The 288,358-nt window shown below is 41.9% G+C and overlaps 6 protein-coding genes across 7 annotated transcripts; 2 read left to right on the top strand and 4 right to left on the bottom strand.

The window, feature by feature from the left end:
• Positions 1 to 27,631: 27,631 nt before the first annotated feature.
• On the bottom strand, positions 27,632 to 70,449 carry hsd17b12b (hydroxysteroid (17-beta) dehydrogenase 12b). Of its 2 annotated transcripts, XR_013936511.1 has the most exons (12): positions 70,151 to 70,436; positions 56,721 to 56,767; positions 55,051 to 55,126; positions 54,327 to 54,434; positions 53,960 to 54,024; positions 51,154 to 51,198; positions 46,607 to 46,641; positions 43,301 to 43,382; positions 42,584 to 42,649; positions 41,414 to 41,563; positions 36,679 to 36,844; positions 27,632 to 27,906 (listed from the first exon to the last, which is right to left on the bottom strand). XR_013936511.1 is itself a non-coding variant. In XM_080492627.1 (11 exons), exons 1-11 carry the CDS (start codon positions 70,326 to 70,328, stop codon positions 36,737 to 36,739), a joined length of 960 nt encoding a protein of 319 aa, XP_080348753.1. In that variant the 5' UTR covers positions 70,329 to 70,449; the 3' UTR covers positions 35,390 to 36,736. The 2 variants fall into 2 exon arrangements, 1 of the variants encoding a protein (XP_080348753.1); XM_080492627.1 differs by lacking the exon at positions 27,632 to 27,906 and having other exon boundaries at positions 35,390 to 36,844; positions 70,151 to 70,449.
• A 17,198-nt stretch (positions 70,450 to 87,647) lies between these two features.
• ttc17 (tetratricopeptide repeat domain 17) lies at positions 87,648 to 107,176 on the bottom strand. Its single transcript, XM_080493458.1, has 25 exons — positions 106,987 to 107,176; positions 106,371 to 106,460; positions 105,285 to 105,454; positions 103,863 to 103,974; positions 102,738 to 102,869; positions 102,430 to 102,539; positions 102,181 to 102,328; positions 100,792 to 100,931; positions 100,188 to 100,348; positions 99,486 to 99,598; positions 98,467 to 98,619; positions 97,861 to 97,976; positions 97,536 to 97,692; positions 97,312 to 97,383; positions 96,651 to 96,875; positions 95,006 to 95,225; positions 91,815 to 91,934; positions 90,925 to 91,217; positions 90,689 to 90,842; positions 90,495 to 90,615; positions 90,216 to 90,375; positions 89,495 to 89,578; positions 89,148 to 89,267; positions 88,916 to 89,059; positions 87,648 to 88,694 (listed from the first exon to the last, which is right to left on the bottom strand). Exons 1-25 carry the CDS (start codon positions 107,155 to 107,157, stop codon positions 88,563 to 88,565), a joined length of 3,618 nt encoding a protein of 1,205 aa, XP_080349584.1. The 5' UTR covers positions 107,158 to 107,176; the 3' UTR covers positions 87,648 to 88,562.
• Positions 107,177 to 107,278: 102 nt separating this feature from the next.
• Positions 107,279 to 114,223, top strand: traf6 (TNF receptor-associated factor 6). Its single transcript, XM_080493459.1, has 8 exons — positions 107,279 to 107,336; positions 108,970 to 109,318; positions 110,695 to 110,845; positions 111,527 to 111,685; positions 111,760 to 111,831; positions 112,102 to 112,179; positions 112,276 to 112,665; positions 113,425 to 114,223. The coding sequence occupies exons 2-8, from the start codon at positions 108,993 to 108,995 to the stop codon at positions 114,028 to 114,030; spliced, it is 1,782 nt and encodes a 593-aa protein (XP_080349585.1). The 5' UTR covers positions 107,279 to 107,336; positions 108,970 to 108,992; the 3' UTR covers positions 114,031 to 114,223.
• Positions 114,224 to 115,145: 922 nt separating this feature from the next.
• trpm5 (transient receptor potential cation channel, subfamily M, member 5) lies at positions 115,146 to 149,885 on the bottom strand. The gene is made up of 26 exons (XM_080493457.1): positions 149,769 to 149,885; positions 145,989 to 146,056; positions 143,000 to 143,156; positions 142,739 to 142,919; positions 139,529 to 139,695; positions 139,162 to 139,339; positions 135,106 to 135,170; positions 134,571 to 134,756; positions 134,151 to 134,250; positions 133,835 to 133,953; positions 132,090 to 132,431; positions 130,296 to 130,439; positions 127,175 to 127,298; positions 126,831 to 126,976; positions 124,981 to 125,093; positions 124,774 to 124,875; positions 122,104 to 122,362; positions 119,812 to 119,930; positions 119,595 to 119,727; positions 119,039 to 119,213; positions 117,546 to 117,714; positions 117,285 to 117,463; positions 117,044 to 117,176; positions 116,792 to 116,864; positions 116,580 to 116,670; positions 115,146 to 116,492 (listed from the first exon to the last, which is right to left on the bottom strand). Exons 1-26 carry the CDS (start codon positions 149,793 to 149,795, stop codon positions 116,359 to 116,361), a joined length of 3,684 nt encoding a protein of 1,227 aa, XP_080349583.1. The 5' UTR covers positions 149,796 to 149,885; the 3' UTR covers positions 115,146 to 116,358.
• Positions 149,886 to 156,954: 7,069 nt separating this feature from the next.
• Positions 156,955 to 158,597, top strand: cdkn1ca (cyclin dependent kinase inhibitor 1Ca). The gene is made up of 2 exons (XM_080493460.1): positions 156,955 to 157,631; positions 158,156 to 158,597. Exons 1-2 carry the CDS (start codon positions 157,205 to 157,207, stop codon positions 158,254 to 158,256), a joined length of 528 nt encoding a protein of 175 aa, XP_080349586.1. The 5' UTR covers positions 156,955 to 157,204; the 3' UTR covers positions 158,257 to 158,597.
• A 7,108-nt stretch (positions 158,598 to 165,705) lies between these two features.
• On the bottom strand, positions 165,706 to 226,616 carry kcnq1.1 (potassium voltage-gated channel, KQT-like subfamily, member 1.1; the record flags this gene model as incomplete). The annotated part of the gene is made up of 17 exons (XM_080458039.1): positions 165,706 to 165,972; positions 166,712 to 166,773; positions 166,864 to 166,910; positions 168,090 to 168,184; positions 170,615 to 170,690; positions 176,697 to 176,826; positions 180,212 to 180,268; positions 188,081 to 188,219; positions 190,619 to 190,735; positions 190,900 to 190,995; positions 191,355 to 191,465; positions 195,387 to 195,527; positions 200,963 to 201,059; positions 202,244 to 202,322; positions 202,731 to 202,857; positions 215,949 to 216,039; positions 226,267 to 226,616. The coding sequence occupies 17 exons, from the start codon at positions 226,614 to 226,616 to the stop codon at positions 165,706 to 165,708; spliced, it is 2,082 nt and encodes a 693-aa protein (XP_080314165.1).
• Between the last annotated feature and the right edge of the window lie 61,742 nt (positions 226,617 to 288,358).

Genomic DNA, 288,358 nt, shown 5'->3' on the forward strand with positions numbered 1-288,358 from the left:
TGGATGGATGGATGGATGGATGGATTTGTAAAGTTTCACCGATCCATAGCCAAAATCAGTACTTCACTTGGGTCCTATTTACAGTCTTTGTTCTGTTTGTAAAAGGTTTCCATGCAGTATTAAAAGCCTGAGGGACGATGAAAAAGCATTTTAATTATACATATTTTCATTTGAATACTGAAAAATACCATAAATGTAGGTGTTAATAATCATAAAAATGTCATTTGATGAAGTAGCAACCTGCTTGAAAGTCCAGACTGGCTCCAAACATGAAATGGAGAAAGTAATATAAAAGATGGAAGGATAAATAAATGGTTAGGGTGCATGAGAATAAAGAGTCGAATCAACTATGGGCCGTATTACAAATGTGTGCGTTCCATGTGGTATATCTGATAAGTAGAGCCACCATTACCTGTTTGCTGGAGGTCTCAGACATTACCAAGCCAGGATGTGGCAGGTTCACATCTAACAAACCGTCATCAGAAGCGAGCATGCTGAGTGAGCACTAGTCCATATTGTCATCAATGCAGAAGATTCCTTACACTTTCCAACGAGTCCAGAACAGTTGCCACTTGCACAGATAGCGTCAGCTGCTGGTGACCTCAAAAAGCCCCGCTGGCTCTCAGTGCTCCTCCAGATTGGATCAATAAATTCTGATGTTCTTAATGTTTTTCTGCAGTGACGTTGGCAAACACCGTGCCAAATACAAATGGACATTTGGAGTAATTATTATGAGTTTTGGGTTGTTGTTTTTTTAATCTGAATAAATTGAATAAAATGTTTTGCTGATTTTGTTGCATATATAAAGTTATCCATACTATTTTGTTTAACTAAACCAGAGTTTGAAGAAAATTAACTGTAACTAATGCAAATAATAGTCAAACGGATTTTGGGGGAACAAAGTCAAGTTTTTGGAGTTTATTGTGTACTCACTCAGTTCAGGCTCCGTTCACACGACAATGATCCGAGAGGAAATGCAGATTTTTTCGCATTTACATGGCAACGTTTTTTAAAATGTCTGTTCACATGGAAACAGCAGAAAATAATGTAGTTTTCATGTAGGGCCAATAGTAGGTGCTGTTAAATGTTTTCTTAATCACACACACACACACACACACACACACACACACACACACACACACACACACACACACACACACACACACACACACACACACACACACACACACACACACACACACACACACACACACACACACACACACACACACACCAGAGAACAACCCACTATAAACATTAACAATGAGGTGAACACAGACCTTCGTATGAACAGACCACCATGTTGGATTGTTATTACAGTGACTGTCAAAATAAAACCACCAAGTCCCGGGAGAATAAGAACTGGGAGTGACGACACTCTGGAGGAAACGTTGTTATTGTTCATCTACTCCCACATATGCAGAGGAACTCTGTACTCCGGCCGTGGCGAGCACACGTAGTGAGCACTGGTTCACAAAAGTTGCATTTCCCACCGTTTCCACGCAGACGGAGTTGAAGCGTTTTCAAAAGGTTTCAGAGGCTTCATGGAGAGCCACTGTAACCAGAAACCAGCTCTATGTAATTAATTTGAAGTTTATTTATCAAAAGCTTGATGTAGTGTGGTAACATAGTGTAACCACAGACGCACCAACTAAAATATTTTACATTATTTCTGAAAAAAGTTTCATATTTAAGTACCTAAATGGATTAAATCCGTTGAAAAAGGGCGCTGTATTTATGTTTGGTTGGTAGCAGATCAGTGATTAAACTGACACTGAATCTTTACTAACATAGTTGCACTTAAGTATCATTTAAGAAGTACTAAAGTATGAAAATAGTGAAACAAACTTCATGAGAAAATACATTTAGTTTTTCATCCATCATTAATATATTATTGCTATTGCCTTTAAGTTACTTGAGTGGAATTGAAAATAATGAGAAGCAGGCAGGTTTTGATTCAGTGTGAATTAAATGACATAACCTTTCCAGATGTTTAACTTGCTCACATTTAGTCATGGACGGCGTCTGACCAGGGGGCGGAAACATACCTGGTAGAAAACCTGCCTTCTTTGGTCGTCTCACACATTTGTGCTCAGATTGACAGAAAACTAAGAGCTGTGGGTCAGGACGCCTCACATCAGACCGGGTGGATCCTGGAAGGTGGACAGCAGTCCATTACAGGACAAAGACAGAGACAGACAAATAATAATAATGTCAAACTCATTTTAGTTCAGGGGCCACAAACAGCCCAGTTTCATCTCAAGTGGGCTGGACCGTTAAAATAGTGCCATAATAACCTTTAAATTGAACCTTTAAAGTTTTTCTTTGCAATGGAATAGATGACACATGATGAAAACCAGGTTCTGAAATCAACATCAAACTAAACTGGATCCATTTTAACAATTTAAGGTACAATCCTGTAAAATTGAAAAACCTTTGTGCAAAAAGAAATAATTGTATAACAGGAAGAAGTGATTTAAAATGTAGTCCTGACAAATAACCTTGAGTCAAATTGAATTGTCCATCTTTTATTTGAGCTGAGAAAACCCCAAGAATAAAAATACATTTATTGTTCTACCCAAACCCAGAAGGAGGGTTAAACCTCCCTAATGTAGAATCATATCACTTAATAAATGCGTTCAAAAATCAGTGTTTTCTTTGAAATCGTCACCATTTCCTGAGAGGTTTACCAGACTGGACTGGAGCCACTGGCAGGCCTTTCCTTTGTCACTCCTGATCCAGAGTCATTCGCTTCTTGGCAGATATGCCAGATCCTTAGGGAAAGACCCCTGTTGTCAACTTGGCCTCGAACCGGGGTACTTCTCACTATGATGACGAGCATACTAACCACTACACGACTCTGCAGCTGATAGAAATTTAAAGATGTTTAAAATCCTGTAACTTTCATTAGATTAGATTTGTGATTGACTTTCACATCTTTGCGTTTGTCCTTGATAATAAATATCATCAAATTATCTTTTTTCCCTGCTAATCCACTTTTTCTTTTTTTTCGCTTTGAATTTCACATGTTCAATCTAATCCCTCCGAGGACAATGGCTGATCAGCGGGGCAGAGTTAACTGAAGAGGCAACACTGCATCCATCACTTCCTCTGTCATAATCCGTCCCCCACATGTTTGAGGTTAGAGTGGATTTAAACTCATATAACATTCACTGCCATTCCCTCCATCCTCAGTCTGTGCATCGCCATTAGGGTAATGGTGTTCAGCTCATATGCACACTAAAAAATGGATTTAGGATCCATTAGCTTATTAGGCGCAAAATGACATTATCTTGCCTCAATGTGAACTACGCTGCAGCCGTTCAGAGATAAATGATGCTGTAGCAACACCCCCTGATCTGTCAATCAATCCTCTTATCAGTTTGTGTCCCCGGGGATTGCAATCACCCGTTCACTGCATGATTTAGATGAATGTGCAAGTGGCTGAGCCGTGCAGCATGTTTGGAGAGGGATTACTCTAAAGGAGAGATATTGAGAAGTCAATGCTCAGGGAGTGATAAAAGTATTCTCCAAGCTGACTGGACTATGGACTGTATTCTTGTCCTTAAAGAGTTCAGTCTTGCAGTTGGCGGGCTCCAGTGTAAAAGCAAGCGGTGGGAGAACTCGTGTCAAATTGGGACTCGGTTTCGTCTTTTCCAAGGCAATTTCGATTCAGGTCATTCCTATTCAAAGTGCTTTTATTTCCTGTTAATGCTGAGCTGTTTGTGATTAGAATTAGAACTAGGATGTTTAATAAGGAGTCACCTGCAGGAGGACTCCATCCCGTCAGAGGGATTGTTCATAAAGAAGAAGGTGGTGTTGTGGTCGGCACTATTTCTTCCCACCGAGCACACCCAAGTCTGATTCCATGCTTGGGAGCCGTTCTTTGCATGTTATTCCAGTATACATAGTTAGTTTAGATAGATTTCTTCTCGTCATCCAAAAATGTGTTTGAGCCAATGAAAATGCAAGTTTTAAAGAAAAATGACTTTCAATGTGGAACTTTTCAAAAACGCTCCAACTCTATCTCCATGTCACCAGGGGAAACTCAACTTTTCAGAAACGCTGCTACTGCGCATGCGACCACGGCCGCCGGAAATAAATCGTCTGCACATGTGTGAGGAGATGAGCCGTGTTTGTTCCCGTCGTGGTATGACTCTCAGTCCATATTCACCCAGAACCTGGTAGTTTAATATTTGACAGTGACCATAATAGACTTATAATCCAACTTCTTAGTTAGGGTTCGGGTTAGGGTGCCTGTAACAGGGTTCGGGTTAGGGTGCCTGTAACAGGGTTCGGGTTAGGGTGCCTGTAACAGGGTTCGGGTTAGGGTGCCTGTAACAGGGTTAGGGTGCCTGTAACAGGGTTAGGGTGCCTGTAACAGGGTTCGGGTTAGGGTGCCTGTAACAGGGTTAGGGTGCCTGTAACAGGGTTCGGGTTAGGGTGCCTGTAACAGGGTTAGGATTAGGATGCCTGTAACAGGGTTAGGGTGCCTGTAACAGGGTTAGGATTAGGATGCCTGTAACAGGATTAGGATTAGGATGCCTGTAACAGGGTTAGGGTGCCTGTAACAGGGTTAGGATTAGGATGCCTGTAACAGGGTTAGGATTAGGATGCCTGTAACAGGGTTAGGGTGCCTGTAACAGGGTTTGGGTTCGGGTGCCTGTAACAAGAAATTTCCTATGGTTCATAAAAGATTTTTGTAAAAACTGTGTAAGTGAATCTTTTCACTATATATATATATATATATATATATATATATATATATATATATATATATATATATAGGGTTAGGGTTAGTATGTATAATTTATTTTTGGAGTATTTTTGGAGTAAGAAATCGAACAATTCTGTGAGTTTTACTGGTTCATCTTAATTGAGATGAGATTTTTTCTGTATGTGGTCCTTCAACTGAAATGAGTCTGACACCCTTTATTTAAATGATTAATTGCTTAATTTGCCATCATATCTATGGTGAAACGTTGTGCATATCAAGTGCTTCCAGCGTCTGTTCCTGGATATTTCCTAACTGTGATCTTCAGTGGCTGCAGATTTATTATTTACATTTTTGAAGACGGCAACAGTGAAACTTCCCGTGTGGCCTTGGGAGGATGAATCAGGAATGAAAGTGTGTGTCTCCGAAGGGTTCGCTCCACTCCAAATTGGAATCTCTCTTCCCCGGGCTTCATTATCACGTTTACTCTTTGTGTCTGCTCAGAGGCTAATTAAGAGGGGACAGGGAGAGCGAGAGAACAAGACCCCACTGATGGAAATCAAATGAGAGGGACAGGAATGGGAGAATAGAGGAATAATCGCTCGTCTGATGAACGCTTACAGTGCCCTTGATGAATCGCTCCACTGCCTCTCCTCCGAAGGGTGAGAGGACAGCCAGGCTGGTGCCAGGGACTAACTCTACTTTGTTCTTATTTTCTTTTAAAGAAAGAAAGGAAGGAGGAGAGAGAGATAGAGGATGGATGAACCAAGAAGACTCAGCTTAATTTACTGGCTTGCAGCTTCCAGAACCCTCGACCACACAGGACAAACTAAATTGCCAAAACGGATTCCGTCCCCTTTCTTTCGCTTCTCTCTGTTCCAGTTGGAGACCCTGCAGGAGTGCAGCACTGCACACCAGGAATTCACTTTACATCAAATTATAGGTGAGATCGTTCCTCTGCTGAGTCATCTGATCATTTTCTCCTGATTAATGAAACGTTTAATCTGTAAAATATTAAAACATGATTATTAAAACTATTTACACTAGGGAAGTCGGGTATCAGGTCGAATACTGCACGGAGTACCTGATACAACCCGATAAGTATTACGTGACGCCTTCAGTCAAACAAAGTTGATGCTAATCGACCTTTTTCCTCCAAATGATAATCGATAAGAGAATCGATCAAGAACATGAAGCAGAATTAAAAATGCAATCGGAATTGTAAAGATCTCATCAATTCCTATCCCTAGTTGGAGGAATATGTTCGTCGGTTCACAGCAACACATAACCTTCACATATGCGCATGAAGAGTGAATTAATGGTATTTAGTAAGTACTTCTATCAGTACTCTGTATCAGGAAATAGCTCAAGTTTAATACTTGTATTTGTACTCATCCTTCAGAAAAGGGGTCTTGGTGCATCCCTAATCATTAGCGATATTGCCACTATTATTACTTCTACCAATACTGATATCACTAATACTAATACTGATACTGTTGTAGAGGCTGGGAAAGACGAGACGGACGAAGGAGTCGAGTCGGCGTTTCTTTATGGCCTCCAGCCACATGACACTTCACCTGTCAAACCTTTTTCCCTGTGCGTCACCGCACTTCCTCTTTTGACACCTCCCCGTCACCGACACCCCCCCGCACCGCACCGACACCCCCCCGCACATCACCGACACCCCCCTGCACCCCCCCCGCACGTCACCGACACACCCCCACACGTCACCAACACCCCCCTGCACCCCCCCGCACGTCACTGACCCACCCCCGCACGACACCGACACCCCCCCGCACGACACCGACACCCCCCCGCACGACACCGACACCCCCCCGCACGTCACCAACACCCACCTACACCCCCCCACACGTCACCGACACACCTGCGCACGTCACCGACACCCCCCTACACCCCCCCGCACGTCACCGACACACCTGCGTACGTCACCGACACCCCCCCCCGCACGTCACCGACACCCCCCCGCACGTCACCGACACCCCCCTACACCCCCCCGCACGTCACCGACACACCTGCGTACGTCACCGACACCCCCCCCCGCACGTCACCGACACCCCCCCGCACGTCAACCTCCCTCAAGGTGCACACCACAATGTAAGAATAAGAAAAACGTATTGAAAAGTTTTAAATATTCTTACAAAGCATTTATGACAATAACTTAAAGATACAAAGGGAAACTTTAAACCAATAGTCCTGTGATAAAAACCTCACCGGAGAATAAATGATATAACGGATATAATACGGTCAATAACAATATTCTTTTCATTTCTCTCTGTAAAAATACTTTACACTCATTGAACATGACAAACAGTTCTTAATCATCCCCGTAAACAAATCAAAGTGATTTGTTTATTGTTTATCACTTTGAGGAAAATGCCTGAATATGTTCATTTAATTATCAAAAATCAAGTTGCCAAGCAGAAAATTAAACATTAGAAAAGACATTATTATTATTATTATTATTATTATTATTATTGTCTTTTCTGTTATGAGAAATATGATGTGAATATTTAAAAAGATTAATTTTGTGCTGGTTAAGAAGTAACTAAAACTACGCCAACCCACCCTGTCCTTTGCACTAGTTTGAGGTCAGGAACCGAAGCGAGGCTGTTCCCTGTCTTTTCCCCAGTTCCTACTCCAGGAGGTCAATCAATCACTTTGACTTTGCCTTAAATCCTTTGTGACAAGTGACCTTGCAAAATAGCTTTTGTCAACATCTCTGCATTGTAATTCATGCTAAACGACCGTGCCACGTCTGTGCCAGTGCGGCATCATTCAAATTGGTCATCTAATCTAATACAAAAGTCCACTTTATTAGATAAACTGTGTCTCATGCCGTGTCTGAACGGAATAAATTCTGGAAAGCCAAGAGAAAGTCAGATGGTAAGTGGAGGAACTCTTTCTATTCGAGGACACTTGCTTTGGATCTTATTTCGAGTCAGGCAGCTGGTCGTCTACCTTCCACCAGAGGCTTTAGATTTTCTAACGTGCTTCTTTTTCATTACAGAGCAGATGGATGTGCCTGTTTCTATTCATCAGTGTTCCTAAACAAGGTGAGGAAAAAAGCCATCATGCCAAAAGCCCGGGCAGCCCATTTCAAAACCTCAATTGTCAATCCTCTGATTGGATGATAAAGGGGAAGCCCGTGAGATTGCAGAGGCCAAGGGATGCATATGTTTGGTTTGACGGTGAATGACAAGACACAAAGGCCACGTACCGTGTTGATTTGATTGGTGGCGAGCGGGGGGGGGGGGGGGGGGGGGGGCTGGTTGAACTGTGGAAAGCACAAAACGTTGTTTTATTTTGTCACTGAGGCACAAAGAGAGAGACTGAAAGAGCATAATAGAGGTGGGGGAAAGAAACGCAATGGCTTTTGTCCACCATCATAAACGTCTCTTCTTCTGAGGGAAAAAAAAAACCTGTCAAACCGCGGTGAGCGCCATCCCAACGACACGGCAGTTTGTTTACTGGTTTCGTACGATCACACCATCAACAGATATTCTGTGTGGGTACTCTTCTAATCTCTTTGAAACACAGCCACACAGAAACAGATGAAATCTGATGAATAGGCGGCTGTCATGTCGGTACAAAGAGCTTGTAATGCACGGCACAGTAAACTTGGGTTTTCTACGAAGGCAAGACAATTGACACTGTCGCATGAGGCCTAAGGCTCCGAGCCGGCTGACGGAAAAGTCTGTGAAATGATGCTCAACACATGTGTTGGGTGGTTGTCTAACATGGATTTCTAATTCAGCTGAGGAAAACAAATCCATCTGTCCATCCAGCAACACTTGGAAACGGGCTGGTGTTTCTTTGGCGTGTTTGAATAATATAGTATTCAAATTCAGTATATTTGTTTAGAATCTTAAAGGGTTTTAAATATGAGTTTCACATTTTAATCAATAAGATGAATAAATTCGTATGTTTTTCTTTAGGCCAGTACATTAGTGTTTATGTCGATAAAATGTCTCAATTTAGGTTTGTTTCCACAGAAAATGAACATTAGAGTAATTCAGATTATCTGTGTTGCTAAGTAGGAAGAAGGGAATAAAGAAAAAGCAGCTGTTGGGTAATTTTCCTGCCAAATGTAGAGCTCGAGCATGATGTGTGATTCATATCTGTTTGGCAGGTGGACAACAGTTTCTCTGCAGCATGACTTTATGTAATCCCACCATGTGCTTATGAGGGGGTCGCAGTACAAATGTATGTGTGACTACACAATGAAAGAAAAACGTTTCTCTTCACAGTCAGAGAATATACTTGGCAAATGTTTGTCAATTTCTTTCTTTTTTTTATGTTCATCTGGCCTTATAGCTTTTTCTGTATAAACAAAAGTAGATCTTGTACCTCTATCCACAATTCCATAGCACATGTTTTAGATTCAGCTCTTTAAAACAGCGTAGAAGATCTTGGTGGAAAAAGGAAATTTGTCAAAACGCTCATTTAGGACCACATTTTTCAGAATTGATCAAGGTCACATGTCAAGTTATTGAAGTACTGAGGAGTACCAATGGGCAGCAACGCGTTACAAGTAACACGCTACTATAATCTGATTACTTTAGTTTAGCCTCCTGACCTTGGCACCAAGTCCATGACAATCAGTAGTGGTGACACGGTACAACCACTAGTGGTGACACGGTACAATCAGTAGTGGTGACACGGTACAACCACTAGTGGTGACACAGTACAATCCGTAGTGGTGACACGGTACAATCAGTCGTGGTGACACGGTACAACCACTAGTGGTGACACGGTTCAATCAGTAGTGGTGACACGGTACAACCACTAGTGGTGACACGGTACAACCACAGCGGAATCTTGCGGCACTTTGAACGAGTCCGAATTAACCTCTAAACGAGACCAGAGGTCCCAATATGTTCATTCATTACAGTGGGACAACACAGAGGGAACAACCATCAACTTCATACATGAACTAAGAAACTCGGTTTCTCCTATCAAATGTAAAATTTGAATTTATTGAAACCATAGCCCCTTGAGATGAAGCATCTCATTTAAAAGATGATCCCTCAAAACACAATCTGAACCAAGAACAGCACACATCCACAAATTGTCATGCGTATCCATCAGAGTTCAGTCAAAGAGGAAAAACTTGTTCTGAGGTCATTCTGAGAAAATGTTCACGTCTTCAAGTATCACCATGAACGCTAAGCCGATCAGCTGTGGACCGTTCAGACGTGTTCACCCATAACATAATGATTATCTATTGATTACTACATCTTCCCGCTGCAGGAACATGATTAACAAAGGTGCAAAACCTCTTTCTAGTTCATGAATACGCCAAGTGACAAAACTGAGAAGAAAAGCTGTTTTTCAGTCGTTGGCATGTCCACACAGCCGCTCAGCAACAGATACGGACTGTTGTTCAGCAACAAGTCCAAGTGTTCTGTGAATACACTGAAAGCAGCAGGCTGATCTTGAGACCAAAAGAAAAGAAAAGATAGTTCAAAACAACAATGTTCTGAAATATTTCTCTCTATTTTTAGATCTAAGAAACAAGTGTGCAGGAATAGTGATGACTTTCCTGCACAGGACCTCACATAGTAGTGGTAGTACATTTACCACAATCCATTCGAGCATTTATTAGATATCCTTGACAGAAAATGTAAGGTTCATGTACTGGTAAGCTCTTTGTCTTTACTTGTAAGACAATACCATGTCCAAGTAGAATGACTAGGGCACAGTAGTAGAATGACTGTGTCTTACTAGGATTGATTTTTCCACGACGAGTGATACTTTTGGGCCTACGAGTGCGAAATCAAACCTCACCAGTAAACTACTGTGCTGCACTAGTAATACTACTAGGTCCAACTAGTAGGCATGTGTCACTCACTAGTAGCCTCTTAGACTCTACTAGTAGCACTAAAATGCCTATGAGTAGCTCTGGTATTTTGTACCTGAGTAGCGCTACTAGTGAGTGCGAAAATGTCCAGCATGTGCAGATGCAGCACAGTATTTTACTAGTAATGTTTGATTAAACACTTGTAGGCCAAAAGTGGTAGTGGACAAACCAATACTAGTAAGACGCAGTCGTTCTACTAGTGCGTGGAATTGTCTTACTAGTAAAGACAAAGCGCTTACTAGTACATGAACCTTGACTTTGATAAAGGATATTTAAGAAATCCTCAAACGACTTTCCTTAAATCGGTGTGTTCACGCCACAAGTATAAATTTATAAGTTTTCATTTTAGTAAGTATCCTGTTTCCATGGCAACGATTTGAAAATGATATCTGTTTACACGGAGATGACGGAAACGGTGATATCGATGTAGTTTCTATGCACGGCCACAAGTGGGTGCTGTTTTTGTAATGACACCACACACATGCAGCAGAGAAGGGGACGCTACAGAGCACTGCTTCCTCTGTAGCTCTGAGCGCCGTCGACACCCTAAATGCAGCATTTTAACTTGAAGCGATTGTCATGGAAACACAATAGTCAAGTATTTCTGGATCTGCTATGATCAAATAAACAAAACAGTAATTGTTTGATCGAGATCAATTCAGCTGGTTTTGTTAAAGGGATGGAGCAGCTGTTTTCAGCTCATCTGTGGGAGAGGAGAAGGAAGTCACTTTTATATTGTTGACATGGTTTCCCCCGAGGAGAGATTTCATGATGCTTCAGGCGTGACAAACCTGTAGCCTCACTGAATCTCTCTTCATTTCATTTGTAGGGAAAACAAAGACGACACAAAACCTCCAGTGTCTCAGATGTGAACATTTGAAATCAAACCTTTGAATTACCGTCTGTTGTGTTGAGCGGAGACGTATTTAAACATGTGTCTCCATCAGGTGGTCGTACTCACAAGGAAAACCCTTCCTGGGGTCGTCTAAGAGCATGAAGTCCTTCACTTGCATCAGGATTCAGTTTGTGTCAATGTCATCCTGAACTCCAAATAAAGGAGCAACTTTGGTGATGCATTGCGAGATATTGTCATAAATTACACTGACATCTCAAATGGAAACATATGCAAGGATAAATGTAATAAAACAGACTGGAGTTAAAGAATAAAGCGGTGCTGATCAAAAGTTTTAGTGTGCTATAGCACATAATGACCGTCATTCATCTGGGAGTGAATGACAGCTTTGATCGGCATTAATGACTTTACAGCTACTTCGCCAGGAGCTGATATTTCAGCATTTAATACTTCATTTTCAAACCTGTTCTGCAAGATTTTAGCGATGCTTTTCTCCAGGGGCAGGAGCAGGTTGTTGAAGCTGGAACGCCAGATTAGAAAATACAGGAAGGAGGATGGAGTCAGGAAATGGTAATTCGAAGGAAGGATACCCGTTCACAGCCACCCCTCGGATGTTTCCTCAAATCTCTCTCCTGTTCAGTGATTCGAATCAACGAGCCTCCAGTTACAAGCTCCATTAACTCACCTCCATCCACCGCTCCCTTAAGTGCAGCCTAATATTTCCACCGGATCACCCGAGCTGGATCATCTGAGCTGGATCATCTGAGCTGGATCATCTGAGCTGGATCATCTGAGCCGGGTCGTCCGAGCCGGGTCGTCCGAGCCGGGTCGTCCGAGCCGGGTCGTCCGAGCCGGGTCGTCCGAGCCGGGTCGTCCGAGCCGGATCAAACTGCGCTCATACTCACAGAGTAAAACAAAAATAAATCTGTTTTTCCAGTTTGAAACAGTTAAATTAGTAATTTAGTTTTTCCTCTTCCTTTAAATAAAAAGGTGGAGCGTGAACATCTAACCTGGTATCCCCTTGCTGACACGATACATTAGTATGAATAGTTACGGGTTCGCTGCTCCAACATCTAATTAACTAAACTGAAAGTGTGCAGTTTGTCACTTCCACGAGGATCCATGGTGTTCGCACTCTTCTATCATTAGTGGTTAAACTTGTTTTCACCTCCGTGACTCATAGAGGCTTTTCTCTTGACAGAGCTGATTGGAGGTAATAGAAATGTTTGCAAGGCATTGCTTCATTTTCTCCCAGGAACCCAATGATCGTCTCATGATTCTCATCTCGATCCCGTCTGTCCCCCCTCTGCCCTCCATTCTGTCTCCTCTGCCCTCCACTCTGTCCCCCCTCTGCCCTCCATTCTGTCTCCTCTGCCCTCCATTCTGTCCCCCCTCTGCCCTCCATTCTGTCCCCTCTCTGCCCTCCATTCTGTCCCCTCTCTGCCCTCCATTCTGTCCCCTCTGCCCTCCATTCTGTCCCCTCTGCCCTCCATTCTGTCCCCTCTGCCCTCCACTCTGTCCCCTCTGCCCTCCACTCTGTCCAATCTGCCCTCCACTCTGTCCTTTCTGCCCTGCATTCTGTCTCCTCTGCCCTCCATTCTGTCCCCTCTCTGCCCTCCATTCTGTCCCCTCTCTGCCCTCCATTCTGTCCCCTCTCTGCCCTCCATTCTGTCCCCTCTGCCCTCCATTCTGTCCCCTCTGCCCTCCATTCTGTCCCCTCTGCCCTCCACTCTGTCCCCTCTGCCCTCCACTCTGTCCAATCTGCCCTCCACTCTGTCCTTTCTGCCCTGCATTCTGTCTCCTCTGCCCTCCACTCTGTCCCCTCTGCCCTCCATTCTGTCCCCTCTGCCCTCCATTCTGTCTCCTCTGCCCTCCATTCTGTCCCCTCTGCCCTCCACTCTGCCCCCTCTGCCCTCCATTCTGCCCCCCCTCTGCCCTCCATTCTGTCCCCTCTGCCCTCCATTCTGTCCCCTCTGCCCTCCACTCTGTCCCCTCTGCCCTCCACTCTGTCCCCTCTCTGCCCTCCATTCTGTCCCCTCTGCCCTCCATTCTGTCCCCTCTGCCCTCCATTCTGTCCCTTTGTGACGTTGTTGTTCTGCCTAGTGCAGGTCTGCTTTGTCCTTCGCTCTGTCGCACTCTTTTGTCACGTACATAAAGAGACCGTTGATTATTGAGTCCTATATTATAGATATATATATTATAGAGATCACGTTAAGATGAGAAGCTTCTAAGGATCCTTTTCATTAAATGAGTTGTCACTACCCATCTGAGTCTCCTCTTATTTGTTCAAAGCCTTGATTTGTTTAAATAGAAGTTAGTGTCAATGTACTACAGGAAACAAGACGGAAAATAATGTATACCCGTCTGAAGGTCCAAGTCTTACCTTGAAGTATCTTACACTCGGCGAACCCACAGCATTCACAGAAAAACAACCTTGGTGACTTATCGTAGGGTTAGTGGTAACGTAGGGGTTAACCACCTTTTGTACTCAAATTGGAAAGCTTAGTTACTTTCTTTCTTTTTCAAGGCAACATAAAGAAATTTATAAATCATAAAATGTGTTGAAAAGAGAGAATATACTGAATTTACGTTTTTTTATTTGAAGCTTTCTTGATGGATTCTTGTAGAAGAGTCTAGAACAACTCTATTAGCACATTATAAATAGTTTATAGTGATGATAATAAAAATAAATACTCTACATGGGATTAATGCAAGAATAACCAATTAGCCTGAAACATGTGATTTTGGACTCAGAGGAAAACCCGAGTACTGCAGAGGGAGAACATGCAAACTCCACTCAGGAAGGCCCACGTAGTGAGTTACACTGATATTTATTCAGTTTGTGTATTGATGTAATAGTTCATGTTGAAGTCTTGTCCAGTCACTCTGGAAAACATTGTTTAACCTCAACCTGGTGACAGAAAAAGTACTGAAGCAAAGTTTTATCCAATTAGTCAAATACAATTTTGCTTTTTGTAATTATAAAAGTGTCCTGATTTTAGCAATTGAAGACCTTGTGATTTCTGATGTGTCTTTGACACGCACGAATAACAAAGAAATTTGAAATAACAGTTATTCATTATCATTATTGTCCAAATTCCACATATAAAACACAAACAACGTGGTTCGCCCCATTTACATGATAACGTTTCATGTTTCCGTTTATATGGAAATAATAGAAATTTCATTTATGTCCACTTGTTTGTGCTGTGGTAATGAAACCACACACGGGTAAAGAACAATAAGATATAAACATTAAGAATGGCGAGTACACAGACAATCTGTGATGGAGCGGCTCCATCAGCAACGGGGCAACAAACACACGCACGCGCTCGCCCGCGCTCGCCCGCACTCGCTCGCACTCTGCCCTGCTGTTACGCAGGCAGCGGAGACCCTCGGTCAGTGAACGCGCAGTGACACCCGAACGCATACACACACACACACGCATCCTGCGTAGCAGACGCCACACCACGATACACGCCACACTCATTTCCTCATTCCCCTCCGTATTTCGCATGACATCAATCACTGAATTCATCTTTCGTTCCCCACCTGTTAGTATAGTCAGCCAGGGGTGCACACTTGGACTGGCTATGTTTGACCTGCGCATACATTCAAACATCCTCACACACACACACACACACAACACTTACCGGTGACATGACGCCTGGTGACAGGCAAGACGGGGGTGGAGTTAACCCCCGGGTTTATAACGAAGCCTGAGCGGGACTTTACGGTCATGTGATCGTTTGGTGTTTGGTTTAACTATTAATTTTTGTTTATAACGGGAAGTATGTCGTGACTTTATTTGGAGAATGTTTTTGTTCATTTAAATGGAAAAATGAAGTGTCCTAAAAATAGGAGGTTATTATTATTTGTGTTATTAAATTATGATTGGTGCAGAGGACTCAATCCCCCCCTGGGAGGGGCATAACGGTATAAGAGCCGTAGGCAAAGCTGCATACGGGAGTCATTACTGGAAGTTGCACTGTAGAGCAACACGACTCGAATAGACCTGTTTTTTTCAAACCCACCCAGCTAAAGGAAGAGCTGGGATCATGGTTAGGTTTTTCGGTTCTTATTGTAAATATTTTTTCTCACTGTAAATATCGAGCACCGGCACTGTTAGGGGACAATAAAAGGAAAAAGTCGACTTGCCATTTGGAATTACGGAGGTTGTTCTTTGGACAGGAGCGAACCCCGCCACACAATCGTACAGACGGAGTTGGATTGTTATTACAGTGACTGTGGACTGGGAGTCATGACACTCTGGAGGAAACGTTCAGACATGAACAGAAGAACCATTTCCTCCATGTACAGTATATTACCATACACATGTGCAGCAGCAGCATTTCAGAAAAGTTGCGGAGTGTGTTCAAAATTTGCACTTTTCCAAAAACTTGTTTTCAGTGGCTCCAAGCACAGTGGTTGTTTAAACGTCTTCATTTCTGCTTCCTGCCATTAACTCCACTTTACCTTCAGTAGTTTTGAAGAAACTGAAAGTGATTAAGAAGTTTACTGAATACGGTCTGTTGGACTATGAAGGATTCACAAGCTGACTGCTAATCAACCCAACTCACCACGGATTACTGAGGATTCTGGCCTTTTCTCAATTCTCTAATTATCGCTGAGGTATTTTCAAACGCAAGAGTATTTCTACTATTAAACACCCTATTAATACAAGTATTTATTAGAATTACAGGAAAGGTGAATATTCAAGCAAAAAAAAACCACTAATGGGTAAATGTTGCAGAATTACAAAATCAAACGTCACAAAAAACACTTTTAAATTGAAGCTAAGAAAGAGACATTAAGTGTCGTCGGGCACAACTGCAGTTCTGTGATCATGAAACATGGTTAAACTTCTGTACCTTGAAAAATAAACTCCTTTTCAGTTTTCCTTTGTGTTCCACTCAGACGCCTCGTCGTCCTATTAGATTGCTCGCCTCTCTCCTCTCATCCAAAAAAAAAAAAAAAAAAAGAATGGCTGATTGCTTTGGGGCGGGCAAAGTCCCACAGAGTAGCTCAATTATTGACTTTGCTAAGTCAACCTTTAACGTAGGAATCCTGCTCCGAGTCTTGTCCTTGTGGTGGCCGGGGGCCACTGAAGAGCATTCAGCTCACAGTCCAGCAGACATTAATTCCTCTCAATCTTCACACTCAATTTAGTCTGGAATGTTCATACCAATATGGCTGAGCCTCGGAATTAGAAGTGGTAAATTATACAAATAACCCCTTAATAGCATGCCGTGCCCAAATGAAGTGAAGCGGCCAACATGGCAGCGCTTTGCATCGTGGCTGGTGGAATGGAAGGGCGAGTCCAATCATGTACGTACATGTGCTCAGTGAGGAGAGCGACCGCGGGATAATGAGCACCGCCGGCCGCAACACCCCAGAAGCCGCGGCGTGTATTTTGTTCGTCATTATTTTTCACTTTCACAAGACAACAACAGCCAACAGAACTGTTCAGAGGTAGCGCTGGAGAATGAACAGCGAGCGTGCCCCGGGCAACAGAAATCAATTCAGCACTTCCATTCCACCACCTGATGGTGTCAGGACAAGTGACGGGACAAATATCAGAGTATGAGAAGACGGGTTCTCAAAGGGAACAGGAATGTGGGTCACAGCTACACTGAAACCTGCTGTCAATATATATATAGATCTATAGATATAGATCTAAGATAGATCTATATATATAGATCTATATATATATGGAGAAAGAAAGTAAACGTGTCACTTATAAGTCCAGGATGGATGAGCAGTTGTTGAGCTCGCTCAGTTCATTGGTCCATCAGAGCTTGGAGGAAGTGCAGAGTGAGGAACCGTAAAGAATCAGGAGTTTGATGGTGGTGGGGGGATAACCCCCCCCCCGGGCTCCACATAATAAAAAAACACATTAGATGAATGTTTTTTAATAATCAAACTAAGAATCTTACTCAAGCAGTCACACAGTGAAGCTCACGATTCCCTCCAAACTGCAGGGGAATGAGACCCGGTTCTGATGGTTCCCTCCAGAACCAGGCCTCGTTCATATGTGGTACCAGCTCAGATATTGTTCTACCTCGACTGCTTCGTCATCGACGGGTGACTGACGTCACTGATAAGCGCCAGAGGAAGCGGCTCCGCCAGAATAAAAGCTGTGCTCTTTTATCCTCTTTCTTCTTCTTTCCTCCTCATGTTGTCTCGATTCTGTCCCTCGGATTTAACAACCACTTGAGAATGAATCTACACGCTGAGCAGCGTTGCCAGATATGGAGGGTATCCCCCAGTTGGGGAGCCAAACTCTCTTTACCTTTTAACTTTGTTTATTTTGTGTATTTGTGTGTTTATGGCGTGTTCTTTATTACACATATGATAGTTTGAGGGTTTTAACATGATTCCTACACTTCCTATTGAGGTGTGTGGGTTTTACATTGTTTGGGCTGAAAACAGTGAGTCCAATCTGGCAACCCTGGTGCTGACCGGCGTGATTTCATGATGGAGGTCTGATGGACGGCGCGTTTAAAATGATCAGGCAAAGAAAAAATCAGATTTGAGCATCAAGGCCTGCCGTGTTAATGGAGCTTTATACATCATGGTCCTTCATTTGCTTTGAATGTATTACTTTAATACAGTTTCTCTTCTTTCTAAATCATGGAGTGTGTGACAGATTATTTTTCAGAATTTATTTCTTTCTTTTAAAAAAAAATCGACCTTATATATATGTGTATGTATGTGTATGTGTGTATGTGTGTGTGTGTGTGTGTGTGTAAATGAAGAGCAAAAGGGAATAAAAATATAATCAAACACTAGAATATGCCTCATTCTTTTCTTTGTTGTAGTCTCAGCTTTAGTTTGTCATCATTACGCATATGAAACTTAATATATTTTATTTGTTAATGTTTAAACCTTCTCGGCTCGTTTGAGTTTGAGATCCAAACCACAAGCGCAACAAGTAAAAACCCAACATACAAAATAAAACTCCCATTGAAGCACGTCAGCACGGCCCTCTACTTCTCAGTACTGCAGTATTTCCAAAAGAGACATTTGGTGTCAGACATTCACGAGCAAACACAAACCTGGGCGCAGCAGCGACTGGGGAGTGGTGATAATAACTCCCCCCGGGGGGACTCTCTGACTCGGCGCCCCCAGGTGGATGCTGGGGTGAAGATGAGCTTTATGAAATGCAGCAAGAGAGCAGCTGCGGCAGAAGCAACTTGGTTTTTTTTTCTTGCGGCGGAGTTAGCAAATTGGCCAGCGGCACCAAGCACCTTGTGGCCGTTCCCCTGCCAGGAAAGTGAAATCACTCTGGGAACAGACCTTCTTCTCTCGAGTGAGGCAGGGAGGGTAAATCTCAACTCAGCACTGATATGCAGCCGCAGTCTGACACGCATCGGCTTCGTACGGAGATAATTATGAACTTATACATCTAAAGAAAAAATCATAAAAACCCCGGCCTGGTGCAGACAATCTCCTTATGAAATACGGAGATAAGCAGCCGATGACCACCGGGACACGGAAACGACGCTGACAAACACGTGCTGCTGGATGAAGTCGCAGTGGAGAAGGTAGAGCAGGTAGAGCAGGTAGAGCAGGACACAGCGTTTAAGATGTAATTAAGATACGAAGAGCAGTATGGAAATGTATCACATAAGCCCATTTCACTCTGATTAAATTACCGTGCATGGGTCACTGTGTGTGTGTGTGTGTGTGTGTGTGTGTGTGTGTGTGTGTGTGTGTGTGTGTGTGTGTGTGTGTGTGTGTGTGTGTGTGTGTGTGTGTGTGTGTGTGTGTGTGTGTGTGTGTGTGTGTGTGTGTGTGTGTGTGTGTGTGTGTGTGTGTAAATTTCAGGAGCGACAGGAGTTTCCCCGTGATGCAAATCAGAATTCCAATAATCTTCTATCATGTGTGGTGAAATGTTACACTACACAGTTTAAGTGCTAGTTACTCCCTCATGTGCTAGTTACTAGTTACTCCCTCGTGTGCTAGTTACTCCCTCATGTGCTAGTTACTCCCCCATGTGCTAGTTACTCCCGCGTGTGCTAGTTACTCCCTCGTGTGCTAGTTACTCCCTCGTGTGCTAGTTACTCCCTCGTGTGCTAGTTACTAGTTACTCCCTCGTGTGCTAGTTACTCCCTCATGTGCTAGTTGCTAGTTACTCCCTCATGTGCTAGTTACTCCCTCGTGTGCTAGTTACTCCCTCGTGTGCTAGTTCCTAGTTACTCCCTCATGTGCTAGTTACTCCCGCGTGTGCTAGTTACTCCCTCGTGTGCTAGTTACTCCCTCATGTGCTAGTTCCTAGTTACTCCCTCGTGTGCTAGTTACTCCCTCGTGTGCTAGTTACTCCCTCATGTGCTAGTTACTCCCTCGTGTGCTAGTTACTCCCTCATGTGCTAGTTACTAGTTACTCCCTCATGTGCTAGTTACTCCCTCGTGTGCTAGTTACTCCCTCGTGTGCTAGTTACTAGTTACTCCCTCATGTGCTAGTTACTCCCTCGTGTGCTAGTTACTCCCTCGTGTGCTAGTTACTCCCTCATGTGCTAGTTACCAGTTACTCCCTCATGTGCTAGTTACTCCCTCATGTGCTAGTTACTCCCTCATGTGCTAGTTACCAGTTACTCCCTCATGTGCTAGTTACTCCCTCATGTGCTAGTTACTCCCTCGTGTGCTAGTTCCTAGTTACTCCCTCATGTGCTAGTTACTCCCTCGTGTGCTAGTTACTCCCTCGTGTGCTAGTTACTAGTTACTCCCTCATGTGCCAGTTACTCCCTCATGTGCTAGTTACTCCCTCGTGTGCTAGTTACTCCCTCGTGTGCTAGTTACTCCCTCGTGTGCTAGTTACTAGTTACTCCCTCATGTGCTAGTTACTCCCTCGTGTGCTAGTTACTCCCTCGTGTGCTAGTTACTCCCTCGTGTGCTAGTTACTCCCTCGTGTGCTAGTTACCAGTTACTCCCTCATGTGCTAGTTACTCCCTCATGTGCTAGTTACTCCCTCATGTGCTAGTTACTCCCTCATGTGCTAGTTACTCCCTCATGTGCTAGTTCCTAATTACTCCCTCATGTGCTAGTTCCTAGTTACTCCCTCATGTGCTAGTTACTCCCTCGTGTGCTAGTTACTCCCTCATGTGCTAGTTACTCCCCCGTGTGCTAGTTACTCCCGCGTGTGCTAGTTACTCCCTCGTGTGCTAGTTAGTCCCTCGTGTGCTAGTTACTCCCTCGTGTGCTAGTTACTCCCTCGTGTGCTAGTTACTAGTTACTCCCTCGTGTGCTAGTTACTCCCTCATGTGCTAGTTGCTAGTTACTCCCTCATGTGCTAGTTACTCCCTCGTGTGCTAGTTACTCCCTCGTGTGCTAGTTCCTAGTTACTCCCTCATGTGCTAGTTACTCCCGCGTGTGCTAGTTACTCCCTCGTGTGCTAGTTACTCCCTTGTGTGCTAGTTACTCCCTCATGTGCTAGTTCCTAGTTACTCCCTCGTGTGCTAGTTACTCCCTCATGTGCTAGTTACTCCCTCGTGTGCTAGTTACTCCCTCGTGTGCTAGTTACTCCCTCATGTGCTAGTTACTAGTTACTCCCTCATGTGCTAGTTACTCCCTCGTGTGCTAGTTACTCCCTCGTGTGCTAGTTACTAGTTACTCCCTCATGTGCTAGTTACTCCCTCGTGTGCTAGTTACTCCCTCGTGTGCTAGTTACTCCCTCGTGTGCTAGTTACTCCCTCGTGTGCTAGTTACCAGTTACTCCCTCATGTGCTAGTTACTCCCTCATGTGCTAGTTACTCCCTCGTGTGCTAGTTACTCCCTCATGTGCTAGTTACCAGTTACTCCCTCATGTGCTAGTTACTCCCTCATGTGCTAGTTCCTAGTTACTCCCTCATGTGCTAGTTACTCCCTCGTGTGCTAGTTACTCCCTCGTGTGCTAGTTACTCCCTCGTGTGCTAGTTACTCCCTCATGTGCTAGTTACTAGTTACTCCCTCATGTGCCAGTTACTCCCTCATGTGCTAGTTACTCCCTCATGTGCTAGTTACTCCCTCATGTGCTAGTTACTAGTTACTCCCTCATGTGCTAGTTACTCCCTCGTGTGCTAGTTACTCCCTCGTGTGCTAGTTACTAGTTACTCCCTCGTGTGCTAGTTACTCCCTCGTGTGCTAGTTACCAGTTACTCCCTCATGTGCTAGTTACTCTCTCATGTGCTAGTTACTCCCTCATGTGCTAGTTACTCCCTCATGTGCTAGTTACTCCCTCGTGTGCTAGTTACTCCCTCATGTGCTAGTTACCAGTTACTCCCTCATGTGCTAGTTACTCCCTCATGTGCTAGTTACTCCCTCATGTGCTAGTTCCTAGTTACTCCCTCATGTGCTAGTTACTCCCTCGTGTGCTAGTTACTCCCTCGTGTGCTAGTTACTCCCTCGTGTGCTAGTTACTCCCTCGTGTGCTAGTTACTCCCTCGTGTGCTAGTTACTAGTTACTCCCTCATGTGCCAGTTACTCCCTCATGTGCTAGTTACTCCCTCGTGTGCTAGTTACTCCCTCGTGTGCTAGTTACTCCCTCGTGTGCTAGTTACTCCCTCGTGTGCTAGTTACTCCCTCGTGTGCTAGTTACCAGTTACTCCCTCATGTGCTAGTTACTCCCTCATGTGCTAGTTACTCCCTCGTGTGCTAGTTACTCCCTCATGTGCTAGTTACCAGTTACTCCCTCATGTGCTAGTTACCAGTTACTCCCTCATGTGCTAGTTACTCCCTCATGTGCTAGTTACTCCCTCATGTGCTAGTTCCTAGTTACTCCCTCGTGTGCTAGTTACTCCCTCGTGTGCTAGTTACTCCCTCGTGTGCTAGTTACTCCCTCATGTGCTAGTTACTCCCTCGTGGGCTAGTTACTCCCTCATGTGCTAGTTACTAGTTACTCCCTCATGTGCCAGTTACTCCCTCATGTGCTAGTTACTCCCTCATGTGCTAGTTACTCCCTCATGTGCTAGTTACTAGTTACTCCCTCATGTGCTAGTTACTCCCTCATGTGCTAGTTACTAGTTACTCCCTCATGTGCTAGTTCCTAGTTACTCCCTCATGTGCTAGTTACTCCCTCGTGTGCTAGTTACTCCCTCATGTGCTAGTTACTCCCTCGTGGGCTAGTTACTCCCTCGTGGGCTAGTTACTCCCTCGTGGGCTAGTTACTCCCTCATGTGCTAGTTCCTAGTTACTCCCTCATGTGCTAGTTACTCCCTCGTGTGCTAGTTACTCCCTCGTGTGCTAGTTACTCCCTCGTGTGCTAGTTACTCCCTCATGTGCCAGTTACTCCCTCATGTGCCAGTTACTCCCTCATGTGCTAGTTACTCCCTCATGTGCTAGTTACTCCCTCATGTGCTAGTTACTCCCTCATGTGCTAGTTACTCCCTCGTGTGCTAGTTACTCCCTCATGTGCTAGTTACTAGTTACTCCCTAGTGTGCTAGTTACTCCCTCGTGTGCTAGTTACCAGTTACTCCCTCATGTGCTAGTTACTCTCTCATGTGCTAGTTACTCCCTCATGTGCTAGTTACTCCCTCGTGTGCTAGTTACTCCCTCATGTGCTAGTTACTCCCTCGTGTGCTAGTTACTCCCTCGTGTGCTAGTTACTCCCTCGTGTGCTAGTTACTCCCTCATGTGCTAGTTACCAGTTACTCCCTCATGTGCTAGTTACTCCCTCATGTGCTAGTTACTCCCTCATGTGCTAGTTCCTAATTACTCCCTCATGTGCTAGTTCCTAGTTACTCCCTCATGTGCTAGTTACTCCCTCGTGTGCTAGTTACTCCCTCGTGTGCTAGTTACTCCCTCGTGTGCTAGTTACTCCCTCATGTGCTAGTTACTAGTTACTCCCTCATGTGCCAGTTACTCCCTCATGTGCTAGTTACTCCCTCGTGTGCTAGTTACTCCCTCGTGTGCTAGTTACTCCCTCGTGTGCTAGTTACTCCCTCGTGTGCTAGTTACTAGTTACTCCCTCGTGTGCTAGTTACTCCCTCGTGTGCTAGTTACTCCCTCGTGTGCTAGTTACTCCCTCGTGTGCTAGTTACCAGTTACTCCCTCATGTGCTAGTTACTCCCTCATGTGCTAGTTACTCCCTCGTGTGCTAGTTACTCCCTCGTGTGCTAGTTACCAGTTACTCCCTCATGTGCTAGTTACTCCCTCATGTGCTAGTTACTCCCTCATGTGCTAGTTCCTAGTTACTCCCTCATGTGCTAGTTACTCCCTCGTGTGCTAGTTACTCCCTCATGTGCTAGTTACTCCCTCATGTGCTAGTTACTCCCTCGTGGGCTAGTTACTCCCTCATGTGCTAGTTCCTAGTTACTCCCTCATGTGCTAGTTACTCCCTCGTGTGCTAGTTACTCCCTCGTGTGCTAGTTACTCCCTCATGTGCTAGTTACTAGTTACTCCCTCATGTGCCAGTTACTCCCTCATGTGCTAGTTACTCCCTCATGTGCTAGTTACTCCCTCATGTGCTAGTTACTAGTTACTCCCTCATGTGCTAGTTACTCCCTCGTGTGCTAGTTACTCCCTCATGTGCTAGTTACTAGTTACTCCCTCGTGTGCTAGTTACTCCCTCGTGTGCTAGTTACCAGTTACTCCCTCATGTGCTAGTTACTCTCTCATGTGCTAGTTACTCCCTCATGTGCTAGTTACTCCCTCATGTGCTAGTTACTCCCTCGTGTGCTAGTTACTCCCTCGTGTGCTAGTTACTCCCTCGTGTGCTAGTTACCAGTTACTCCCTCATGTGCTAGTTACTCCCTCATGTGCTAGTTACTCCCTCATGTGCTAGTTCCTAATTACTCCCTCATGTGCTAGTTCCTAGTTACTCCCTCATGTGCTAGTTACTCCCTCGTGTGCTAGTTACTCCCTCGTGTGCTAGTTACTCCCTCGTGTGCTAGTTACTCCCTCGTGTGCTAGTTACTCCCTCATGTGCTAGTTACTAGTTACTCCCTCATGTGCCAGTTACTCCCTCATGTGCTAGTTACTCCCTCGTGTGCTAGTTACTCCCTCGTGTGCTAGTTACTCCCTCGTGTGCTAGTTACTAGTTACTCCCTCATGTGCTAGTTACTCCCTCGTGTGCTAGTTACTCCCTCGTGTGCTAGTTACTCCCTCGTGTGCTAGTTACCAGTTACTCCCTCATGTGCTAGTTACTCCCTCGTGTGCTAGTTACTCCCTCGTGTGCTAGTTACTCCCTCATGTGCTAGTTACCAGTTACTCCCTCATGTGCTAGTTACTCCCTCATGTGCTAGTTACTCCCTCATGTGCAAGTTCCTAGTTACTCCCTCATGTGCTAGTTACTCCCTCGTGTGCTAGTTACTCCCTCGTGTGCTAGTTACTCCCTCATGTGCTAGTTACTCCCTCGTGGGCTAGTTACTCCCTCATGTGCTAGTTACTAGTTACTCCCTCATGTGCCAGTTACTCCCTCATGTGCTAGTTACTCCCTCATGTGCTAGTTACTCCCTCATGTGCTAGTTACTAGTTACTCCCTCATGTGCTAGTTACTCCCTCATGTGCTAGTTACTAGTTACTCCCTCATGTGCTAGTTCCTAGTTACTCCCTCATGTGCTAGTTACTCCCTCATGTGCTAGTTACTCCCTCATGTGCTAGTTACTCCCTCGTGGGCTAGTTACTCCCTCATGTGCTAGTTACTAGTTACTCCCTCATGTGCTAGTTACTCCCTCATGTGCTAGTTACTCCCTCATGTGCTAGTTACTAGTTACTCCCTCATGTGCTAGTTACTCCCTCATGTGCTAGTTACTCCCTCATGTGCTAGTTACTAGTTACTCCCTCATGTGCTAGTTACTCCCTCATGTGCTAGTTACTCCCTCGTGTGCTAGTTACTCCCTCATGTGCTAGTTACTAGTTACTCCCTCATGTGCTAGTTACTCCCTCATGTGCTAGTTACTAGTTACTCCCTCATGTGCTAGTTACTCCCTCATGTGCTAGTTACTAGTTACTCCCTCATGTGCTAGTTACTAGTTACTCCCTCATGTGCTAGTTACTCCCTCATGTACTAGTTACATATGATAAAAGCTTTTGAAAATGATTCCTTATTCGAAGCATTGTGGGTTTATGAAGTTTCAAGAAGAAATTATGATACAAGGTTTCAAATGAAAACACAGTATTTTGCGTTTCAGCCTCAGAAAACACGACAATGTTTTGAAAACATCAGAAACACTGACGATGCAGTTTTCATGTACGGCCACTAGTGGGTACTGGTGTTTATTTTAGTGATGCAAACACACACATTCATGCAGGGAACAATAAGCTATAAACAATGAGAGTACACTATGGACATGGTTGGGTTGTTATTACAGTGACTGTCAAAATAAAAGTCCCAGGAGAATAAGGACTGTGAGTCATGACACTGGGAGGAAAACCTTGTTCTATGTGGTGGGCATGAGCAGTCGCCCCGTTTTCCACCGTCTCCACAGATAGTCCAAGTGTTTTCGAAATGTTGTACTTTGGGAATCGTTTTCAAAAAGTTGCGCTTTCAGTGGCTCCCAGTACCAAACCGCAAAATTTCTCAAAGACATTGTTGTGTAAATGATCCCAGATCCCTTCTACGTGTTTCCACCTTCATATGAACACGTCACTTGTAAAATACAAAACTTAAAGAAGGAAAACAGAGTAGATTAAAAGACATTGGAGAAAGTAAGAAGCTTTTAAAAGCAATATCCAAATAAAATATATTATTATTATTATTATTATTATTATTATTGAAAATCCCACTGTAGACGTCCATCTATAGAAATGTTACCCTTTAAACACTTGACAGCTCAGTTGACCTCTTTACATAACTGACATTCTGACCAGAAGCAGTGACAGGAAGCTGATCTGGTTTATTCTGGTTTATTGGAAATGAAACGGGCCGGACATGCAGAGGAAGGGAAGTAGCAGCTGAGAGCACAAAGCAAGTCACTTCACTGTGACTGATCAGGAGTTTTAGTTTTTCAATCTAATTGTGACGTCAAAGTAAAAGAGAAACACAAAGTTCTGGCTGAGATGAATAATTCTGTTTTTCTACTGATCACCATTTCAAAGATCGGGCTGCAACATGCAGTGGAGTTCTTTAACATGGATCAGTTCAAACACTGGATGGTGTTGAAGCTTTTAGTGCTTCGGGATATATTCTTCCAAATAACAGTGGTCTTTCTCTTGCGCCTAATTTACACAAACTGGAAAAAGAGGTTTTTGTTTTTTAAAGTTTTTAAAGCAGGGTTTCACGTGTAGATACGTTTCATGACTTTCCATCGTTGAATTATTTAACAATTTCAATTGATTCATATATTTTAATTAGTCAATTGCACAAGTTCGTGAATGAATCATGCCCCCCCCCCCCCCCCCATGTCTAAAATACTTCAATAAACATCTACATGAAAATGTTTTGCCTGGTCATCAATGGTTTTCTCTCTAGTCTGGTGTGTTTAATGCAGTGTGATCTAACCATCCTGCGATCACTATAATACAGCAGCTTTCAGCTTTAAGGACAGAAATAATTATCCTGCAGGTTTACAAGCTCCCATTCTGAAGCACACAGTTAAAACAAGCACAGAAAGAAAAGAAAGACTTAACTTTGTTGTAGTAAACGAGGAGCTTGACCTCTTGAAACCAGCAGGAATGTGACTGAACGGAGGCGGCTGGAGCACAAACATCATTATTTCTTCACACAGAAGCCGTCCTGGGATGAGATTAGGACACAGTCGTGGATGAAATACGGCAGGAGTAACAGCGGTGGGTGCTGACAAACTGATAGTTCAGCAGCAGGCAGGAACATACAGGCACTTGATGGTTTTATAATATTCACCATGATGAAAAGGGCCCGTTCCATTTCCTGTTGCAGTTTGAAACGCTCCGCAGACGATTCATTCTGCTTTAAAACAAAGTGGGACAAAAGCTACAGCTCCCAGAGACTCAGACCCTCCTTCAAACAGGTGTGGGGGTCAGGGAGGGGCGTGGTCCTGTTTGGATTGACATTCTCATCCACCAATCAGAATTAATGTCAGCTAAAACCCTGTGTGTGTGTGTGTGTGTGTGTGTGTGTGTGTGTGTGTGTGTGTGTGTGTGTGTGTGTGTGTGTGTGTGTGTGTGTGTGTGTGTGTGTGTGTGTGTGTGTGTGTGTGTGTGTGTGTGTGCGTCTTCCTAAATGTTGATTCCTAATATATAAGAGTAGGAAGAGGTGTGACGCATGTATCAAAGTCACGCATCACAACAGTTCCACCTCCAGTTTATTTTCTCTTCTGTTATAATAGAAAGAAAAATGCATCAGGAAAAGTTCAGAAGCAGAAGATCAACGACAAAATACAACCAAAACATTTAAAGAGAAGAAGCATAAAATCCATGCGGGTTCTCCAGGTCCAGGTCTTTCTCTTGATGTCTGCATGTTCTCCCTGTTCTTTCACTCCAGGTCTTTCATGAAGCACACCTCCAGCAGTGATGCTGCCCTGAAGCGGGGTTGTGCCAAACAGGCCTGCAGGAGCCCCCTACTGGACAGGGAAGGAAACATTAGATTTTTAAACTAGTTTTTGAAGAGTAGCAGACCCAATGGGACTCTGAGACCCGAGCTAAGGTTCTATTGATGCTGCATCAGCTGCAGAGCTGCGCTGTCAGGGCAGTTATAGAGACATGCTTCATAGGGGCAGTTTATAAGATAACTCACCTCCTTTCTCACCAGAAAGTACAATTAAAATTGGCTTTATGTTGAAATTGTACTTGTTTCTAGTCGTAATTGTTTAGTTTTCTAAAAATAGAAACATTTTCATCACGTTTGCTTTGGAGAACAAAGAAAAAGTTTCAATCCCAAGGTTTTATCACAATGTTTTACCGTTCCGGCTCACTAAAGATGAAACTGGAACTAAGATGTGTTTTAATATAGTCTGTTTTGTCTGTGATGGCTGAGTTGTGTGAAGACGGTTGTAAGAGTGAATGTCTGGACCCAAACTAAAAATCTTACTCAGGAATTTTACACATGCATCTCCTCCTCCTCCTCCTCCGAAGAAGAAGAATAGAATTATTCTGCAGATTCATAATGCCATGCATCTGTCAAAATCTGAATATGCAGAATCTAATTGACCAGTTTTCGATTGATGGCTCTTTCAAAAAGTGACTTTGATTCTCCAGTAAGAGGAGAAGACGTCTGATCCTGCATTGAAATTCCACCAGAACAGAAAGAAGGAAAAAAAAACAAAAAACAAAATCAGCTTTCTTGCCGTTTGTGTGTGTGTGTGTGTGTGTGTGTGTGTGTGTGTGTGTGTGTGTGTGTGTGTGTGTGTGTGTGTGTGTGTGTGTGTGTGTGTGTGTGTGTGTGTGTCTGGCGAGTGGAGATTTAGGGCAGCGGGACGTCTGGAGACTCTGAACAAAAAGCCTCAGTAAACCCAATATTTGCTGTGTCACCTCCCAACGAGAATGTCCCGAAATACGGAAGAAGCGGCGTTGTGCTTGCTCACCCTGCATATCAGTGGGCTCCCTCTTCCCAGAGGAACTACATGCAGGTCAGCAACTCCAAATTGCCTATAGATGTGAAGGTAAGTGCAGCTGTCTGTCTGCGTTAGCACCAGAGTGGAGACTTGTCCTGAGATGGACTCAGTGTTTGAGCTGTTAGCCAGGCCGGCTCGGTGCTGTCGTGGTCGGTTCTCTCACCACATAGTCAGAAACTCCCTGGTTTGAACAGGTCACTATAACTTGATCCCCCAATCAACCAGATCACCTGGAGAAATCTCATGTACGCACAGGAAGCCCTGCAGCTCCATGCAGAAAGGAGAGACTTGAACCAGGGACCCCTCGCTGTGAGGCGGGAGGGCTTCACCACTCCTCCAATGTGCAGCAGATGTGAGGACGTTGCTATAAAAATAGATTTGTACTGGTGAAGAGGCAATTATGGGACTATTGAATGTTTTCACTCGCTTTTTGTGGGTTTCACTTTACAGTATTAGGTGTGTGTGTGTGTGTGTGTGTGTGTGTGTGTGTGTGTGTGTGTGTGTGTGTGTGTGTGTGTGTGTGTGTGTGTGTGTGTGTGTGTGTGTGTCATATACAGCTTAGAAATAATTTCGAAGACAATGTTTCAGGATGTCTTGCATTTCTACGGAAACATTTTGAAAACGATGTTCGTTTCCACGGTAACGGCAGAACAGCTAAAAGCGATGTAGTTAGCATGCCAGGCCACCAGTTGGCGCTGTTGTTTGTTTTTGTAATGAAACCAGACAGGTTGCAGAGGACAATACACCATAAACATTAAGAGCAGCTCTTACACAGACAATAGAATGGACAGACGACTAAGTTGGATTGTTGCCATGGTGACGGTGAACCGTGTTGGTTAAATTCACACCCAAAACTAAGGTTTTGTGTTTTCACATGAAAATGAGCAAATCAAGAAATACTCATGACTAACACAAATACTGCCAAGAAATGGAGAGCAGGGTTAACAGAGCTGGCTGTTTCCACCCCCGACCTGACAATTCATGAAGCAACTCCTTTATACATGAAAATACTACCAACATGTACAGCTGACATTTATTGTCGCCCTGAAACGTGTGAAAATGATCAATTCAGAGAAAAGTATTAAATGTATTCAGAGCTGAGTCCCGACGTGTTGGAGCCCGGGGGGGGGGGGGGGGGGGGGGGGGGGTACCAGGGCTGCTGCTGAGTACTTCTGTCTCTATACTTGGTATTCAGTCAGAGCTGTTGGAAGTGGACACTGGACTCCATCGTAATGTACAGAGTGTCAGAGCACAGCTGTAATGAAGGGCAGCCATGTCATTGTCCACCTACTGAGCATGTGCAGAGCAACTGTTTACTACAGCAGGAGTGTTTCCCCCCATTTCCACCGAGGCGGAGCATTTTGAAAAAGTTGTGTTTTCGGAGACACCATTGTCACGAATACCCACAATGCAACGAAAGTTTTCAATTTTCAGTTGAAAACAATGTTGTGTAAATATGTCTGCTCCGATTGTTTTAGGGAAAATGTCGACACTATGGAAATTGATTTGTTGTCATTTTCAATGCAACAAAATTCAAAGTGAAAATATGAATAGAAGATGCAATTTGTCTTAAAAAATGAACTTTGAGGAAATTGCACTTGTTTTTTTCTTTCTTAAGTTTATTACTTTGAATAGATTTGGTTGGATTGAGAGATTGTAATTTGTAAATCCTGCTGAAAGATGTGAAATCCTTTCTACTCGGTGCTTCTCAGGACCAGGATTTCTGCAGCTCTCAGCATGTTTTTATAACGTCCCTCTCTTTTACACTGAAGCTCCTTCGTCAGCAGGAAGTAGGAACTTTGTCTTCAGCGTCACTCGTCCCTCGACAAGAGTCTGAATGTTGTGTTTTGTCTCTAAACTAAAACAGTCCTCGGTAAATTAAATAGAACGGCAAATGTATTACTTAAACACGTTTTCAGGATAGAATTGACTCTTGCATTGGTCAGCTTGACAATCATTGATTAATAATCAAACAATTCCAGAGAGAAAAAGAGGAAAGTTTCATTTCAGCTACTTTGGTTATTGAATGTTGGACTTATGTTGGGAGGTTTGAAACCTGCAGCAATCAGGGAAAAGAACTGACGAGGCAAAGACAAGTTGTTATCTTGTGTGTGAAATAATAAACTGAAGACACCCTGGTGGTACAAACAGATATTCATACTGGGGCTCCAGATGGCGTTCTCCAGTACCAGGACCTGAGCGGTGATGGAGCAGACATCTGCAGAGCGTGCTGCTTCCAAAACATTCTGTTTCCTTCTATTTCCCCACAAATTGTTGAGAAAGCGTTTTTCTCTTCCATCCATGAGTCCAACACCTCCTCATCCCGTCACTCCTTCGTTCTGCTCATTCTTTCCTTTGAGCCTTTCAGACCAGGACGTATCACATTTGTCCAAGTGTAAATATGAGGCAGAGATTTAGCTTAATGGTGCAAATAAAAATAAAAAAAGTTTCTCTGAATCATAGTGGCAAAAGATCGGTCCCAGTTTTTTTGTTTTGGGGCAGGAAAATGATTCATAAAAGAAAAGAGGAGGGTATTAGATTGTATATTCAGAACACACATAGGGACTTTTATAGTTTGGAAGCAGGAGGCTTAATGCGCTCCTGTCCTCCGCTGCTGACTCCTCATTCATCACGGTGTGTTGTTTATTCCTCACCAGCTGAAGAGAAGGACATTAACCCTTCACAGGGCGGCTCAGTGACTCGGTGGTTCAGACCGGGCTATCGTGTGTGGAGCTTGGATGTTCCCCCTGTGCATGCATGGCTTTCCTCCCGGTAATGTAAACATTATATAGAGAGAAGGGTTGTGTTGCCTTTCGCTCTACAAATCCTCCCAAAAAAACCTTGGAACTCACAGAACAACCCAAAGTCACTTACATGTGTTCCATATTTTGCAAATAATACATCATAAGGTGACGTGTAAGTCCTTATTGAGCTTGAAGTAGAAAAAATGTGTTGGAGTTAGAAATAATACAATATGTGTGATTTTGTTTATTCGATGCTCTTCAGAACATTTTGTTATATATAAGAGGCACATACGGGTGTTTCTAACACTACTTTCACACTGCTGGGTTAAACATTCCTATAAAGTGAGTGCATGGGCCTTCTTCAGGTAATGTATAGTATATTCTATAGATAATCAGTGAGCTGCTGCTATGTATTGGCTCCTGCTATTGTAAAGCATCTCTTTAGTGGTGCTTTTAACTTGAAATCTTCCCCAAGACATGTAAACTCTGCACTTTAAAATGTGCTCTGTGCTCTAAGACTGTTGCACATGACAAACATGTCTTCAAGCCCAAGGTCATATATGTGGTTGATGTTTGAATCTTTTCCAAATGACACATTATAAGGTCGAATTTAATAGTTCTTCGAGTGAGAAATAATAGAATATGCATTTTGTTTATTTAATGCTCTTCAGCACTCTTCAGTGGCACATAAGGGTGATTATAAAACTATTTCTACACTCTAGTGAGAAAAAAAAAATCAATTTTCAAGCATTTGTAGGGGAGCGATATGAAGGGTTAATGGTGAAATGGGTGGTGAGAAGATGCCAGAAACTCTTCTGCAGTTGGACGGCTCTTGTGTATTGTAGTTTGTTCTATTAAAAAAAAAGAAAGTGTATCAATAGCGCCACCACATGGAAAAGCATGAAATATTCTAATGTCTCTTTCCAAGTCGACACACATGATTCCAGCTTCAGGTATGAATATTAATAGTGAGCTTGATGTATCATGTGTTCACTTTGTGGAGCACATTTATTTATTTTTTTGAAGTAAGGAGGCAGACCACTGAATGCGTGTCAAGAGAAGCTTTATGCAATAAATGCAGATTTAGCTGCAGACAATCAACAGTGAATAAAAGAATACAGTCGTGTGCAACAACCTGACATGTTGAGAGGAAAGCTTCGCAACAGATTCACTGTAAAATAGAAATATAAAAAAAGGAAGCTGTGCTGGTTTGCTGCCAGCGTCTTTTGATTAAGTCCAGGAATCTGATACTTCATCTCAGTCCAAAGTGTCCCGTCTGTGTGGGCTGTTCTATTTCCACGCCACCAGAAATGTCCCCTGGATTCTCCGTCATCGAGCTCAGACTGCATCCAGAACGCGGCGGACATCTGTTGGTTTCCTGGAGCCGTTGCGGGGGGGGAAGCCAAATAGGTCAAAACATGTCACAGTCACGCTCCAACTTCCTCTGGAGGAGCTCATCTGGTGCTCCTCCTCAGGCTCTCCACGGTCTGCAGGAATGAGCGCAGGGCCTGGTCCTCCTCCAGGGTGGAGCAGTCCTCCTCCTCCTCCTCGATGACGCCACACTGAAGGCAGCGGAGGCGGGGCTCGCGTTGCCCGGCCCTGCAGACACAAGCCGTGGCCAGAGACTGGGGGAACTCCTCCATCACCAAAGGCAGCAGATGGGCAGGGAGCGTGTCCATGCTGGTCGCCATGGCGAGCGATGGCCCAAATGTGAGGATGGTGGCGAAGCTCTGGAGGAGGTCTTTTCTTCTTTAAAGCCTTTTGGTTCAGAACGTTCTGAGGAACCGTTTCAGGACAGATGATGCAAAAGAAGGACAAAAGTCTAACAATGTAAAGTCAGTGAGAGCTGCTGAAGGTGTCCCCGAGAGGTCCGCTTCCTCGCCGTGGAGCTGTGGAGTCTGAGCGCCACACAGCCCCTCTTATATACGTCTCTGCAGCCCACTCGCTTCTTCCGTTGGGCATCCCTCCACACACAGCTCTCCCCTCCTACATTTTCAGCGATGACACACTTCCGCAGCTTCCATACCAGTGCACCGGAATAATCTCCCAGAGACGGTTGGCATGGGAACCGGACGGTGGCGTTTTGGGAGGGAAAGAGGCAGAACAAGAGAAAAAGCAACACATTTGCGCTCCAGTGAAAACAGGGACGGCTGGCAGAGTCTCTGGAGTTACTGAAGCAAACAGGAACACGTCACCTTTTACTACCACACACTGCTCAACTTTGGAGATGTAATGCCAGGCTCGAACCTGTGGTCCCGTTTACACGACATCGCACACTGTATCCGCAAACATTTCTTCACTTTGGAGGGTCTGTTTACACGACGCCGGTGTTCTGATTCACTGAATCCTGAAGGTTTCATCTCGGCTCTCGAGGTAGAAAGATTCTTTCGCGGTCGCTATTCCCTCCTGCAGAGACTGATGGAGGCGGAGCCTGTTACTGTTCATCTCTTCGTCTGTAAACAAACATGGCCGACCCGTAGTGGTTTGACTCGCGCTTGTATTCTAGTTTTATGGTCCAGATCAGTAGTTTAATAGTTGAGACTCTCCCCGATGGCTCATCAGTCCATACGGATGTCAGGTTCTCTCCATTTTTATGTTTATAGTGTTTTGTTCTCTGCACACGTCTGTGTGGTTTCATTGCTAAAACAAGCAACAGCGCCCTCCCGTGGCCCGGCAGACTAACTACATCGTTGTCAGTGTGTCTCTTGCTGCAGTGGAAACACACTGCTTTTTTTTTTTCCCACAGATTAGGCGTTGTCACGTGAAATGTTGTCATGGAAACGGGGCCTGTATACACTTACCTTGCAAGAAATAGTAACAAGGCTCACACACTGACACAATCGCTCACATTCACACCTATTGGTAGTTTGGAGAAACAACTCCACCTTATACTACATGTTCATACTACATGTTCATACTACATGTAACCAGAGAACTACTAGTTTTTAAAGCTTCAGAGCCTGGAATCTCTGAAGCTACAGTGCAAACCAATGACGGTTCACACCTGGCATCAACATGCTAACTACCTGAGCTCGGATTGCATTAGTACCGCTACAAGATGTTCGATAAATGCCCAGTTGTGATACGAGTCATCCGGCTTGTCGCTGCAGACTTCCAGGAATGGACGTCCATGTTTTCCACAGCTTCCTTGGGAAGTTGGAAAGATTGCATAACTCAGACTGTTGAATTCTCGCCCGTTTCCATGACAACGGTCAGTGAAAACAGAACTATTTGAAAACGCTCCAGCTCTGTGTCGGAGGAAAACGCTGCTACTGCACACCACCTCTGGAGGGACTAGTTCTTCTGCACGTGTTCCGCCCAGCGTGTCATGACTCACTTCTCCTGGGCTTGGATTGTTAGAATGGGTGGCTCGTATCTATAAAACTACCAGCTTGGTCTTCTGTCTATACAAATGTCTGTGTACTCCCGTTGTTAACGTCGATAGTGTTTTGTTTTCTGCGAGTGTGTGTCTGGTTTCACTATAGATTTGAACCGGAACCCTTTCAGCTCCGAGGGAAGAGGACAAACCACTCCTTTAACAAAACTCATTCATATCTTGTCTCCTCTCAGAAACCAATGACACAATAAAGACTCTCGGGTTGAGGATGAAAATTAATGCAGCCGAAGAAGAGAGAAAAGCTAAAAATATTTTCCCTCGATGCTCTAAAAATAAAGTAACACGATTAAAAAAAAAAAAGCAGTGACAACAAAGGTGAAGCCGACTTCAGTGAGCAGATGGCTGGACGGAGTTATTTGAAAAGCACATTTATTAGAAGGACAAATGCTCCATAATCAGCACATAACAATGATATCCAGGTGAACCACAGGGAGTCACCACCTTTATAGAGACAAACACGCTTTAAATTAAACTCAATCAGCAGCTGCACACATTTTAAAGCATTAGTGAAGCATCATGTGAAGCATCATGAGAAGCATCACGAGAAGCTCCGAAACAGGAAAGTTTGGATTCCAGAGTGGGAAAACTGACAATTTTGTTTTGATGAAGTGGGAAATGGAATGCACTGGAAGGCAAACTCTGCATGACGGCAGGAGTATTCTGGAGCCAGACAAACAAACCAAGGTCTTTTTTTTTTCAATGAATTTCAATTAACCAGTCATTCATCAAGAGGAAGAATAACTAGATGGATGTTTTCTCTTTCAACTGGGAAACAGGAATTCCCCACATGGTAACTTTCCGAGTTCCCACCTAAACAAACACAAGGACCTAAAGACCTGAATCATCTAGCGAGAGTCAGACAAACTCTACAGGAAGGGTTTTTTAGCAAAAAGATTTTAGAAAAACATGGGATTCCTCATCAGTATGGTTTAGTCCTTCCAATGTGTTTCAGTTAAACACACAATAGGAAGGAATGACGTAGAGCCACGTCCTCACTTCATCTTCTGGACAGAATTACAGGTTAGATGGTCCAACAGTCGTAACTTTAAAACTTTGTAGGATATTCAAATGTGTTCCGTTTACATGCAAACTTCTCTATTCATCTAATCCTCCCATTTTTTTATGAAATGTAGTTTGTTGAAATTATTACTGCTGAGAAAAAATCTTGAGTTGAAAATAAGCAAAGAGGAGCTGTGCACTGATTTTGTTTGGTACCTAGAAGAAGAAAGGTGTGAATTTATGTGCTTTGAAATATGGGGAAAGAAATACTGTTATAACTAAAGGAAGCTATTAATAAGACAAAAGAAATGGGCCAACAAAACCCCAATCTCGCTAAGAAGTGGTGATCAGTATTGTTTGAACTAAATAGCTTAATGCTAATCCAGACCCACAGGAGACGGTTGTCCCTGTCCCCCTGGAAGACTTCCTGTCCAGTAGGTTTGGTAGAAATGTTTAGTTCCTCGCTTCCACGTTAGCGTCTGCTCCATTAAAGCTGTTTACAAATTTAGTCTTCATTTTTAACGACTGACTGACTGAATAGATGCGACGAGGCCAGATTGGGCTTCGTATCGTTGACGAGTGGGAGGAAGGCCGTCACACTTCCTCCGCCTGGTGGGTGGTGGTGGTGGTGGTGGTCATTACCAGAGCTGGTCCCCCCCGGTTTGCCGCTGCAGCTCCCAGCCTCCTCTAATCCGTCCATCTAGCCCTGCTTCTGCTTCTTGAGGTAACGAGCGCGCTGGGACAGGCCCATCCCCATCACGTAGCTGTTGAGGATCTTGGCTGGGAGCAGAGCTGTAGTCACCCAACCCTACAGAGGGAGATTACATGGTCAGCTGGTGGCATTTACAAATAACAGATTAGCATTCATTATTAATTTCCAGCCCACAGGAGCAACAACTGTGGCGGCATGTTTGTGCAGAGGGGAAAGTGGAGTGATTATTGCCTGTGCCCTTCTGGAATCACACCTAAACTGCATGCCTTCTGGTGGAGGACTCCACCCGCGCTGCAAACCTTTTATTTCACTCTTATCTTTAGATTTTCTGTTAAAAAAAAAAAAAAGAAGAAGCCTGATCTATCAGTTTCTTTTTTTATATCCAGTTGTAAAATGTGGTTTCCCTCTGTGGACTGCATGGATTCATTCATCTAATTTGCATTTAATTTTTATATATACAGTACATTAGTGGGCAGTTTGAATCACAGCCATGAAATCTTTTCTGCTTTGGCCATGAAGGCAGTGAACAGCTTTGGAAAGAGCAGCACTGCAGTGAGGAGCAGCTGATTGTTCTGCAGTAGAACCATCCAGGCACTAGAAAGCTCATTATTTCAGGACTAATGAGTTTGCTTCCATTTCTTATTAATTTCATGTCTGGATGCTCACTGTATTTACTTTTAAGACAGAACTCCAACATGTTCTTAAATTGATAACTCATTACACCATCGTGGCTCTAATAAACTGGAGACTTTTAGAGTGTGGTGAAACTATTAAAGTTTGCCGAGTCGCCACCTTTGAAAAACGATGACGAGGCTGTTTGGCTCGGCCGCCTCGTGTTTACTCCGTCTGCTTGGCCGATATTGGGAGAGTCCACGTTCTTCTTCCTCCGGTGCTTCTCTTTTTATAAGTTTTGAGTCTTTTAACTGCAGCGTCTTAACAGAGCAACTAAAGACAAATGAGCAACAGCCAAGTTGCTGTGAATATGCAGCTCCTCTCCACTCTAAATGAGATACTGGTGAATCGTGCAGAGCTTTGCCGCACAATTGAAGTGAGAGGGATTATCAGATAATCACGACTTGTCTGCAGCGTGCGGTTTAGGGGAAGGCAGCAGCTGACGGCAGGAGAGATCTGAGCTCAATAGATGTGATCAATGCACAAAGAAAAATGTTGAGTGAACAGGATTAACTGAAGTTCATTTATGCAGAAGATTTATTGACCAACTGTACGCTGCATTAGATGGGGTTGGTTTTCATATGGAGATCAGTGGCTGGTAGTCATCACAAGGTTCAACAGGGACAACAGAGAGGGAAGCAGGAAGTGACATCATCATCTAAGAATACCACACACACACACACACACACACACACACACACACACACACACACACACACACACACACACACACACACACACACACACACACACACACACACACACACACACACACACACACACACACACACACACACACACACACACACACACACACACACACACACACACACACACACACACACACACACACACACACACACACACACACACACACACACAGTCCCCAGAGAGTACTTACAGAGCTACGCTGCAGACGATACTGAGGGTAGTGGAGCGTCCCACTCTACTACTTTAGAGGATGTTTACCTTTGGATAGATGCTTTAGCAACTGCTGACACAACATTAATTCAGTAAATGGAGATGAGCTGCTCTTGATGAGGTTTGGGTCCTGTGGTCAGGACACCTCGACTACCTGCGACCCGCCTCAGTTTATCAGAAGAGTTCTGCTCGGCACCGGATCCACTGCCGCTACTAGAGAACCAGTTCTGTTGAAATGGTGCCACTGTTCCCTGCTGCCCCAGCTGTGCTGCACTGGGGGTTTTTACTGCCATTTAAAGTGCCAGGTATTCAGAGCGTATTACAACTGGTTGTGCCGGTGACATAAATGGAGAATAAATTGTGGAGGAAGATTTGGGCTTCTGTGATTTTAAGTTCCAACTGGCCGAGGCGCTTTGAGCAGATGGTGACTCATCATCAGTGGTCAGTTTGGTGTGACTGACAGAAACGTGAGCGTCTCCTCCACACCAGACGTCACGAGGCTTTGGACAGAATCGTCTTGGAGCGCCGCAGTAATGGTGCCATATGTAATAATGCAAAACATTTTCAACTCATTATGTAATAACGACGCACTTTGTAATAACTTGTTTATATTGCAACAGTTATTACAAAATGCAGGTCAAATTAATAAATGCCCTCAGTTGTAAAAAGTTCAACCTGACTGGGATCCTGACTCTACCATGGCTGTGCTGGCAGGACGTGAGCTAAAGCAAAGAGGGACAGAGAATTCTAGTCCAACTGCTTCATGCGTTTCAACTACTTGTAAACAGAATGACCATTAAAAAGTTTAGATTCAATTGTTCTTCAGCTTTTTCCTTTTAAGGACTGCAGACCCTCCTCTTCCTCATTACCAATCACAAGGAAACTCCTCACTGTCCTTCCTCCTCTCCACTGGCCTGGCAGCTTCATCTTCACCGTCCTTTTCCTCCTCGTCTCTTACATACATCAAACCATCTCACCCTCGTCTCTCATTTTCTCACCAACTGTCCAAAATTAGCCGTCCCAGTAAAGTCTCATCCTGGTCTCTGCTGGTCCACCTCAGCCTCCTGGCCTCTGCTGGTCCACCTCAGCCTCCTGGCCTCTGCTGGTCCACCTCAGCCTCCTGGCCTCTGCTGGTCCACCTCAGCCTCCTGGCCTCTGCTGGTCCACCTCAGCCTGCTGGCCTCTGCTGGTCCACCTCAGCCTGCTGGCCTCTGCTGGTCCACCTCAGCCTGCTGGCCTCTGCTGGTCCACCTCAGCCTGCTGGCCTCTGCTGGTCCACCTCAGCCTGCTGGCCTCTGCTGGTCCACCTCAGCCTGCTGGCCTCTGCTGGTCCACCTCAGCCTGCTGGCCTCTGCTGGTCCACCTCAGCCTCCTGGTCTCTGCTGGTCCACCTCAGCCTGCTGGTCTCTGCTGGTCTCTGCAGCAGCTTCTCTCCACCTCTCAGCTGGTGACACTGGTCTGTCTGATCCACTCTGCCGGGGCTCTGTTCTTCACCTCCGTCTCACACCTTCCTGAGACAGCTGACCTCAGGTACTTAAACACTTGTCTCTTTGCGACTCCTCGTCCGTCCATCCTCTCTGTCGTTCCTCGCTCACACACACACACCCACTGTTTCACTACAGCTCACCTTCGCTCATCTTTTCTGCACTACAAACCTGCAGCTCCCTTCAACCCCCCCCCCCCCCCCCCCCCCCGAGAAAACCCTCTGGCTCCGTCCCTCCAGATGAGGAAGGAGTAAAGGAGCAAATCTGCTGGAGGCTAAATATGCAGATGGAGGTTTCTGTCAGTCAAAGGTTAACTGTGTGACAAGGCTAAGCCCCCCCCCCCCCCCCCCTCCCTCCCCCTCTTACTGCAGACACCATAATGATTGTTCAGATAGTTTAGCAGTGGAAAACAAACCACGGCTGTACAGCAGGAATGCAGTGTGAAAATAAATTGCACCTCCTGGGCTTTTTCTTCCTCCCTTGTTGATGTAGGCGATGATGAGCTTGTTTGTCTCCTTTCTGGACTCTGACAGAAGCAATAAAGCAGAACTGCAGGAGGCGGCCATGCTGCTTATTTGTTCCTGTCACGTGAATGTCAAAGTGGGAAATGGGACACGCCAACTGGTAACTCTCCCAGTTCCCACTGCGGTAGACCTCGGACTGAAGCTCTGCCCGTGAGGCTGCAGGGCTCTGCCATCTTTAAAATGATGCTTTCCTCAGCTCATAGATCTTTTTGATCAAAACCTGGTGAATTATATTAAAGTGTAAAGATGTAAGTAAGTCACATCTATTTATGGAACACCTTTCACAGACACAAAGTACTTCACAAGCCAGTTCAAAAACATCAGAAAGTACACAGAATATAAAAGGCCAAGACAAGACAAAACCCTCGCAGTTAGTTAGCAGGTAGTTAACCAAAAGCCTGAACAAATAGACGAGTCGTGAGTTTGTTCTTGAAGGTGTCAGAGTCAACTGAGCGCAGAGAGGGAGGAGGATCATTCCAAAGCCTCGCAGCGTCCAGCGTCCAGCGTCCAGCGTCCAGGACATCTCAGCCTGTTTGTTCACTGCATCTTTCACCTTTTGTTTAGTAGGAAGCCAGAAAGGTGGGAGTTTTTGGTTGGAAAATAAAGTCAGAGTAGTTTGGTTTGTTTTATTAACCTGATGATTACACTTCAGATTTTTTGTGTTACTAAACTATTGACTTGTTTATGGGGATTTTCTTGTTTATTTGATTAATAAACCTTTTTTGACTGCCGATATTTCCCTCTAGATCAGGGGTGTCAAACACAGTTCAGTTCACGGGCTAAATACAACCCAACTTCAATTACAACCTCACCTGAGAGCATGGCATTGAGGCTACTGCTAGGTTGCCATCTTTTAGCGTCACCGACATCTCAGCTCAGGTCTCAGTGTTTTGTGTCGCTACTCAAGACATTTTATCTTCTTTTAAATCACTTTTCTTTGAAATTTCTATAATTTGCTTGGTTTGGCTGGATTGGAGCCTCTTGCCGGCCGGGTTTGGCCCATGGTTTGTCCCCCCTGCTCTACATTACAATGCTGGTTCTTCTCTCAACTCTTATATACTCACCATGACGGCATGCGGCAGGTAGCCATTGGTCTGCGTCTGCAGGCCCACAGTGTTGAGCTCGGCTGCAACGTAACGCTCCGGACTCGGCTTATCCAGAGTAGCCCGTCGGATTTTACTCAACTTGGTGGCCACGAAAAACGGTAAAACGCTCTATATTTAGAGTAAAAGAAAGTAAAACAACATGGTTATATGAACAGTAATTATTTTTTACAATTGTGAAGACGTGGATTAAAAATTGTAGTTCTCATCTTGTTCAGAAGATATTTTAGGTGAAGAAAACACCACAGACAAACCAGTAGAACAACTGACCAACCAACAAGGTGATGAGAATAAACACTATCAAGGAGAGTCGTCGAATAAATGCTCATATCTTCTAAAAAAAAAAAGCAAAGATCTACAGAAATCAGCACCAAAACTAAAAGAGCCCAACATTAATACTGCAGTGATGTTACGCATCACAGACATGCAACACATCACTGTGTGATGACCAGAAGCAGATCTATGTTCCTGATATTTGTATTTTCAATTCTGCAGATATGCGGTCACACCAGGGAAATAGAAAAACAGCCTCTTCTATTTTTTTTAATATGCAAATGAAATATTAATAAGAGAAAAGATACCATGATCACAAAAAGGATATTTTACATTTATTTTCCATCATAAAACATTTTGAAAAAATGTATTTTGACTCTTGCGCTCTATATATTAAATAAACCTGATATTTGCACTTTATTTTTTTTTAATAGGCACTATTCATATTTCTCTTAGTTTTTCCTTTCAGTTTTAATACCACAGCGAAAAACAAAGTTAAGCTCATAACAGTGCAACAAGGACTGTGCAAGATCATATTCTAAATGGATTAAACCCCCAAACAGGAATAATAATTACCAATAATCTTATTCTGGAGCAAAATAAGTCGGTCCTGCTTTGCCTTCAAATGAGTCTGAAGGAAAACGAACAAACGGTTGTTTTTTGGTGACGAATTAAATCAAAATGAAAACAAACATATTTTGCGTTCATACAGAACTTTTTTGAAACGAAAATGCAAAAATGATGCGTTTCCACTTGAAACGCAGTCGTGTAAACGTGGTCAAAAACAAGCTCAGCGTCTCAGACAACAATGGTAAAGCCATGAAAACTAGCTGAAACATCAAGCGCGGCTTTATTTACCTGGATGATGATGCCTTTGCTCTTGTACTCGGCTTGTAATCCTCGTGAGAAGAAGTCCACAAAGGCCTGCATAAAATGAAAAGGTTGTTTATTAGGAATCAATCTATAACTAAATCAAGTAATATCCAACAAAAGGCATTAAACAAGCCTTTTAAACTCTCAGAAGGAGAAAGAATGTGTTTGGAATCAGAGTGCATACAGCGGTTGTAATAAAGTTAGATGAGCTGTAATTTCAGCACTAAATGGAATAAATTCAACACTGATTGACTGGAGTTGCCTTTTTAAACGTGACTGGGACTTAGTGGATTGACGTGACCCGGGATTTAGACATGGGCAAACTAATCAAATGAAAGTGTGAACAGCCGGTTGTTTTTAAGCAAACAGACACACGAGAGGCTGTTATAAAACATTATGACACCACGTGTGACGATAAACCTTTTCATTTATTGATCTTTCTTTTTTTTGTTTTTGTTAAATGAGTGTACTACCTCGTGACCGGAGCTCGTCACTGATTTTTATATAAGCAATAATTAAAACTGGGCGAACTGTTTGGTCAGACTGCGTGCTATCTCTTCTTCTTCAACATTAAATTAGGTTTGGCCTCATAGTATGTCGGCTTTATTCCCCAAAGCAGAACAAAGGTGGACGTGTGAAGCCGGACTGCGTGTGTTCAGTTCTCCCTTAATAAAAAGGTCATAAGCTGTGTCCTTTAATTACCTTGGAGGCAGAATAGATGGTGAGGAGAGGAACTGGGTACATGCCACTGGCAGAGGAGATATTGAGGATGGCCCCCGTCTTCCTGGAACACAAACAGACACTCTTCACACCAAGGAGAAACAACTTGAAGAGGAAGAGCAAGAAACACTCCAGCCTGAAATCAATCCCATGTGTGATCAAAGAAAACGGTGGCGTGTGCACGAGACAAAACTGCTCTGCTTCATCAAACAAGAGCTGATAAGATCAAAGATACAGTCACATCAGTACCGACATGTTTACAGTGAGCTGCAGCTGCAGCAGCTCGTGCTGCTGCCGCCGCAGCTCGTGCTGCTGCCGCCGCAGCTCGTGCTGCTGCCGCCGCAGCTCGTGCTGCTGCTGCTGCTGCTGCAGCTCGTGCTGCTGCTGCTGCAGCTCGTGCTGCTGCCGCCGCAGCTCGTGCTGCTGCCGCCGCAGCTCGTGCTGCTGCTGCTGCTGCTGCAGCTCGTGCTGCTGCTGCTGCTGCTGCTGCTGCTGCAGCTCGTGCTGCTGCCGCCGCAGCTCGTGCTGCTGCAGCTCGTGCTGCTGCTGCCGCAGCTCGTGCTGCTGCTGCTGCAGCTCGTGCTGCTGCTGCCGCAGCTCGTGCTGCTGCTGCCGCAGCTCGTGCTGCTGCCGCAGCTCGTGCTGCTGCTGCCGCAGCTCGTGCTGCCTCCGCACGGCATTTATCTGGAGAAGATGTGTTGTTTAGACAGAGAGAGGAGAAAAAAGAAAAAACTCATTTATTATTGTGTCGTGCAATATGCATGACCCATCCCTGGTGGAGTTCTTCAGCCACATTAGTCCACAGCAGCCACCTACATTCAGGCTCCGACAACACGACACAGTCGCTTCTATTCAAATGTGAAAAAGCTCCGCGCGCCGGTCCAGAAGAGATTCAACAATGAAAACTCACAAATATTACATAAGCCAAACAAAATCTACATATGGACTCTCTTCTATTTTATTTTTATGCAGTTTTTAACCTTTGCTGCATATACATAAAATAAATAAATAAATAAATCTTTTATGGATCTTGCAGTATAACTGGTTTTAAATACGTGTCATGTGGATAAACTTTATGGTGGGCTGTGAGCCGTGCTCCTTGTTCTCAACTGCTTTCTTTCACAGAGGATGGGAGGAGGAAACTTCTTTTAATTGTGAATCTATACATCGCAATCCTGATCTCAATTTGATGATCAACAGATCAACTAACCTGTCATGAATTCTGTTTACACTGCATTCATGCTCTGCAAATTCAGAAATGAGAGAATTTTAAATATGAAAAAAAAGTGATTGACTGAAGCTGTGATAACTAAGAACTCATGTTATTTAGACGAACATATCTCAAGACATGAGCACCTCATATTGTGCTGCCATACTCTAATTCTGAAATTACTTTTCTTTACTGTATTACTGAAGGATTCAAGAGAAAAGTTTCAAATGCGTGCTTGTCAATTTAACACACTTAAAATTAGACACACAATGTGTTCATGCCACCGGGATGAACAGGAGCAAAATATCTGGTAGTACAAATTGACAATCCCCCCCCCCACCCCCCACCCCCCCCACCAACAAAAATCCTATTACTACATGAGACGAAAATAAAGAACCTTGCTATTAAACATTTTAACCTGTGCTGAGGAGTCCTTGGTCTATTTTCATGGTGCCATTTTAATGCTTCCTCTGTCTTAATCTCTTTTGTTGCTCTCATTATTTCCCTTTATGCTTTTGCAAGCTTTCTTCGCCCCCCTGGCGGCTCATGGAAGAAAACAAGAAATACCCCAAATCTGAGTACAGTATTATTATGAGCGTGTGTTCATTGAGGGTTGCAGAAAGCGGACGGGTGTGTAAGTCTCTTCAAGATGTAATTTGTTTGAAAAGTGAGCTGTTCAAAAACCAATATTTCTCAGTATATCCCCCATTTCAATCTGAAACGTTGGGATTCATTATTAAAATAAGCTGAGAAAGTGCAGTTAATTGATTTTCCACCTTGTTGCCTTCTTCCAACACGTCTCCTCTGGAAGTGGAGCGATCTCCTGCACTCAGCCAAATTAAACGCATCATATTTTTTCCCACATTCGAGAAAACAATCAGTTCTCCGTTTTGGGGCTTTTGTCAGATTTCTTCCGCCAGTATTTGAACACATTTGGCCCCTGCTGGGATTTGAATTCCTCCAGTTCCAAGTGTGTGTGTTCAGGGAGTAATCTCCCACAAATCCTCCGCCTCGCAATAAATCAAATACCTCGGATGCCCATTTGCATCTCGTGTAGAAATCTCAGATAAATATTTCACTGGAAGCTCTGTTGGAGGGTAAACTCAGCCGGCTGCTCCTTAAAGCTCACAATAAGTGGCTCCCTTTACTTCCGTTGCTCGCTTCAACAGGTACACGTCATAGAGTACACAACATGTTCTGGTTATGGATCAGGGTCATGCTCTATATTCACACTGGGATGGAAACGCTCCTGTGAATGTACATAAGCTGGATCATTTAGGAAATCGTCATTATAATCGATTGTTGTGTCACTGCATCCGTCTGCATCATATAAACAATTAAATTCAACACATCCAACATTTAAATGTGATATTTGTAAGTTAAACATTAGTAATAAGACACATTTGTTAAATATATTACCAGGTAATGCCATCAAAATTTACTTCAGTTTGTGTCGCCTTCAGGCTCCAACAAGAGGCTTCAACAGTCCTGTGGTCTGGGCTCAGTAGTGTGTGATGGAGGAAGGCACCGTGCCTGTAGGGCACATGTGTGGAACTCCAGGCCTCGAGGGCCGCAGCCCTGCACGTTCTCCATGTCTCCCAGCTTCAACACAGCTGATTGCAATGAGCAGCTCGTTCTCTGGCTTTGTGCTGAATGTGGTGGTGAACCATCAGGACATTCAGGGGAGGGAGACATTGAAAACGTGCAGGGCTGCGGCCCTCGAGGATCTGAGTTTGACACCCCTGCTGTAGGAGGCTCGGTGCCTGTAGGGGGCTCGGTGCCTGTAGGGGGCTCGGTGCCTGTAGCCCCCCAGTAAACCGTGTTCCATGAGCATGTGATGGACGAATGGCTCACATATTCTACTGTTTTAGTTGGGATTATGCCAAAAATACCCCCCCAAACTACATTTAAGTTTACTATTAAGAGCCAAATTTCCATTTTGTAAATTCCCGGTTTATTCCCATTAATTCCCATGGCAAGTTTCCAACTGTGAAAAGTCCCAGGATTTTGCAGCCCTGATTCCCACCCGCCGGTAACGAAGTAGAAAAACAACTGCAGGTATGGTCACCCAGACTTACCTCTCCACCATCTGAGGCAACACAATACGCGTCATCTGGAAAATATAAACAAGACACACAATAGACAGATTAGAAATGCAGATTAAAAGAAACACTGACCAAAAATAAAGGGTTTAATGCTTGTGGACGGTGTGTGTGTGTGTGTGTGTGTGTGTGTGTGTGTGTGTGTGTGTGTGTGTGTGTGTGTGTGTGTGTGTGTGTGTGTGTAGAGCAGGTAAAGAGGTGGTCAGGGAGACACAAGAAGAGGAGAGAAAGGAAAATGTAACGACAGCGCAGGGAGGCATTTACAGAAATATTGAATAACATAAATTAAGAGTTAAGAGAGTAGGCGGACTCCAGCTGCGGCTCGGGGAGCTGCTGAACACGGAGAATAAGCAGCAGAAGTGACTTACGGTGCATCGTGTCGCCGTTTTGTCTGCCTGTGTGCGTCTGTAACTCTTCGCCGCTGTGGGACTACCTGACAGTGGATTTCTAAAAGTCTCAGCCATTTCAATCCACTTAGTCAAACTTAAATTACTCAAAAGTGAAGCCCAGACACCTCAAGGACACTTTTAATAAACATTTACCAACTAAAGTTTACACAGTTTATCGCGTTCAGACTGGGAAGGAGCCAGACGTATGGGACGATACAGGCATTACATCGACACGGAGAATATAAGAGATCAACTTTAACAACTTCTGCGCTGTCATTTTTTATTCTTTTGAGCTTCATTGGATGGTATGAATCAAAAAAACAGTGCAAACCTCAAGTCTGAAGCAGATCAATCCACACAGACTCGAGGCTATAATTCCTGGGTGTTTAACAAGCGGCCTGTGGGCTAAAGTGGCCCGCAGGAGGGTTCAGGAGGAGCGAGTGCAGTAAAAGCAGGTTTCTTTATCGTTAGTGAAATAGCTTAACTCACACAGCCAGACCATGAGGGTGGGTTTGTGGAAACATGCACGCTGAAGGCTGCAGGAATCTTTTGTTTTTCTTTCTGAGAAGAGACAGGCTTTTGCCAACATGAGAGAAACAAGCTGGTTTTCATGCTCACTTTCTTTTCATTTCTTTTTCTGATTCCAAGGGTTCTGGACTGAGAGAGCAGATTGATGTGCAGGTTGATATACTCAGGAATGTCCTCCTATTCAGTCTGTAGATCATGTCCTCAGTGGTCTGCAGTGTGATGCTGAATCTCACTGATATACAGACATGATTCCTCATACAGCTTCAACTGAGAACCGCAGTGTCAAACACGTTAAGTTCAGAGGACACGTTAAGGTCAGAGGACACGTTAAGTTCAGAGGACCCGCTAAGTTCAGAGGACCCGCTAAGTTCAGAGGACCCGCTAAGTTCAGAGGACCCGCTAAGTTCAGAGGACCCGCTAAGTTCAGAGGACCCGTTAAGGTCAGAGGATACGTTAAGTTCAGAGGACACGTTAAGTTCAGAGGACCCGTTAAGGTCAGAGGACACGTTAAGGTCAGAGGACCCGTTAAGGTCAGAGGATACGTTAAGTTCAGAGGACCCGCTAAGTTCAGAGGACCCGCTAAGTTCAGAGGACCCGCTAAGTTCAGAGGACCCGTTAAGTTCAGAGGACCCGTTAAGTTCAGAGGACCCGTTAAGGTCAGAGGACACGTTAAGGTCAGAGGACCCGTTAAGGTCAGAGGACACGTTAAGGTCAGAGGACCCGTTAAGGTCAGAGGACACGTTAAGGTCAGAGGACCCGTTAAGTTCAGAGGACCCGTTAAGGTCAGAGGACACGTTAAGGTCAGAGGACCCGTTAAGGTCAGAGGATACGTTAAGTTAAGAGGACACGAGGACACGAGGACACGAGGACCCGTTAAGTTCAGAGGACACGTTAAGTTCAGAGGACCCGTTAAGGTCAGAGGACCCGTTAAGGTCAGAGGACCCGTTAAGGTCAGAGGACACGTTAAGTTCAGAGGACACGAGGACACGAGGACCCGTTAAGTTCAGAGGACACGTTAAGTTCAGAGGACCCGTTAAGGTCAGAGGATACGTTAAGGTCAGAGGACCCGTTAAGTTCAGAGGACCCGTTAAGTTCAGAGGACCCGTTAAGTTCAGAGGACACGTTAAGGTCAGAGGACACGTTAAGGTCAGAGGACACATTAAGGTCAGAGGACACGTTAAGGTCAGAGGACACGTTAAGGTCAGAGGACCCGTGCAGCCCAGTTTCCTCTTGAGTGGGTTGGACCGGTAGAATGGTGCCATAATAACATTAAAATTTAAACGTCGAGGTTTCTCTATGTAGTACTATGTAGTACTATGTAGTACAATGTAGTACTATGTAGTACCGTAATTTCCAGACTATAAGCTGCTCTTTTTTTCCCCACATGCTTTGAACCTTGCGGTTTAAACGATGACACGGCAAATTGTATTTTTATGGGCTACCGAGCCTCATGCCGCCGATACAAGGGTGACGCGTTCAGGTGCATCACGTAACGCCAACCTTTGTTTTGTTTAATTTGGTGGGTGTGGTTTATATTCAGGTGCACTCAATAGTACAAAAATTACAGTATACGTGATGAAAATGTTTGTATTTTCACAAAACCGAACAATTACCACACTCTCAACATAGAGGCAATTTTAATGAAACCTTCTGGTGTAAAATACAGCAGAATCCCAGAATAACCTCCCAGAACCGCTGCATCATGACTTCTTACCAACACCTCACCGGTGTTTTGTTTCCACTACTCTTAAAGGGGACATATCATGCTAAATCCACTTTTTTAGCCCTTAAATGCATTTTGTTGTATATTTAGAGTGTTTAGAAGTACAGAAAAGTTCAAAGTACTCTCTTCAGGTGCTCCGTTGATATCTTTATATTCTGTTTTGGTCATATTTTGCGATCGGTTTCGATTTTTCTATTCTCTATTACGTTTTTTGAACAATGACGTCACAGTATTCTCAGCGGAACTGCCAAATTAGGACATCGACATTTCGAGCAATCCGCCATTTTTGTTTCTCGCTGCGATTTTGTAGTCCAACCGAAGTTACGAGAGGATAAGTGGAAATGTTCGGTTGTTGGATGTAGTAACCCACAAGCTTCGTTACACCGTCTCCCAGCATCAGAACCTTTTCCAAGTGCCTGGTTGAGTTTTATTTTTCACAGAAATGTACCCACATCTGTGGGTAAGGTCATTTTTGTGTGTGCGAAGCACTTTAAGGACGACTGCTTCAGCAACCTCCGCCAGTATAAAGAAGGATTTGCCGAAAGACTTGGTCTGATTGAGCGGTCAGTTCCTTCTATCTATGGAGACGACGAACAGAGCACTTCGTTAAGCTGTATATAACGCTAAAAAGTGTGATGATAAGACGTCCCTGTCATTGTTTTGTTAGCATTAGCAGTTGCACCGTCTTCATATGTTAGCGCTGTGTGCTCGTTTTAGATTATAATGTAACTTCTGTGTTAAATAGTCGTTGTAATACAGGCAGTATTGTAGTAGTGGGCATGGATGGAGAAGTTAGTGTAAATATAGTAACACACCATTGCGTTACATCCATATGAAGACGTTGTTCTTCAGGTGCATCATGGTCATTTTCATCTGGCTCCGCCGGGTCCGACTCTGGCTCCAACATGTATGGCTGGATGGACAAATCTTCCCTTGTTGACATTTTGTAAATAATGTGTGAATATAAAGTTTCTGCGCCGCTAGATAATTGTATCTGTTCTATCAAACTACAAAGATGGCCGAACAGGGTGACGTTGAACCGAGTGTCACCTCTGCAACCTGGAGAGGAGGCGGGGTATGAAGAGACCGCCCCAAAACGAGTTGCTCTCAGAAGCACATCAGAAAAGGGGTAGAAAAGGGGCCTGTGGAGCTCTAATAATGAGGAATTCAGACCCAAGCATTGCAGTTCCGCTTTGTATAGACCACAACTGTATGATTTATATGTAAAAAGGAAGGATTTAAAAGCATGATATGTCTCCTTTAAGAAATCTGTTGAAAAAGTTAGTTTTCTTGAAATCTTTACACTTTGCTTGGTGGTTTGGCCGGACTGGACTACCTTGTTGGCCGGTTTTGGCCCACAGGCCTTATGTTTGACACCCCTTCCTTAGAAGGTAAACTTTACATCTGATGAGCCTTTTTAAATACCTTAAACTTTCCTCATTTTATAGGAGTAATGTTGTTTACTGAATTCACCAACTGTGCATAAAGTGACCTGGTCATGTTACATAACGGAAAAACTAAATGTGAAGCAATCCAAAGTGTTGTACACACGGACTCGGAAGTTCTGGTGGGAACGTCGTTCGGATCCGATCAGACAGAAGAGTTTACATGGTGTGATTTGAATCAGATTATTGTTTTCCATTTAACCTCAGCTACTGCAGCGGAGAGTATTTCAGAGATTTCTAGTTGTCCAGAATAGATAAGTGTAAAAAGTGAATATTTTTTTACTTTTTCCAGATATTCCCTCTTTTAGTAAAATGACACTTGGGCCATGTGCTGAACGTGCTGCAGCTGCATCGACCTTTCAGGCAGAAATAATGACAACCTTCTTTTTCTTTCCCTGTAAACTTCACGTTGTTGGTCCTGCAGGCCGTTCCACTCACCTGACACACTGATGTTATGTTGATGTTGACCACAGTGTCAATGAACTGGAATGAGAAGAAAAGGAGGATTACTACAACTTGTCAATATTGGAAGTGTAGCCGTGCCAGACTGTGGAAAGTAGAGTCAGCAGAAATGCAAAGCAAACATCTGCAAATCACTGTCACTGAGTATTCAACTGAAAATAGACGAAGAAAACTGAACATGAAAGATACATTTCATTTAAACATCGGCCTGTTTATGTTGCTGCATGATATAAACAAGGTTTACAGGTCAGGATTGCAGCAGGTGATTGCAGCATGTGCGTGCGTGCCTTAACCACAGGTTCACCACAGCTCCTTGTGACTGCTGACAGAGACTGATGGATCCCAGCACATTTATGCTGCAAAGGGGTGAAGTGGTTTGCACTCTCCTCATAGTGAGTGACGACCGGTTCGAGTCCGGGTTTGGCTGTGTGGAGTTCTCTTACTGTGCATGTGTATATTTCCGACAGGTACTCAGTCTATAAACATGTTTGAGGCTAAGTGGTGACCCGTGGTGACCCTGGGTGACCCGTGGTGACCCTGGGTGACCCGTGGTGACCCGTGGTGACCCGTGGTGACCCTGGGTGACCCGTGGTGACCCTGGCTGTAAATATAGTAAGTGTGACTGCCTGTCTTTGCTCTGTGATGGATTGGTGACCCGTCCAGATGGTACCCAGCATTCCAACACCCTGCCCCCCTCATTTGGACAGACATAGAAGATGGAAGGGCAGATGTTAACATCTGCAATAACAGCATTACAGTACGGGGGTCATTTGAGAACAATCCCGTGACGCCTTTGTCATGTTTGTGTGTCACAGAGTAGAAAAGCTCTCAGTGGGCGACAGGTCAGCACTGAAAACAGACACCTTCAGGCCTTTTTGACTATGGTGCCTTTATACCAGCGCAAATTCTTTTGGTATCGTTCGTTGAAAGGAGCAAGACCTTCTTAAGCACCACTGAGGATTGATGTTTTGGCTTCAGTCCGTCTGAAATGAGCGCGAGTCCAGAAGATGACCGTCTTTTGACGAACGCAGAAATCCAATGTGTTACATGCAGATGCAGAACATTTTCCTGAGCCCTGGTGGTGGTTTCCTTAAAAGAACTGTCTGTTTCTGGAGCCTAAAGATCACGGCCATCCAATATTGGACTTAAGCCGGGTCCCTTGTGAACAGAGCTTTCTCCGGATTTTGTCAATCTTTTAATGATATTATGTGTAGTAGATGATGAAATCCCCAAGTTCTTTAGTAAACAACGTGGAACATCGTTGCTCAGCATCTCTGGGAGGTTCTGTTTGTACCAAAGTGTCTTACTGCCATGTTCCCAAGGTAACCTCTAAAGCGTCACAACTTTTCCAGCCATTTTTATCATGCATAGCTGCCGTCAAAGAGATGAAGAAATGAAACCTTTGTCAGGATCAACACGAGGCACTGGCAAAAGTTGAGGTCATCGCATTTGCTTGCAGCTAAAATTTACGTGAACAGTGTCCTGAACTCAGCAGTATCGAGTTTGAATAATTAATAAATGAGTTACGGAGAAATTAGATCAATTTATCCAATTCATTCTGGATAAGTGTTTCCCAAACTGGTGTATGGGAGCCCATGGGGTGGTGTGGGTCAGAGTTCACATCCAGAGAGGACAATTTGCTTGTTGTGTGGTTGTCAGTAATATATATTAAAAAAAAACCATAATAAGACCTGATCTAGAATCTACAACAGACTTGAGAGACTCATCAGGACTTTTGTTTTTGCAAGCTGTTGCATGTTTGTGAGAAAGTATTTGATCTCATTGTACCGTTTATGAAGTATTGTATAAGATCCCACTGGGAGCAGCTCAGTGTTCCATAGGAGTAGTTTGGTAGCTATCTCTGTGGAACAGACAATCCTGACTGGATGTTGTTTCTTCTCTTAAAAATCTGAAACCTGTTTCCTTTGAGTTCCTTCCAAATACTAATTCATCCAATGGTATCACTACCTGACTGTGGTGGGATAGTTTGTGTGTCTGTAGGTCTCCTGCAGCCATGTCGGCTGGAGTATGATACTCCTGGTAGGGCCACCCACACCGAACCGGTTGAAGGGTAGAGCCCAGATGAAGAGCGGTCCCCTGGCCCTCCAGGTCAGGCGCTTGGCTCATAACCTGGTGCCGTAAAAACCTGGGTTACAGAAACCCAAACTAACCTTGCCACTGGACCCTAACGTGAGGAAGAAGAGGTACAAGAGGGTAATGCCTGGTTGGATCAACGTGAGAGGCAAAGAGTAACGCCTCTCAAATACCATGTGGATCCTTTCAGCTATCGCTGCACAAGCTTGTGAAATAAAATCATATAAACTGGATAGGTTGTTAGTTTTTCCTGAAAGAACAGATATGAATCACTGACAGATTCATGTTTAATAAAACGCTTTGTCGTCGCTCCAAACATCAACTTTTCATCAAATTTCATGGGTCTCAACTCTGGAACAAATCATTCAATCTGTTAACCCCTTTAAAGATGAAATCATTCAATTATTTCCTGCCCAAACAGTATCCCAGTGATTCCCAGTTGATATCTTCTGTGGGTTGGCTGATGCTTTTTATTAACTCCTCTGTTAGTTTTCTTTGCTTGGTATTCCTTGATCCTTTTTTCATTTCTTTTTTCATTACAGTAATGTTTATAGATGGGGGAGGATTTAATTTAAGGCCCTTGAGCTTCTTTCCTCTGCTGCACAGTCTGGCTTTATTTCCTGAAGTTCAGTATTATATTCTTATTTTGTGCAAATACTTAAAATAAAAAGTTCAAGCTTGAACTTACTGTGTCAAGGTTGGGAACGTTGAGGAAGAACTCGGGGTATGAATAGGACATTCCAACATTGTTTACTGAGATGAAAAGAGAAATAACAGCACTTTAATATTCAAACAACACAATGAAACAACACTGGAAGAAAACTATAATTAATGTTTCAGTTAATGCTTAATTCAACATGCATTTCCTCTTTTTGGTCTTAGGGGGGCAGCAGAGGGCTGATAAATTAACCTTTATGAATACATGACAAAGTAGTATTTCTCACACTGGAACATGCTGCTTTCCTGATGTCTGAGGGCCTCGGTGCACATTCAGTTTGCCAGCTAATGAAGTTTAATGAGAAGTGAGGTGGCCTAAGCACCTGCTGCAGCCTTACCCAACACTCCAATCTCCAGCCCGGCGAGTCCGTCTTCAATCTTAGAGTAGATATCCACAGCACTGAAGTCTGCAGCAATGGTTTTGGTCTCCACGCCACATTTACTGGCTGAGGGCAAATATCATTTCTAGTTTAGTTCACACTTGTAGTCGGTACTTACTCATGAAAGTATGTATAAATTACCAGGTTTCTGTCAAATAGTCACTTGGAAAAGGAAGAGCAGATCTGGGAAAAAGGATTAAACCTTAGAAATAAGCAAGGAGGAGGAAATCCCTCCCTTAAGAGTAGGCTTTCATTTAATTGGCCAGATTCACTTTTAGCTCCAGTAGGAGGCTTTACTGCTTCATAACCAAAAGCGTACGAGTCCGTCTGAAACTCCACTCAATAAAGAATCACTTGAAAACGCAGAGTTCAATATGATATCACTTAATCATTTGTCATTTAGCCTCTTTGGAGGACCAGTCCAATATGGATGCAGCGGATCATGCGCAGGATAAATGAGGCTGCAGAGCTTCATGGATCATTAAGGCTGACCTGCAGTCCTGGCAGCTGTCATACTTAACACATGAACTATATTAGTCCTGTGCATGTGGGCCGCAGGTACCACTGATTTCCCCCGACTCTCTCACGCAGGATTAGGTCGACTGATGGATTAAACAGAGACGCTCGAAAAAAAGTAAGAAACGATAGGATCCAAAAACAACAAAACATGCATAGATCTTACCGATCGCCTTGGAAACATCATCCAGCTTCTCCTGGGAGCGGCTGATCAGCACGATGGCAAAGCCTCTACGGGCAAGCTGCAAAAAACAAACAGTATTTTAGGAAAGGAAGCACGTTTGCATTATAGTCTCCATATACTACATCTAATGTATTTTGCAAATTAGGTTCAGCATTCGCATCCAACACAACATCATCTGCATACAAATTCATATCAGCAGCCCTGACGTGGAGATCAGAATGACTGATTTCTGTGGGTTAACATAAAGAGTGAATATAGTAGTAGAAAATACATAATCATATCTTACAACAAATGACACAGTACGACACTAAACTGGGTCTTGATAAAGGTTCTGATAGAATTTTTAAAACATGATTGTATTAGTCAGAATATAAAACAGTGTTTTGTTTTTCTTTCCAGGAGGTGGGTTTGAATAAATAGGCTGTTCCTATTTTAAAGGTATAATATTCAGCGGTGTTAGGCACACAGCATAATAATAATAATAATAATAATACTAATACTAATAATGCATGGGTTTTATCAGAACAGCTTCAGAAACAAGAGGAACGGGCTGATGTGATCTGCAGTCGCCTCACAGAGTCGGTCAAACGTCATTAGCACACAGACAACACACGACAACGTCTGAGGTGAAACTGCATCGTTTGTGTTTTCTTTTCAGAAAAGTTTCTCCTTTACACTGAAAACTGTAGTTTTCATGTTGGGCCACTAGTGGGTGCTGTTAGATGTTTTAGCATTGAAACCACACGCAAATGCACGCAGAGAACAAAACGCTATAAACATTAATGATGGCGAATACACGGACATTCGTATGGACAGACAAGGAAGTTGGATTGTTATTACAGTGTTATGTATAGCGTTATTACAGTATTACAATGTTATTACAGTGACTGTCATAAAACTACCAAGTCGCAGGAGAATATGATCCGGGAGTCATGACACTCAGGAGGCAACCATTATTGCGCACGTTTAGTAGCAGCGTTTCCACCATCTGCTGGGGGGGGGGGGGGGGGGGGACGCTTCGATTCGTCCTTCTACATGGAGACGAAGTCGAAGTGTTTTCGAGAAGTTCCATCTTGAGAGCCGTTTTCAAAAAGCTGCATTTTCAGTGGGTCTGAGCGCCGCTGTCGTGTAACCCGACACCAAAACGGAATGAAAGTTTTGCGTTTTCACTTGAAAACGTGTAAACGGGATCGCAGCGGACAATGATTTGATGATTTCACTGAAGGGAAGAAAGAGCCAGCTGACTGCGCCGGACGATCCTGTTAATGAGCCAGTCAGAGGTTTTAAAATGATGCATCTCAAAGTGTTTGACTGGTGAGAACAGGTGGGATCTGAACATGACAGTAGAACCAGTGGGGCAAGAAACAGGCACTAGAAACACACCATAGATCATTCTAATTGTTACGACTCGTCCAGCCTGAACTTCTGATAAAAAGTTTCAGCAATGAACTAAAATCCTGAAAGTAAACACACAAAGCTTAAACACTGTTAACAGTAAAGCTAAATATTCAAGAAAAACAACAGAGAACAAAGCTCAGACACGCTTCCACTCGCTGCCTCTAACATTGCAAACAAACAAAAGCATTACTGACACAAAAAGCTATTTTGGAGCACATAATTCTGATTGTGAAACATTTCTAGGGAAATCTTACCTCCTCTGCATATGCTTTCCCGATCCCATCTGTGGCCCCCGTCACAACTAAAAACAGAAAACAAGAACTAACACAGTTAGCAGGGAAGTAGATCAACTTTATTTCAGCTCGAAGAAGAAAACTTTGATTTTGATGAAGCATGAGTACAACGTGTAGATTATCCCCACGAGTCTCAGTCGGATTCATTTGGCTGCTTTGTCATCGAGCAGGAAAAAGGGGAAAATCCACAGCTTGTGTATTCTTTCATATTTGTAGCTTGCAAACCAACAATCAGAACTGATCCACAACAATAGGACGGATGGGAATTTTATACGGATGCCAGAAACACAGACGAGCACAGATATCCTTACACTGCATATTGAAATACTGAAAAATCTCTGCTTGTGCAGCCAAGTGTGTGTTGACACTAGAATCTGATGACTGGATCTCTCTCCAGGACCAAATTATGAGCCTAATCCGGGGCTATAGCAGCCTTCGTTCTTCTGGGAGGTTTTCAAACTGCTTTTGGAACTTGGATGCAGGGTTTTTGGAACCACTCAGCCACAAGAGCATCAACTGCTGATGATGGGCGATCGGGCCTGGCTGACAGCAGTTCCACTTTGTCCTGAAGGCGATGTTGATAAGCCCGCGGCTCGACTTTTGGACAGAGAGCTCTCCCACACCTGAGAAGCAAAGCCATTTTTTTTTAAACAGACTTGGCTTTGTGCAGGATGCTTGTGCCATGTTGGAGCGGGAGAATGCCTCCCTCAGGCTGTCAACACCCAGACTGAAGGTATTCCATCGTGCTGCACCTCACAGGAAGGCACAGTGCAGGCAGACACAACCACACATCATTCGATGCACATCATCTCAAATATGTTGCTAAATAGCATTACTATACTGCAACCGGGCTAATTTCACATTTTGTCTAATTGTAATAAAAAATAATAAGGAAATGTTGCTCAGGAATTAGCCTTTTTAATAATCGTAACAGCAACAATAATGTATTTCTTTACTTTGTATGTGAGCAGTCATTACTAGAAGAATAAAGCTATAGCACAAATATACCTACTAGTTTCACAGACAAAATGAATTTGGATTTATTACTGAAGATATACTGTCGAGCAGGGGTGTCAAGCATAAGGCCTGTGGGCCAAAACGGAGAGAGCAAGAGAGTCCAACTCGGCCAAACGTCCAAGCAAATGCTGAACATTTTAAAGATTTCCTTTTAGTTTTCTTAACACATCTATTTCTAAGAGTAGTGGACAAACCACCCAAACATTGGGGACGATGTATTGATGTATGAAAGCTCAGAGTGAGTTTGTAAAAACATTTTTTATTTTTGACATTTCACCAGAACATTCATTGAAATTGACTTTTGGTTGAAATTGAAGTCTTTTTCTGTAATAATTGTTTGGTTTTGTGAAAATATAAACATTTTAATGACCTATACGATGTGCCACAAGGAGAACCTTGAAAGCTTAAGATTAAAGGTTATTATGGTACTATTTTATGAAATTGGACTGTATGTGGCCCCTCAACTAAAATGTGTTCGACACCCCTGCTGTAGAGCATATAAAAATGAATTGTGGTTAAAATGAGTTTTCTGTTAAACCAAAAGTGTCAAAACTTTTAGGAAGTTGGTGACAAAGGGGATGTGGGCCAACAGTTTGGTATGGCTGATCCAGCCCCTACCCAGTGAGGCCTGAGACGGTCTTAAGTTAGGATGGAAAGAAAGATGTAGCCTGAATCCAAAATGCAAATAAATACCTAAATAATCTCAGAAACAGTGGTATCAAGAATCTACAAGCATAAAACTTATGTCATTCCGTGGAATGAAGTTAAGACGGAACCAAAGAGTGAACTATTCTCATTAATGTCACATTGTGGAAAAGACGCCACAAAGGACATCTCAGTGGCTTGAGGCCAAGACGGAACAATGTAGGGAAGTAATTCTGTCCCATACGTTGGACACTAAATCTAGAAAGGCTCTGGCAGCTGAGGGCGACAGCACTACTGAAAGAGAGGCATAAAAAAGAAAGACTAATGTTTGCAAGAAGTGCCATCGATAAGGAGTAGTCCTTCTGGGTTATGATGTTCCTTGGATGGATGAGACGGATCACAGTAGAGCTATGGAGGAATGGCAGACATTAGTTTGTTTGTGGATGAAACATGAAGTCTGTGAAGCAAAGGACAGCATATCTACTGTAAACCATGGAGGTTATTTTATGCTTTGCTGCCTCTGGTACTGGAGGCACTGAATGCATCAAAAAAGTGATGGGCACTGAAGATTACCAAGGAATTTCAGACAGAAGCATGGTCCCCGGTGATGAGAAGCTCAGTGTGAGGCTTCAGTAGTAAACTGATTCAAACAACACGTGTATGTTTGAAAAGGACGGAGTGATTTTACCTGGTCGGCAGTGACTCACAACCTAAAGCCAAATAAAAACCTTTGGTAGTCAGGAAACCCTCAGAGTTGGATTCATCTCATTGGAGGCGTCACAGTTTCTAAGGTTAGAAGATGTTCCTGCTGCGAAGCAGAGAAGGATTCCAATAGTTCTGTCCAGGGGGGATAGAATTAGCAAAAAACGGTTTCCCTGTAACTTTGGAGAGTAATATCTCCAGGAAAGAAGCTTCACTCTCCTGCAACTTTCTTTAATTCATCCTGAAGGAGATCAGGCCTGGTGAGGGACAGAATCACTACATTAAGGGTGTAAAACACACACAGGTCAGTGTCATGTGGACCGGGCCGGACGGGTAAAGCAGCAGGTAAACTTTAATGTTGTTGTTTGTTGTGGAGCAGAAAACTAAAGATGAAAATGTTTATATTCTCGCAAAAACCAAACAATTACTGCCAAAAATGACTACAATCCTGAGATATAGCAATTTTTTATGAAAGCTCCTCTACAGTGAAATGTCCATAAAAATACCTTCTCCTATAGCTGCTGCATGATGCATGTTTTCACACACTCACTCTGACACCATGGATATGAGTTGACATTTGTTGGGCTGAATTGGAGCCCCGGGCTGCCTGGTTCTGGCCAACGGGCTTCATGTACGACACTCCTGCTCTAAATTGTCCTAAAAATAATAGACACACTTGTATTTATTCAATTTATTCAAGGAGACGTTGCTTACAAATAGGACTTTTCCAGGTCTTCTTCTGGTTTCAATATTCTCAAAGCCCTGACAGCCGTTCTAATCTAATCCAAGCAAGCCAGGCAGTGTTTGAAAATCTGGAGACAGTGATGTTTTGCCATCAGCCACAAAAGTCTCACAAGTAAAGATTTGTCCTCATCTTCTCCTGTCCCAAGTCAAAACTGGACACAGGCAACTAATTTTAGCCCTGAAAGCACTATGCAGAAATACTGAGCGGCCACTGCCCGAGATGAAAAGAGAAAGGCTGCCACCTACAGGAACTTCATCACCACAGAAATGTGACGCCAAAGGAGGCAGGAGATGAAGATCGCTCCGCTCACAAATGACTCCAGGAAGTGCAGGGAAACACATGAATGGCAGCAAAGAGCAGAAGCTCAGTAAAACTAAATCAACTCTCAAGGGTAAAGAGTTGAATGTCAGTAAAACAGATGAACTGTAGGATGAGGTACATGAAGAGAGGCTGAGGTGGGGGTGGGGGGGGCAGAGCGAGAGAGAGAGAGGCAGAAAGGCAGAGAGAGGGGCAGAAAGAGAGAGAGAGAGAGAGAGAGAGAGAGAGAGGCAGAGAGAGAGATAGAGGCAGAGAGAGAGAGAGAGGTTCTCTCCATCATCAGCAGCAGTGGAGGGGGCAGATGCCCTGGAACTGCCTGGCACAAACAGCAGCAGCAGGGATCTATTTTTAGATCTCCACATCTTTCAGTAGAAACTATTCATCACACCTCTGGCTAAATATAACACAAAAGTGGGATAAGGAGTCAGAGTGTTACAATGCATCCGTGCACAAGGCCCCACTTAAACAGATATTACTCCTCACCCTCCCCTCACCCTCCTTCAAGGTACTGTGCAGTATTTTCTTCGGTCCCCACTACATTGTATTTTGTGGCTTTACTGCACTGTTGTTTGGGCGTATTTGAGAAAGTGAAGTGCACTTAAGATGGGAATACTGGTGTGTCAGGCCAAACCACATCAGTCTGGTTGGGTGCATCACACTCTCTGGGGTCCGCGAGCAGGGCTTTTATATGCTTAGACTCATTAAATACTACATGCAGGGTGCACCTACATAAGTGCTATGTCTGCTTCTAAAAAACTTTACTAGACCATCTTCAACAAAATATAACATCATGAGCAAATGGCTTTGGGTTTTGGAGAACAGAACACCAGTAACCAATAGAATCATAGTTTTGAATTAGAAGAAAACCATTGATTTAAATGCTGTGATATAGGATTAAACTAAAGAAAACTTGTTTGACCACAGCTAAAGTAATGCTGTACAAAGATGTGGCAACAACTCCAACTTTTACATGTTCTCTGTCATGGTGTAGGGATGAGGATCGAGACGCAGATCAGGAAGATTTAAAGGTGATTGATATTATTAAGAGAAAACCGACCTCAAAGTAGAAGGCCAAAACTAATCCAGAGAAGTGGGGCGACCCCACAGGTCCCTGACAGAACCTGAACAAGGACAGAAGAACAAACCGCGGTCACCATGCGAGGAGTCGAGGTGAAACAAGTGAAGGGCGAAGCAACAATACGCTGCAAACAGACATGGGATATGAACAAACAGGCCAGACGGGGGATGTGATTAGTGGACTAAATGATTGAATCTCCCCTTCCGTTGTAGGCCGCACGAGAAATATTAAAGCAATTAGTGTTTCATTGATGTTCGGGATTGTCCACCACGAGTCGGGTCTAAAACGCCACCGGAGAGACGCTGTGGAGCTCCGGTAGACTGAAGTTAGAAAATAACTCAGCGGGGAAAGAAAATCTAAGAAACTTCTTCAAAAAACAAACAGTGTTCATGAATTTTCATGTCAACAATAAAAACAGATGCTTCTACTTCATTTTGTTGAAAGTGTTTGAAAGTTAATGGACTATGTGGAGGCTGAATACACGGAGTCTTAATTATCCAATCATTTATTCAACAGAGACAGAGTCAAGATAAAACTACTCCGGATTACAGAGCGCTTCACACCCAATCGTTGACATTTTCATGCCGTTTGAGCAGTCGCTGCAATGCCCAACACGAAAGTCCCCACAGAGATAATGGTGTTTATTTTTAGCCGATGAATTTGTTATGTTGACAGTACTATTGAGTCCCTTTACTCATCCATCCAGCTGCCCTTTGCTGTGCCCATCTCCCCTCTCTGTCATTTCCTTGGGTGCAGATGATGCCGAGACGCCGAGCGTCCTCTCGGGCTGCGGCGGGAGCCAAAGAGACGGGATCGGAAAAGAAAATGACAAACACCAACTTGGGGGATCCTGGGGGCAACTAAAAATAGCAGGAGGAAGAGGAGGAGGGGCGAGTCTGCAAGGCACAATGAGGAGGAAAACATAGGCCGGGTTATTTTTAGTTGTTTTAAGAATTAACTATTTTGCAGCCAGTACTGGGGATTTTACAGCCGAGTGCACGTCCCCTTCACTCCAATAAAAGCAGGTCTATTTCAGGAAGCGCTGCCTCCTGCACATCTTGGTTAGACTGCAGAGGTGCAGTGGTGATTGTGCTGCTATGTGCTGCTGTTTGGGTGGAAAGCATTCGAGGACTGATGTCACTTAATTGCCTCAAGAAAAAACAAGAAGGCAGATTTTTTTAATGTATCTACAATGAACTTTCTTAACCTTTTATTTGTTATATTGATCTCTTTCAGCTGAACTCAGGCCGGATTTAGGAGATGAAATAGGGGTAGAAGAGGGGCGACATTAGAAACAAGGTCAGCTATGGAAAGCCAACTCAGTTCTCCTAAATATTATTTATTCATAAAAACCCGAATGGGTTTAGAAATGTAATGCATTAGCCACGGTAATATATTTTCATGTGTTTGACTGACAATGGTGATTTATATTTAAATGAGCTAAAATAGCAATAGAGCTTTAAGCAGATGCTGAGACGTTTTGGTAGAAACTAGAAATCAAGCGTATATTTTGAGTTATACATCTCTAGGTTTGGGTCTCCTGTTTGACATTTGGGCCCCATTTTACACAAGGTTTTCAGTGAAGGGCATCATTTTTACATTTCTCCTTTCAGAAAAGTTTTGCGTTCAAACTGCAAGATTTTGAAAATGATGTCCGTCTACACAGAAATGCAAAAGAATGTAGTTTTCACGTGGAGCCACAAGAGGTGTGTGCACACAGAGAACAACACGGCAGAAACATGTCTGATGGGAGAACACAGACATTCTAGTGGACAGACCACCATGTTGGACTGTTATTACGGTGACTTGCGTCTATAAAACTACCATGTCCCAGGAGAATACTGACTGGGAGTCATGACACTCTTTGTTGTTACTGTCCATCTACTCGTGCAGAAGAACTATAGACTCCAGCTGGGGTGTGCATGCGCAGCAGCAGCGTTTCAGAAAAGTTGCATTTCCCCTCATTTCCACGGAGAATCTAAGCATTTTCAAAAAGCTGTGTCCTCAGTAGCTCTGACACTGTTGACTTGTAAACAGACAAACAAAAGACAAGTAAAGTTTCCGGACTCACGTAGAAGTGGGCCTTAGAGTGGGGGAATCTGGCTGCTTTCAATTATAAGAAAACTTCTGTGCATTTCTTTTTTAGGAAAACATTTTCCTCAATAGATACTAAAAGGAATGAATTATATTATGTTCTATTATTTATTCCTTGTAATGGTGTATACAGATTAGTAAAACCTAATGATAAAATCACAGTAGAACAACACTGCACTGAAGTAGGCAGTATCCCATTAGCCAATCAGCAGTGCAATGGCAAAGAAAATCCTGCATATCAAGGTCAGGACACATCAAACATCAGACTGGGATCAAATCTGACCTCCGTGACTTTTACCATGACGTGACTGTTGGTGCCAGATGGGCTGATTCCAGTATGTCTGAAACAAGTGATCCTCTTGGATTGTCACCACAACAATTCCTCTGGTGCTGACCCGGAATAAAGCTTAAACACAAGCAGAAGATGTAGTGAGCAGCAGCTCTGCCAACACAGAGTCTGTATCTCTGAGAGGTCAGCAGGGGATCGGTCAGGAAAAGGCTGGGGTCGCCCGTATGACCACCTTTTACAACTGCAGTGGACAGGACGGGATCAGCATGCGCTGAGGCATAACCTTGAGGAAAATGAGTCACGACAGCAAAAGACCATGTCGGGTTTCACTCCTGTCAGCCAAGAACAGAAGTCTGAGGCCACAGTGGGCACAAGCCCACCAGAACTGCACAGTCCAAGACTGGAAAAGCATGAGGTGGTTTAATGAATCCTGCAGATGGTAGGGTCAGCGTTTGGCAGCAGCAGTATGGATCCACGGCCTCAACCTGCCTTGTATCAACAGTGCAGGCTGCTGCTTCTGCCGTCATGGTGTGACCAATGTTCTTTTCTTGGCTCATGTTGGACACTTAAGTACCATTTAATCACAGTTTAAAAACTTCATGCCAATTTGAGGATTGATGCATAATTTTATTCACCCACAATTTAGCCAAGGCCGAATAGATGATTCATACAAACGAATTCCAAATGTCACAAACAGTTGATGAGTTGAGTGTCGTCAACACAGAACATTAGACCCCACGGAAATCTGGCTGGAGTCAAACAACTGATGGCTTCAATGAGTCGTCATTACATTTTCATTTCCTCAGGGTCTGTGTGTTTTCCTGCTTTCAGACAAATTCATCCTTTGCATTTTACATTTTAAAACTTTAATGTGGAAAGACAAAACATCGTAGACGATAAGGTCACTAACCAGGGTGTCATGAATACACCATGCTGGAAGTAGAGTGAGATTATGAAACTTTAATTTGAGCCTGTTTTCGTCCGTTGCAAGGCTAAATACCAACATGTGGTCCGGAAGGCTTCCTCTGCTCTGACGTTTTCTAAAATAGATTTGCATGTCAAAAAAAGGAAGAAGAAGAAAAAAAGCCAGCCAGTAAGACTGCCTTTTTGAAAACAGTTTCCAAGGTGCAACTTTGTGAAAAAGCTGAGGTTAGTTACAAACTGAAAAAAAGAAAGAAAAAGCCATAGTAAATACTCCTGCACACATACGAGTAGACGGACAATAACAATGTTTATTTGAGATTCACCCGTAATGACAATCCAACTTAGACGTCCCTCTTAACGAATGTCTGTGTACAAATGTTCATCATTAATGTTTATAGCATTTCTGCCATTCCCGTGGAAATAACCATTTTCAAAATGCTGTGGTGTAAACGTGAAACTTTTCTGAAACGAAAATGCAAAGAAAAATATCAATTAACTTGAAATGTCAAACAAGGAAGCCTAAACCTTCTGGTTCTAATCAACCAGCGTAAGTAACTGGTGAACAGACTTTACTAACAGTGAACCTCAGTGCCTTTTACGTGACCAAGCAACCTTTAAATTGAAAGACAAACTGAGCCACGGCCTCGTCCATGTAGATTGAGTGGGAAGGTAGAGAAAAACAGATAAACATTTATTTACATGCTGTCGTCCTAAGAATTCTCTGGCCTGGTGCCAAAACTCTCCCCAGCTCCTGAAGGCAGACGCTGCACTTCTTAAGACAGCTGAGAAAACCCGGCATGTCTTCCCAAATCCCCTGAAAATTCTACAGATGTGCAGTGGAGAGTGTCACCGCCACTTCAATCACATCGCAGCGTGGCGTGGAAGCTGCAGTGTTCAGGACGGGAGGGCTCTCCGGCTGCACCTTTCAGGAGCCGCCTCCCCATCTCCCTCCCCACAGGACCTTTACACCCTGAGGAGGGCCCACCACATCACAACCTGTTCACGGTTGTTCCCCTCAGGTCGGCACTACAGCACCGTAAAATCAAGAACTAAAAGCTTCACAAACTACTTTCAGCCACAGGCAATCTCATTCCATCGACAGGGCAATAAATACTGCCCCTCTCACCCCACCACTCCTGCCGGGTTTCACATCTCATGTCCAATAATGGAAGCTGCTGCCGCCCAGTCTGCACAAGGTCTGATTGGAATATTTTGCACAAACTGTGCACTTTGTCTCTCTTCACACGAAACCAAACGGTCAAACAGCAGAAAGTTTGGACTGTATCAGCAAAACGCAGAGCAGAATCATGGATGGGTGCTTTACTCTGGTACAACCAGCCCACCTCATGGCAGCTCGTCTTTAACTGACAAACCCTCAGCAGAGCAGACAGTCGGTGATGGAGGAGCTACGTCACATTAAGGGACAGCGTTGCAAATCGTGTGCAGGGCTACACACACCAATTGGATCATTTATTCACAATTAAAAGGAACAACTGTTTGTTTCTCTTGGCAATGCAAACACAGTTTGTGTCAGATGATGTTAACTCCACAGGACTGCTGAGCAGCACTCCATCTAGTGCAGCGGAGTTCAGGGGCCAGACGAGCTAAATGAAGCGCCAGAGTGTCAGACTGGAGAAATGATGTACGATAACAAACCTAGAAATAATGTCCAATCTTTAGGGCCTGAGCCTGAAAGGCCAGGACCTTATTGGATTTCTAATGTTTCTTCTTGTTTGTCCCACTCCTGATGCCTCTTTGAGCCCAAATTTGACCGACTGAACAAACTCAAGTGTGGATCGAATTTGGCACGCTCATCGAGACTGGCGAACAAATTAAGGGAATGTAAAAAATAAACCCGAGTTCTAAAATGTGCTCTCTAGCACCACCTAGAAACACTAAATCGGCCACCGTGGCCTGTAGGAATGTCGTAGGGAGATCAAACCAAAACCCAATTGTTCGTCTCATCAAGACCAAAGAATCACGTGCCGACACCCTGGACCTAAATTCAACAGGAAGTCCTAAATTTGCCTTTCAAAATAAAATTTGCAAATGCTATCTCCTCTGAGGGTGAATATCGTATCGCTTAATATCGGCTTAATATCCCGAAGTGCCATTTATTTGTGATAAATTCACATTTATTAAGAGTAATGAATATAAAGAGTGACAAACTGTCCAAAATGTCACTATTTATAGCCTAGATACGTATTTAAATCTGAAATATTTCCCACCACATTTCTTTAAAATGTATAAAATGTCATTAAGTCTGATTCTTCAACCATATAATGTGTTTTTATAGCAAACATACCTTCAATCAGTGTATTTTCTCTTGTTTCATGAAGACTGATTAAATATGGCCACAAGGTTAAACGTGTTTAAATGAAAGTTATGTTTGTGCTCTTGACATTAATATATTATTTGAATGAAAAGCATTAGTAAGCATATATATTTGTGGATTTTATGAGTTGACATGCAGATCTATATTTGCATTACATGTGTAATATAACAAAGCAGCAGTATTCCAAACAGTTCAGTTTTTGTCTTCATTATGGAGCAGCGATCTCATTAGAATGTTACACCACAATGGCTTTCTGTCAACTTCTCACAGTGGCTCTTTCTCCCTCTGACCAGAGGAACGTGGGAACCATTGAACCAGAATCCTGAGGATCCTGGGTCTCATGTGAAGCTGGTTTATGAGCTGCTCTGGCCCGTTATATAAACAGACTATCCACTCCAGTCCACTCCAGTGCAGCCAAAGTTTGTGAATGGAAGTAGCAGCAGCAGCTGAAGCTGCTGCCTCATTGGATATTCTGAATTGCATGTGTAATCTAAAAATAAAAAAACCTCTGATGAGCTTCCATTTTTAGCCGCACGCAAAAAGATCAACGGCAACTTCAGCTTGAATCCTCAAAACATTTGGCTTCTTCTGGCAGCTGATGGAACTGAACTCTTCCTAATTAGATTATAATCCTCTCGCTCGTTTGGAGGGTTGGATTAAGAAAATCTACACATCACCATTTCCATTCATAAATATTCGAGCACCCGATGAACCAATCAAAACTCAGACTTCTGAAATATTAGTTAGTTAATCTATTAGTTTTTTTATTCAAGGTAAAGCTTGAATGTCATGCAGCTGTCCACCACTAGTCGGAGCTACAGAGCTGTCAGACAGCCGTACTATCCTCCAGTAAACTGGAGCCCAAATCATTCACCCAGAGACATTATGATACCACCTAATCTGAAAAGATATCACCACAATGATCTCACAAGTTGTGCTTCCACTTAATGATGTTGAAGTTAAAAGGCTTTAAGTTTTTTCAAGATTTCTGCAAAATGCAAAGAACGTTGTACTTCAGCAATATGTACAATCTGATATAGTTGTTCAAGATTGAAGTGGTTTTATTGCAAAGTATTTTCAATGATCGATTATGCCTCGTCTTAATAAAGATTTAGTCTATGGAAAGATTTGTCAACAAAATCTTCTCTGTCCATTCTGAGTTTTCAGAAGTTTTCATAAACAGATGAAGTAGGATTATGAATAATAAAAGTCCCGTCAGGAGAAAGTGGACTGGGAGTCCCGACACTCTGGAGGCAAACGTTATCCATCTACCCTGCATGTGCAGAAGAAGTATTTACTACTGTCGTGGTGTAAATTATGTAGTAGTAGCATTCCACAAAAATGGCATTTTCTGCTGTTTCCACGGAACCAGAGTATTTTCATAAAGTTCCACCTTTGCTCCAAGTACCGCCTCAGTGGTTCAATCAAGGTCGTCACTTTGGCCATGAAGGTTTAAATCCATCCCAGGGGACTGTGGCTGTGGACGGGACTATACACCTGAGCAGCAGAGAGCAGTAATGTCTGGAGGAATGACGACGTGAAAACTCACTAACTTGAGCAAAATAGCATCGGGACAACCACAGTAGTACGAGGGCAACTTTGTAAAAAGCGCAAATGATTATCAGCAGAACAAAAACGTTGAGTAGTCATTCAATGTTATTCTGCTCTTTATCTACTGCTTCATTAAGAGCATACTGAGATAGATCTATCTATATATATATATATATATATATATATATCTATATAGCATCCAAACGACAATGACTTTGACTCCCTGGCTTAATTATTATTATTGTAAAAACTCTGGAGTGACCTTTGATCGGTGGACTTGCCACCGCCGAGGCGATCCCAGCAGCCTGTTCAAATGTCAAGGTTCGCTCAGTGAGCTGGCGACACAGACGGACGGCGTTCAGTGAGGTTTGATAATCCCCTCCAGCCATAATCCAATCACAAGATTTACTCCAGCTTGTTTGCAGCCGGAGACAAAGGGCTGATCATCCCTGGCCACTCTGTGCTTCCTGGGGGAAAGTAGAGCAGCCCAACACTGCCGGGGCCGAGACGCAACAGGAAGGATGAGGTGCAGCAAGATGGGGAAACGTCTGGGGCGGGCAGGCGGCCTTCATTGCTCAACATGTGGTTATCTGCAGCTGATAATGGGAGCGGGTGAGGAAACATCTGTAGCTCCATGTGAGAGGGCTGCTGGCTCCGTCACCCAGCAGGGAGATTCCCTCTGCTCAGACGTGGAACACATTTCTACATCCCACCAGAAGAGGTCAGTGAACACTGCTTTCCTGAGGGGTTGGTTTTAAAAAGCCCAGAAATATTATATCCACTGCTTCACATAATGCAGCCAAGATCCAAATCTCCAAATCTCACAGGCTGGAACGCAACAAATATGTGGCATTAATACTAATTACTTAACAAGCTGCTCTTCTGGGCTGTTCAGAGGAAGACTGAAGGAAGAAAAACATGTTGGGAGATCACAACATTTCATCATTAAGATTATTAAGATAGCTGCTAGGATTAGTGTCCTAAAGATGAAAACTGACTTCAATACACTCTTTATTTGGAGGCTACATTATATTTCACCTATTATTTCCATTATAGTCATATAGTCATCATACAGTTCCCAAAAGATTTAACCAAAGTAAAGATTTAACTTAAAAAGCCGAACTGTGAGACTTCATGTCATAAAGATTAACGACAGTTTCTAATAACTGCTGATTGTTTCTTGATTCTCAGGTTGTTAAATTACCTTTTTAAAGGAGGTTAGTGTTGGTAACAGTTCTGTTTTGACAATTAGGTCAATGGGCAGGTTGGTTAGGAGTGATCCTGCATTCTGCCCAAAGAAAGTGGGAAAAGACCCACGAGCAGGAGCAGAGGGCAGAGGGCAGAGGGCCGGGGATTCACACCCCCAACCCTGTCCACAGCCTACAATGACAGGACTGGATCAAAAAGACCTTATTTTTCATCCCACTACGCTTTTCTCCGGTGAAATAAAGGAAAAGCCAACTCGTGCACTCCATTCTGCAGAATGCCATGTGTCCAGAGAGACCTGACTGCGATCAGCTGATCGGGGGACTTGGAGGAGGAAAGAAATAGCAGGTCTCCTAAACTGGCTGGTTTAAATTATGGATTGGCTATAAAGTCAATGTTCATCTGATTAACTGGGAGGACTAGTGCCAATGCGTTTCTAATGTCCTCCAAGAGTCTATCGCTGATTACTGAACAGTTAGTGTCTCACCTGCCCACTGGCCCAGCTTGGAGGGGGCCACGAGCCGCCCGTTGCCCAGCACCCACACCCTGAACCCGGACAGCAGCCGGCACACCGAGCACACCGACAACCAGGCCGCTGTGGCGGCTCCGAGCCAGAAGAGAGGCGCCTCCACGGCCCGGAACACGGAGTCTGCGCTGCACCACATGCCTGCACCGGGAGGGGAGACGGACGTTCAGTGTGAGAGGAAGCGCAAAGTGCAGAAACATGCGTCAGAGAGGAGAGGAGAGGCTGAGCGCTTCCGCATCAGTGTTTGGCTGCTTGTCATTGGCTGCTTCTTTCTTCTTCTAGAAACAGCAGCGCACATTTTAGCCAATCAGGGCGCTACTGCCCTCTACTGGTGAATGACACTATGACGGCTGTTCAGTGTTTTAAAAGGACTACAAACTAGGAAAATGTTTTATTAAAATACTAAGTACTACATTAATAGTGCGCCAATGTTTTATTCTCATGTTCTTATTCTTATTTTTACTTCTTGTTCTTAGAATTTTTCAAGTAATTTGGAAAATGATTTCACCGGAAAAACAAAAGGTCATTAAATCGTCTTTTTTTATGTTTAAACAACGAGGAGCTGCTGTAATGACTGAATTTCACCATGTATTATGACTAAAGTATAATCTTATCTTATCTTGCAATTAAATATAAAACTGGTAAATAAATACACTGGTAAATAAATACACCGCCATAAATAAATAATCTGAATACATAATATTCACAATAGAATATAAACAATGACATATTTTCTCCTATATCACTTTATTATTATTATTATTATTATTAGTAGTAGTAGTAGTAGTAGTAGTAGTAGTATTATATCTGAATGATAATATGAAAAGGTTTGCCTCACCTGATTAAAAGATTATATTGACATTTAGTTTTTTTTTCATAGAAAGAAACATTATGATGTATTTGCATCAAATCTCAGTAAAAGAAAACAAAAGGATGTGAATCTTCTATTCCATGAACTTTACTCAGCAGTGGGTCACGTGACGTGGATTAACCAGAGCTGCTGCTGCTGCTCGTCTTTTCCTTAAAAACTGTTTCTTGCTTTCAGGCATTTCATTAATTTATACTTTTAACCTGCAGATTGACTCAGGAGTTCAGAGATGCAGCAGATTTATTGGGAAAATCTTCAACAAAATCAAACAACAAACTTTTGCAAGTTGCAAATATTTGATGCTCTAAATTGTGTAAAATGTGATTTTAAGAACCAAATTGTCCTTAAACCAAAAACAACATTACAAACGTATATTTGCATTTTATATCCAGACGATCACAGGAGAACATGCAAACCCCACACAGCGCGCTGCTTTGACCCCTGGGGGGCTCGGCAGTCCATCACAGTGCAAACACAAACTCATTCACATTCAAACCGACAAATGTTAAGTCATGGATGAGACTCCAGCATGTTTCTGGACAGTGGGGGCTCTGAGAAAGAAATCCATGTCTGCACAGCGAGAACATCCACAAAACTACAAATTACAAACTGCACCTGAAGTTTGTTTTCAATGTCCCAGATTACTGTGGTTGGAATGAAGCAATCAACCAAAAGAAAATGAAGGTAATCGATGAAAATCATATGAGTGACAATGAACATGTTAGGAACATCATAGTTAACAATCTAATCCAACACATACACCCAGACTGTTCCTTTTTAATTACCTGGAGAATGTTTTAAAGTTTTAAACCTGAAACCGCCTCAACAAGCCGCCACTGAGCAGGATCTCATCACTGCATGATCTACAGTTTCAATAAGGGCATGACTGCACAACGCCTGGAAGAACCTCAGAACATCTCTCAGGTCAGCTGAGAAGTTACAAGATGTAAATGAATACACACACACACACACACACACACACACACACACACACACACACACACACACAGACACACACACACGGTAAGAAGTACATGCATCCAGCCAAGTGGAGCAGACAGCAGTGGTCCATAAAGTGCGAGTGTTACGTCAGAGCATTGCATCTAAAAATAGAACTGCAGCAATTGTAAACAGGAATCTGAAGCGTCGGCGCCGAGCTGCTGAAGGAAGCTGAATGGAATCTGCAATAAAGAATCATCTCAGTCGTAAAACCGACCGGCAGCTGATCATGACCACCAGAGGCTGCAGGCAGGTACCGGGTGTGTGTGTGTGTGTGTGTGTGTGTGTGTGTGTGTGTGTGTGTGTGTGTGTGTGTGTGTGTGTGTGTGTGTGTGTGTGTGTGTGTGTGTGTGTGTGTGTGTGTGTGTGTGTGTGTGTGTGTGTGTGTGTGTGTGTGTGTGTGTGAATGAAATGGATGTAAAAAGAAAAAAGGTGGGAATCCAAACTGTTAAACTGATAAATGATAATAAAAGACATTTGATTAGAGAGAAATGAGGACAAACAGTTAAATCAGTTAAATCAGTTAAATCAGTTAAATCAGCACTAAAAGATCTTTTCCACAACAGAAGCTGCAGCAGTGAAGCAGCTCGTGTTGATCGGAGGATCAGTGTCACTGAGAATTCATCATTTAAATGTGTGTTTTTAGGTTTTAATGCACAATCAGCACGTTTCCATTCATCAGCTTGGTGCTTCAGGAGTCAGTTTATTACAGCTTCTCTCGCTTCAGAGACGTTTCCTGTGTAACAATGGAGGTTTGGAACTTTTAACACGTTAACTTTTTAATCGTTGACCTGTTATTTGTGAGAATTGTGTGTTATTACAGAGTGCAGTGTTATTTAAATGTGTTTCCTGAGGCTCTTAAAGGAGGTTAAAGCTCTTTACTGACGTGTTGGATTCAGGTTAATCACACTGGTACTCAGATCATCTGGACAGTTTTCATCTTGACCTCATAAAGATAAACTGGGATTTTCAAATCTTTATAAGAGTGCAGGGCCAATACTGTGGCATCATCTCACACAACCAGGAAACATCAATGAAGACAAAATGAGGAGATTTTTATTCACAACTTTTATTATGGATCAGATGGTTAAAGTAATTCTGTTAACGTCACACAAACATAGGATTTATTCTCATAGTTAGAGGAACAGAAGTCAATCCAAAGCTTTTGAAATCAGTTTATTTGCTTTATTATTTGATCCATAAATATTTCACACATCTGCAGCAAGAAAGAAAAACAACATTTAGAGCCTGAAGGATCAATTCAATTTAACTTTATTTATATATCAACACATACAACACAGTCATTTCTTGGTGCTTTTTACAGAAAAACCCAACAAATATACAATAATCATGAAATAATTTAACGAGAAGGACTCCACACACACACACACACACACACACACACACACACACACACACACTACTATTATAAAAGGGAGACACTGATTCTGGTGTAAAAAGGAAGTTGGGTTGTGTGACTGCAGAGCTTTCAGCTGATAAAACATTTTATTCTGGAGATTCAGCAGGAAGTGTCTTTAGTTTTGTTCCAGATTAAGTCAAAGCAACAGTTTTTCAGAAGAGGAAAAAAGCGTGTCAGTAGATTAACATTCAATCTGTTTTAAGTGTTTAAATGATCCGTGGAACAGACATTCCCTCCATCCTGCTTCTATATTGATCTTTCTATTGGAGGTGTTTCTAACTAACACGACAGCAGAGTCGTGCCACTTTACAAAATATGTTTTTCTTTCTCTGTAAATAGTTGCAGCCTCATTTCAAGCTGCAGGCTGCAGCTAAGGTAGGGTTAGGTAGAGGTAGAAGCACGAATCTGGTTTATCAGATCTATGAGAAGTGAAAACAGAGAAGATGTTTTCTGTTTAATAAAAAATAAAATTACTACAATATCTTAAATGTGACTGGTGACGGCTAAAGAGGTAAAGAAATGAACGCAGTACATCACGCTGTTTAAAAATATATCATTGCGGTCAAGTGTCCAAACGCTGATTAAACTAAAGATGATCTTCTTTTTACAGAAGCAATGATAGAAAATACAGATTCACTCACAAAACTAAATATTGATTCAATCTTGATTCTTTTTTTTCATCAGAAATATTGTAGAACTGTGTTGATTAGAGGATTTGCTTCCCTGTGGTGTGGTCACCCTCCTCTTCCTCCTCCTCCTCCTCCTCTTCCTCCTCCTGACCGTGATGTGTGTGTATTCTCACATGTTGCTGTTTTCTCTAAGCAGGTAAAGGATGAAGGTGCAGCGAGGAGGATTCCCACAATCCAACCCCCACCAACTATCACACATCTACAGTCAAAGCAGATTGTTATCGTGAGGTTCCGTCTTATAAGACAAGAAAACAGAACTCCTTTTCCATTTTTTGTTTTTCATTTTAAGAATAATCTGCAGAGCTGCTGTTGACGTGTCGATGTGAGAAGTTCTAACGTACGAAGATAGTGGCTTTTCAAAGTACTTAAACGTTTGGTCGTCTGAGGATTTGGGTTCATACACGCGTCATAAACAGTCAAATCCCAGTAACACTGCAGAGACAGCGTTCCAGAGCCAGCTCAGCAAAAAGAAGTCTTAAGAAAAGAAAAGCAAAAGACAGTGAATTCATTTGAGATGTACTTTTGTGGCGATCAGCAGTGAAAAATAAAACGAAGCATAAGAAGACGGAAATGGATAAAACATCATCGTGACGCATAAGATGAAGCAGGAATGCATCGTGACAGTGTGTTTAGGGGAGAGGCTCCAGCCACACTGGAGAGGAACACTTCCAGCAAGCCTTCTTCCAGGAGGTCTTTAAAATCTAGTTTACTTCCCTTTTCCAGGTTCTTTCTGCTCTGGTTGGATTCCACCTGCTGACCTCGCTGTGGTCTGGCCACTGCTGCCGCCCGCATGAACCTGAGAGTTTTAAAGGGGCAAACGAAAGAAGGGATGGGGGAATGGGAAAGCAACAACAACATGAAAAGGCAGGAAATAAAATCTATTTTGACAGTAGAAACCGTGCTTCAGCAAAACGACATGTGACGACAGGGCACAGTGGACCAGGGTGTAGTGGAACATGTGAAATACACACACACACACACACACACACACACACACACACACACACACACACACACACACACACACACACACACACACACACACACACACACACACACACACACACACACACACACACACACACACACACACACACACACACACACACACACAGGAACCTCTAAACTGCAGGAGGGAGTAACGGTCTTGAGTTGCTCGACTCGGTAAAACAGATGGAAAAATTGACCACATTTCATGTTGATTTCAGGAAACCGTTTCTTTTTCAAGCATTCAAAAATTGAAAAGTTGCTGGTTTGCGTGGGCAGTCACCTGCTGCTCAACAGGGCACATTGTGGACCTTTGAGCAAGGCAACTTCACCCGAGCAGCCCCCCCTCCCCCCTCCCCCCTCCCCCCATGAGTTATCAAGGTGAACTGTGAAAATGACGGCTTAAATGTAGAAATAATATCAGTAAAGTTTCCAGTGTTTCATTCATGTTTCGTCACCCTCCATAAAGTGACATCATGTTTTTGAATATAAACTAATAAATGTATTGGATGAGAACAAACATACATAAAATGATGTCATGTCAGGCTGATGCTTGATGAAGTATATCTGAGTGATTATTATTTGACAGTATTATGAAAAATGCTCCACATCACAACGTAACACCAAACAGTCTGCAAAGAGTGTGTGTGTGTGTGTGTGTGTGTGTGTGTGTGTGTGTGTGTGTGTGTGTGTGTGTGTGTGTGTGTGTGTGTGTGTGTGTGTGTGTGTGTGTGTGTGTGTGTGTGTGTGTGTGTGTGTGTGTGTGTGTGTGTGTGTGTGTGTGTCAGACAATGGATGATTGGGATTTAAGAGAGTTTGATCTCTGGGTGTTAAAAGTCAGTCACACTCTTCCACTTTTGTGAGACGAGACCAAACGACACGCGCACAGAGATGCGTGTTAAGATGATGCGTGTTAAGATGATGCGTGTTAAGATGCAGTCTTAACGAGCAGCATGAGTGACTTGTCAGTCCCCACAGCATGCACGACGCTCGCATCCTCCACAAATGCTTTTTGGGGTAAGGGCTTCCGAGATTCGTATTTGCACAGCAAGCCCAGACCGCAAAAAGCTTCGTGACGGACAACCAGCAGCTCCACGTTCACTCCAGTCTCCACGACTCCTCTGGATCCTCAAAGTATTGTCTTATTCAAATGTTAAAGGGAAAAATGTGGGTGGGGGGGGGGGGGCTTGACCACCGGGGTGTTTGTGGACAGCTGAGGTGCACTGGATGAGGCTTCTAGCTTTTTGCAGCAACACGCAAGCTTGTTATTAAAAAAGAGCGGTGGTGAGGAGAGGCGGCATCTCGATGCTGTTACAGACTTTAACACGCAGCAGAGGGATGGCTTCCATCTCATTGGACGGGACGGACCGTCGTCTACTAATGGCGATGCGAAGGAAAAGAGCACCTAAAGCAGGAGGCCAAAGCACCCGACAGTTTAATGAATCTCCTCAACGTTCACTATTCACACCAGGGGGGCACTTTTATTCAAGAGAAATACTCAACAATGATTGCAAGTAAAGGCGGGGCCAACAGCGCGCCCTGGCGCGCGCTTTATCCGTAATGTTCATCCATTTTTACGCACGAGAAAAAAAAGGCGATTCAAATCAAGCGGCGCCGCCAGATTGATTAGTAATTAAGGTTTTTTTCTTCTTCTTGTATTTGCAGAGGGTTAATTTGTCTCCCAGCCTTCCAGCTGCTGAAGCAGAGGGCCCCACCCCTCGCTCCGTTCTCATTGGGCCGTTCAGGCTCTCTCGCTCGTGGACGAGTCTCCCAGCCGGTCACGATTCCCCCCATCTGTCTCGAGCGCACCGGAGCCAGACGCCACTGACGCAGCACGCGCCTTACTCACTTTTAGTCAGTCACGACTCGAGACTCGTCGTGCACAAAAGGGGGGGAAAAAATCCTGCAAAACACCAATCAAATTATAGATGTTTGCGTTGCGCGCTGCGGGCGGCGAGCTTCTGGAGCTGCTCGCCCTCCAGCCAACCGAGGGGAAAAATTACAATGAAATCAGAGAACCCAGGCGATCGTTCAGGTTTTTTGTGCAATGTACCATTAAAAAAACATTTTCTGCGAGAAATTGTACACCAAACTTAAGCTGTGCTCGGCGATGTCGCGTAGTCGGTATTAAAGGACTTCAGCACCCCAACAAGGGGACAGCTCCTCCTTCACCACAGCAACAGAATGCATGGAGACATATCTGGGGATTTATCTCGACACTATGACCAAAGAACACACAACCACCCTTTTTTTCCTGACCACAGCCGAAAGGGTGATCCCTCTGTATGGCTGCAGATTCACTTCCCGGCGAAAAATAAATAAAAAAATCTACAGAAAACAGTCATGACATCGCGTTTTTCCCCTTTCTGGAACAACAAACTGTCAAATCTGCAGCAACACGGTGGGGTGAAATACAATTCTCAGCAAAGCATTCAGAGGCAAAAGAAAAAGAAACAGGTGCAGATGGAGAAAGGTGTACTTAACTCACCATTTATAGCAGCGAAATCTCCCTTCAAAACACACAAAAGTCCCCCCCCCCCCCCCCCCCCCCAAAATAACGCTCCTTTTTTCCTCCATAAAACATTATGCTCCGGCTTTCTCGCTTTCTTCACTGTACTCTTGAATGGTTGTGCCTTTTATAGGAGTGATGCCCCCTATCTATTTCTGGATCACGATCCAACCCCGTTTCTATTTTTAGCCCCCCGCGCGTGATGAAAAAAAAAAAAAAAAAAAAAAAAGGAAAAAGCGCGCAGAGGTTCCTTGGAGGAATTTCGAGCGTGCGGCGTTTTGAGAACCGGCGCGAGTTCCCGCTTCTCTCTCTCTCTCTCTCTCTCTCTCTCTCTCTCTCTCTCTCTCTCTCTCTCTCTCTCTCTCTCTCTCTCTCTCTCTCTCTCCGCATGCACGACACGCGCGCGTGCACGTGAGAGCATCTTCTTCCCAATAATAAGAATCTTAATAATAATATAAATGATGACGCTATGTAGAATCACATGCGCAGAAAAGTGTGCACTATTTGCCTTTTATTAATTCATGATTTGTGCCAAAATCACACTGCGCCCCCCCCCCCCCCCCCCCCCCCCCCCACACACACACACACACCTCTTACTATCCACCCTTACATCACACGCACGCGCAAAAGACGCCCCTTCCCCACCTATAATTCAAACGCTCACACGACCCCTAATTCTTTGTTTCCCTTTGGTACACGATGTTATTTTTACGCGCCCTGTTGTTTTCATATTAAACCCAGAAAGTAAAAAAAGAAAAGAAAGAAAAAGGAAAGTGAAACAGACTTCCTTCTCTCGCGGGCTGCGTCAGTCACTCGGCATTGACGTCAGGTGGAGAATCTCCCACTTTGAAGGTGGAAGGAAGCAGGATCCTCCATTGCCCACAATGTGGATTCAATGAAATGGCATCTAAGATATTAAAAAGGGAAGAGGAAGGCGTTTCCTTTTACAAACGGGAAAGACCATTTCAAACGTGTTGCTCGTTTTCTGTGTGGAAAAGACCAGAGTCCTCCAACTGGACCCGCAGAGGAGCTTCAAGAAATGACTCCAGGTTGGAACCACAAGTGGCCCCCGCGGTGTGATGACACACACACACACACACACACACACACACACACACACACACACACACACACACACACACACACACACACACACACAGGGGGGTGTAGAGCCAGGCTGCTGTGCTTGGTCTCGGTCCTGCAGACTCCCCCTGCACAGGGCAGAATGCTGAAACGCGTAGTAACGGAGCGGCGCTTGGCCGACCGATGATGCTATTTTTAACTCCCACACTCAACATGCCTGGCGCTGCGGGTTTCTCTGCTCAAGGTAACTTACTACTGTACGAGAGGCGAAATATAAACACATGGACGGCTTCTGGGCTCGCAGGGAAACACAGTGGAGAGAGGTCCTCCTCCTCTATTTCTCATCTTTATCAATGCGTCTCTTTGAGAAGGAGTGTCATTCATTCAAGCTGCGATCTGCAGGAGCGTCATGGCATTGCACATGCATGAGAGGCATTTTCTTTGTTGCAGTGAAATCTGTGCGAGCTGCTCATCTCTGTCGGGTTCTTTCTTTTTGAAGATAAAGTCTAAAAAAGATTCGTCTGATATCTGCTTCATGTGCAAACATAATTTGATCTGATCACACAGGGGAGCTCAGGGGTGTCAAACATATTTTAGTTGAGGAGCCACGTTTCATCTTGAGTGGGAGGGAATGGTAAAACATGATAACCTTTAGATGTAAACGTTAAAGTTTCTCTTGGCTGTGGTCCAGAGTCCAGAACATACATGAGGAAAATGTCGACGTTCTCAGAAAATGACTACAATTTTAACAGAAAGTCGATTTTAACGAAACTTTCTGGTGCAAAATTCAGTGAAAAGTCCAGAAATAATCTCCTGCCGCTGCTGCATTCTGCATGTTTTCACAGAATCACCTGAGTGGCTGTGAGCTAAACGCTGCTGTGCTACAGTTGCTCTCAGCGTCACGACGCCTCAGCTCAGGTTTTGACCCATGGGCCTGATGTTTGACACGCCTGGGGGCTCATCATAGATGATTGTTAATGAAGGCCTTCACATGGTCAAACACAGAACATGTGTTTGAAGCTGCTTTTGGTTTAGGAGTGATGCTGGTGAGAGAGCTCTGAACGAGATGAACCACTGCTATTCTACATGTAGGGCGGCCATCGGAGGAAAAGTCCAGGAGTCACGGGACATCTTGTTCCAGCATCGACTTTTACACTTTTTATAAATTACATTTTGGAAAATGAATTGTGGAGAAACGAGATGAGAAGATCAAACATACAGAGAAATAAATGAAGCAAATGTATTTGGAGTTTGAAATATGTTGTGTTTTAGTAATTTAATTCATATAATTACTAAAATCTTTCATACAAAATGTCCTTTCATGTGACTATTACAGTTTATACATAAAGCCTCACCAGCTTGTAGGAGCGGTTGGTAGAGCAGGTCGTCTCTCAATCGGAACGGTGTGGGTTTGATTCCCCTTCTACCCCGTCCACATGTCAAAGTGTCCTTGAGCAAGACACTGAACCCCAAACTGCTCCCAATGAATGGGTGTGTGTGTGTGTGTGTGTGTGTGTGTGTGTGTGTGTGTGTGTGTGTGTGTGTGTGTGTGTGTGTGTAGATGTGATAAACAATGTAAAGCACTTTGGGGGCCACTGGAGTGGTGGGAAAACACTATAGAGGTGAAATTCCTTGAGCACTTGCTCGATAGCAAAGCTTTGATCTAAATGGTTGCACCATTTCTCACACTCATGAGTCGGTGACAGGAAGAGGAAGAGGAAGAGGAAGAGGAAGAGGGACGCACAGGGAAAGGAGGGACGCCGGTTCTCAACACAGCAAGCAGGCAGACTGGCTGAAGGAAAACCCCGACATGGTCAAACTTTGCTTTATTTGAATAAACTATCAAGTACAATAAAGTACTCCACACCATGTTTGGGCGTGTGTTGGTCAACTAGTACTGACAGTACTGACAGTACTGACAGTACTGTGCAGTACTGACAGTATGGAAGCAAAGGGACTTCAGAAATAATTAGATGATGACACTTTTCCAATCTAACTATGGTAAGAAACGTTTCTTTCTGTTGCCTCTGGAGGCCGCCAGCCGTTCACACTGATACGTGTGAAAACCAAGAGGAAGTCCTGCTATTAACCAGAAAGGAGTGTGAGATGACGCATGTGCAGAGCAGCACGAGTCCAAAGACAAAAAGAGCTCATCTCCCTCCACCTTAACAATCCCTGAAATGAACCGTGGCGTTTCTCTTTGTTGTTTAAAACCTAAACTGACAAAATGTACGTGTGTTTGGCATTATTCCTTCTTTTTACCAATGCTACGTTAAAATAAATATTTTGCCATTTATTGTTTATTTCCCCTTTAATTGCCACCACATTTTAAAGCCATATGCATTAGTGGGATAAGCAGCGGGGATGGGTATGTGGGTCGTGTCCCTTCAGCACCAGCAGGTACCAGGAGCTCCAAACATGAAGTGATAGAGCGAGAAAACAGAAGCAGAGAAGGGACGTTTGCAACCCACATGCCCAGCTGCTCATCCTGCAAATGCATCTTCCTTTTAAATGTGGCACCAGTGAAGAGGAAAATATAAACAGGCATCAAACTCGTTTCAGTTCAAGGGACAATCTGACCCAATAGCTGCTTTTGGGAAAGACAAACAGTAAAAGTGAAGGAATGTGAACGTTGAAGGAACGTATGAAGCGTTCAAAGATCTTCCACATGAAAAGCTAAACGGCTGATGAAGACTAGACCGGAGCTGTCCGGGACAAAATGAGGATTTACAGTGGAGTGATGAATGGAATCCAACAAGTTTACGTACAACAAAAACAAAGATGTCAATCACATGTTTTTAAAAGTATTCTAACATGTTATCAGATGTTTAATGTGTTTTAATCACTCCAAGTCTAAAGTCATGTAAAGCAGGTTCCAGCTGAGGAGCTGTCCGTGGTTCTGAAGCCAAAGCAAACAGGAGAGGACAGATCTGCCTAAACATATAGTTTAAGTTAAAAAAAAATCCTTATTTCAATTCTATTTTTCTTGTTTTGTCCCTAAATTGAAATATAACAATTCATGTGGCTTCTTCTCGGGGTATTCCAGTTAACACAGGCCTAACACCATGCAGTATGTCAAGTTAAACCTTTAGGAGGAAATAAATCAGATCTGGTGACTTTCTTGTTCCCTCACATTTCTTATTGGATAAACAATCATAAAACTCATGAATAAAAGTGACTTGGTTCCAGTTTTCAGAATGTATGCCAACTCCTATATTGACCTCTTATAGAATCTTACAAGCAATGTTGTGATTTTGCATCATTGCCTTGACTAAGAATGTGTGGAAAAACATACCAAAAAAATATATACTAAAAATATAAATACAATATTTGATCACATGCAGTGCAAAAAGTTTTAAAAATGTTGGTAGTCATATTTTTTTCTTCTTTTTAGCAAATAAGCCGTTTCTAGCTCTAAATTTAGAAATGAGTGAGATTTTAGTTGGTTTTACTTTTGGAGGTCAAGTCAGCTTTATTAATAAAACAGTTTAAAACCGCTGCAGCCAAAAGGCTTCGCCTAACACACTAATGAGAAGAACAATAAGAGAGTCAAGAATTAAATACAAACTGACTGTAACTAACAACAATAAAAGCAGGCGCAGAGTTCAAGACGACTGTCGTCTTCCAATCCAAGAGGTTGGTAGTTTAATCCTCACTCTGCCCTTGTCCACGTGTTGAAGTGTCCTTGAGCAGGAAATTGGACCACAGTGGACGCTGATCAAATCACTTATTGTGTGAGTGAATCGGTCAGTTGTTGGTTCAGTAACTTTAATTTAAGGCAATACAATGAAGAATTCATCACTTAGTTTTCTCTAAGTCCAAATTTAGAAGAAGAACTTCTCCCATATGTATATGCTGATGTTAATCAATCAATGACTTTATTTACCTTTCATATAAAAATGCAACCAAGAAGGCTTTACGCCACAAAACAGCAACACTACTGGCGAATATCGGTTTACGTGATACATGAGCTCAGAGCTGCAAGGGTTTCTGGACTAAAAGACCATTTGTCTGTCTTATAAAACTGGTGTTCCAGATGTTTTAATAGAGGAAGGTGGAGCTGTTGTCTCGTGTAGAACCACCAGCGTGTTTGTGTTCTTTCTTTTTGTCACCTCAGGATCTGGTCACTGCCTTTCCTGCTCCACCCAGTCCTTCAGGTAACATCCCTCACCCACACTATTGTGGGACTTTCTCTTCTTGATAATTGATGAAGTCTTCTCTATGTGTGTCTGCCCATCATATTTTAGTTTTAATGTCCTATTTTGGTGCCTTGATTGTAAAAGTGAAGACGTTTGGCCGCAGCAGGTGTCATTCTCAAGGTAGAAAGTTCATCTTAAGCTTAAATTGAAGCTCAAACGTGGGATTTAATTACAAATACAGGCTTGAATATTTCACTTTGTGTCATGACCTTAGATCATAGACGGGTTTGACTTTCTGAAATAACAAATACTGAACATTTTCATGATATTCTCATTTTTTGAGATGTACCTGAATGTTGCTCGTTCCCATGATGTGCCAGGATACAAAACGTCCTGCTGGTGTGACTCTATGTAGTTGCACTACTTTAATACTTACATAAGATCTCTAGAAACATTTTCCTAAAAGGAGTTTGGAGTGATGGGTATCAACTTGTGATGGCTGAAGGTACAGCAAGTACAGGAAGTACTAGTGGACCAAAAGGAAGCACATAAAGATCCTGAGATACGGACCTTCCAGTGGATGTTTAATGAGTTTGTCTGTTAAAATCACAGAGAAACGACCGTGTTGTACGTGGTGCTATATAAATAAAGGTGAATTGAATTGACCTGGCTCCCAGCCTAACAGAAAACTGTTTTATGATCACATGAATCTAAATGTGCATTTACTCTTTGGAAACCACGAGTGTTTTGTGTGCTGCTGTAAAGAAGCGGGAGCTTCCAGCTTGTTAGCAGCAGAGAGGAAACGGCTCTCAGCTCCAACCACGGGGATGCACTAGTGTCTCTATAGCGGGGGGGGGGGGGGGGGGGGGGGGGGGGGGGGGGGGTCACATTTAAGGCCTGTGGGCCACAACCGGCCTGCAGAAGCTCCGATCCAGCCCGGCGGGTCAACAAGCACATTTCAAAACTTCTTTGAACAAGAAAATGAGTTTGTAAACAACAACAGAAGTTTTGGGGGAATTTTACTGACGTTTGCAGGAGAAAGGTTCATTAAACTGGCGTTATGTCGACCTCGTTTTCTGTAGGAAGTGTTTGCAGTTTTCTATTAAATAAAACATAGAGACATTTTAATCATGTTTATTCTGAACCACAACATAAAGGTTATTACGGCACTACTTTATTGGTCAAGATGAAAATGGGCTTCGTGTGGCTCCTGGTCGACACATCTGGAGCGATGACACGTTTTTAGAGCAGGGCAGTCCAGACTTTTACTTTGAAGGGAGGTTTTCTCCACTTGGCTTTCAGAATGGACTTAAAGGACAGTGGGTTTTAATTTGGACACCTCAGTCTTAAAACTCCTGTTAAGACGTGTCTCTCAGGAAAAGCTTTCATATCCCAGTAAAACAATGTTCAAACCACGGCCTGCACGACTGGCTTCACAGTATTACTGGCTTCAGAGTATTACTGGCTTCAGAGTACGACTGGCTTCAGAGTATTACTGGGTTCACAGTATTACTGGGTTCAGAGTATTACTGGCTTCAGAGTACGACTGGATTCAGAGTACGACTGGCTTCAGAGTATTACTGGCTTCAGAGTACGACTGGCTTCAGAGTATTACTGGCTTCACAGTACGACTGGCTTCAGAGTACGACTGGCTTCACAGTGCAACTGGCTTCAGAGTACGACTAGCTTCACAGTACAACTGGCTTCAGAGTATTACTGGCTTCAGAGTATTACTGGCTTCACAGTACAACTGGCTTCAGAGTATTACTGGCTTCACAGGACGACTGGCTTCAGAGTATTACTGGCTTCACAGTACGACTGGCTTCAGAGTATTACTGGCTTCAGAGTACACGACCTGTCGCCAATACAAAGTATTTCAGAATCCTCTAAGAAGAGGACAGCGTTCAGCTCAGGACCTGATCTCTCCTCCCGGAGGTTTACAGGGAAAAGAAGAACGGCTGCTACACAAGGTCCAGTGCAAACTTTTCTGTCTGGGATCATCACATTGTTTTTAATTTACGTTGAAAACTTTTAAGGAACTGTGAAATTTGCCATTTTATATTATACACGCAACGTGTACTTCACTTCCTTCATCCATTCATCCTTCCAGTCATGTGCGACGCCCACCCAGCGGCCCCATGTGAGCACAACAGATTATATAACTGTTAGAGAGAAATGTAGGAATTAAGCCTCGTTCTCCCCCCGTGTGCTGAATTCTTGATCTGCTCCTCGTCTCTGTGCCTTTAAAAATAGTCGTCTCCTTTGATGTCCGTGTAGGAAATTCACTATTATTATGTAATATCGTGCAGCAACATCCATTCAGTGTTACTATATCGAGCCGGTGGTGAGCCAAATATATCTCGCATACTGTGAGCTGCCGTAACACACTTCAGCAGGGAGATGGGAATTAAAAAAAAAAAAATCAAAAATGTTTTAGAAGCTCAAAACATTCAGACAGGAGATTCTCTGCACCGCAGATAGTTTTTGGACACATGGCACACAGATAAATTCCTTTAAAATGTAAGAATTCTGCTGCAAAGAATGATTTTTACATATAAAGATATATAGTTTTTAATGAAAACAGCAGCAGGTATCCCCGGATTAGTGTCACAATGTCATAAAATTAGATGATGTAGTTTCAGTTAAATAAAGATATTTTCAATACAGAAGCAGGCATGACGAATCACTTAACGCACCGAATAAAGTGCGTTGCCTGAATGTGTAAAAAGTTGCTTGTAAATACACGCTTAGCTGAAAATGGGCCGCCTCAGCTGCAGCAGGCTGGACAAAGGACTCCCAGAGAGATACTACCATTCTGAAAACGCTCAATGGGAACAGAGCATCACACTCACCCATTCAATGCAGAGTCTCTGTGGTGTGCCAGCTCACATGCCTATTACATAACAGGGCTCCTACTCCCAGGCCTCACGCCCCGACAAATCCATGCACGCTCTGCTGCACATGAGCTATTTATACACTGCAACCCAAGACAGGGCCGCTCAAAAATACCACTCCAGTCAATTATTCATTGAGAAACATTCCAAAAACAGAGCAGAGAATGAGTGGAGGGCCGCGCAGAAATAGAGTGAGTTAACAATAAATGACGTCCATTAGCAATGCAGCAGCTTTGTATGCACACAGCCAATCAGCGGGGAAAAGGTGCAGCTGCAAAAATAATACAAATAAAAACAGTCCTCTCATGTTGTAGTGCTGGTATTTATACACCTCAGCTCCTCTGCAACCATCTTGTTCCTTTACTGGACGCTAAAAATAGCAAGCTGCACTGTGCTTGAGCCATTTTTAGACCTTGTAATTTTAAAGTGTGTGCGTGAGGGGGGGGGGGGGGGGGGCACTTCTCAGTATCAGCTTTGTTTGATGATGATTCCTGTTGCACCGACATCATGATGAAATAAAAACCTTCCAAAGTGACAGTTGTTCTCTGATTTGCTGTTGTCCTCCTTCGATCCATAGAGCAATGTTACGTTGATTAAAATCCCCTATAAAGCTGATTAAATGTATTATTTTCCAGTTGTTTGCACACCTGCATTGTCTAGTTGGTTTTAGTTCCTCTGTAGTTCTAAAGTGCTCAGAGATCTTTGGTAAATTATTCATCAACGGGTTATTTGAAATAAGAAGAAAGCGGTGTTAGTGAGGATCAGGTCAGGGTTCATGTCGGAACATCGAATGACAACTTCTGCTCTCCCAACTTCCTCCACACTGATGAACCCAATTCTTTAGTTTGTCTTCATTTTGAGAGAAATCCATTTATTGATCCACGGGTGAAAATGATTTCCCGTTATTCACCTAAACCTATTGACACTGGAGCTTAACTCCGTACAGTGCAGTCTAGTGCTCGGGCAGTTGCTGGGGTCAAGCTTGCTTTGAGGGGAAATAGAAAGAAAACCACAGAACACAGACTGGAGGATAACCTGGCTGGACTTTAACCTAAACTCTCATGGGGAGGGAAACATGGAGCCACTGCATTTATTAGTGACCTAACCTGATCAGCAGCTGATCATTTCATTTTAATCATGAATCGTCCTAATAAACAAGACGGCTTCCAGAAGTGGATGAATTATTGGCTTTACAGGTAATGTCACGGTGGTTTGAGGGTTTTTGTGGCGTTTACGATCAAACAGACCAACTCCTGTCAGAGTGGTTAAAAACAGGGAAAACTTTAGTTTGAAGAATGAAAGGAGAAGAAAGAAGAAAGATTTAGGAGGAAGAGAAAGACACTAAACTACAGACAGATGAAAATCAACCCAAGCACACCAACCAAAGGTCAAAGGTCAACACCTGAGTTACTTAATACTGAAGTGATGAGCTCCATTTACATTCATGAATAAACAGCATCACAGGCAGGTTGTCCACAGTAAATATCCTCAGGAGAAAAATAGGACGGACACACTTATATTTCTGGAGATTTGATGGAATGAGTTGTTTTTTTTTAGGGGAAAGTAAGAAATATTGGTGCATGTCAAGTGTCTTTTGTTACTGATCACTTTTAACTGGGAGTAAAATGAACTTGTGCTGCTCTGGAGGGAAACCAAAGGAGACTGGGGATGGATATGAAGAGTCTCCCTAAAAGACAAACAGTGCCACTATCAGGACCGTGTGAAAACAACTGCTGCCGAGTTTGTTGATTCTCCTCAGTCAGGTTTAATTCTTTATCAGCTGATATCTAATAAAACCGTTCTACTGTCTGCAGTTGTGATTATTCTTAAAGAAACGTCGAAGTGAACACAAAGGAACGTGATGCAGAGAAAGAAACCAAAATCCACACGACCTTTAATGCTGTACATTTAATACAGTTTCCACTTTTAGAGGTTTCCTTTTTGGATAGATGGTCAAATGGCAAATCCTTTTTATTCTGCCTGATGATCTCCATAAGTTAAGAAGCAAATGTAATAGCATATTTTATCTTTTACTTAAATTAGCTTGGCGCAGAATCAAACAGTTTTTGTAGGTCCCATTATAAATAGGAATGATAGAGAACAAAAAAAAAAAGTGCAAAAAATTAAAAAATAAAACTAAGAATTCGCATCCATTTTAAGTAAAAATAGTGAGGGCGTATATTGTTCCAACCAAATACCCTTTGTTGAGTTGAGAAGAGCATTCCTCACTGTCTCAGAAAAACACTTAAAGCAAATACTATTTCCATTCAAAAGTCCCCAATTAAGTTAAAAATGGTCTTTGTCTTTCAATGCCATGGAATTAAACCAAAAATGCTTTAAAGCATTAAAAGACCCCCCCCCCCCCGCCCAAAAACATAAACCTGTGTCAGATCCTCCCCCCCCCCTCCCCATTATCACAAGTTTGATTAAAAATATTGCATTTATATTTAGCTGGAGCTCGACAATATTGCTCACTTAGATTCAGGCAAACCCAGAAAAGAAATGGTCCGTGTGTTCTAACTTTTAATCTTTTTATACAATGAAAGGTTTTGTGTTTAATGGTGTTGGGGGCCTGGTTACCTACAGTTGTACTGCATGTCAATTCTAAATATTGTTTTTACGTTAAACGTCAAAAAAACTAAACAGAACCCAATTTGTTTTGTCCTGATATGTTTTGTTTCACCAGCTTCAAGTTTAAGAGTTTCATGTAGTATTCATGTCTGTGTGTGTGTGTGTGTGTGTGTTGTCCTGGTGTGTGCGTGATCACTGGGTAATCCCGGCTCCATCATGGCTGACGGCGCTCCCTCTTGGTGAGCAGGTAGCACTGGATGGTCCTCAGTCGATCTTTAGCGGGGGCGAACTCCGGCTGCAGCTTCAAGGTGGATTCGTACCAGCGCATGGCTTTCTCAAACTCCTCCTGTGGACGGACACGGACACGGACACGGACACGGACACGGACACGGACACGGACACGGACACGGACACGGACACGGACACACACAGAGACAGAGACAGAGACAGAGACAGAGACAGAGACAGAGACAGAGACAGACACAGAGACAGACACAGACAGAGCTCGGATCCCATCTGATTTGAAGAGTTCTCATGTGCACAGTTAAAGCAGCCAGGACTCCTTACCATTGCTATGTAGACATTGGCGAGGGTAAAGTGGTTGACAACAAAGTGCGGAGCGATTTCCACGGCCATGCGAGCGACGGTGAGGGCGTCCTCCCATAGCCGTGCGTTCTGGAAGATGTTGGCCAGGCTTATGAGAGGCACGTCCTGTTCAAGATTTTGGGAAGAAGAGGACAAATGAAATGTTTTGATCATACAATGCTTGGAGTGTGAAAAGGGCTGGGGTTGGACTTGCCTTCATGTGATGCGGGGCGTAGTTGAGGGCCTGTCGCAGACAGTCGATGGCCCTCTTGCCTTGACCTTTCACCCTCCAGTACAGCGCCGCCATGCTGGATAATACCCAGGACGTTTGATTCTGATGGTTTGGGGATTGAAATCAGAAAAGCTTCAGCAAATAGTGATGCTATTAAGGAATAGTATATTGCCAAGTAACTAACAAAGTACATCAGCACAGAATGTTGAAAATAACAGGCGGCCAGACTAAAACACTATGTTACTGCCAGAATGGAGTGTCAGGAGCTGTTGTGCAGTAAATATAGTGAACTGTGCAAAATAATTTTTCACTATCTGAGAGCATTTCACCTTCTCCAGTACTTTAGCGATGCGCGTGCCGACCTGCTCAAAGGACTGCGGGGAGAACTTGTCTTTGCCGAGGTTCTGCAGAACCTGTGGATCAGGACAGACGAGACACAGTGAGACGATCAGAGTCGAATGTGTTGATCGTTGGATAAGAATGTGACTGACAGATACACGTATTGAATCAAGTGCAACTGATTGAGCCCAAATCCACCAACATTTGCTTCAAGGTCTTTCAGGCCCCGTTTACACGACAACGTTTTACATGTGAAACGAAGATTTGAGACTCAAACGTGACGGCAATGCAACTTGGTCGTCTGTCCGTGTTCTCTGCATTCTTAGTGTTTATAGTGTGTTGTTCTCTGCATTCTTAGTGTTTATAGTGTGTTGTTCTCTGCATGCATGTGTGCGTGTGGTTTTAGTACAAAAAACAAACAACAGCGCCAACTTGTGGCCGGCATACCAACGTCGTTTTCTGTGTTTCTGCCATTTCCAAGTAAACAGACATTGTTTTCAAAACGTAATGAAAACATATGAAGATAATGTCTTTTCACTTGAAATGTTTTGAGTAAACGAGGCCTTAAACGATCCAATGACTGTTGCAGCAGGTTTCGTTCTGATGTGATCTTCTGGGATCAGGTCCGGCAGGTTAACTGGATAAAACGGGTGATCGCATCCTCTCCTGTTTGCATGTTAATCGCGACGCGAGGCCTCCGCCTCAGCCTACCTCACGCAGTTGGCTCTCTCCGGTGTAGTGGATGGCGGCCCGATTGGCCACCCCAGCCAGGTGGTCCAGGGTGTGCATACTGGCAGCCAGGTTGGCGTTGCATAAAGGTTCGGCTGCTGGCTCTTGGAGCGGAGTGGCAAAGTCTATGTGCTCTGTGATGCTGAACAGAGACAGTGATGGGAGAATGCCAAATTTAACGTACCAAATAGGGAAATACTTGACTTGTAAAATCATTTTCTTGATATTGAGGATCATGATCAGGACAGTGACGGTACGCACTCAATGTTTTTGGCTGAAACAGCCAACCAGGTACTGGCCACAGTGGTGAGGTCTACCCTCCGTGTGCGCTGGCACTCCTCTGGCCCTGGCCAGCCCAGACTCGTGTAGTCTCTCCAGCGACCTGCAGAACAACAAATGTTCTTACTTTCCATGTAATGCTGTTTGAGACAGGACAATGTCAGATTGCGTGGTACCTGAGGGACCAGGCGATGGGATAGTTGGACCGCTAATCTCTAGAACAGAGTGTCCTCCAGGCAGCAAGTCGCCATTCTGGCTGTCGTCAGAGATGGAAACGGTTTCTGAGCCGTCCACCTTTGATTTTCTGACTCGTTTTACCTGGAAGGTGATCTGAAAGCAAACGGACCACGCTCGTATTACTTAGTTACTCTTTACCCACTTTTGGTGCTTAAGCCAGAACGTTCACACTTACCCACTCCGCTCCTTCGTCATCCTCACAGTTTCCGAAGCAGGGCCCACTCCCAGCCCGGGCGCCCATGACGCGGTCGTTTTTCAGTACTCGGATACCTCGAAGGTCGCCTCGTTTCCCTCCGACGTCCAGAGCTCCCTCGAACGCTCCCATTAGGTCCTCCTTCAACTGCCACTCCTCCTCCTTTTCCACCCCGTCTCCAAAGGAAGCCGCCATTTTCCCCGTCTCGGACACAGAGGGAGGAGACTGCTGCTGACCGGCTGCCTTCCCAGAACCGTTACTGTCCAGGACCACCTCTGCAAAGTGGAGATAACGAGAGTCAACACAAAAAAACTGTTTAATGAACGTGGCCACCTCATGTCTGCTTGCTTTCTAGCCTCACATTAAAACGTGAGACTGATGTGGTTAAAAGCAAGAAAATCTGAAAATTAACAAAGAAAATTTGTGGAAATGCTTTTTTTTTTTTTCTTTCAATGAATGAACCTTCTTTATAATTTACATTTGAAATAATTCAAGCGTTTTTTAACTCAGAAATCATGAAATCCACAAATACTATTACAGTATTTAACAAAATCAGATGCCTTTTTACCTGCAGGCCAGAACGAGACAAAGTTTTACCTTCTACATTTAGAATCAACAGATAAAACAAATAACTTTTCAATGATATCTAAAATGCTCTTTCATATCGTCTGTTTGAGCTGAAATGAGTTCTACACCAATACACACAATAATCAGTGACTAAAGTAAATCTCCAAAAACTAAAGTGAAAGCTTGAGTTACAATGTGCATTGAACATTTGCTTCTTGTCTTATCGGGATCAATCTGCACTAACCTGTGCAGATTGATCATAATGCTAATAGAATCAGGTCGTTCAAAATAAATCCAACTCTTACTTTCAAAGAGCAGAGTGTCTTCGATGGCAGATATTGCAGGCGTGTCCTGCTTGTCCTCGCTGGACTCCCAATCCTCCAGCTGAACACCGAGGTCTTCCTCCACCATGCAGGCGTCGCCCTCTGAAGTGACACAAAGACAAATTCTTACTCGTGCTCACATGGTTAAACACTGTTTGATGTTCAAGCTGAAATAATGGATCAGATTAACCAGATTGTCTCGTTTACATGAATCCTGAATATAGCGGATACATCCCAGAAGGACATTAACTGTGATGCTGACTGTTCGCGTCATGTCGGCATGGTTTTAAACCTGGAAGCCACCAATATATCGACTAATCAAGCTTGACCTGTTTCTTTTACTTTTAGTGAGACACTCTTACTTCAGGCCTTAGAAACATGGTACAAAAACAGCAAGGAACTGGGCCTTTTTTAGAATTTCTCTCTGTCGTAACAATAAAATCTTATTCAACTGTCTCTTTTAAATAGTGTATTTGTGAGTAACATGCATTTGTGGGATGAGCAGGTGGGCCCGGATGGTGAGTTGTGCCCATGAAAGATTTCGCAAATCTTCTCAACACTAAACTTTCAGTACAATGTTTTCCTTAAGTTACTCTCACTTATACACTTAAAAACAGGAAATACATTTGCTTTAAACTCTTCACTCGTTTTCAATCATGATTTCTTGACAGAACTTACTTCTTTTCCATGCATTTCATATTTTCTGTGTGTGTTTGAAAATACTATACAAGGTAAAAGTACATTTTTGCGCATGTCTCAACTGCTGCTGAAACACCTGAAGTGGGAGTATGTTTTGTAAGTACTTGGTGGGATCTCATGCACGCCGTGTACTTTTTGTGAGCAATATTTAGCCTTAGTGGGTAAAATATAGTCCCTTCTAAATTTGGCATCAACTATTTTCTGCAACTTAAATTATTGAGAGGCAGAGGTTCTCCACTTCAGAGCACTTTTTTGTTCACTCCCACTGAAGTGAATAAAGGCAAGGTGCAGCTCCGGTTCACATCAGGAACCACATTACTTCTTATTATTTTTTTTTACTGGCAGAAGATGACATTGGTATTGTTTGTCTGTTAGGCTCACTGTATGCATGAGTGACTTTAGCTGAATTTAGCAACGTTTGGACTAAAAGAAATGCCCTCACAAATGAGCAGTTTGCAGATATTTTACTAAAAGTGGATTTAGTCAGTATTTTCTGAGTGAGTATCTAAAAGAGTGGTGTCATACATATCTTAGTTCAGGGGCCACATGCAGCCTCATTTCATCTCAAATGGGTCGGAAAGGTAAAATGGTGCCATAACAACCTCTAAATTATAATTAAGTTATTCCTTGTTGATCTATACAGTATACATGATAAAAATCTCTATTTTCACAAAATCAATTACTTTGGAAAATAAATACATCGTCAACATAAATCAAATTTTATTGAAACATTCTGGGGCAAAACGTCCCCAAAACGTCTCCTACAGCTGTTGGGTTATGGATGTTTTTACAGTTTGCTAACTTACATATGAGCATCACCGATCTCTCAGCGTTGGGTTGTTTAGATAAAGATTTCTACATTTACTTTGGAAGTTTTAGCATTTCTTTTATGGTTTGGCCCAAGCACCTTATGTCTGACATCCCTGATCCAAAGATTGTAATCGACTGCCTGTATTCATGAGAAAGATCAGGTGTTCTTGTCAGTTGAGGCTTATCAACAGTCGACACCAGGAAGAGGGATTTCTTTCTAATTCTAATAAAGTCTTGAGAACTATGTTCATTTGGAATATAATTGAAGGCATGGTGTGAAAAGCTGCTTTCAGAAATGCAGAGTTAAAAGTTTATTTTTATTAATTAATGCAAACTGTAAATAGAATCATGATGGGGGGAAGTAGTACTCTGAGACGCCCTTTGTGTTGAAAGCAGCATCAGTACTTCATTACACAGGTTTTAAAAGGAACTTGGAATTTGATTTAAAACATTATGGAGATTTCAGCTCAGATCTTCTGTGGATGTAGTCTGGTTCAGATCCTTCTGTGTCGTCATGTCTTAACTTGGAGACTTGAAGCTGAAATGCACGTTAAATAAGTGGTCCTGTATAATCCAGCAACAACTCAACAAATGTGTGGATGAATGTATTCATGCAAATAAGCCCAGACTATTGTAACTACCTCCTTTCTTGTGCAAATCAACCCCGATTCCCTTCAACTCCTTTAAATTCAGCAGCGTGGAGCCGAAGACTTGTATTTAATAGACATCACGTGGTTTCCATCCACTGGAAGACTAAATTGCAGGATTCCAGTAATTAGTCTTAAAGCATGCCCCAGTCTTCCCTTGTCCTATATTATTGAAACACTGACCTCACATGAGCCAGTTTGTGGTCTGACACTCTCGAGCGGGTCCCCTGTGGATATTCCAAAGTCGAGGCTAAATATCTCACTGCAGCTATACTTTTATCATAACTCGACTTTGAAAAGACTTTCCTGGTTGCAAGCTTGCAAAATTAGTTTCTTCTGTTTAAAGAATGATTAAAACCTACAGTATGTTCGATTGATGCAATGCCCCTCTTTGTGCAGTCAGTGGAAGTAGTGAGTCAAACTACAAACTGTTTTATTTTTTAGATCTTTAGCCAAGCGACTGTAAATATATCTTCTTCTTACTTATTTCTGTCTGAATCTGTGAAGAAAACTAGACTGACTCAGTGTACCATCTTGTGGTACAATATGGCACTGCATGACAAGCTTATTGTGGCATTCTGATGACTATTTTTATTCTCATTTTAATTGGTTTACATTCTATTATTACCTTGTTTTTTTTAAATCTAATTGTCCATTCGCAGGAAGTTGTGCCATTAACTTGGGAAATTGATGAACTCGGGTTGACCTGATTTCCTCCGAACAATGTTGATTGGTGGAACACATTAACAGGTTGGACACGTCCCTTTAGTCACCATATTCAGGCTAGTCTGGCTGTAAAGCTTCAATTTTATATTTTGACTGATGACAAAAGGGAATAAATAAATACGTTTTCTGTTTTTACTTGAAAACGTTCGTCTTGTTAACGGGACCTAAAATGCACACAGGTCACCAGGAATTCTCTTAACCAGAAAAAGAAATGTCACTTTTTTAATTGATGCATTTACTTATGTATTGTGTCTTATCATCATGCCCCTTAGTGTTTTTTAGGTGACTCACGTGGGCAGGGCTGCCGCTGCGACAGGTTGTAAAGAAAGGGGTAGAACTGGAGACAGCGCAGCAGAGGCAGGCTGCTGCGACACTGCTCGCAGTCGGCGAAGGACGTGAAGGAAGAGGAAGAGGAGAGGGCCGTCTCCAGGATGTGGCGGAACAATGCCAGAGCACCCGTCACGTTACCCTGGGCCAACTGCACGCTCACCCGGCTGAGCTGGGTGTGGGGCTGAAGGGGGGGAAAAACAAAGACACAGAGACCTCAACACGAATGAACATTTCATGAGCAAACATGCACGACCAGTAAATGAGATAGGAAGTTCCTTGTGCTGTTATAAGAACAACTTACCTACAAATGCAGATACAAACCTACTTCTGTTATTTGTGGTGACTGAATTAGGTGTTGGTTTCTCTATTGCCACTTCCTGCCGTGCTTTACCACTTCTAGATATGACATCAGTTCTACCCGTGGTTCCTGGACCGGTGCATCATTAGCCTTCACTGCATGCATGCACCCTTTTTACCTATGTGAGCCCCGACTTTTCTATTTTTTCTCTGCCCGGGGTTTGATTTAACAAGATGTTGGAAATGTTCCTTATCGATTTCAGACTGTGCTGACTCGATAGCATCTTGCAGTCTCCGCATTTTATTTTAGGGGACTAAATTTGATATAGTGAAGTGGGGGGCGGGGGCTTTTTAATATAAGCTGAACTGTAAAGAGCCAGTTTCTTTAACCAAATACAGCAACAGATATTTAAGGTGGCACAACGGCACTTCAGAAGGGTTTCAGGCAGCAGCCCCTCAGCCCAGAAACAATGTAAACGATCGGGCCTTTTGTGATGCTGCACCATGTCTGTGGAACTCCCTCCTCAGCCACCCCAGGACCCCACAGACTGTGGCTGCTTTTAAAAAACACTTTGAAAATCAGTTAAATGCTTTATAAATAGAATGTATTCTTATTATTAAAAGAACTGGGACAGTGGGGGGGCTTCAGCCCTGATTAAATGACAATCTTTCAAGTGAAAACACATAATTTTTGTTTTCATTTTAAAAAAAGTTTTGCGAAAATAAAGCAACGACAGGAAGAACTATTTACTACTGTCGTGGTGTGCATGCGCAATAGCAACGTTTCCAAAAACGTTGCATCTCCCCGTTTCCACAAAGACGTTTCAAAAGCTGCGTTCTCAGTGGCTCTGAGCACCGTTGTCGTGTGAACGGACACCAAAACGCAATGAAAGCTTTTCGTTTTCGTTTCATTGCGTCACAGGATTTTTATGAGTGGCTATATACCAAGTACTGGTTAGGTTTATGTATGTAATAGCCGCCATTGTCATTATTTTTATTTCACTTTAAATGTTGTTTTGCATGTGCTGGTTCATATCATTCAGAATTTACAAAGAAATAGCAACTTTATTTATATAGCACTTTTTGAAACTGGGCTACAAAATTTCTTTAGCTTTCTTCTAAAGAAATCAGAAAGTTCAACGAGTTGTGACGGAGGTACAAATGTACCAGTCGCGACATTATAAGTAAATGTTCTTTCCTTTGATGAAGTTTCTCTTTTGTGTTTATTAAAAACAAACCAACAAAGGCCTAAAGCAAACCCATAAAGCATTTCACATTAAAAGTGTTTTTATTGCCAAAGTGGCTTTACCTCCGATGCATTGAGTGCCAGAGCGTGCTCCAGCAGGGTCTGTGCATGGGTGGCCAGGCCGTAGTGTAGCAGCAGGTTAGCAGCGTTGGTGAGGGGCAGGTGACGGTGGGAAGGCGGAGCTGAGCTCAGCACTTGTCGCAGGCACTGCAGGGCTCGGCTGCCGTTGCCTTTGGCCCGCCAGAACAGGGCAGCTTCGTTTAGAACCTGCCAGCGAGGTAAAGCGGCCTGTGGGTACAAACACACTTCTGTTAGCTAAAGATAAAGTTACGTCAGTTGTGTTACAGTGTTTGAAATAGTGAAGAGACTTCATTATGGCTTCTTCAACAATCTACATCCATTGTGAGTCATTTTTGCTTCAGGTTCTTGACCACAGACACTTGGACTGGGCAAGATGGTATCAAACACCCAGCTCTGAACCAGAACGTGCTCTGCTTTACCAAATGAGCCAGACGCCACAATGTCACAATAATTGTAATAAAATTAGAACATTTAAATGCAATATAGTTAAATAAACCCATCAACTTAGCGTGCAGTGACTCAAAAGGTAGATTGGACACACTGTAGTCACGTTCTACAGATGAATGATCGCCAACATTTTATATAAAGCAGTAAAAACAGTGTTGTGATGCTACAAGAACAAAGAAGTGAGAGACTTTCTCACTTGTTTCATAGCTTGAGCTATTTTGTAGCCGCTTTGCTCCAGTGTTGATCCTCCACTGCGGAGCTGCAGTATCTGTAAACGGAGGCAGAGATATCAGTGACCGGATGTTCTTCTGTGCAGACAATACTCAGCTGGAAGCACATTACAAATGTATCTATAGTTGTCAGTTTACTCTCCAAATCTCTCTTGCATGCATTTCTATGAACAAACATCCAGACGGATACCTCGGAGGCAAAGGAATCTGGCAGCTCCTTCTCTTCCAGGGGCCAGTCTAGTGAAGCAGGCAGCAGGGCGGGGGATGGCTGGGGGACGGGACCACAGTCTGGCAGAGCTGCAGTCTGACAAACACTGCTGCTCCCGTAGAGGAAAGACGCCACTGGGCTGAGCAAACACAAGCAAGACACATTTTTGTCCACAAATCTTTTACATGAAGCATCTATAGTGGAACTATTGTCGTTTCTCAATGAGATAAATGTGCAATGTTTGCTCTGATGACTTCGTAACCACGCCGCTACCAAGTATTTAGAAAATGCGTAAATCTGCACTAACCTCAAACCCTGAGTTTCAGGGGGAAGGTAGTAAGTGGGCAGAAGGTTTGCAGGAGGTACGCTGGGGTACTCTTGAGCACAGTCAGTCCTCTGAGGCCACAACATCTTTTGTATATCCTGAAGCAAAAAACATTCACAAATAAATTACTTTTTATTTTGTTTTGTTGTCGTTTCGAACAATTTGCTTTGTTTCTCACATGTCCAAAATAAACTTTTTCAATACATTTTTCATTTCAAGGTAGAAAAAACACACAAAAACTTTTACATTTCAATATTTAAAGTAAGAAAACACAAAGAAACAACATTGTTAGCATATTAAAGAAATGCATAGTCAATAATGCCATAACTTCTTCAGCCCTGGTGAATAATTCCATAAATGCTCATAAACTTAGAAGAATATAAATTACAAAATTATAAATAAAAGCCAAAGTTCACATTTGAAGATTTTAATATATCATTTTGTCTTGGTTCCACTTAAAACTGAAGAAGCAGCGTGAGCACTCAGATGGACCTGCACAGCTGTCCAGCTTCATAAAGTAAAAGCTTTTCAGTCAAGTGGTCTAGTATTTAAAAAAAAATAAAAATAGATTGGTATATGTCTTCAAACCTCTGTATAATCTCGGTGGGTCCCCCAAAGGGCAGCAGCAGGGTCCTGGTCCCCAGACACAGAGGGGTGGAGCTGGGGGCCAGGGGTTGTCTGGTTTGCATTGCGCTCTGACACAAGAGCTACGCTGGATGCCACAGACACCTCCTCTCCAAACTATCGACAAATAAATAAATGAAAGTGAGGAACAGAGCCGTCAGTTTAACTTTGAATTCTGACTTGACTACAGTATATTAGAGTTCACAGTAAGTCATGTAGATTTTCACAGATCTACTTAAGGTGTTTTATTACTCAAATAGTTTCTTTCTTCTCTGATAAATACAGAAAAAGCTCTAATCTGGGGATCTGGTGATTAATCATTTCTGGAACTGGTCATTTAAAGGTATTAACATTCTGCAAGAGCTAGTTCCAGCATCACTGATGGTTATATCCAACCACATGTGTTGCAACTCACAGTTCTTAAAAGAGAATGACTTGATTGATTATTTTGTGGGGTGAGGAAAGGGGGTCTGCAGCTGTTCTCAGAGCCAATCTGGGCTACAAAGGCACCTTTTCACAACATGAAGCAACTAATTTAATACTGCAATACAGGTTTTCCCCACAAGATGGTGTCTTGAAGCAGCTGCAAGAACATTTAGCACAATGACTGAAGGTCTTGGTCTGGGATGGGTTAATAACTTTTGCTATACGACAACTAAATGATTCTTCTTGTGGATGCAAATAATTAAAAACAAAACACAAATCCAACCACAAAGCTGAAGCAAAATGAGTCCATGTTCTTAAGATGGTTGCAAGATAATGTCTGTAATTGTAGAAGTGGCTACTTTGTTTGCACTTTTATCTCCAATGCAATTCTACATGGTTTTGATATTAGATAAGCAAGGCTGTGATCAGAAGTTCAAATCCCCGAGCGAGGTTTGTGGCCCCCTGCAGCTCATGTTTACTATGAACTGGATTTCCCTGAAGAGATCAATAATCCAAAACTTTTGCTGAACATCTCACACTTAAAGACCCACACTCACTTGGACATAATGGACATGCTCGAACAGATCGCCCCGGTGATAACGCACAGGCAGGTCAAAAGGGCAGTAAAGACTGCGCTGCTGCTGTCCCAGGCGACACATCTGATGGTTCCCTGAAACAGACACGACACACGATGCTAAAAATGCACTGCAGGAATCACTGATGGACCGAAATGAATATGGGGCAAAGCAAAGTGGTGTGACAACGATTCATTTCAAATGACACACAGTTTAAACTGTCTTAGTAGAGCTTCTCCTCAGCCCATCACATCTTCTTGGTAGTTCTGCTTCCTGAAGTAAATCTGTAAACTCACCTCTTCAGAGATTTAAGATGAGTTTCAATTTCACTGCAGAGAAAGTTTTGCAAGGTTTTTAATGTCTCCTTACATCAAAACCCACTAATTCAATAAACGTGCCATCACTAATCTCTGCAGCGTCCGATACTGAGCGCAGCATGACAACCATGTGTTTAAACAGGTTTTACGTCAAAGAGGTGCAGGACTGTGGCCCTTGAGGAGCAGGATCTGACACCTGGGCTTTGAACTATGAAAACTGAAGTATTTCTTGATCAGAAGCAATCAGCCTCTTTCCAGTAATCCAGTTAACAAAACCTTTCAAACTCACGGGGTGAGTTCTATGGTTACACAAGCACAAATTCATTCCCATCATGCCTTCATCCACTCTCTGAGAATGCTGCCGTACCAAGTTGAGCTTCTTTGGCCATCTGGGTCTCGTGTATAATGTTGCGCAGGATCTGCTCTTCCTGCAGCAGCTTGTGTTTGTCCAGTGCCTCCTGCTGGCGAAGGTAGTGATCGTGCTGCTTCTGGTACTCCTTCAGCTCATTCAGCGTCCGCTGCAGGGACCTATAAAGACAGGAAAATGAGGGAGAGGTTTAAAAAACAAAAACAAAAACAAAAAAAAAACAGGGCATCTCACAGAAATGCATTGTAGTGTACATCAGCAAACCATTACGCCACTAATGGATGCTGGATGTGTAAATTAAAAATCTCCCCTCAACCAAGCATTACTCATGTAGGTACTGACACTTAAAACCTAACTTATAGCCCCAATTGTACAGAATTATGAGCAGGAGTGGCACTGTTATTATTCAAAAGGATTTATAGGTTGAAAATTTAAAAAGCAACACAATTCCGTCTCATAATAGATTGACTTAGAATCTAAAGCTATAACTGTCTCTCACAAGGTTGCTCGTGCGTATTATTTCAATCTTATGCAGGCAGTAAATAGCAATTCCCTGAAAAATAACAACAAAGTGCTAAAAATGTGTATTTTCATGCCGACCTACCTGTGCTGGGCTTCCAGGCGCTGCTCCAGCTTTTGCTGACAAAGCACAGCGTGCTTCCTCCTCAGGGCCTGCTCAAAGCCTGGCTGAGCCTGCAGTGCCTGCTCGTAGCACAGCACCGAGTGGTTGTATTCCCCGAGCATCTGGTCAGACGGCAACACAAGTGGCATGAAGACCAGGAATACAGCCGAGGTCAAACTCGCATTTGTTTCATGGGAGAAATCAAGCTGTGAAAACTACAACACAAAGAGACTAAAAATATGTAGAGTTGTACATGCTGGTAAAAAGCTTCAGAGACAGAGAAACTGAAGTAATGAGTTTGGCAAACTGTCCACTTGTAATAAAAACATATTTTTATGGGTCTTGGCTGGAAATACACTATATATTTGTAGTCAGAAAAGGTGTATTTGCTAATAATACTGACCAGTTAGAAAAGAAACGGCTGACAATTGAGTTATGTGTACCTCTGAAACTTAACTACAGATCTGATGACAGGAATAACCTTGACTGAAGAATGGTGGTTACAAATCTCTCTCTTGAAAGATGTCGAATAAAGAGGCAGTGAAAAAAGAACAGGATCCAAGTAGAGAGTTAATAAGACACAATGAAAATCCCAATGAGGTGGCGTCGTGGCTTTCCTGTCTCCCTGAGTGTGTATGTTTTCTCTGAGTACTACAGTTTCCACCCGCAGTGCACATAAGGTTAACTGGTTACACTAACGTATGTCAATGTTTGTGAGTTCACATGATTGTTCTGTGATGGACTGGTGAACTGTCTAGGCTAAGGTGTACCCTGCCTTTTCCCATAGTAAGATAGGATCAGCTTCACTTCCAAAAACAAAAGCACCCACCTGTGGCCCTACATGCTAACTACTTGTTTTCAGTGTTTCTGCCGTTTCCACGTAAAAAGACAATGGGGCCACGTAAACGTGAAACTTTTCTGGAACGAAAATGCAAAAACTCTACGTTTCAGTTTGAAACGTCTCGTTAACAGGTCATACAACTCTAATTAGCCTTCTGGTGTGAAGCTCGACACTTTCATTTGCTCAAAATGAGAACATCCGGGACTACCTTCTTGGAATGGGAGCCTTATGCTGTGGAGTGTACCGCCTACAGTGATGAGAAAAACCCTATTTGTTCATTGATTCTAACATTTGTGTGTACATTTATCATCTTTGCAATATTTCTGTAGTTTTCATCAGAAAAATGACATCTGAAAATGCATTGCGCTGTTAGGAAAGAATTGCGTTCATCTCTGTGTGTGTGTGTAGAAGTCTTCAAAGTGGTGCTGCTACTTCCCAATCATGTGATTGAAGAACAGGTAATAAGCAGAAGACTGTGTTTTGTTGACACAAGCTGTCACTGCAGTAAAGACGTTTTCTTATCAACTCACAGCATAAATGTTTCCCAAGGTGTAATGACTGGTGAAAAGATCTGAGGTGAGGTCGAGGGCGGCGTGGGCGAGGATTGCAGCGTCTGCTGAGAAATGAGCGCGATGCAGGACGTTGGCCATGTTGACCAGGGCTATATCCTTATGCTGCCTGCGAGAGCAAAAACAGGCCGACACGTGTGATCAGTCTCACGACAGAAAGAGAATATCAGTGCAGAAGCCTCGGGAGCTTTTTCAGCGTGCTGGCAGTACCTTGGGGAAAAATGCAGAGCGCGCACGACACAGTCCACTGCCCTCTGCGGCTCGTTCTTCATGCGCCAGTAAAACGACGCCATGTTGTAAAGCACCCAGGACGATGAATTCTGAAACCATCAATCACAAAGTCAAGCACACTTTCTCCAAATACTGGATCTCCATAGAAACTCTTTTTGGCAAACTCGTTTTTTCAAACATCTCGCGGCCGGAGTGAACAGAGGATCCCAGTCACATTCTTACATGTGTGATCTGTTACTGTTAACATGAACAACCCGGTGATGCAGAGGTGTGCGGGCAGACCTTACCCTGAGTAGGCCTTGATGTATGCGATGGCCCACCTCGTCCACACTGCGGCCCAGTTTGTGAGACAAGGAACTGAAAATAGGATCCTCCTTTGAAAGAAGTGGGGAGGTCAAATTTGCTCTCTCCTGCACCCCCTAACAGAGACAAAAGACAGGAGTGACATGTTTTGGGTTTTTTTTAAATAAAAGATTTCATGTGATAACAGGGCGAACTGAACTTTACCATTACAAAACAAACAAACCCTGAAACCTGAGAAAGTGCACACTTTTACTATGTCACTCAAACAAACGTGATGAGCCACTGACCACTCAGTGAGCTAACTGAACAAAGATAGCAGTCGATGAACGAGAGAATAAACGTGTTGAAAGAGCCTGGGATTTACAAAATATTAACCACATATCTAGTTATGAACCTTCACTCACAAGACATATTGTTCAAACTATTGTTTAGACAGTACAGGTGCACAAATCACTCCAACAATTTTGAAGATCACTAATGTCATGCAAATAACTTTGTTGACCCTTTGAAAGCAACATGATATACCCTCACATTTTCATGAACTGTGGAGTTTTCTGCTTCTATATATGTGTAGCACAAAGCGGCAGTGCATTTATACATTGTTGTAGCTGAGGCTGTTCTATTTAATTTGATGAAACACTATTTTTATACATGATTGTTTGGATTGGAGCCGTCTAGTTTTCTTGTTAAAGGATTACTAACATGTACAAGATAGTTAATTTGCCATTTAAGGGAAAACTTGTTGGTAAATTAATTTCACCTCTTTGTAACTGAGATGAACTTTATTGACATGGAGTTTGTTCCAGTCTGGGTGTCTGTATTGAATCTAAGACTACGTTCTGAATACATTTCTCATTACTGAAGATGATTCTGAAGAGCAGCAAGTGACCATCTCATAACTCCTCCTCACTGCAACATGCCGCTGATATAGAAGATGGATGCGAGCGGCTGCAGTAGATGTCTGACAAAAGTTATTAAAGGACATAACAATCACCATAACACCAGAATGAAGAAATGCAGCACATATTCACAGCTCAAACATGAAGGTTTGAGTCAAAATGCAAACATAAACTACATCAAAGTTAGAAGATAGTTTGGCCTGGGCTCACCCTGAGATGTTGGAAAGCGTGGATGCTGTAAGGAAGCTCAAACACTTTTGCACAGTTTGGCTTGTCTAGATCTGGGGGCAAAGCAGACCGCGAATCCACAAAGTCTTCAGGGCTGCAGAGAGAAGAGAAGTCAGTCAGTTTAAGATGATGAACATGAGATAAAGTTTTCCCTCCACTCCTTTATTATTTACTTATAATGTAGTGCAACTGAGGTCTGAAATGTGGAAAAAGAATCAAAGCATATAAACAGAATTCTGAACGTAGAATCATGCAGAATCTACAGGTGTTGTGTCGACACGACGAAACTGCCTAGATTGTGTAATTCACGTTCACAGCAGACGTAGCTGGAGTCAGCAAATATTTTGTGATAGCAAAAGCCATATGAATCGAAATATGTTGCTATGCCACGTCAGCAAGCGAGTTTGCCTACTAGATAAATTGAGGAACAAAAACCATGACAAAACAAATACCAGAAATTTGAGACACACTGCTCCATGGGTCAGTTGTTCGCATAAAAAAACTTTAGTGGCACATTTCATTGATTTGTGTATTTAGATAACCGTTTTATCCCTCACCCCATACCCCCTCAAACTTAAACTAAGCAGCCCAACTGAATGGTAAAAACATAAAACAATAACTTATAATTCATCATAACCTGTGTTAATGTCTCAGTTTTCCTTCATGATGAGCAGAAAGATTGAGTGTAAGCATTGAATACCTTGGTGGACTTAACTAAAGCTGAAATGTAATGAATCATAATATTTCTCAAAGCACAGTGAAGGTTGTGATCTCATTGGGTTAACACTAACGTGTAAGAAATGTGTTTGATAGATTTTTATTGGACATTCTCAATGACAGTCAGCAGTATTTGGTGTTGAAAGAATATTCTGAACCCGTACAAGAGAGTTTGTGTGAAAATCAACTATGTGTGTTATTCTTTATTATGCTGAAGTCATTGTGTAATACTTGACTGTTGTACGAGTGTGTTATTTTTCAAGAATTGTATTGTTCTCTTTTAATAGTGAACCTCCATTTATATATTTACACTATGGCATATGCACAATGATATGCATTTTAATGTTCTCTTATAAATGATGAACGTCTTGATATATTTTTGATGTGGCAAATGCAAGGCCAGTAATTGAAATCCCGTTGTTCATGTTATTCTTTTATCCTTGGAAAAGCAAACAAATCTGACAAAATAACTTCCTTGATGGTTTTCTATACATCTATACATTTCTAAACATTGTCTTCGGTCATTTCTGACCCAACAATATCAAGCGGGTACATTTAAATCTAAAAAGAAAAGGAAAAAAAAATCCCAAACAGATCAATGTTCTGTATTTTATTCATTTTGTGTTTACTTTGTTTTTTATCATGCTGGGGTCACTCTTATGACAAAAACAATTATTTGCCACTTACCTAATATCTTTGCTTTCTATTGCAATAAAAGTGCCATCATACAGATCCAGATCCCCGAGGGGCACTTTAGCCATCACGCAGTCTGCGTCCTCTTTGTAGTGTCTCTGCTCCAGACCTGTGTCTCGATCTTCGTTCTCCTCGATGTGAATCTTCTGAGCCACGAGCTGCTTCTGTAAAGCAATCAGCAAAGCCGTCTAAACAGTGAGGACTGGTAATGAAATGTTTATCACCTTGCTTGCCTAAGGTCAACTGTAATCATAGATGCCAACATTACTATGATCTTTTACAACTTCACCCTCTCCACGACGGACTTTGGCTCAGTACAGGGCGACAGTGGATAACTCTGTCACTTGGTGTGAGCAGAACTATCTGCAGCAGTGTGACAAAGACCTGTGGTGGTGGAACTGAGGAGGAACAGCGTGCTTGCATGTCCACTATTCCCATCCATGGGACCAGTGTGGACATTGTGAAGGTCTAGAAATATCTGGGGGTGTATATCAAGAATAAATTGAACTAGGTGAGGAATACGGACCATGTCTCTATTTTCTGAGGGGGCTGAGGTCCTTCAACTTCTGGCACAACATCTGTTCTACGAGTCTGTGATGGGAGCAGGCTGAAGGTGGCCAACACTGATCGGAATGTCTGGTGACATGGTGAAGGTGGAGATGGACTGTGTGCAGATGTACATCTAGGCCAAACTGAGTGGACCGACTGATTCCTCGATGTCCTGGTTGACAGCAGGAGAACCTTCAGCAACAGAGTCATGCCACCAAAGTGCACAACAGAGTCACAGGAGATGCTTCATTTCTGTGGCAATAAGACTCCACGACACCTCTTGTAAATAGTGTTTGTGTTTTGGTTGATGTCATCCTTTCTTACATTAGACACGGTAAAGCCGTACATATTAATGTCTAATTTGACTTTTATAATATTATCCTATCTTATTTGATATTTAACTTTCTTTTTCTATTCATCCTGTGAGGAGCAACACTCTGGGAATAACAAAGTATTTCTATTCTACGATGCCAAACAATCTTGAATTGTACTCCTAACTGACAACACAGAAGTACCTGAACAACAACATACCTCCAGCTTCTTGAGGTAGTTAACTCGAGTCTCTTGGCGCATGAAGATTACAACATCATGTGGATGTTTTAGATTCAGCGGGGAGTCCACCTGGAAGGAAGAGGCGTATTCATCAGACACATGATTCACAGGAGAGCCTAAACCACAGGTCGGAGGAGAAAGTCGAGTTCTGAACTCTCAAGTATGAAAAGAGTTTGTCTAACTTGTCAATTTGACTTCCACACAAGGTGAATAGATAAAAACCTCAAGGCGACGTGTGCCGGCAATCGGTTGGCATCTCATCCGTCAACTTTGACATGTTAATAAGCAGATGTTGTGAAGGGTCTGGAATAGTTTGCTCATTTTGAAATGCCTCAGCCACAACGACCAAGACAACTAGTTTGGTGAAGCGAGGTGACTTAGCCAAACAAAAAGGCATATCGTTCTAAACGCCAATGTCTCCCTGCGTGTCTAACGACATCCTCGGCCAGCCGAAGTAGTCTTGTTAAATTCTGACAAACACTAAAGTTTGTTGACGTTGAACGTTTCGGTGAGCGCCAAAGAAAAGCGGCTAGCTTTCCAAAGCTAGCCGCCGTCCTAAACGTTAAGCATTTAGCGGCTCGACGAGCTGTCATACCTGCTGTTGGATTTTCCCATCCTCCGTGACAACCCAGTGGGTCGTGGCTCCACCGGAGTCCACTATGAGTACGCAGAGAAGGATGAAGAGCCTCCCCTGAAACGTCGTCTTTCGCGAGTGACTGACACGGCAGGGCGACGACTCAGGACAGATTTTCCTGAGGTCCGCCATCTTTCTGTCTCCTCCTGTGCACTGTGGTGACGTCGAGGCCTCCGGCCGCGCGGGGGCGCTGTGGCAGCGCGCGGCCGGCGGCGGCTGCACAGCGATCCGGTGACACGGCGGTGACGTTTCTAAAAGAAAAAAAGAAACAGGAAATAGAGCGAAAAGTTCGTGGGGGCTTCGACTGAAACGTGAGTAGATTACTGCTTAAATACCAACTTTTGAAGACGCGGACTGAGTCAGTGTGTCAGTGCTGGTGTTACTGGTGATAGTATGAATCTGCTGAGCGTCGCCTTGGAGAGTTTTGAAGCAGTTTTCAGACTTGCAGGTTGCAGTTCCGCATCCAGGAGCATGACTGTCTGTCAAACTTTACAAATACAACTTCTCTATTTAGAACCTGGAACTAAAATACCATTTGTGGTGTAACAATGCCATTTTAGTACAATTTCAAACGTGAACGAGTATGTATTTGTGCTTAATTGTTCCAACTCTGGAAAACTTCCTACCCAGGTGTAATGTTACCTTTAATAGGAAGTTTAATATCGTTTATCTAGTGTATCTTACCATGTTATGTAAAATAACATTCACTTTACAACAAATATAAAAGCAGCATATTTAATCTATAGAACTATAGTTAATAGTTGCTTTGCAATATGTGCCTAAGATCTGAATGAATTCCCCTTACTGTTTCCCATGAAAAGCTCAACTGTTACACATGTTTGATTCATATTATAAAGTAGGGGAAAATAAAGATTTATCATTTTTATAAAAAGGGTAATTTGAGTGATCTCCCTTTGAATCAAAAAACAAAACAGTGTGAAAAAGCAAAGTATTTATACTTCAAACAAGGTTAAAAGGGGGTTGCCATAGTCCATATCAGGGATGTGAAACAAGGTTTGTGAGCCAAAATATAGAAATTGTCATCGTGTATATTCTATGCCACAAAAAGGAAAACCTTGAAAGTTTAGATTTAAATGTTGTTATTGTACTATTTTACCAGTCCGGCCCACTCAAAATGAAATTGGGCTGTATGTGGCCCCTGAACTAAACCAATAAACAATTAAGCACATCCTCCATTGGTTCATGACCAGATTAAGCCTTTGTTATGAAGACGTCACTCTTTGACAGACTGTTCAAAAGCCACACCATGAGTTATAGTTTAAAAACAACAAAATAAACAGTGAACTACAGTAGTTTAATGTAATCAAAACGCAAGCTCTGACAACATTAGAAGTATTAAAAACATTAAAGCAGGGGTCTCAAACTCAGATCCTGGAGGTGCAGCCCTGCATGTTTTCCTCGTCTCTGCTTCAGCACTGCTGATGTGAGGCTCGTTATCTGGCTTTACGCTGAATGTGGTGATGAACCATCAGGACATTCAGGTGTGGTACAGAAGGGAGACATGGAGAACATGCAGGGCTGCGCCCCTCCAAGACCCCCGCATTAAATGCATAGGGTCTACTAGAACACAATTCAAATGCGTGTTTTCACTTTTTGTGTAATCCTTGTAGTTTAATGTATGCTGCACTTATTTATTCTGTACATCACATCAGTAACTATACTCAGTAAATCAAAGCCAATTAAATATTTTGGTTATTTTCATTAATGTTATTTTCCAACTGTTTTACCAAACTTGTATTTTGGATGCTTTTTACACAGCATCATAAAGTCACATCATGCTATTGTGTGACATGACATTACAAGTTAAATCCCCTCTTAACCTTTTCCTCATTTAAAAAAGAAAAAGAAAAAGTTTCAAAACTGTTTTTCCTGTAACCTAGTGATTATTTCTCTGGAATGTCATACATTTCTTCCGTCTTCTAGACTCTTGTTGGCCTCCATTGGAGATGGCGTGCTATGACGACAGCAAACGCAGTTTGGAGGAAGACGGCAATAAAGGAGTCGTGGTTGAAGAGCTGTCCAGCTGTGCCTTGGCCATGCTGGAAAAGGAACGGGAATCCCTCCCCAGCCCGTCGGAGGCCCCCGGCACCTTCATAAGCAGCTCCTCCAACAGCCTCCTGGCTGCTGCTCCTCTGCAGGGCTATGATGTGGAGTTCGACCCACCATTGGAGAGTAAATACGAGTGCCCCATCTGCCTCATGGCTCTGAGGAATGCCATTCAAACACGCTGTGGTCACCGTTTTTGCAAGAGCTGCATTGAGAAGTCAATTCGGTATGTTGTTGTTGATCTATCAAATGCTATTTTAGGCTTCTGATGCTTTTGTCAACTTGACGATGCGTTTTTATTTTTTATTTTTATTTTTTTAGGGTTTTGTGTTTTTTTTAGCCAAATTAAATTACTTGGACTGACTTAGTCAATATATAAATCTTTACATTGATCAAACCTTTTGTGTAAATTGCTGTTTGTTTTAGGAAGGTGTGATCAGGTGGACTGAAATACAATTTGCACATGTCAAAGAAAGCCGTAATAACCTCCAAACTGCCTGGGTGAATGTAGTGAGAGAGTGAGTGGTTGGTGGTGGTCAGGGGGGGAGAGAGTGAGTGAGTGGTTGGTAGTGGTGGTGGTCAGGGGGTGAGAGAGTGGTTGGTGGTGGTCAGGGGGTGAGAGAGTGAGAGAGTGGTTGGTGGTGGTCGGGGGGGAGAGAGTGAGTGGTTGGTAGTGGTGGTGGTCAGAGGGTGAGAGAGTGAGTGGTTGGTAGTGGTGGTGGTCAGGGGGTGAGAGAGTGAGAGAGTGGTTGGTGGTGGTCAGGGAGTGAGTGGTTGGTAGTGGTGGTGGTCCGGGGGTGAGAGAGTGAGAGAGTGGTTGGTGGTGGTCAGGGAGTGAGTGGTTGGTAGTGGTGGTGGTCCGGGGGTGAGAGAGTGAGAGAGTGGTTGGTGGTGGTGGTGGTGGTGGTCCGGGGGTGAGAGAGTGGTTGGTGGTGGTGGTCCGGGGGTGAGAGAGTGAGAGAGTGGTTGGTGGTGGTGGTGGTCCGGGGGTGAGAGAGTGAGAGAGTGGTTGGTGGTGGTGGTGGTCAGGGGATGAGAGAGTGGTTGGTGGTGGTGGTGGTCCGGGGGTGAGAGAGTGGTTGGTGGTGGTCCGGGGGTGAGAGAGTGAGAGAGTGGTTGGTGGTGGTCAGGGGGTGAGAGAGTGAGAGAGTGGTTGGTGGTGGTGGTGGTCCGGGGGTGAGAGAGTGAGAGAGTGGTTGGTGGTGGTGGTGGTCAGGGGGTTGATGCTGCAGATTAGCAGCCTCTCTTCAGTCTGCCCCAGAGCAGCTGTGACTCCACACATAGTTTAACACCATTGAGTATAGAGTGAATGAATAATGCAATGTAAAGTGTCTTTGAGTGTCAAGAAAAGTGCTCTATCAGACCCACGCATTATTATTATTATTATTATTATTATTATTATTAATATTAATAAGCCTCTTATGTAATCTGGGTTGAACCTGGGAAACTGTCCGTTGCCTTGGTTTTGAAGTGTGATAGTGCTCGTCCTGCTGAATGTTTGACTTGGCTGTCAAAGCTCAGAAAGCATCTCGGGCCTCCTGATAAAAAAACTGTTGAAACTTGCTGTTCTAAACAACTGCCTCTCTTCCAATTTCTCAACAGCGATACAGGACAGCGGTGCCCTGTGGACAATGAAATGCTCTCAGAAGACCAACTATTTCCTGATAACTTTGCTAAACGGGAGATTTTATCACTGACTGTTCGCTGTCCCAACTCTGGCTGTGTGGAGAAAATGGAGCTCCGCCATTTAGAGGTAGGAGATTTAAGGAACAAGTCAGATTTTTTTTCTTTTGGGTCACAGAAGCAGAAAATTACTGCTCTATCTTTTCAAATTAACCCGAGCTCCTTATAATTTGATGGAAAACTTTTCTGCATAGAAGTTGAACGGTTGCAAAGTATTCTGTGTTATTTTTGCCTTAAAAGTTGACCTGATTTTAACTCTAAATTCAGTTCAGACTTTCTACTTATTTTCAAAGTGAGCTTTATTGTTAATTCTGCTGTGCATACAAGACACTGAGTGGAACAAAAATTAAGAAACCGGCATATGTAGACAAAATATATCATCCAATATAGATTCAAGCTGAGAAGATGGCAACAAGAATTGAGAGATAGAAGTTGAAAAAGTTGGGTTCATTTCAAAAAAGGGGGGGAAAATTTACATTTTAAATAAAGTGTCAGTCTCCTGACCTCTGTTCTGTTCTAACATATCATTGCAGTGAGATGTCCTCATCAGCACCCAGGACAAGTCGAGTCAAGAGGGACTCGTGAAAGCTTTTATAGCCCTAAAGAGTTTTTTTTATGTTAAATGATACAAACCTACTACTACTCTTCATCACGGAGCAGTCGGATAATTTAATAGATGTTTTTACATTTGGCTTTACCTTGTGATGACAACAAGAAATTCATATTTCTGAATGTTTTCTTTTGCTTCCAGGGTCATTTGGCGCATTGCGAGTTTGCCACAGTGCCTTGCCCACAGTGCCAGCAGTGTGTGAAGAAGAGCTTCCTAGAGGAGCACACAACTGCTGAGTGCCAAAGAAGACCGATGTCATGTCCAGATTGTGTGGCCTGCTTTGTGTATGAAGAGAAGGAGGTAGTGTTCTGCGGTATAAATATATAACCACCAGAAGTGTTTGTTTCTGTCAATAAATTCTTTCTCTTCTTCAGCTTCATGAACAACAGTGTCCCTTTGCCAACGTGAAGTGCCAGTACTGTGAACTGGATCTCATCAGAGACCAGGTGAGTGCTGCAGTTTTCATTCATAGTGGGGAAACGGGAGCCTCAGGTAAATCATATTGTTGATCATTTACTCTCACTTCTCTCAGTTTTTACTTCTCTTTTACATGAACAATGGGGAACCAGTCAGCACGGCATTAACACTGGCATTGTCGTTGTTTTCTGTCTGCAAAAATGAAACTTACTGAGCTTCCTTCATCACATTTGTTCACCATGACGCAGGAATTCTGTGGTTTTGGGCTCGTATCAGTGTGATTGTTCATTGTTTTTCAGATGGAATCTCATTGTGATACGGATTGTCCAAAAGCCCCCATTGCCTGTAACTTCAGCATCTTTGGATGCAAAGAGAGGGTAATGTCTTAACCAGTTCACTGAGCAGTAACAGACGACTGGAGGTGATGATGGATCAAAGAATAGTCTCTCTTTTTTTTTTCTTCTTTCTTGTAGATGCAGCGCCACAACCTGGCTCAGCACATGCAAGAGTTCACGCAGATGCATATGCTCTACATGGTGGAGTTTCTGCGAGGCCTCAGCCTGAATGGCAACACACCCAAAACGCTGTGGACACACGGACCTTCTGTTTCCCTCGACGGTGAAGGAGCCGCAGCGGCGTTATCGCCCTGCGGCGGTGGGCCCTGCGGCGGTGGGCCCTGCGGCGGTGGGCCCTGCGGCGGTGGGCCCTGCGGCGGTGGGCTCCGAGGCATGGTGAGCTGCGGCAGCATCACCGGCGCTGCGCCTCAGTCCAGTAAAGAAATGCAGATGATCAGAGAGATGGACGGACGACTGGTGAGGCAAGACCACCAGCTGCGTGAGCTGATCATCTTGAAAGAAACACAGGTACCTGAAACTCAGCAGTTCCTGGAGTAAACCTTTGTGGGCACAGGGAGAACATTTAGCACCACACAGAAAGTTTCTTTGCTTCAACACGATTGCGCTCACCCTTCCACCATGCTGCAGTCTAATTTCTTTATCATAAACATATTCCAGAAATATAATGGAATGCCTTATGTCATCTATAGTTTCTATTCTGTGTTTCTTTGTTTGGTTGGTGGGCGGTCTTTGAAGCGATGGAAGAGGCTCTAGTTTAACATGTAAATCACTTTGTGCTGCTTTTTTATTGGATGAAAGGTTCTTTATTAATGCGTAGATTGTGATTGATATGCGTCACATATGAAACTAGCAAATGACTGTATTGTAAATCTACCACTAGGTGGCGCTGCAACAGGATAGTTGATGGGTGGGCAATTAATTTTCCTAAAGGGCCACATGAAACTTTTGCACTACTATTGAGTACTAAGACTTGAGAGGACTCTAGTTTTGCTCAGTAAGAAAATTATCTCTTGATCAAAAGTTGTTTATCTTTTTTTAAACATGATTTTTATCAGCAACTGTTGCTCTGAGTCACTTTCTTTCCCGGGCATGGCCCGTGGGCCTTATGATGCCCAGGGCTGAGTTTGCTTCCCACTAGAACAAGGATATCACTGAGAACTAGTCAATCAAGTCAACGCAGACAATTTCAGTGATGTATGTATGTTTGTGTACAAGGTCTTCATTTGGGGAAAAGAGGAACATCCAGTTCTGCTTTATCTTCCCCAGGCGGGCCAGCTAGCAGAGCTCAGACGCAGGGTGTCCATCTTGGAGGAGACGGTGAAGGACCTGGAGTCCCAGCAGTGCAACGGCATCTTCATCTGGCGCCTCAAAGGATTCTCTGCCCTCCAGCGGAACCAGGAAGCCGGGCTGCCCGTGGTGGAGCACAGCCCCGGCTTCTACACGGGCCGTCCGGGTTACAAGTTGTGTCTGCGGCTGCACCTGCAGACCCCCAACGCCCCGCGCTGCTCCAACTTCATCTCCCTCTTCGTACACACCATGCAAGGAAGCTTCGACGATCAGCTGACCTGGCCGTTTCAAGGGACCATCCGGCTGACCATCCTGGACCAGGGCCCCGAGGGTCAGCACCACGTGGAGGTGATGGAGACCAAGCCAGACCTGCAGGCTTTCCAGAAGCCCACCATTCCGAGAAACCCCAAAGGATTTGGCTACGTCACCTTCATGCATCTGAATCAACTAAGTCAAAGAGCTTATGTCAAAAACGACACTCTGCTTATCCGCTGTGAGGTGATGGCGCGTTTTGACAATGTGCCTCAGCGTGACGGCCCTCCGGTGCAGCCCAGAGGACCCGAGGCATCGCTGTCCAAGGACTAGACTCGCTCCTTTTAATGGGGGGGGGGGGGGGGGGGGGGGGTGTGTAACGAGCAGTTTGACAGTCAGGTCATTTTGATTGGTGGCTCTTAGTGGAAATTGCCATTTACAATAGGACACAGCAGTTCAGTATTTATTTCAACTTCTGTTTTTAATGTCAATAGATTTATGTAATAAAATGCTTTTTAATCATTTTAAATATATATATATATGTATATATATATTCACCCATATGGTGCAAATGTCAACTGAATTATGTCAATCATGCTCAATCAGCTTAACATTACTCTACTGCAGACTGAATATCACTACAAGAATTCTTCTTGTGGTCGTTGGCGACAGCAATGAATGTTAAAAATACCTTAAGGATTTTTGTTGCTGTTCATTAGCAGCACTATTGAGTAATGCTTTAAGCTCCACAGCATCCTTTTCTCTTTAGGTTCATGTTCTAGCAGGCACAAGGACCAACATGATCCACATGCTCAGCGTCTAAAAGTTCAGATGATGTGTACCAGTCACTCCGAAAAAGAAAGTGAAAATAAGCCTTCAGCATCACCGTGTGTGTGTGTGTGTGTGTGTGTGTGTGTGTGTGTGTGTGTGTGTGTGTGTGTGTGTGTGTGTGTGTGTGTGTGTGTGTGTGTGTGTGTGTGTGTGTGTGTGTGTGTGTGTGTGTGTGTGTGTGTGTGTGTGTGTGTGTGTGTGTGTGTGTGTGTGTGTGTGTGTGTGTGTGTGTGTGTGTGTGTGTGTGTGTGTGTGTGTGTGTGTGTGTGTGTGTGTGTACTGCCACATTTATCAGGACCATGCATCTGTGGGATGAGCAGCAGAGCTGAATATGTGGGTTAAAAGAAATTGTCAAAATCACTTCCAATAGCAAAGTGAAATATTCCACGTTTACTTTCGTTTGATTGGATTGATAATTAAATCTGCAGTCACAAGACACGTAGGCAATTTAAATGTATTTAACAACCTCGTGCCTCGGGAGCAAGTGGAAGAGTCGGGGTTTAAAACTCTCCAGGGTAAGAAAGTCAAATAGTTGGTGGATTCCCTCTTCTGTGTCTTACTACGTTTGACCACACGTCTCTTAACTGCTGTTTAGAAAACGACGAAGATATGCATTTCTGTAATGTGCTGCTCTTTATTGACCAAAATCTGCCAATTTCTCAAAGCCTGTTGCCATATATTTTACACCACACCACCGTTTATTGTAGAGAACTTTAAAGTTCCCATATTATACAGTTTTCCAACAATTTCAATTTCAGAGGTCCAACAACATTGTTTTCAAAGTGCACTGCCCCAAAGCCAGTCTTGCTTGTGATTTTCATCCAGTCTTTTGTGAGCTCTACTGGGAGCAGACGGTGTCTGTACCTTTAAATGCTAATTAGTTGTCTGTCCACGCCTACTCTGTTTTCAGGGAACGTTTGAAAAGGGAAAAACTGGCGCCCGCTCGTAGTTTTCGAGGGCAGAGCTCATCTAAACTGTGGGAGGGTCAAAGGGGGTATCCCCTACCAGAGGGAGTGGTTATTTCCCCAGGTGATGTCATGAAGGGGAAAAGTTCTGATTTGCCTGTATGAGCACACGTTCGCTATAAGGAGGAGCAAGCAAGTGATGGAGATGAGTGACTTTCTATAATTCTGGGGCTATGGGGACATTTATTGCTCTTAGAAAACCATTATAAAGTGAATCTTGTGTAATAAGGGCCCTTTAAAATCCAGACAAACTGCAGAGTGGTGCCTCAACACTGCCACCTAGTGGACAATAGACACATAACCTAAAGTACCTCAATATCAGCGAACATGACAGCCTCTTTATTACCTTGGAGGATCTACTAGGTTTCTCTTCTGCTGGACACAGAACGATCATGTTACATTTCAACAATATATTTAGTGTCTTTCATACAAATTCCTTCTCAATGTGACTTATATGTTTTTCAGTGTCGACATCTTGCCACAGTGGCTTCATTAGATAAGAATCCACTGACTCCAGATTTTTCATGAGCATTTTATCATTAGTTTTTCTGCCTTCATGTGTTATGATGAAATTAAAGTGGCTGTAAAATGCTAACTGTTCATATCGGAATCATTTCTTCTAACGGGATTCAATGATGATGCAGATGAGCTCAAATAAAAGCAAAGCTCTGTTGAAGATAATCACAACGGTGGAACATTTATTTTCTTCATTTGACTTTGTAGAGAAATTCAATATGTGAGAAATATTTTTTATTGTTTTTCTTCCCCCAAAGAAAAAGCTGTTCTGGTTCTTTTGTTCTAAATGAACATTATCAGACCCATAAATCAACCTACCATCACTAGCTGTTTGACTACATGATCACTTTCATTCATCGATGTAAGGAAACTTTTTGCTGGCTCCGTATCCATGGTGACCCGATTTGGCTCCGCCCTCTTTCTGTTTGGCTTCTTTCTCCGGTTGACTCTGAGATCCGTCCGCCTTGTAGCTCGTTACAGACACTGAAATGTAATGGGGAACATTAGTAAACTGCAAATGCAACCAACTTCTGAACCATAATCAGTTTGTTTTTCTCCTTTCTGCCTCACTTGGAGCTCTTGGAGCTTCTTTCCCACATTGGAGTGTGCTTTGAGCGAAGCACTCTGCCATCCAGGACAGCACTTCTCCACAGTATCTGACCTGAAGACAAAAGCAGACATGATACAAGCTGGAAAACTGTCCTATCACAGGACTTCTACACGACATATTTAAGGTGATTGTATTTCCCACAATTCCATTGTGGTTTCTTTCCCCGGTTTACCTGCGATTCCATGATTGCCAGTCGTTTCTCTTGGTCTTTAACTCCGCCGATGATTTTAAGCAAGCTCTGAACCCTTCATCACAAAGAGAGCTATTTAAAATCATCTACATCACTTCTTCATTTCTTTAACTTGCAGATATTGGAGTTTGTGACAAGCCACAGGTTGAGACTGATCTGACAGATCACTGTCGTACACTACTTGGCCAAAAGAAAAAAAGGTCACACACTAACAGAAATAAACTGAATGATTACTTTGATGAAGTACTCTTTAGCCTCTCCTCACTGCTCTCCCAGTGGTGTCGCTCCACATTAGCCAGGTAGTTTTCTTTCTGCACGGTCTCCCATGTTATCAGCCTCTGGTCTAATCCCGCCGGCAGCTCCCTCTCTGATGACAATGGGAAACACGTGAGGAGGCAGACCAGCAGTCAATTAACAGCAAATTATATACGCAGAGTAGGTATTTCCCACTTGTTAACATAATATTTCACTATACCCAGATGCTCCTGCTTGGATTCAGGCCGTTTGACCATGCTGAGGAGGAGCTGAGAGAGATGACTGATGATGATAAAAGGTGGGGCCAGAGCCGGGCGGCTGTGGTACTCCACAATCAGGTTATATCTCTGGAACTTCCAGAAGATGTCGGTGTTACCCTGCACGACCTGGAAAGTGTAGCTGCAAATACGGCAAGATACTGAGTGTTCAAAGCCGCCTGCAGCTCTAATATCTACATCAATGGTTCCTGTTTTCTGCTCACCTGAACATGGCAATGAGGAGGTTGAGCAGCAGGACATTGGTGACTAGAAGGTAGATAACCAGCAGGAGGATGACCAGCCAGTTGGCGTAGACATTGGCGCACGGAGGCCGTAAGCCCATGATGATCTCCTCCGAGTCGTTAGTGCAGTTACTCTCAGGCATGCGGGCGGCTGTGAGCCGTTTATCAAAGGAATAAAAGAGATTACAGTGAGAAAAAACCCAAAAAGGCCAACAGAAAGACATCCCTGATGGCAAGCGTCATTCACTTCTACTGTACAATATAATACAATAGATTTCATTGAAGCTAAAAGAATCCAAAATACTCCTTTTCAAACTGAATAAAGTAGCTCAACATTCATATTTCAAACATTTCAAAAAGAGCACATACATATTAGAGCAGGGGTGTCAAACATAAGGCCCATGGGCCAAAGCGGGCCTGCAAGAGGCTCCAATCTGGTCCATTAAACGACCAAGCAAATTGAAACAAATGACAAAGAAACCATTAATCTTTAAACAGTTAAAGTCAAGAAGAATTTGTAAAAACGGCTGCAAAATGCACCAGTTATAGGAGAAGTTTTCTGGGACATTTCACAGAATCTTGCAGCAGAGGTTCTCATTAAAGTTGCTTTGTGTTGAGATTATAGCCATTTTCAGTATTGATTGACAAACTATTTTGCAAAAACATAGATTCTTTCAAAACGTCTACTTGACAACAACAAACAAATCCTAAAGTTTATTCTGGCACTATTTTACCCACTCCGCTGCATATGGCCTCTGAACTAAAAGGAATTTGACACCCCAGGATTACAACAAAGACATTAGAACAGTTTAACTGTTGCAGATGGAAAGTAAAACAATTATAAAACACTTCTTTTTTTTTTTTAAAAGCTGTTCATCCTGCATGTGAATCTTCTACGCGAACCACCACTCAAGGTGGAGAATTAAATTGATTTTAAAATTAAATTTATTATAGCCAATAACTTACTGCAGTTATATCTGAGAGTGCTGCATGGTGTGTATCCACAATGAACAAATATGACAACTACTGTCACCCACTACATTTTGACACAAAAACTGTAAAAAAACACATTTTATTTCACATATCCTTACATTGTCAGCAGCTTTTTATATAAAAAGCATTAAATTATTGGTTAAATGTCTCAAGCGGCTCAAATATTTGACTATACTATTGGTTTGTGATATAGCTGTTGTATCACATTATTCTCACATCTGAATTACATGGGCAAACTTTTGACCCCTAAGATGTTGTTCCAGACTTTGAAGTCAGTATAAACTTAGAGTAACACATATCTCAATAATCAGTGTTTGTTTGTTCTCAAGAAAAGCATAAGTGACCACATTTGGTATGTTTGGTTTTTCACCACAAACATTGGCAGCCAAAATGCTTTTCTCCAAAAAACGGGTTGTTAATATGTACACCAAGGTATTTGTATGAAGCTGTACAGTTCTTAAAGTATAAAACAACATGTTTACCATCTATTTCCTCCAAGGGTATCTGTCCAAAGATGTGCAGGTAGGGGCGGTACAGAGCTCTACGAAACACCCAGTCGATCCTCGGGTCGTTGGGGTGGAGAAGAGCCTGCGTGGCAACTCCATACGCAATGAGCCACACACTCAGGAAGAAGAGGAAGAAGAAAACATCCTTCATCTGCAAAACCAACAAAGACAGACGTGTTCTCTGATCACGATCATGACTGTACATCAAGAGGAGCGCTACACCATGTGTTTGTGTAAGTGTGTGTAGAACATACATACATATACGTACATACATGTACACATAATGTACAAGTTATAGCATGAATACTTACTGGACGGTAGGTAAGTGGGTTTTTTTTAAATCTTAAAAAGTGGCTGGACTAGAGAAATCCTGTCATTTATCCTTGACCCTGACCAGGACACTGAATTAAAAATGTAAATAAGTAAGTAAATAAGTATGTTAGTGAGAAAGGAAGTGAGTGACTGTAATTCTGTAAATAAACAGATCAATCAATCAATCAATAAATAAAGTGTTGGGGTATTTGGCGCTCACCATTCTTTCCACAATGATGATCTTGGGGCCCAGCTGCTTGTGGATGGCGAAGATGTGGATGAGCCGAAGAGTGAACACCATGAAGTCTATAGCCAGAACCGTTCTGCCCGCCTCATAGGTGTGGTCGACCATCCTGTAAATCCATCCTCAGTGGTTAAATACGTTTCTTACACACCAGCAGATGGATCAAAACAATCAGCGTCCTCATAGTAAATACCTGCATGAGACCCCAACAACAAAGAGTGAGATGGCCACCATATCACACTTGTTCCAGTTGTCCTCTACGTAGAGTTTGAACTTCTTCAAGATGCTTATCTCCTCATCAGTGAAGAAGCTCTGTTCAAAACAGCATTTAAAACACTTACTTATCACTTGTGTGTTTCTGGTAATGTCGCCGTGCTTCCTGCTGCTGTACACTACTGTAGCCCTTTTCTTCCCTGCTGTGCCAACTGGGAGCGAGCAGGTTCACAACACTGCTGTTAGAAAGGAACAATGCACTCGGCCCATGTCAGTGCTGGAGAAACGTCTCTTACACTTAAGAGAATGAAGCTGAGTTGTCTCGGTGGCACCTGAGTGTGGTTGGTCTGACAACCAGCTGAAGGCAGTGGTGAATAAAATCCAAATGCCAATCAATAAATACCACAACATGATAGTAATACCTGACTCAAGTACTTCTAAGTACTAAATTACAAACATCTCTTACAACATGCAAACTTAATTTGGGATAGGTTTTGCAGGATGCAGGTGTGACTGTTACCAAAGCAACCTCCACTATAAATGAGTCACAAAGTATTTCAAATTCAAGTAGATGCAGGAAGTCAGTTTGATTTATCTGAGCATTCATTTATATTGAAGTAATCAGCCGTCCACTGCATCGCTGCTTTATGGCTGGAGCCAGTTCCAGCTGATTATGAGGAAGAGGGTCAGAACAATTACCTGGACGGGTCGCTCGTCCATCACAAACACAGAAAGACATTCACATTCACACTGACGAGACATTCTGAAGGACAACTGAACTTTAAACATGGGAGGTCAGCAGGCCAACCACTTACACCCCTTCGGTAAACAGTCAATTCATATTTACTGATTGTCTCACGCCTTCTTATCTTTCAGATTAACTTTTATCTTATGAACCTATACACTGAGGCTCCTTTCCAGCACTACGCACTGCGTTTATGAACCAGCCTGAAGGTTCAAGATCCCCTTTTTAATGAGGCGTTTAACTCGTGTCCATTTTATCTGTTGTAGAACGTTTTCAAATCTTACTGTGTTTCACTCAGCTTGTAGTTTTAATCTGCACATATATAATGTACATAAAGCAGGTGGGTGGATGGGTTTTTATTTTGCTTTTGCCCTATAAATGTCTTTGTGTTGCATTTTATTGTACAAAAAAATCCTGTATGAACTAAGTTTAATCGGTTGAATCACAATACCATGAACAGCTAGATTTTATGAAGGGTGGAACTCTTGTGCGACCTCATTACCTCGTTGCACTATTTTTGTGTAATGTGTGTAAACTAAACTAAACTAAACTAGATTAAACTAAACTAAACTAAACTAAACTAAACTAGATTAAACTAAACTAAACTAGATTAAACTAAACTAAATTAGATTAAACTAAACTAAACTAGATTAAACTAAACTAAACTAAACTAAATTAGATTAAACTAAACTAAACTAGATTAAATTAAACTAAACTAAACTAAACTAGATTAAACTAAACTAAACTAAATTAAACTAAACTAAACTAAACTAAACTAAACTAAACTAGATTAAACTAAACTAAACTAAACTAAATGACAGGCACTTTTTCTGGCCTTTTATCACAATTGAAAAGGCGAGTCTGTTTGGTTTAAGTTACTCAGTAACTGTAAAATGTACCATGTGTGTGTATGAGTGTGTGTGTTGTTGGTTGTCTGTCTGTGTTGTGGCTTCCTCTCCAGGTTGTATCAAGTCTTTAACCTTCCTGTGTGAAACATGTGGTGATCGTATGAACCCCGGTGGCACCGTCGTCCTCCGGGGACGGGGGGGGGGACGGGGGGGCTCAGAGCCATCCCTTTGAGGTCACAGCGTCCCCGCTAGGCTAAGTAGCGTGCCAGAACTGCCTGCAGCAGTGTGCTTCTTTTTTTGGAAACCTCTGCTCAGCTCAGGGACTTTCTGAGATGCACATTGAGAAAAAAAAGCTGAGCGAAGGAAGAAGCAGAAAGGTGAAGTCCTGTCTCATCTGGGGCTCTGGTCCCCAGGGGGAGGTGGCTCAACGGGATCGGCACAAGAAGGGATCATGCTGGTCTGACCTGGCTCTCTGGGAGGGAGTCAGGCATAAAGGTAAAAGGCTCATAAATCTTTAAAACCCCAGAGAAAATGAGCTCAGTGGAGCGAGTCCCATCGCCCACTACTGAGACATGTCTGACCTGAGTGACAACACATCCTCTAGAACTGCTGCAGCTTTGTAGACCAGACAGTGTGGAGGCCTCAGATGTTTGATCATTAAGGATGTGGTGGCGATCACCTGTCGAAGTTCCTCCAGCACCAAGGTGAAGACCCAGAAATAGAGCATTATCTCCGGGGCTCCGGGGCCGCGGGGCGGCGGCGGCCGAAAGTCTAGCAGGAGCACGTATGTGAAGAGGCAGAGGAAGGCAAAGTACATGATGACGTTGCCGAGGAACACGGTGACGGGGGCGCTCCAGAAGCGACGCCAGCGGCGCAATAGGAAGCGCCACCAGACCGAGGCACAGCTCTGGTCTGCTGGACCTCCGGGTGAAGAGTCCCTGAAAAACAAGTAGAGCAGAGGAAACATGTATGAAACGCTTCATAGAGAGAAAACGGGACAAACAAGCACGCATCAAACTAAATATAGCCTTATGCTTCCCTCTCTCCTGGAGGACCGGTGAGCACTGCTCTGGGGCTGATGGCATGTCTGAGGTGGGCTGCCTCAGGTGGTCCTGTGACCCGGATTTTCTGAGTGGACCAGCTCTCCAGCCCTCATGCAAAATACACATACAAGAAAGTACCAGTAATCCTCATGGAACTATGTCATTCATCTCACCCTTCCAATTGCATATGCTTACAGTTCTTTTTTCTTTTTGCTGGGCAAGAAGTGAAGCCGCCCATATCTCTAGTCGCTCAGCAGCTTTCAACACGCTCCACAAAGGAGGCTTTACCAAAATAAATTAAGCTTGTCCATCTCGTTTCAGTCACTTAGTTTTGGTCGTGCACCCTGAACTGCGTGACTTTTCTTGGTGTCTATATCAGGTGTGTCAAACATAAAGCCTGTGGCTCAGACCGGCCTAGAAAGGCTCTCATCCGGCCAAACCACCAAGCTCTTTGTAGAAACTCTTTTCTTAAGAGAAGTGGACACAACACAGACCTGAGCAAAGATGTCTTCATACTGCCATGAGAGATAGCAAACAAGCATTAGCCCCAAAGCCATGCGGTCATGGTGAGAATGAAACACCCATAATGCAACAGCTGGAGAAGGTTTGGGATAATTCTCTATATTCTGCATCAGGAGGTTCATTAAAATTCACATTATGTTGAAATTGTAGTCATTTTCTGTAGTGATTGTTTGGCTTTGTGAAAATGCAAACATTTCTGGTTTACCCAGTGTTTCAGGGGTTTGTTCATTTTCTTTCCTCACTTTCTATATACAGTTTTATACCTTGTTAGGTTTTACTCACACACTTCCGATACACACCAGCAGAAACTATAAGATCTTAGCTATGATGTTATGTGCAGCACAGAGACGCAGGTGATAAGCTCTGTATACAATAAGTTGTGCCATCTGGATATGCATAAGCACAGAAACTCCAGAAGGTAGTCCTGAAGAGGGTAAAGGTTATTATGGCACTACTTCACTGGTCCCGTGTTTATCATGTGTTTTCAGCCATCTCATATGATGGGATGTATGTTTGTTTTTTTAATGGTAAACTTAGTGTTGCACTCAATTCTGTGCTTGAGGATTGTGTGGAGTTCTGTGAGGACTTTGCATGTTCTCCCTGTGCAGACTTGAGCTTTTGGGTACTACAATTTTTTCTCACAGTCCAGAAATACTTGCTTTCTGTAAATGTATGCCTTTAGACTGACTGAAGTTGTGAAAGAGTGTGTTGTGGTTATATGTGTAGTACCCTGCCTTTCCCCACAATCTCGTCTGAGTTTGGATTCAGCTCCTAAGATCACAAGCTGGTTGATGGGTGATTTTCCTTCTTCAAGGCTCTCAGATTTCAGTTCATGTCACGTCTGTCATTGTGTCTCAGTTTTTAACAGAACATGTCTTCATAACTGTCCAACGTCATTCCACGTAGAGTTGGTTGCGTCTCAGGTCCCATCATGTCCTGGGAGTACTGGTTCATGTTTAGTTTAGGTTTAACCCCAACTGGAATAGCAGAAAGACGTCGCCTCTGAGCCTCATTCTGCAAAAGAGTTTTTCCTTTCCTCTGTCACTTATGCTCGCTCATGTGGATTTGTTGGGTTTTCTCTGTAAAAGTGCCCTAAAATAAATTGGTTGTATTTGGCGCTATATAAATAAAGTTGAATTGATTTGAATCTGTCTGACGCACCATTCTGTTCTAATGTCATGTAAACTGTATACGATAAAGTAGACTGCTCTTTCCCTGCATGATTCATCAATGCATTCATCCAATTTTACTCCATTACAGAACTAAAACAGAGAGACAATTCAACCTTCACAATCCACAGCTATATACAGGGAGAACCTGCAAACTGCACACAAACGGCTCCTAAAGCTCTCTGGAAAAGGGTTTATTTCCACTGAGAAGCAAAACTTCAAACCACTTCACCACTGAGCTTTTCCATGTTTCCTGTATGGTCCCACATCTTGGATGCGTTACGTTCAAACACTCCTTTCTATGCTGGGCAGTCAGATCATTCTGGTAGTGGAACGAGAGCATCTTGGCTTCATAATAAATATTCCTCAGTCACAATATATTTGTAATTGAATAACGTGAAGCGTGAGTGTGTCCAGCCTTTTATTCTCTTACAGAATTCAGCCTGGAACACATGCAGTGTTTTCTGTCCACATAAAACCCAGGGAAAGCACTTCAAAAGAGAAAGTATGAGCAAGGTATGTCAGAGTAAATAAAGTTAAAAAAAACATTTTTAAAAGAAGGGCAGGATTGATGTAGTTTGTACCTTCTTCTAAATGTTTTAAAGGTAAACTCACAGTGGGTCGTCGTCATCAGTTAACAGCAAAGCTTTCTCTGTATCCAGACTGTCCAGCTCCCCAAACTGCTCGTTGCCACTGTGATTGTCAAGTTCCTCATCACTGAGAAGCAATTTAGGAGAGTGTGAGTGCCCACAGAAGAAGAAGGAACACAGCATATCGACATGATTCCTCACATATCATGAGCCAAAGAAAAAAACTGATCACCTGAACTTAATGAGGTTGGTCCAGATGAGAGGCGGACAGAAGAACGACACCACCAGTTTGGAGATGGCTGTGTCAGTCGTCATGGCCCCCCACCAGATCTTTGTGAGGAGAGCCTGCAGGTCAAGCAGCATTCATTCAGGTTGGAATCCCAGCATTAGTAACAGTTGACCACAAGAGGTCACCAGAGGGCTGAGAATAATTCTGCCTCTGATAACAGAAGCAGGCTGGGAAGGTAACCCAGTTAGATTAAAGTGAAAACTAAATGATTAAATAAATAAAGTAAAAAAATGTATTTCCAATGTGCGACGAGCCGTTTCCTGTGACACGTGAACCATTTCCTAACAGACATCTGTGATGAGGACACGTCACAGAGATTCACATTACTTAGGTTACACATGTTCTGAATTATAATTAACAGCTTCCCATTTATAGGAGGAAAAATAAAGACAGTGTTATTTAAACTGTGTGTTTTTACTTCACTGCATGGCAACTTTCTGTGCTGACGCTGAATACCAATTAACTCTCAGTGAGGACTTTGTGATAACAAGGACGTCTGTGGAGCGGTATTAAAGGCTAAACTGTAGTAAATGGTGTCGAAGTATTTATTGGTGTACAATGCATAAAGTGAATGGAAATACAGTGAGAACATTTAGTTTTTCCACTACTATGAACAAATAAATAACCTAATTCTGACAGCTCAGATGAATGTTAAAGGGGGACTATATAAAATCTAAGTCATGTCTGTATTTTACACTGTGTGGCAGCACTGAGTCTCTAAATAGTTCAACATCTTAGGTAATTGCAGGCGTCCGGATTGGCTCCAGATGGGAAATAGTGCATACAAGCTTATCACAAAGATTCCATTGTAACTATTGATTGTTCCATCACTTGCTTCTGTGTGTGTGTGTGTGTGACTCTACACACCATCGTGTGGTGTAAGCATGTACTGCAAGACTAAAGGCCTATTTTGTAAGAACAAAGAAATTATTGTATTTTTAATCCCAGGTTTGTGAAAAAGGAAAAGTATTGATTAAGATGCTTTGATTTTGGAGTTTTCACAGCTTGTTTGCAATAAATCATTGGAGCAAAACTTATTTTCTCACATCGTGTACAAAATCCTTAATGTGATCAGTCAGAAATATGAAATATGCATGACATATGCAGTAAAGCAAACACTCCCTGGAGTTCTGAACTGTTCTTGTTTTAGCCACCTTGAGAAAATTTACAAGTTTCTCAGATTTTGCATGAGAAGTATTTACCTTAACCCTTTCTGGGACAAGAGACTATATTTGGTCATTTCCTAATTCCTTCATGTCTCTTTGCTTGCCTGAGCATTGCTCTAAGATATGAAGAAATGTTCAATTTGTTCAACTAAAGTTTAGTTTGTGTGCGATTCATAGATCTAGCAAGTCAAAAAAGGATGGTGGTTTTTGCAGATGAGACATTAAATTGTTGGATTTGGTTGTTTTTAGCTCTAAATTCTGCAATAGGTGTCACTTTTACATGTTCAAACTCAATCTGCGACGTATCAATGGTCTAAAATGGCCCCTTTCTATCATGACAGTGGAATAAACTTAATAAACCCTTTAGGAATCTAGAGGGTTGATTTTCTTATTTTCAAATAGTAATTCAATAACTGCCCCATAAACAGGTTAACTGGGGCATTTTGCAAAAACATGCAGAGATTGTTGGGATACCAGCAGCACATATACAGGTAACTGTTATTTTGTCTCATTCTGCTCATTTTTCTGAGGTTGGATTGATTTATATAAACTTAATATATCACAGTTTAATTGTTTTCAAGCACCGAGAGTCGGATAAATTCACATCAAAAGCCTTCTGATCTTTACCTGGACTCCATCGTGGGCAAAGAAGGATTTGGCGTCTGCCTCAGTTGCCAAGTTGAGGACTGTAGATCTGCTCCAGCAGTGGGTTCTCCTCACCAATAAAGCATAAGCCCTGTCTTCACTGTTGGAGTAACACTCTCCGAAGACATCTGCAACAACAAGAGCAGTTGTGTGTATCAACGACTCGACTCGAATTCTGACTTTCAGATTCATATTTCATTCCCTTCCAGCGGGATTCTCTTTGTACTGCTGGATTGAGTTTAGTAGATGCACCTCTCGCAGTGTGTGACCTTTACTTCTTCTGACCGTATTGTGAGCGCTTGTCGTCAAACTCTCTCTCTACTCACCAAGGGCAAACTGCTCATACTTGGCTTCCTTCATACTGCGTGCGGACTCAGCCTCGGATTCCAGTCGCGCCATCTCTTTGAGAATCTTACAACCCGCCAGCGCCGCCGCAACAGCCTCGGGGCCCTGAAGGATTAAAAGAGAGCCGTATCCAAGAAATGGGTCTGAAAGAGGAGGGATCTAGCTGAGAGTTTTAGAGAGCTCGAGCTTTTGCATTGAAATGATTGTGCTGTCTGCATTAGGACGGAGCGGGATACACTAATATCCTGCAGGTTTCTCTGCAGCATCCAACTGTTGGAGTCAATATTCACAGCAGCAACATGATATAGCTGCTATCATCAGCCGACTAATAAAAACGTGGGGTTAGTGTATGATTGCAGCCGAGGAGCCTTTGTTGTGGCTTTGGTAAACTGTATATTTTAATCAGAACTCCATTCCGGACTCAGGAGTCCTGAGGGCTTCCACAAGGGGTTTCTATGGACGATATATGTTTTCTCTTTGATCCTCCCGTTTGAAATCATTGACACACTCTGAAAAAACTGTGAACAGAATTGACTTGACATTGCATTTCATCTGCAGGTAGATGTGACCTAAAAAAAGAAGTAAATAAATAAAAAGACAGTCGTAACAGAAATCCAGAACTATGGCATATTTGGGGGGAATACATGCAAAACAATGTGATCTTTTAAAGTTTGAGAAAGAATTTGACATTTAGAGTAACTTCTGAGTTGTTATCTTCTGGAGAGTTAGATGTGAGGGTAGAGACTTTATAATAAGTGAAAATGTGAAAACAACAAGTCTGCCTGTCTGAAGCAGCTGCGCTTCACAAGATAATCAGCTTCTGAAACAGTTGGGCCCACCACCCCTTCTTCCTAGTGGTAGCTCGTGTGTGTGTGTGTGTGTGTGTGTGTGTGTGTGTGTGTGTGTGTGTGTGTGTGTGTGTGTGTGTTATGTGAATTTTGCATGTGAGTTTTTCCGTATTGCTGCGGTGTGTTGGGGTCTGGCTCTATCCTCTCCAACGCGAGCTGCAGGAATTCTGTGTGAGAAATGATAATCTGTGTCATCCAGTCTCTTGATCCGCTGAATGTTTTTGTGAATTAGATTTTCTCCACGGAGGTTCTAGGTGCTCGTGCAACATCCCTACAGGAGAGGAGCACACGGCTGCACAGTGCAGGGTAAAGAGGATGAGCGCCGCCTTGACTAACAGATATTCTGACAGGAAAGCACAAACACGGGGGGCCGAGCCAAAAAACTGGAGGCAGCCTGAATGCTGCAATCTAAAGCCAGGGAAGACACACTAATCCTAACAGGTGGACAGAGTGAAGACAGAGAGACACAAACAAAAAGAGAAGCCTGATTGAATAAATCCTAATGCAACTAAATAAACATACAAGGGGGAGGATAACTGATAATATATATTTTTCTGCAACAGAGAAGTGATATGTGTGGGAATAAAGTCACTCGTCAATTAATAACATCATGAAATAAGTAATCCAGTTGCAGTATTTATAAATAACTTACCTAAGGTATGTCAGATATAGGTAAGATATTAGGTATAATATGGTTTTCTGAAGGTAGTAGGATTACCTTAAAGGGAGCCTGTGATGACTTACTGGTCTAAAACGTCCTGCTGATAGTTAATGCTCGTGTGTGTTCGTACTTTATTTGAGCTGTTTTTGCTATTTTATCTCAAATAAACAAATAATATGAGAATCACAAAAGTCCAGATCATAGAACGTCTCCCTCCAAACAACAAATAGAACTTTTAATTGAACCTAATGTATAAATGAGTTAACAGAATAATAATAATGGCTTGGAAAACAAGTGTTACTTTCTCAATGAAGTAGTGACCGTATATTTTCAGTCAGTAGTAAAGTAACAGTACATATCCAAGAAGAGTCTGAACTTCTGGCTGAAATCAAGTTATTTTTAAAAGCTTGCTTACAAGCTATTGAATCTACTTCATATTCTATTTACATCAGTTAATTCATTGGTCGATTCAGTGACCAAACACCTGTTGTGAATTTTGCCGTTAAGTTCCTTCTTATATAACGGCACATTTTGCAAAAAGTACTGAAACATGGAACAGTTGAACACGAGCATTCAGACATTTAGAGGTCAAATAAAATTCACCTGCAACGCTTCCAGTGCACTTTAGGTTTATATCCCTAACCTTTTGTGAGTGGTGCGTATATATGTATGTATGTATGTATATATATATATATATATATGTACAAAAATAATCTGTGAGATTCTGCTAGCGCAGGCTGGACTGCAAGCCGAGGCCTTCACGGCGAGAAACACTTCAAACAATCAAATTACCAATGCAGATATCCAGGCCGGAGCGGGAGACGCTTTGCAGAGCGGGGATGTACACACACTGAATGCAATTACCATAATTTCAAATAATGTTTGAAAGGAGACGCGGCAAAGAAGCACGAGGGTGACCGTTAGTGAGATTACAATAATGGGTTGCTTTTAGCTGAAGAAGGAGCCGTTCAGGGAAAAACAGTGATAAAAGGGATATATGTTGGAAACAATGAGCGATTACCGATGATCAGTGTCATTTCAACCATTCCTGGAGCATCAATCCCACGTCAAGACGTATTTGTCATTACCTCCATCAGGACTCTAAACGCACCCGCACTATCTCACCACTGCTTGACTGGCTCAGCAGGCAGCATGACCTTCACTTGAATAATGTTGTTGGAGAGAAGATGGCGCTATGGGTTCACCTCAGTTCTGGAAGATTTGGCTCTTTTATCACGTGCACCATTTTGGAATGGCAGGACTCACCTACAGCATCTCTTGTGCTGGCAAATGTCACTGTTGACACTTCAAATCCAGAGTACAAAGTGTACTACTCAACTCGCCGCTTTATTTCACTGGATGCTTCCAGTGCTCGGTGTCTTTTGACTGTTTGAGGTTTGAAGTGCAGAAGACCGAACATCGCCGGCCCAGGTCACCTCTGACCTCTGAAACCCTCAGTGCAAACCCAGTCACTGAAGGCATCGCCGTCTCACTGGGTTTGTCTATTTCCTGGTGGATTTCTACTGTTTGGCTGAACCGCACAGCGCTGAGATCAAACGAACCCAACTGACAGAAGAAGCCGTGAAGACTGACCATTGCCCAAAAGTAGTTGGCCATCTGCTGTCGGTTCTGAAGAACGGCCCAGAGGAAGAGATCCCTCCAAGGGTGTTCGCTGCGCTCCTCGAGCTCAGCCAGGTTCTTCTGGTTGTGGAACAGTCGACCCTTTGCCGGCTTCTCCTGGAGCAGACAAGACACCGAACGCGTTAAAGATGCATCTGTGAACAGCTCAGCTGCACACTTAGCACAATGTGCACTGCTCACATTAGTCATAGAATTCATGATAGTTATTCCTGAAACACCAATGACTTCCTCTGTGAACCGCGGCCAATCAAATGGAACATTTTGTAAATTCAACTCAGCAGCCCTTTGACCAGATGGATATTGTTATTCTTTCAAAGCTGAGTTCAGCTATATAACTCTCCAAATGAAACGAATGCAGCTTATCAACTATGGAACATAATTGTCCTCTCAGCAAAGCATTGTTTTTGTTGCATTCATGAAACTTAAGATCTTTAATCAATAACATTTAATGACTGGTTTTAGCTGTTTTATCTGTTTAGCCCTTTTTGCTGCTTTGACCATTTTAGCAGTTTTAGTGGCTTATCCCTTCCACTTGTTAAATCTATATTATCCACCGGTTTGAACTTTGTTCATCAGGTTTTGTCAATTAGTCATTTTATCAATTTCACCTGTTTTAGCTGTTATTAGTCATTTGAGACATTTTGGGCCTCGTTTACAAGTTTCCAGTGTTTCCAGTGAAAATGCATCGATTTTGTTTCACCAGATTTGGCTTTTACACTCAACATTTTGAAAAATGATATCTGTTTTAATGCAAACGGTAGAAATTCTGAAAATGGCGTAATTATCATGTTGGGGCACTAGTGGGCGCTGTTGGTTGTTTTGGTAATAAAACCACACACACATGCACTCAGAGAAGAAAACTCTCTAAACATTAATGGTGGAGGTGCCCATGCACAGTAGCAGCATTTTAGAACAGTTGTGTTTTCCGATGTTTCCATGGAGACGGAGTCAGAGCATTTTCAAACAGTTGTGTTTTCAATGTTTGTGAGCGACAGACACCCAATATGGAACAAAAGTTTTCCATTTTTACTTAAAAACGTTGTGTAAAAAGGGATGCTTTCATAGTTTTAGCAGCTTTAGATATTTCAGCAATTCTAGTTACTTTAGCAGTTAAAGCCATTTTCACAATTTAGATAATTTATCTGTTTTCGGCATTTAGTGCTTATATAACAGTGTTTTGTGTGTGTGTGCCGTATTGTCTGACCACATTGCATAATACTATTTTTTCCACGCTGCAACTTTTTATTGTTTGAACTTGTCGATGGTTGGCTCACTGAGGCGTGTGGATGGAAACTCACCATTTATGACCTGCAGTGAAAGGAGCCATTTAGGGGAGGAATTATGATGTGTTCCACTATTTTTCAGCAAAGGAAATATTGAAAGACTCTCTTATTTGAGTGCCACATTTTTCACCTCACACTGTAAGATAAGGATCTCCTTTGAAAAACCGTCTGCTGTGCAACAAAGACCGAAGAAGGATGAAAAATTGTGTTGTGCATGAAATCTTGTGAAAACTCCGGGGAGCCACTCCAGAGGGGCTAGAGGTGCTGAAGGCTCCAGACCCCTGAGGTGTGACTGTATGAGTTTTACTAATGCAGGAGGAGTTTCCACAAGTTGCCATAAAGATTGATTTTTTTTCTAGTCAGTAATTTACCATGAAGTCTGACTATTTTCCATTGACAAGTTTTCATAAAAAGACCTCGTTTTCACTATAAAGTGACTGTTAAGTTGGAGGAGATCACTTACTGTGGGAACCTTTTGGTAAAAGCCTTTACAGGAGTCATGGAGAAAGTCCTTCAGCACTTTGGCGACATCATACAGAGTGAATCGTGGTTTTCCCGTTTCAGGAGGATGATGCCCGGGCGGTCCGGGCGTCCTGGCAGCCCCCAGCAGCACCTGCTTCTCCTCATACTTTTTGAGCAGCAGGTTGTGAAGGAGGCTCTTCTCTGAAACGGACCAGTAGAGCTCCTGCAGGCGACCGTAGGTCAGGAACTCACCCAGGTTCACGCCGTTGTCCACAAAGAGGCGCACAAAGTCCGGCTTGTCGTTGATCAGAGCGTCCATCATCACCTCTTCGAGGTCACAGGCCTGCAAAGATTCTGTTTTGTTTTGTTTGCATTTTGAGAAGGCACCTGAATCAAGTAAGAAAAGATTTGCACATAAACTACGGATGCACCAACACCGATACGGCACGGCATCCTCGCACTTGTAAAAGCTCTCCGATACAAGCTGGCAAGTAGTACGTGAGATTCTTTGATATTAATGAAAATAAGAAAAAGTAAGACAGCAAATGATGTTCTGTTAAAATATCAAGAGGAGGGGAAAGATAGTTTCCGATGTCGCTCGTTAGTTTAACTGCTCAGGGGCTCATGCTATATGCTACATGCTAAAGAGTTTAAGGTTTCACACACCAGTAGAGCTCCACATGGCTAAAGTATGACTCATACACTTGGGCTGGATTGTGTGTGTGTGTGTGTGTGTGTGTGTGTGTGTGTGTGTGTGTGTGTGTGTGTCTGTGTGTGTGTGTGTGTGTGTGTGTGTGTGTGTGTGTGTGTGTGTGTGTGTGTGTGTGTGTGCCGCAGCCCACAGAAAGCTCGGTCTCTCTGTCGACAGTGTACACATCAGGCAGTGTGTTGATGGATGCTACACCCTGCCCGACGCGTACTGGAGACCCAGTAGTTCACTGGAGTCTTCAAGGTGTTTGGAGCTGCACGTAGCGTCAACTCCAAGGCTGTGTGAAGGTTGTTGTGTAGCCTCTGCAAATCGTTTGTGTCAGAGTATAAATCAGACTAGATAGCATTCAATAGGTAATCATATCGGTACTCGGTAGCTAAAGGTTAGTACTAGTACTATAAAAAAAAGTGATATTGGTGCATCCCTAGTGCAAACTGAATCATTTTAAATTGTTCTAAATACAAAGGTAACTTTCTTATAATGTACTCAAGGTAACTAGAAACTAAAAAAACGACATTATTTGCTGGAACTTGCACGGCGCTGATGATTGCTAGTCAGTAAGGCTCCTGTATATTGATTGAAAACCATCAAATGAAAATGAAAAACAGAATTAATTCCACTCCAGCGGCGCAGCTCAGAGAATAGCAATGTTGGACAGTAAGTTTACACTAAAAACAAACATCTGCCAATTTGACAAATGGCCATGAAACTTCATTCAAACCTCCATGTGGGGAAATCTCCTGACAATGCCATCGAGCAAACAGACTTTTATTAGACCGGTGCTTATTTCTGAACCAAACTGTTCCCATGAAAACATGTCTGCAGCAGTACATTATAGTACAGTATATATGTATATATATATATATACCTCTCTCTTTCACACTCACTCTCTCTCACACTCTCTCTCTCTTTCTCTCTGTCTCTCTCTCTCTCACTCGCTCTCTCTGTCGCTCTGTCTCCTAACAATGCAGTGGACTGCAGGGTTAATTACTAGAGTTTAACAAACCTCTCATCAGATTACACTGCCAGCGGCTCACCTTCCACTCCACGTCTCCATTGAAGATGTCACTCTTGGCAATGTCCACTCGGTTCCAGGCCACAGCCAGCTTCAGCTCATCCAGGAAGTCTTGAGCTTCCTGGCTTTGGCTCTTACAAGCTGACAGACACATGAAATGTCAGCAGGATCACAACTTATGAAATGTTGAAATGTTAAGGCTCTCTCTCTCTCTCTCTCTCTCTCTCTCTCTCTCTCTCTCTCTCTCTCTCTCTCTCTCTCTGTCTCTCTCTCTCTCTGTCACTGTCCTTGAGGAAATGTGAGTTTCTCCAACATATCTCTGATGAGAACTACTTTACCCTTGACCAGAGCTTTGAGGATCACTGTATCCAGCTCGGAGCTTTCTTGTTCAGGGTCGTGGACAGTCAGAAGATGTCCGTGATCAAGCACCTTCTGGATCTGTTTGACAAGTTGACAGTCAATCACTGCTGATATCTCATATGTTTGAAGCGTGTGAGCATGTTTAATCCCTGATACTTTGCTTTCTACAAGCACAGCACCTCCAACATGAAAAAGAAAAGACTGTGACTATCATTCCCACCTCCTTCATATCATTAATTAGGTCATCACATACTGTATACATTTTTGAGGACAATGATGAAAATACCACATTACTTTCTCTCACAACCTTCCCCAGTGTGCCCCATTTCTCTGGCAATGCTTTGTGATGTACTCATATCTGTGCATGCGCCTGCCTCTGTGCGGCGAACATCGCTCACCAGCTTGACCCAGTTACTGACGTCGCTGCTGTGGTGGGCATTGGGAAAGGTGTCCAGCAGCAGCTCCTGAACACTGTCCGTATCCCAGCAGCCCCTATTCATCAGCGTGACCAGGATGTCAGCCACTCCTCCGGAGCCCGCAAGGATCAGCCATGGTGTCGAATTGCCAATGCCTTTATACATCCTCTGCAAGAGGGGACATATAGATGCTCTGTTGATGTTTCCCTGGCAAGTCTTTTCTCTTAATGTGTAGCTTCCTTACTGAAGCCTGACAAAGAAGTGTATTGATCAGCGAAAGCCATAATCTCCTCAGACATGGCTCTATTTATGCAAATGATTGAATGACTTTGATAGGCTTTTTGTTTGAAGAGATTAATATAGAAAAAAAAGAGAATTTTTTGGTTGTTTCGGCCGATATTGTGACTCCATATCTAATTCACAAGCTTCAGCTACTGTTTGAGGAGATTCATAAGGTCAAACCCGTGGTCATGCATTTACAGTTGTTGAGTAGCCATCGTGATGAAACCGAGCTGACCTTCAGGATTCGGGGTTCTCCGTGGACCAGGAGACACAGAACAGGGATCTCGAAGCTTCCTGTGCCTGCAAGCGCCCAAACAAAACATTCATAGTAATATCTCTCACATGTCTGAGTGTCTCAAATGATTGCCCCTCTGGTATTACTTGATTGTGTAAATGTTGCAGAGGATTTTCTGTGTGAAAAAAAAAGATCACAGGTTTGTTTTGTCTCTAAGCCATGAAGAGTTAAGCCAGTTTTTCTCTCCTCCTCTCTGACTGTTAAATTTGAACAGCTTTGGAGGCCTGTAGATATAAAAGTCTTTGGTCCAAAACCATTTAACGCTATGAGGAAGAGATGAATTAGAAGAGAGGAAAAGCTAGTCTGCATGACATCATTTTGACTAGTTCTTCATGTTTATGGTTTAAAGAAGCTGTGCACAGTGGTGGTCTACAAACGCAGCATGGAGGAAAGACTGTAAAGCTAAAAATGAATAGAGACGCAGCCAATTGTGCACATAAAGATATCCCACGGAGTCTTGGCACTGGGGTCCACGTCTTGTTTGTAGTCTGTTCTTTGGTGGGAAGAAAAGAGGACTGCAAGCCAACAAACAGGAGCCATATTGTTTGCTTCAGCTCAAATTTCTCTTTACATTGTTTTGTGTGTACACGTAGAAAACTACTAAAAACAATTCCAACATCTCATCTCTTTATTGAACATGTCTCTTCACGCTCTGAATGCTCGTGAGATAAAGAGAACTCAGATCAAGTGTCAAACAGCAGCAAGCAGATTTTTAAACATTTCAAAGAAATAAGATTGTTTTAAATGCATTTCTTAAGAGTCGCGACACAACTGAGACCTGAACTGAGATTTCAGTGACGCTGCCATGAAAGCTTGCAAACCCTGTAAAACATGAAGAATCAAGCAGATGAAGGAGAACTAGTGTTTCTGAACGTCTCGCTGGATCTTCTCATTATTTTTAGCTTCATGTTGGGATTGTCCTCACTTTTGGAAGTAATTGTTTGATTGAGGTTAATCGATGACATTTAGGTATACAGAAGTGCAACTAATATTTGTGTTTTTCCTCTTCTTCACTTTTTGACAAGTGCTAATTCTACTCGGGGTATTATGATGTATTCAGTTTCTCATAGTGTACTCAGAAGGCCATGTACGGAAGCAAAGGAAAACATTTGGAGTTCATCAAAGATTCGTCTTTCAAGGTTGTTGTGCCGTCATATTACCGATCTGCCCCCCTTGAGATAGAATGGCCCCTGGACTAAAAGGAGTTTTACATCCCTGGTGGAAAGAAATCCAACCCAACTCCTTTTTTTTTTACTGTGATATTCACAAGAGCTACTCCTCCTGCCTCACAGACCGACGTTTCTAAAGTTTTGACCTGAATGACGCTGGGAAAGACTAAGTTAGAGACAAATTGTCTAGAAATAAGAGATGATTTAATATTGTGGCTAGTTTCCCTGGAGGAGTGTAAAGAAGAATCCTCCAGTAAGAGATGAAGACTTCTAGTGAGCTCTGGATAATGCCGAGCACCATGTTATCAGGGTAGGTTGTTCATTTCAAAGCAAAGAACCCAGCTTTCTCAGTGGCCCATTCAGAGCCCAGACTTGGAATCCAGAAGAGATGCTATGGAGCGAGCTCCCGAGAGCCATACAATCCAGGCGTCTCAAGAATAAGGATGAGCTGAAGCACTTCTGTGAGCAGGGATTCCTCCTGAGTGCAGCACAAGTCTGATTAGCAGCCACCAGAAACACTTGGTTTAAGTTATTGCTGTCAGTGGAGATTGGACCAGTTATTAAATCCAAGGATTTAATTTTTCTTTTTTCCCATCGGTCCTATGAATGTTTAATAGATGTGTTGAATAAAGTGCCGGAGACATAAAATATTGTAATTGTTTGGAAGGTATTAGGATAAGCATATTGTATTTTTCTGAACTTGTGACTTGGTTGTAGATTGGATCGTATTTTATGACCAAAAAACCTGGAAATTCCCAAACATGACACTTTATTTACCCATACCGGCGTTTTACCTCATGGTGTAGGAAAACCAGTTCACTCTTCTAGTCGATATTTACTTCATCATTTTAAGACCTTACAACGGGAGTATCGAACGCTACCAATTTCTATAGGCGCCAATATATTTTTGCCAGAGGATGCCCAAGTAACAGGAATACCCTCCCATCATGTAAAAATCACATAATGCTGACCATGCAGTATATAGCTGCTCACTGCTACTGAACGTCTAATTTTACAAAGGATTTCTTTATTTTCTAGATATAGTGTTGACAAAGCCTGTTGTTCAGTGGTAGAATTCTCACCTGCCGTGCGAGAGGCCTGGGTTTGATTCCCGGCCAGTACAAAAGACCTTTCAAAATATTTTTAGTTCATTTTGAGCACGTAGTTTTGTTTATTCTTTTTTTTATTAAACCTTTTCAGCGGGTGCTCGAGCACCGGAGCACCAATGGGAGTGAGGCCTATGACAATTACTCCCAACAATAACTACAACCCTAACACTTTTAATCAATCAATCAATCAACATTTATTTTTAAATCCCTTTACAACAGCCGAGGTGACCAACGGGCTTTGCAGTAAAATGAGACAGAAAGAAATTAAAAGAGAGTAAAAGCTTAACCTGCATCAACAATAGAGTAAAATCAAATGGAATCAAATCAAAGAATATAAAATAAAATAAAATCACCATATTACTGAGTATTAAAAGAGAGTCTGAATAAAAAGGTTTTGGGCCTGGATTTAAAGAAGCCAAAGTCGGGCATTTCTACTTTCTGATGCAAAATGTTTAAACATCTTCTCCTATAGCTTTTGTATTATACATATTTATACAAACTCTCCCTGACGGCGCTTTGAGGTGAGTTTCATAGCTACAAGGTGGCTGGCGCTCCTGGCAGCATCTCAGCTCGGGTCTCAGTGTTGTGTTGTGTTGTGTCGTGTCGTGTTATCTTGTGTTGTGTTGTGTTGTGTCGTGTCGTGTTATCTTGTGTTGTGTTGTGTTGTGTTGTGTTGTGTCGTGTCGTGTCGTGTTGTGTTGTGTTGTGTTGTGTTCTGTTGTGTTGTGTTGTGTCGTGTTCTGTTGTGTTGTGTTGTGTTCTGTCGTGTTGTGTTGTGTCATGTTATCTTGTGTTGTGTTGTGTTGTGTTGTGTTCTGTTGTGTTGTGTTGTGTCGTGTTCTGTTGTGTTGTGTTGTGTTCTGTCGTGTTGTGTTGTGTCATGTTATCTTGTGTTGTGTTGTGTTGTGTTGTGTCGTGTCGTGTTGTGTTCTGTTGTGTTGTGTTCTGTTGTGTTGTGTTGTGTCGTGTTGTGTTGTGTTGTGTCATGTTATCTTGTGTTGTGTTGTGTTGTGTTGTGTTGTGTTGTGTCGTGTCGTGTTATCTTGTGTTGTGTTGTGTTGTGTTGTGTTGTGTTGTCTCCACTGCTCTAAAGCAATTTGTTTAAAAAAGTCACTATAGTCTTTGAAATGTTTTACAAGTTGCTTGGTAGTTTGGACCTTGGGCCAAACAGTATGTTTGACACCCCTGTTATAAAGTGACCATTCCAGATTAAAAATAATAGCTGCATTCAAATTTTTTCATGTGAAATGGAACAAGTTCAGCACTTTTTTCAAGAAGCAGTGGATGCTCTGAAGTGACTCAACACACCCTCTTGTGGTACGAATTGGTATTGCAGGCCCACAGACCTTATGCTTGATACCACATCTTCACAACCCTTGTGTACAATTTTGATCAAAAAGCATGACGCAGAGGTTTCTCCAAGGAATAAATAAATCATGCTGCCACATAAAATATGTGAAATATACCATAATGCAATGAAATGCATGTATAATTCACAAGATAAAAGCTACTCTTTGTCAGAATGAATACTATCAGGTTTAATATTTAAGTACGTTACTGTTATAATTATTTCATTTTCCATGAGTCAATGTAAAGGAAGGACATCCACGTGGAATTAGAAATTGTGAAACGTGGGATTGCAGTGCTGGTACTTCATGAGTGAAGGATTCTGACTCGTGTGTGTCGTAGCTTGTGGGCTAAAGCATTTTTCACTGTACCTCCATAAGCAGTGCGCTGCAGAGATATGTGTTTGAGCAGCTTCACCCTCATTTCACTGGTTGCTCCCGGTCTGTTGGCGTCCTCTTCCACCAGAACAAAGTGGGAGTGGTGGCTGTCCAGGGAGTACACTGCACCATGAGGCAGGTCTTGTGGCTTGTAGACTGCAGGTTCATCCACCTCAAAAAGAAAACAAATGCAGGCATTCAGAAAGGCTGGAAGACAGCATTCACACAATAATATGACGGGATGCAAACATTTGCTTATAGATGCTGCTCTTGCTCATACTGTTTTTTTTATGCTGTGTGTGTGTGTGTGTGTGTGTGTGTGTGTGTGTGTGTGTGTGTGTGTGTGTGTGGACAGATACACCTTGGCAGTGAGCAGGGCCTCTCGGTTGTGGATCATATTCCAGGGGGCGATGCCAATAGCCACTACACGAACTTTAGAGGAGGTGCTGGCCAGGGAGTGATCTCGCACCGCCTGGCCCAAGTGCTTCGTGATGCCAAAGCGAAGCCCATTAGTCAGAATCCATGCCCCTGGAGAACAGAGAGGCAGTTTGCGTTTGTGCGTGTAGAGATTTTGATTCTCAATACTAAGTTCAAAAGAACCAATTAAGTCCATTTCTTTCTCCAAGACTATCAGACTTCAAATCTGTGTGCACTATCATATTACAGCTGAGGTGTATAGTACAAATGAGATTTTTATTTTTTTTATTTTAGCCTGTGGTCATAAAAGTCATTGTGTAGGTCTTTTTCAAAGAATAATGATATTTACACCAAATATATGAACAGACAGCGCACACAGTGGTGTAGTGGGTAGTAGGGAGAGTGGGGAATGACGTCATCACATCGGTTTTATCTGACATACTAAAGGAAGCTGTTACAAACCACTGGTAATGAAATGAGCAAAACTGGGGTCAGAAGCAAACCCTCATCAGTAGTTCAGTAGCACGACGCTGGATTGTAAGCCATGGTTTTAGGCAGCCAGCCGTCCAGCCGTCATAGCAGACGTGTTGCTCAAAGCCTCTAAAATATGTGTATAATGTCCATCACTACTTGTCACCGTATAATTTTGCTTAAAATCATATTTTTTCACCAAAATATAGCGAATTATCGTGTCAACTCCACAACTGGCCACTGACTTCCTGTTTGTGTTACGCTCAGTAACGAGCAAATGATTGGTCAATGATACCATGTGGTCTATACATTTTGAAAGACGGTCTGTGATTGGTTCATAATTCTCTGACTCAAACTGACTCAATCAAACCCTGAAGCAGAGAGGAGGAATGTGGACGTATTTTCTTTCCATAATGATGAGAGAAGAAGAATCCACACAGGTGGGACTAATTCTATAGATCGATGACCGATCTCATTTTTCATTTCCAAAATGTTGATAAATAAAAATTAAATATTCTTTGCTGTGAAAATGTTGATTTTGATATAAGTATTGACAATCATGTCCCCTCACCAATTTAATTCAGTGTGACTGTGACATTGTAAAGTGTTGGACTGAGCTGTAGGAGGCCTGCAGAGAACAAATAAGATGGAATGTTCTATTAAAAACTAATGAGAGGAGAAGAGAAACTATTTCACAGTTCAGAGTCTCCAGCTGCTCAGGTCAGGCTGCAGAGAGAAGCAACGTGGAACTACAGGGGGAAGAAACAGGGACATGTAGTGAAGGTTGGAGTGAGGGGAGTCAGGTACAGGTACAGGTACAGGTACAGGTACAGGTACTGGTACAGGTACAGGTACAGGTACAGGGACCATCACCAATGAAAAGAAACCATTACCTTAAAAGAAAAAAACACAACTTTTTAACAAAACAAGACAGTATTTTAGATGCATCAGCAAAAATTTCAAGGAGAAAAAGAAATATTTTACTGTTAAGAAGCAAAATCTACACGTCACAATGTAGTATTTATAGTCCAGAATGAATTTAAGGGTATCTCTGTTTTCTTTTTGATATCTAGCTCTTTAGGGTTGTGTTTACACTACTGTGCACCGTGGCCATAGTAAACAGTTCTTCTGTACATGCTTGAGTAGAGGGACGGTGTCATGACTCCCAGTCCACATTCTGCTTTTACTGTAATACCAGTCCAACGTGGTCGTCTGTCCATTCAAATGTGTCCCATTGTTAAACTTTAGAGCATATTGTTCTAAGCACACATACAGTATGTGTGTGGTTTCATTACAAACAGCAAAAAACAGCATCAACTAGTGGCCCAACATGGAAACTACATCGTTTTCAAAGGTGAAACTTTCCTGAAACAAAAACGCATTTTCTCTTGAAATGTTGTCGTCTAGATGAGGCCGAAGATCTCTCTAATGATTTTGTACACAATGGGTTTATAGTAAGACAGTAATTTTCATCATTTAACCAAGTTATCATGTTAAACTGATCTGTAATTTAAAAAAAATTAATTTTCTTTTTTTTTACTCAATTGACATTACATAAAGGGACCTAACCCTTCGGTGTGATAAAATACTCCACAATGGGGATGATTCTTTCATTTGCACAAGGAGGAATTTGACATTGAATATCTTCATAAGAAAATAAGCTTTCAAGTTAATTAATTCAAATTAAAGTAAGAAGGTACGACAACAAACCCTATTTTCCTTTACTCTCGTCACCTCATGAATTTCTCCTACAGACCAAACATTTCAGGTGAATTCATGCTTCTAATTTGATTAAAGGTGTTAACGTGAGTGTGTGATGATTTGTGTCTGTGTGTTTGGACTGTGGACTTCTTCACGGTGTAACGATGTGCCATGCAGCCCAACACAGGAGATGAATGTGTATGAACCAACTGCAGTGGTGAGAACTCTTGCCTCACTGCAGGAAGAACTCCAGTTTGAGGCTATTAGGGGTCTTTTTGTACAGTTTGTGTGCCTTTACTGAATTTGAGGGTCCTGGTTTCTTCCCACAAACCCCCCAAAAAGGTCTGGGGGTTAGTTATTGAGTAAAAGAATAGTTATTGAGTAAAATAATGCCGGTAGGTGTGATTGTCTTTCTGCGTTTGAGCAGTGATGGACTGCTGACCTGTATGTACCTGCTCATAGTGGGCTGGGATCAGCTCCAGCTCCCCTGTGACCCGAGACAAATGAGGTGGTACAGATGGTACAGATTGATGGATGGATGGCATATAGTCATTAATATATTGTGTTAGTGTTATTTTTCTAGTTGTTTTTCACAAATGATTTGATTCAACCTATTCCTATACAGGGTGGTGTAAGGGTTTGCCCCCCGAAACACAGTGAGAATATTATCTCTGGTTTCTTCCCGAAGTACAAAAAGTTGCATTTCAGCTAAAGTGTTGAATGTTAAATTGCTCATTGGTGAACAACATGATTAATAATTTGACTGTGAAATGTCTAGCCCTCTATGATGTATTGGTGACACTGCAACCTTTAGTTGGACAAACATCACAGAAAATGGACGACGTTTTTCACAAAAATTGCCCTGCAATTCTTTTCTGTTTGTCCTTTTTAGTTTTTTTTCTAGTAATAATCCTACCAGGCAAACACAGAACTCTTTTACTTCAATTGAATAGGCAAGGCCAGTTTTGGCCCCGATGATAACCTGTGCTTTGTGCAGCCTTCACCAGCCCTTTGCGGAGAGTGTCCCTGAGCCAGGGCTTCATCTGGGCCAGCTCATCTCCTCCCACCAGAGCCACCACCAGGTGTGGAGGAGAAAGGCCCCACTCCTCCGTCAGCATCTGGTAGATCAGCATGGGCTCCGTGTTGCTACGCACCCTCATGAACTGAGTGAAAACAAAATGTGATGTCAGCTCTCTGCTCAGGATAACATCCTCTACATGCCATGTGGAATATCTGCTTTCACCTTTCCCCTTGTCTTCGTGGGACCGAGGAAGTCAATGTCACCCACTCTTCCAGCCGCCCAGTGACTCTTCTCTCTCTTCATTTTGCTGGCCAGGCCTCGGGCGACGTTCTCCAGAGTCTCATCCACTGTTGAGCAGCATGAACAGCCAAGTAGGACACTGGGAGAAACACACATTAAGTGGAAAAGTACCTATGAATCACTCTCACAAGATGGGCTCATAAACCTCCTCCCCTATAGTGGCCAGCACTTGATTGCACTGCAGGACTGTGAAATCCCCGAGCACGAACACAGTCTGAACCGGCTCACCTCTCGGAACATGAAATACAAAGGAACACTCCGTCCCTCACCTGGGGTCTTAAGGATTGTCTGCCAAGGTGAAATGTCGCTCTGCTTGCTTGTTTGGACTATATTGCTACTGAGCAGGAGCCTTTTTCTAATAAGATGCCCACAAAATGTCATTGACATTTGCAGGAAAGTAAAGCCAGAGGCAATGCACAAATTAAAAAAATTGACGAGATCAACGGCCCATGTGAACACAGTTTGAAATCCACCTGGATAATATGCACCATTTGCATTTTCTTTTTAATACAGGTTTTTTTGTGTGCGTGTCCAAACTGATGGTTGAATTAAAAAAAACTTTTAAAGATGCCAAAATTGATGCGTTAATGTGAATTGATCCATCATCATGATTAATTTGATTAAACTTTTTAATGTCATTTACCCATTTTGCAGTGCAGAATGAAGGTACAGTGCGGCACATTTCAACCCCCCGGCTCATTTGTATACATTCAAATCCTGTCGACTTTATGCAAATGAGACATGGGTGTGATTGAGACGTTGCAAAACTTTAATATAACTCTCGTAAAAAGTCTAAACTAGCTGTGGTGGAACCAAAACGAGGACAGATTATTTTGCACTGGACTGTTTTAGTAATAAATGAGAACATTTGTGACCGAGCCGCCATGTTGGTCCCAAGTGATACGTTGGTTTATCTTTCTAGCTGGCTGAAGGAGGTTGAACAAGGCCACTATAATGAGGATAAATATTTGTTTTGAAAAAGAGAGAAGATTTTTGTTAACATGAACTGTTAAAGGTGTTTAATAAACACATGACATGTGGATATGTTCCCATCTTTCTTGAGTCTGTTCATGCAAAATGAAAATTCATTATATTTAATCATGATTAATCAAAACTTATGTACAGAAACCTGTGATTAATCTGATTAAAATGTTTAATCGTTTGACAACACTGTTTTATTTCTAATCATTATTCGTAAGCCTCAGGAAAGGTCACAGCTAATTGAATTATCACACTTGTTGCTTTCATCCGCAGCTAATTCTTTTCTTTATTAGAACAACTAATTACAACTATTTTGGATTGCTGGATGTTTTCTAGAGAAGCACGGCGGTGCAGAGGTAAGGACTGTTGCCTCACAGCAGGAGAATCTACTAAATAGATTCTTCATGTTGGAGAAAACTGACAAAGTGAGATGAAGAACAGTCACACAAGCTGGAGATCAGATGAGTTGTGAATAAATATTTCTTGAAAACAATATGAGCGTGGAGGAGGGACATGGCATAAATAGTTAATAGACTTTACTTATACAGCACCATTGTGTTTAGAAAACATAGAACAGGATCATCAGGTTAACATCCAACCAGTCATTCGCACAATCATGACATCCACACCAGTGGTGACAGCTGGAAAGCTCACACGCCACTGCGAGCGTTGCATTTTGTGTGTTGCCCAAGGACACCCCCCCAAAACATGGCTAGGGGATCAGGCCGCCAACCTTCGGATTGGATGACTCCCTCTGCCAGCTAAGGCAGAACTGCCCCAAGCTATGACTGACATACGAGTGAAGACCTATGATGGTCCTTCAATTCTCAGGGAACAATTCAGCTGACGTGACGCCTGTTCTCTTAAGTTTGGTTAGAATTAGCCTTGACATGTACAGCAGTTTGTTTTGGCCACAGGGGGCGCACTCAGTGTCCCCGGCACTATGGAATAGATATTAGCAGGCTTTGAGGAGAAAATTGAAAAATACTATTGTGCATCAGACATTTCCCTGTCAAGGTGTTAATACTGCAGGTTCTCTCTGTGTAAATCTTCTATCTCTGCATTTGTAGTTTGCATTGTCGTCCTTTACACACGTTGAATGTGCAAATTCTCCCGATGTGAAATTGATCTGCCGATGATCTACCTGGAAACATGTCGAGTCCCTGTGCATACGTATGTTGAGGGTGAAACGTCTTCCTCTATAAGGTTTGACTTTATTCTTTAAGCACGTCCTCCCTGTGTATGTGAGGCTCTGCTGTTGCTTCTTCTCACTCTTCAAAGACATGCATGTTTGTTTGTCGGTGACTAAGTTGACTTTAGATGTGCATGTTGACAGTCAGTCTCTGCTTTAGACTGGCGACCTGTCCATGGTGGACTCGGCATTGTGCACACTGTCAGCTGGGACGAGCTCCAACTGCCTGCAGCCCTGCTGTGGATCAATCCAAAACCGAATGAGATGGAAAACATTGTTAACCGACTGCTTTGCTGATATTCTTTTATATCGGAATTGTAACATTTAGCTTCCCTGAGTATTGCAGAATTCATTCTAATCCATGGCTAAGAAACAGGCAAATCTTATAAATCATTTACACAAAAAAATGACATTAATATTTGCCTTGTTAGTTCAGCACAAACACGAGCTCTCTGTAGCTTCTGCTCATGGCCTCCACTGAGCTAATCTGACAGTATGCCAATATCTATTTTCAGCTGATCTGATAATGACTTTTTATACTGAACAGCTCAGTAGTTTGTCTGAAAAGAGCCTCTGCCAGTCGTCATGAAAGTACTGTACCTATCACTTTATGTGAAGAGGAGAGAATAGACCCATCTGTTCATGCTGACGCTCACTTGCTCACGTGCGCGTGCGCACACACACACACACACACACACACACACACACACACACACACACACACACACACACACACACCTGTGTTCCTCCGACCACTCCAGGACATCCCCACACTGAAGGCACCGTGTCGGCGGATGCATCACCCCCTGCAAGCAAATGAATATGCCAATGTTGGGTCAGATTTTCATCTAAGTACATTATGACTCACTCAACCCTCTTTATACACATGGAAATGTGCTTCAAAGTACTTGTGGTCAATGCAAAGCTGGCAGAATTTTCATTCTCGCTTCAGATGCAAAGTGCCTCCCGAATGATGTTTGAAGCAGAAATACATAAAACTGTCCCTGTTCTGCATAAAAGCCATTAAAAACCCCAATATGGACAAAGTACTGTGGGTTCACTCTGAAATACACGTCCAGCACAGTGCACAGGTTGTTTAGGCGCTTCAAAGAGTTAAATTACAGCAGGCAGGTGTCTAATCATTTTGCAGTATTAGCAAGCATACAGACAAGAGTCATAAAAACTTTCTTCAGGGTGAAAGAGAGTCCTGCAACAGATGTTTAACTTTAGCTTAGTGCTGCTTTTATGATTATCTATGTGCAGCACTTAGTTCCAGCTGTTTTTAATGTGACAACAGGCCTTGTAGAAAGTCTAAATTCATGTAAAAACTGAGGGAAAGTTTTCAGCTCTCAAGTAAGTTTATCAGATTACATAAATGTACATAGAAAATATACTATGCCCTTATTTTGCTTTTTTAAAGGACTTCTGTCATCTATATAACAACTTAAACCTAACAGTGATTAATTAAAGGGGTACTGCATATAGAGATAGGTACAGCTTGTGCAGGATCTTTCCAATTTGTGGAAAAATGTACAAATAATATAATAAAAATGGCTGTTTTTGCCCCTTTGACACCATATTTGACGATATGCTATGTGCACATCAAACTAGGGAAATGCTCAGTGTGTCTATTTTCCAACATGTACCCTAAGGATTGGAAAAAGGGGATTTTTAATCATTTTTGTGTTTGTTGTTAGAAATAACTCTTTATCTTGTCGGACGAAAGCATAATAACAGAGTTTATCTCCATTTACAGAGAGGGAGATAGGATTTTTACGAAACAAACAAACAAACAAACAAACAACAGTGTTTCAAGTGGAAACGCATCTTTGCATTGGTGTTTAAGAAAAGTTTCACGTTTAAGTGGCAACATTTCCAGGCCACTAGTGGGTGCTGTTGTTTTTTTTTTTTTAATGAAACCACAGAACAATAATCTGTAAACATTAACAATGGGAGAACACGGACATTCATATGGACAGAAGACAGAGTTTGATTATTATTACGTTGACTGTCAAATAGGAAACTAAGTCCCAAGAGAACATAGACTGGAAGTCCTGACACTCTGGAGTAAAACATTGTTCTCCTGTCCATCTACTGAGCATGAGCAGTAGAACTATTGACTTTGGCCGTGGTGCAAATGTGCAGTGGCAGCGTCTCCACAGAGACGGAGCCCGGGCATTTCCAGAAAGTTGTATTTCCCCTATTTGAAGCAACAACGGAGTCAGAGCATTTTCAAAACGTTCTACCTTGGGAATATTACGTTGCCTGTGGCTTCGAGCACCGCTGTCGTGTCAACGGACACAAAAAAACACCCTTTTTTTCTCTATGAACTCTATGAGCACAGCTCAAAATGATGTAGTACATATGCCAGTCCCTTAGGTGGCGCTGTAACTCACCAAACACACCAAAAACACAGAAGAAGACACGGAGAGTTCTCCTGATCCCCGTCGTGCAAAAGACAACTCCAACAAATCACCTTATTAACCCGACCAGTATCAGTAGCCTCTGCAGCTCGGCCTGGAGTACGCCGCGGGGGGTGTGGGGGGGGGTGATTACGTCATACTTTCCACATATGTACAACTTTGCCTGTCCACACCTCAAATCCGAGTCATTGTTTTAAAATTTCCCCACTCAGGGACCTGTTTTTAAAAAAAAAAAAAAAAAAAACAGTTTCCAGGCCTAAAACGCGGCGCCATGAGAATGATTGGCCAAAAATGATGCAATTACATGAAACGGTGTTCTCATGTGGACAGGTTTTCACTTGAAAATGTTGTGGTTGACATCTTTTAGAAACCTCTTTTAGAAAGAACAGATTCTGTCTTCTTTAAAAAAAAAAATTAAAAAGTGATCTGCGTTGGCATCCTGACTTTATCTGAACCTTCCTTGTCTTTAACAGTGAATACAGCCAAATTATTCCAATTTCTAAAAGGTTCTTCTCACAGAAATAAGTGACACTGAGTTCAGAAACGAAGCTCATTAATAATTGATAGGATTATCCATTTTGCTCTGTAAACAGAGGCTTTTATCTGCTGGCCTTATTTGCATGGGCACTTGTGCTGCCTGTGGGAGATGATTAAAAAAACCCATAGAAGCAGACCCTCCTTTGACCAAAAAAAAAGCAGTAGTCTTTTACTGTGTACTGTGAATTAAGAAAAAGTCTTTCAACCAAGGTTTGGTGCACTGGTTAACACGCAGTCTGGGAGTCAATTTGTGTTTAGCCATCTGTCTTAATGTAAGTGAGCAGCTTGCTGTGGAGGCCTTGATTTGACTACAGGTCTGGCTCAAGGAGAGGAAGAGACTACTGGCTATGCAAACTGGACCATTTGCATGCAAAGGTAGAGGAAAGGACATCCAGCTGTGCATGTGAGGGACTGTCTATATGAGATCTGGTTTTTCTGGCTTTGTGGGGACCGAAAACTGGAAGCATGGCACAGTTCTGGGGCCTGATCCACCTTGTGGATCCCCACAGTGGTTTTGTACTTCTTTGAGGTTGTACAGTCAAGTGGAGAATTGTTTTATGGCCACGATTAGAAGGTATGAAGGGCATAAAGCTGGGGAATGAATTACTATTTACTGCAGTCTCTGTGTGTGTGTGTGTGTGTGTGTGTGTGTGTGTGTGTGTGTGTGTGTGTGTGTGTGTGGGTGTGTGTGTGTGTGTGTGTGTGTGTGTGTGTGTGTGTGTGTGTGTGTGTGTGTGTGTGTGTGTGTGTGTGTGTGTGTGTGCACACTTCACACCACAAGGTCTGGCTGTTTCTGTATTTTAGTTCTGGGGCACAGCAAACCTCTTTGGACACATGCAGCGGCCTCCTTTCAATAGAAATGGCTTGTTGGTGGGGTGAGGAAGAAAAAAAAAAAGCTATTGTGTTCCTGAAATCAATCGTGGTTTTTGAATTTTATAACTGTCAAAACTCATGAAAAAGTTTCTGCAGGCTGCAGCGATTCGGTGAGAGGTAGAATACTAAACCTGAAACTCCAGAATGAAAACAATGTGAAGGTAAAGAAAGGAGGTGAAAGGCCCTCCCGGGTCGGTGATCTTTTTAAAAGGCTGCCTGGTTCGACGCCGCCGAGAGAATTACTGTATGAAATGTGTTTGATTGTCCAAGGAGGAGAAAGTCTGTCTCACTTTGAACTTGTAAAAACCCTGAAGAAGACTGTGGATATTGCAATATTTTATCAGTATATTACTTTGATCTGCTTTGTGAGATCATTTATATTTAGATTCAGAAAAACACAATAAATAAAATACAATACATACCATTTTTGTGGAGTGAGAAGAATGCAACTCCGTTACTATCAATAATCAACATCATTTTTTCTTCCCATATCTAAAAAAAACATAATAATCCGTCTTTTAAGGAGATATAAATGGATGTAATTGAATATTTCTACATCTTAACAAACAGTATGTTAAAATATAAGTAATTCATATTTAAGTTTCTTGTTGAGGAGCATTTCACACGTTTCCCACCCAGACTTCGATGTATTATTTTAATAAACAGAAAAGTGAAGCACACTCACCAGTGGCGTGTCCTGTCGTTCCTGCATGGCTGAAAGGATCTTCTCTTCCTCTGGATGAAGCAGGCGGCGATGAGAGCTAACCCTAACCCTAACCCTAACCCTAACCCTAACCCTAACCCACCTGGAAGCCTTCAGGAAGCGCTCCAAAGGTGTTGCTCTCCCCTGCAGCCAATCCCAGGTGCTGCTGTCCAGCGGCGCTTTGCATGATGGTTCATCAGGATTCCTGCTTCACCTCCACACACTTAAAACACTTTTCTACCAAAGGTGGAGCGAGTACAGAAACTCTATAAGTACATCTGGTGTTATGATTAAAATAGGTGTTTTCTACCAGATAAAATCCAGGTGAAGCCTCAAAACCTTCAAAATAAAGACGCTGCTTATGAACTCACATGTTTAGGGCTTACATTGAGTTTAATTAAGAACTGATCAAATGTTATTACTTTTTTTTTTACTGTTTTGCCACATGAACAATTTTAACTTGTTTTATCATCAATGGCTGTTTTAAGCCATTTTTAGTAATTGTAGCAGTTTATCCATCTTATGTGTTCGCAATTCTGTCGATTTTAGCAGTTTTACCGTTTTAAGTTGTTTTAATTCCCATTTACATTAATAATTTCAATTTTTCATAAATTACTTCCAGTGATTTATTACTTTTAGTAATCTATTACTTACAGTAATTATGTGCTAATAACCAATCATAAATCCCAACATCTGTGTACAAATGCCTGAAGAGCTGTTCTCCATTAAAAGCAACAAAAACACACATTCAAGTAAGTAAATTTTACTTCAGTCAGTAGAATATCATTGCTGGAATGACTGATCTCAAATGCAAGTTTTTGACCTGTGAGAGGAAACCGGAGGTCTCTGGTAGGGCTTTTCCACCGGAAAGAACCAGGTTCTAGTTCAGGGCCGGTTCTTAAATGAGCACCACCAAAGAACCGGTTCTTTTTCCACCGTTAGCGGAGCCAGTAGAGCCACGTCACTGCGTCACTCCAAAACGTGACACGTCACTGAACTATTTAGCGCCGACAGCCTCATCCAGGAACCAGGAGACGGACTGGACCAGTGGTTTAGTCCGGGTCGCTCCATCTAGTCGGACCTGAACCTCTGATGCACCAAAGAGCCAGAAGACATTACGTCTCTTCTTGTCTCTATTGGTGTTTGTTCACGTCGGTCTTGTTTTAGTCCAGAGCCCCAGAGTGGACATAGAGGGACAATAATAACACATGTCTGAGTTTGGGTCTTATTTTTCACCATTCCAACATTCCATAGTGAATTTCTGCTCCTTTCACTTTATTTCTGGACGTGTCTGAATCAAAAGCTTCAACATCGGAGAAGAATGGAGGTGTAGAATGATAGAAAGAAGCTCTGAAACTGTTTCCATGGCAACCTCCGTAAACACTCTGATTAAAGTTCTTTTTCACATGAAGCCATTAAAAGGCTCATTTTATGTCTATAAACTCCAGCTTTCATTTACAGTAGTTTGTAGTTTGTTTTTTAGTTGCTGATGAACCAAAAGTATTCATTATAAAGAAGTTCTGTGGTTATAAAATAATATTGGAGCGTCTCTGAGCGGAGCGGAGCGCCCCCTGCTGCCTCACACTGCCTTGCTCAGCGGCTGCAGCTCCTCAGCCGGCGGTCAGAAGGTGAAACAAGACCTGAACGTGACGTCAGTTAGAATAATGTCACCATGAAAAGTGTGAAAAATAAACTACAATGGAAAACTGCTTCTAATTATGGCCGACGTAGCTGACTGACAGGAGGAGCTCTGCAGTGCTCTTTAGAGCCGCGGCTTCGCTAACGCGAATTAAATAATCCCGTTCCCTCGTATTATTAACTTCAGGGAACGACTTATTATATTGTTCCCATGCGTATTTTTTATTTTTTTATTTAGAACCACTCTGGGACTCCATGTTCGCTGGAGTTTTCAGAAAGCCGGTACAGCCTGGCTTCTGCCTTTTAGGCAGTGATAACTCCAGAGATAACTCCAGAGATAACTCCAGAGATAACTCTAGAGATACCCCCAGAGATACCCCCAGAGATACCTCCAGAGATAACTCCAGAGATACCTCCAGAGATAACTCCAGAGATAACTCTAGAGATACCCCCAGAGATACCCCCAGAGATACCTCCAGAGATAACTCCAGAGATACCTCCAGAGATAACGCCAGAGATACCTCCAGAGATAACTCCAGAGATAACTCCAGAGATAACTCTAGAGATACCCCCAGAGATACCTCCAGAGATAACTCCAGAGATACCTCCAGAGATAACGCCAGAGATACCTCCAGAGATAACTCCAGAGATAACTCCAGAGACACCTCCAGAGATAACTCTAGAGATAACTCCAGAGATAACTCCAGAGACACCTCCAGAGATAACTCCAGAGATAACTCCAGAGATAACTCCAGAGACACCTCCAGAGATAACTCCAGAGATAACTCCAGAGATAACTCCGCCCCCAGCTGATGACGCGTCGGGTCCCAGTCTGGCTCCTCTCTGGCCCAGGAACGATGTGGGGCCGGCGTAGCACCAGTTAGCCCCTGTCTGGCCGGGGCTTTGGCAGTGGAGAGACAAAGAACTGGTGCTAAGTCTGGCCCTGGACCAGAACTAGAACCTGGTTCTTTCCGGTGGAAAAGCCCTCTGAGAAAACCCAAACCCAAGCGGGTCACCAGCATGTAAGCAACGCGGTCCACAGCCCCACTCAACCTGAAGCCAGGCTCACTAGTGCTCACTCCTCCCCTGTGTGTCCCTGCATCTCACATACCAATTTTAACCAGTTTAAATCTCTGCAGAGGTATTTAACATTTAATCTCAGCATAATGGAAACTGTGCATATTTTGCTCATATGTGCAAATGTCTGCAGTTTGCACACGAATCATTTGCATATTGTGTCACAACAAATATGATTATGGGTGTAAATGTCATTATCTTCAGAATTTCTGAACATTGTCTAATTGTTGAACCCATTACATGCAAAATAATTCCTCACAATATATCAGATGAATGCATATGCATAGATTGATGAATATCTCTGAACATAACGGGGACGTGTACAAAACAGACAAATTACCTGCCAGGTGACAGTAATCAACTGGGAAAAAGAATCAAACATATGGAACCTGTACGGTGTGTAACGATGCAAATACAATAAGTATACAGGGTATGTTTAGCTTTTTTCTCCAAATGTCCTCATTGCTTTGATTTTTGTGTCTTATTGTTCTTAGTTTTGTTCAATCATTTGCACAATAAAGAGCAACAGAAAAACAGACAAAATGAGGCTTTGTAGACAAAAAATATCCCCGGGGTGGGCAATCATGGCAAGAAAGCCCAACGTGACAACCATGGCTCAAATGATGACAAAACAGTCTTTTCCTTTCAGTGGCTGGCACCAACTGACTGACACCAAACTTGGTTTTAAAACAGGATTTCTGTGGGTTTTTTCCTCAAAGCTCCACAGTTGTGAAAATTGCACTGACTGTTTAGAAAAGTGCTGAGATTGTTTCCAATGCGAGCCAGTGCAATAGAGAAGACAAAATAATGATGATGAGTCTACAACCAGCACAACAAAGAGCCTCAGCATTGATCGACATTTTCCAGTAGATTTCACACGAGTTCTTGTGCTCAATCATGTGCATTATAGTTATTGTGCCCAAGTTGTGTTTACTTTCTCTCCTCACATCACTGCATCACAGAGGATACAGCACAAGTGCTTTATCACGGGAGACTGCCTGTGGTGCAGGTGATCGCCTCTATGAAAGAGATTAGTGCACGAGAAAATAGAGGACAACAGCAAAAACAACAGCAAATGTTTGTCTCCAGAATGTCATGACTCCCAGTCCACATCATCCTGGGACTTGGTGGGTATTTTTCTTTTCTTGGTTTCTTTTCCTTTTTTTCCTTTTTTTCTTGGACTTGGTAGTTTTATACCTGAGAGTCACCGTAATAACGATCTAACTAGGTCGTCTGTCCATACAAATATCTGTGTACTCCCATTGTTAATGTTTATAATGTATGTTTGTGGTTTCATGAGAAAAAACAAACAACAGCGCCCTCTAGTGGTCTGGCATGCTAACATAACGTTGTTTCGTAAAGGGGGCCAAAGACAAGCACTTCTTCTAAAGGTAAAAAAAACACGGTAATTGCGTTATACATACTATGAGGCTTATTGTTCTCTCTACGCATCTATGTGGTTTCATTACAAAAACACACAACAGCACCCTCTAGTGGCCCAACATCAGAACTATACCGCTTTCAGCATTTCTGTGTAAATTTTCAGAATCAAAATCATAAAAATGATGCGTTTGACGTAAGACGTTGCTGTGCAAGCAGGGCCTGAAGTCAGCTGGGATTGGTTGGATAAGTTGGATGAAGCAGAAGTAAAAGTGGATTGATAAAAGAAGATGGTAAAAGATTTGATTGGGTGGATGAATGGATTTAATGATGAGGAGATTGCTTCTTCACCCTCGTGAATATTTGTTGAATTACAACTTTATAACTGTATAAATAGTTTACGACAACTTTTAGGTTGATTAAAAGGGACAAACTTGCCTCTTGTTGCATGTTCTTATATAAACCATGTAACTCCTGTGTTTCTGCCAATTCACAGCAGCAGTAATTCTACCGACATTCCTCTTCGCAAAATGTTTAGAAAATCAAATGGAAATAATCATATAAAAAACCTGGTCATCAAATTCAAATTTGTCATTCTGAGGCAAATGCAAAAATCAGAAGCTTCTCTGCAACTCTAACCTGTGGGGAATTCTCTGCTTTCAGAGGCTTTAAAAGAAAAGCTATTAAATTAATTACATCTCATCTTCAGCCCAACTTAAAGTAAATGCCACGTCTTGATTTGAACTGCTTTCATCCTATCAAGAAGTATGAACTCACAGTGATTATACTTGAAGTGTGTACCGACAAACCTAACACCCAGGAGAAATCACATTGTTGACTTCATGGGTATCAAATGAATTTTAGTTTGTGGACCTCATGCTGTGCAGATGGATCTCGTGGGGGCTAAAGCAATGAAGGGAAGAGCACAATGAGTTATAAATAAAGACCGTTTTTTACATTTTTCCTTTGCTTTACTGCAAAAAGTGATGACTGTTAAAGATTAACGTTCATTTCAACATGTTTTTTGTCTGTTGAAAGTCAGATAACTGATGTTGTTTTTAAAGATGCCTTAATCTAATAAACCACGTCCTCCTTTGTGATTATTTCCATTCAACTAAAAAAATACAACAATACAGTAGATTGTATGGACATACATAACAGCACATTTTTTAGGGGGGGGGGGGGGGGGGGGGGGGCATTTCCCTGTATTTTGCACAGGAAGGTTTCATTAAAATATGATTTATAATTAGTAATATAAATAGTAATAGACATTTCCATCCCTTGTTCTTTGTACCACAAGACATAAATACATTAAGATTGAAGTTGTAATGTTAATGTTGGACGGTTTCCTGGTCTGGACCCTGAACCGAGACGTGTTTGACAGTCCTGCTCCAGGTTAATGGAGGAAGGAGCCTGATGCTTGGCAGTTTGCATGTTTTCTGCAGCCCTCGGCGTGAACGTGTTGACTAATCCACCCTCACAGTTTGGCTCTGGTGCTGCTCGATTCTTTGATGTTACACTCTTTGAAGAAAAGCGACAGTCTGCATTAGTGTAAGTGACAAATCAATACTGACGGGGTTGTGGGTGAAGCTGAATGTGGGATCATGTGTGCATGTCACAAACGATCAGTGTTACAAGTGCAAAGCATCCTGGGATTGAATCAGATGACAGTCTTGATGACTATAAACTCAGACATCAAACTGATTACTTCATTCTAGGTTTGTGTTAAAGCGACCATATGATGTATATTATTTTAATGCTCTAATTGTAATCTTACACTATGAACATTCACCATTTACAAGGGATTTTGGAATTTTATCATTTCAAACAGTTTAACCCTTTTGATGTTTTATTCTATGTTTTCTTTTTACCAGATGTCTTCTAACTGTAACTTCATGCGTCACTTTGAGGCTCGGTTTTCACAACCTTTTCTTAGGACTCATAAAAACTCCTGCACACCGAGTAGATCAACAACATTAACAATGGAGGAATCAGATTACTGCTTGTGCTGCTCAGTCTTGTCAGTTCAACTTTGCTTCTTGCACCAAATGTACATTTAATACACAATCACCAGGATCACAAGAGAACAAGTCACATTTCTTATATATGCCAGAAACTGACTGGACCTACACGTTGACCAAAGACAGTTTAATGCATTGAATGTTTATGTTGAACCAGAGCTGCTTCCAGACACCCGGGACCCTTTTCTAGTTAAGCTGCTATAAGTTTATAAACTGCACTTTCCTTTCTCGCTCTCCACTTCACTATTACATGTCATAATATATTCTCCCTCTCTTCTCCTCCCTCTCCCTCCTTTCTCTCTCCCCCTCTCTCTCTCTTTCTCTGCTCTCTCTCTCCCCCTCTGTCTCTCTCTCTCTCCCCCTCTGTCTCTCTCTCTCTGTCCTCTCTTCTCTCTCTCTCCTTTCTCTCTCTCCCCTCTCTCTCTCTCCCCCTCTGTCTCTATCTCTCTGTCCTCTCTTCTCTCTCTCTCTCTCTCTCTCTCTCTCTTTCTCTGTCCTCTCTCTCTCTCTCTCTCCTATCCCTCTCTCTCTCTGGTCTCTCTGTCCTGTCTCTCTCCTACCCCCCCCCCCCCCCTCTCTCTCTCTCTCTCTTTCTCTGTCCTCTCTCTCTCTCTCTCTCTCTCTCCTATCCCTCTCTCTCTCTGGTCTCTCTGTCCTGTCTCTCTCCTATCCCCCCCCCCCCCCTCTCTCTCTCTCTCTCATGACAATGTTTGTTGTATTGTCCTTGTTCTGCAGAGAGTGTGTTGAGAGGTGAGGTGAGTCTGGTTCTACAGGTTCCTTCCTTTAAAAGGAGAGTGTTACCTCTCCACCCTCACCTTTGCTTGCTCATGTGGAAGAGTTTGGATTTTCTCTGTAAATGTGCAACAGCCCAAACTAGTGATCTGGTAATCCGCAACATTTCTGCCTTTTCTCTTGTCATTATGAAACTTTTCTGAAACAACTGCAGTGACAGTTCCATTGTTATCTTTGTAGACCAAGCATCGGATTCCCAGAAAAAGTAAAAATGTATAAAATAAAATGTATAATGACAGATTGGTCCAGCTTTGTCCTAGGAGCCACAGGTTTTACACCACCGGTTTCGGATAGACAGTTGGAATTCTTAGCAGCTCTCAATAGTCTTTATTACACAATGAATTTCACCCACCACCTCCCCTCACAGCTGCAGCCAATGAGAAGCCCCCTCCTCATTGTGCGCTAACAAAGCACCTTGCGCCCTGCAGCCTTTACATAGAGCGCTGATGTCCAGAGGAGAACAGTGGGCGACAGGACCAGCAGCATCCTCCTCTAAACTCCGAGTGCAGGATGAATCCCTCCAGGTGCGGAGAGTCTGTTTGCAGGAACCTGTTCGGCCCGGTGGACCACGACCAGCTGCGCCGGGACCTGAAGCTGAAGCTGAAGGAGATAACCGAGCAGGACAGCCGGCGCTGGAACTTCAACTTCGAGAGTGAGACACCGCTGCCTGGTAGATTCGAGTGGGAGGAAACACCCGCAGACTGCGCTGCACATTTCTACCGGGAACCGGCAGAGCGCAAACCAGCCGAGAGCGCGTTTTACGCACCGAGTGAGAGCGCGTTTTACGCACCGAGTGAGGGCGCGCAGAGCGCAGGGAGCGACCAGGAGAACCGCTCCATCGTCTCCAACAAACACCCCACTGAAGTGACGCCCGGCAGACGGAAACGGGCGCTCTCCAAGCCGGCAGCAAAGCCCCGGAACAACGCCAAAATCACAGGTAAACCAACTTCTCCCACCCGGGACTGATTTGCTTGATTGACTCTTTATAGATCCATGAACAGATACTGAAGAAGGTCTTTCAGATGTCTTTACTTGAGTATTTTCCCTTTCATTTACAGCATTTGTATTCACAAATTTCCCTATTTACTTTATTGTTATTCAAACTGGATCTTTCGTTGTTCTAAACAGAGATAAAGTAATTTAAAAAAACAGAAAAAGAAAAATCATCTATACTCTTATTGTTGTAGGACAGCAGCGAATTAATGCAAAGGGGATTTCTTTTAAACGGACTGAGCTCATTTAGAGCTCATTTATATGAAACTACAAATGATGAAGAATGTATGATTGAAGTCTTGTTTTGTTCCACTTTCCCAATGATCTGATTGTGCAACTGGCATGTAATGGTGTATCTTTATACCGAGTTCTGAGGTATAGGCGTCCTTCCACTGTAATGTACTGTGTGGCCCGTAAAAGGTTAAAATCTTTGTCTAAACATCTCCTTTTCTGTTTCTTTCTTGGCAGATTTTTTTGTGAAGAGAAGAAGGACAACAGAAACAAAGGTCATCCTGAATCCTCTGCACACCACATCGACTGAGCCGGCTCTTTGCAAGACAATAAGATGACTGTGCATCTGATAAATAGACTTTTTATACACATGTTAACACTTTGCTGGACAGGAAAGAACCAAAGAATTGTTTTTATCTCATTTTATTTTATTTTGTGCTCGAGATATAGTTTTGGAGTTTGGTATTTATATTATTTATCAACATTTTTATTTAAATACCTTTTTTTCATCTCTGATATTCTGTAAATGTTGGCCTGTAAAAACCACGTGTGGCTATCTGTATTTTCTAAATGTTTTTGACCACGTTGCTGATGTTTTGATTGATATTGCACTATTATGTCCTTGTCATTGACAGAATTTATGGAGCTTCCAGAATAAAGAGTGACACAACTTTGACTTACGATCTTGTGATTAGCTTCCTGTTTATGAAAACTTTCCAGATATAAAGAATATTTAAAAAAAAAAAGATATTATAAGATATAGGAACATATTCAACCTCTTTACCTTTATCTCGGTAAAAATATACTTATTTTATTGATACATAATGCCCTTTTAAGGCTTCTTTGTCCTTTCTGGTTGTGTGAGGGTCACATTCATGTGTGTCTACGTGATTATAATACTCATTAGAGTGGATAAAGTAACTTCACTGCAATGACACAAATAATAATTTCACAGTTTTCAAAATTTAAATAAAAGTTATCTTGAAACTGGTGTGAATAAATGTTAAAGTCTCTCTAAGTTTGAATCGTCCTCATAGAGATTAAAACCAGAAAGGAGTCAGTCTGAAGCACGTGAGGAGAAATGACAGATAATTGTCTTCAGATATTGGGAGGGAAAGTAAATACTCAAGCAAGTTATACAAACTTCTGAGAATCGACTTCAGAGCCCGAACACGGAGGAAATACTGTAATACTTATAACCTCTGTATAGATTTAATTGCTAATGCAATAAGTTGTTTACTATCTTGTATTTGTCTTCATGCAACAATGAGACATTTAAAAAAAAAAGCAGAGTTTTTGTCAACGTGTGCTTTTATCAGGAACGTCCCAGCTCTATGCTGTACTACTGGGGAGTTGTGAAGAAGCAGAACCCTCTTTTGTTGCAGCCACAGACGGCTCTGTTTATAATTAGTGTCTCTCTGAAGTCACAGAAAAATCAATTCAACTTTCAGGTTTGGCAATTCCAGGGAAGAAAATTGTTTTACAGTAATTACTTTCTCTGGGTTGTATTATGACATATATCATAATCGCTCTCATAATCATAAGCAGTGTGCTGCCAGGCTTAAAATGACAGCCAGTAATAGGAGCTGTAATTGCTAAAGGAGCCCATTACATAGGCCCGAATCTGCACATCAAGCGTAATCATGACCACGGGGCTCAGAGGAATTTCAAGAGGCCATCTGGCCGGAGCAGGACAATGGCCACAAAAGCAGAGTGTGCCATTCTTTCACCTGCAAATCAGCCTGAGAGCTTCTCCACCCCCTCCAAGGTCTTTTCTCTTTTCACTTGGTCTCTTTTCATAGTCAAAGCAGCTTTTATCCCCGACCTGTGCCCAGCCCTGCCCATGTTGATCTTCCCTTTGCCTTGTGTGTTGCTGTAGGATCATGGTCATGAACACACACACAAGAAAGAAAGAAAAAAAGAGCAAGTCGTCGTGTTTTCAAGTGGCTCAAGGACAACCAATGTGAAATGTGCCATTTCTGAATTTGCAGCAGATTATCTTACACTGTTAGTGTGGATTGATTACTGAATTACGAGTCATACAATCAATAATCAAAAGGCATCTACCAGGTCTCACAGATTCTCAATTTTCTCTCCCAATTGAATCCCGATGTGTGCTACAAGCTGCTCGGTGCTTTATCAGTAAATGAAGCTGTCACTATAACAACACATTTATGATTGGAGGGTTGCTGCCGTACAAACGAACCTTCATGTCAACACGAATGATCACAAAGAACACCCGACTGTACAACTTTGAAGGGGCTGAATAAGAAACGTGTCGAAGAGGCAGACCTTCAGGGGACAACTTCTAATATTCTAATGTAAATAAAAGAAACCTTGAATAATAAGTCACATGAGAGAAAACAACAGTCATAATACTGTAACAGCTTTGTGAAGTGCAGCGAGTGTAGAAGTCAAAATGACTATTTTATTAAAATGAGTCACTCCAATGTTGCCTCTCATTCTTGATAAAAGCTGCATATTTTTGTCTAAATGCTGAACATGATCTCATTTGCCTTAAGAGATGATAATGCAACTATTATTTTTAATCTGGAACGGTCACTATATAGCAGGAGTATTAAACATAAGGCCAAAACTAGAGGCTCCAATCCGGCCGCCAACCACCAAGCAAACTGACAGTTTCAAACAAAAGATGATAATTAAGAGACACAACACAATGTTAAGAGGAGAGCTGAGATATTGGTGACGCCACCATGAAAGCCAAATGTAACAGCTATAAGTGAAGTGAAGACATGTTTGGTAGTGATTGCTGAGGGTAGGTTTACACTAGGTTCACTAGGTTCACTAGGTTCACTAGGTTCCCGGTGTAGGTACCAGATCTGTCCGGGGCGGGGCTTGAACCCGCGCGCGGTGATGTCGTTTCACATTATGATTGGCTATGATGGCGTTTCGCATTTTTACTGGCTATAAGTTTCTCCCGTCACAGTATGAAGCTAACATTAGCTTTCACAGTTAGCTTCGTAGCTCCGTGAAAAGCTAACAAGGCTGTGTGAGGTGAAGAGGACGCTACGAGGGGTTTTATGTCTCTGAATGTCCTGAAGCAGCAGTGATCTGTCTGGTTTAACTTCAGGAGAGTTTAGAGGCAGAACGTGTCTGCTGGAGCTTCGTCTGATTTTATGAAATGTCCTTTCTTTACCCACTTAATTCTGTAAAGACATGTGATGGGTGACGGAGACATTCAGTCTGTCCCTCATGTCTCCAGCAGTTGAAACAATAAACTGAGTGTTTTCCAAGACTGAAGATAAATATTATGGCGACATGAATGAGAAGGAATGTTCAGATATACTGTAGAGATAAGTGACTGTTTTCATTATATTTCCAAATACTTACACAATATTATAATATTGGACATAGGTAGAATTCTTAGAAAAAAGTTTATCTATCTATCTATCTATCTATCTATCTATCTATCTATCTATCTATCTATCTATCTATCTATCTATCCCATAATGTAGTTTGTTAATATGGCGTTGCCGTAGATAATATTGTGTGACGTCTTTGACAGGCGCAGGCACGAACTCCGCCCCGGACCGATCTGGTAGCCTGAGCGCATGCGCAAGCCCCGCCCCGGACAGATCTGGTAGCCCGGACAGATCTGGTACCTACACCGGCAGCCCCGTTTGCCCGGAACTCGTGCACCAGGGGAATTGGTGGAATTCTGAGGAAGGCGTGGCACGTCTCTCACGTTCTGTCAAGACTTTCTACGGATGAAATGTGGACATTGGACCATTGTGAAGCAGGTTTATAGGGTTATAGGGTCGTTGTCTCCTGAGACTTCAGCCGGGTGCAGACATACTGTACCTCCTGACTTCTTTTTTAGTAGCAGAGCTTGTAGAAGCTGTTCTGTCCTTCATCCCCTCCGGCCCGGCTTCCTCCCAGACCGTGGCGCCGTGGCAGACCGGAGGACAACGCAACGCGTCGGGTCCACGAACGCGTCACAGGCCGGGACAAGCCGCGGTTGAACGTGATGAAACGGCTACCAGACACCGTCACTACGCCGCGACGAAGCGCGGCGAGACGGGAGAAAACGTGATAAAACCGTGATAGAACGCGCACGAAACGTCACTTCCTGTAATCCTCCCGTCCCACTACGGACCGCCTCCAAGTTGTAATACGGCCAATTACGTGCTGGCACGTTTCGTGACGTACTAACTTTCTCATCCGTGCTGTGGCCGCTGTGGCTAATGTTTTGACAGTTCAAAAGTCTGGCACGGTGCCCACGGCAATCACCTGTTGCCTTGTCTCATGTCCATCCTGTCCCCTGTGTTGTCTCACATCCATCCCGTTCCCCTGCGTTGTCTCATGTCCATCCCGTCCCCTGCGTTGTGTCACATCCATCCCGTCCCCCTGCATTGTCTCATGTACATCCCGTCCCCTGCGTTGTCTCACGTCCATCCCGTCCCCTGCGTTGTCTCATGTCCATCCCGTCCCCCTGCGTTGTCTCATGTCCATCCCGTCCCCCTGTGTTGTCTCATGTCTATCCCGTCACCCTGCGTTGTCTCATGTCCATCCCGTCCCCCTGCGTTGTCTCATGTCCAACCCGTTTTGTCCACGGTGGCCTGAAACGGGGCTGCCGTGAACATAGTGTAAACGCACCATTAGTTTTGTGAACATTCAGATATTCTTCCTCTCTCTGTACCACAACAAAGAAAAACAGACCACACCCGTTTTCAGTATTTTAACTTGAAGACATTGATTTACCCTTGTCTTATTCACTGTTAGTTTTTAATACTGTTCTTACCATTCTAGTGTCTTGTACCGTCATTCTTTGTGCTTATCTTATCGTGTTTTATTGATTTATTCTGCTCTGACATTTCCCATGTCACATGCTAATTCCTGACAGATTGATGACGGAATGCATGTATGTAAATGTACACACTGGAAAACTACGAATGAATTGCCCCTTGCAGGATAAATGAAGGTGTCTGAATCTGAATACATTGGAGTTTCAGCTTTGTTTTACCAGTCCGGCTCACTGAAGATGAAATTAGGCTGCATGTGGCCCCTGAATTAAAATGAACTGAGTTTCTTCCTACAGTCTAAAAACATTTGAGGTTGTTTAGTGACTCTAAAAACGTCTGTCCCTCTTTTTGCGCCGTGATCGTCCACCACTGAGTGAACATGTTACTAAACAGCAGTCTTTGATTCCTTTTTAATTCCATGAGTTTGTTTTGAACAAATAACCACTTGAGCGATTTCAGTTTGTTTAAATGTAAATCACAATATCCGACATAAGCAGACGTTCAGCAAACGATAATATTAATCTTACATCTCCTTTAATTGTGTGAACTCTTCTTCTACAATGTTTGACTGTAGTTATATTGCACTAATTATCCTTAAACCCTACCAACGCCCCCCCCCCCCCCCCCCACACACACACACACACACAGGCCAACGACCCTCAGCACACTTTAGGAGGGTGCGAGCCATTGTTGCAACACCGGAGGCAGATGGTCACTTGGGGCTTTTCTCCACGGGGCCACTCGTGTGAAGGTATGCCCGGACACCCCATGGACGGCCAGTGGGGAGAAAGGTCACCATCTGCTGCCCAAAGGTCGCCCGTGTAAAGAGCGCGGTGTCAGCCGTGCTTCTGGCTGTTTCCATAAGTCAGTGAGGGTGTGACGCAGCCACTCCCCCCTCCCAGTGTGGGAGGAAGCTCAGCTGTCAGTGGGAGGGAGGCGCTATTGTCCTCCATGTGCAGCAATGCTTTGTCCTGACTGATCACTTGAGAACAACTGAATTCAATTTCTTAAGAGTTTTCTGCAAACCATAGCACAAGTTAAAAAAAATAAGAGACTACCTACAAGACATCAAACTCAACAGTAACGTTTCATTGTTGAATGAGAACAGCATTTTCTCCACATGTGAGATAAATAAAGGGATATCGTATCTTATCTTATCTTATTTGACTAAAATTGATCATTTGAAATTCACATATTAACACTTTTATTGAGGGAATTACATTTGATTTGTGAAAACTGAATCACAGCAAAGCAGTAACTGGTAATGTCTTCAGTAATACATGAAATTACTTAAAAAAACAGGAAATCATAAGACTCCATCTGCATGAATACTTTTGTCTTTACAAAATGTTTTCCATACAGATGAAACCCTATTGAGAAATGTCTATTCACACAAAACCACTAAACACTGTAGTATTTAAACGAGGCCTGCAGAAATACACAAAAAAACACCAAAATAGAGAAGAAGAGTTGAAGCATACTTTAAATGTTAATGTAAGCACAATGGAAATTATTGCCATGCGAGTGAGAAAAAGTTGTTTGTGTAAATTGAAGGCGAAATAGAAATTCTACTTTGGGCCACAGTGGATTATAAAACCAGGAAATCATAAATAGGAAAGAAAATATGTCGCTTCTGTCGCACAGACATAACGCTAACAATGGGTTCGTTTTTCCTTCTAGAATTTGCTCATTTCTTTTCTCGTTTGTCCGTTGTTCTGCATATCAAACTATATATTATTTCTGTTGTACACTGAAAATGAATACATTTAGAAAAGACACACCAGAAAAGAAAAAATCAGTCTTGTTGTTGGTTGTCATGGTTACTGCATCACTATGGCGTGAGCATTTTAGCGTCTTCACCAGTAAAGACCAGAGATGCTGAGCGGGCAGTTATAAACCCCCCAAAATTAGTCACTCTCTAAAAATGCTGCATGTGTGTGGACAGAAAGCCTGTCTGACAATGAACCTATGAATATACAAAAGACAAAGAGACATAAAACTCCCAAGGTTTTAAAAATAATGCCAGTAAAATATTATTGAAATGACACACAAACATGATGCTTAACTAACAATCAAAGTCTAATAGGTTGTCTGTCTTCTATATGCCATATAGTGTATATAAGCTGCCATGCTGTTTAAAGTGGTTAATGAAGATACACCCACTAACTGGAGTCCATTAAACTACAGTTCAGTTAAAGATGTCTTCCCCTCTACCATTAGATTTAGGCTTTATTTGGCGACGTGCAATAAAATGACTGAGTAGACGCGTGATGAATATCACAAATATAAACTACTTCAATTGGGCTTTGATGGCGTCTACAACATAATAATCTCTAAAGGCTTCCTTCTGTTTGCAGGGTCAAAAAATATATGAAATATATTCTCATACATTTGTGTGAGCACTAATTTATTTATGATTTAGATTTTTTTTTCTGTACATATAGCTTAAGGCCTCTATTGGTTATGTGCAATAACATGATTACATCAAGTATTCACCAGATAAATACCACAATGAGAGCAGGTAAAGAAACTTTGTGTTCAATGAAAAATAATGAATACTGTGCTAACATGCTAATCCTTCAAGCATAAAAAAACAAAGAAATGGTACACATTCATCTTGATCTCTAGGTCAAACCAATACATCGTAACTTTTTAACATACATTTTTGGAGATATATATATATATATATATATATATTGTATATGAGTTCGAAGGCATCAATGTGTCTACATTCAACACACCCAGACATAAATACAATTAAACTGTAAGCTGAGTAAAATAAATCTATTTAACTTTATTTTTATGGATAGATAGATAGATAGATAGATAGATAGATAGATAGATAGATAGATAGATAGATAGATAGACAGATAGATAGATAGATAGATAGATAGATAGATAGATAGATAGATAGATAGATAGATAGATAGATAGATAGATAGATAGATAGATAGATAGATAGATAGATAGATAGATAGATAGATAGATAGATAGATAGACAGATAGATAGATAGATAGATCGTATTAGCAGTTGTCTTCCTGACGTTCGGGGACGCTGACGGGGTTGTTGAGGCCGAGGGTGGTGCCGGCCGTGTTGGAGGAGGAGGACGAGGGCGATGAAGACAGCTGGTCGTAGCTTGGCAGACTGTCCTGGCTGAGGAGGACGTTGCCGGTCCGGCCAAGCTGCCGTCTCAGTCTGCCTCCACCTTCGGCCTCGGCAGCCTCCCTGTGGTCCAGAAGAAAAGCCAGCGACTCGGCGATGCGGTTCAGAGTCTGCTCCATGTGCGCTATCTGCTAAATCACACCACCGGGAATAAGAACCGGATTCACACTGATGATGCGCTCAGTCCTTTATAGGAAATTAATTACGCTTATTTGCGAAGCAAGAGAGAAGGCTTCTCTTCAATTATGGCAACACTCAATAGAATTAGCTGCTGTTTGGCAAAAGTGTTGTGAAGTTTATCTTTTACCTGCGTCACAACGAGAGATACTCGTTTCCTGGCTTCACACTGATGATCACAAGCTATGTAAAAAGCTATGTTGCTCCATCACGATCATTAAGTTTGTTTTTGATTATCATACACGAGCATGTGAATCCTTTGGGGGGAAAAACACTGCGGGTAGTTGTGATTCAATATTTCTGCTTTTCTTTCTTTTGATTAAGCTTTAGAAGGAATGAAGGGAAATGTTTCTCTTTGTACTGCAGGACTGGCACAAGCTCTACATTTTTTACACCAGAATCAACAATAGCAGGGCCACATGTGTACATACCACCCTTTTATATTCGATCGCAGCGAACAAAGACAGTTATGCATTTGTTGCATTACCCCCAAAAAAACTATTCCCAAAAGCAATTTATTCCAGAAAGTTGACTGTGAATATCCTCCTGAGATGAGGCTTATCAGCTGTACTCTCATAAATATGAACAACAAGGCAGATGTGAACATGCAGAAATTCTCTGTTGTAAACAAAGAAATGATTTGAAGCACTACAAAGCAAAGCAGAGTGATTCTAGTGGTACAAACCCCACCTTGTCCTCCATCCTGAGGAGTCGGGATCCAATAGAGTTGTTTCCTCTGTCTTTGGCCCGGTCTAAAGACAACGAGGATAATTAGGTCTGTGGTTTGTTAAATCCTGAGTTACTGTAACATATTCAGACAAAGCAAGGCAGCGACTCGTTACCTGAACCGGTCTGGAACATCGTTATCTTTCCTAATGACTGGTCCAATCTGAGAGAAACATGGTGGATCTCTGGTCAGACAAATCTTTACACACACAACCTGATTTACTAAGATCCTCGTGCTAAATTACACACTCAAGCAAATGGATTTCACTTTCTATGCAAACAGGAGGAGTCCAGTGAGGATTTTGCATGTTTGAGCGTAATGAGAACGATCATCTGGAAAAGGTATCATGTGTTTGTTTGTGTGGGTTATACCATGGACTGACGTGCTTCTGGAGGAAGTTATCAAATATATCCAAATATTCTAAACAGTTGATCTGAAATTGGCAGAAAAAAATACAGAAGTTGATCTCTCACAGTTTCAAAGTTTTTAAAATGAAAGAATTTTGTTTAATTTTGGGTGAGTGTTTACACGACGACGCTGGTCGGAGCCAATGAAAATGCAACTTTTTCAAAACGGCTCCCAAGGTTGAATTTCTCAAAGAAGCTCCAATTACGTTTCCATGGAAACGGGAGACAACCCAACTTTTTGAAAACACACAGACTCCATCTCTCTGGATATGACGGGAAAATGCACCTTCACTGAAACGCAGCCACTGGGCATGGCACCACGGCCGTGGTCAACAGTCCTTCTGCACATGCTCAGTGGGGGGACAATAGAGTGTCCACCCACTGAGCACGTGCAGAAGGACTGTTGTATGTGTGTTGTGTGTGTGTCTCATAGTGGAGGGAGAGACAATAGAGTGTCATGACTCCCAGTCCAGATTCTCCTGGTCGTTTTATAGTTCAGAGTCACAGTCCAACTTTGTCATTTGTCCGTATGAATGTCCGTGTACTCGCCATTGTTAATGTTTATAGTGTGTTGTTCACCCTGTGTGTGTGGTTTCATTCCAAAAAAAGACAAAACAAAGAACAACAGCCAACAACATCGATTTCACCGTTTCTGCCATTTGTGTGTCAACAGACATAATTCTCAAAATGTTGCCATGTAAATTCAAAACCTTCCTGCTTAAGGTTGACCCGAGTGACTTTTCAAATTCTATAAAAATAGTAATCACAAACAATAGAGACATATCGAGATGTTATGTTTGACATTGCACATAAATCTATGAGCATAAACTCCTCCCAGTATTTTACATAAGATGGAACACCCACCTGATATTTCTTATTCATGCAGGCAAACATGGACATTGTGTGTTATCGTGCCCTGGAGGCGGATACTTACCTCCTCTGAAGCTCCTTGATTCGCACCATGAGGTTGAGGTGACCCTGGGAGTATTGTTCAATCACATCTCGCACATCATAGGGCTTACGGGCTTGCTGCAGTAAAAAATAAAAAATAAATAAATGTTATTAAATCAATTCTTTTTTCTTTCTTTTTTAAAACAAAAACTGTTGTGCTCATTATTTATGAGCGGTGGTGTGAGAAACTATTTACTCAGTAAAGAATCAGTTCCATTTCAGCTGACTGCTTCAAAACAACACCAATGACCCAGTAGCTTTCACTAAATCAAAAGTTAATAAACACATTTATTTTACTTTTAATTGTGTTGCACAGCAGACAATCATTCAAAGGGCTGTTTGTCTTGGAGTTCAGTGAAAATATGACACTTAAATGGACCTTAACATGCAGAAAGGAAGCTCAAACCACGGTGAAATCCAAATACAATTTCAGATGAAATGAAGTGGTTTAAATTCCAACATTTACTAAAATGGCTTAACCACTTAAAAATAGTAATACAGGTAGAACTGTTAAAACAGACAATGTACAACTGCTGAATTGTCTAAAACTGGTAGAATAGCTACAAGAGCTAAAAGGGCTAAATCATCTAACACGTCTGTAATGGCGATAAAACAGCTTAAACAGAAATCTGACTGTAAAAGGAATTTGAGCACAATCAGGAATATTTGGTGACGACTGTAATCAGGGATACTTTGGCCCCGTTTACACCACAAAGTGAAAACGCATCGTATTTGCGTTTACGTTTTAGGAAAGTGTTGTGTCTTCACAGCAACGCTTTGAAAACTATGACATTTTCACATAAGGCCACTAGAGGGTGCTGTTGTATTTTTATATGTCATAAAATGACACCTACATGCACACAGAGAACACAAGGGGATAAATCTTAACAATGGCGAGTACAAGGACATTTGTGTGGGAATTGGATCGCTGTTCCAGGTGACTGATTGAAAAACTGTCGACTATAAAACTTGGTAGTTTTATAGTCGACAGTTTTTCAATCAATCAAAACTGTCGACTACAAAACTACCAAGTCCCAGAGTCATGACACTCTAAAGGGCCGCCATTATTATTGTTGTCCGTTTACCCATGCAAGTGCAGAAGAAGTGGTTACCACTGCCGTGGTGCACATGCACAGTAGCAACGTTTCAGAAAGTTATGCTTTCTCCCGTTTCCACTTTGCAGCATTTTTAAAAACTTCCACCCTAGTTTAGTTGAGTTTCTCAGTCAGGGACAATGTACAAAATACATGAATCTTAAAGAAAACATGCTTTCTACCAAATTTACAATACACATTACAAGTATAGCCTACAGTAGTATTAAGTAACACCGTTAATACTTGGGAGCCATTTCCCCCCAAAAATGTGCATATTCAGTGGAAACACCCGATACGCATTAAAACTCTTCAGTTGTCTCTTGAACACGCTGTTGCCTTGAATGTAGCTCATAAATAAATAGAATAAATACATGAAGAACCACAGTTCTGGTAAACAGTAGCAGCGGAAGCAAGAAAAACTCTTCAGTCAGGGGGAATGATTTGTTCTTCCTTTTGTCAAAAACAAAAATGAGAATAGCAAAAGTACATTATTATCAAAATAGACATTTTTAAAAGAGAACGTATCATCCTCATCCTCTCATCACAGCCTCGGCAAGAAACTATAAAACGTGCATTATGAAAGCACTGGTGCCGCAGGATAATGGAGCAATTCCAGAGGGAGACCAACAATCAGACGTTAATAATACATTTTTATCTTGTTTCTGAGAAATCTTCTTCTTCTTTTTTTTTTTTACATAACAGCCAGGTCTAAAGAGCTTCCATACAACTGCTGAGGGAGAAGAGACTCGTGGAGCACAAATCAGAGCAGAGCTGAATGTGTTGCTGCAGTTGAAGACAGAACAAAGTGACAAAGCCGCTTCATTCACCCAAAATTGACCCAGAATTTAAAAGTGAAGTGATTTAAGCTGCAGTTTGTGTTTTCCCAAACACATCATCTTTCGCTTCCACCCACCTTTAGTGGCATATCTAACAAAATTTAAAGCTATGCCCAAAAAAAATAAAAATAAAAAGCACCCTGGGATTAGTACTTAATGTCTACCTTGAAGTTCTTTTCCATGTCCACGGGGCTGAATCTTTGATGACTTTAATGAAAGAGTTTCTTGCTGATCGTAGCCATAAAAATGTTGCATATGTGAGTCTGACAACGCTGTCTATAGGGAAACAGAGAGAGACTGCTAAAACCTCACATCTCCACTGAAGATATCGAAGCTGGCGAGCGTCTAAAAGTTCATCCTCTGCTGTTGGTTTTCCTCATTACGGGGTAAACCTTGTATAAGTTGTACAGTATTTATTTATCAAGTTAGCTCCTTGAGACTTTACCGTTGAAAGGCTGCGACAATCACCACCATCAGGCGTACAGACAGCTCAGTTTCAAGTGGCTTATCTTCAAATGCTTGTTATTTAACCAATACATTTCAAGAAGACTGTGGGGGAAACAAAGTCAAACGATTACCTGAAAACTTCTCTTGGCGACAAAATAGCGCATTTTCTGGATCACTCGAATGGCTTTTCGGTGCGCCTCGGTCAGTCTGGGAACGAGAGCAGCACATGTACACTCCAGTGTCAAAGGTTTCATGTTCCATCATCTAATATCATCATACTGCATGCTGCTTACAGAGCTAAATCAGAGCTTTCTATCTGTTTACGTAATCCCAGCCAATCTACACTTATTAAAAGTGTAAAACTTTTACCAAAGACCTCTACAAGAAAGTTTATAGTCAAGGGAGGTCTTTTCACCTGGAAGTTTCCTGAGAGGAATACATGCCTATATTTGGTTAAAGATGAACTGAGTTGACTGAGTATTAAAAAAACAAAAATTTATAAAAATGACCTACAGAGTTCTTACTTTGCAAGATCTTGTCACTTTTGATCAAACAAATGTGTGAAAACGACATAGAAACAGCACGACTTTCTTCTGAAAACACACAGACATAGAAGTGACCCATCCAAATGGAGGCTGGTTGCTTTGTGCGACTTCCTGTTAAGAATATCACAACAGCACAGGTACTTCAAAAACATACTTCACTTGACCTTGATGCTGAAACTCGTTATCAGCGCAGTGATGAAGTAGAGGACTGGAGTCTCATGAATACCGCCTCATGACTTCTTTTATAATCTGATGTGAGATAAGCGGGACCAAAACATCCCAATGCCCCGATGTGACCCCGCTCAAACTACATCACTCTTTCTAGTTCACAAAAAGAATATTTCTAATTTGCTATGACCCCAGCAATGAAACATTTACATGACACATAGTTAAAGTATAAGCTCATTACACACATGACAAAAGAGAAAAACGTACAATAAATCCAAAATGCATTACACCGTAGGTAAACTAGCCCTTGAGATGGCGGTGAGACCTGCAGGCGGTTCACCTGCCAACGCAATGTGTTAACAGGGGAACTGCCTTTATAAATAGTTCGCATGAGGTTTGGAGCAACAATTCTGTACGGATTCTGTTGAGAAATTTTCAGTATAGACAGAAAATATGTGTAAGTCACGCTCCAGAAACATTGGTGGTTACAAGGTTTTTCACAGTTCTTATATCGGTATAGTGCAGGGTGTCAGACACAAGGCGAGTGGAGCGAATCCGGCCAGCAAGAGGCTCCAGTCAGCCCCGCCGAACCTCCGAGAAAACTGTGAAACTTCCAAAGAGAACATTGATTTTTTAAAATCGATTTCATAAGAATAACACAACACTGAGACCGGATCTGAGATATCAGTGATGCCATGACAGACTAGCATTAGCCACAAAGCTATGAGTTTATAAAAACGTGCAGATTGCAAAAGCTGTATGAGAAATTCTTTGAACATTTCACTGTATTTTGCATCAGAATGTTTCATTAAAATTGGCTTTATGTTGGTGACTCACAATCGTAATCATCACACATACTCTGCGCCACAACATGAGAAAAGCTTAAAGTTTGTATTTAAATGTTATGATGGTACTTTATCACTGGTCCTGCCCACTCAAGATGAGAATAGGCTGTATGTGGCCCCTGAACTACAATGTGTTTGAGTCCTTTTCGTAAAGTGGTTAGCATTCCCGACATAATATTCCAGGTTGGATTATAGGTTTGTGGGCTTTAAGGTGTGTAGTTTCCCTGTTCGTTCTGTGCACAGGTTTGTCCAGAGACCCGTCTCCTCCCTCTCTGTGTTTATCCTGGGACAGACTGGAAACATGTCCAGGATGCACTCTGCTTTCTGCTTCATGTCATCTTGCAGCATCTCTAATTAAGATAAAGCAGGGAGAGAACACTTATATGGAAGGACAGGCAGTTATATTTGCCTTTAAAGCATCTCTTCCAGTAAATAATATATGTGAAACATATGTCAGATATAAGTCGAGTTCCTATCATAATTAATTCTCATCCCAATTGGCTGGTGCCATTGGCCTCTAGGCTGAAGCGGGATTATCCATGCCAGAAGGTGAGATACTGTCAGAGCGAGTATTGTTTGGGTCTATGCACTTCTTAGAAAATCATTAGTACAAAGTGCAGAGTGACTGTCAGACATTAAGCCTCCATTATTACCTCCATTATTACGCCACGAGAGTTATTAAATAGCTATTACTTATCCGGCTTCATTACACTTGAAACGCAGTGAATAAGTAGAGGAGGTGGGAGAGCTGTAAGCTCTTTGTCAAGTTCAGCCTGCTGATTTACTGCAGAACAAGGTCTGTGCGAGTCTCATAATGGACTCTTGACAGGCAAGGCAATGGGCTGATTTTCAAACGCAGCTTTCATAACATTTTGTCAAATTAGCGCTATGAAACGCCAATAATGTGCTCTGTGAGCTGTTGTAGAAATCCGTTTTCCACCATAAAGGGATTAACGCCGTAGTGATATAACACGGAACCAGACAGTCAGGCAAATTTATTTCGACTGTAATGAGAGATTTTGACTTCTACTGAAGCTGAAGCCTGAGAGAAAAAGGACGAGTTTCCTGTTTACTGTAATCAATCAGATTGTAACTTTGAGGTTCATCTTGTGGGAGAAACTGCTTGACATCGTGGTAACAGAGCCCATTAACCGTGCACAGATGAGAGAAACAGTCTGTGAGCGTAGAAGGAAAATGAAGACATAAAGTGAACATGCTTCAACTTAATGCCAGAACGTTCACCTGCTGCTTCTAAAAAGTGTGAAAGTTACTGAGTTACAGTTCCTACTGATGTCTTGAACAAAAAAAAAGTAACATGTGTGCCAGTTTTAAATGTCCCTCTCTTATTGGAATGATTAAATAATGTGCAGACCTGCAGTGTGGCTGTCACACGTTAACCCAGCTGTCGGTGGAGTGAGGATCAGTCCGATCGCTCAATAACTTCAACTGAAGTTACGTAGATCCCGTTTCCACGACGACGTGTCAAGTGAAAACAAGTTACTTTTAATTTTCTTTTGAGAAAAGTTTTGAAAGTTTTGAAATTGATGTTTGTTTTCACAGAAAGGTTAAAAATGAAGTGGTTAGCATGTTGATCCACTAGTGGGCGCTGTAGGTTGTATTTTAATTAAACCAGACACACGTGCACAGAACATCACGCTGGAAACATGAACAATGGGAGAACAATGACGTTCCTCTGGACAGACGACCAAGTTAGATTGTTATTCCCAGGAGAATATGGTCATTCTGGACGCCACCATTGTTGCTATTGTCCATCGTCTGCATGTGCAGAAGTATTTACTACGGTCACGGTGTTCATGCACAATAGCAGCATTTCCACCGTCTACGAGCGTTACTGTTGTGATCAGCGCTTTAAGTGTCCGTACCAAGACTTTGTTATAGCGTACGGTCCGTACCAGGACTTTGTTGTAGCGTACGGTCCGTACCAGGACTTTGTTGTAGCGTACGGTCCGTACCAGGACTTTGTTATAGCGTACGGTCCGTACCAGGACTTTGTTGTAGCGTACGGTCCGTACCAAGACTTTGTTATAGCGTACGGTCCGTACCAGGACTTTGTTGTAGCGTACGGTCCGTACCAGGACTTTGTTGTAGCGTACGGTCCGTACCAGGACTTTGTTATAGCGTACGGCCCGTACCAAGACTTTGTTGTAGCGTACGGTCCGTACCAGGACTTTGTTATAGCGTACGGTCCGTACCAGGACTTTGTTGTAGCGTACGGTCCGTACCAGGACTTTGTTATAGCGTACGGTCCGTACCAGGACTTTGTTGTAGCGTACGGCCCGTACCAAGACTTTGTTATAGCGTACGGTCCGTACCAGGACTTTGTTATAGCGTACGGCCCGTACCAAGACTTTGTTATAGCGTACGGTCCGTACCAGGACTTTGTTGTAGCGTACGGTCCGTACCAGGACTTTGTTATAGCGTACGGTCCGTACCGAGACTTTGTTGTAGCGTACGGCCCGTACCAAGACTTTGTTGTAGCGTACGGCCCGTACCAAGACTTTGTTGTAGCGTACGGCCCGTACCAGGACTTTGATAATGGAGCAATTCCAGAGGGAGACCAACAATCAGATGTTCATAATATATTTTTTACTTTAATTTCCAGACAACAAGACGCTACTTTTTTCACACTTTGAACCCGGCAGCTTAAACAATGAGGCAAATGTATGGATTTCCACTGGTAAACCAGATACATGCCGACAATACATGGGTGATGCATTCAGGTGCATCACGTAACTCTGCACTCCGGGGCTGGCCAACCCTCCTCAGAGGAAAACCGCCTCACAATCACAATCAACAAATACTTCATGACCAGAGATAAAACCCTCAGTCATTCACTTGCCCTCTCTCTTTCCATCGCTGGCTGTGATGGACTGACGACCTGACCCTGGTTGGATAAAGAGGTGCAGGGAATGGATGGATACTGAGAAACAGCCTCGCATTGCATACAATCATGACGCTGATTCCATTGGAACTGGGAAGGACTATTTCTTTAAGGCCGTCTCATCGACTCTCAGCATACGATACAAGTTGAGATATTTTCCTTGTGTAACAGCCGGCAGTATAACTACTGAATAGGTCTGCCATCCTGTCTGCTACTTTATCTTTATCTCCTTTCTCCTGGTCGTATAGCTTCTGTATTCATGAGGGATTCACAGGGAAGTTGTACATGTATGTAGCAGGCGTGCTGCAGATGGCAGCTGCTTCTTATCATCATATCACTACTGCGTCAGACGAGTTGGAGCATCTTTTGTAGTATTTTTTCTTATAAAGACGTCAAAATGTAATGAATTCAAGCTCAGAACCCTCGGGAGGTGTCTTAGGGATTTCTGAGTGTTTAATATAAATGCACTAAATGTTAAAGTTCATTAGCTGTGGTTATTTATGTACAAACACAATTCTTTCACCGAGACTCGACTCTGTGTTTTCACAATTTGCGGAGCAATGAGGCTGTTTCATATCCATTAGTGTTTTACTCCCCTGAGCTGCTCTTCCCTTTCTTTGCAGGGTCAGAGCGCTGCCTTCGAGAGCCCACGCTGTGTTTTTCATCACACTATTATCTCAGTAATAAGCGGTAAACTTTAACTCTTACAGTAATTACTGAAACAGTAGTGGCCAGATGGAAGTGGCGCTGCCGTTGCCTGTTTTCAATGGAGACCTCCATCAGTACCAAAGTAAGACTTTTTGTTTCCTCTTCGGAGAAAAATGCAGTAACTTGAAGCAGCTACCTTTTTTCTTAAGCTAATGCTCCATATTAGATTTGAGTAAACAAAAGAATCCAAAGTGTGAAACATGAGAAACGTGACATGAGAAAAGAGTTCCGTACCTCACACCTCGCCGCTGCTTTTACCTCGAAACGTTTGCACTTTGAAGGCAGTGTCTGCTGTGTTAGTGGAAGTCTTAGATTCCTGTTTGATGCACCAAACACACAGAACTACATAGTTAGAATCAATTCAGCCGCAGAGATTTGACTTTTTTTTCAACTATTCCTGAATGGATCACTTAACTTAACTTTTTCTTCTACTCACAGGAGCAAAGATGGCCAATTGAAATTGCAATTGACCTTAGTGATAAAAGACATAGCTGGTAAGAAGAGGCGCGTTTATCTATGGTATTTAACTCTATATGCTCTTGTTATGGAGAACTCAAGTGGTGGAATCTCATTAATGGCTCCATTTAGCGGGGGGGGGGGGGGGGGGGGGGGGGGGGGGGTTGCTCTGTCAGAACAGCTGGTTACATATTTTGGAGTCAGCAGAGCTCAGAGTGGTCTTTGCCAACAATGCTTCTGCATGCAATTCCCACTCTGCATCATTACCCCACCGTTTAGGAAGGAAGTCCCACGGGTCAGAACTGTCGCTCCATTTGTTTCACTTACTGTGCACTTACATTTCACTGCAGTTACTCAACACTCATTTCCTCATATCAGTCTCAGTCTCTGGCTGTGCAAGTGCCTCAGTGAGCAGGAGTGATTTGCCTAATAGAGAATCATTACACAGTAGAGACATGAGCCCTCGGAGGGTTGACATATTACAAAGGTTAATTACAAGCAGTAAAAACTACATGCAAACCTTTTTCCCTTGCATCCTTATTAAAGACATACTCAGAAGTAGAACCAGCGTCGGCGCAGCGGGACTCACTGTGATACTGAGGTGGCGGGAGCCAGCTCACTGTCTCGCTCCGACTCCAGCTCCAGGTCGTCTGCGAAGCTGCAGTTCCTCAGGAGGGGGCTCGGGGAGCGGGCCTCCAACGGGCCGGGGTTTGGTTTCACTGCACGTTCACACACAGAGACAAACATTACGTGATCAACATGTGCGTACGCTGACACTGCTGGTTCGTGCTACATAATAAAACTTTAGTTTGACTTTATCTCTTCTGACTTTGTCAGAATAAAATGGAAAATAAATCTGTGTTGTAAATGTAAAAATTGCATTGAGAAAGAAAATATGTCCAAAAAGTGGTCGGATTCAATGTAAAGCAAAAGATCGAAGCACTTGGGGTTTTCCCATCTAATAATTATTCATAGAATGTTTTTGGTTTATTACAAAGGGATTTTGGCAGATGAATAAATCAATATATTATAAATGTTCACATTTCAAATGTATTTTTGTATTTATTTATTGATATTTTATTATTACTCACAATTAATAGAGTAATAATAAAATATCAATAAATAAATACAAAAATACATTTGATTATTACTCACAATTAATAGAGTAATTTTACACAAGAAGAAACTGTTAATTGAAAGTGATTTTGGTAGATTGATAGATAGATCATAAATGTTCAATCAACAAACTTATTTGTTTATTCATTTATTTATTACTTATATTCATAATCATATATCATAACATTGTCTACATATATTGTAACTCCTACTCACGTTTAAGATTATATTTTTTTATTTCATTTCAGTATTTCATAGAAGTAGCAAAAATAGTTTCTGCTGACAGTGTAATTAATAAAAAGAGAGGGGTTGTATTTATTAACTACATTAATAGTAATAATAATGAATTTTATTTGGTACAGCAATATTACTGTTACCATTTAGAAAGATATTCTTTATGTGAGTCTGTAAACGAGATCAGTAAACATATTTCTGGAAATCAAACAAACAAACAGTGAAATCACAAATCGTCCAGCGAGTTTAGTAGATGTTAGGCAGCCCGTGTTTTTCCCGACGACTCCACAGCATCACCAGTTGGGACATCAGGCTCTATTTCCTCTGTGTGTTTTTATTTCCCATGTCCAGACGTAACTGCAGCGTTGATAATCCTAGTCCAGCTGCTGTTGCAGAACCATCTGTCAATCTGTGAAACTTTTAGCCCATGATTAAACTTCTTTATTTTCTCCAGTCAGTAACAAGTTTCTCAGACAGTCTGAACTCTGTATCCATTCTCTTCTGCACATCCAAACATTTTAATTTAGCATTTTCAGTGTAACTTTTTGTTTTTGGCAACATTTTGCTTGAGCAATTCTGTGTTTTTATGGGTCAGTTGTGGGTGAAACACGAACCCGAGCTCCGGTCTTACGGTTGATTTGCAGTGACCATTGCAAAAGGGAGCGTCTAAATAATTTGCTGTGTCGTGAAAAGAACAGAATCCAGTCTGGTTCATGTGGAAAACAACATTCAGACATGTGTCAGAGACAACAAACAAATCAATACATACCATTCTCATATTTACATAAACATCACTATTTGTATTTATTTATTTATTTGAACATTTTTCATTCTCATTTTTATTTATTTTTTCTCAGACACTTGAAAAACCCAAGTTGAGTCTTTTGATGAAAAATTCTGTTCGTGTATTCGCCTATGGTGTGTATGTATGAATGACAATAAAGCTCTATCTATCCACCATCCATCCACCATCCATCCACCATCCACCCACCATCCACCATCCACCCACCATCCACCATCCATCCACCATCCACCCACCATCCATCCACCCACCATCCATCCATCCATCCATCCACCCACCATCCACCATCCATCTATCCATCCATCCATCATCCATCCATCCAGCTTTACTTTTAAAGCATGACATGTAAAATGATCACATTTGGGAGTTTAACCTTATACCTACACATTTACATAAATGATATATAAAAACACACATAATTGCAGAAATACGACTATGAATAATTCATCCATTGAAATGAATGAAAGTTTATTCAAAGTACCTTTAAAAATGTAGTTGTCACAAAATAACTTCACAGTAATCGGATACAATTAAAAAACAGACATGCGTGACTAAAAAGGTTGTTCTTTATTTGCTTTTTAATAATGTTGACCCAGTGCCAAAGTGTTGGAGCAGCGATCTGGAAAGCTTTTTTTCCAGTTTGTTTCTTGGAACAGAAGCACACCCTGTCCAGAAGTCCTCCAAACAAGGTTTCATCTTGTAACGCTCTGAAAACAAGCGCTTGTATTTTAAACTGGGCCCTGAAATGAACTGGAAGCCAGTGCAGCGCCTTGAGAGGTGCTGTTATACGAAACCTTCTGTCTGAAGTGTTGCAGCAGTGTTTTGAACCTCCTGCAGACAGTTCAAACATGAGCCTGCGAGACGGATGAATAATGAGTTCAGTCCAGATGAAACAAAAGCATTTCGGATCATTTCCAGCTCCAGATCAAACAATGAGCAGACGTATGGAACCAGCCACGTCACTGACATGGATCTATGGCAGGATTGTCATACCTCTCACACGCAGCCCAATTTCATTTTCCGTGGGCTGGACTGGTAATATCGCGCCATAATAACCTTTACATTTGTTCTTTGAAGCTTTTCGTTGTTGGGAGGGCCGCGGATACGGGATGAAAAAGTCTATATTCTTTGAAAAACAAACAATTACTACTGAAAATGACTCCAATCTCAACATGAAGCCAATTTTAATGATACATTCCTGTGTAAAATACAGTGAAATGTCAAAAAAACGTATAGCGGCTGCACAGTGCATGTTTGTACAGACTCACGTTGACATCGTGGCTTTGAGGCTAATGCTAGTTTACTAGCTTTCATGGCAGCGTCACCGATATCTCAGCGTTGGTCTCAGAGTCGTGTCGTGTCACTACTCTTTGTTAAAATCTCTCACGTTTGACACCTCTAATCTATACAGATGAAGAAAAGTTGACTTTAAACATAATGTAATCAAACTAGACCCTAAGATCACTAATGCCAAGCTTTGATGGAGACTTAACAAATATTCACAGTTTCCCGTTTTTGCAACATAACTCACTTCATCTACAAAACTACGATCACAGCAAAGCTGGTCATCAAGAAACTTGTTAATTATTGAAAATGTGGATGTGCTGTTTTCACACCAAATCAGTTCGAGACGTGTGTCACCACAAGCTTGAGATTTGGACCAAAAAACCCCCAAAACCAAGTGGTTTGATCTCTGACGCCGTCAGCCAGGACAGATGTGACATGACTTTTTCCAAAACCAGATTTATGAATTTAACTACTTGGCGATTTTTGCACAATTGGCCACAACATGCAGAGAAAGGACAATAAAAGATAAATCAAGTACACAGATTAAATATTGTTTCTCCGAGGTGAAAGGACTTATCAGACTCTATTCAAAGCTTCCTGTCATTATACAAGCCATCATCTATAACACGCATAAAGAAAGACACACTTATCAACGTCTTAGTTACCTGCAGGAGGTGAGCTGAACTGAAGCGATGACAAAGACGTCCAGGACTGCTGACGATCTACGGAAACACAAGATTTACTACACATTAGTACCCAAAAGCTCAGGACACTTTTTCAGTTTTATTGGTTGAATTATCAAGAAGACAACGCAGCCATTCAGAACGTAATGTCTGCTCTGATGAGAGGAACATGCTGTTGTTCTACTTAAGGAGGGAAAACAGCTGTGGGCTGTTAAAAACCAAAGGTTGACGGAGGACGGTGCTCGTGAAGAGGATGTGTGCATGACGTGGACACTAACAGCAGCTCACCTGTCCTCCCAGACTGTGGCGTCCCGCTTAACCTCATCAATGGACAGAACTCGGAGAGAGGACGGGACAAGCCAGGTGAGGTTGGTAAAAGAATAATTAGATGAAACGTCTCTTGTCAAAAGGTTTCAGATCAAGTGAAAATACTGGGAGAAGGTAAAGCTGTCAGGTGATGAGAGGCTTTTCATTGTAAGAGCGCTTTGAGATGTTTGTTGATGTGATTTAGCGCTTTACAAATAAAATTGAATTGAATTGAATTGAATTGAATTTTCCTCAGCCGGTTCAACATGAAGATATTTGGAGATGTTCTGTGTCTTGAATCTCTTATATGATCAACCATTACAGATATTATTCTTTTGCTCCTTTTAATATTTCTCACAGATTTTTTTTTTCTTTACCAAATACTGATTTATTATATATAGTAGTAGTGCTGGAGAACTGAAGAGTCTCGGTCTTGGTCCCTTGGGGTGTTGGGGTACATCAAAATAGTCCCTCCTTTCTCCTAATAGCCCCTCCTATCGCCTACTAGTCCCTCCTATCTCCTAATAGCCCCTCCTTTCTCCTAATAGCCCCTCCTATCTCCTACTAGTCCCTCCTTTCTCCTAATAGCCCCTCCTATCTCCTAATAGTCCCTCCTATCTCCTAATAGCCCCTCTTATCTCCTAATAGCCCCTCCTATCTCCTACTAGTCTCTCCTTTCTCCTAATAGCCCCTCCTATCTCCTACTAGCCCCTCCTTTCTCCTAATAGCCCCTCCTATCTCCTACTAGCCCCTCCTTTCTCCTAATAGTCCCTCCTATCTCCTAATAGCCCCTCCTATCTCCTAATAGCCCCTCCTATCTCCTTTCCTATCCACTTCTCTTTAACCCCAGAAGTGTTTAAGTGATAAGGAGTGTTAGAATTCTCACTAAGCTAAGGAAAGGAGGCTCAATGCTTCCTTTAGAACCTCCTTTAGCCTAGACTCCTTTAGGAAGCCTCCTAACACCTTTCCTTAACTCCATGACGTCATCCATAGGTTAAGGAAAAGTGGACAGGAAAGGAGAAAGGAGGGACTACTAGGAAGCACCTTTGGTCTTCGGGTTCGATGCTCCTGATTACAACACGACTACATCAACTATAAATTTGTGTCTTTCCAAGTCGTGTCCAACCAACTGAATGTAAACCAGGTGGACTCCGATGAAGTTCTAGAAACATCATCAGTGGAAACAGGAAGCACCTGAGCTCAGTTTGAGCTTCATGGAAAAGGCCTTCAATACTAATGTTCAAGTAATTTCTCCATTTTTTTTTTTTTTATAAGATTGACATTTAAAAAAAAAAAAGCTTTTTCACTTTGTTGTTATGGGGTATTGTGTGTAAAATTAATTGAATGTGGTTTGTAATAAATCTTTACATAACAAAACATTAAACATAGTATTTATTGTGTACTTCTGGGGGCTCAATGTTCCATCCAATCAGCTGTTGTTTTTTGAATTTTCTCCAAAAAAAGTCCTAAAATAACGTTTTCAAGTGAAAATGCAAAACCTTTGTTGTGTTTTGAGTTCCTGTTTACACAACTCACTGAAAGTCACTGAAAACGTTTTGAAAAACGCTCCAGAGGTGGAACTTTTTGAAAAAGGGGGAAACCACACCTTTTTTTGCTTTTATGCATTTCCTTCATCTCTATTATTTCTTTGTGAAGCACTGTGACTTGCCCTGTTTGAATGGTGCTCTATAAACACATTTGCCTTTGCCTTTTTTTAGAAAATGTTCCGACACCGTCTCTGTGGAAATGAGGGAAAACGCAGCTTGTCTGAAACAACCAACAGCGCCGCCTCATGGCCTGGCATGCTAACTACATCGTGTGTCGCGGAGCTGCCGTTTCGGGGTAAACGGAAGTCGTGTTCTCATCATAAACGCAAAACGTCTGAAACGAAAATGCAACAGGTCAGTTTTTCCTTGGAATGTTGTTGCGTATACACGGCCCAGTACTTCTTTCTGATGTCACTACGGGTAATGATGTGGGCTGATCGCACACAAAAAGCGTGCAAACTGAAATTGCAATCTATTTGCAAGAGCATGCAATTTACTACACTTCAGACCAGATTATATTAAATCAGACCTGATGTTGGATAAAGCAACGGAGAAGATTGACAAAGGGAGACAGTCAATTTGATTTAAAGTGAAAATCTGGAAATTAAAGGAATATTGAAGGACACATTTAAATATAGATCAACAGTGTACTGTTCACACATAAATGGCTGTGTGATTGACGTTCAGCAGTACTCACATTATGTAGAATATGAAGAAAATGTCTTATCTACAGGAAGTTGGACTCCATTCTCCAGATAAGCTTTTAAGTAAAACTGAAGTGACTGGTCATGAAAATCCATTCATCATAACGTTATCCGGTGACACTGTGCAAGCAGCCCAGCTCTGAAGCCCCCATCGTTGTGTGCATTCAGTCAAGACGAGTGCACACAACAGATGGCAACGCGGCAATCTGGCAAAATGATTCAGAGTTGAAAGCAGCGCACTGTGAATGCTGGATGTGCAGAGCGACCTGTCGCATCAATCTCACTTGGAATTAAAGATGCTGACATCCATCGTACGCAAAGTGAAAAGACATGCAAACATCTGCATCCAGGAGGCAAATTAAATTCTGCCTGTTGTAGCGTTTTGAACACGTTGGTGAGAGTCAGAGACCGGAGCAGCTTCTTCACGTTACCAGCTGGTAGAGAGAGAGAAAGTTATATAGGTCGACAAATACAAAGGTCCAATTCCAGTTTAACTATCACCGACGTGCTAAAAGGATCCCGACTGAACTCTCCTTTGACAGTAAACACACTGTCCTCTTCATGATCTCGCTTTTATTCTTCTCCCATGAACAGAATGTCTATTAATGTGCTCCATGCAGCTTTGCTAATAATGATGATGATTCATTTTGTCCATATAAATCTTTTCAATGCCCAATGAGAAAATAAGAGAACATTAAAGGATAGAATCTGTGGAAAAAAAGATGACTAAACATGGAATAAAGTGACTGAGTGGGAAAAAAGAATGAGGCATGATGATCTTTAATGCAATTGAAAAATTCACTTTATTCTTATAAATCCGTGCGACTCATTTTTAACTTAGATATACCAGATGTAACTATCTACCCGTCAACTTATCTTGTATTGTTAGATTTTGTGTCAACAGAGACACAGATTATATTAGGCAAAATAAATAAATATAGGTAGACGTTCAGAAAATTTCAAATAGGCCAAGGTTGAGTTTCTAGTTTAAGAGAATTTCAAATCATGTATTCAGCGGCGGACCTGGCTGGTTTTCCTCCAACACTGCCCCGCCATCCCGAAATTCTACATTTGGTTTCAAGCCGCGTTTACACGTTCCTGGGTTTTTCCAAAAACTGATATTTCCCCCTCCACATTTACAAAACAAATCTTCATTGACAGAGAATCTCATGTCCACCTGGTTCAGAGCTGCTATGAGCAGCCAAACCTGTAGGGGGCAGTGTAACGAGAGGCATGAAGCCATGAGAGCCAAACTGAGTTTTTCCAGATCTCCACTGTGTGTCCTGAGTTTTCAGGAATCATCGTTTGTGGTGAGTCGTACCTGCGTTTATGTGTAAATAATATGGAGTCCAAAATACTGAGAGAAATATCCCAGATTTGGCCTCAGGCTCCTTAACTTCCCCTCGTCTGTCTGATTGCTGTTCCCTGCCCTGATCTGTTTCACCTGAGCCTGAGTGTGTGATTGTCCTCACCTGGCTGCTGGGGTATTTATTGAGCGTCTTCTGTGTGCTCTCTGTGCTCTGCTTGCCACTTTGCCCTGCATTTCTGCGTCGGTTGCTTCCCCATGTTTCTTTTGGCTTATTTTGGTTTTGTTTCCTGTGATCTCCACATTTTGTGTTTTGAGATTTTTATTTATTTTTTGCTCCTAAAATGATTATTTACCACCTCCATGTCAGGCTAACTCAGTCCTCCTGGCAGCAAACCCTGACACAAAGTTTACTCAAACACATTATAATGTAAATTTATTTGAAGCCTCCTAGTACAGATTAAAAAAATCAGTTCTGTCCCAAAATAATATTTTGGTTCAACTAAAGACATATTCAGACTGAATATGTTTTAATCTGCTCTAAAACCAACTACTTTTGATAACCAATCCTACAAAATTAACCACTCTGATATGGAATATTGATGAAAATATAATGTTTGGAATAATCAACAATATTGTCGCTGTATTTCGTCTTAGGGCCTGATTTACTACGATCCTGCATGAAGGTGCTAATTTACATGCTCTCACAAATATATTGTGCTTTCAATGTGTGTGATTTACTAAAAATAACACATTTAAAGGAGGGTTTTGTGTGTTTTATCCTGTTTACATGAGAATGATCGGCTGGGACCTTGTCACCTTGGAGTGACTGAAAGGAGCGTTTAACCCCTGCAAGACCAGTCGAGCTTCAGGAGATCAGGCCTCTTGTAATGGCCATTCTGTGGAGTACATGTGTGTGGCTGTGGTGTCGTGCTGTACACTACACCCTTGTTAATGTTCATAGTGTAATGTTCTCTGCACACACGTGTGTAGTTTCAATACAAAACCAAACAACAGCGCCAACTCTGGGCCCAACATGCAGACATCATTTTCTGCTGTTCCTTGTGTAAACAGACGTGGTTTTCAAAACGCTGTGGTGTGAATGGGGCCTAAACATAACTTTCTTCTCATCCTTCCATCGATCCATTCATCCTGTGTGTTCGCTTGTCACACATGTAAATGGTTCCAGAATCATCCGATTCACTGTGATTCTTCCTCTTGAGACACTCTGAGTAAGATGATTCAATCAATTCATTATGAAAGCATTACAGATGACAGTCGGGACACAATCTCACACAATGAGTTCAATTTCTGCAGAACTTGTATATTTCTTTTCAGCCAATAACCCTTTCATCTCGGATTCAGTTAGAACTGGAATCAAAGAAATTGATAGAAGGATGTGAGGCCCACAAACAAGAGGTTACCTTACATGACACAGGGAGGATACCGTATTGATTGGAGTGGCTTCTTGATATCACACTCAGTTCCCCGTTATCGATTCAGCAGCGCTGTGTGTTGTGCGGCCCTTTGTGAGTTCATCGCATCGCTACAGGAGTCCAGAGTCATCAATACGAGCTCACGTTTTAATGCTTCAATGTGCTCATCTATCTTTAATGTTGGGTCTTTGTCCTCTTCGTCTCCTGTGGCTACAGACGCTCATCTGAAGTTCAACTTCCCATATTTTTGCAGTTTATTGAACCATCAGTGAACGGTTGATTTGCAGCCACGGCAACACTTCTGGAGCGATTCCGTTATTTTCCCGGTGCATCTTGTTGGACATTGTGAGAATGAACAGGATTTCACACACTAACTGGTTTCATCTGTCAATCATGGATTCATGGATTCTTAGTATAGTGACCGGTGGGTGAGGAGGGAGACCTTGTGCTCAATTCTGAGTTGGACAGGGAGCCGGTGAAGGGATTTCAGGATGGGGGTGATGTGGTCGTGTTTTTGGACCTTCATTTGGATTCTGGCTGATGTTCTGGATGTACTGCAGTTTGATGTTCCTGAGGTGGTAGAACCAGGTCTTGCAGAGGAGTTTGATGTTCCTGAGGTGGTAGAACCAGGTCTAGCAGAGGAGTTTGATGTTCCTGAGGTGGTAGAACCAGGTCTTGCAGAGGAGTTTGATGTGGGTGTCAAAGGTGAGCTGTGAGTCCATTTTAACTCCCGGGTTGGTGACGGATGTGCAGAGGGCGATGTTTTGGCCAGAGAAGGCGATGCTGGTGATGGTGGAGGAGCGGACCTGATGTGGTGTAACAATGAGGATGGCTTCAGAGGAGGAGGAGTTCAGCTGCAGGAAGTTGATCTTCATCAAGCCTCGATCTCCTCCAGGCAGCTGGTCAGGGTGGATGTTGGCCGAGGAGCGGAGGGTGTAGGGAGTGTTGGAGGTAGAGCTGAGTATCATCGGCGTAGCAATGGAATGGTATTCCCTGTCTAGTGATGACATTTCCCAGGGGGAGCAGGAAGATGGAGAAGAGGGCGGGGCCTAGCTCTGAGCCCTGAGGAACACCACAGGTGAGGTCGTGGGTGTGAGACTTTGCTCCGCCCAGGGCAACGTACTCAGTTCTATTAGTCAAAAATGAGATAAACCAGTTGAGTACTGACTCTGAGAGTCCGATGGTGTATTTCAGGTGGTGGAGGAGGGTGGTGTGGTCGACCACGTCAAACGCAGCCGTGCGTCGGTTTCTTCCCACAGTCTAAAATCATTCGTGTGAAGTTGATTGGTGACTCTAGGTATCAATGGTTTTTGCATGATGAAATCTTATTGTGAAAGGAGTCTTCTCTTCCCACATGCTTTCAATTTGACCTATCAGCTATGTCCTCATAAATGATCATACTGTTAGATATATGGTTTTGCACTGATTCATTACAATTCTAATGAATTTTGAATATAAAGTGTGTTCTATGTAAGTACCTGCGTTTTTATTAATGGTTATCCACCAGGAGAGCGTGGAGGATAACTTACATTCGTTTCATTTGACAGACACTTTTTTGATAAGGAATGTATTGTTTTATAATAGAAATCCTGAAATAAGCATGACTGCAAAAGTGCAAAAGTTCTAACAATCGTGGGTTATATATGAGACTTACTGGATATTTATAATTATAAAAACTTAAGATATTTACCTTTTTTATATACTGACATCAACTAGAATTGATCTGATTTCCTAGGATCCGGTATAAAATATGTCACATTTCAAATGCTTTTCGTTTGTGTTTTGCGAGATATAAACTAAGAATAACACCATGACCGACACACACAAATATTCAAATTAAGGTTTTACATCATTTAAGCCAATTTACACAAGAATAATGAACAATTGTACCATATTTTCACTTGTAGAAAAACACAGATATAATCCGATAGCATTTTCAGAAGTGTAAATCACATTGTGTGTTGTACATGAACGTATTGGCATGATTCCAAACATTATCTAGCTTTATGTGGGGTTCCTTTTACGCAACTTCTCAAGTGAAAAAACATGTTTTTGCGTTTTCGTTTCAGAAAAGTTTTGGGTTTACACAGTAATATTTTGGCCACGGGTTGGCGCTGTTGTTTGATCTTGTAATGGAACCACACGCACATGAGCGCCGAGAACAAAACACTATAAACATTAATGACGTCGAGGTTGGATCGCTATATCATGGGTGACTCTGAAATACAAAACTACCAACTACCTGGGAGTTGCCACTGTGGACCTCTTTGCCCATGAGCAGAAGAACTATCGACTATGGTGGTGATGTGCATGGAGCACTTTCTGAAAGTCTTTACACGTTTCTGCTGAGACAAAGTTAAAGCGTTTTGGAGTCGGAGCACTTTAAAAAGAATTGCCTCCGAACCTCAGAAAGAAAAAGAATGAAAGCGAAGCTTTGTCAGTGTCCCACAGACAGAAGTTTCCTGTATATTCTACGTCAGTTTATGCTGATTGGGAAGATAAAAGTCAAGCGACTGCTTCAGACAACAGATGAGTGTGTGCTGTCGGTGTACCTGTGCCCACGGTGCTGTAAACATCTGAACTCAGCTCTCTGCCGCTGTCCAGCGCAGAATCGTAAGTGATGCTGGGAACTGTGGGAGATGGAGGGCCATTGTCCTTTTCGTTGCTCTTCTGCTTCCTTCTTATCTTCACCTGCAGGAGAAATTCAAACGTCACTGCTGAATTGAGTGTTTTACTGGTGCGGCGCCGATTGAAAATCAGTGGACTTTTGGCCAAATGACTTTGCAGGCTTGACAATATGAAATAGACGTTGTTGACTGAATGCATGATAATATTAAGAGTCTATCTAAAAGAGACACTGTGAGTGTCGCTCAGTTGAACAAACACTTCATACCTTCATTTTGAAAACGGCTGTTGTGACGCAGAACATTTGAACTGTAATTCTGCACATCTGACATGAAACTAACGGCCTCCAATTTATGTATCAGCGGGCTGAGTTATGGTCTGGATCCCAGACAGCAGCGTTATTGGATAATCAATATCAGCACTGCTGGCTGTTGTTTAAATTGCATCTTTTTTTTTTCCTCCACTTTTTCTCTCGTCTCTGAATTTCTTTTCTTTTCTTTTTTTTTCAGACGTTACACCAACAAGGGCACCTTTGTGCTGTACTGACGATTAAACATCAAGTTCTGTAACTTCATTTGATTTGGATCTCATTTGACAGTCTAACTGGTTTGATAATGCAAAGTCATTAATTAATTTGATTTGATTCCAGTGTACAGCTGGCGTCACGCTGACTCATTCCTATATTACTGTTTCTTTCCCAGATAAGTTTGTCATCACAGAAGAGACATGCATGTGAGAAGGGTCTTTGCAAACCCTCTCAGGATGAATGAATGCTTTCAGTTGCAATAATAACAGCCTCTTTAAATATGACTGTTACTTTTGTTTTGCATAAATATCACAGATCCGATTTGCATTGGGAAAAACTTTGAACAATTCTTAGTGTAAAACTGCACATCATGCGGTGCATATTAGGGTAAGTGTTGACTTTGACAGTGTGGGAACTGAGCTTGAATCCTCGTTGCAGCAGCGGTAAAAAAATAGAATGCAAGTTACAGAAACTTGCTGTGGCCGAGAGCGGCGAGCGCCACTAATGCTCCATCAGTGTGGATCAGGAGGAAAACAACCGGAAGCAGCCAGAAGAGACTAATAAACTGGGAGTTCAGTCCTCACAGGAATCATGTGCTATATAAGAGGACGTTTTATTCACAGACAAGAAAGTATTGAAGATAATCTTCAAGAATTAATAACATACTTTGCATGCAGTTCTCTGTGATGACACTAGGTGGCGCTCAGCCCCACCGGCCCCTAATGACCAGTCGCCCCTGCACCCAATCCATGTATTAAGTCATATTGATGCTCATTTAGATAAAGACATTATAATGTTGGATATTAGGAATGAAAACATTGTTTAAACACACTTTAGTTCAGGGGATACATGCTGCTCCATTTCATCTTGAGTGGACCGGGCCAGTTAAATCGTGCCTTGATAACTCTAAATAGTTAGTTTTTAGTTTTTTGCTGTTGTGTGACAGTGATTGTTTGTGGAAATATTGACATTTTCATCATATATACTGTAAGGGAACTGACTACAATCTCAACATGAAGCCAATTTGAATGAAACCTTCTGGTGCAAAATGCAGTGAAATGTCCCCAGAAAACTGCTGCTGCTGTTGCATTCTGGGTGTTTTTACAAACTCACCTTTATATCGTGGCTTTCAGGCTCATGCTCGTTTGCTAGCAGCTCAGTGTTGTGTTGTGGCCACTACGGTTAAGATATTTGTTCAACATCCATGTTTTCTTAGACATTTTCATCATTTTCTCGAAGGCCCGATTGGAGCCTCATGGTTTTTGACTGTGGAGTGAAACTGGTGTACCAAGAGAAAGTAATGCTACGCACAGGGAGAACATGCAGAAATCTACACAGAAAACTTGAATTGAGGATTTTCTAAAAGTGCTCACCACGACTCTTACTTACATGTTTTTAAAAATGCTAAATATGACCAGATGTCCAAAAACTATCTCTTTCATTATGTGGCTTACATTTAGTCTTTTGTGCTTTATTCAGAGCTTGGTAATCGTCTCTGACACTGTGTTCCTCTTCAGGTTAATGTGTTTAACAACCATCCCCATCCCAGTGTGACGTTGATGCTGATGCTACTTGTGCAGCAGTAAGCCTTTCGCTGACCTCTCCACTCAGGGTTCAGCTCTGTGTCGGGTCTGCTTCTCTCACGAAAACAGTGGCAATGGATTTAGAACAGCAGTTGTTTTTTTTTAAATAAAAACCAGAAAGTTAATGTCTCTGTAGCTTGTACATTTTGAGAAGGTCAGCCAGGACCTCTGCTGAGTTTGTTCTACAGGCTCACTCGTATGCAAAAACCTAAATAACCTGCATGATCCTGGACTCCAACCGAAGATATTCTCCCTGGGTGGTGACAGCAACAACTACTACACAACACATTTCACAGTATTACAAAGTCGTTGCTTCAGTTTATCCTTGATATCAAACCTATAAATTGATTACAAACCGATTTCTTGGGCTTCGGGGAGGACAGTGAAGAAGCAGGCATGTGAGACCGCTTCCTCAGGAACATCTTGAACGTGGCAGAATCATACTTCTCCACCGCGAAACATCTCCACGACGTCTGCAAAGAGGCATGAAAATGACTTTCATACCAATATGTCCAGCGCGGAATCGAGAAAAGAGTGATACATGGAGGGACGGTCTCCATAATGAGACTGGGACTTGGAGATGATTCACTCCCCCGGCTGTTTTGGAGTTGTGTTGGAGTATTTTCTGGTCAAATACCTGAATGAGGCAGGCGGCTGCAGGGATCTGTCTGTTGAAGTGCTTTTGTCTTTGCTTCTGCTGCACCTTCAGGGCGAAGCCCGAGCCTAAGATACCCTGAGAAGAACACAAGGACAGAGCTGCAGCTCATTAACTCCAGACAGTTACAGGCAAACAGAATGACCCAAGACAGGAAGAAAAGAGCTCCAGCTTCAGGAGTGATGTGCTGCTGAATGCAGAAAACAGAAATCACTTTCTTCCGATACACAATGCTGCAAACATGGGAGTCACAGAGTAATTCATAAATTAATAATGGGAACCACTTGCCTATTCCTATTTTTTAACCCAATTTTACAGGCTTGACTGTAATTGCGTGTCTCAAAGCAAAATAAAGGAACTTTGAAGTCGGTCTGTCTGACGACACGGCAGCTCGGCCTGAGAGACGCTCTTGTTGGGGGGATTATCTTCCTACTCACGGCGGGCAGGGCGAAGAAGGAGATGGCGAAAACGGAGAAACAGGAGGCGATGGTCTTCCCAATCCAGGTCTGTGGCACTTTGTCTCCATAGCCGATTGTAGTCACTGTTACCTGAAAAACAGACATAAAGAACATGAATACAACAACAACTCTGTTGTGTGAAAGATTCCGATGGAAACATAGATCACATTGAGCTTACGTGAATAATGAAGTATATTAAAAGATCCATGTTCTGCATCAATGTATTTAATCTTTATTTGTGTTTTATTCTCACATTCCTTACTATTATACGGTATATGCGTGATCTTTTTTATTCTGCTTCATTATAGTTTATTTGTTTAGCACACAATAAGAAAAAGTGATGCAAGGAGGGAATGAATGCTTTTTAAAGAATGAGGAAGATATTGATCTTAATTTAATTCCTTCACCTGTTAAAAGCGCTGGTCAATACCACCAACACCTTTTAGTTCAGGGGCCTCACGCAGCCCGTTTTCATCTTGAGTGGTAAAATAGTGTCATATTAACTTTTAAACTGAAAGTTTATCTTTGCTTTTGTGCAGAGTATACATGATGAAAATGTCTATAATTTCATAAGACCAAAGAATTACTGGCTAAAATGATTATGATGTGAACATAAAGCAAATTCTAATGAAATCTTCTGGTTACAAAATCCAGTGAAAAGTCCCCAAACCTCTTCCAGCTGCTGCATCATGTCTGTTTGGACAAACTCACCCTGACAGCGTGGCTTTGAGGCAAATGCTGGTTTGATAGTTTCCCTGGCAGCATCACTGAAATCTCAGCTGCAGTCAGTCTGGTCTTTTGTCCGCAACTCTTTTTTTAATTCAAAACATTTTTCAATAAAAAAAATCGGTGTTTTCTTTGACATTTTTACTATTTTGCTGGATTGGAGCCTCGTGCAGGTTGGTTTTAGGTTTGATCCTGGTTCAAGGCATTCGTTGGTCTACACGTTTCACTTCATTGGTCTGCGTTCATGATTTTATGTATACAAGTACACACACAAACACACACAATCGTTTTTCATCATGTATGACGTCACCAGTAAAGCACTTATAGTTTTGTTTACTATTTAATAATCTTTTTTTTAATTATCATTTAGTCTGTTATTTATTTACATTATTGAACTTTTGTCATTATTAACTAACTAATCTTACATTATTACTTCCCTTTTCCACATTTATCCATCCTATTTCAAGGATGCCATGTTAGAACGGTCCGACGAGCTGAAGAGAGTCAACGGTTGCCACTACTGCCAAGATAATAATAAGAATAAGAGTAATAATAATAATAAGAAGAAGAAAATAAAAATAATAATAATAAATTCTAATTATAAATTAGACGGGTCAAACGGAATAGGAAAATACAATAAAACACAGAGAATGTAAACTATCTTCACTACAATCAATCTCTACTCATTTATTTACTGTCCATCAGGAAATGTATGTGGGAGCAGCAACTCTTTAATGGTCCAACCTTTTCGTACAGTTTTGTGTTTTGTTGTTAGTGCGGTTAATAAAATGCAGCCAAAGGTAAGATTGTTTTTAATTAATAAATTTTTTCAACTGGCTATAAGCATGACCGATCCCTCAGGGACAGTAAAACATCATGTCTCATCAGTGTGACGAAACAGATTTGTGACTTTCACTTGATCCCAAAGACTCAAACACAGTTTGTGTTAAATCTGCTGTGCGTCTCGTCTGTGGGGTTTGTTTCTGTTTTCCCACACGCTCCAATTGCATCTCGGATTTCTTTCACCTCTTTGACTCTCACTTACGTCTCAGTGCACTGGAAATACACAGTAGGAATATCAGAGCATGGAGGCAGATACAAAATCAGATTAAACCTTTGATAAATATTGTGTAAATTTTGCAAGAAACTTTCATTTATATGAGAAAAGATGTTGACTCTGCTGGACGTGTGTGTGTATTTTTTAATATCGGAGTCCCTGAAGTTCCCAAGAAGCCACGTGGGTGGTGAATTATTGTCTGAAAATACATTTCCATCCCTTATACTCTCCACTACTTGTTTTGCCTGTTTGTATTAGCAGCCCACTGGATGTGCCCTGGTGGTTTTCCTCCCAACTCCTACTGAAACAACAGTAGTACAGATAAAAAAACTGTCTATATTTGACCTTCTGCTTGCTAAAATGGAGCTCAGCAGTGTTTCCTGCTCCATCATCCTTTTCAAAAAGATGCTAAACTGAAGCCAGAAAATCACAATAATGGAATAAACGGATCTGCTCAGGCAGCCAATGACAACCACTCGTTATAATATTATTCTAATTCTAATTACAGAACTGCAATAGGCCATTGAAGCAGGCAAAATGATTTACGTTTAATGAAGCCTTCAGTTGTATGAGATGATTGACATCGCTGCAATGAAAGAATAACAATCAGGCAGTTATGTGCAGGATAAAGGACTGAGAGAGGAAACACAGCCTGTTTTCCTGCATCCAGCCAAGATAAATTTAGCAGCAATAAACCTTCCAATAAGTTTCTGTACAGGTTAAACAAACAAGATCTATTGTAGTCATTATCAAGCTTTAGAGGTGCTGGCAGGCATTAAAACAAACACAGTGGCTCTTCATGTCACCGGCTCTGCTTTATGCATAGGCAAACAGCTCGGTTACCTGAGGTCTCTCTCTCTCTCTCTCTCTCTCTCTCTCTCTCTCTCTCTCTCTCTCTCTCTCTCTCTCTCTCGCTCTCTCTCTCTCTCTCTCTCTCTCTCTCTCTGGAGAGGTGGAGGATATATTCTCTGATTCATTTTCACCTGTCGAACCATCTTTTAAAGTTAGTCTTTGACAGGTGAGGCTCAAACAAAGAGCCACTCACGATGCACTCAACACCAGAAAGGGGCGTGTCCGTTTGTCCCAGAGGGCTGATTGAACAACTCCCAAGGTCGGAGCGACTCGATATTATTATACATCTTAATTGAAGGTCGTATCTTATATGGTGGGCTGCACAGTGAGTGATGGTTAGCACACTTTCCTCAGAGCTAGAAGGTCCTGGGTTCAAACGGACCCCGTGATGAGTTTGCATGTTCTCCCTGTTTCCTCCCTCAGTCCAACAACAAACATTTGAGTTGTAATGTTCCCATCAGTGGAGGCTGACGGGAAATGTCTTGGGTCGGGCTCTTCATTGTTCCAATTCAGCCTGCGTTAACTTAATCTGAATAAACTGCATTTATAAACCACATTACAACAATCTGCCTCTCTTAGAGAGAGCCCCTAGTGATGATAAATGATTGTACTTTTAAACAGATAGTGAATAGAGAGCACTTATTAAGATGACAATTTTATTAACATGCTTGTACACAAATACAAGCAGAAGCTTCATTAATCCCTTTCAGGAAATTAATGCGTTTTGGGGCTGGTTTACTGAAAATGACAGTTAGTCTGAGTTTAGTGAAAACCTAAACCCACCTCAGGGAACGTCAGTCCATCTTTCAAAGCATTTTAGAATTGTGCCTCAACCTGCAACATAAACTGCATTTTTTAAGCTTTTTGGTTTTCATTTCTTAATAAATACGAGCATAACTAAACATTTATAAACCATGAACAAACATAAACAAAATTCTGAACCGATTTCTGAGCATGTCAGAATAACGACACTGGAGAACGTTGAACCTGACCTGCAGCTCTTCAGTCAAACTTCTCCTTTCAAACGGTGAATTACAATAGATGTGACCGAGTTAATAATCAGAGACTCACTGCTCGTTATCGCCGTCACTACATCTTCTAGAAACATGCAAGAACACATCGGAACTGACTTGAGGCCAATCACCAAGGAAGATGCTCATCAGCACTGGCCACCCACCCACTGCAGAACAAGGATACCATATTCAAGCTGCAACAAAAGATATTTTCACTTTTGTTTGAGACGGGACGAAATGATCTGGCCTTTTTTATTAGAGTTTTATTTAAGTTTTATATGATGCAGCCATAAAATAAATTAAAAAAAGCCCACCCTCCAGAAGAATGACTCATATCAAATGCATGCACAATCAACTTCTTACCACTCCCCACCACAGAGCGTCGGCGTAGTTTCCAAACTGCGTGGCGCCGCTGCTGCTGACTGCATCTTTCTCCGCCAGGTACACAAAGTACGAGGAGAAGATCAGGCTCAGGAAGCCGATGTACAAGGTAGTGATCAGCTCCTGAAATGCACAGGCACCAATTGAAAAAACAACCCTATCTATGCAGACGGGGTGTATGATATGGTGCTTTGTGTGAATGGTGCATCACTTCTGACATAATCAGTCCAGATTGGCCAAATGTCTCTGTTATATCACTTTACCAGCCCACTGCCTGCAGTCTGAAGCAGCTATTTGATGATGATATGACACATGGATGTGAATATTCATGTAAATGTATGATGAAAGTATTATTTTGGTTTATGCAGACTTGTGTCAGTCATAAGGTTGCATTCAAAGTCGCAGACGTAACCAAACAACTTTGCGTCCGTCACTAATGTTCAGGCACGGTGCCTTGAAATAAGTTGTTTGAATGAAAGTAGTTTTCTGCTCATTACATTTGATCAAAATGCTTAACGAAATCTTACTAATCTGCTAAACCCACACAAAATGAGTTTTGTTCGATCATGTGAATGGTACAACATCTGAAGTGGCAGTCACGTTTGTTTTTATGATGAAACCACACACATGCACACATAAACATTAACGATGGTGAGTATGAACATTGGTATGAACAGACGACCACGTCGGATTGTTATCACCCGAGAGTGTTAACTATAAAACCACCAAGTCCCAGGGGAGTCTGGAGTCACGACACTCTGGAGGAAAACATTGTTCTTGTTGTCCATCTACTGAGCATGTGCAGGAGAACTGTTCACAGAGACGAAGCATTTTCAAAAAGTTATCCCCCCCGCCCCCTTTCCATTGCGTTTTCAAAAAGCTCCACTTTCAGTGGCTCCGATCACCGCATGAACAAAAAGCCAAAACACCCATAACGCAGGAAAGTTGAGCATTTTCACTTAAAAACGTTGTCATGTGAGCAGAGCTGCTAAATAGTTTTGAATGATCAAACCAACGCTATAATATCTGGTGTAGCAGTGAAGTACATCTGCTTTACATTGAAGTACAAATATATAGAGAATGAACTAAGTGTGACAAAAATCTCCAAATTTAATTGGACTACATTTAAAAAGGCACTTTAGTATTTAGATATGACGTCAGAATAAAACTCAATCTTAAAATAACAAGCAATTGTTCACACAAAAAAAGAAAATGTGTATCTTCATATTAGAGGCAACCACCGCATTCCATCTGACAGCGTGTCCTATAATAATCAGTGATCACTGGTGGGGTGTCGACTGGATTCAGACGGGCAGTTAATCACTACGAATTAGTTTGAAGCTCTAACAGCTGATATCTCCCAGAGTACTACAACAACTATAAAACGTCTTACTGCACATTCAATAAGGAGCCATCTTTGATTTGCACCGGAGGTCTAATTGGGGCTGGCTCTCATTCTGTCTGACTGTAATTGGACGACTACTTTGTGGAAGAAGAAGGAAAAAAATGTGGTTGAGTGCGCTCACCTACTACTTGATATAAACTGGGTTTACCCACTCAGAGAGCCGGCACTAAATTGGTCTGTATTCCTGACGAGCAAAGTTCTTTTTTTTGTGTGTCACAGCCCAAATCTGTCAGAGTAATATTATTTTCAAAGAGGCTGCAGAGGAAGCGGCAGAGTATGACCACAAATGAACTGCAGGGAACTTGGCTGCAGCGGCACAACTTAACCCCACATTACCTCAAACCAGTGGTTTACTAATACTTTTCTCAAACATGTGCAGATCTAACTTTGACAACTCCAAAGTAAACAAAGTAGTTCAACAGTGTAAAGTGTGGCGTCACACCAAGGAGGTCCCACACCTAAAGTTGGAGACCTCTGAGTTGAACATCACCAACATTTAACAACAGAATAGAAAAGATTAAAACTATGACCACTGGTACTGCTGACAGGACCAGGAAGCACACGAGGGACTTTTAGAAGTATAAAAGACACATAATGCCTCTTTCCAGTCCGTTTCTGATCTTTTCGTTCTGTTCCTATCTGCTCTTCGCCAGTTTTAAATATTTGCTGTACATGTGTTTGTCTTTCTTCCAGTTTCTTTAGTAGTGTGTTCCAGTGATTCCTTTTAGAACATATTTGTATGCTTTACAAATAGGCGAGTGTGCATTTAACTTATTTATGTCATTAAAATCCTTTGAAACTATCTTAAAATATATATTAAAAAAACACAGTTGAAGTGTCTGTAATGCACACAAAAGTAAGTTCACAAAGCAAAGCAGTGAGAGAAACAAGAGGCACAGTGTCGCGCTAAAGAGAAAAATGAATTGGTCACAAAAAAAGAGTAAGTTAGATAGAATATTGCTCAATTGAAGTAATGGACGAAGATAGAGCTGAATGCATCTTCTGTATTGATGTTTGAACCCGCTTGAAGCGGCACTAGTCAACCAAACCCCACGAGAGGGTGTGTTACAGACATTACAAGGAACTGTATTTCACATATCTGGTTTCTTATGAGGCTCTTTGTAATGTACAGGGGTGTGGTGGGGCGTTCCTACGATTTGGATGGTAACACTTTGGTCCCTCAAGAAATAGGGAATCACTTGTACATTCAATCATTATTCAATCCCACTCCCAGTGTTGGACGCCATTGCTTAAAGGGGCACACATTAAATCAAAGTCATGCCTCTATTGTACACTGGGTGGCAGTGTTGAGACAAGCAGCCTTGAACAGGTCCTCACTGCTTGCTGGAGAAAGTCAGTCAGCGTAAGTGTGTCCTCTAATAAAACCTGACATCTGGGGCCAGTCGGAGCATGGGCAGGTTATGGAGACCTAACTTTCTGTTTCCAGCAGGTGGCGCTATGGCCGATGGTTGTAATTGTTGTATGGCTGTGATGAAGACCAGGCTCGGAGGCTTTCAAAGTAAAAGCCCCCACAATTTTCAAAATAAAAGTATTTTTTTGTTACAACCTTCAAAATGTATATTTGATCAATATTCAAATGGGCCAGAGGCCATGAGTGGGCCGAACCCGACGGGCTGGAGTGGGAGGTCCCGATCAAGGCTGCTTGCAGCTTTAATTAATATATATGATCTATTTCTCCTTAAAGTCCGTATTTGTCTTCATTTAGGCACAGAGTGTTTTTTTTCTCCATAAATGTTTGTGAATTTCTCCAAATGTTTGGCATAGAAGAGTGACGAGACCTCGTAACACCTCTAAAAGATATTCACTGCTTGAACTCTATAAGTCTTGTGAGTAACAGCTTTTAAAGCTTTGGGATACATTTTCCTTGAGTCGCCACCTGAGGTTTGGTAGATGCGCTGCTGCTGTGACCTGGCAAACACATTCATTCCCATCTGCCAAAGAAGCAGCCAGCAGCAACCGTGCAAATTGTGTTTACAAGCTATAAGTGCTCGAATGCTGCTCAGTGTGTATTTAAATGCTGTTATAAAACTTAGAGTAGATACTGATTGGAGTGAATGAAACTCCATTGGCTTTAAAAACTCCAGCTGCTACCACAGAGGGGGTGCACTTGCATGCGTTTATATAAGGGACTCACTGAACAAAATATTCCAGTTGTGTGTGACGGCAAGAAAAACCCACAGAGGAGCAAATATTGGCGATTCAATGCATCAGCGTCCAGCTGGTTGATGTCAATCTGACTTCAGCTGCACTGACTGCTGGATAAATACACTGTATTTCCCCTGTGGCAGCTGGAGTTGTCTGAAAGCCTTAAAGGCCACATGATTACTCTGTACCCCCAACTGATTGCAATGTGAAATGGAATAAAGATTAAACATAAATACATAGCAAAGCTCCCGCCATCAAACGCATCAACTCCCAATGCCTTTAATCAGAAGTGAATTCACCCGAGCCTCTCACCGAGTCAATCTCACGCTCCTTTTTTCAGGCTGCATTTGTCCATTTGCGGTGAAGTGTGCACCATATTAAGGCACATCCCAGCCCAGCAGGTGGGTGTGAGTACAACCGGACCAAGAAATCCACCAACAGCCTGTACCAGAGTTGAACTGTCATCCCCCCGAGTGTGAGACAAACTGGTATCAGATATAAAGCACACAACACGACATGAAGTTAAATCGCATTTTGTGTGGGAGAATTGAGTCCCCTCAACTCACTACACACTGTGCAATTTTAACAACCTTATAAGTTCACAGGCAGCCACACTGTACGACATGAATCTAATACACTTTAGGCCAAGACATGAAGTCTGTGAAAACACAAGCTGAGCCACAGTGTACGATGTATCTGAGTCAACATGGTTGTGCAAGAATAAAACATAAATGTGCGCCATCCATTCATGAAAAAGAAACTAGTGAAGCATGAACGGAGCTCTTGCCCTTGTGACATTCATGTGTTTGTGTTTGGCTTTACATCCCACATGTGCGCGTTTTGCATTGTCATGATCAGCCGTCATGATCTCCAAACATTTCTGACACTGACAAGATATCGCCTCGATTATTTCACGAATATTATCTTTCATCTGGGACGGCCGAAAGCGGGCCGTAGGCCACACATGCTTTTCTCTCACAAAGTAGGAAGTTTTGGTTAAATGTCAGACTTTCCAATGGGCAGTGAAGGAACAGAGTTTGGAGAAATGAGTTAAAGATTTGCAGGTTTGAATTCCACTGCTGACAAGAGACCCAACTGCCCACAGGCACTACAGCAGGGGTTTCAAACTAATTTCTCTTCAAGGGCCACGTGCAGCCCAATTTGATCTCATGGAGGGTCAAACACTTCTTTTAGAGGACTCTGCTTAAACAATGGAAAAAGATTGCAAGCCAAACATGGTAGCAAAGAAAATTGTCATCACATTGATTGTGAAGGATCTGCAGGTAAGCTGCTTGACTCCCTGCGGTGTACACAGCAACTGGCTGATTTATGAGTAGAAGAAAAAAAATCAATGTATGAATCCATGAAAAGTGCTTCATTAGTTATTCTTCACAACCTCAATCTGAGGCACTGTCAGAAATCAGTTTGGCAAAGAGCTACAGTTTTCCCCCGCAACAAACATTTCCTTTCCTTTCAGCTGAGGTCAGAGGCTGTGGATGATCATCCTCAGCCGGGAGCAATATGCTCATCAGCCAAGGCCAATGCAGGGAGGCACAGTAGGTGGTCGAGGATGAGTAACGTCCTCGGAGCTGTGCTCATCACTCTCTCTTTCCTATGAACATTAAAGACAACCACCTTGGCCACTGGGGATAATCATGGCCACCTCTGTGTCCCGGCTGAATGATACCCTGGAGGACGACACAGCCCTTTCTCACAGATGAGCCTGTAGCCTTAAACATCCCTGTGCGTGCACGGTGGTACCTTTTCTTGCCGTTCTCTGCTGAAAACCTCTTTAACTATATAATGTATTCCCATGTGGCACGGTTCTTTTTATTCTGCATACTGATGAAAAATAATACGTGCTGCGGAGACGCTATTACTCCCCAGATAAAAGGCCTCCAGCCTCCTAATAATAACCAGAAGCTTTGTTGTTGGCGATAGGTTGTGAAGTGGAATGCAGTGCACTTTTGAAGCTGTGATTATTTACCTGCCGATGGATGAAGACAACAGAGCCCAGGAGACGCCAAGTCCCTCCCTGCCGGTCAACGTGGAGCATACGAAGGATCTGCAGGAATCGAATCCCCCTGGAAAATATGGAAAGAGTTTACATGTACATTCCGATTGCATGCGAGTATGTGTGTTGATACAATAAGACCAAAAGTATGTGGATTCTTAAAGACTGCATAAACAATGGAGGTGCAACAACATCTAACTGTCTTTTCTTTCATGAGGAAAAAAAAAGAACATTTTTCCATCTTCTTCACAGTTTTATCCAAGTCACAGCCCTGGAGAGGTCCGTGACTGCCGTACAGTATTTACCAATTACATGATACCACATGAGGGGGGAATCCAAAGTAAACACTTGCATGCAAAAGAAGAACGTCCAAACTTCCAGCCACTGTTTGAAGTCTGTCTGTAGGTGGGCAATTACTTCAGAGGCTGATGAACAAGGTCAAACTCGTTGTAACAGAAGACGACTCGCTCTACGAGTTGAACCACATTCAACCTAAGATGTGACATCTACATGAAGTATCCACATGCTTTTGGTCATCTCAGTTTCTGGACTAAAGGTCCATTCATCCTCCATAAGAACAAGAAGAAAGTTCGGCACTGCGAAGTCCTGCCCAACAAAATGACGTAATTTTCTTCGTCCAGCTCCATCTGGCTGGATAAATTTGGTTCTGCTGTTCCAACCATCGATGGAAGTGTGTCGGTGCTGCTCTGCCGTGTGCTGCGTGTTCCAGCTCACTAATGACTACCAGTCATATTTTAATCATGTTTAGCTCGTAACCTCACTACTGTATGAGCCCCGCAGCTCGTTAACATGTTGGAGGGCGGCGTTACGTGATGCACCTGAACGCATCACTCAAAGCGGTCAGCTCCTGCAGTCAGAACAGACCAGCATGGCGGCTCAGACACAAACTCGCTCTTTTATTACTGAAACAGTTCAGAGAAATAAGCTGTGCAGTGGAAAAGTTAAAACGTCGCTTCACAGAAGTGAGCCTGCTGTGGGGAGGGGCGTGGTCTGACATGAGGGGGCATGGTCTGATGTGAGGGGGCGTGGCCTGTGGGGAGGGGCGTGGTCTGACATGAGGGGGCATGGTCTGATGTGAGGGGGCGTGGCCTGCGAGTTCCACAGCTTCTTCTCAGAGTAGGAACTCTAAAAAAAAAGAATTTTCAGCAGCTGGCTGACGTCACAGCCAAACTTTTCTTCTTGTTCTTATGGGTTCTTATGGGAGGATGCAGGGGCCCTAACATTGTCTCTTACCTGATAGCCGAGGTGGCAAACACTTGGCCCTTGGAGCCCACCCCCAGCACAATTATTGAGGCAACAACAACAATTAAATCTATAATGAGAAAACAACGGAGGGATACATGTAAAAATGACACAAGTGGGAACAGGAAGCAAACAGTAAAAAATCATAGAAGACGCCAAAAAAAATGGGGAAAAGTGAAGATAAAAAGGTTTCTATTAAATAATTTGGGTGAGAAGGGTTATGTGTAATAATAAGGCTAATATTCATTGCTGCATATTTAAGAAACACCTGCAGGGTCCAATTGTAGGAATAAAAAGCAGAAGGTGGAAAAAAAAATCTGTCAGTGACAGTTTTAATTTCATGCTGAATTTGTCTTAGATATCTCATTTTGGGAAGAAGCTCAGGATACATTACAGACATTGTTTAAAAATGAGTGTGGGTGAGGCGCAACGTGTCTCTTTGTGTGCCCGTGCCTCTGCACGGGGGTTATGTTCCCACCTATAATAGATATTGGCTTCCTGGCAAAGCGTAGTCTGCCCCAGATGCCAACATATTTACTGCGGCAGCCTGCTGACCAAAGGCGGACGAAATATTCCACGCCGAAGAACAGCACAAGGACGATCTCCTGTCGGGCGAACGTGGGAGAAGAACAGGCAGGTAAAAACAACCAAACACACACAGATGTTCTGGCAGGTGATTCACTGTACCAGCAACTGAACAGCTCTTCAAATGGCAAAGCTGCTTGAAAGACAGTGATAAATATACTGTGATGAAGAAGTATTTTTTAATACTTGCACTGTATTTAATAGTTACTAACTTTAAACTACCTTTAAAAGCATTAATTTCTCCTGAGTACACCTACAATGTTATATTATTCAAACCATTTGATCTGTACGTTTGTTTAACCGATAAGTTAGGAAAATTCTGCTTTTAAATCTGTATTTATTTTTAAATGAAGAAAATACCTGCAATTAAATGTAGTTTAATAGTAACTAAGATAAAACATATTTTACTTAACTGAATAACACTTAGTTGCATTTTAATACAGATTTTTGATCATTTTTTTACATCTCCTTGGACAACATGCCTGAAAAGAATTGAAAGCAGCATCACTTTCAAACCTCAAGCAAAGTCATTAATGTTCCCAGTGAAATAAAGAGAATTAACTGTCATTCAGTCAATACACCATTTGTCGCAGTGTAATTTGCTCCACATTGTTGATCAGGTATTTGATTGGACTGAGAAATGTACTTGGACATGATGAACAACGCGGCTCACTACTTTGAGAAGGTGGTGAATGACACGAATCCATACTTAGTTGATTTTAAGAGCAAAGTTTATGTGTGAGTGTTCCTGTGGCAATCACTTTAAAAAGGCAGCAGCCGGGCAGACACTCGATCATGTAGAAAAATATGTTGTATAAAGATTTTTTTGGCTCCGGAGAGAGCGAAGCAACATCTGATAAATCCCCTCAAGTGACTTGAGTCAGCTTGATCTGAGGCTGAGGGAAATCTGGGAGCTGGGAAGTTTGCAGAAAGTGGGTTACGAGACCTCGGTAATCCACTCGTCGAATTTCCTTCATTTGGCCACATCGAAAAGTTCAACGGGAGCCGTCAAAGGTTGGCCCACGATGTAGGTACAGTAGCTCTTGATGAGGCGGAGAATCCTTTAGCTGTCTTAATTTGTGTACTGCTGGTTTAAGAGAGAAATTGTGAGAATTATTTTTTTTTTTTATCAAATAGCGGGAAAAGCACATATTTGTATTCCTCCTGAGAGTCTCCTACCAATGACACAACAATGCAAATATGCATCTAGTCAGCGTCTTACAAGAATATAATCTGGTCTTCATCTTGACTCAGGTTAGGCGGTCAGGACTGTGATGATAATACCTGCAGACTCAGATTAAAAATGCAATCAAATAAAAATCTGTGCATTTTGACAGAGGAGAATAATCTTTCTCTTAATTAGAATTGTATATTGTTGATTATAAGACTTCCATGCATGTGCATTTATTTGAGGACAGAGTTGAGTTTTCAGTGAAATCCTTAGATTTCTTCCTGAAAGACACTAACTCTAAATCGTTGTGAACTTATGATCTTAGTTTTACTCTGTTCATTAAAAGCTGCAGAGAAAAACGACAAGACTTTTAGCCTCTTTTCTCTCTTGTTAAAAAATAAGTCAAGGTTTTAATTAATACAAAAAAATAATTTGAACTTCTTTTCTGAGAAAGGCGTGATTTCCAGTTTAAGTGCATTTTAAGTCCCGTTTACGCCAAAAAGTTTCAAGTGAAAACGCATCATTTTCCCATTTCTGTCCCTCTGGAGAGGAACTATTCACGACGGTTGTGGTGTGCATGCACAGGGTTTCTAATAAAGTTGTGTTTACACCCCATCTCCATGGCGATGAAGTCAAAGCGTTTTGGAAAAATTCCATCTTGGGAGCCGTTTTCAAAAAGTTGCCTTTTTAGTGGCTCCGTCCACTGTTTGAAAAATGTGATCAGTTTTCTGTTCTCACTTAAATAACGCTGAAAAGCCGAAGCTAACGCTAACGACTCGCGTCATTGGCTGCTAGAATCCAACTTTTCTTTGCCGCTCTTAGTTATTTTCTAATTCATTTAAAAGTGAAACTAGTAAAACAGCCAAACCTTAAGCTCCGACAATAACAGCTCCTCAATTATTGCTGGTATTTGAATTCTGCTAAAGTTTTCCCTCCCTGAGGACAAATGGATTATATAGAAAGCCGTCTCACTACACAATGACAATACCATGTGGAAATGAATGAACTCGTGTGAATGAGGATGCAATTACCTCCACACGTCTCTTAGTCATCGACAAGCATTTGGACAAATAAGCTGTCTGAACGTGAATCAATGGCCTCTCATGGATTTTAGATTTTTTTTACGGTGACACAATTCTTTTGCGGTGAATGATGGGAGGAAAACACTGGGGGATGTAGTCAGATGATGTAAAGCGGGTAATGTTTTCAGCTAGAAATCATTGGAGGCGTTTTTCTTCACCGGAGTCCAAGATTGTGTCAGTGTGTATAAAACAGCAGGTTGTGAAATGACGAGAGGATTATTAATCTGTTAAATTGTGTTCTTGGAAGGAAATGTGTAAAAACGTTGCTCGGGGATTTTAGCATTTTATCTTCAAGGGTTGAAGAATAAATGATTGCTGCAAGACAAGTAATACATCAGCAAGCAGGAAGGCAGAAATCAGACAATGTCGTTTTCTGCCAACAGGAACTTCAACAGGAGATTTTTCTGGGCTGGATAAGAAACTAGTGACCAGAACTATCGATGCAAAACCAAAGGCTAATTTACCAAATCCTACAATGGAAACCGCATGACTAGAATTGTCCTATCGTGACAGATTTATCCAAACTTTCAGAGTTAATGACACTATAAGGCCCCGTTTCTAGTGAACACACATCGTTTTTGCATTTTCATTTCAGAAAAGTTTCACAATTTATTGAAATCGATGTTCGCCAAGGCAGAAATAGCAGAAATTATGTTTTCATGTTCGTGGTTGCTTTTGTAATGAAACCACACACACACACACACACACACACACACACACACACACACACACACACACACACACACACACACACACACACACACACACACGTGTACAAAAACTGTTTGCTATGACAAGTACATGGACGTCTGTACTGCACCGGACAGGAGACCAATGTGGATTGTTATTATGGGTAGGCATGGGTTCCTTTCACATTTCAACCGATTTTCAGTACTTTTATGTGTATTTATACAGCAGTAAATGCTTATTTGTTCAAATATCAACACTTTTTAATATAACATATTTATTTCTTAATATATAAACTAAATAAAAATATAAAATAAAAAACATGTCAAAACAGCATCCAACTGTTTTCATTCTAACATCAAAGTTGTTTCCCAAATTTCTTCAATACGAAAACTACTAAACTACAACTACGCAGTGTTTTTTCTTAATAATGCACAAATTAAAGCCCAGCTCAACGCACTCCTTTTCTTTTTCTTTCCCCTCTGGAGAAACTGTGTGACCGGGGTCCATTGGGGGAAAAGAAGTTTAAAACAAAAGAGCACTCTCTTCAGCCTTGTGAAGATATTGTGCTTCACCAGGAGCTTCCTCAGACTAGAAGTATTCCTGCCACTGGCCTTGTACTTCACGTCACAAATATTTCAGTGAGCTTAATCTGCATCCCATTTTAAAGAGCGGAACCGTACTCCGATGCTGTGTTCAAGTGCCGCTCGGAAAATCGCCTCCTCTCCCACTCCCTCAGAGTCACAAGGATGCGTTCAGGTACCGAAACATGGGACCGTTTCATTTTCCGAGACTCGAGACTCGATACTCGGTAGTACCGATGGAATTCAGAAAAGTTGCAGTTTCCCTTTTTCCATGGAGATGTGGCCAGAGCGGTTTCATAAAGCTGTGTTTTCAGTGGCTCTGAGCGCCATTAAACCCAAAACGCAGTGGGAGGGTTCCATTTCCTCATGAGAAGGATTCCCTGTGGTTAATACCCCATTGTCATTTTTCATCAAAGTTTCACAAGTGGGACATATAAACACTCTGTGATATAAACAAGAGCTCCACAGGTGAAGCAGCTGATTTTGCTTTGTGTGTGTGTGATATGTCTTTTGTCCTCACATGGGAGCTCCACACAGGTGAGGTGATACTCAGTCCTGACCGTGTTTTCACACTGATTCACTTGTCTACAGGAGCCTGCGACACAATCTTTCCAGTGGCTTCACACAATCTTGCGTTGAGATAAAGGTCCTGGAATTCCATCACGGTGTACAGCAAAGAGAAATCCGGTATTAATAGCAGCAGAAACCTTTTTTTTTTTTTTTTTTAATTTAACATACAAGACAAACTCAATAATCCATCATTTATGATAATCAGACAGGTATTTCTCCTCATCTCGGTAGAAATGATGCCTTAAAGCAACCTTCTTTCTCAGCCAGTGGTCTAACCTTTTTCTCTTCTTTTTTGTCTAATCTCACCCCTCTCCTGTCCAATTCCAGTCATTAAGTGCCACTGAGCTGCAAGTTTAATTTAACAATATATCTAATGGACGTGTCTTCAGCAGGATGTACAGAAAACGTTAGAGCAACCCACTCATTGTAATCAGCAGCATTCCAACCCTCCAGCATCGCTGTCCTCTGTACCTGCTCTCTCATTACAGAAAACACACCAGGGACAATAAATCCGTGACACCTCCTCTCAACATCCCAATATCAAGCTCCATAAAATCTATTGACCTAATACTAATCACAGAATCCCATTCCCATCCCAATCTCATTTATTCCCTAACGTTTGACCTCATTTCATCTCACCTGCATGTTGTTAGGTGTTGTAAACATTAGAAGCCCTTTAAAGTCTTTACCGACGACAACAACTCGAGCAGATTTGACATGCTGCTGAAGTACGAGGTATTTTGGTCTGTGCAGTCATTTGGATGTCAGCGTTATAGGCCACGTTTACCCGGGTTCATACAAAAAGGATAAGTTTACCAAAACAATTCACCTGATTGTTAACAAATAAAATCTCCATTTCCATGGACCCACACATGGACCCGGGTCAGAGCTACGCTGAGCAGCCAAACCTGTAGGGGGCAGTGTAGCGAGAATCATGAAGCCACGCTAGCCAATCAGAGTCCTGGAGAAACCACAATGTCACGAATGGTGCGAGTTAATTCCTGTTCTTTTGTTTGTTTGTCTCGATCAACAAGCAGAGCTCCTCCTAAATGTGGCGTCAGAACAGAGAGCAAAGCACGAGAACAAGCAGCTTTCAATCGTCGTAGCTGTGTTAATGTGTAAATGCAAGCCCAAATGCAGATCAATAATTATGGTTTTAGTTTTGTAAGTACCCGGGTACGAGTAAACGTAGTCCTGAAGGGTCCCGAAGGATTTAAGTTCTTCTGGTAGAGATATTGTCTTTTTTCCACGGACCTGTTTAGAAGGGAGCTTGATATCAAATAGGGCTGCAACAACGAATTGATCAAATTACATTATTAAAAATGTTGGTAACGAATTTCATTATCGATTCACTTTGTCACGTGATTTATGTTGCCGAGTCGTTTACTTCACCTTCAGAGCTTCATCAACGCTGGCCGACTGAAATAAAGTTTAAAAACAGAACCTCAGCCTGCAGAACCAGGAGAACGGAGCGAGGCGGAGGCGGTACAGTAGAACCTGTGAGGACCTGGTCTGAGTGACCCCCTGTACTGGACACCGACACATATTTACCTGTTAACTCACCTTAATGAGGACAACCTGCTGACGAGGACAACAGACAGGTTCTCCTGGTAAATTTCAAGATGAGTGAAAATATAGACGATTTCATTACATCCACTGTGACCACAACAAAGAAAAACTGTAAAGTGTAAATTTAAAGGTTATTATATCAATACTTTACCAGTCTGGTCCACTCAAGATGAAACTGGACTGTATGTGGTCCCTGAAGTAAATTAAATCTGATTTAATAATAACCAGAACAGATTTGGTGTTTGTTCAATATCAACTCGTCCTACAATTTGAGATGTTGTTTTTTTCTTTTTTATCCGATTCATCGATTAATCGAAAAAAATAATCTACCGATTAATCGATTATCAAAATAATCGTTAGTTGCAGCCCTAATATCAAACTAGCCTGAGCGTGGCTAACATCACGAGCAGCCACTTGGTGTTGATTTATAAATACTTTTGTTGTGCGTTGCTCCAGTCAAGTATTATTTTGTTTTTTTCTTTTGCGATTGTATTCTGAATACAGTGCGGCGAAACAGCATCTCTTCATTTCCCACAGCAGTGTTTTCTAATGGTATTTGTTCTGGCACTGCAGCGCCGACTAGTGGCAGGTAAAGTTTACGGTGTATACCCAGTTATTTTTCAGTCAAATTTGCTGACAACACTTCCAATTCCCCCAGTAAGCACCACTCAGCAGCAGTTATTATTGCCTTCTCCACATGTCAAATAGGTGAATATACCTAATGATGTAAAGTTCTTTGGGGACTCCTGAAGGAGAGGAAAAGCTATACGAGTGAAATCCATTGAGTTGTGCGCATTGCGACAATGCAGTTTTTCTTAATGGTTTAGATCAAAATGTATAGTTGGGTTAGAGTGTATATTACCAGTAACAATGCAATGGTGTGTGTCCGTTAACGTCTGAATGTCCCACACATGCTGGCACTCCAAATAGTTCTGCCAGAGGTTTTCAGGCGATGGATGAGCAGTAACACAGCTGAAATAAAGGATAAGAAGGAACTCTGTTTTCACCTGAAACATTGTGTGAACGTTATGGAGGTGGATTTACTGTCACAAAGAGCCTTTATACTTTTATTTTAAAACTTGAGAGCATTAATATTTATATTAGGTCATCACGCGACCTTTCATCCCTTTAAAAAGGTTTAAGACTTAAATACTGTATATAAAGCATGTCATAAATAAATGATTGTGTTCTTCCTACCCTGTTAACCTGATCAGAAAGTAAATAACCTCAAATTTAAGTCTGTACTTAAAGCAAATTCTGATAGTTTCATGTCAAATGGATTATGTTGGTGACGAGAGAGGAAATGCTATAAATGTCAATATCCAAATACTCTGGATCTGACTGTACATTTCCTCCTTTCGCTTTTGACAACCAAAGAATTTAATACTTTGACTAGTACACAGGATTTTGGCAACATGAAACAAACCAATTCTTTTGAGAACGTGGGCAAACTGCCCAGCATCTGGCGGGCACTACAAACAGTCAGCCGGTGCTGTGTTTCCAAGTAAAGAACATCGTGGTCTCTGTTAACCTTGAGTGTGCAAAAAGAAAAAAGAACATGACAAAGACGATGCCTCTGTGTTGTGGGAGGACGGCATGAAAGAATGTGGCAGGGTCAGAGCAAATCTCCACACTAGAAAGCATCAAGAACAAAACAGTCCCATCGGGATGCAGGATAGAAGAGATGAACGTTGGAGGTTTTGGTAGGAGCAAATATTAATTATTCATTATCTGTGTAGAAGAGAAGAATAAGAAGATTAAACATCTCCAGAGGGTAAGGCAGAAGAATGTCTCAATGCATTTCAGGGTTTTGTGTGAGTAAAGAATCCCACCGTTCTTTTTATGGACGGGGTTTTCTGCACTCTTATATAAATCCAACAATGAACCTGAAGGATTTCAGGTTCCGATGGGCCAGTTTATACAACGCCATGACTATTCCACCCTATTATCCACAGGCCAAGGTGAACTTGTCACATGTGGCATGCTCCAGCCACCCTCAAAGAAAACCTTCAAGCTGGCTTCTATCCTGTCTTGGGTTTTTTCTTTTATCTGAGTTGGAGCAATTCGCCCATCGCCCAAGCAGTTCCTGTGCTCAGCGGCTGGAGTCTCGGGGTTAAGTTGATCTTATTTACTCCTGGTGTCAGTGAAATGTCCTGGTATTGTTTGGAGAAAAACTGCCCCAGATGTTTAAACAAAACGGTGCTATACGTGTTCAAGTCAATCATCAGATAGAGGGACTCTTTGGAGCTGCAGAAGCTGTTTTTCAGGAATTTTTCAATTTTGTTTTTGACGAGCCGTCATCTTTAAATTTTACATTTAGTCAAAAGTAAAATCTGCTAGGTAGAACAATTGTGTATTTAACCACTAAATAAACAGGAAAGTGACCAAAGATCATGAGTTTCCATCACAGAAAGAATTTCCCACTGTTACTAGTCAGTGGTTTTAAACAAATCCTACTATGGGTTTAAGGGATTCTTTAAAGCCTTTTTCTCACAATTATTAACTATTATCAGCATGGAATCAATGGAATCATCATAAAACACAAGAATCACTATTTACAGAGTCACAGGGGAGTTATTATATCACATTGAACTGTGTAAAAAGACACAACAAAGAATAACTCAATGTAAATTCAACACAGATTCACCAAAAACGTTAAATATCAAAGAAAAGCTTATTGGTTTCCCATGTATTTGTACGTTCATAGGAACCTAAGAGTTCCAGTCAATTTTTTATAAATTTATTTGTGATGAATGGTTAAAAAATATAGATATATTCTACTTTTGTGAAATACTGCATTTGACATTTTCATTATTTTAAAGCTAAAATTAACAAGAATTGAACCGAAGTTTCTTGAGCTACATGCGAGTTGAAGTGTAGAAGTTGTAAACTACATGAAAGTGTCGTATTTCTAATGGAAACGTGAGGAAAACCGACTGCAACTGAAGTGTTAATATTCAAAATACACCTGTGTGTCGTTTCAGCTTGATAAAATTTGAATGATCAAACAACACATCACAATCGGACGTGTTTACGAACGTCAACCAGCGAAAACAAAGGATTCAGGAGTGCTGAGCAGATGATGGACGTCAAAGGGAAGAAGAGCCGAGGAGAAAGAGAGACTACAGGCTGTAATGGGGGGGTAAACAGTGGAGGGAGAAAAAAGGAAAAGGTGGATCTTCCTGTTGAGATTTAGATTCTACAAGTCTCTGTTAGCTTCGTTTTATCTTTCAGACGCATGCAGTTCATAGACCACTGATCAGAATCATTAAAGGTCCACTGAATATTTTAAACAAATCCTGCTTTTGTTTGCAGCCCAAACACCTCCCATCCATCCCCAAGGCCAACCAAATCGTGGGATGCATGAGAACTAGGAAATGTGTTGAAAGCTGAGACATTTTTTTTATGTATTTTGAGCCGACGTTATTGACATTACCGAGCTGCCCTTTTTAAAACTCACACTGGGTGTCAAAGCTTGCAGGAAGAAGCACCGATCTGCAGACGGAAGTCAACAGACGTCGATCTGTTATAGAAACGCTGTCCAAACTCAGAGCTCCTCCAAACCATGGAACAAAAAACCAAAGTTCAGAAGGAATCCCAGTGAGGGAACAAGAATAAAGTCCAAACCAAAACCAAGCCCCTGTGAAGGGCAACAGGCAGATTCTCAGGGAATGGAAATGGGGACTCACTGAGGTAAATAGGCACTACAACAGATGGATTGACAATTATATAAAGCAGACTCCCACCGAGTCTGATCTCCCACAGCAACGTGACAACAGACAGGTGAAGTGAATAACACTGATTACCTCCTTATGACTGCACCTGCAAGTGGGTGGGACATGACAGGCAGAACGTGAGGTTGTTGTCCTTAAAGTTAATGTGTGAGAAGCAGAAAATTGTGCACACATAATCAATTCAGGGAGTTTCAAACTTGAAATAAGTAGATGTCTGAGGCAGATCGTCTGCAAAACTGCAGTTCTGGTGGAGTTTTCCCAGTATGTTTCAGTGAAACTGTGTTGCTCAATCCATCAGACGAGACACTCGAGCTCTGGGATATCTAACCCTGTATTGTATGTTTCAGGTTTATATCTGCTGCAACACACCTGATTGCAACAAGGAGCTCCTTATTGGGCTTTCCTAGGAACGTGGGCCACGTTTACACATACCTGGGTATTTAAAAAACCTTTGGGCCTTGCATTTACAGACGCAGCTACGAGTCTCCACAAACCATGGTTCCTGAAAACTCCGGCCACAGTGGAGGAGAGCAGGAGAGATCTTGATCTCAATGAGTTTTATTTTCCTAGTTAAATAAAGGTTAAATGAGATTTTGTTGTTGAAAGACTCTTATTGTCCACCGACTCATTCATGTACAGAAAGACGTTTTGCTACAGGCGTGGTGCTCAGGTGCAGGAGCAGCATTTCAGAAAAGTTGCATTTACCCCCGCTTACATGGAGTTGGAGCATTTTCAAAAAGTTCCACCTTGGGAGCCGGTTTCAAAAAGTTGTGTTTTCAGTGGCTCTGACATCGTTGTTATATAAACGGACCCCAAAAGAAAACACAAGTTTTACTTCTTCTCTTAAAACTGTTGTTGTGTAAAAGTCGCCTTTTAGCTATAAATTTGTTGAACAACAAAATGCTTCCTAAAGAAACCCACACTGAAAGAGAACACACGTTTTTTCTACCAGGCGGTAGCGAGGGATATCAAGCTTTATTTTTACTACAAAGGGATTAATAGGCAGCACGGCTGTGCAGTGGTTGGTGCTCTGGCTCACAGCGAGAAAGAAGGTGGGTTCAAATCCAGCCTTTGTGTGTGGAGTTGGCCTGTTCTCTCCGTGTGTTGGGGTTTCCTCCCACAGTCCCAAAAACATGCACCTTGGGTTCCTCAGCTAGACCCTCGGCCCCCGCCGGTCCCCACTGGCCCCCACCGGCCCCCACCGGCCCCCTTTTAACACACATTATAGTAGCAATTGTTTCAGTATCACATTTTCATTTTTCTTTCTTGTTTGCAGAGCTTTACGGACACGCTCTAATCAAAGTCAGATGTGTTGGAGCAGGAAGACGTTGACAACATGCAGAGGTGGGCACTACTGGACTGCAGCGCTGCGGTCCAGTAGTGCCCACCTCTGCACAACACCACAGTAACACTAAAAGCACAGAACACGACAAAACATGAGGATATATCACATTGGGAACATGAAAAACGAACATGCAAGGGTTGCAAAGCAACCATCAAACAACACAATCATATCTATGGTGGAGAGCAGCGTGAGTTCTATACTCGTGGTGCAAACACTTATAATGCTCTGCAGCATCACGGAGGTGGAGCAGGTCTGGTCATGCATTTATGCAGGAGAAGCAACCTTGTTATTTGGATGTACTTCCTCATAGATTCAGTGAAACTATAAAGAGATCTCACACGTTTTCTTAGAATACAGTGTCAGTGAAACTAGAATGTTCAAGAAAATAATGAACAGCACTGTACGTATTTCTTTGTTAAGATACAAGAAATATGTTTCTATACTTAAATAGTCCCTGTCGAACAAACATCGCAATGTTTCATGAGTTTATGACACGTTGCTTCAGATGCATTGGAACATCTAATGCATGGCCAGTTAAAAAATAAATGATGAAACATTTAAGCAAAGATCAGCAATATATCTTCTCCTAATAAGGAGGATGAACACAAGCACAGTGTTTTATGCTTGCAGGAAGAGAATCCACCGAGCTGACAGCGAAGCGGCTGAAGAAATGCCTAACGAGCATTTCAGAGGAAAAGTCCTCATATCCAAAGAGCCATTCTTCTGTTTATGGTTCCATTCCTGGTCCTTTTGTTAAGAAAAGGTAAAGTTCCAACAGTCCAGACAGACAAATATCAATTTATTTATTTTTTTGCCCAGTTGGACACTTTCCAAACTCATAGTAAATGGTAAATGGACTTGACTTATATAGTACATTTTCACCGCTCAGGCAGTGTCAAAGTACTTCACACGTCATATTAACCCATTAACACCCACACGTCAGTGGTGACAGCTTCCATGCAAGAAGCCCAAACTCCCCCACCAGACTCACTCTACAACCTGAGTCACAGCTGCCTCGTGTCACAACAGGGATCAAGAAAATACATCATGATGCAAATTTGTTCCATTTTCTCTTACTTAATTATCATGTTGATAACTCAAGAATGTGTGTAATGTAATGTAATGCATGTCATTTCTGTCTCTTGAATTGAATAGTGAATCCGTACCTCTACAGAACCAGGGTCTAAATCTGTCCCTGTGTCTGTCCTAACCCTTTCTCTCTGTCTTCTAACGTCTCCACCTCTCAGTCTGGTTCTGCAGGTTTCTTCCTGTTTTAAAGTCGTTTTTCCTTTCTAGAGAAAATTTCCCCGAGAAGCCAAGCTGGGGAATTCTGGAAACGTTTGATGGAATCAGTTATGTTTTGTTGCTGCATTGATGCAGAATTGTCCATGTCAGCATCATAGAAATGATTAAATTCAGACATTTCCATGTGATATTTATAAGCTAAACATTACTGATTTGTTAAACACAGTATAAGAACACATAATATCATCAACACTTACTTCAGTAATGTTTGATTCACAGACGAGATTGAAGTCTGGTTGTTTTTGACAGACTCAGGATAATGCAAAAATAGATTTACGTTCACTATTAAGAGCCAAACTTCAATTTAGTAAATTCCTTCTTTATTCCCATGAATTCTCATTTATGCCCGTGGAAAATGTCCTACTTCCTAAAATGTATGGAATTGTGCAGCCCTGTTCCTCTCCATCATATCCTTTGCTTATAGGAAGTTGTTGAGTTATTCTCTGTAAAAGTGCCTTGAAATGACCGTGTTGTAAGTGGCACTAAAACGATTCAATAGAACTGAATCATCTTTTTGTGTCACATTATTAGGATCAATTAATTTGAACTGTTACTACTTTTTCACAGATAAATGTTATTTATATACAACAATTCCTTGCTGCTTCCCAACGCTAGTAGTTGGGAACATTAGATATATCTAATAGTAAAATATTTGTTTTTAAATGAGGATTATATATCTAATGCTGCAAATTCTGCATATCCGGTATGCAATATTCTGGAAGGTATTGGGGCAATATACAACTGCCTCTCGGCGTCATATTTTTACTCCGGGGGTGGAATTAGTCATGACCCCCATTCATCGCGACCTTAAATCAAAATCATCTTTATATGACCTCATACGGTAATTGCATTTACATTAAATTCTGTGTAAAATTGGGTTTAAATAAAATGTACATTTTTCAATCCTACTTATACCAGTTTCATTCTGATTTCTGATTTTTATTAATAATATTATTAATCAACTAAAAGGAACACAAGGAAAACACCAACCCCCACGGTGCTAAACTCCTGAGCTCTGGTTCCGTGACGACTCCGACCCTGTATGGATCAGAATGAACACTCACCACCCAGAAGAGAGTTGAGTGAGCCAGAGCTTGATATTGGTCAATGGTAGACAGGACACTGAGGATCAGACAGGCCAGGACTATGAGAAACCTGCAGGAAGAAGAGCAGAGCGTGTATTAGTTCTCATTAAACTGGTTTATCAGGAGACATTGAGTTCATTCTTCCTTCATTCAGCTCAGCAAAGAGTCAAAATGAGTTGTTGTAACATTTGAATGGAGTTTTGATGTTTTTCTGAGTAAAACACAATATTTTCTCATATTTCTGTTTCACACTTTTAATAAAGCTGTCAAACTTCTGCCGGCTGTGATGTTTCCGTCAGGTTGGAGGTTCTGAACTTCTTTTTTCAAAACTGGTTTGAACACAGAGCAGCATTGCTCAATATTTCCAGCATGAGAAGGCTGAATTTCCGAGTCGAGATTCAAGGACAGCCCTCCGGAGGAAATACTCTTCACCTTTTTTACACTCCACCACATGAATGCAAAGCGCAGGATAAACTTGTCAAAAAAATCTGAGCCCACAGGTTTGCATACCCACACACACGATCAACCAACTCTAAATTGCTCTTTAACATCCTCTTTATCCCCTTCAAGGTCACAGACATTTCAAACGCAGCAGGAATACGACGACTGAAACAACTAAAACTACTTCAGGAAACATTAAGTATTTCCTTGAGGTAAGACTTTCAGCTCTTGTGATGAGATCCACTAAAAGCTGAAGTAGCACTCACTCTTGTGACCTTAAGAGTTTGACTGTCAAAAGGAAATAATACATTTAGGAACCAACACTTTATATTTCCATTTTGTTCTTGTGACCTGCTCTTCGTGCAGGTAGAGGAGTGTTCTTGTGACCTGCTCTTCGTGCCGGTAGAGGAGTGTTCTTGTGACCTGCTCTTCGTGCCGGTAGAGGAGTGTTCTTGTGACCTGCTCTTCGTGCAGGTAGAGGAGTGTTCTTGTGACCTGCTCTTCGTGCCGGTAGAGGAGTGTTCTTGTGACCTGCTCTTCGTGCAGGTAGAGGAGTGTTCTTGTGACCTGCTCTTCGTGCAGGTAGAGGAGTGTTCTTGTGACCTGCTCTTCGTGCAGGTAGAGGAGTGTTCTTGTGACCTGCTCTTCGTGCAGGTAGAGGAGTGTTCTTGTGACCTGCTCTTCGTGCAGGTAGAGGAGTGTTCTTGTGACCTGCTCTTCGTGCAGGTAGAGGAGTGTTCTTGTGACCTGCTCTTCGTGCAGGTAGAGGAGTGTTCTTGTGACCTGCTCTTCGTGCCGGTAGAGGAGTGTTCTTGTGACCTGCTCTTCGTGCAGGTAGAGGAGTGTTCTTGTGACCTGCTCTTCGTGCCGGTAGAGGAGTGTTCTTGTGACCTGCTCTTCGTGCAGGTAGAGGAGTGTTCTTGTGACCTGCTCTTCGTGCAGGTAGAGGAGTGTTCTTGTGACCTGCTCTTCGTGCAGGTAGAGGAGTGTTCTTGTGACCTGCTCTTCGTGCAGGTAGAGGAGTTTACAGGAGCTTCCAAGGCTGTTGGAGCTGCGCAGTGTCAAAGCCGAGGCTGAGCAGAGACGCTGAGCAGCAACGCGTTGCCTTCAAGTGTCGTTTGTTTATGGAGGATAAATTAGACTGGGAATGCAACTCACGATTATTTTGCCAATCGATTAATCTGCACATTGTTTTTACAATTATTCAATTATTTGTTGTTTTTTTTGGCGCTTTTTAAAAAAAAAAAATTTAGCCTGTGTTTACCCAGGGTTAGGGTTAGGGTTAGGGTTAGGGTTAGGGTTAGGGTTAGGTTTATGGTTAGGGTTAGGGTTAGGGTTAGGGTTAGGTTTAGGGTTAGGGTTAGGGTTAGGTTTATGGTTAGGGTTAGGGTTAGGGTTAGGGTTAGGTTTATGGTTAGGGTTAGGGTTAGGGTTAGGGTTAGGTTTAGGATTAGGGTTAGGGTTAGTTTTGCAGGTCACACGTCCTTTTTGTAGATTTAATATGAAGTGCTCCCACACTTTGGATGACTCCTGTTTCATACAGCATCTTGCTGTAAGCGATGTCTGCTGTGGCACATGTGATGCAAATTCAGGTCAACTATTGGCTGTTGGCAGCTTCTCCTGCTGTGCTGGTAGATTACAGCCACAGGTGACTCACTACTGCCACACTCTGGTAGTTGTTAGAACAGATTGGTTGAAAATTTGAGAAAAAACAATGGGTCGCTTAAAGCAAATAAAATATATTAACCTACTAATCGATGACTAAATTAGTTGACATTTATTATAATGGATTTTAATCAGTTAGATTGATTTGTTGTTTCAGTCCCCAATAAGACTTCATGGTTTTTAATAAGTACTAAAGAAGTAGCTAGAGGTCAGTACTCATCCCTCATAAGAAGGGTTGTATATGTGTGTTTTGTATGAATGGTCTCTTTGTTATTCATGCTTCACTGCTGGATTAGAATATGTGTGTGTGTGTGTGTGTGTGTGTGTGTGTGTGTGTGTGTGTGTGTGTGTGTGTGTGTGTGTGTGTGTGTGTGTGTGTGTGTGTGTGTGTGTGTGTGTGTGTGTGTGTGTGTGTGTGTGTGTGTGTGAAAGATAAATAAGGAAGACATTCAGGAACCCTGATACAGACTCAGGTTGACAGCATTCCTATTATTAACAATAAAAACATTGAGGGAGAAAATAATCATTTAAAAAAAAGGAACAATTCAAAACAAGAACTATGACAAAATGTTTTCTATATATATTTTGACAGAATATGAAACTATGCAGAAATCCACAAAAACAGATTCATCAATCTCTGAGTGTGTAAGAGCAACTCCACACATCCTTCCATACTTTCAACTGTCTGAGTTGTTCTTTTGTATTTAATTTGTTCTCTTTTGTATTTAATTTGTTCCTTTTCTGAACAGATGAACTCGTTTGTAACTCATTTCTATTCCAGTCTTACCTGAAATGGTTATTTAATGATCTGCATGCAGCTTTTGTTCTTCTGTTTAATCATTTGACTTACTCCTCTGTGTAAGAATCACTTTGTATGTGATATTGACAGAACTATTTAGAACTTGCAATGTTATTTGATATATATACACCAAGACAGTGGTGGAACAGACAACCAGCGTGCAGAAGCACTGGGTCTTTGATTAAAGAAATGCAAGGAGAAGGTACCAACTCTCCGATGCTGTGAATGGCTTTCCATACCGCCGGTTATCTCCCACAGGGCTGCAATTTTCACTGTTAATGACCGCACACCATCTGATTTGTCCTTCAGACGCCCGCTAAATACGTATGACTGTATAACGTTCTCTACATTAACCCAAACAGAGGAAAGTGGTATTTAGGTGAACTAGTGAACGACTGCTCTTCTAGAGGGGAGTTTCTGCTGCATTGCTCAAACCACATTAGGAAAAGAAGGCAGTTCTTTTCAGACGATCGGTCTGGAAACGATAACGGTATTTACTGAGGCGAGTCCTCTGTTTTATTACTGGAAAGCAGAAGGGCATGAAGAGGTGGGATCTGCCATTTCCCTTCACCCAGACGTAGATGAGAACATCGTGGTGCCAAACGGGCCTGATTGTCTCAGATCCTGCACACAGATAGACGAGCGGTCAAATATGAACGACACCGTAAGTGACAGGATGTGCAAACAAGTGTTTTCAAATTCGAGTAATGCATACTTTTTAGGACAGGAATGTAAAACACCTTTTGGTTCAGGGGCCACATGAAGCTTAATTTCATCTTGAGTGCGCTGGACTGGTATAATAGTACTATAAGAATAACTTTTGAATTTAAACTTGTGTTGAAAGTGTTTCTTTGTCAAGGCACCGAGTATGCATGAATAAAATGTCTATGTTCTCAGCACAGAACAATGAATTGCTTCTGAAAATGACAATAATCCCAACATTAAGCCAACTTCTATTAGGACTTCAGGTGCACAGTACAATCAAACACCAAAAAACTTATCCAATAGCTGTTGCAATATTCATGTTTTTACAAACTCATGGCTTTGAGACTGATGCTCGTTTGCATTTTCAGCTTGGGTGTCAGTGTTGTTGTGTCTGCTACACTTTGTTTTTAAAAGAAATCTGTTTTCTTTAAGATTTCTACAAGCTTCTTGCTGGTTAGGTCCGGCTGGATTGGAGCCTCCTGCTCCTCCTGCTCCTGGTTCTGGCCACCAGGCCTCCTGTTTGACACCCGTGCTTTAGAACATGTCTACATGACAACAGGCTCCCAAGGTGGAACTTTCTGAAAATGCGACGACTCGGTAGAAATAGCACCCACTAGTGGCTCAACATTGAAACAACATTTTTTCAGTGTTTCTGCCGTTTCTGTGTGAACGGACATCATTTATAAAACGTCATGTAAACACTTCAGTTTTATCTGAAAGGGAAATGCAAAAACGATGGGTTTTAATATTAGAATTTTTTTTTACTTGAAACGTCGTCGTGTAAAATCTTAACTGTGCATAATCAACAGTCCAAACTTGCTAAGACAACAAAAGACTGATCAAAAATAGACACAAGGTGAAAGTAGAGACACTACAAGCTCATTTAACCAACGAGAACAGATATCGAGGCGAACAAATGCAAGACAAATGTACTACCAACACAATGTCACAGACACGATTGGACTGACACAACTGAGAACGATTCCATTGGTGAAAGTAAACGTGAAGGATTTAGTCACTGTTTAGTCTCATGTAAAGAGTCCTACAGAGAAACAATCAATCAAAGTCCTCAAAGAAGGATTTGCTCCGTTGTCATGTCATTGGAGAACTGTGCACACTTGCTGGGACCTCTGTCTGGACAGAGTTAGAACTTCCCCTCAGTGTTTGCACCATGGCCACTCTTATCACCACACGTTACAGCCTGGGTTTATTGAAGACTGGCCAGGAATTCAAATACCCTCCCCTTTAAGCTCACACATACACACAGAGGCATGAACGTGCACGCCACACGTCAACACAGATAAAACGACCGAGGAGTCCTGCTCTGGGCTGGTGTGTTCCACTGTGAAAGCATCTGCTGGTGTTTGAAATGGAGAAACAAGCAGACAATAAAAGGCAGCGGGAATAAAACCCTCTACAGTTTGCTGCCTTATGCAAAAAAAACAAAACAAAGGACAATTACAGCCGGCTGCCTGTGTAAATGGAAGTAAACATGTCTTTCAGGAACACCAAGCAGATTGTAATGGAGGACTCAAACGCTCAGAAGAAAGGGAGTGTGTAATTTGTGTGTAGTTGTGTAATTTGTAAGATTTTATGTTAAAATGTGACAGTAGCAGTTCAAAAAGAGGATCAAAAGAAACAACCGAGCATCAAACTTTCCAAACCAAACAGTCGCATATGCTAATGGCTGTAATTTGTCAGTGAAGCTCTGCTTACATTATTTCAGTGCAATTCAAATGCCAGTAAACACACACACACACACACACACACACACACACACACACACACACACTCAGCATGCTGAGCATACACTTCCACTTCTACTCATCCTGGACGATCTGGACCCGTCCGTCCCTCTCCAGTAGCAGCACCATCACGTTTCACTTCCTTAACCTCCACTATAGATTATACGGGCACCCGTGGGCTCGCTCGCTGGACCAACACACACAATAATGCATTGACTCAGCGACATGGGCACCACTGAACTCCAAACAAAAGCTCAAAGCATCGCTCCCATCTATTATTGATGAACAGATTCACTCTCGGTCTTGTTGTTCAACGAGCGCAGACGAAGCTGGGGACGAGGGAACAGTTAGTTGTGATGCTTTTGACCTTGTCAGTGGGCGTTACCATCAAATGGCACATGATCAGGTGGGGGGGGGGCTGATAAATCAATTACAGGCAACAGAAGAGATCAGAATAGCCTTTGTCTGAGCTTGTTGTTAAACCACCAATGATATATGGTGACAGCCAATGGATGGCCTGGTCTATGTCCTCCGTAGAGTGTTCTCTTGTTACAAGACAAACTTGAAAGGTGGTTGATGGTTGAGTTTGATGTCGGAGTGAAGTGAACTGAAAAAAGGAAGAAAACAAAGAAGAAGCTGAATCATTTTCTTGGTTAGCAAATTGCAGGGTAGAATACGAGCCGCTCCTCAAACTGCTGAATGAATGGAAAAGAGCAACAGTTGGTAGTGCTGTAGACTCTGTTAGATCAATAAACTATCTGCCTGAATTCACTTCCCTTGAGTGTTTGACACAATATCTAATGCAGTTTAATGGAGTCTGAACAATGCCTGCTATTTTCAGGTATTTTTCTTGCTTTATTGGCTCGATTGTCTTTAACTACCAGGAATTGCGGCTCCACTCAGCCTCACAGCAAAATACAGCATTTACAGTTCAACAGCAGCTAAAAGGTCCAGGGTCCACATCCAGTCCCTTTGTCTCTGGAAAGAGCCTCTTCAGTGACACGCCAGCATAACAACCTTGTTTATGGATTTTTCGGTCAACTCTAAGGTCGCGTTTACACAAAGTTTTCAAGTGAAAACACAAAACTTTCGGTGTGTTTTGGGGGGTTTGTTTATACAACAACGGAGCTCAGAGCCACGGAAAACACAACTTTTTTGAAAAAATGGCTCCCAAGGTGGAGATTTTTGACTTTTGTGTCTCAGTGAAGACACCGGAAACACTGCAACTGCAATGCAAGTAAATTGTTCTACTGCACATGCTCAGCAGATGGACAATAACAATCTTTCCCTCCAGACGTTCAGGACTCCCAGAACATTTTCTCCTGGGACTTGGTAAATTTATAATTGACAGTCACCACAGTAACAATCTATCTTGGCTGGGTGTCCATATAAAGGTCTGTGTTCTCCCAGGGTTAGGCTATAACACATTGTTCGCTGCAAGCATGTGTGTGTGTGGTTTCATTGCAAAAACGACCAACAGCACCCGCTAGTGGCCCGACATGTATACTACATCGTTTTCGCTGTTGTGTAAATGTGAAACTTTTCTGAAACGAAAATGCAAAGACAATTTGTTTTCACTGGTAACGTCGTGAGAACGTGGCCTCAATGTTCTCCTTTGTTTTAGTGTAAAGAGTTGTGACTACATTGTGAAGAAAATGCATCTATTTCAATATCTTTTGACAAAACCTAATAAGTTCAATTACCAAAACATGCCATTTTTCACAGAGCCGCTGTGCAAAATGCAAATAAACAACAACACGTTTGTGGCATTTTGCAGCCTTCATACGTGCTTCAGTATCTCCACTCCCGCAGTGTGGCTTTGACGCTGATGATACTTCACAAGCAATAAGGTAGCATCCCTGATCTCTCAGCTCATTTCTCCGTCTTGCTCCATCCACTCCTTCCTAAAGCACCAGAATCGATGGTTCATAAATTCACAACGGCAGCTTCTTTTATTGAGAAATTTGATTTGTTTCTTTATTGTTTTTACACTTTACAAAGTCTCCTGCAGGCCAGATTGGACGCTCTGGGGGGGTGGCTGCGGCTCCTGAACCATGTGTTTTGAAAGCCTAATGTATATATTTTAATGATCAGTGAAGTACATATCATTCCGTATCAAAATGAAACACACCTGGCTTGCTGTATCACCGCTCTGGGATAAACATGCATGTGCAGACTCAAATACACATACACAGGGGAGCTCTGATAAGGCTGCAGGTCAGTGATAAGGCCGTGCTTGTTCTGAGCTGCTTTTCTTTCAAGTCAAACATCTGCAAAACAAAATATTGAACTGACCTCGAAACCGGCAGTTTGAGTCGACGTCACAGCATAAAACTCTTACAGTAAACAACTGCTGGTATCATCATACTGAGGGAAACCATTATCTTGACTTATTTACACAGAAGTACAAAGCCAGCTCTTTTTCACTAACAATGTGCATGTTAGGTTTGGCCGATACAAATGACTAGAAAAGTAATTGTGCTTTGAACGGTCTCTTTATTCGGTTCAAATTTTCAGTTTAGAGCAAGGATGTCAAACACGTTTTAGTTCAGGGGGCCACTTACCGCTCAAATTCACCTTGAGTGGGCCAGACCGGTAAAACAGTGCCCTAATAACTTTTGAATTTAAACTGTAAATTCTTTCTTTGTTGGGTTTTTCTCTGTTAAAAGCACATAGAAATCACTATGTTGTATTTGGTGCTATATAAATAAACTTTAATTGAATTGTTTAGGCATATGTCTATAGTTCCGCAAAAAACGAACATATACTACTGCCAATGACTACAATGTCAACATCAATCCAATTTTAATGAAACCTTCTGTTGCAGAACAGTAGAATGTTCAGCAGACGTCTCCTGCAGCTGCTGCATTAGGAATGTCTTTACAAACTCAGCCTGACAGCTCGGTTGTTAGAAACTAGCTAGTTATATTTTAGAAGCAGCATCTCAGAGATCTCAGCTCGGGTCTCAGTGTTGTGTTGTGCCAGCCACTCTTAAGAAATCTGTTTAAAAATCAATGTTTTCTTTGATATTTTTACCGTGAGCTTGGTGGGAACACATCGGAGTGTCTTGAGGGCCGGTGTTGGCCCACGGGCCTTATGTTTGACACCCCTGGTTTAGAAGTACCGACTGCAGCACTGGCTGGGAAAGGAACAAGGTCAATTTACCACATCTGAACCCAATATCATTCTGAATTATTCCATAAATATCATAACACTGAACCTATTTTTAGGTTGCCAATATCAAATACATGCACCTTTTGATTCAACAATCTTAATATGCAACAGTTCATTTCAATGTTCACATCAAATTGCGAGCTCCAATTCTCATACTTCATTAAATAGCCCAGTACAATTTGGTGTTCTGGTCGAGCAGACGACTTTTTTTATTATGATCAAAATTGCTCATCTCAGGCGTACGTGATCCTTGGCCTTTATCATTATACCAGTAACTTGTGCTGTCAAAGGGAAGAGAAAGGAGCATGAATTGATTGAAATGTGGTTCCATTGAGGCCGGACCCTTTGTGGAAACAGACATTTCCAATCGAAGGGAACAGAGCTGCACATCGGGGGAATTATTTGCAAAAAAAAAATACAAAATCTGTCAGTCAAGGCAACAAAGACTTGAAAATGCAAATTGTCTTGAAAAATGTATCTGGATTTGTATATTAGGTTCGCGTCTGTGACGTTTCTAGTTCAGCTTTGTGGCCCTCATCTCACTAGTTTGCATCTGGCGACCACTCAAATAAAATATCCAAAATGTCGCTGAATATTCAAAAGGGTTTTTTTGCCATAATCAGAGCAATGACTAGTTTCCTCATCACCGCAGTTCTTCTCAGTAATGTTCTAAAACATTTGTGTTGTGCTGTGGGTGCTCATGTTCCCTTCGAGTCACTGAGACTAACCTGCTCCGACAGGCCGCGTCCCCCTGCATCGCCTCCGCCACCGAAGGGTCACAGGGTGGCAGCGGCAGACAGTGCCTCCACCTCCTCCACAGCACACACACTGCCAAGTTTAGCTGCTTGCTATCAGTGCCAGCAAGTGGGGACAGGCACCACACACACGGGGGTGTGTTGGAAGATCATAACCCACATTCCTCAACTTCTGCCTGCACTCTCCTCAGTGGAGCTCCTCATGTCAGCTTTTTGGACACAACTTAACCCAACAAACAGCAGAGAGCACTCCTCCAGCATTGAATTACCACACACATAAAGATGCACTACATTCCAGGGAGAGACTCTTTGTTTGTTATGAGGGATAGATTTCCAAGCCGCTTGACACAAATGTCGCATCTGTTTTGGGTGGTGAACCATAATGTGACGTTTTCAGGGTAGTGGAGGACAAAAGCTCCTCTCCCACACTGGATTACCCCAAGATTTATGTTTGTCACTAGCTGCATTCCTTATGTTCCTTCCCAGAAAACAAGGTAATCTCTTCTCACAGTCATACTGTCAGGAGAGGCGAACATACACAATTATTTATTTATTTTGTTGCCAGGCTGTGTGCTCTTATAAAAGTTCTACTACAAGACAAGCCATGAATGCAAAACAGAAATGTCTGTTCTTTTTTTCTTCTTCTCAGACTGAAAAAAAACTGCCTGTTGGTGCTTTCCCAAATGAAAGATCTGCATAATATTACTTTAGTGCTCCTGTGAGGGCTTGTTTTGTCTCAGATTCTCTCGTCTGTGATGAATTATGTGGTATTTTTTTAATCTGCAATGGCTAGGCAGAAATACCTCTATAATATTCCTGATGGGACTCCCAAGTTGGGCTGTGATATCTGCAGGCATCTTACTCAAATTCACAGGATTAACAGTTCTTTGTAGTGAGGACTTCGAAGGCTCCACATGCGCAATTAACTCCCTGTTTAATTAGGATCTTAGAGTTGCAATTATGCCCTTGAATACCCCACGGATCCGGATGATTATGAAAAAAAAAACACTCACACTGAAAAGTGATACACGAAGCATTTCCAGCCAGACGGCCTTTCCAGAAAGTTATACACGCGTCCCTGGATGTAGGCGCGGGTGAGGACCGGACGGACCCCGGTGCTGTACACCGACATCCGCATGGACATCCGGGGATGGGAAAGGTACGGGTGGAGGTGGACAGGGGGTACAGCTGTGCGGTTGTCACTGTCCTCGGGCATTTTGTCCCTATCGTTGCGCACAGGTGTCCCGCGTTCAGGCGCACTGAACGTGAGTTCCGACAGCTCCAGGTCCGGTGGTCTCTTCCCACGTGTCCCACCAGATTCAGAAGACCCCCGACAGGCGGAGGAGGAGGAGGAATCGGACATTGTAGTAATTCCTCAGTTGTTGTTTTTTTCTCTCGCTGTTACTTTTCGGTCAGTGCCTCAAAAAAGACAAATGTTCTCCCATGTGCGCTCACCTTCTGTTGCGCGCATGAACGCGTCGAGGCGCATAAAAGTGTTACTTAAAATGAGTTATTAATGCTCTAGATCACCGGGGTGGTGTTTCTTTAATTGAACTTAACAGCTCTCTGGGTTGTTGTGGATACGGCGAGTCTCACAGCCTTGAATGAATACCTCTTACCTCTTCCACAGCACTTATCAGCCTGGAGAGTCGTCAGGCGCCGCGCGCCGCGCGCCGAGCCGAGCTGCGCTCCGAGCTGCCAGCTGTTCACACGCTTTGTTGGTTTTTTTTGGAGTTTTGCAAAACTGTTTGAAAGCAATCTGCCAGTGGATGAACTTAATATCCCCAACATACAAAAGAGCTTAAAAATGACTCATTTACTCACGGAAACGCGACACAAAAAATCCCGTTCAAACTATTTAAGAGAAATTCCAGTGTTTACGTTCCTCATAAATTCTACTGTAAGTATGGTGATTTATTCCTGTTTGAATTATGAGCTGTACCATGCTCCTGTGATATCAAACAATGCAAGTCAAAACACTTCAGAGACAAGCTGATGCTTTTGCACCAGGGAATTACCACCACTAAAAGTGTACTTATTGAAAGTTACTCTGTAATTCTTTATTTGAATCTCTTAATTAATAATCACAGAAATATGCACGTGGTCGTTCAGTATTGCTGCAACACATTAACACAGAAAAAGTCATACAGGAAGATGCTCTATAACACGGGTGTCAAACATAAGGTCCATGGGCCCAAAGTGGCCTTTCAAAATAAAATAAATTATAAAGTTACTTCCATTTGTGGTCTATTTACTGGACATTGCAGTATTTCAGTAGGAATAGTGGAAAACATTCAAACCTGAGTGAAGCAGCGTTTTAAGAAAGGAACTAGACGAGGTTTACACAACAACTCTTCAAGTGAAAACATCATTTTTGCATTTTCCTTTGAAAAACTTTTGCATTTACATGGCGACATTTTGAAAACACGTGTCTGTTTACATAGAAACAGCAGAAACGCTGAAAACAATATAGTCGGGCCAGGAGTTGGGGCTGTTGGCTGTTTCGGGAATGAAAAACCACACACACACACACACACACACACACACACACACACACACACACACACACACACACACACACACACACACATCCAGAGAATGATGGGAGTACATGGACATTTGTATGAATCAGAGAAACGAGTTCATCTTGGTTATAGTTGAACATATTTGATGTCTCGAGGACGGGCGTAGTTCAGGAATCATGCTGCGTTTCTCGTTTTGTAAACAAGAGATGAGTGAAATAGTAAATGTTCAGACAACAGCTTTGACTAACACAAAATGAAAGAGATAACCAGCAGGATACAGAGATGAGCAAAAAGCTTTTCAGTCATTTAAACAGAAAATCATGCAAAACATCCATCCATCCATCATCCATCCATCCATCCATCCATCCATCCATCATCCATCCATCATCCATCCATCCATCATCCATCCATCCATCATCCATCCATCCATCCATCCATCCATCCATCCATCATCCATCCATCCATCATCCATCCATCTTCCTTTCCGCTAAGTCCGCTCATGCAAACCAGTGAACACAAATCCCACATTGTTTACATTCTTCCAGTATTCCAGTATATATGATGTAATTAATGCATGTTTGAATTCTGAGCTGTTCCACTGTGATGTTAAATAAATGAAGTCGAAACGCTTCATAGCCAATATTCTGTGTAAAAAAGATGCAGCTGTTGGGATTAATGCCCTGACACGAGACTCTTAATAGAAATAAATCCATGCTGATGGATACAAGATGCTTCTTTAAGTGCCTCTCTTGATCAGAACTTTGCAGCCTGTTGTTTTGCTGAGGTTCTGCTGTCAGCACTGTTTAAGTCACTAACGGCTGATTCACACATTGAATCTAGCTGAAGTTAGTTAGGTAGTTTGTGGAAGATGCTCTATAATCTGCATGTTATCAATAAACTAGTAAGGCCGCATTTACATGACAACTTGAAAAAGTTTTCCGTTTTCACTTAAAAACATTGTTTGTGTAAACAGACATCGTTTTCTAAATGTAAAAACAAAATGCTTTCACTTGAAAGGTTTCTTAAATGGGGCCTTAGATTAGATTAGATTAGATTAGATTAGATTAGATTAGATTAGTCCCATACTAGTGAAATTTTGGAAAGTTCCAAGTCTTTCTCCACGAACCAAATAAAAAAGTTGGATTCAGTCTTTAAGATGATTTTGATGAGAGTGAAGTACCTTTGTTGGCTGATCCTGTCACTGCAAAGTTTAAATGTCAAAATCACTTCATTGTATTTTCATTTAACCTTTATGTAAACAGGTGAGTCATTAAAACACTTTCTTCTCTTCTTGTTATTTATTGACACGGTGCATGTCTGCGTAGTGAAATCAACACAACGAGCGGTGTGTGTAACATGCCCTCATTTATCTTTAAGAAACTTTCCACAACGAATGACTGACTGAATTCATTTGCTTGGAAGCACCTAGAATGGCCTCCCATTGTGTGAGATGACATTGAGCCTGAGAGTCATTTTCCCTCATTAAACTGTCAGACGCAGGTTTGAAGCTGGAGTCATTGTCGGGAAAGTCTCTGACATGTCTGGGAGCTGCACCGGCGTTTCCACCAACAGGAATCAGACACACAACTGCTGAGACGGTCATTAATCATATGAATCTATTTTTTTTATCTGCTTTTTTTCACAGTATAAAAAGAACGAATGGAAAAAATCAACACGAAGGGATGTATAAGCTGAAGGAAAGATCATAAATCAACAAATAAAGGTCATGGATACGTTCCCACTCCCTGACCTGTGATGTATTGCATTTCAAATGTAAGATTTGTGAAATCTTAATCTAATCCCAGGAAACTCTCGGGGATGCACAGAGCTTAAGTCTGACAAGGTTCCCCAGTGAGGGTTTCTAGCTGCGACCTTGTCAGGAGTCATCCAAGGAGAAGTGTGTGTGTGTGTGTGTGTGTGTGTGGGGGGGGGGGGGGGGGGGGGTCCACGTGATGACAGGATCTGTTGCCAGGTAGATATTAGACTCAATTTGAAGCGGTTCTTCGTCCTCTATAGTTCACCTTATGGCTGTAATAGTGGCAGATCATTGTGAAGGTCACACACACTCTTAATATTCATGTTTCAATGAAATGACTTCAAACAACACATATTCATGTTTGAGCATGAAATGAGGGATAATTACAAGAATGAGTTTTATTTGTTTCAGAGAACGACAAACTTGTATAAACTAATATATGAAAACATTTTCTAAGCTATAATAATTCATTGATTTGAAAGACAGTGCAAGTGACTCCATCCTTTTCCACTTTAAACAATAATATCAGGTTGGTTCCATCACTTTCTTCAACTGATACTTCACATAATATTAAACCGCTAAAGTGGTGTAAAACAAGAAAAACACAATTTTAGCCTTGTCAGTTAACACAATGTCACATTATTTTAGATTTTAAAGTGTAATAGCATAAAGGAAATATCCTGATAGTGATGGCAAACATATAATTATAATCGATACCGTCTGTTTCCATCACTTTATATTTCCTTTGTATAATACAGCTATAGGTAATAACTTCACACGGTAGCTGTGTTTACATGGACACAAACAAAAGCCTGATTAAAATGAAAAAGCATCATGTAAACACGTCTATGGGAAGATTCTGAACCGGCTGAGTCCATTTGAGAAGAAATGTCAGTCCAAAGTCCACGAACACACTCATACCGATCATTCCTCCCGAGTTTGGGTCAAATGAGCTTTACTGTGCACGTCTGTTACGGAACATCACAACATTATGCTGATTAGATTATTGTTTTATGTATTTGTGGAAAAGAGAAGTCGGTTGCCTCAATATGAGGTAATTCTGTGTTTTTGTAAAAATCCTATGTTAAATATTGAGGAGTACTCAGTACAATTAGAAAAGCGTTCTCATATAGGTTTGAGTCTGCAGCTGTACAGCAGTTCGAGTTTGTCTAGGAAGGCAGGTTAGCCTGGTTAGTCGTCGGTTAGTTAAGGATTTCAAATATTCCTCTCTGAAGTTTTTTTTCTGTTTTGTTTTGCACCTGCATCTTTTTTGTACTTATGTTCTGATACCTGATTATAAAAACCAATTATTGGAATAAATGACTTTCTGCTGGGCGAAGCCTCCCCCTCTGCCTTTTCTTTTATGTGATGTTCCTGCATTCGACCAGGCCATGACACACACTGTGTTTGAGGGAAATGAGCATTGGCAGAGCATTCAAAGGACCACACTGCTCCCAAACAGAGAATTGTCTCTTTCTGATCAGTCTGATGAGACTCTCATCAAGTTTCAAAGGAAATGCAACAAGCTTGATTATTTGAGCTAACAAATCCATCGTCGGTATTAGAGGGATTTCTGGAAAAGCTGCATCACAAATGGACGGCGTCACTGTGCAAATCATGTTGGCATTGATCATTGGTTAAATCTGACCACTTTAATCAGCGTTCATGGAAACAGGACTGTCATACTGATAGCCTGATAGCCCTGGAAATAAAACACCACTTGGTGCTGGTGACACAATCTCTCAATCACAAAGATCAGACTGACCAAAAAGTGACCCCATAAACACAACGAGTCATTTATATCCCTGGGAAACAATATAAATGATGAGATCACAGTGCCTCCTTCCTCCATGTCACAACGGAAGCTCCACTCCTGTGTTCTAGATAGTACTACTGACAGAATGCATCGGGGTTTTGAATAAAACAAGTATTATATGTAGTCGGACTACATGTAACAGCGTTACGTAATTATAAACTAGAAATGCAGCTGACACATGCGCCTCCACTGGCACTGCGACACGTCCCGACGCTTTCAGGCAGACTGCAACAACAAACCCACGCCTGAAACGAGGCGTTGCCATGGATACTGCCTCAGCTGCTCGGTCATGGCCGCTCCCGGGGAAAGAAACTCCAACATCATTTTGTTTTGAAGTGAGCGAAGGTTCTTCACCTCTCTGGACAGTGGGGATTCTGCCTCCCAGCCGTGAAGGTGTGTCAACGTCTCACCTGAAGAAACATCAACAGGTAGGAAACAACCTGACGCACACCTGCACTCTGTCAACTAGTTTTATTAACTCACTAACCTGTCAGTAACCTGCCAGTACCATTACTAGTGTGGATGGTAGTAAGCCGGTCTCTATACCTTTAGAGGAGCTCATGTTTTAGGGATTAACTGGGGCTAAACGCATCATAACTTCTTTTTTTTAAGTCTGTTAATTGACTCAGTAGCAGGTTGGTCACTTATTATCAATCAGTCTTTTATACTGCCTGATTAACTAACATTTATATTTAGTCCAGAAAAACAACAACATTAAAAACCAGAGAGAGGGAGAGAGAGAGAGAGAGAGCGAGAGCGAGAGCGAGAGAGAGAGAGAGAGAGAGAGAGAGAGAGAGAGAGAGAGAGAGAGAGAGAGAGAGAGAGAGAGAGAGAGAGAGAGAGAGAGAGAGAGAGAGAGAGAGGACTCTTACACACAGCAGTTGCTGGTATAATATCCATCAACACACTGAGCAGACGACACATTTTATTCTTTCTTGTCCTTATTTTTTATGTTTGCTGGTGAAGTAATCCAAAAGTGACTACAAGTACTCTGGTATGTTACTTTTTAATTTGAGTACTTAGAGTAAGTTACTGATTCCTCTTTTAGACAGGTAACTTGTTATTGTAGCGGATCACAGTTTTCAGGTAACCATCCCAACCCTGTATGCAGTGTAAAGCAGTATCGTCTCTACGTTTACAGTATCTCCTGTCTTATTTCCATATTTGTGGTAAAGCAGCCTCCAGCTTTCCTAAGTGCTCCGTAGCATGTTCCTCAAAATGAAAAATGTGCATCATTGCAGATAAAACAAGCATGTATACATGTTTACTTGACAGTGGCCCGCCCGCACCGCTCCCCTTCACCTATAACATCCATCTTGCATCAGCCTTTATTCACTCTCCTGTGAGCAAATAATGTCACGCATGTTAAACATCACAACTTGTGTTCAACAACCAAAGTGGAGGACAGACTTGAGATGAAGAGAGGAGGAACCCTGGTTGACACCAGAGGGCAGTCAGACAGCTATTGGAGTCTGGCGTCATTCATTGCAATAAGGTTAGAGGGGAAAAAAGAAGGTAGAGGCTCGTTTCCAAACCCCACAAGGACACGGGAAGCAGGCAGTATTTTATTAACTGTTATTTACGCAGGCTGATCCAGGTGGGATGAAGGGATTCGCTCTCCAAACCCCAGTTGAGACAGCAGCGACTCACAACCCCATGTGCAGGGGGAAGTGAACAACACGCCACTGTAATTAATTCAGGATCTCAGATGTAAGAAAATGAGCTGGAGAAGAGAAGAAAAAAAAAAAACAAGGTTAAAGGCGGCTGTGAAATAGTTTCAAAACTTACAACCGGAATGATAATAGTTTCCAAGCCCCATTGTCATGGAGGCTCTGAACTCCCGAGCAGCTGTTACATGAGGTTGAACTGTTTCTGCAGGGCTCTCCACAGACACTGACTGTCCACACCTCCACCCAGGCTGCAGGAATTAGTCATGAGATCTCCGACTTCTCTGTGCTCCATATTTATGAGTAATAAACACAATGAGAAAGGGAGCCATCCCCCTCATGGCTTTATAAATTAGTGACTAAGCCCACTCCCTCCAAACGTTACACGATCTGTGTGCAATACTTTTAATGCATTATTGTATTTATTAGCCAATCTGGAATTTTAACTGCAGTCAATGTTCTTTTAACCATTTCAGTATGTCCCCCAGCTGATTCATCACAGTTCTTAACTTTTATGATTGTAACTGTGGGTTAGGGTGATGGTTAGGTAATGCTGGGGGGTTTTCTGGAAGGATGGTGTTGCACTCAGACAGTGGTTTACTTGTTAAGTCTTCCTGGACGTGAGGTCTGATCTGTGTGATGTTTGCATGATCTCCCTGTGCATGTATGGTCTTCCCCCCCCAAAAAAGAGAGGAAACAGTCTTTCCAAGGTGTTTTCTACTTTGCCCCCATTGTGAAAAAAGAGCTCCGATCTCAGAGCTAAAATCCAACAGCCGCGGACAAAAGATAGGAATGGTGTGAGAATCGTGTCTCTTCCTGTAAATGGCTGGTCCTCCGTGGTGCTGAGAGTCACTGTGTAGTGACCAAACACACCCTGTTGTAAAGTTTGGACAGTGTTAGATCATTTTAATGTAGAAAAGCTTTTGGTTGATGGGATTTACACTTTTGTTTCTATTTTAAGAAAGTATTCCTATGTTGCTTTAGTACTCCCATTTTGACGTACAGCACTTTGTTATTGTTTATATCTGAGAAGAGCACTTCAAAAATAAACTTTACTTACTTCCTTTGTTGGGCTGATTTCTCACCAAACACATAACGGTGAGGACTCCGTTCATGTTCCATGTTTCTGACGTGTTTTTCTTGCACGATCACCTCGACTCACATCGTAGTAGATTCAGCTTGTCTTCTCATCATACAATCTGCACACAGACGACTTCCTGTCTTGGCCTGAAGTTTATTAGATTCATGTCGTACAGTGTGGCGAGCTGTCAACCGAGAAGATTGTGGAAACTGCACAGTCCTTAAGCGCTGAGATCCAAGAGTTAACGTCTAAAAGCAAAGAGCAAAAAATACAATATCTCAAACTTAGAGTAATTTAGAGGGTTTTTCTATTTCTCAATCAAATGTTGTAATTATCACAACAAACAGTAAAACTGTTCATGTAGAAGTAAATGGCAAAATCAAGAGCCTTTCAATAAAATGATGTATGTGAATACAGTAATGATCTCCTGTAGCTTCCACTATTCGAGCCTCTGCATGTCGTGGAGATGAGCTGGATGATCCATTCCGTGATCAATCCCAGTCATCAATGATGAAAGGTCTTGGGTGTGTGCGTTGCAGAGCTGGGTGCAGATGTGCTCTTATTCACTGAGGCTCATTTCCTTTGAAGTCTGTGTTTCTAGAGTAGACATGACAAGGCTGTCCCCTTCCAAGAGCTTCTCTGAATGCAGCCCGAGAAAAGTTCGCTCTTTTGCCCGAATGTGAAGGACACAATTAGTGTAGCTCTTTGCAAAGCCTTATTCCTTGTGCAGATACTGGAGGCCAAAACAAAGTATAAGCTAAAAAACAACATGTCAGCTCCCATTGAGTGGAATAGAATGACCTTGATGTGAAACTTTGGCTTGTTTTCTTTGGAAAATCTCACTTTTGTTTTTCTTTTTATAGAAATGGGCCTGTACAAAACAGGCCCAAAGAAAGCAACTGCTCTTTTAAATTAAGGTTAAGCCGTGAAATTTGAACGGAATTGAGAAAAGGTGGACTAATCTTCTCTGTGTAAATATGTTATTATATCTGTTTGTATTTATAATCAGATGAGCTACAGCCATAACAATTTGGCGAAAGCAAATGAAATCATTTCTGTCCACCGGTTTGACTGAAACAGTCCTTTTCCTTACTAATATTTATATTTGACCTCAGCAGTGCGATGAAATGTGCCAGCTATGATTCAAGTTACTTCTCCGTGAAAAACACATCAAATAAATGTATTTTAATTTGGTTCAGTGTTCATATGTGGTAACTTCTTTCCTTCAAATAAAACAGGTCATGAAAACTATGATGTTTGAATCATTGGGTGAAGTGTTGGTGATGTACTATGTGTGGATAATTCTGCTCAATAGAAACAAACACTTTGTAAACATTGACCTTATTACATTGATCACAGTTTACTTCTTCAGTTATAATTAACTTTAAAGACTTCTGTTTTTTAATTAGATGTAATTCCAGTTGAAAACGTCGTCACACTGTTTTAACTGATCGACTAATAGAAATGTAAATGAGGTATTTCTTCTCCTAGAGGAAGGAGTGATCAAATAACAGTTACAATTACCAGCAGCCGACTAACCGATGATCATGTTAACTTGAAATGTTATAAATTGTCGCTCTCAGTTAGATCATCGCTCACATCTTTTGGATTTTACAATCTGCTGCTACTTATTTCGAGGTGACTCTCCTGTCTGGAAACCAGCGACCGCCATCGGAGCCACTGAAGTAAACGTAAGTCACTGTCGCGCAGGATCAACTTCAGGGGAGCAGCCATTTGGAAAAGGGTAAATTGAGGCTGCCAGGGGGACGCTGCTGGTCGCTCCAACAATACTGAGCTGAGCGGTTAAATTCAGGATCTGAAAACTAAGGAGATCTTTAATCTCATCAGTCAAGATTAGTTAGTAGCCTGTGGCCTCATTACTCCCCGTGGGTTCTTCAAGTTTTTTTTAATATATTATGTAACAAAAATACATCAAATGTGTACCCTGTGTAGACTGTTTCATTTTCCTCTCCCCGGCTCCGATCACATCACTACAATAAACAACAAGGTCACAAATAAGTGCCTGTCTTAGTCTGGCAGCGAAATGTCAATCTGTTATTATAGTTCCTCTCCTGTGTAAAAACACGACTCCAAACAGATTTGGAATTAGCACATAATAAGCGACGGAGAGCCAGCGGGGAGCGGCACAGCAGCTGTGCAGAAAGTCAGACACATGGGGGGGGGAACACACCGAGGGCGGCTGGTGGACAGGTGGGAAATGTCAGCATCTGAAAGAGACATAAACATGCACAAGTAAAGGTAATCCAGTGACGGGACCGACACCGGAGCAGCTGTGGGAAAACATCTCACTGTATTGTGGGAAATGAAGAGCAACCTCAGGCAGTATTATTACGTACGTCTCTGGCATGTGGGAAGTGTCTGACATATGTTTAATGTAATTTTTGTAAACTAACACGTTGCATTTCTATCATACTTTGAAATTAAAGAGTATTCCTCTTCACGTGATTTTCATTTTAAAGTCATAGAAAATTAAAAAACTTCACGGAGGCAAAGTAAATGCTTTTGACTCGAGGCGATGGGTTTCTGTTGCGCCACTTTTTTTCCTGTGCAAGACTTCACTGATGTATATTTTACATGAAGAGCGTTTAAGCCTTTACACGAACACCTAATCCGCAAAAAAAAGTGGGGGCGTTTCCACTGCAGCAGCGGACACAGAGACAACGATGTAGTTAGTCTGCCGGGCCACTGGAGGGCGCTGTAGCTTGATTTTGTAATGAAACTACACAGACGTGTGTAGAGAACAAAACACTATAGACGTGAGGAAAATGGAGAGAACCTGACATCCTAGTGGACTGATGAGGAACCGGATGATATCAGGGAGAGTCTCAACTATTAAACTACTGATCTGGACCATAGAACTAGAATATGGACCGCGGGTCGTACCACTACGGGTCGTACCCCTACAGGTCGTACCACTACGGGTTGTACCGCTACGGGTCGTACCACTACGGGTCGTACCATGTTTGTTTACACCTGGATGAGCAGGAGGGAGGGGGAGAGATACGCATGCGCAGTAACAGGCTCTGTAGCCTCCATCAGTCTCCACAGGAGGGATTTGCACCGTGAAACGTTGTGGTGTAAACAGGGCCGAAGATGGGTGAAAATGAAACTTTCTGGAATTCTCCATTTTGACAGTGGAAATTCTGGTACTTCACAATCGCACCACGGCCGTAGTTAATAGTTCTTCTGCACATGCTCAGTAGATGGACAATAACAATGTTTTCCTCCGTCGTGTCGAGACTTCCAGTCCAGATTCTCCAGGGACTTGGTGGTTTTATCCTTGAGATTCACTGTAATAACAATCCAACTTCATTGTCTCTCCACTCACCACTGGTAATGCTTGTAGGATATTGTTCTCTGTGCCTATATATGTGTGTGCTTTCATTACAAAACCAACCAACAGCACCCCCTCTTGGCCCAGTATAAAACTACATTGTTTTCACCACTACTCAGTGTGACTGTCTTCATGTGGTTCCTTTGGGAGTTCTGGTTGTTGGAAGCTCGCCAGTGTCTCAGTCATTGTTCTGCATGTTTGAACTTCCTCGTGTTCCTTCGTCATCACCTGTGATCTCGAGGATTTTGTGATTTTTGGATGCTTGGATTTTTGCTAGTAACAGTAATAATAAACAACATTTTCCTTACTGTACTTGAGTTATTCAAGTACAATGCACTTTGAGTAATTACTTTTTAAAACAAATACCTTCTTTCTCCACCACATATTTTTCCAACTGGCCTGTTCTCTGTTATGACCTCAATGAGGACGATTCCGTTCTGGTGAAAAGGTTGAAGCAGCTGCTGGGAACAGGAAATCAAATGGAAGCTGCAGGTATGACTTTTTTATTTATTTCTTTTAAATATCAAGTTCCATCAATAATGGTCAAAAGTCAAAGCCTCCTGTTTCTATTTCAAAAATAAAGTTTCTCTAAGATGAAAGTTTTTAATGGACTTTATTGTGCTTCATATAAAGTCTATCCAGGTTATTATTTGTTATTTTTGTTGTTTTTAATTCAGAAAATTACAAAACTATGGAAGACGTTGCATCGTTGTTCATTTAATTTTAAATTACTTAACTGTTGTTTCCATGCAGGCAAATACAGTATCACAGTATTAGTATATTCATATGAGCGTACATGTAGGTGTATATTACATATCTAAAATAAATACATAAAAGAATAAAGAAATGACCAAAGCGAGAGAAGGGTGGAAAACGCCTGTAGCAACCAATGATAGGAATATCGTATCGTTTGCATCCTCAATGAACGAGTACAATGATTACGTCATCAATTATGCCAAACTGCACAAAACCTGTAAAAGAAAAAAAAAAAAGAGGCTATTATTCCCAAGAAATGCAGTCCTACTTATGTATTATTAAAATGTTGCCTGCAGTTATCACAATGTGAAAGGATTTTTAAAAATGGAATAAGTTATCACATTGTGGGCAAAATGTTACCGTGATAATGGTTCAAATATTATATTTATATAATAGTTTAAATATTACATTTTTACAGTGAATGCTAACGTATTGCATTATTGGCTTTGTTGCATTTAAAATACCTACAATTACTCGCTATTATTACATTACTTGCTGTTACAATGCTGCAAAAAGGCTCTTTATTATTAAAGTTTAAAATCAAGCTTGACTGTTACAGAGGAAACCATATATATTTTACAGTACATCTCAGAAATTGTATTTGTTTTACTTGTAAAAAGGAGGTGAACTTATACTTTTACAATTGTTTTAGCATCAATAGCTTTTTTCTACACAGGTAAATAAGTTATCTTCTGGTTTAAAATTCTCAGTAGCGTTGTAATATTTTAAGATACTGTACTGTACCTACATTTAGAAAGAATTAAACTAAATCTCTTTTGAACATGTTAGTCAGATGTATTATTATTATTATTATTATTATTATTATTATTATTATTATTATACATGTTAATTATGAACTGGTGCATTTAATTATTTAATATTGTTTCCATAAATTCAAATAAATGTAATTATATTTTACTTTAGTTCATGTGTTATACATACATACATAATTCATGTTAAAATGAACATTTTCATTCTCTTCCCATCTGTTGAGTTGTATCAGCCTTCGTCATGATTGGTGTGACTGAATTAGATGATAAAATCTTATATAAGTAATCCAACGTTAACAAACATGCAAATCCACAAATAATTCACCAAACATTGGGGATGAAATGCCCCCATGTAAGGAGGCAGTTCAGAACACAGAGCCATCTGCCCCACAGCTCACTTCTTCAGGTGATGTTCTGCTTATAGACACATTTTCTAAAGATCTGCAGCAGGAGAAAGTAACTCAACAGAAGGAAGCAAACATGTAAACAAAGACACAACTATCTGCTCCTTCCAGAACCCCCGCGATCCACAGAACCCCCCCCCCCTCCTGCACTTGATTAAGGGTAAGATTCAAGAGGGAAGGCTTAAAAAGGAAGTGCCTGTATCTCTTCCCCAGCTGAAGCCTTAGTAATGTTAAAGCCATCGTCCACGCTGATATGTTGTCTCATCTAGTTAGCATGCTGTGTCTCAGAAAGCAGATTACCATATTGGTTGAGCTCTAAAATGTTTGAAGGAGAGAAGTTTGTCTTCAAAATAGGAACTCAACTTGCTTGTTGTGTTGGCCCAGCTCCCTGATAACCCCCCTCGGGCTGAGATTTCAAGCACTGAACGACACTCAATGCTACAGGTTATTTCTCCATCAGTTTTCTTGTCACTCACATGCCAAGAGTTAAGTGTAATTGCTGTTGTTGTGTCCTCGGGGTTCTGGTGCTCCATGTGCTTTGTGTCCTGCAGGGAGGCGGCAAGGGCGCCCTGCACCAGTGATACCGGCAGGAGAGGGACGGAGCTCCTCGGATTAGATTCCTGGATGTGTGAAATACAGGAAGTTGGTGCAATAAATATGTCGTCACTGGACACAGAAGGTTTTGGCCAGGTTGAAGCAGAATGCTGAGGATAGTCCACCTGTTTTCCACTTGTCAGCAAACCTTGTGAGTTGTCTCAGTGCATCCATCAATCCGTCTATCTTCTACACCCACTTTATACAACTTAGGGTGGCAGGTAGGGGGGCTGGAGCCAATCCCAGCTGAGTCTGGCTGAGAGACCAGGATAGACCAGGATAGACCAGGATAGACCAGGATAGACAGGTCCACACACTCAGTCTCGTGCACACACACACACACGCACACGCACACACACACACACACACACACACACACACACACACACACACACACACACACACACACACACACACACACACACACACACACACACACACACACACGCGCACGCACACACAGTGAAACGTGGAAAATCCTGACCAAATCACCACCATGCAATCACATGCGATACTTTAACATTACCCTTTCTCATGTGTAATCAATGTGTAATATATGAAGTTTTAACCACTGGAATTCATTGGGTTAGAAGTATAACAAGGTTCATGGTTGTGCAGCAGGTATGATGATCATCACATCAATATATTCCACTTTGGCACAACTCCATACAGATTAGTTTAACTCTTACTGATACTCATGCAGGGTAACATACTTGAATATAATAAAGTAAGGAAGATGGCTGTTTATTCTTTTCTGTTAATGACCTTCTTTTATTCCATCCTATATCCAGACCGATTGAGAATCACGCTTGTAGCTGGTAGCACGTTGGGATTAGAGTGACGACCCCGTTTGTGTCCCGTCTTTCTGTGCAAAGTTTACAAGTTCTCCCTGTGCATGTGACCTTTTCTGTCGGTACTGTGGTCGTCTGTCTGTGTTTTCCATGTGAGCTGTCCAGTGTGTACTCTGCTTTTGTCTGTGGTCAGTTGGGATCGCTGAACAGGAGTTGGCACAAAGCAGGATCAAATATTTATTGATGCCTTTGCTCATGTGTAATTTCTGTCCTTTTACTTCTGGTGTCCTTGCCAGTTTTGGACCTCGTGTTTGTTTGGAGTATCTCCTGAAATATTACTTTGGTTCATTCATCCACATCTGCTTTTGTGTACTCTCTCCACCAGTTTCACTTGTTCACCTCATGTAAGAGCAACTGAGCATCGTTCCCAGTCGTGAGCGGACTTGATCGCTTCTGCATCTTCACCATCTTCAGCTGGTGTAAAAGTTTCACTTCTGAGGAGTGAATCTCGTTCAAGGGTTTTTTAAGGAGAGGTTAGTGCACATGCCATGAGCGCTGCTGCCTCAATGGAGTGAATGTAATGCGCAACATCATTAACTAGGAGGAATTTTTCAGTGCAGCGGTAGATTTTGAGCTGATTAAAAATGTAGTAGTCGGGGTGTTTTAGTAATAGAGACTGCAACTCCGATAACCACAGGTGAAATCAAACCTCTGTGAAGCAATCTTAAACACGACTTCATCTGCTAGACTTGGATTTTCCTTCATCTGCAGCTGATCTCATTCATTTCTCTTATCTTGCACAAAATTGAAAATCTTTTTTTTTTTCACTCATAATACATTGCAGATTATATAATAAGTTAATAAAGACCGAGCAGGACAGACATGTCACCAGAGATTTTTCAGCTCAGGTAAATCGACTGGATATAAGGCTTGAGAGTTTCTCTGGTGTCCTCATTGATTGGATGTATTGTAAAATTGGAGCCCTGCGGTAATGATGATAGCGCAGAGCAGCAGTGAAGAATACTGTCATCATCGTTTTTCCAAACACGTTCTATATTTAGCCCAGATCTCTGAAATACAGTTATGTGACTTCTTACGAAGCTTGTAGAAATATTTCTCAAGAAAACTGGAAAGCAGAAGATAATGGGCTCTTTGGCAGCACGTATTGTTTACACAATAGGCCATTATGTCTGCTGGTGTCCCAGTTTTTGCTCATTCTTGTCAGTTAGATCTGCGTCTAGCCCTTATATCGCACGCCAATTCGATTTACAAGGATTACAATATGAGTGTGCAATACCTACAGCAACACAATGTCTCATCAGTGTTGCACTCCGGGATAATTCAAACAATGCAGTCTGCAGATTCCATGCACAAAGGAGAAGAGCCACCCCGGTTCAGTGTTTCAGAGTGATCAGTCACATGTCGCAATCAAACCGAAACCCAACAGGCAGTTATAACCAGAACGATTACCAGTGTTGTGTTACCTACTGATAGTTCTGTTTACCATAAGTTGAATGCTTTTCAACAAATTTTCATCATTTCACATATTGATTTACATTGAATTTACATTTTAAAATATTATCAGATATCCCTGATCCACGCTTTGAAGGTTGTACAAAAGGTTGAACAGAAATATGAAAAGTACACTGATTGAAAAAGGAAATACATACTGTAGGTATGTGATCTTTTTTCTTTAGAGTGGAACCCTGTGCTTTTCCGGGCACTTGAGCTGAGCACAGAATGGCTTTTTGAAGTGTGTGTTCCTAAAATAAAACAGTTTACAGGCTGTACGGTGGCCTCTTTAGGACATCTCATTGACTCAGCTGGTCAGAAGCTGATGTATGAACAACTCACACGTCACTTTACATGTTAACAGAGCCCCAACCCTCAATATGCACACAATCACATCTCAAAGCATTTTGTATACATGAAGCCTTTTTTTCCTACAGCATGTGTTTCAGAGCGAGTTCAGTGGGGAGCCTTCAGCAGAGCTGCACAGGAAACGAGCCATCGTCAACATGGGGAATATATATTCTAGAGCGTACAAAAATCCAGATATTCTCTATCAACTGATTCTGAAAATGAGACATGATACAGGGCGTCATGTTTTCAGTGATGACGCATTTAAAAGACACGGGGAAAGTGCAATCCAGAGAACAAAGCCAGAATAAATAAATGACAGTGTGTCACCGCACAGCTTGAATCTTTCATGTGTTGTACTTGCGACCCGCATCCATTGGGGTTAGTGGTGTGGTTACATCATCCTGGCATTTAAAAGGAAAAATATCAAAATCCTGTGTACAGTTCACATTGATGTGCATCTTTCCAAGGAACAGGAGTCCCGATCCACTGACGTGTGACAAGAATTAAGTGAAGTATTATAAAGTATTAAATGAAGCCTTGTTGGCTTGAGAATCTGAGGCAGGATGACAACAACTGAATTCTCAAACCTATGAATTATATTTCTATTGCCTTTTGATACACACAGATATTTTGAAGAGCAATACAAGAAATTTTAAAGTAATACAAAATTTCGGAAAAGTTTGGGGTTTACACGGCAACGTTTTAAAAATGATCTCTGTTCACATGCAAATGGCAGAAACACTGAACTCTAAGATGTCAGCATGTCAGGATTTTAGTTTTAGTAAAGACACACATGCACACAGAGAACCAAACGCTAGAACGTTAACACTGTGAGAACCAGACAGTCGTATAGACAGACGACCAAGTTGGAGTGTTATTACGGGTCTCCACCGTCTACATGGTGACGGAGTCCAAGAGTTTTCAAAAAGTTGTGTTTTCCCCTGTTTCTATGGAGACGGAGTTGAAGCATTTTGGAAAAGTTCCACCTTGGCCGACTTTTTCAAAAAGTTGCGTTTTCAGTTGCTTCGACCAACATTGTCATGTGAACGGGGCCGTGAACTTTATATTTTGTCACAGTTATATTTCAATGTATTGCAGACAATATGACATGAAACACGATAAAGAGACGAAATAAGAGGGAAAAATCTTTGGTCCCTTTGTTGAAATATTTGACTGTATTTGTAATTTGATGTGGGTCAGCCCTGTGTGTTTTCTTATTTTTGCATTATATGCATTATTAGGTTTTTGTGGGCAAGATGTTATTCATTTGATTCAATTTTGTTTAATTTCATCTTATCGCTCTATTTGTTTCCCTATGGGGTGCATGCCTGAGTACAGCCTATGTGATGGCTTCGGTCTGTAATTGTTGGAAAAAGCTGCATCAACACCTATAATTAAAAGAAAATGCAGGACCAGAATATACATATGTTACAGGTGCAAATTAGTACAGCTTTCACCTTCTGTCATTTATGCCAACAGATCAGGGCCTGGCAGTTGCACCACTTAATGGTGAGGAGCACTAAAATAACATGCTTTCACTGTCAAAAACACATAATGATCTGGCAGCAACATTGGTGGCATTGGCATTGCTCACATGGTTGAGGTCAACAAGGATGTCAAATCAATATTTACTGAGAATGCTGGAGGTGCGTGAGCGATTATTATAGATATATATATTTGAATCTGTTTACAGGCGGCCCGTCTGCTTCCAGTGCAACACAGATTTCTTTCATTGTGCCGTTTGCAAGATTGGAAATGAGGGAAACAATGCCTCAACTGCTTGGCAGAGCAATTTGTAAGACTCTGGGTCTCAGCCCAGTGCTAGCCTAGTCAACATGCTCAGCACTCTGTGTGTGTGTGTGTGTGTGTGTGTGTGTGTGTGTGTGTGTGTGTGTGTGTGTGTGTGTGTGTGTGTGTGTGTGTGTGTGTGTGTGTGTGTGTGTGTGTGTTTCCCTGTCTTGTGCTGTGGAGCAGAAGAGCTCCTTCCTATCCTGACATCACACAGCACAGTCCTGTCTGGGGTGGAAGATGAGCAACTGGCAACTGTGGGAGGGAAAGTGAGAGCCAAAGAGAGGAAGTGCGAGATGACAACAAAGAAATGGGAGAGTGATGTATAATGAATTGCATGAAACAGACTAAAGAAGTGAACAGAGGGTTTTTTCTAAAAGAGGGGAGACAGGGAGAAGGCAGCAGCAGCAGCAGAGCAGCAGCAGCAGCAGAGCAGCAGCAGAGCAGCAGCAGCAGCAGCAGCAGAGCAGCAGCAGCAGAGCAGCAGTGCAGCAGCAGCAGCAGCGCAGCAGCAGAGCAGCAGCAGCAGCAGCAGCAGCAGCAGGAGCAGCAGCAGGAGCAGCATCAGAGCAGCAGCAGCAGCAGCAGCAGGAGCAGCAGCAGCAGCAGCAGCAGCAGCGATAGTCTGGTGTGAGATGGCCACGGGGAGAAAGTGCAGTAACAGAAGAGGAGCTGACTGAAGTCTCTGCGACTCTTTTCACGGAGATCCCTTTATTCCAAACGGCTAAGCTAATTGGATCAAGTGGCTCAAAGGCCAAACCTTGGGAGGATCTGGAACAATGTCAGGTGGTGCTGAAGCCATATCTGTAATTCTGTGTGAATCCAAGTATAACTTTGTGTATACTCTTCAATCTACCAACAGTTTTCTTGTTGGAATGGAGGGAATCTACTGTACCCTCCTCTTCGACTTGTTTCCTCCACAGGGGGAGATACGATGGATCCCCGCTGCTTCGTGACTGAATACTCCCCCAGCAGCGTGGACAGAACACAGTCACTTACTTTATTCTCAAATAGGAGGTAAAGAGAGCCGTCACCTCTCATCCAATGAGGTTCACATAATTAATGCCCCGTTTCCACGACAACGTTTTCAATTTATTGCTGCGTTTTGAGGATCCGTTTCCACGACAACGGTGCTCAAATGCAGCTTCCAAAGTTCCACTTTGGGAACATGATCCGACTCGGTCTTCGTGGAAACGGAGGCAATGCAACTTTATTTGAACCGATGTTTCTGTGCATGTGTTGCTTTCAGCGTCTGTCCATACGAACGTCTGTGTACTCCCATTGTTAACGTTTATAGTGTATTGTTCCCAACAGTACCCACCTCTGGCCTGACATGCTGATTCCATCTTTTTTTTTTATAATTTCTGCCATTTCTTTTTTAATGGACATTGTTTTTAAAATGTTGGCACTGAGAAAAACTTTTCTGAAGCAAAACCGCAAAAACGATGTGTTTTCGCTTGAAATGTTGTCGTGTACATGGGACCGACCTCTAAAGTCAGAATGTCACCGGTCACAGTATTTCTCACATTAAACCACTTTGGTTGAACCCCAAAGTTCCTTTGTATTCTGTATAATAAAATAACTCATTTAGTGCTCATCATGGAAAGACACCTGGAACTGGTTTATTTAGTTTGCATTACACCATGACATTGTTTTCATGCTATGTCTATTGCTCTTTTATTTTTTTGTTTTATCTGAGGACCTTTCACTTTTATCCCACCAGACCAGACAATAAATAAATAAAAACTAAATTTGAACATTACATACACATATACATGATAGTAAAACACACCTAGGTAATGAGTTTGGTCCTCTCTCAAGCCTTGGTTTGGGAAAAAATGCTTGACGACCTGTATTTTAGCAATAAGCAACATAATTGGTGCTGCTGGAATCAGAAGACATTAGAAAGTCGGAAAGTTGAATAAGTAATTGTGCAAACCCATGCAACAGCTCATGTCATCAAGTTATTTGTTTTATCCCGTACATTTAGACAACATTCATTTCTTTAAAACAATCTGTTTTAAACTCCACTCATTACCCTTTGAAGCATCACCTCCCGCCTTTAGCCGATTGCACCCAGATGCTACTTCTAAACGTGGCCTGAGCTAAAAAATCTTTGTAATTCAAAATGACAGAACGACTGTACATATCAAATAAATAGGCTCCGCATGAGCAGCGTCAAAATGGAGTCAATGGCGAAGCAAGGCAGAGCATGTGAATCTTCCACCGTATAGCAATACCTTCAGCTGTAAATAATACATATAGCTGCCTCTGGTACTCAATAATAAAGAAAAATAAAAGATATAGAATAATCCCCAATACTCTACCTGGAGCTCCCTTTTCCAAAACACACAAATTGTACAAACTCAGTGATCTCAGAACAATATTGAGCTTATTAAGCGCCACAGCAGTAAATAAATGCATGAATAGGTCGGAAATATGAATTTATGTGTATAATCTGTCCCTTTAAGCTATGAGTTGGCAGTCGATACCACAAATATATTTTTAATTTGTCTGGGGAAATTATTAATTGGTATTTCAGATGTATTATTGACAATACACATCATAATAATAACCATGATGATAAAGACAAAATGGATGCAGGTTTTTTGTAAAATAAGCAGTGACTATAAAGAGGAGCTAATCTATTTTAACGAATCGTCATTTTAAAAACTGAATTTTGAGGCGTATTAAAAAAGTTTAATTGCATGAGGAGTTATGAATTAGATGCATTGTGAAAATCCTCTCTTGTGCAGATCTGCTGCATCATCATCATGAGGTTGCATTCAGCTATTCTTATATATTCCACTTGATTTATGTGGCTGTTAAAGTAGTGCTGTCATTGTATGAAGATCTGTACTGTGTAATGTCAATATCTTAAATCAACTGTATGGTATTATATTTTACTGATAATCTAACAAGTAGAGTCTGTAAAATTTGCCATTCGACTGATGATGTGCAATGTGAATGTATATCTTCCTCATTGACTCACAGATTTTTCACATTTCCCTCCCTGTCTCCTCATTAATTTAGATTTTTCTCTTCCCTGTCACTGTCCTCAACTGTTCAGACCTGGACAGGTCACCAATGGCTTTAGTGTAAAAATTTAAGTGAAACAGTTTTTGCCGATGGATTCCAACACTCATCACCATCAACATCCTATAAAAACATGAGGAAGATCCAGAATTCAACCAGAACATGAGCAACGTGAAGCTGAGGGGCCACGAAGTGGTTGAAGCTGTGAGAGCGGGCTCATTCTCCCATATTTCACTATAATTATAGATATAAAAACTTTTAATGCATTTGTGTGTCTTTGTATTTATTCCTACACATAATTTCAACTGTGTTTATGCATATGAGCTGAAACTTGGAGAGAATATATCTTCTTTTTTTTTTCACTATCAGGTATCATAAAAGATTAAACATTTTTAAAAAGTGTATAATTACAATACGTCTCTTGTGGACCCTTTGACATATTTGCGTGCAGTCACTTCTATTGAAACCACTTTAAAAATAAACAAAAAATGCATGTTGATTATTGAGAAATACGAGACTGGACCCCCCCAATCCAATTTGCATTTCGTATTTTATTTTCAATACACTTTCAAAGTGAACTTAGAAAAAAGAAAGAAACCTCGGAAACAAAAAATCTTAACTATATTTAAATTAGTATACATATGTGAGACACAATATTGTGTATGAGCGACCACAATGGGAGTAAATCTAAGGACGTGGTAAGTGTTAATGCTAAATGTTTCAGACGATCCCAGCCGCTGGAAGCCATATCAGAACCTCGGCTGAATATATAATTTGTCCCCGTTTCTTAGAGTTACAGTCGCCTAAAAATATGCCTTCCTGTCAGTATAATGAGGGGTCACAAGTTAACATTTACATCACCCAGAAAGCAGGATTTTGTGAGGATTAAAAGTAGTCATGTCCCCTTGTCAGTTGTCACTGTCTGTTTGAGAAAGTGTTTCCTTCGGAGGAAGCCTGCCTCGCAGTTGAAAAGGTCACTCCATGGAAATTAGGGCAAAAGCATTCGTTCTATTCTCTCTGTGACGGAATTACCAGATGAAACGGAGAGAGGACTTCCTCTGGGGTTACTTCTCCTTCCTTTAATGCGTTCTCATTTATGTCCATAGGCAAGTGTAGTTGGGAATCAAAATAAATGAGGGTAAAATCAAGCAAAATGGCTCGTTTGTTCCAGCCTTTTATCATTAAAGTCATGTTCCTGCCGGCTCCCCGCTAAATCTCGGGAAGTGTTGAGAGGCTTTCTGTTGTCCGCGATCGTGACTGTCATACATCACAAACAATGAGGGTAGAGAAAAATATTCCAAGTGACAAAATGGAGGCTTCTCATGCTTTTAAAAATTACAATCTGTTTGTTCAGACAGAACTCTAAATACTCGAGACTGAAATAGAACAATGCATATCCAGATGATTTAATATCTTCATATTTCTTGTCCAAATTTTGCATCTACTGTGTGTTTTAGCTGAACTATTAAAAGTTTTGATTATCCATAATTTAAACTATAAAGGTTATGAAAGTTCTACAAAGAGCTATGTCCAGTACAGACAAACCATTCAAAATAGAACGTAGGTTCAAATGTTGTTTTCTTTCTTTCTTTTTTTATTTTTTGCTGTTTTGCAGCAGAGACAACCACTGAAATAAAAGTTGGTCACTAACTGAGTGATTAGTGAAGAATATTCAGAGGTTTAGGACCCAAAGTAGGATGCAGACTGATTTCCCATTGGGTCACCAGATGGTAGAGTGAATTTGCTAACAATTTTAATTAACTGACACATCAGGAGCCCGCTCCTTTACCCCAAATGCAGATTTATCTTTCTTCGTGTATTTTTATTGGGTTTTCAGTACAGCTTACATTCTCATCAAGGTACACAACATTCAGTTTTGTTGCATAGAGCTGCCAGTGCAAATGAATACATAGATAAATAGTGCAACAACAGACTACAACTATATTACTGGGTAAATAAATACCGGTAATAGTAAAAATCTGATGTGAGGTTTCAGAACTGAAGGTTTTGGCAAAACCGGTTCTCACTTTTATGTTGAGACGGTGGGGGGTGTTGTCGGCAGCTGCTGAAAGTCATAAACATTGTTTTTTATTATGGCCAGAGTGTGCATGCGCAGTACCTGGGTTTTTGGAAAATTCCATTTTTAGTGGAAATGGATCCCCAAAATGCAGTGAGTTTTATCTTTTCACATGAAAATGTTATCCTGTATACAAGGCTTTGACATACTCCTGACTTTATTGTAATGTATAGATTAACTTTTTAATGTTTTAAGTTATGTAATCAAAGGATGTTGAAGGAAAAGCAGTCATTAATGTGTTCTTTAAATTGATTAAGGAACATAAACGATGTTCATCACAATGGGTTTATTGATAATTACCTTCAGGCAGAAAACATGGAATACAACGAGATCTCGGGCTCAAACATCAGACCGTCCGGGAGAATCAGGCGTCAGAGTGCAAGAGCCCCGAGATTAGAAAAACAGGAGTTTATATACAGTTTTTAGGACGTCAGCCCTCTGCATGTGGTTTCACCAGGTGTATATCTTTATTTAGCTTCTCAGAATTGCGGATGTCACAGAGACATTTAAAAAAATCAACAGCATGGTATCAAGCATAGAGCATAAGCTAAGCTTTGTAGACGCACCTCCATATAAGGCCTTTCCTGTGACAATTCATGCAGCTGCATGATCGGGCGAATTGCCAGGCAGGCACATTTTGTATCGAAACTTACTGACACCTATGTCTGGGATTATCAGACATATGCACTGAACTTTATTTGCACTCAGGCCTGAGCCTGTACCGAAATTTACTGACACCTATGTCTGGTTTATCAGACATTTTCACTGAACTTTGTACACATCAGGCCTGGGCCTTATGAGAGCATCAAATATTCTTTTAATGTTCTCCACCAGTTGGAGGAAGTCAGGATTTTTAGTGTTACAAGGGAACTTTAACACCATGACCACCTTACAGACTGGTGGTAAAGAAGATGGAAGGATGGAAGGATGGATGGAAGGATGGAAGGATGGATGGAAGGATGGAAGGATGGATGGATGGAAGGATGGAAGGTTATTAAGAATTATTGAGTAGTGGTCTTTGTTGTAGGATCAGAATTTGAAGTCATTAATTACAATTCACACAGGGTATCTTATATATATTATATTTATCATAATGTTATCATTATACAATAACTATTGAAACATAATGCAAAAGTTACATTCCCAAGTAACTGTTTTGTAGGAATCAATTAAAAACTCCAATAGTTATTGAATTCAGCCCAGCAGCTAAATGTTGAGGCTCATTCATCGAGTGTCTGAATCCATGTGAAGACGGATTCACTCATTAATTCACCTGAAATGACATCAGTTATTTGGACAAAGATGCTCGATAACGTTGACGTCAGCTGTCGTAATGCAATCTATGAAGTCACAGCGGGGCAAAGAGGCAACAATAGACTTGTAGAGATGAAGAACTAACATGAAGAAAGTAAACAATATTTACGAAACACTAGTGAAGGACTTTATTGGAGGTGTATTTTCACCTGTAAGGAGGTTCAGGGAGTTTTTAGTGTGGACTGAGATTTAAACACCACAAAGAGAACGTAACACAATCCGGAGAACTTCATGTTTTTGTGGCGACTGCCTGGTGTTCCCCCAAGTACAGTGTGGTGCTGTACCACATTTTAATTTTCTGCACCATCGCCCCCCATTTGATCAAGTACACAATATATTTTGATGTGTAATGTGAGCAGCGTGTTTTTCGGCTTTTATGTTGCACAAATAAATGGAAGCCCTTTTCAGTGAGGCATTTGGCAAACAGCGTACACTTTATCATTGTCCTCCTGAGATGTTGATGGTAGCAGACAAAATCCAAATGAGGCATTTAACAACCAATAATCTGACAAAAACTTTATACTTTTGGCCATTTTTAATGTAATAAAGTCTAAAACTTAATAACTTGCCAATAATATAAGGCAATACTAAAATCCTTTTTTTTATAATAATAATCCTAAATGAGATGACATGCATCCTCAATAAATGAATATGACAACCATGTCATCCACGATACCTGATTTTGAAAAACAAACTGCACAAGAATCTTGAATGAATCTTGAAGCATGAACACCATTAGACAGCCTGGAAGGTTCGTTTAGGCGGGTGAATTTATTTATCAGGTTGGAATGATAGATGAGGATGAAACAAGAACGAGAACGGTGAAGCCAGAGGAAACCAGAGGTCTGGTAGGAAACCCACAGAGGCACAGGGAGAACATGGGAACTCCACACAGACAGGCTGGAGTCCCTCCAGACTCCAGCCTTTCTTTACTGCAAATCTGTCTCTCTATCCTGTATTTCACCCTCTATCCCCCTTTTCTACTGCCTCTCCTCCATCTCTTTCCTGCTCCTCCTGAGCTTCCCTCTTCACCTTGGATTTGGAGCTGAGGACATTCAGCAGGATGATCCTGTCCCTCATGTCCAGTCTGGTCGTCTCCTCTGCCTCTCTGGCTTGTTGAAGCAGCTCTTCTCTCTGCCTGGAGCTGTCCTCCTTCAGCCTCAGCTCCTCCTCCAGTCGGGCGTCCACAGCTTTAAGATTGCTCGTACATTTAGCGTCCTTCTTATGAAGACTGAATGAAAATTGTTATAAGGGTCATTGAGGGAAATTCAAACCAACTCTCTTTCATCTGCATCTTCTCATTCTAAACCAGTTCATGTTCAGACAAAATGAAAATAACTAAAGTTGTGCAAAATATTGGAAATAAAATAAAACAAATGGATGAAGCTGAGTCTCCACCTCCATGACTTTGGCCAGATGATCCGTATTAGGGGTCTTTCACACTGGATAGTCTGGGACTCAGTTCACTTGGGGGGGGTTCACCCCTTCATTTGGTTCGGTAGCGTTCACATTCACTTTAAAGACCGCGCCAAACCATCTGGAAAATGTCACGCAGTTACAACAGCTGCTAGTTGGGGGCGCTGTCGCCTGAAACAAACACTGACCAGAGAGGAAGTAAAGAAGAAATACTGCTCATTGATTGGTCCAGACCGAAACCGGAGGTCCCGCCACTGTAGCCCATGGTGGCTAGCCTAGTTAGCTCATGGCTAATGGGGAGAAACAAACAACCGCTATATGTTTCACTACTTATTCCTCTCTACTCCACGTCTGCAAGATATTTTCCAACTTGTTCTTTCTGCATCTCCTTCTTCTGGTTAGCTATTTGTTTACTACCCAGAATGCATTGCACACGTCACGTTCTCCCCCGTCCTCTCATCCCACCCGCTAGAAAGATGGCTTGTAAAGGAACCACTTCCTCGCAAGAGACATTTTCCAGGACAAAACAAATGTAACAGGACTTCCACTTTCTTTTCTGCGTCTTTTTCAGATTCACGTACCCAGAATGCATTGCGCTCTACGTCACGTCGGCTCAACCCTCTCCCTGCCGGCTTGAAAGTCGGTTTGAAAGAGGACAGAGAGCGGTGTTTTGAAGGGACGCCGCTTAAAAAATCCAGAAGCGAGTTCGGGGTGCGTTCACATTCCTCCCAAACGAAACGGACTTTTGCAGAAAGCATCAAACGTGAATGTGAACGACGGTGAGTCTCTGTCATCGCAGCCAGAAGTTCTCCCACTCTTCCTCAGACTCGGTCTTGGTGTCCTCGGATGACCGGAGGCTCCTCTTTAGCTGCTCCAGCTCGGCCTGCAGTCGTTTGATGGTGGACGCCTCAGTCTCCTGCTCGCTCACAGACTCCAGCGAGAGCTGCTGGGCGTCTTCGTCATGGCATGTGCAGAGTCTTCGTCTCTGCTCTTGGCTGGGCGACTTGCTGCTGGTGTCTCTTTATCGGAGCCTTCTTCTTCGTTCTTATATTCCAGCGAAGCTCCCAGTGCCTGTAGCTGTCTGCCCGCCTTTTTTCACTGAGAGCTTTCTGCTGGCCATATCTTTTCTTATCTTGGAGGTAAAAGGGGGCGTGGCCCTGGATGCATTGGTGGGTGGGGAGCGAGCTCTGACTCCTCCCTTTCTTGAGGTGTTTCCTGCTTCATCACAGCACACCTGCAGATCAGATCACCAAGTGGCTTCAGGGTGATTCGTGGAGGAAGAGCTGAATCCCTTCGACTGCTCAGAAACTTTGAGGACGTTTTTCTCAACAATCATTAAGACTGAAGAAGAAGAAAAAAGGTGTCAGAAGAAAAAAGGTGTAAGAAGACGGCGCTTTTTGGATTTAACTTCACCAAACTGGTCTTTGTGTCAGCGTCACTTCACACCAAGAGGTCAAGGTAAGTTTTGTTTCTCCTTGTTCATTTCTAGCTGAAGGTAATGTGTGTTTTGATGCTGCATCCTCTTTCTGTTCTTGCTCTGTTGACAACATTGCCAATGTTGGTTGCTCTTATTGAATGGTGTGCTCGCTGAGGCAGTTATTTATTCATTCCTTCATTTATTTATTCAAAGTGGCTTTTGCATATTTGTTGTTTGTTACTTTTAGCAAGGCCATAACAGGACTGCTCGGTGTGACGTTAACTTTTAACATTTTTGAGTGCCTGAATGACGATTTTGTTTTTTTAACTAAATACTTCAACTAAGTAGTTATACTTTAGATTCCTTGGTTCGAATTGTAAGTAATCTACACTTTTTTAAAACATCCTCGTCCTTGGTTCTAGGTCAGAGCGGTAGCTCAGTTGGTCTCATTACAATCCCAAGGTTGTAGGTTTCCTCGCTGATCTCCCCAGACGAGTAATGCCAACTAAAATACTACAATTTTAACAATCCTATAAGTTCACAGTATAATAATATTAATCTTTTGGGCACAACATGAAGTTTGCTGTGTGCAGATCGCATGATGAAAACACTAACTGAATCGAAGCCTATGATGCATGTGAGTTGATGTGATTGTGCAAAAACTAAAATGTCATTCGCGTGAGTCATCCATTCATGAAAAAGAAACGAGGGAAATATATATGGAGCCCTCATCTTTGTGGCATTTACGTGTCCCAAAAGTTTTGTTTACATCACACATACTTTTTTTTTTGTGCATGTTTTGCTGTTGTAGCCACTAAGCGTCAGCGTCACACTCTGAGATGATCACTCCAAAGCTGTGACGCTAGCAGAATGTTATCGCAGGTTGTTTTTGGTCGCAAGACCGTGAGAACAGTCGTCCCTTGAATCTGTGCAACGTCAGACCACCGATTAAGAACCAGGACCAAAGACATAGCCTTGATTCCTCCACGATCCTTATCTTACATCTGGGACGGGCGGAAGTCACACAGTGTGGAGCAGGAATTTGATACTGAACCTCAAACAGCTCCCACTGGGTGGATTGAGCCCCTTCCAACAATATTCAGCCTTTTGGAAGGAGTGAAATTAATGCTACCTCCTTTTAAATGTTTCCTTATGTTTTTGGAAGTTCCTCTGTGGTACTGTCTCGTTGATTTCACCTTCATATGATGTGGTTTTGGTTTAATTTACTTGCTTGGAAAAAGATGAATGAGCTGTGTAAGAACTTTAATTAATGTTGTTTTGTCCTGCAGAGAGTCCAGGAACCGAATAGGTGGTTTGCTTTAGAAATTCCCATTTTCTGCACATAAGTTCTATTCAGTCACACTATGAAGAAGTGCCTCAGCCCAAAAGCAATGCATTCATGTGACACATGACTTTACCAATCCTTGTATCATAATTACATCTGCTGCTGCGGTTCCACTACAGCTGCCTCGCGCTTTATCAACCTGAAGCTTGAATTCATGTACTGATGATCATCTACGTATTATCATCACATAACAATTCATGTGGATGGCGATCTCTGCTCTAAGTACTGGCTTGAAGTGGCTTTCATACTGCTTAAAGGGATATTTATCTGCAGTAAAGTGTGTTTTAGCTTGCTGAGGCGTATCAGGTTGACGTCCAGCTTTAGATTTATTCCTATAACTTCACTGTGAAGTAGATTTCCCAGCAAAGGTTGGATGCGGCGTATTATCGTCTCTTACCGGCCTCTGCTGTTCTGAGCCTCAGCCTGTTCGCTTGTGGGCAGTGACAATCTCAGATAGGACTCCAAATATCAATGGGAGTTATTTTGCATTCACACAACAAACCAGTTCCAGGCGTGAGATGACTGAACGGAATAATAAGAACTTCACTCATGTGACATGCAGCTCAAAGTGCTTCACAATTTAAACGAAATGCATTTACCTTCCAGGTGTTCATGTTTAGACTAATCATGCAGAATGGATCACAAATGTTGAGTTAAGACCGGCTTATTTAGAGTGTGTGTTTGTGCACTGCTGAAATCCTTCTTTAAATCCCAGGAAGTGCATCTAATTCATGTTTTGAAAACTGAAGAAATGTGTGTCACCAAACTGGATCCTCTGCACCACACCATCAGTGACGACAGCCTTTTTTTAACATAAACTGAATGTGTATATTAAGCCATGTTATGAAAGCACTTTTTCCTGTTGATGCTTAGTTTAAGTTAGTGCGACTATCATTTATAATAACAGGATTTCAAAACCTTTCTCAGACTTCTCATGAGACATTGGCCCTATTTGAGAAAATGAATGACTAATATCTGTTGAGATATGTATGATTTGAGTAAGTTATACTCTTTAACACAGCTTTTATTTATGTTATTATTTAACATATTATTGGTATTAATTTGGGTTTCTGTCCAAACTTTACAAAGCATTGAAACTTACAGCTAACAAGAAAGTCAAGTGTCTAATAAAGGGTTAAGTTCAAAGCTTTGGATTCAAAAATGAATAATGTGCAATAAAACGACGATCTAAAGACAAAGAAAAGTTAAAATAGCAGACAAAAATCAACAAAACGTTTCAACTGACAAGACAAATGGTGAATAAAGCTCAACAGTTTTAAAAGTAAGGATTTGTGTGATTGGTTAGAGACTTGACAGGGCGAGCTCCAAGAGCTGCTGAAGAGCTGAAGGAGAGGAGCTCCGGCTGCTGAACCCTCAGTGTAGACTGCAGGCTGCAGGCTGCAGCAATAAGCACTGGGAAACAAACCCAGAGTGGTGGGACTCACTATAGTGAGGAAAGTTTTGTGGATAGGCTCGAATTCATTGTTGTGTAAACGGGTCCTTAATAAGATCATTTGACAATATATATATATTTTTTTTAAAGAAAATGTAAATTTCCTTTATTTCTGCCATGTTGTTAATTAAAAGTAGAGTAAAATAAATCAAACTATGAACTAAGAAATATGGAAATAAAAAAAAGCATCAGATGGTGCCTGGTGAATATTATTTGGTCACAAGATCAAAATTTTAGTGCAGAAAAATAAAGCAGATGGAAGGAAATATCAAAGTAATGGAGATGTGAACTTTGTCTTCTTTTCTGCCTTTTTTTGATTGTGAACAATTCATCCCAGGAAATCCCTGAAGATATTCAAACGTTTCCAACGAAAACCAGTAAAGATGTAGTATTGAAGATAACATCTACAATCACTAATGAGAAGTTGTGCAGAGGATACTGAGGAATACAGCTTCTTAATAAGATTATATACTTCCTGTCGTGGCTGCCTTCTCTAAATGTTAGGTTAGGGTAAAACAAGACTTTTAGAAGGTCACTTTTGAGGGGAACACAGTCATTATAGTGTTTGTGTTGGAAGGTTTCACTGGTCACCTGGCAGTTAGTCGCTGAAGTAATTACAGTAATAAAAACTTGCATGCAATCAGCCGTTCAACAAAAAGTAATTGGTTTAATTTGAAAGCGTATAATAAAGTCCCCCACTGCCAATGAAGCATGCTGGTGGTGACATTATCTCAGTGAACTTACTATTACCGTTAGAGCGACTTGCTGCGATGTGCAGACACACTGCTGTGTTCTTTAACTTAAGGAAATCTCTGATACTTCTTCATGGGAAGTAATAAACACGCTGCTTGTAACCAGACTGCAATTTGTGATCAAACTAGAAGGGCAGATGTTTCTGTTAACGGGAAGGGGGCATTTAAAAAGGAATGAAACTGATTTACTTTCTTTTTTTTTTAAACAAAATGCAATTTAACAACTTACAATGATGTGATCATTTGTAGTGGGTAAGATTTTATATTCTGACTTTTACTAGTAGATTCCCTGGATTTATTTAGATTCTATGCCTGTCTGGCAAAATAAGTCCTGATAAAAAATGTGCATTGAGTTACTTTTTATACGCAATTAGTTGTTGGTAAGAAGCTGATATCATAATTGTGTGACACGGTGGTGAATCTTGTCTGTGGCCGTGCTGCCAGAGACCCGGGGCCACTGGAAGTTCTACTATAAGTGAACAAAACTCTTTATTTATGGTTTCTCGCAGCTTTCGATTTTTCCAGATGTCATAAACAGTGTGGGAGTTACGGCTACGAGAAGTATACAGGCTGAAGAGACGGGATATGGGTTGAGTATTAATAGTCGAACAGGCCGTTCAGATAGTTTGTGGTTTCTTTAAAAGATATTATTTTATTTTAAACATCTTTACAAGTGTTTCTAACTTTTGATGGACGGTTGGAATGGTGTCTTAAATTGAGAATTTGAAACTGTGTCTTTAATGGCGAGTGTCTGTGTGGTGGTGAGCTCGTCCCGGAGAGATTCCACTCACTGCTGGGACAGACCATAAACTTTATCTTTTCTCATCATAGTTATTTGGGGGATTTTTACAATGGATGCATAAGATTTAGCAGCAATATTCTCCTTTAAGACTTTATTTTTTTGTCTGTTCTGCTGCTGAAGTAGCTTGAGTTGCAGTAAAGTAAAGTGGAGATAACTTTTACGCCCTCGGTCCCTGTAGTAAAAACACTCCAGCAGAAGGAGGGATACAAGGACCAGGGAGGAGTATATTCTGCAGCAGGACTCCCAGCAGATCGCAGCCTGCACACAAAGGAACCAACCAAACCAGGCCCAGTTGAAAACACTCCGACCACATGTCAACATTGAAAGTGCAACTTTTTGGAAAATCTGCTTATTGACATGCACGATACAGTCGTATCTGTGGGTATTTTTTGGACATAAAACAGCGCCTACTTGTGGCCCAACAGGGAAAAATGACATCAATTTGAGTCTTTCTGCTGTTTCCATGTTGGAAAGGCAAATGAAGGTGTAAATGGAGTTTGCATGGGTGAGAGACGGGATGTCGTGGTCATGATTCCCCCCAATAATTTAATGAGCGTAGCAATAAAATGATTTTAAAATGTTATTACTGTTTTGGAAAAAGTCCTGTCAGCATACACTTCAGCATGTGATATTATTGTGGAAAATCCAGATTCATGATTGAGCATCACAAATATAAAACTTACAAAAATGGAAGAGAAACTTCAGAGAAACATTATTGAATATATGTGGAAGGTTAATCAAAAGAGATTTTTCAGCCTTTTTTTCCAAGAAAAGAAAAAAGAAAACATAACTGCAGCAAATTTATGATATATAACTTTATTAATTTGTTTTTTTTTAAAGCCTGTAATCTAAAATGGGTAAAGTGGATAGTCGTCTTAGACATATGTTGATTACACATTATATGCTGCACTATTTACTATTTCATTCTGTTACTGACAAGTTATTATATCGTTGACTTTATTACATTTAAAATGGATGAAATTAAAAGCAGGCTTTACATTCTTGCCCGTTTCATGAGTATTGGTCGAGCTCGGCTGTGTCTGATAATCCTAATGAAACTGTGCAACATGGACTAATTACAATAACAGTCACTTTTATTTGTAAAAATGCAGTTTATGTCTTATTTATATTTACCACATACTGCCCTCTCATGCTCCTGCACATATAAATAAAGCAGTTTAAAGCCTGTTTCTGGTTAGATGACTGTGTCTCTCATTAGATGACCTTGATTCTTCAGTGTTTTTCTCGCTGTGCCGCTGAAACAGACGTGACCTCATCTGACTAACTACCTCTCAAAATCCCACCTCACACTTGGAGGATTGTGCTCCCGCCCCTCCAAGATCACTTTACTTTTCTGAGTACCGTGAAATGAGATGTGAAAATGATATTCCATGTGAGATGAAAAGTGTGACAGGGACAGGAGTAACCAAAGACATCTACCCCGACCCCCCACACCTCAGCCTGACAGCCTGGCGGTGGCATAATGTGGCTTACAGGACAGCCTATATTCTCATCCTGCCAAGCTCCCCGTGTTTTTATCAGAAAATCCAGGATTGAAACTGCATTACCTTCAGCGACGTCGAGTGGGAGACGCATTGTTTAAATTAATCATGTTGCAGGGGGAAGATTTGCTCTCATTAAACAAAATACTCCAGCAGACTCTTAGGGGTTAAATGCGTTCGGGGTGGACTTTAGAAAAAAGCTGTGATTTCAGCCTTTGAGATATTGTTTTGAGAATAGCAATAAATGTGGTATGGGTTATTTTAACATTATTTCTTATAGGTTATTATGGATAATTTAGTAATTTGAACATATTTAATGAACTCCAGATGGAAAAGGGGTCTGAGTTGAAAAAACAATTATCTAAAGACGTTTAGATAATTGTATAGCGTTTCCTTCCTTCCTCACAGTAAAGAGGCAGACTCATTGTCTCTCTGTCCGTCGGAATAAGGCTAAACCTTCATGGCCAAAAGAGCCACTTTGACTCTTCACCAAATCAAGTTTAATACAAAATATACTTAACTGAATAGCGGGACATTAATTTAAAGAGAGATGATGTGCGGTGGGAGATTGAGTGTTATTAATGTAACTTGATTGCTGGTAAATTCTTCTTCTGCAGCTTCGCTGTGGATAAAAAAAATCCCATCAGCTGATTGATTCTTTCACTGTAACTCTGAATCATCCACAGAGGTCAAAACAGCTCCGACATCAGCAGAGTAAATATTGGACAGCAGACAAAGAATTCCATTGTACAGGGGAAGCAAGTCTTTTTGCTGACGTGTTCGTGACAATGACCTTTGAATTGAACTGAATATCTGCATTTGAATGGTGGGAGTAAATCGTTGTTCCAAAGACACAAGTACAGAAAAGTGAATTATACTACAGTAACAATGTAAAAAATACCTCTTTACTTGCCACCTCTGCAAATGATGTTAGCCAAGCAACATGTACTGTTCAGATCCACACATGCAAATGTTTTGTCTCCACTGAACTGACTGGTAAAAGAATCACTGTCCTGCAGTCTGATCCCCCCATTCCTCTCCTATCGAGTCATTTCTTTTTCATTTTTTTTACTTTGATTATACATTTACTTTTCTATTATTTATCTATTTTGATTGTTGTTATTTTATATATTCATTATTGTTCGTTCTTTCTTGCTTGCCTGGAGTTCTGCTTTTAGTGGGCAGGTTACCTGCTTCTGTCAAGGTGCACGTGGACTTTGGGGGGAAAAAAGAAAGAAAAAGTGTCACCAGTTCCTGTAATAATATGATTTATGGTTGTGTGTAAAAGTCTGTTATCTTTCATTTGCTATAATAAAAGAAAACAAAATCAATAAAGATGGACAAATGCATTAAAAGCACCAAATTTTCCAATAAGTTCAGTCAAAACGTTTCAAATTTTGCATCCCTCATTATACACACATACTATATATGGTTTTTGTATGTGAAACAGAAGATTACCTATTAAATAAAGATGACACAGACTAGATATCTTATTTCTAATAATAATGCAGGTTTCAGCTGCTTGGATCACATGACACCAAGAAAACACGTTTCCTAAGTTACTCCTTTCTGATCCATGGGAAGCGCTCTTTAATCGCCACATGCTATTTTAATACTCACTCTCTTTTGGAGATCACAGGATAACTCACACATGCGTTAACAGCTAAAAATATTTCTATATTTGCTGAATTTTTTTAGGTTTGTGTTTTTGTTTAAATCTTCATACATTGAATGTAAATGAAACGTCTGCACTGGAGCCACACTGATGTTTAGGGGGTTTGCTCCATGTCCGGAGGAGATCATGTTGTTTTTCTGACATAGAAATAAATGCCACACTTCATGGTAAAATATTGATTTATTGCAACTCATCTCCATGTAATTTATTTCTGTCGGTATTCTGCCTGTGTGCTGTATATACTTCATCTGCATCTTGTGCAGCCGAGCGTAACCCCTCGCGCTGAAGCCACACAGCCTCTGACAGATTCTGATCAATTCTTAAGATGTGATGAAGAGAGCAATGCTGCTATGTGGAGCTCATGACATGCTGCAGGGCTTTCCACTGTGGCTGTTCAGCATTTTTCCTGGGAGCAATGCCTTTTTTTTCGTTCTTCATCTCGGCACAAATTCATTAAGGCAACTGTGGTTTTTTACGCAGCCTCATCCTACACTCCGGCTAATGAGTGTGGAAAAACATGATCTAAAATGAGAGTTGAAGCTGCTGCGACCTGACAGCCGCTGAGAGGTCACTGATCACCAAAGCTTACAGTGTTATTTATTTATTTGGAGCATGAAGGTGCTCAGAGGGGTTTGGGGTCAATCATGCTGACACTTCTAGGTTGTGCACTCTGTGACCGTGCCTTTAAAGCTGTACTCACATTTTGTTGCTTTATGCTGCGTTGTTGTGCTCTTTCTTCTTTTCTTTGCCGTCACATCATTCCTGAGCCTACTGGAGGAACAGACCTTTAAAGATTAGAAGAAATACCTCATAGCAATTTACTTCAGCAATCCAGGATGAAAGTGATGAAAGAGAGATCAACAAGCTGCATATTCGGATCTCAGACTTTCATCTGTACAGAATCTGCAGGAAGTTTACAGAACAGAAAGAGACGGACATCTAATGATAAATGTGAGAGAAGCTGGATCAAATCAAGACGGTCTAGCAGGAGTCTAAACCTACAGCAGCTTAACTAAGAAAAAGGTCCCAAGATAACTTGAATCAACTTTCACTATAAACTTGTTCAAATATTACATTTTTTAAACATTGTTGGTTGTGTAAATGGGGGATTTGTCTTTGTGCTTTTTAATTGATAGGTGATAAGGTCATTTAGCTGATCGGCAATTCGTTTTCTTTTTCTTGTTTTAAGGACAGCTGCCATGAACCGAGCACCCTCGGCGTTCTGCCCAAATCATTCGTGTAAAAACAACACCTGAGCGTCATCAGCAATGCTAGTGAATTGCTTCGGTTGGTAAAATCTAAATGAATGAAGTTCTTTGAATTTAATTAACTTCATTAACTTAATGAATTAGATCAAGTTCAAAGAACTTGATTCATTTAAATGTTATTGAAGCAATTCAGTTCAATTGATTCAACAACTTTCTCTTTTCAGTGCAGCTCAAATGTCAGCAGTGTTGAGATATTTCAAAGTACAAACCGAAGGCCACATGCAATACCTTAAATACCAGGATGATAAGAGGTGGACACATCAGCACTTCGTACAACACAACAGATCTGATACGACATGAGGGAAGTGAACAGTTGCAGTGTGGCTTTAACAGCGTGAAAAGAAATCTAACACTTATTTTTGAAGGATTTGTGGAATGTCCTGATGCCTCCTCACCAGAGGGGATGTGACAACGTAGACGTTCATTCAAAACAAGAAGCGACCCCTATTAGTTTTATGGCGGACATCTGGAGCTCTGACGATCGCTCCAGTGACTCTCATCGGAAGGAAGACATCCAGGAGATGATGAACCATTCGAGAGTAAACACACAAAACAAATCTTGTTGTTTTCGTCACCATAAAACCACTTTGAGTTTCTTGGTATTCTGACTTGCAATTTGAAAAAGAAAAGAAAATCGTGTTAGAATCAGATGCCAAAAATTCTAGTTGAGTTTAATTTCTGCTCGTTAAATTTGAAATCTTTATTGGTCCAGGAGTCCCACTCTCATTGGTCTTTTCAATATCTCCCAGCTCCAGCGTCAACAAGCTGTGCAGAAAGCCTCAACTCTTTACAACCAGGTGGGCTTGAGCATAAAAAGGCCGTAAACATGCAGGAATGTTCCCCTCCAGGACCCGGATTCCACACCTCTGTTTGAAGAGTTTGAGAGGAAACACTTAAGCGAGTCAGCCGTCCATTCATCTTCTGTGCCTGCTCTTTTCAGAGTGGAGTTGTTGGGGATTGGAGCGTGTCCCTCTAACATTTGGCAAAAGGCAAGGTACACCCTGTGCACATTAGTGGTCCAATGAGCCATCAGCTACCAATTTATCCACATCAGGTGCAGGTTCTGGACCTGGAGGGCCTGGGTCTTACATGTCTTAGATGTGTCTGTGCTTCAGCTCACCTGATCATAATAAGCTGCTCATTATCACGTTCTCTCTAGAGTTTGACGGTGACAGATGTGTTGGAGCAGAGAGAACTGTCCTGGTTGGACAATGTTGATCCAGGATAGCAGTACTTACCTCTAAATGAGATTTCTGCAGCCCTTCTTCGGTAGACGTCTAACAGGATGCACCTGTGAAGGACTTGAATTTCCAGCGCTGTGGCATGAATCCAGAATTACTTTGGCGCTCGCTGACATGACAGCATCGCCGAGCTCTTGCAGATTTATTCTCCCGATATTCCTGCAGCAGCATTATTCAGTGACATCTAAAGGTTGCTCTGAAGAAGTGAGAGCGGGCGACTCTGTTTGGTGTGATAATGAACTGAAGCGTCTGTCAATTAACTGCATGGCTTTAATATGCTGACTGCTTTGTGACTCTTTATTATCCCACTGAAAGTGTTCGCGTATGACAGGATGCAGTGTACCTAATGAGGGAAGCTTCTGAGCAACGCCAAGACATCAAATGTTCCTCGACAAAAAAGGCTGTAATAGAAATTTCCAGGTTTTTTTTTTTCTCTCAGGTTTATGAGGAGGCTGGCATTCAGAGATGGGAACAGGACGACCCAACGCGAGCTCACGTACTCAAAATAAAGTTTACACTCACAATATTGTGTAGTTGTCCTGATCAGCAGCTGGTTTTATGTTTTTAGCATTACAACTCACTTTTTCTAAAGACTTCTAAAGCGTTACCGAGTTGTATTTGTTTATCTGAGACACAAAATCAACTTCTTTAGAGGCAGGGGGGTATTTGCTATGATTCAAGATGCAATAGACTCCAGAAGTGATGCAATTTTCATAACAAAACAAAACAAAGCTTGACAAAGTACTTGGAACTTTCTGTTTTGATAATCAATGTAGCAAATGTAGTGCAGGCGAAATAAAAGGCAACACCACAGTAAATGTTTTAGGTGGATCAGTTGCAGGCTTTTGTCTTTACAGCACATGAGTACTAACGGGCTGGAGCCAGATCACGTGGTTTTCGTTTTTATGCAGATTGTCACACGGAGCGGCTGCAGAATGAACACAGTACATGTACAAATCATTTATCCTGCATGCTGAGGGTATCTGTGCATTTTGGAAGTCACCTCTGTGACTCAGAGTATGAGAGGTGGCTCAAACTAGGTGGTCTGGATGGAGCTTAAAAACAAACAAAAAAACAGCACCTCATTCGCACGACAACCTTTCAAGTGAAAACGCTTTGTTTTTGTATATTCAGATATCCGTTTACATGGAAATGTCAGAAACGCTGAAAATGATGTAGTTGGCATGTCAGACCATGAGTTGGCGCTGTTGGTTGTTTTTGTAATGAAACTACACACACACGCATGCACACGGAAAAATGTGTTTTCAACAACAAGACATTGGTGTGGACAGATGACCAAGTTCGATTATTACAACCGACTGAACTGTAAAACCACCAAGTCCCAGGAGAACATGGCCTGGAAGTGACGACACTCTGGAGGCTGCCATTGTCACTGTGCATGTGCAAAACATCGATGTACTATGGCCGCATGCATAGTAGCCGCGTTTCAGAAAAGTTTAGTTGCCACAATGACTAACTCAGAGTATTTTCAAAAAGTTCCACCTTGAGAGCTGTTTTCAAGAAGTAAATGCACAAAAGTTTTCATTTGAAGAGGTTGTCATGTAAACGAGGACCTTAGTATAACTTTTACTTTCAAAATTAAATCTTCTGCCAAACACCCTTCAACGAATGTCTTTTATTCTCTGAATCACGGAGCTCGTATTATTCTTTGTTCATGGCCAGAGCTTCTGGGTTTAAATCTGGGCTGGGCCTTTCTATTCAAAGTTTGCATGTTTTTCTTGTCCTCAGTCCAACAACATGCCTTTGTGCTTGATTGATGACTAATTTGCTCTTCGGTGTGAGAATGAGTGCGTTTGTGCCGTGATTCGGTGATTCGGTGATCTGTTAAGGACAAACCCTGCCTTCACCCCCAGTCAGCTGGAATCAGCTGAGAACTGTATGAAGTGGTAAAGAACAGGGGTGGATTATAGGTCAATTTAGGAAAAGCCCTCTGTCTTCACGAAACAGAAGAAAAGAAAGAAAAGCATTTTTACCACTTCTCATGTCAAAAGGGGTCAACTTGGAGCCAAACAGCACGTGAAGGCGAAGAGGATGACGGGAAACAAGCGAGGCTTGACCAGACCGCCGGGCTCCTGGACCAGGACGAGCATTTATTTCATGCCATGTTAATCCTGTGAATCCCTGAAATATACAGTCTGAAGAAAGAACATTGTGGAAGTCACATCACTGCAGTATTTTATGGGGGTGATTATTTCAAAAGTACTTACAGTAGTTTTTCCATAGGACTTTTTGGGATTATTCTTTTAAAAGTATGGGGCTTTACTCATAAGTACATTCCATACCATGCAATCTACTTGTAAAAGTAAGACTGGGAGTAACAAATCACAAGTACTCGTATCACTGTAAAAATATGTTGGTTTTTTTATGCGTCATTTCACTCATGAGTATAATAATGTAATATTGCTACTTTTAAAGTATACGTTCTGTGATGTCGACACGTTTATTCACCATTTTCAAGTGAAAATGGAAACATTTTCTTGCAGTTTGCGAATCCGCTTAATTAGTGGTGCCACTGAAAACACAACTTTTTGAGAACAGCTCCAAAGGTGGAACTTTTCGGAAACAGTTCTGTGTAAAACGGGGGAAGTACAACCTTTCTGAAATGTTGCTACTGCACATGATGGCAGCAGTAAATAGTTCTTCTGAATGTCTGTGTACTCGTCATTGTTAATATTTATAGCATATTGTTCTCTACGTTCAAAAACCAACAACATCCACTCATGGTCCTACATGAAAATGTAAGTACATGTAAATGAATATTATCTTAAAAACGTTGCTGTGGAAACGTAAAACCTTTTTTTTTTTTTTTTTTTAAACAAAAAAGCTCAAACCGATGCGTTTTCACCTGAAACATTATTGTGTAACCAGAGCCTGAGAGTTTATTCTGACTTCACCCATGTTAACTATGATCAGCTGCAGTGCCCCATGACCGTTCATCCAGTGGACAACAGTGTGTTTTATTTTGAAAGAACTGAAAGTACAGAAGTAAACCACTACTAAATGGCGTGAGGCGAAGGGTATAAAACAGGAGTGAAATTGCCTGAGTTTTACTCTCGTGTGTGTGTAGTATAAGTGTTAAAAAGTTAAAAAAAAGATGGACTGAGTTTCTGTCCAATCAGCGACGAGTGTCATTGGCAGCACGTCCAATCAGAGATGACCCTGCCATCAGCAGGTACCCGCCTTCTCTGTTGTGTATCTGAATTGGTTCGTGTTTTATACGTTTCATAGAGTTTAGAAATATTTTGTAGTGCACGTCATACATTTAGCTATTGTAAATATATATGCCAGTACCTATTGTATATATATTTTACATACACAAGCATATTAAGAAATGACAGCATATATTGTAATGTGTAAGAGGGAGGAACTCTTTATTGAATTTGTTTGCTTCAGTCTGCTGGAGTCGCGTTGCACCCGGCTTGTATCTCATCGCAGTAAAAACAAAAATCCCTCCCTGCTTCGAGGAAATGTTTTGGCTTTTCTTTCTCATTTAACAGAAATTGTCTTCACGTGACACACATCTGCACTCACAGACCCGGGTCCTGCTCAACAGCTCGGCTTCCCGCCGATCACTCACCGCCTGAGAGATCCGTCACGTCTCTCAGCTTCTGCAATCACTGCTTCTGCTCGGGACTGAAATCCAGTGTTGTTCTCCTGCAGCTGCTGCGGCTCATCGAGGTTCAACGAGTTATTTCATTCAAAGATGCCCTTCGGTTCATCGTTGTTGCCATGAGCTATTATCTGTGTGATGGTTTGAAATAGTCTGGGCTTTCTGTTCTGCTGTCTGTCATCTGCCAGAACTGCGGTGGTTGCACACGGTGCTGGAATCTGTTTTTTTATCCCAGTCTCTGTTCAAGGACTTAAACAAACTGCCTACATATGGAAGCAAAATAATTTTATTCGAAATGCCAAAGCATTTATCATCTGACACAATCTCATGAAGCTGAATGGTTATCTTTTCAGTTGGAAGGCGCAACCAGTAATTAACAGTTAATATTTCTGTCTAAATAACAGACTGAAGTATTCACGATATTCTAGCCCTCATTGCTGTGTACTGTGTGTGTGTAGACGTGTTCAGGGACCTTAAAGACGTCAGTGCTGCCTGTGTGCATTTAGTGAAGGCACTACATGTTTCAGAGCTCTGGATAATTGGGGACTTTGTCCCTAAAGGTGAACCTGACATGTATGTGACATTTTCTGAGGGATTCCAGCAGCACACGAAGCAGAAATGCATCTCGGAGCCGCCGCCGCTGTTAGACGCTCATGGCACGGGGGCATTTCGCCAAAAGCCCCTGACTCACTGAGCTCTATTAAGTCACGACTGTTTAGAGACACAGACGTGAGCAAAATGGAATTTGGATTTAGTTTTCAACCGATTTGTATTTTGCATGGCCTTACCACTGTACATGCTCGGCAGCAGAACGATACTCGCCCACCATTAGGAAGGTACTGGGGTAATATTGGTACAACACTCGCCTGAAATGAGTGTCAACGTCAACACTCGCTTGATATCGCCTCAACGCAATTGTCATGATGTACAAATGATTGCAGGTATCTAAACCTAAACAACAAGATAGGAAACCTTTTTGATCATTTTCTTTTAAACAATTTGTGCATTTTACAGGAGATTAATACATTTTATTCAGTTATTCTAATATTGGTGTTTCTAAAATGAGGCCTTGAACAATTGACATTGACATTAAATATTACACATTAAAAAGTGTGTGAATGCAGAGATTGTTATTATTTCTTCTTAGATCATTACTGAAAGAGCATTTTTATCCAGTCAGAACATTTTCAGTGCCCTGCCTGTTAAAACATTTGGATTTCCAATGAAATGAACTTAGGATTCTGGCACTAATGAGGAGTTAGTTTCATTTGGCCGAGAGAAAATGACCTGAACCTTTTAGTATTAAGACTGAGGTTTGTTCGTGATCTGTCTCCAATGATCTGTTCTCCTTTTACATCTTGCAGCAGTTGCAGAATGGCAGCATTTGCAGGAGTGTCACTGTGCAGTGACGGTGCTTTTTTCAGTTTGTGTGATTTTTCAGATCCACTCAGCCATAAAAGTGTTTTGTTAGCCCAGTTTAACACGAGCTTCCAAAAAGCTTCTGCAAGACTTTCTGCTGCCACAGGGGAGACAAATTCACAAGGACTCCACACAAGTTCAGAGTCTCCAGAAAGTCTTCAGAGCGGAAGGGAAGACATGAGAGGATCCATCAGACGGCCGGGAATCATAGCCGTCACACATGAGCTCGGGAAGATGAAGATCGATGACAAAATGAAATTATACCAATGTGGAGGTTTGATGTTCTCCTTCACAGCCTCGTCACACACCGCCTTCTTCTCAGCCCCCCCCCCCCCCCCCCCCCCCCCCCCCCCCCCCCACACACACACACACACACACAGCTATCATCTCCCCTACATACATGATCAAACCATCTCCATCTCATCTCTCACTCTCCTACAAAACTGTCTAACATGAGCGATCGCTCTAATGTACTCACTTTAATCCTGTTTCACTCCCGTTGAAAACTTCAATGTCCTCAGTTCTGTAACTCCTCAGATTTCCCAGTTAGTGTTATCCTTTTTTAGGGCTAAGATCACTTTTTTTTTTAAAATGTTCTTGTAGCTTTTCATTTCCTGATTTCTGACCAAAGGTGGAGTCATCGTCGCTTATTTCCGACACAGTGGATCTCTAAACTATGAGTAGGATTTGGATGGGGAATTAGTATGTTGCACAATTATGGCAAAAATGTTGCAACACTTCTTCTTCTTCTTCTTCTTCTTCTTCCTCTTCTTCTTCTTCTTGCTTTAATGGCAGTTTGCATCCATAAAGTTGCATTACTGCCATCTGCTGGTTCAATCTACATTATTGCCCACCGCTCTTGTCATCCCTGATGACTGTTTCCCTCTCTCTTATCAGCAACTTTTTCATCCCCGATGCCTTTCATTACATTTGATTAGTACTTAGTCGACATGAGCTTGATCCTGGCTCGACATTAGGGTGGTTGTTAAACTATTCTCACTTACAAATTCTTCTATTTCATCTGTATTTTAACCTCACTGATACGGGGACAATAGTTTTGCATTCGACCTTGTGCTTTGCCTCCATGTTGGTTTCAGTGATACTCAGAGTCAAAAGCTTTTAATACGTAAACTTGGACCCAGGAAGTGTCTCCAACCTGAAGCTGCAGTCTCCAGTCTACCTCAAAGAAAGGGGGATGGCTGTGGGGATCGACATTACCTCCACACTGACTCGACATTAGTGCTACTTTAGCTCACCATTAGTGTGATTCTAGCTCTAAATTAACGGCATTGCAGTTCAACTCCAGCTTGGCATTAGCAGGTCCTCAACACAGTCGATGGTTGAAATCTGTTTGTTTTGCTTGCGACTGTATTTTAATGGATACATGAACCCTAACCCTAATTATGTGAGTATTCTTGACCATATAAATATGAGTATCACAGAATGGAGGAATGGCTCAATGTACAAACACAACAAAGTTATACTTGGTTGTTTCTACATGCACATGGTGCACCTCATATACAAGTTACTGAAAATTGGTACTTAAGTACATATAGTGGCTGCTATACTTTGCAGCAAGAGGCATAAGAAATTAAACAACTAAATGTAAATTGTTGATGTATTGGGAACCTCTTTGCACTAACACAAAGGGATAGCATATGGAGATATAGTATAATTATGGTTATGTAGCTACCAGTCCACTGGTCCAGCCCAATGAAATTAGAATGTATGTGACCCACCACTGAACTGAAATAAAACTGATTTACAGGCACCATTTAAGCTAAAATGCAGATTTTTGGGGAAACCAGAGAGAGAAAGTAATCAAACTTGTATGAAAAGACCCTTTTAACTGTGAGGTTTGAGAGCTAACGGCTACAGCACCGTTCATCCATGATCTGTAAATAATTCTTTAGAATATGCTACGACTCATTTTACGTAGGTGGTAGTTTATTGAAATATTTTGACCCCCTGAAGAGCAAGAATTCTGCTTTTAAATAAAAGCCAGAAAATACCTTGCAATTATTTGGAAAAGTGGATATTATATCCGGTTATTTTCCTGATAAACATAGGCTGTGATATCCTGGATGACTGCCTCCACACTAACAGGCCTTTTATCACATTAGTCATTCACATGCAAATCAATAGAGGTTTAACGCGATACAGCATGCTTTGAGCTTAAAGACTCGACACAAGCTGTTCAGTCACGCCACTGATCTTTTTTTTAATCTAATGCACCTCTTTCTGACCAGAGCTCTCTGCCACGCTTGCAGGACTTATTCACAAAGAAGGTGCTGCACAAATACTCTCCTAAGTCTTTACACAGTGTAGATTCCTACAACCGTTTAGAAAGCAACAGCAATACATTTTACGGTGAACTGACCACATAATAAGCAAATGACAATGTCTCAAGAGTCCTTGATACAAGTTTTAGCTCACTAACCATTCCTGTTTGGGCGCTCTCTGCGGGGCTCATGGTATCGTTCTCAGCTACAGCAGGCTGCGGATTTTAGCACCAAGACTATAAAAACCCAATGCAGGCTGCTTGTTCAGCACCAGACAGCAGACAGATGTTGTTGGTGATGAGCTGGTGAACACAGCGAAGCAGTTAGCAACTAAAGAGAGAGAGATTTCCCCGGGGAGTCTGCGGAGGCAGAGCTGAAGGTAGCTGACCAACAGCGTATTAATAATGGTGTTGTGCTGGAATTCAAAGATATGGAAAAAGTTTTTTCATGTTTCAGCAACGCAAAAGTGGGATAACTCTCTTTATAGGTTTTATAGGTGAATGTGATGCATATAAACAATGCACATAAGAACAGTTGGTGTTATGGTTCATACTCTGACCTCCGAATGAGAAAATCCAGATTTGGTCTAATGAGAGGAGATTACAAGTGTACCTTGGGTCCATAATTAGTGCCAATCTCTCACTAGAACCAGAGATCAATGCTAGAATAGGAAAGGCCTCAGCAATCATGTCCAAGCTCCTCAACAGAGTATGGTCCAACAGCAACCTTACAATCAGTACCAAAGTGCCCGTGTACAGAGCTTGCGTCCTGAGCACACTTCTCTACTCCAGTGAAACTTGGACCACCTACTTCATGCAGGAGAGAAGACTCAACAGCTTCCATCTTCGCTGACTCATACGCATCCTCGGCATCAGCTGGCAAGATAAAATCCCTAACACCGATGGGGCGTGCAGAGCTGTGATCTATCTACACGCTCCTCAGCTAACGCCGTCTTCGCTGGCTGTGCCAAGTACGCCACATGGATGATGGTAGAAAACTCAAAGATCTACTGTACGGCGAGCTGTCAGCAGGCTCTAGACCTCGCGGTCGCCCAGGGCTACGCTTCAAAGACACCTGCAACCTGAACTCTGCCGGGATCAGCGCACGGTCTTGGAGACCACCGCCGAATCAAGAACTTAATGGAAAGCTGGCGTTTCAAGTGGGACTGAAGAAGCCGAGCTGTCAGGCACTGCCAATCTAAAGCAGAAAAGAGCAGCATGCAAGTCTTCACTCAAGTCTTCAAACCAAGAACCATCAGCCTACATCCGTGTTTTTGCCTGCGTACTTTGGTTTCCTGCCACAGACCAAAAACAAAAAAGCATTTGAGGTTGATAGGTGACTCTGAAGCACTTCCAGGATCTAAAGCTGCATGTTAAAGGGTAAAATTGACAAAAACCATAGGATTTGTGATCAATTTTTCTTTGTCCCATCACATGTGCAGTTACAGTTCCCACCAGCAATGTTTCATAAGCAGATCACTTATTTAATTTATTAGTTTTTGATTATTTTTCATTGATATTTATGCTTTGAATTGCTGATTTCTGCCCTGTGGCCACCAGGTAAGAACAAATTATAGCTGTCAATCAATTTGTGGTAGATACCAAAGACAAAATTCATGTAATATGCACTTGTATCAACCTATTTACAATTATTGAGCCGGGTAGTGGCTGTGGGAAGAAAGGAACTGCAGTCAGTCAGGACTGTTGAGCCTTTTTCTTACAGGGTTCTGGTCTCGTACAAATCACTGGGGTGGTTCAGGGTATTATGTGGGATTTTGCAGCACATATTGCCTCTCTTGTTTTGATGTTGAGCGACCCGTACCACCAGACAAAGGAAACTGTGTGTAGAGATTCAATAAAACCTTCTTCTCATAAAAATCAGATCAACATCAAAATTCCTCAATTTCCTATAAAACAGCATGACAGGGTTGTGTGTGTGTAAATATATATAATGTTTAGAATATTCTTTCATACAGCATCCACATGATGCTCAAAGGGAAGCTCATGTTGTTAATGATGCTGAGGTACTTATTCTCTTGTGCGACTTGTAGAACCTTGTTTGTGATGACAGGAGAGAGCAGAAGGCTTCTTCATGAAATCTCTCCACGTCTCTGTCGTTTTATGCTCCGTTTATACGTTTCAGGTGAAAATGTGTCGTTTTTGCGTTTTAGTGTCAGAGATGTCTGACACTACGAGGCTACGAGTTGGTGCTGTTGGTTGTTTTTTGAATGAAGCCAGGAGCGCATACTCACACAGAACAACATGATATCAACATTAAAAATGGCAGTACACTAAGATTTGTATGGACAGGCGACCAAGTTAGATTGCTATACAGGTCAACTAAAACTTCAAAGTCCCAGGAGAATATGCCTGGGAGTCGTGACACTCTGGAGGAAATCATTGTCGTTAGTGTCCATCGACTGAGCATGTGCAGAAGAACTATGTACGACTGCCATGGTGTGCATGTGCAGAAGCAGTGTTTTGGGAAAGTTGTCTTTTAAAAAAAGAAAAACTGTTTTCATCCCTTTAATGCAGTTTTGACCGACTGACCCACCGGCTGCAGCCACACATAGTCGTGCTCAGGGGGAAGCTGGTGGCGGACCAAGGGTTTTGCTCAGGGACCCCCGGCGCATGTGTCTGGGAAACCCAGGTACGCACAGGGAGAACAAGCCAACTTCACACAGAAAGGCCCCGGTGGTTTACATGGAGATAGAGCTTTTCAAAAGAATTCTACCGGTGGATATATTTAAAAAACAAATATTCAGGTGCTCTGAGCACCATCAACCCCAAACACAATGAAAGTTTTGAGTTTTCACTTGAAAACAATGTTGTGCAAATGGGGCCTTAGACAGGTTGGGACTGAAGGACGGATATCTTCAACTACAGGAAGAGTTTAATGTCGGATTTATCAGGGAAAAAGAACCAACCCAAACCCATGCTAACTCGTTTCTCCTGCAAGTTTGAGAAGCTCATCAAGACGATGACCTTGAGCGAGCTGCTCCAACGTTATTGAAGGTAAAAGCCCCAGAAAGTTAACGTGAGACGTTGAGCTTGATGCCAGGTTCTTAGCTGATACAGAAGGAGTTGCCAGGAACTTCCTACTCGGGACCCAAAGTTGCATTTAAAATCACAAAGGAGCAGTTGTAGCTGAACTTGGGGCAGAAATATTCATCTCATTTTAATTCAACAGCCACAAAGAACAATTTGATCTCCATGTCGATGGACAGGGAAGGTTATTACAGTAGTTTTTCCTCAGCATCCAGAGCAAAACATTACAAGTATTTTTGGAAAATGTTCAGATTGAATTGAGTCTTTTTGAATGTGACATATTATTGAATTTAAGTGCCAAAACATTTCTGCTGCATGTTTTCACAAACTTACTCGTATAGTATGGGTTGAATGTTACTTTGCCAATCCGGTATGCGGCCCGGTATGTGTACCACTCATCTCTCAGCTACAAACATCTCTGCATCCTGCTGTTCAGGTTAGGGTCTCATTATTGCATTATGATCAGTAGATTTTCATAAAAAACTGCATCCAACCAGTAAGCAAAATGGGAAGAGCAATGGAGTTTAATAAAAGTGCTGCAGTTCTGGTCTTTACAAGGTGCATGTGAACCCGATTGCAACATGCAACCGTTCCTGTAATATAACACTTTTTAAGTACTTGCAATTTTGGCCCTATTTACAGCACTTCAAGTGAAAATGCATAATTTTTGTATTTTTATTCAAGAAAGGTCTTGTGTATGCACTGCAACCATGTCCGTTTCCATGGAAACTGCAGAAATGCTAAAACAATGTCGTTTTCATGTAGAGTCACTAGTGGGTGCTGTTGGTTGTTTTTGGAATGAAACCACACACGTGCAAAAACAACAATGGCGAGTACACAGACATTGATGTTGACAGAAAATGAAGTGGGATTGCTATTACTCGTGACTTTCAAATATAAAACTACCAAGTCCCAGAAGAATATGGACTGGGAGTCATGACACTCTGGAGACAAACATTGTGATTGTTGTGCTATTGGCCATCAACTGAGCATGTGCAGAAGAACTGTTTAATACAGCCAAGGTACACATACGCAGTAGTAGCATTTTCACCATCTACACAGGCAGCCTGAGTATTCTCAAGGATTTCCACCATTTTGTCAACCATTTTCAAAAACGTAGATTTTCTGAGCTTCTGAGCGAACAGACATCCACAACACAGCAAACGTTCTGCGTTTTCATTTGAAAAACTTAGAGTGTAAATGGGGACTTTTTAACATGACTCAAATACTTGTTAATACTTGTATCCTTAAGTTCTCTGTTGGAGATCTTGTATATAACAATGACTTGACATTACACTGGCAAATGTACTGAAAGTCATCAGCAAATCTGGAAACTTTAAGTTATATCTTAAGTTATATAGAAACTAAGAAAACCTGCATGCAATATATTTCTTGTTATTTGATTTATGTGTGTACTGTATAGTTTTCTCCAGTTCAGTTTGACTTCATATGCTCTGGCGGTCTTGTTTGGTTGAGGAGGACTTGAGGACACCAGATTGTATTTTGCAGGCCGGGTTTGGGCCCACGGGCCACATGTTTGACTGTCCACAGCCAGAGATACTCTTAGAAATTGATGTAACTCGACGCAATGTCCCTAGAAAGTTTGAAAACACAGCAGCTTTGTTTGTGTGTCTGATTCCTCGGCTTTTCTATTATGACTGTATAGTCTGAGAGTGCATGACTTGCTGTTTTGTAAATGAAAAGCTGTTGTGAGGGCGTGTGAGCAGGCTCTGATGTGTTGAGGAAAACTTGCCTATCTTTCATTCCACCATCGACGACTTGACATCTTTGCCAAACAATAGTGGAGCTTGTTACGGGACGCACATGTTTGTGTGCAGATAAAAATGTTTGGAAGAGGTGGGGAGGAAGGCTTTCTTTCATCTTGCGCTCTCGGTGCTAATAATATGCACGTTGTGCATTTCCATGAAAATAGAAAACTGAGCTATAAACTTGAGTTGTTTGCTCTGAAAATCTGTCGGTCGTCATTAGTTTCTTTACTACCTGGGTCTTGTTGAAGTTTTAAAGGTTACGCTGCTGAGAAAAATCCTTCTCACTCTTGGTCTGAAGAAGAAATTGACATCCACCAGTGCAGATTCATCATGTTGACTCTTGGCTCTCTGTGGTGTTTCACGCTGGCAGTTGGTGCTTTCTGAAGCAGCCAGGCAAAATCTAAAAATCTGGAAGTTAGAGATAGATCATTAGTTCAATGAATTTGGTTAATTAGCCGACTACCTCTTGCCAACCCCCCCGAATAAAATACCCAGGGATATACGGTCCGAGCACAGTATCGCTTTCCAGTGCAGCATCCTATTTAAAGCCAGATTTGTGGTTGTTGTTTTTCACAGGAGTGGAGTGGACTGTTACCGAGGTTGTTTTATTTAGAGAAAGATCAGCGTCGGAGCAGTTTGACAGATGTTTCCAGTCAAAAAAAGCTGTAGTGTGAAGGTGTTTCCATATTGAATACCATCTGTTCCCAAAGTCAGATACATCTGGAGAAAATCTGGCTTCTTCTATCTTAATGCGTCCTTTTATACTCCAAACGTTGATCCTGGGCGAGTCTTTTGTTTAGCGAACCGACAATCAACATCACGTATCTTGTGTTTTTATTTCTTTATTCATTTTGTAGTTGTGCTTCTTGCCTTCTCCAAAGTGGAGGTTCTGTGTTGTTGGAGATATGGTTAATAACACGTCACCTCAATCTTCAAACACAGACTGGCAGCAGGAGATGAAAAAAAAAAAGACATTATGAGATTTACCCCAGCATGTTCTTACTAATGTGACGAGTGTATATGAGGATTAACAGCTCCTTGAATTCCTCCTAAACAAGCATCATCTGTGCCACAGTGCGTTTGGACCTGCTCTGCTTTGTTTTGGAGGCAGACAGCATGGCGGCGTGACTGTGGCCTTTATTGGTGGAGCAGAAGTGCCATTAGATGCAGCCTCTCTAATGACCACCACCACTGCAGGCTCCAAAACACCACTGAAAGGAGGCCTATAAATAGATCTTGCAGTACTTCTCTTTCAGAAATGATTTTCAAACCACTTTTTTGGGGGGTGGGTGGGGGTTTACAGAGTACTTAAGTAAAGCATTTGTTTGCTTTGATGTCTTTCAAACAACAAATTACTTGAAAGCTCGAAAATGAACATGAATAAATGAAGCGACCTTCTGATGCAGCTCATTTCTTTTTGCCTTAAACAGCTTTGAAAACAATATCTGTGTCGACACTCTGAGACATCGTCATTTCACTGCAGTTTTGTACATACAGCGTCGATCACAACATTTCTCTGGCACTTTTACATGTGAAAGAAATCAAGAAAAATCTTTTAGATTGGAGTGGAAAGAAAAGTCTCCTTTTTGCTGGGAAACAAATTGTGTGGGTCACATTTCTTTCTTGTTGGTTTTTTGGAAGAAACCTTGAATAAAAAGATAAATAAAACAATTATACTTTATTGAAACTTACATTTTTGGGACTAAGTTTGCTGTAGATGTAACTCAGAGGCATGGCAATAGTAAAATCAGCTCCAGTCAAAACCACAAGAGCAACAACAGTTACAGAAGATAAATAAAGACCTACAACACAAACTCCTGGTCCGTGGCCCACTTTTCTTTTTTTTTTTTACTTTTCCCCTCCCACAATCAAAAAAAGCAATTACTGTATTTTGTAATACCACTAATGAAAAGCAATTCTCTATAAATGAAAAAAAAACAACAACAGACTGCCTTGAAAATAAAGCAGCAGGACACAGAGAGAGTATAAGAAGCAGAAATTGCTCTTTATTTTCTGATTGCTTCATCACGCTGAGGTTTTTCAAATCCAGCCCAAAAGTATAACCACAGTGTTGTTTCATGTTATCTGCTGTGACTGAAACACTCCAGTCCCCACTTAACTCATTAGAAATGGAAGAATAACAGTGTGCTGTTATATTCAAGGTCATCCTGTGGGCCGGTTTTGGCCAAAGGGTCGGATGTTTAACACCTCAATGTAAAAATTCTCTCTAGAAAATATCTGATGCTAAAACCTGAATGATTCAGCCTGATACAATCCAATGATCCAGAACAGGTGATTTAGTGGAAGAGTCACAAACAGCCCAATTTCATCTGGAGTGGCCCGGAACATTTTTAAATAAATAAAGTTTTTCTTTGTTGTGGTGCAGAGTGTATGAGATACACATGTCTATATTTTTGCAAAAATCAAACCATTGTGATGGAAAATATCATAATCTCAACATAAAGCCAATTTTATTAAAACCTTCTGGTGCAGAATGCAGCGAAACGTCCAAAAACCTTTTAGCTTTTACGTTCTGCATGTTTTTCCAAAGTCTCCCTGACGGCGAGGCTTTGAGGCTGAAGCTGGTTTGACAGACCAGACTGGAGCCTCTTGAGGGCTGGTTGTGGCCCATGGACTTTATGTTTGATCCGGCAGATCCAAAACCACTCTGACAGAACTAAATTGATTGATTTTTGCAATTCTGCTCGTAACTGCAGAATTACCTTCTTTATTCTTATATTTGAGTTTTGTTAAAATGGGAAACATTTTGGCTCAGGCTGATGCCTGTATTTCTTATTTCCCTAAAGGACGTCTGTAATACCTCAGAGTCGGTTGTGTTCCAATAATCCAATCAAATCGTCTAATAAACTGAGAAAAGACACCGATTTTATCCAAAATGCTGCAAAAGTATGAACTTCAAATAGCACAACTGAAATATTCTGACATTTGCTCGATGCACAATAACTGAGCTGCATTCCAGCTCTAACTACAATGTTTACCATCTTTTTATATTCTTAAAGCGCGGGTTCCCTTAAGCCACCTCCTTTTCCATTTGTGTGCTGCAGCTTCAGCTTCAGACTGCTGGCTGACCTGGTTTGACTCACATGGCTGTTCTTCTGCATTCATATGTCACCACTGCATGTCATTAACTTTGTGTCTTCTCCCTCCTGCTACTGTTTCCTCTGCTGCCTCCTCTCTCTACCTTCCTGCAGGTATCCCCGCGTTTGCAGCTGCTTGTAGCTTATACTAATCTGTGGTTCTTGGCCCCATCTGCCTGTGCTGGCTTTATTGTTTGTCCTTCTCCATCCTGTTTATTTCTCTCTCTTTTTGCCCGACTGGTTGAAGCTGATAGCTGCCGCTTCTGAGTCGCAGTCTGTCTGCTGAGGTTGTTTTTTTTCTTTCCTCGGTTGAAAAGGGAGGTTTGACTTCCTGAGCTCATACTTGCTCATGTGGAAACCTTTTTTCCTGCATTTCACTCATTTTTCTGGCCATATTCTGCATCATGAGGTGCTGAAATATGTGATATTGTTTCTGCAATTGATCTTTTTATGACTTTATACCATTCAGCTAAATGTAACTCAGGTTAAATTCATGCAGCAGCTTTGATTCTACATTATAACATCCGCAATGTCTTCATATCATATCCCGGCTGCTGAACTAAATTTATATTCCTTTTTCCACTTTAGCCTCAGAATGTATCTTCATGGTTTTGAACCATATAGCCTATAGAGGTTTCTCTGAGAGGATGCTCACTACAGTCTTAAAAGCTCTATTTGAAAACCCAAGGGAACATTCTGTGAGACTGCCCCTCTTTACAGTTACATAGCAACAAAGACAAAGGAGGCATCTTACCCACAATGCACTGTAATCACCCCTGACTGTCTTACATCCTTAACGTGAGACAAAGAAATGTCTTGTGTGGAAAACCAACCCTCCTCATTTCCAGGGTTTATGTTTGTTCATCAAAAAGACTCATATTATTTTAATCATCCAGTGTGTGAGAAATACAAATAAATTATCATTATTTTCAATATTTGCTTGAATGTAGGAAAAGTTGTGTTTTTCACATGAGGATTTTTCTTGCATTTCTGCACGAGGATGCAACAAGACAGGATTTTATAGTGACTAAAGTTTTCCAGCCCCAGGAGTGGAGGGGGTGCAGTGTTTCTTATGTTTTCAAAAAAGTTTGCTTGATTAAAACAAACATCTTCAAAAGCAGCTTTGGAGCAGTGGAGGGCGACAGCAGGGCCGTCAAACACATTTTAGTTCAGTGGCCACAAACCGCTCAATTTCACCTTGCTTGGTCTGAACGGATAAAATAGTGCCATATAAACCTTTAAATTTAAACTGTAAAGTTTGTATTTGTTGTGGCGCAGAGTTTTTATATATATATATATATATATATATATATATATATAAATAATGGAAATGTCAAAATTTTTACAAAAGCAAACAATTACTACCACAAATCCATACAATCAAATAAATCAAAATAATGAAAATAAAATTGAGCAAAATGTGCAAAAATGTTATCATATAGCTATTTCATTATGCATCATACAGATATTTAATTGGAAGCTAAAAGTACAAAAACAGATGAAACCTAAAGAAGAGCCCCCCCCCCCCCCCCCCCCCCCCCCCCCCCCGACTGCACGCTAGATTAAAGGACGAAAACCATGTGTGCATCGTAGTTTCAATCAAGGACCTTTAAATTGACATTTATTCACAAAACAATGGACCAAAATGTGATTAGAAATGTTTGTCTGAGAAAATTACTTTGAGCCAGTTTTAAACTGTAAAGTTTGTATTTTTTGTGGTACAATGTAGATATTTGTCTGTATTTTCACAGAACCGAAAAATTACTGATGCAAATGGCTAAAATATTCAATTTTAATGAAAACTTCTGGTGCAAAATACAGTGAAATGTTAAAAGATCTCCTATGGCTGTAGCGTTATGTATGTTTTTACAAACTGTGTCGCTTTGAGGCGAGTGTGCTAGCTACAAGGTCACTACTGTATTTATTAAGTTAACATCAATATCTACCAGGGCTGAGTCGTGGCCTCCACTCTTAGTTTCTGCTTGTAATTTGCTCGGTGGTTTGGTGAGCATGATCAGAGCCTCTTGCTATGTTTGACACCCCTGGACTGGAAGCAGACGTTTGCAGGTTCAAATCCCACAGCTGACAGGTCGCCACTGTGGCTACATGACCATGACCCTTGACCTCTGTCAGCACCCTATAGTTGCTGCTCATCGCATTAGAATGGAGGGTCAATGTGCAAAAAGGTAAGGGGATTAATAAAGTATGATTAGTTGAAAATGGCTTCTCGTAAAATCCACAAGTATAACATGATATATATATATATATATATATATCATCTAATAATGATATCTTGCAATTGCAGACCTATTTTGGCATGTAGGCCAAGATCATTCCTTAGATTCTGTGTAAAATTTAAATATTTGTAAAAATGCTGTGCTGTCTTTGGACCAGTGCTTTGAAACTGGCTCCTGACATGAACATGTGCCAAGCAGAGGAGGCGGGCGGCGTGTTGGAACTCCTCCGGTGGGCCTGACAAGAGAAGAGGAATGTTAAGAGAAGAGCAAACCTGAAAACTTAATAACGTTTTGGTTCTTTTTTGGCATATCTATATTTGTACAACCCAATAATCTGGGCCTCCATGTGTGGAGGCACGGGCTGCCTGGCTCGGTGTAGCAGCCTTCGCAGAAGGCATATTGGGTGTGGGTCAGATGCCTCCAGGCTGCTAATGATTAATGAATTCCATCGCTGTCATTCTCAGACTCGCGGTCGCACACACAGAAGCTGTCTGTCAGCTTCAGCCTGCTCGTCACAAAGCAAAAGATAATGAAATAAACTGCTCTAATTTGTAATTACTCAGATAAAAATAAACAGTAGCAGTGTTTGTCTCACATTCTCTTGAAATTTTTGCATCGCTGCTTCGAATATTCAACCGCTGCTCCTGAATTTCTACTCTTGTCTTTGTTTGTCCGATTCATTCGGCCTACAGAGGAATACTAATTCTGTATCTTGTATCCACGCAGCATTCAAATGGTTTTTGTGTGTAAACTGTTAAAAGCTTGAAAAACTCTATTTATTACCCTTAAAGGCTACCGTTGTGCTTCGTAGGATTTGTACAGATGTTTTCAGTCAAGTACAAAAGGTATAACAAAGCTTTCCTTGTCATAACTTATTATTATAATACATTATTATAATACAATTACCTTTACATTACAGAAATATCTGCATAATTTAAGGGTGATATTCTGCAAAATCACTTCCTGAAGGTTCTCCAGCAGTACTACTCGTCCCCATACCTGGACTGACGTCCAGAAGTGAAGACAGTCTGTCCTCTCTGTCCCTGGCTTGTTTTAGGTTTTAAAAAGTGTGTTGCTCCAAGCAGCCAATCAGAAATCAAACCCTATATAGCAGGGGTGTCAAACTCAGATCCTCGTGGGCCGCAGCCCTGCACGTTTTCAATGTCTCCCTCCCCTGAATGTCCTGATGGTTCATCACCACATTCAGCACAAAGCCAGATAACGAGCTGCTCATTGCAATCAGCTGTGTTGAAGCTGGGAGACATGGAGAACGTGCAGGGCTGCGGCCCTCGAGGCCTGGAGTTCTACACATGTGCTATATAGTGTCATCGGGGGGTTAGCCAATCCAATCAAGGTAGGCCCTCCCTTTGACTCCTCCCACAATTAGGCAGCTCCGCTCTGGCACATGGCACCACGAGAGGAAGTACTTCCTCCTCTTCCCAAGATGGGCATGTGTGGGAGGAGCCAGTCCAGCTCACACAGACACAGCAGATTCTGAATGTAGCTCCTATGATCCAATATTCAAATGAGGAAAATGAAGGAGGAGCTAGAGACTTAGAATACTGAAGGTTTCTGGACCGACCAGACCAGGAGGAGGAGGAGAACAGGAGGAGGAGGAGGAGGAGGAGGAGAACAGGAGGAGGAGGAGGAGGAGAACAGGAGGAACAGGAGGAGGAGGTGAACAGGAGGAGGAGGAGGAGGTGAACAGGAGGAGGAGGAGGAGGAGAACAGGAGGAGGAGGAGAACAGGAGGAGGAGGAGGAGGAGGAGGAGAACAGGAGGAGGAGGAGAACAGGAGGAACAGGAGGAGGAGGTGAACAGGAGGAGGAGGAGGAGGAGAACAGGAGGAACAGGAGGAGGAGGAGGAGGAGGAGGTGAAATGATGGATGATATGACTGTTTTAAACGGAGAAGTCAGTTATTCTTAAAGACTTTTTTTTCTTTTTTAAAAACCAAATTCCATAATGATCACAATCAGAATGTAATAATGATAATGATAATAATAATTAATAATAATAATAATAACTGCTGTAATGTGTAAATGCTCTGATAATCCACCTTGATTACAACCATTTTGTCAAAATAACAATTTGATTTCAATATGGTCTCATTATTTTCAGTTTCATCAACAGTTTTTAATCCATCACTTTATTTATTGCACATGTAAGGGTTTAGTATCATCCACAGCAAAAATAAAGAAATAAATTAATAAAAGCTAGCACTGTTCTCTCAGAATGACAGAATATCTTTCCAATGTTATCCTGTCATATTTTCCACTGGTTTCCAGCTTGGCAGTTTTACCTGAGACATTGGAACCCTATTCAAATTGCATTCATATTTTCTAGTCGGCTTTCCTCAGGATTCTTCTTCTGGGACTCATTCATTATTGATTAAGTTCAAATTAAAATGAATAAAACATTCAGAAAGTTCCTGCAATAAAATGAATTACGATTTTAGAAACACTTGACAAATGTTGGGAAGTCCTTATTGCTATGTGCTCACCCCCCCCCCCCCCCCCAAACAGCGACAGTGCTTTCCTAAGTTCTTCTTTGTTTTCACCAAAATCAGCAAGAAAAACTCTTTATTTGATGTCAGATTCTCTGATATTCTGCTGGATTCCCACTTCAGTGCAACAACAGGAACAGACAGACAAAACTTTAGTCCAGAATAAACATTTGGGAATAAGAGAATTCTGGGAGCAGAGCTCCTTTCTTTACTTAGATTGTCCCCAGAGTCTTAAATAAGGCCGTCAAGCATGAGGCCCGCCGGCCAGAACCGGCCCACTAGAGCCTCCAATCCAAAATATTTTCAAAAATTTCAAAGAAAACATTTCTCTTTAAAATAAATTCTGCACACGACGCGACACGACACTGGGTCCACGCTGGGATGTTGGTGAGAGTTCCATGAAAGCTATGAAACTAGCATTCGCCTCAAAGCCGTGCTGTCAGACTGAGTTGGTTAAAACACCCAGAATGCAACATGTTTCATGCAGCAGCTATAGGAGAAGCTTTCTGTACATTTCACTCTATGTTGCACCAGAAGGTTTCATTAAAATTGTGCTTTATGTTGAGATTGATCTCATTTTCTGTAGTAATTCTTTTGTTTTGTGAAAATCTAGACACTTCCGTTGCATCCACTCTGAGCCCCGACAAAGAAAAAACTTTAAAGTTTAAATCTAAAGTTTATTCTGGCACTATTGTCCAAACACCTCCAGATGAAATTGGACTGTACGTGGCCCCTGAACTAAAACGTGTGTGACACCCCTGCTCTACAACACTCCCACCACGGCCAAGAAACTCTTTAATGGGGAAAAGAAGAGAGAGTGTGACTTCAGGAGATCTCCCTTCATCTGCCAACTAACCAACCACCTTCAGCCTCACTGTAACTTCAGTTACTTCCTCCGTCTCTCCACTGGACTCTAACTGGACAATGTGAACAAGAGGAGAGATTCCTAAAAAGCCTTTTCTTGTGGTTTGGCGTCATCCTGTCAGAGGTGAAGATGTGTGACTCTACAGTACATTTACCTGCCAGGCCACACAGAGCAGCCCTCTTTAAGCTCATGTAGTGCTTATATGCAGTCGTAGGAAAGCTTTGGATCGTAGCATAATGGCAGAGCAGTATCTGGTAACACTGCGAGCGTAAAATGCAGATGGAAGTCAATATACCATCTGTTTGCAAGAGGCCCATAAAATATATGTATTGGCTCATTTTGATTCTGAAGATTTGAGTAAATGTCTCTGCAGCTCACGAAGAACATCGTCGTTCAAGAGTTTTATCCTCAATATGCTTGTTTCTTTTCTTAGGGGTGTTTTTGTGTGTTCCTCTGTACCTGTGTACTGTGTACTGTGTACTGTGTACTGTGGCTTCACCCTGAAAAAGAGCAAAGCAGATCATCACTAAAAGACTTTATCTTATAATGAAGCTAAAAAAAAACCTAAGATTAACCTTACATTTTCAAAATAGATAACCAAAAAAAGAAAAGAAGCCAGTGCATCAGGGTTTTATGATATTGTCATTTCATTGTTTGTTTAGTCTGATTCGGGTTTTTTTCCTTTCAGAGAACAAGATGGGATTAGTTCGGTCTCATTGAGCAACTGCTGAATCATTTAAACTGTAGAGAAGTGTGAAGAAAACAGAAAAACATCAGCGCCCTACAGAAATGTCAGACAGTTACAAAGCCACCCGCTACGGTCGCTGAATTTTAATAACTCTATCGTCTCCATTTTTTTAATTCTGTCCTTGAATGAGATAAAGAAATTATTTGATTCCACCAGAAATTTCAAGCTTTTTTTTTTTTTTTTTGGGTTAAATCTGTTATCAGATGTCATTCATTTATTTCATAACCACAGCCTGAAAGAATCCATTCAAATATGTATCTTCTACAATGTTTTATCCAACTTTATTTGCATGTTCATAAAAACTCTGTAAAACTACCAGAAGTTGTGAGAAAGACTCCAATTATTAGTATTTCTACTGTAGGAGGAATTTCCAGACAAAACCTTTGCAGGAAAAACTCGACATACAAAATGTCCCCCAGCTGAAAATTTAGAATTTTTTATTTAATAGAGTTTATCTTCAATATGCTCTGCTGTCATCATAAAAACATCAAGTCCCATTTACACAACATCTTAAAGTGAAAACAGAAAACTTTTGTTGCATTAGGTGTCTGCTGACAAACCAATGATGCTCTGAGTCTCTGAAAACACTCTTTTCTTTAACCCCCCCCCCCCCCCCCCCCTTGTCCTGTTCAGCAGATAAGACGTACAGTATTATATAATGGAAAGGCTTTTTTTTTTTTTTTACTTTATTTACTTTTAACAGTTATGGTGGAAAGGTGTAACACATATACATAATTGAGTATTCAGCTTTGCAGTGACTGAAGTCCTTGTCGTCGGGTAGGAGTGACGGTGTCCTCGTCCTCGTCCTCCTCCTCTGTTCTGTATTTTGTCCATTTTTCCTATTTATTATGAAATTGTGGCTCTTGCAGTCTCAGTTTGTGTGTGAGTCTCTCCATTAGATGAATCTCCTCCACAATGCTCGTCCACTGCTCCACAGGCGGGGTGTTAGTTTGTACCACAGTACTTCCTTGCCGAGAAAAGTATTTTAATTTGATACTGATCCTCAGACTGAGGGCAGATTTGGAAACTCGAAACAACAAGCAACAATACCCTTGTTGATGAAACATCAGTTACAGTTACCACAAAGAGCCAAACACCTTCCAACTGAAACCCGTTGCACAACAAGCCTGAGCAGTACTTTCCAAACAACCAGAGTAGTAAACATAAACAAACACATAAAGAGACAGAAGGGAAGGAATTGGACATTTGGTAGTAAACAAGCAACAGCAGCAGCACAACGCAACGTTTTGAAAACAACTTCCAAAGTGGAACTTTTCTGAAGTGTAAATGGGGAGAATGCTGTTTTTCTGGAAGTTCTAGTACTGCGCATGGACATCTTGGTGGTAGTCCATAGTTCTTCTACACATGCATGAGCCTCCAGACAGTCATGACTCCCAGTCTCCTCTCACTTTGTAGGTTTTATATTTGAGTCACCCGGAAAAACAAACCAACGTCCATACGAGCGTCTGTACACTCCCATTATCAATGTTTATAGCTTATTGTTCTCTGTGCATGTGTGTCTGGCTTTATTACAAAAACCAGCAACAGCACCCACTAGTGGCCCTACGGACATCGTTTACAAAAGGCTCTGAAGTGAAAATGTAAGTACACAGAGCCTCAATTAATTTGTATTTGAACTTGCTACACTTTCCTTCAGCTCTTATTTATTAATTTATCCCTTAAGTGTGGAAATACTCATGGAGAAAGACAAAATTAGAAACGCAGCTGTTTTATTTGCTCGTCTGCATTCGATTATAGTTTCGGACACAATAAGTAGAACTTCAGAAGACTTGCAGGTCCAGGTTGCCTCCATGCGGGGAGTTTTTGGGACTGAAGGTGCGAACATGACTTTTGCACGTCGGAGCCTGTTCAAAAGATGAGCAGCTTTTACTCGACTCTGGTATGAAAGCGACTGCAGCAGGGTGTCGGGCGTCGTCAGATGAGTTTCATATCACAAATCATGTCACATGGAGAAAGAAATACCAGCACCTTCACCCAAACCTGAAGATTCAGTGCTTCGTTGATCATTTCACCTCCTGATGTAAATGAAGTGTTTTAATAACTGGATTAAAAGGGGTTGTTAATTATTGATGTGCAACAAAATATTACAAAATATTATAAATAGTAATTCTGATGTAACTAGTCTGTTTCCTGATTGATTCTCATGTTAACATATTATTTCCACTGTCGTCACCACCAACATGTTTTGTCATCTGGGCTGAAAGCTGTTTCACGTTTCCTGCTGGGTAGCGTAACGAACCCATCCTCCATGTGATTTGTGATAGTCGTATAAATATAGATAGAAATGCCCCGCGCACTCTGATGCTCAGGCTCCTCCTCTCTACAGTGTCAGAATGAAAGAAGGCCGTCTCTGTATCATAAAAGAAAATATCTTGATTCACCCTCAATTATTGGTGTTCCATGGTGACCAGAGTGTAAAAACTAAACTAAACCCATCCATCCATCCATCCATCAGTCCATCAGTCCATCCATCCATCCATCAGTCCATCCATCTAAAATTCATCATAATACCCATTACTGACATTTCATTAGTAATGTATTGCATCATTGTTACTGCAAAGAGTAAAATGTTACTGTAATAACTGACTGTAACTGAGTTACCAGTTCCTCCCAACCAGTGTTGCCGGTAAGGTATTACTCTAATATGATCACTTCTTTCAGTAACGGATAATTTAACGCCTTGGTATTTCCAAACCAGTAATCGGATTAACGTTACTTCTCTAAGCCGCTGTGCCTTAGTTACTATTGCTGTGAAGCTACTTTATTACTGAACCGGCCGCTGCTTTGTTCTCCTCCAAACAGAAACACACACACAGTACATGCTGTCTCTGCACGCTCATCTGCCCCGCCCCCTTCTACACCTGTAGCCAATCACAGGCCACCTTGCTCTGATGGTGCACTCAGGTGACACGAAAGATTTGGAGTCAATAAACATCATCACTAAACCTTAACATTGCAACAAGAGCACAACTGCAGAGGTCTTACACAATTTTAGTAATTTTCCTGAGCAGTAAGATATAT

Source organism: Lipophrys pholis, assembly GCF_963383615.2.
Source record: "Lipophrys pholis genome assembly, chromosome: 2".
Taxonomy (NCBI): Eukaryota; Metazoa; Chordata; class Actinopteri; order Blenniiformes; family Blenniidae; genus Lipophrys; species Lipophrys pholis.

What these genes read in the sequence shown, in the direction of transcription:
- traf6 (XM_080493459.1), top strand. Translation starts at nt 108,993, where the DNA reads ATGGCGTGCTATGACGACAGCAAACGCAGTTTGGAGGAAGACGGCAAT. An exon ending in TGGAGCTCCGCCATTTAGAG is followed by an intron (nt 110,846 to 111,526) that starts GTAGGAGATTTA and finishes TTTTGCTTCCAG; the next exon opens with GGTCATTTGGCGCATTGCGA. An exon ending in TTGTGTATGAAGAGAAGGAG is followed by an intron (nt 111,686 to 111,759) that starts GTAGTGTTCTGC and finishes TCTCTTCTTCAG; the next exon opens with CTTCATGAACAACAGTGTCC.
- trpm5 (XM_080493457.1), bottom strand. Translation starts at nt 149,795, where the DNA reads ATGCAGGAACGACAGGACACGCCACTG. An exon ending in GAGAACCCCGAATCCTGAAG is followed by an intron (nt 134,757 to 135,105) that starts GTCAGCTCGGTT and finishes CCCCTCTTGCAG; the next exon opens with AGGATGTATAAAGGCATTGG. An exon ending in ATCCAAGCAGGAGCATCTGG is followed by an intron (nt 117,177 to 117,284) that starts GTATAGTGAAAT and finishes CATTGTCATCAG; the next exon opens with AGAGGGAGCTGCCGGCGGGA.
- ttc17 (XM_080493458.1), bottom strand. Translation starts at nt 107,157, where the DNA reads ATGGCGGACCTCAGGAAAATCTGTCCTGAGTCGTCGCCCTGCCGTGTC. An exon ending in GCTCTGCATTTTTCCCCAAG is followed by an intron (nt 102,329 to 102,429) that starts GTACTGCCAGCA and finishes TTGCTCTCGCAG; the next exon opens with GCAGCATAAGGATATAGCCC. An exon ending in GCAGCGGCAGCCCTGCCCAC is followed by an intron (nt 91,935 to 95,005) that starts GTGAGTCACCTA and finishes GTGTCACTTCAG; the next exon opens with AGGGCGACGCCTGCATGGTG.
- cdkn1ca (XM_080493460.1), top strand. Translation starts at nt 157,205, where the DNA reads ATGAATCCCTCCAGGTGCGGAGAGTCTGTTTGCAGGAACCTGTTCGGC. An exon ending in GAACAACGCCAAAATCACAG is followed by an intron (nt 157,632 to 158,155) that starts GTAAACCAACTT and finishes CTTTCTTGGCAG; the next exon opens with ATTTTTTTGTGAAGAGAAGA.
- hsd17b12b (XM_080492627.1), bottom strand. Translation starts at nt 70,328, where the DNA reads ATGTGGTGCAGCGCAGACTCCGTGTTCCGGGCCGTGGAGGCGCCTCTC. An exon ending in ACATAACATCAGTGTGTCAG is followed by an intron (nt 46,642 to 51,153) that starts GTGAGTGGAACG and finishes TATATTTTCCAG; the next exon opens with ATGACGCGTATTGTGTTGCC. An exon ending in CCATCTATTCTGCCTCCAAG is followed by an intron (nt 42,650 to 43,300) that starts GTAATTAAAGGA and finishes CATTTTATGCAG; the next exon opens with GCCTTTGTGGACTTCTTCTC.